Raw genomic sequence first — 288358 nt, 5'->3', positions numbered from 1 at the left:
GGATGATTCGATCAGAATGCGCATCGGCAGCCGAAGCCTCATTGGCCACCGGCAGTAATAATTTGCATTCGTACGTGGCGAGGGACAAGAAGCCACATTATTAGGCAGGTAGGATGGAATTGGCATCGAAATCGCGGAGACCGATCCACAGAACGTGAGAAAAACAAACGGGAGAAACAAGAAGACGAGATGGTATAAGAAAGAAATTTTGGTGCGGTTTCTTTGCTCGGGATGATTCCCTAATTAACTTTTTGTTGGTAGAGCCCTTTCTGTGTCTTCTCCTCTGTTCATTTCTACAGTCAGAAAGTTTGTTTACTCGTGTATGTCCACTAGACAAAGATGTAAACTTACCGTGGGCCTCGATCGCGAGAAGAATAAGAGATTTTCAATGTTCTTCTTTCTGGAAGACACCCACCCCGTGCATTCTCGTAGCCCCGTTCCATGGTTCCTCTTGTTCGTTTGGTTCTTCCACCTTGCAGAATTAAACTTCTGACAAGTCGAGTGAAAAGTCTCATCGACGTGTTCATTGAGAAACGGCTCAGGATTCTCTCAGGAAGAGAAAGGCCGACGATGCGAACCGTCCGCCAATATCTTTGATAGAGTTTCAATGCGTAGAGCGCGCGAGCAAGATGGCGTCCATTAGGCCGCGGGAGCTTAATATAGATGTTCATTTGGATAATTGAAATCATTCCGTCTGAATTTCATGGGCTAGTGCCCACCTCGTTCCAGGTTGATCATAGTAATCGGTATCGCGTTCTCTGGACCAAGATTGCGTCGTTTGGGGAACAATTGACTGTTGGATGGCCAAATGTGCATCACCGTCACGAATGTCGTTATCGTTATCGATAACGACTGATTTGCGGCGACACTGAAACAGCAACGGCACAGCCGCTGTCGCGTCTCGTCGTGCGGGCCTCTTTCGAATCGTCGAGGCATGACAATCCGATTGTGTTATACGTAATGTCGCTTTGACTCTGCCAGCCTATAATAGAGCTTTGTGTTTTCGCATAACGAGCTCGACGTTTAAGAGTTCGCTTTTCCCTCTGGAGTGAACTCCACTCGGTTTTGTCTCGCAAATCCCGATGCCACGTCGACTCTCCGAATTAGAATCTATTAAGCGATTCCACGACAGCTTTTCGATTAGCTACTTTGATTATTTTATCATACGATAAAACTTTTTCTTATATGTAAATAGCAATCATGAGTTAACACGTATATAAAATTTTCTTAACGCTACATCGTAAACCAACTATACTTGAGATGATTTGTAATTTGTCAAATCTATTTGTTAAATTTAGCTTTTGTTACTAGCCTTTTCACTGTTACGAAAGAGGATGTATTAATATTGGTAACTTGTAAAATTCCATTAAAGATATTAGTATCATAATACAAGAAGACCCAGAAAACGAATAACAAACAACAACTGAAACAAAAATAATGAAAAATGCAATATCTCGCAATAATATTCCAATCTCGGATTAACGAAATTAAAAGTCAATACAATGATTGAATACGAACTGCTTAATCGACTATCTTTCATAATCGCAAGTACCATTGTTGCCATCAAATTGGTATACCGCTATGACGGCAATTATGTTGCGTCACGTGGGTCTCCTCTGGTGAATTTAGGAAAATGAGATTATACTCCTGTTTGGGAATGACGTATTGACAAGAGGATACATTCATCGATCGGCACCTGGCCACTAGAACATAGTTCTCAACGAGCCAGCAACGACTATTTGACTGAAAAAATTCGAATTAAACAACAGTGTTCCTTCGATGGAGTAAATTCTTCCAATTCGTATCGCGTATCATCTTATTTTTATTGGTGTTTCTAAATAACGTTATATCTCTGTATCTCTACCGTGCTTTGTGTTCCCTTTTCTTGGAATGAACAAATTTAAACTTTCAGCCAGCGTGCGATTCTTCGCGTTAAGTTTCCGATTGTCCCTAGAGAGACACGGTATATGGACGCACGGTCGCGCACACAACCGACCCCGACACAAAAAACGTTTTGCTTGAAACCTGGAAACTTATATTTGTCATCAAATATTTGCCTTATACTTTTGAATCATTAAAGCAAAGAAAGAAAACAAAACAGATAATAAAAAAAAAAAAAAATAAAAATAATGTAAGTTAACAGAAAAGTGATTTGTTTAAGCATTTGATTTGTTTAAGGCAGAAAATCAGTGAGAGGAGCGTGTCGATATAAAGCACGTGTTAAGATGAAAATCAAGTTTCGGTCGTGCGGATCGGCTTATCACGGAGATTATTTCCTCGTTGTGGGGGAGGGTGCTGTTTATTTCGGCTGACACAATGAACGGTTGCACGGCGAATGAGGTGAGCTACGTTGCATAACGTGTGCTTACCGTCGTCCCCCCGGTCGAATAGATTCGCCAGTCCCCGCGGGATCAGTTTCTAGAACGGGATTACGTCACAGTGTTTGCAAAACGATTGTTCGCTGCTGCATGACTCCGCTACATCATCGGTAACATCGTTATCGTTATCGGATTAATCGTTCTACCAAAGTTCTACCGTTCCGCGGCTAACTGTCTCAATGGTAAATTAGAAGAAAACCGAGTTCTTGATCGCGATGACAGCTGAGACCTGATTTCATTTATTTGTGACTAGTTACGCGACTTAAATTCCACGACCCCGTTTCAATCAGATTATCTCGACATTCGTTGACCCGTCCCCGTACTTTGGTCTCTATATTTTTGACTGCGTTCCCTCGAATGTATAAAACAAAGCTTCCTCATATTCAATTACGTCTTGTTAGACATGGAACTGAAATTGAATTTCCGAGTTGTGGAAGGCGATGGAAATCCCCGTTGACCTGTTGGATTTGGTGTCAACGACTTTGGAGTTCGTAGCCACATACGTGTTTATCTGTGTCTATAATTATTAATAAATCTATCAGGAATTGAAACTGGTGCGTATCGGCTAAATGCTATATTAAGCGTGAATCATTAGAATCGATAGGCATCTCAGTTTGTCGGACTTCATGAATCTAGTGTTACTATTATCTAGCTAGGTCATATGGATCCGTAGTCGTCTGAACAGTGTTCCAGACTCCTAGAGACTGAGTATACAGGAATTCATGAGTCGGGACCCTGCTTGTATCGAGTTCTATGAAACTCAAATTCGGGCAATTCGTGATTGTTGATGTCGGATTTCTCAATTTTCGGACTGCATTCATCGAATCTCAGAAACACGAAGCTCTATCGACTCCTATTCCATTTGGTTATAAATTTTATAGAAATGTTTTGTTCCAACAGTTGCAGCGAATCGAAAAAGCATCGATGTTTGTAGCGTATATGAAACAAGCTCATCAGAAATAGATCGAACCGCATTCATTCGGCGTTCCAAATAAATTCCATCTTTTTCGATTACCATTCGAAAAACTCAGAAATTAGAAAAACATCAACTCGTTCAAACAATCATGTCATGCGAACCGAGCACAACGTACTTCATTAATTAATACAGTGGCGAACTTTGATATTGAAAATCGAAACTTCCGGATTGGTTGATGAAATTAGTGTTCGGTGAATGAGCTGTAAATTTCAATGGGTATATACTTGAATCGCTAATAAATATTTTAAACGCGTTAAATAGGCTATATGTATGTAGCCATTCCGTGCATGTACATTCTCCTTTATTTTTACACGAAATTAAAATAAGCATTGATTTCACGGATAATCATTATAACGTAAATGAAATGGAGCACAATATGTTAGCGATACAATAACGAATATTAAATATCCAACGATTTAATTAAAAGTACTTTTAACATTTTGTTGTAGAAATAAGCAAAAGTAATCTGCTTCCAGTCGCTGCTATGTATATTACGAAATAAAAGAGTAGTTTCGTTTCTCATTGCAACTTCGAATAAAAAGCGAAATTTTGGAGAGAAAACGTAATATTATTTAGAAACAAAAGGAAATATATCCAAAACAAATTATTCCCTCGTTAAGAAATTCAATTATCGAACGAATTATACTCATCTGTAGCTCTAAAGCGAAGACTCGCTGACTGGTACAATAGCTGTTCGCTGGCAAATAGAACACTATTTCCACCTTTGGTGAAACTTTGAATCATACATAAACCAGTTGTCCCACTGCGACCGTGTATAGCTACGAATTAATTGAACTCTTCCGCGAAGGAAGCGCAGAAGCTACTATATTTGACTACTGTATTACGTATCACGAGATTCTCTTTTAGGTGCCTTCCGGTGCAGTTTCTATAATGAAGCTGATTTATATCGCGTATTCACCAGAGTAGCCCGACGAATCATGCTTAAACTTCAGGCTTTGTCTGACGCTTAAAGGGGATGGAGGGAGCTTTAATTCATCCCCACAGCGGCACTCGAGTACCTAGCGCGATACGATAATTCAAGAACAGCCGGTTGCTATTAATTTCATCGAATTCCCTCGATGCTCCCGAACCAGAATCTTTAATGGCATGACTTTCCAACGATTTCTTTCGCGGACAATAGTTCGGCCATTTTTTTCTCCCGTCCCTTTCCTTTTCCAACGGATCATGGGATAAAACGGTGCCTAAGGTAACCCGCAAATTTCAAGCATGAAGAAACCATGGTGCGTTCAGTTTTATGATAGAAAAGCGAGCGAGACAACAAACGTTGCATCGTATTAATAGTAACGTCGCATGAACATCATGGGGGTAGCGTTGTGGTTCACATTCACTCGGGTAACCCCTAACCATTACGCGTGACGTAACCTAACATCCTATTATTGTTATACGTATAGATGCATAGAGTAGTACATAATTATGCATAAAACCGTACAGGATCTGCGCTATCGACGGACAATTACTGTTTATCATTTACCAAGCCTAAATACTTAATTATAATAGTTTCGTTGTAATTCATATCGTTTAAGCTTTATTCTTCTAGAGAAGGGATTTTTTACCAATTAATGCATAAAAATTGTCCTTGTTTTTCGATCTGCAGAAGATTACAGGTACGTTAAAACAACAGAGACACCTCGACGAGAAAGAACGTTTAGCCACATACAATAGACGCGAAAGTCCTGCGACTCGGGAACGTACATAGAAAAGGAAGCACTACGTTCGCGTTGAAGATTCGACACCACGAGCGGAAAGGTGAACAGAAACAGAAGTACGGCGGAGATAGGTGGTTCATATCAATAGTAACGTCGAGTGGACGCTGCGGGGCGGCATTGCGGTTTACATTCACTCGCGCAACCCCTTCCCACCGCGTGTAACGTAACGTAACGTAACGTTCTGTTCTGTATGTTCAACGAGCTGGAAGATCCATATCTCACTTGAGGGTTAGCTCTTAGAGAGACACATATACGTACAGGCGCGAGTGCATGCTCGCGACTAACGCTTAGTGCCTCTCTGTGTTCGTGTGCACGCGCACGCGCTGCCACTCCTGTGCCATCCTACGTGTGGCTCGTGCTTTCCTGCCGTGCATGTGCACGCAGATGCACGCGCACGTTGCTGCTCGTGTAACCCGAATGTCGCGTAATGCGTAACCTCGTCCCGTCCTTTTCGACTTCTTTTCACCCTTCTTCATTCTTGCCTCCCTCCTTTGCTTTTGTCATCCTCCTTTCCTCTCTCGACTTTTTATCCTCTTTCCTCCCTTTTCCACTTCTATTTCGCGCTGCTCTCGTCCCTTCCTTTTGTCGTTTCCCCTGTGGCGAAGTTGTTCTCTCGGCGGGGATGGTGAAGATTACGCTATTTCTTTATAATGCACACATTCACCGAAGCTATTGCAATCTCGTTCGGTCTCGTTTCCGTGTTATCGGCGGGGAAAAGTATTTCCACCGTTGCGGAACACCGAGACCCGAAGGAAAAAGAAAGAAAGATAGAAAGAGAGAGTGGTTGGTCTCGCGGAAATCTTTCCGGGCGAAAATCACGCGCCGCTATAAATTCACCGTTAAAACGAAATCGTTCTGGCACGTTTTAGTTCCTCCTTTGTCTCTGCTGGATGTTTACAGGTGCCGCTCTCAGTCGAGATAAAACGGGGCCCCGAGTGAAATAAGATTGAGCTTATGGGGTGACATGTTTTCCCAATTTGCCGCCCGAGCCCCCTATGCCTAGTGGATTTTCCTGTCGTCGCGACGCCGCCAAAGTTCCTCCGACACCATCGTTCGCGACGCCATCTTTCTTTGCCGCTACTGTTGCTTTTCATATATGTTCTTCTCTTAGTTGTTTGAGATAAAAATCGTAGCATTTATAAGTCATGAAACGTAAGAGAAAATATATCAGTAAAAATAACGATATTCGTTTCTACTTTCGTGCAAAAATGAAAAGAAAGGAAGAAAGAGAAGTCATTAGAGATGGTAGTATCTTTACTTTTGTCCCTAATGGAGTTCTCACAGGAATGAGTTTGCGTAGAATTTTTATATGATTATATTATGCAGAACCATGGTAACGTTATTATAAATGTGTTTTGGCATAAATCAATCGAGACCCTGAATTATAAACAACCTGTACGTCGAACAGAAATTAATATCAACGTATATAATATATATCTATGTATATTTCTGTGAATATTTATACATTTTTCAGATGAACAAATATTATGTATAATATTATAGATATTTTACACATTCATCAATTCAATATTTTGATTAATTTATTCAGTTAGTCATTGCTTGTTCAATTATTTTTGTATCTTATTTAACAAGTCATTTTTCATATCCCTTTTATAATAACTTAATTTTAAAAACCCGGGATGTGGGTTAATTTGGCTTTCAAGTACACATTTTTCATATAAAAAAAGCAACCGTTGTCTAGCACATCACATGCACGATTACATTTAATAGTTACGAGAAACAACATCATTTTTCCACTTCGCACCATGTTCGCGATATGAACATGACAAACGAAACGATCTCGATTGTGTTAGCAGATTCGATCGAGTGTCGCCATCTCATTGGACGAAGCACAAAGGCCGATAATTCAAAAAGTCTCACCTATGAATTAGGCGCACGCGATTCCGTTACTATCTTTGCCAGACAAGAATTATTAATCATGCACACGGTAGAGCAAGTCCAGGTGGTTGACTCTCAGTCAGCAGGTGCTACCACCATCTGATCAGATCGGATCAGAAGCAGCGGGAGGACCTTGATGTATTCGTTGAGAAACGTTCAGGATTTTTTCGACGAATTGATCGATCTCGAAAGTCATCGTCGTGTCATCAAGAAACAGCGAGTACATTAAGTACATCGAAGAGGACGACTATGCTCGCGTTCAACTATTTCTTAGCGAACGCAGCGTTTCGTAGCAAGAAGGATATTTTCGACGACTTGACCGTCGTCGTCAAACCCTTTCTTCGGACGAAACGAAACCGCGCTGGTCCGCCGGTGCTAGCGAGCATCCACAGATCTCGACAACACAATGGAATCGTATTTCAATGGCACCCTTTCAAGTTTCGTTCGAAACGAGTCAATGTACTTTTTCAAAAGTGAATGGACGGCCATTCGAGCGGGCAGGCCTGATTCTTTTTCCCCTTTTCAGTCATCCCCGAGTTTGTCGATACGAGCAACTTGTTCGTAGCCGAGTAATGAAGCCACTAGAATTGTTCCTTGAAGCATTTTTAACGATGAATCCGCTGTCACTTATATAAAGCCGTTATCGTTGCTGCGGCGTACAATAACTTACGAGAGAACGGAGCGATACTGCTACCTGTTCGAACGATCGCGTAATACTTGAAAGCATTTTAATACTTTTAATAGGGCACAAAGCCGCTCGGTCTGTTTCGTTTTGTTAGGAAAGTTGATTAACCCCGGTTATCGTGATTTCCCATTACCGTTATAATGAATTCTGCTTTCTGAATAAAAGTGGTCGTATTATGATTTTCCCTCCTCCTACAGAAAAATCGTGTTAATAGCGAATGAAAATGACATTATTGGGTCGAACAATTCTAGAAACATTCAACAACCGCGGTACGATTTCTATACCGTTTATAATCCATTTTCCGAGCTATTTTTGTCAAACGATTTCATTCTAAAGAAAAATTATAACGCCCGTTACCTACTTTTGAAATTCCTTCGCTAAAGAAAGAGACGATAAAAAAAAATAAAACAACGAAGAAAGTGTCGAAAGTATTCATCCGTTCGTTCAGAAGAATTCTACGCGGTGATTAAAATGATATACAGTGATCTGGAGAATGGAACATCTTGAAGACACGTGCACGTCGCTCTCTAACGATCGCGGTTATGCCCTCGAGGCGCCAGAGGGTGCACACGCCCTCATCGGCGAATTTTTAAGCGTCATCAGTCCGGCCTGAGTCCCTGCCTTTAATTGATGCTCTCCATTTTTTCCTGCTTTTGTCTAGGCCGAAGATTTATGGACAGCTGGCCAGACGCGAGCGAAAGGGGCCAGCAAGGCCGACGTCGGTTTCTTTGAGCGCAATTCTCAGCAGGGGACCTTCTTTCTGACACCAACAAAACCACCGACGACTAACAGCATCTTTTTCATCCCCGTGTCCTGATCTCTGTCGGTCTTGTCTCGCCGCATCCTTGCCCTTGCTGTGTCTTTGATAATGCGCGATTTCAAATGCCATATGCTTTCATGACGTGGCAACCAAAGAAACGGAGTCAATGGCTAACGATGGCAGCTGGACATCGGTTTCTTTCGCCCGTATGATTGATTTTCCATTCTTACAATTTCGATGTCACGTTAATGACTTATAACAGAGTTTTAATCTTCAATCTTCAATTTTTACTTATCTATAATAAGTATTAACTTATTATAAATAATTAGCCATGTTACTGCGCCACGCCAGAAAAATTACTGAAAATTCTCAACGCGAGAATTAATTGTAATTTTAATAAATATTAAAAATAAAAAAAATAAAATCTTCGATTTTTAATGTTTAGTCCTTAGTTGTTAACTCTTGGCTTTGGTACAAAAATTTAGATCAATTCGTTTGATTCAAACTAAAATTCTAGTATGGAAAAAGAAATTTCCAGCGTGAATATTTGATTGAAGAACTGTTCTAACATCTCCCTGATTATGTTAACTGTATGTCAACTGTGAAGTCCCTCGAGCCCCATTTGTCGTGGCAATTTCTTGCACCGTCGCGCAGATAGAACCCGAAGAAGTTTAACGACCGGTGTAAACTCGATGCAATTAAGCGTGACACCTTTCTGGTAGCGAGTGGAAATACACAAGGAAACATGTGTCGAAGATAATTTCGAAAGGTAGCACGATCCTTGGTACGTGATTGTCGAATTTATGTACGCGATCGACATTTACAATAAGAAAACATTTATGTTCCCTTATTTTCATATATTATATTATTAGTTGAAGGCTATGCGTCCTACTACTGAGAATTCGCGGTCAGTTAGCAACATAAGGCTTAGTGGTCAGCGAGCCAAGAGGCGTCGAAGGGATAATAATGGTTGTCAGTTGACGAAACAGCTCGAGAATATTTATAGAGATTCATTAAAACGCGGATGAAATTATTTTATTTCATTAATAATTTAAAGGCTTCGGGTTCACGATTGCTCGTCGGACGATTGCAAGTTGATATAGGGAGCAATGACTCTTTATGTGTTGCGATAAAATCCATTAGACCGTTTGATTATTTACAAATGTAGGGGCGACACGTTTCTGTGACTGATTTTTCGGGCTGGCCGTAAAATTTAATAATATTCACGAGAGGAATGTTTAATGCTCTATTCGTTAAAACCAAGCGTTCGCTTTATGGCACCATTTGGCCGGCACTCCTTTTTTATCCTCTGACAGCAGAGGAGTCGCGTTACTTAACGATCGCGCTATAATTAATGACGAACTCGCGAGGTCTGGCTAGTAATAATTAAACCGAATTTCGCGCACGGAGATTCAACCGTTTCGAACGAAGCAATCTAAAGTAAGTAATTTGTTCTGAGAAAGAAATGAGAACGGACTGTTAATAAGAATATTGTCTTGGTTTTAAGACGTACTCCCCACTGGTACCTATATTACCTTAGACATTTACAATTCTTGTCAAAGGAGGTAAACGTACTCGGAAAGTATCGACAACCTATCATTGCTCTTTGACTTCAAAATATCAATGTAAGAAGATTACAAGAGCCATCTACTAAATAGTGAGGCAATCGATAAGAAACACGTCTACGAATCTTGTCATTATATTTGGTTAGACGACAGCGCATAATTTAACGCGGTCGATGAATGCAAGACGTTATCTTCGAAGACAGTCCGGTATCGTTCAACAAGCAAATTTTTATTATGTACTTTACAATTCGCGCCATCAGTGTTGATAATGTACGAAAAGATGACGATCGTGTGTTTTCGTTAAAAATTCGACGCCTCGAGTTTCCAGTTTTTATTTTTACGATATACGTTATCTCGATTGCCTCGATCGTAGGCCTTCATTTTTTCAAAACTCGTTTTTATGATCACCTTTTCGTTCGAATGAGTTTTGCATCTCTTTCGCGTGTCTTGTCACTTGTCACTTGTCTGACGCAAATGACGTCGTAGAGTCTCGAACGATACTGCTAAAAGCAATTTAGCAACGCGAGCATCGCTTTATACAACGTCGCGAAAAAGCGATGGATCTCAAAAAAGCCGAAAAATACCAGCGAGGCGTTTAACAATTCCGTCGAAGTAAAATCCGCACGCGATGTTCTTAAACGATCTTGGAGACTGCAGGCTTAAAAGGAATTTCCTGCGATCCATTATAAATTTATCACGTTCGACATGGAAAGTTGGTCCGCAGCCTTTGATAACGTTCACGCAATCTCCATTAATCTGAAAAGCGAAAAACACTCACTTTGTCGATTTTTCTGCTTTCAAAGCAGCGTTCATTTCGCGAAGGATGTTCTTGACCTCAAAGATCGTCGAGTAAAGATTACCCTACTAATTTGTGCTTCGAAAACAATGACTTATTGAGGATCGCGAGTAAATTTACTAAGGTCGAATCTGGGCAACTTTAAAATAACGATCGATGTAAAATGCGCAAATAATACGTGCACGAGCTTAAGTGCAAGCGAAAATAATTTATCATTCTCAAATTAGTTGTAATCAAACGAGTCCTGATCGAATTCGCGTTGATGAAAATATTTATCAGACATTTCGCCTTAACCGCTAAAATCTAATTTCTTTGTAGAATTTTTATTTTACATAGCCGATATTTTCGGAAACAAGTATTCCATTTTTAAATGATTAAAATAAATTAAATTTAAACGATAATAGATACGATAATTCAGAGTTCTTCGATAAATCAATTATGACACGTTTAACCTCCAAGGAAAATGACTTTTACATCGCTTAAAAGGACCATCAACTATTAATACACAAATAAAGGACGAAAAATAATTGGCGAAGTGATACTCAGAATGTTACCAGTTCGCATGATTATCCGCAGCACAAAGAGCAAACCTGTGTAACAAGGTGGACGAATAATGCATCGCGAGATACTGATCAATTCCGCGTGCTAAACGCGGCCGCGGTTTCCACTCGTGGAGTTTTTCAATTTGACCACGAACCAAATCGGCTTTATCTATCAGCAGTTAACCGATGTAAATTTACCAACGTTCACGTGGAAACAAAAGGACCCTTTCCTCGTTGACCTAATCGCTTTAGTTCGTCGCGTTCCACCGATCGTCGACTAAACGAATTGTGTCGAATCGAAGAATGGCAGGTGTGCATGCGCGGGCGCGCGAGAACGGACGATCACGCGAAACAATTGGCTCTCGCGCGATCGTTCCCTCGAGGTGGTTGCTGGAAACGCTTGAATTATCCCTTTCGCGAGTACCGTGCATGCCACAGCCTGACTGCAACCACTATTCTATTTAACCGCAATGTTTTCGTCTCCTGTGATGTATGCGACAGATTTGTACAATCGGATTTGTCCTCGATCCGATCTCCCAACATTTTTCCTATTTTCTTCTTTCGACCTGTGCCTCGTTTTCATCATTCTCCGTTATAGCTTCGATGGCGCAGTTAACATTTTCCAAGTTACGAAAATTCTGAAGCTTCCCGATGTGTTTTCGAATGAGAGCACTGCGAGTTCAATAATCGTTGTAAAAAAGAAATTTCCTTGGAGAACATTCAAGTTGCCGATTTTAGGTATTGGTAATTTGTATATATTCTTATTTTCATTATAGCGATTTCCGAGCTTTTCAATATTAGTTAATGAGAAAATTCAAAAGAATGTACTTGGTATATCTTTGTAATCGTGTTCCAAGTCGATCGAAGATTCGACTTATTAAGAACATCCGGTCGCCACGCTGTTGCCCTCGAACAGTCGAAGGCAATGTTCGCTATTTGTGCGATTACCTGGCTGGCTGGGTTCGACTCCGTCGAGTTTTCTTACGCCAGCCAATTTTAGGAGACAGTCGATCGTCTTTGTTACTAGATGCGACGCCAGCTTGACGCTCCACTTTACTCACAGTGATATAACAGAGGGAACGGTTAAGTTAGGAGGGGTCGAAAGTCGTCGGAGAGAGGACGCGACCATCGACGATCGAGAAATTAGACCGCTCAAAGTTCCTCCCCTTGTCCCGGGACGATGGTTCCGTTTTCCTCTGGTTGTAGTAAGATGTAATGCTTCCAGGAGGCCGCTGGGACATGGGAAGTCGTGTCGCTAGCCGAAGCAGATTTATTTGTGGGATGGAAAAAAGCGAGAAGAGAAGAGAGAAAAAAGAGAAAGAACGAAAAGTGAGTCCTCAGGGATGTGTGAAAAGAAAGCGTGCAAGAAAGGAAGGAACTTTCAAATGAAAATGTCGAAATTCAACGTGGTCTGCTACTGTATACGCCAAGTAAAATGTTATCGCGTCTTATGTAAATGCCACTGACGTCAGGCGTCGAATTATTCGAAGAGCCGTCGGAAATTCACAAGTAATAACGAACGATGGAAATTCGAGAGGATAAACCAGCTGGCTCGAGATTCGTTGATTAACGATGAACTCGGGAAATAGGGTGATCTGTCGCGAATCGAATCTCGTCTGATTTCTTCGCAGACTAATAATTAAAGCTTCTAATTTTAATAAACGTTTGATTTCGCCTCTATTATTTCGCGTCTATTATTAAGAGGCTAGTAAGATGGATAAAAACTTTAACTTCTTTAATATTATTCAACGTCGTTCGGAATCGATACGATAAAACAATCTAGAATTTCAATTTGAAGAGGTATCAATCGAAGCCAGAGAAACGACGTCTTGAGAATACCGTCGGAGGTAACAGTGTCGCAACAGTTTCATTTATATTTATACATATTCATACGTGCAAAAAGCTCGCGTATATATGCACGATACCCCGTCCCTTCTACGTCTGTGTCTCGATGGTTAATCAGCATAAAGTAAGCCTTTTAACGATCGGCGTAAGAACACGGAAAGAGTCATCTCTCCGATTCAACGCTGTGTTTATCTTCCTCTCATAAAAGTACGTAAATGAGGACCGAGCAGGGCACTAAATTACGACTTAATTTGAAGCGGCACGCTCATTCCCAGTCGAATCGTTGACCGTTTATGGGCCGGTCAATGGATCCCTTTGAAGGCTCACGCCATGCCCGGTATCGCAATGTTAACGTGCTAACATAAGTGTCCAACTCGAGTTGTACGTTATCGGCTAAGCCTTCGTTTCACTCGTGAGTTAAAAGCCACTGGATATATGCATATCGTTAGTTTGTTAAAAGGAGTGATACGCCTAAAAAATTGTCGATCCTGAGATATGCGCAAAAATTACTTAATAGCACGGGAGTGTAATAATTATACAATAAAATTATACTAACCTGACAGGAAGAATGTTGGAATTTCTAAAAATTGTTTCATAACTTCCCTTTTAATAATAAGGAATGCACATGAATCATACTTTATCAGACACTATCAAAATTTAAAGAACATCAAATAAATTGCAAAAGAAATTTGATTTTTTCATTACTAAGTTTTCTATTTTATACCGATTTCTTGAAAAATTCACATTTTCTAGTTGTTCTTTTTTTTCTTTTTTAGCAGAATTACGATATGTATAAAATATGTGAGTTCTTGAAATTATCAGAAACTGCGAGTGAACAATGATTCTCATAAATCAATAGGATACAAAAAATATATGGGGATATCTTGCTCAGAATCGAGAAATTTCATCGTAGGTCAGAGTTTGCACGCGATCGTTCGACCGATTTCCACAAAAACTCTCCGCTATTCTCTGATCTTCCTGCAAAGACTAAAAATTCGGGGATCTTCATGAATGATTCACCGTGGCGTGGAATTCGTGAATCCGCGTGAATTATTATCGGGCAACGATAGAGGAACTCTCGTTTGGGATAGGTTGGTTCAAGGGGGAAGGGGCATGCGAAAGGGATCAAAAGTGATAAATTTTAACCGGCAGGTCAGATGAAAGATGACCGTTCGAAAGAAAGCGATCATAGGCTGTCGCGACCGACCAGATGCGCGCCGCTGAAAACTGGCCCTGATGAATAACCATCGAACGGTCGATCAATTTTTAATCGCTCGCTCGGGAAGCCATGCAGGTATGCAAGTTACCATGATTATACTGGAAACGCTTTTTGGAACTTCGCGTTTCCGCACTAAAACGCAGAAATTCGATGTGGAATAATCAGAAAAAATTGTGCTACATGTTCTTGATTTATTCTATTTTTAATTAATGATGTGCTGTCGATGAAAAAGGTTAGAAGTTGGATACAAAATCGGTCACGTGTTGAAGTCTTTCATGCTTCAAGAGGCAAAATAATAATTTCGGACATATAGAAGGAGACAAGGAGCACAAAACCTTGCTCAGAAACGTATGGTGTTAATTCAGAATTGTTTCTCCTTTTTTTTTTATTATTTAATTTGTACTTTACAATTTATCCAGCTGGACATTTGGTAAATTTTTCTAACATAATTGCTAAATACCATGTGGATGGCTACCCCCAGCGGGATACCATCTCTGAGTTTCTTCTTTTGTAACATATTTAGAAAGATCGTATATAACAATTAAAACATAACATCGTATAACAATTAAAACATAACAATTAAAAATACGATCCTTGCAAAAAATAAAGCCGCGTTTCACTCAAAAACTTTTAATTTCTCTATGGTACCGATACAAAATGTTTATAACATACAATTTGTTATTTTTTATACAATGTGCACACATTATAAAAAAGTATATTGATTCATATATATATAAAGAAATCAATTAACTAATTTTTGCAGCATCTAATTCAATCTACTCTTATAAGCTGCGTAGTACTGTGGATGCACCTGCATCAATCGGTGTCATCGATTAATTTAATTTATGACTTCACTACATCTCTTCCGCCAAGTATACAACGTTCTGACTAACGGACTACAACTGGCGGTACGTAGATTGACAGTCTGTGGTCACAATGCAATTAGGATTCCCTGGAGGGATGTAATTAGGAAGGGAAGATAGAGGTTTTCAGGATTTAGGAAAGAGGAGTGAGGATGATAGGATAGAGAAAGATTTAGGAAGGATGACGCTATAATCTATGCCTAAGGGTGGCCTGTTACGGATGACGTATGGTTGTAAAGTGACAAAGTGCAATAGATACTTTGTGTCAACAGGTGAGAATACGTTACAGTTGTATTTCGACAACTCTGCCACCTCATATATAGCTTTTTGTCCGTATCATGCTTGAACATTCGGTATTTTGGCGATGTAATGTTATGTCATTTGTCACAACTTCGAACGGCACGAGATTTTCTTGACTTTCGCGTCGCGATGGCGTTACGAAGGCTTCGAGCCGCGTCTCATTCCAGAAACGTCAATTTCTTCGCCGGTAGCAAACGAACGTTAATACTGGAAATTTCCTGTCATTTCAACATGTCGTGCCCGTGTCAACGAATATTTCAATAACCTGCTACAGTGTCGGTTTCCAAGTGCTTCTCACATCTTTTTTTTCTTTCTTCGTTCGGTTATAGTATCATCGACACGCTTTCTATTCAAACGAACGCGGATTTCGTTATGAGTACATTAATTCCACTCGGTCCATACTCGTATTATTTTACTCCGTGTATTACTTGTGCGAGACCGATGGGAACGGGATACGTGATAAAACGCGGTTTTTCCCCCGATCGACGTTGTCAAGATAAAGCCTGAAAGTAATGAAGTTGGAGTTAATGGCGTTCAAAGATTCGACGAGGAAAAGAGTTGGATTCTTAGGGAACAAGACATCTGTTCCTTTTTAGAAAATATCTTCCATTAAGGACGAGCACGTAGAAGAAAAAATCGAAAACTTTTAAATAAATTTCAATGCTTCAGTTGCTTAATTCTGAAAAAAGGAATATTATAATTTCACAACCTCATTCTTGTAAACAAGATACAATTTTTATTCATATATGTATTCCCCTTTCTAATCTACAAATATAATTTTCCAATATAAATAACTTTTTGGTCTCCCTTGAAATCATTTTGTCTATGCATCGAAAAAAAGCAAATACTAAGTTACGGGTAAACGAAGAATGGAAGAATGATAAAGAGTTGAGATGCGTAATTTATCGAAACCCTCGCCCGACGGGAATCCATTTGAATAATTAATGCAAAACGCCTTCTAAATAAACCCCGACGGTGAACGTTCGCCGCAGCTGTGGGCAGAGCGGCACGCGGAGCCAGACTCTCGCTGCCCCCATGGAAATGCCCCAGAATGGAATGGCCGCGATTCGGTCAATTCCGTTTAAGTAGCAGGCTGTAGGAAGTTTATTGAATTTGCGGCCGCGCATTGCGGCTCGTTCGGCTGTGCTAGTGTCGAAGAAAAAGGATGCAATGAAAATTCGCTTCACATCGGCCGAGGCTTGGTCAGGTGCGCGAACCTCGGAATAGTTTGTAAATAGAATGCCTAGGCTGGAACGGTGGAAATTGGATTTATGTCGTTCGGGGCGTAGCTAGCGGCCGGGACGTTTCGAGATTGATGGCTGCACGGAGATAGTGCGTTTCGAGGATTGACAAGTGTGAAAGAGAAATTCGAAAGACCTCTCGGTACATTTTTTTTCTCCGGCCACTTTTTTACTCTCTTACTTTTCTTTTTATTTACATATGCGCATCTGCGTCGTTAAACGAGACCAATGGTGAATATCTAAATAACGTAAACTTTGAAAGCTTTCTGAGTTCTTTTTTGTTTCCTACGGGCGTGAACTTTCCTCCATTTGAGATAAAGTAGCTGTTTGTCTATCTTGGTATTACAACAGCGCTGTTTTTCCTCGTCCGTTCGTAATCCAGGAACAGACAAATCGCAATGTAATTATACAACTAATTATCCCACGGTACAACTCCGGTCCCCTCCTGTAATTCTATTTCGTAATACCCGTATTAAGACGTCTGGTAATTTAATTTCCTTTAACTCGGGACTCTATCGTCGCCGCTCTTTTCCCAGCAGATACCGCGCTTTACAGATTTCATTGCGAGCGCACACGTCAACGGTAGCACAATTCATTTAATGTATTTTCCGATAATGAATAAGTAATTGCAGTAGAGCTGTGTCGACTGCTGCGGTAATTGTATTAAAGGACATTATTGGTGAACCGGGCTGTGTAGGAAACGACTAAAGGTAGTCGATTGGGGGGTGAAAGAAAAAATGAAGCGACGTTAAGAGGCCCACCCTTTCTTTCCTGTTCTTATTTCTCACAGGTCCGCGCGATAATGGGCTTTTACTGCATGAATAGAAGTAGGAAGATGGACTCTTTCGGCCTCTCCGCTTCACCCTCTTGGTGTCCCTGCTGTAGGTGTCAGACGTGAAATTAGTCCGCATTTATATTCTTATTTGCATACAATGGAATCAGATAGCGTAATAATTGTTCTTTTATTCAACGTTTTATCGCAGGCCGATCAGCTCCCGCGAGAATGGCGCCGCCTCTGATCTCGATTCAGTACAAACTCGATGGCTCTCTAATTGCATCTGCTTCCATTAATTGCACACTTCAACCAAAAACAGCACATGGGGTGGGAGTAATCCGTATTAAATTTTATTACAACGACATTATGGATATAATCTATGTACATATATGTATGTATTTCGATATCGCAATCGAACTTCGATTCAGTCGATATGGCTGAAGGAGTATATGTCTTTTCGTTGAAAAATTGAATTGTAGTTTGTAATGTGTCGAAGCTCGGTTTACGCGAATTTTTCAACGGTCGTAAATAAATTCTCAATCTTTTCACGTGGTTTCGATGAACTCTTTGAAAATCCATATACCGCGGCAATTCACATTTTATATAGAGAGTCGCTCGTACGAGAGGTCGAGGACGAAAAAACGTTCCCCCTTTTTTTAAACGAAAGCTAATTCCTCGTTTAAGCGGACATAAGAAACCCGTCGGAGATCGGAACACGTCTTGGCTGCGGCTGGAGAATCGATCAAACTCGGAGCTCGACAAGCGGGTGCCGCCCCTGTGCTCCCCTTTTCACTTTTTCTCTTCCTCTTTCTCTCTGGTTCGCTCGATCCTTAATTTCTTGCGTGGCACGACACTCGAGAAAGCATAAACACGTGTTCCGCGTGACGTGTCCGCGCGACAGTACCGAGGAGGTAGCAACTGTTCCGACAGGATGGCAGCAGTTTCACAGATCGTGAACGTAAACTTCTCATGCGCTCCATTTCAACTGCAGACACGCGTACGCTGCGGGGACGACGACGGATTCATAGCGAACCGTTTTTTGACCACTTACGCACGGCTTGGCCAGGATATAGGCTAAATTTACACGGGAAATATTCTTCTCAGCGACAGCGGGTGTGCTCGCAACTATACGATGCATCCTCGGAGAAAATAAACGCGCTAAGAAACAACGAACACACATTAATTCACGCCCGTAACACTATCTCTCTATTCCTTTCTTTTTTTCATTTCCATCCTATCCGAAAGATTATACTTTTGTTACTAGCCATTATAAAAAAGCACGCAAAAAAGTATTACAATATTATTTTTATGAAAAATATTATTTTTATCGTTGAGTATAGGAAGTTCTTTGAGACGAGAGATAGGTGAAGCGACACTGTCGTTTGTTTTATCGTACGTTCATCGTATTGCTAGACTTCTTGCCGTAATCAATCGCTGATAACCTTTCGTACAGGCTATTAATCTACTGACGATTGGTCGCCCTCCCGTTTTATGGCAACCCAAAGGAACGGAACTCTATTCCTCTAATACGGTCGAAATAGCCAAAGGAACGCGGTGCGCTTACTCTCATTGTCGCTTTTGCTTGGAAGGTAATTTATCGTTACCTCTGTTTCGTTACTGTGTTTACGAGAAACAGAAAATACGATCTGATCTTGCCATTAAACTTTTACGTATTTGCCGTAAATATATATATATGTATTCGTAGCGTTGATGTTTTTAGCGATCGATTGAAGTAGATAGCAATCAACCAGGGCTCTGTTGACATCAAGTTTGATAACATCAATCCTGTTCTAATTTGATGTTTACTTTTTTTGAAGTATTTTTTAACATACCTTTATCCAGCAATCCATTTCTCTCGTTCTCTCCGTTTCATTTCTAAAGATATTCTTTACAATCTCACAGTTTGACGTAAACGTGCGACGCTTTTCATCTCGTTTTCATAGTTGCAGCTCCAATGATGCGTTTACGCGCGCGTAAAATGCGCGTGTTTCTTTTGAATACCCGCGTTTCGAGCTGCATGCTGTCGTTTTAACATTTATCGTTCATCAACAGGGAATTTACATAGGTCGCCTGTAATAAATTTGAGCTGCGTTTTGCGAGCTTTTCAGCCATCAACTCCAGAAACAACGGGATTTCTTCTCGAATTCCACGGCTCTAAACTTCAAAAATATTGAACCCATCCTCGCTCTAACTTCCCTTTTCTTGTTTTGCTAAATTTCGCCACTATTCCTCGGCCACCTGCTTTACGTCACTTTGACAGAGTTACGGTGTATTTTCACTCGTTTGTAAGGCTTACTATTACCTCTACCGGCTAGAGTGACACACTAAACTGCCAAGAAAATTACCTTCCTGGTCATCCGTTAATTACGCTTCCATTTTTCCGGACAGTCATTAATTACATCCAAATACGGCAACGTTCTCTTCTTTTTACAATCACCTTTATTCCGTGATGGTTAAAAAAATATTCGAAGCAATTTTAAAGAACGATGTCTCTCGTTTTCCAATTCGCTAATAGTTTCTTGCCATTTATGGCACAAATTTTTCTTCTGCAATAAAAACAAGTTAACTTTCAAATACTATCTAAGATAATTTTATCGAATTCTCTATGGTTGCTCATTTTGCTTCCCAAGAACGCAATTATGCACTTTAATCTCTAAATATTATACCACCAACGGTATGCAGACGGTGCCAATAGCAAAGGTAACAACAAAAGCCTTTGATGCCTTCACTGATGCAAAGTTTTAAAGGTCAGCTCGAAGCGAAGCGGATTCTTGTTGACCACAGTACAGTGGTCGAAACAAACGTGTAGCTTTTCGTGTCTGCTTTGTGCTGGTTGAACGCGTGCTACGTTTGGCATTAGTTGCTACTCGTTACAACTAATGCAGAAATACTCTTGTGACCGAATACCAATTACAAATGTACTTACGTGTAATAACGCGATCGGAGCAGCCGCCACGTTATCGACTACTCTCGTTCTCGTATGCTGCACATAGTATTATATGTATATAATCGAACTACAAACGGGTATATATCAATGAAAGAAAATGATAATAGCGAATCATAAGTCGAAGATTTCGTTATACTGCTTTGAACCTTTAAGTTACTTTCTTCCCGATATCCCAGTACCGAGACTAAACCTTTAAATTATATCTCCATTGTTCTTTTGGATTTTTACAAAATTATAAAATAACATAAAACGCGGTATAAAATATGAAACGAATAAAATTATAGTAGTTCATCAGTAAGACCCTTATCACGAAAGATTAAATCATAGGAAATGGAATTTAGCAACAAAGACGGTGCTGGTAAATCCCCATACATCTGGAAGGGAGTTTCATTTATTCGGTGCTTCCTCGTAATACGATTCCGGAGGAAGATCCTCGACGGAGATCGAGGCCGCGGTGTTATTTGCCCGATACAGGAAAACCGAGGTAATTTTGATGATTTCATTAGTCCGCGTCTGTAACTTAATCATTCGCCGTTGTTACCGGTAGCGTCTCTCGTGGCCAGAAGTAGAGAGCCTCCGCTTCTTATCTCGCGCGCATTAATCATGTTACCACGGCCTATCAGCCGTTTGGAATTCTTTTTCAGGCAGTTAGATACCTGTCGGCACGTCAGCCGTGGAGGGATATAAACGCACGTATCCCTGATACCAGCCAAGCATTTCCGTGTAATTGAATGAAATAAGAACGGTTGCAATCCTTCTCGGGAGTAAAACTGGCTACATAGAAGATATGCAGAGTAACGAGGAACTGGAATCTCGTGTGAAAAGCCTGGTATACAATCGTTCATTGATATTTTAATTAGCATTTTGTCGCTGATGAATGGCGTGACGAAGAAAAGGACCAGATGTTCAAGAAAAGAACAAAATTTCACGGGAAAAGGGTATTGGATGGTCTTATAAAAATTTCTTGAAGAATAATGGCCGATCTTTCGTCAACTCCCTGCTGAATAGGCCTTAACCTTCTGTATCTTATTGACTGGGGATTTCATCAAGTCCACGGGTATAAAAGGGACGTCGGAGATTGGCGAATGTGCCATTCGTATTCCATTCGCGTCTTCGGTTGATTTCGGTGTAGACTCATCATCCGTACTTGCTATTGGTCGCTCGAAATCAATTGATTTCTCCAAGTTATGGACCTCCATTCTAGTGGTATTTAGTGGTACTTGTTATAACATAGTAGATGTAAACTCGTAGTTATAGCGTTACTTGCTTCGTTGTAATAGATACGATACCAGAGACAATTTTACTCGTTCGTTAGAATTAATACGTACTAATAAGTAAAACGAATAACTCTTGGATGGTGGTGGTATTCATAGTTATCGATTTGACTACACTGAAACGAAGGAACTTCCGCTGAGAGTTCGGAATTATTATCTGCTTGCCACGCGTTACACAGTAGCTTGCTCGTTAACTAGTGTTTACATCGAAGCTTGCTCGCGAGAGCTAGAGAGTTCGAGAGCAAAGTCGAGAGAACGTTACGTCGGGTTATTAAAGCGTTTCAACGGGCGGGGGTTGAAAGGGTGGGATGGGAATTACCGTACGACACGTACGATTTTGAATACATTACCGTGCAAAACATCGACGTTAGTCGACTGCTGAAATATTCGCGCACCCATTCAGGCGCTTCAATTATGCCAGACACGTTTCAGTCTTTAGGAGAGAGAAGTCCTTAAACGGCAGTGCGACAGTAGCTCCTCTCGTCGTGCATGAATAGAGAACGGCCGTGAAAGCAGCATTGAAATTACGACCGGTAATTTCTAACTCAAATAGTTAAAGACTCTAACTAGTTACAATCAGCGAACGACTGTGATGTTTGCTGGCTAATGGAATTTCTTAATGATAATTAAATATCGGTCAGGCACTTTTCTACTCGCTACGACTACCGAATCGACACCTGCGTACGGTTCTACGATCGTTTCGAACGTACCAACTGCTTGCACGTTCAAACCTGCTGTTTTATCGGCTGTAACCTATTTCGGAGGTAATCTGTTCTTCAATTTTCGGTTCAAGAGCAGCAATTCATAAACTCTCGAAGCATCGTGTAAACATCCTTCGCGTCAACTAAATCTACTTTCCGAACTACGTCGCAAACTGAGACATTCCACTCGCAACATCGTGCAATGATTGTTGAGATTCTCTTTTTCAGTAACGAAACAACGGCTCGAAAAAGTTGAGAAAATTCTATAGCGTAAACACATCTACGTGCATGTACGATACATAGCGATAAAGGATAGCAAGGTGAACGAGTGGGTGTTGGTTCGACCTCTTTCAAATCGATGCCTGGTGATGTGTTGGAGGTGGTGCAGAAGGATGAAGGGGCAAAGGAAGAAAGGAAGGCCGTAGGAGGGACCGTCTATTAGTTAACCGGCAAATGTGCAGCGATGTAGGTACACGTTAAGGTGTGCAATGTCGGTAAAGGAGAATGGAGAAGGAGTAGGATGGGTAGGCATCTTTGAACCGGGGAAGAGCTGGTTCTGTGGCTCACATACGAGGAAGCCAAGGAACCGGTGAAAAGCAGCCCATCTCCTGGGTCCGACGTATCCTATCTATGCAAGCGTACAACTATATATGTATATGTACGGTGCGCATGTTACAGGGGGCCCGCCCTGTTGGCTCGGTTCCTCTACGTGCAAAGAGAAGTCGAGGGCAACTTGGCTTCAGCGTTAGGCGTTAAGATGATATATGTTATTCGCTTAATTAAGCGCTTGTCCGCACGGCGAACGTCCGAGCTTCACCAGGTTAAGCAAACTTTTGCCATAGAGAGAACGAAAGAGGAGGATCCGTGGATAACAGTTCCCAACCTCGTAATATCGCGTACGAACTATTCGCTGGTCGTCCTCGAAGCCGTTAGGAAACGTGGCCAGATTAGACGCGTTAATTACGATCAATGTTTTTCGGCTTATCTGTCCTCGAAACATCCAATTGCTTCACGAAATTACTGAACCAAAGACGAGACGCGTCCTACGCTCGACTAACCGACGTTTAGCCGGTCGAGACTACGTTTCACGAGGTTCACCGGAACGTAAAACGTATAAGTATAGTTGGAACACTTATGCTTTAATTAAAAAGGAGAGAAGGATGGAATTCAATTAGCGTCGCGCCCTGCATCGTCTTATAGGCAATTGCTCGCCTTCAACGAGTCGAGTATGAAATGAAAATTCAACGAGGATAATGGAGGGTTTCTGTGTTACAAATCACGGAGAGTGGGTGGTTTTAACTGCGATGTGTGCCTATTGGCTGAAGCTGAGCCCGACATTCGCTAGAGAAAATGGAGGAAAAAATGTTGGGACGAAGGACGAGACCGGTCTTTATTGAGTTTATCCCACCAGCAAATATTCGCGCGAATGTTGAGAGATGAAAACGACGAGATCCGAAAATCCGATGTTTCAGTTACGACCGCGTCGGTTAATCCGTTCTTTCCTTAGCTCGTTAAGGAAATTCAGTGCAACTGTTATATGCAAATGCGGTGGATGTTAATTGTTTCATTAAGCAGGTACTTGACCCGAATGTCCAGACCTGGGAAGTAAACTTAGTCGCATACAGTCTTCGGAGAGTTGTTTCCTTAAACACGAGATGTTGTTGTGTCGCGTTAAGTCCGTGATAGTTTGCGGAGCGCCTCTACGTCGACGATACATCCGGATGAAGGGAAAGTCAATGAGAAAAGGAGGGCGGAATAGGTCGGCTCGATTCGATTCTGTGATGAAATTATACGCTGAAAAACCCGGACGCGAACAAAACCAGTAATTGCTAAAGAGATCATTAAGAGGATTCTCTTTCTGCTAAAGAGGAATTCAATAACCATTTTAGGTAGAGATGAATTTTTAAAGGATAGGCAACGATAAATTGCGCGAACAGTTTCTCGGTAAAAGATGATTAGTTTGGTAGCAGGGCTTTTGAGAAGCCGAAAACAAGGAGAAAATAAATGCGGCATTAGCTGTTAGTCTTGGTATACCGCTATTTGTCTAATTAAAGGCTCACTTAAAGAAAAGCTTCCATTCACCGAAGTGGTTTATTTTGTGCTTCCGTTATAAGAGTCACCATTTTCTTAGAGAGGCCTCGTGAGAATCTGACGGATAATAATTTCTCTCGCAAGTCATCGCGAACTGCTCCGTCGGCTTAAAAGATGAGCTTGCATTCGTTTAATTAATCAAAGCACACGAATTTCAATGGAGGACAATGAGAAATACAAACTTTGCGAAGGAGAGACGAAGGAGAATAAAAAAAGAAACGAGCTATTCTTCGTTTTCTCCTTATTCTTTATTTCATCCTAATGACCTCGCTTGTTGGAAAGAAGCAGAAAATCGTTAGCCAAGAACGGGATGTCGCGCATCTACAATTTAATTAAGCGCATGTTCGTCCTTAAAGCGCGAGATTAAACGACGACAACTTTATTGGTGCAGCCAGATCCTATCGGGCGATATTTCTTCGCGCGAAAGCTCGAATACATACGATTGTGCTATACGATAACCGTCTATTCTGGTTTTATTATCGAATGCTCTTTGCAAAGTAAATTGAGGCCAGATGATGAGACGAAAGCACGAAGTAATGACTGGCTGACTACGTGGAGGGTTTCTGCACGACGTCAGATGAAATTGAGAACACCGGCCGCATTAATTAAGAAATATGCGCTCTCGTGAATTCCACTAGCTGGTATGTCGACGAATTTCATCGCGTGCTTAATACAGAAAGGCAAGGATGAGAGTTTGTTTCTTGCTGGAACGTTGTTTGACTGGAAGCTTTTTGAAAGTATAGGCTTTTTCGGTATTGCGGTGGGAGACTTAATCTTTTGGGCGGACTTCGATTCTTCGTCGAGCTACTCTACAATGGCTTTTTATTCGAATAAAAATTAATAATGTATTAATAATGGACACGAATTTATTAAACACAGAATTATAATAGAAGCGAATTATTAATTTGACTTTTTTCGAATCTGTTTAATTTTTCACGCGTCGATATTGGATCGTTCGCGGGGATAACTGAAAAAGACTTACCTATTGGCCTAATTCCACGAACCTTAATCGACCATAATGTAGCTTACAAAGCATAATTTCAGCATTAGACCAACAAACTATCCGTTTGATGGATAACCATACACTGAGGTTGACCCAAGATGACGACCCATGTGCAAATTATTCGATTAATTAAGGACTTATCTCTGTGGTCTGTGCTCGGTTAGAAACGCCCTGTGACGAGAACGCGAGCAGCTAAGCATGCTTGAAATGCACCTTGCAAACATTCTCTATACGATTGTTTATTCACAAAGAAGGGATATCGTTGTTTCTCACGACACACCGTTGATATCGAATTTTGAAACCATGAAATTGCTGGTATAGTGTCACGTGAACCAGAAAGATGCCATTATTGGATGCTCAACTTGAAAGTTCGTCACATCTGAGAATAGTTATTCGGTACGTTCAGAAATACGACAGTTGTTAAATTTAATACACTGTATATCGTTATTTACCATCGATAACGTTCTCCGCTACAAAGGTTTGTGATATTTTTTAAAACCCGTTTTTTATCTAAAAAAAGATATAACTCATTGTCAGCGATGCACATAGATTTCATGGCTGAATAAATTAGTTACAGCACCCTTCACGATAAACGTGCAAACCAACTGCATCCGCTGATTTATTTTTACCATCATTGTAACAGCAGATTTTACGAGGGCGGATAATAAAAAACATTTTTCTCTTTACCTTCGTCGCTTTTTATTCCCAATCGTGAAATCTTCGTCCCAATGTTTTCCCCTGTTTCCAATACTCCTTGTAACGACTTACTGAAAATCAACGAATATTCTTTCCTATTATCTTACCTATACATAGTTAACGACGTTATTCGGATTGAACGAGCTTTGTTTCCTGACAAACATAGGATCTATCTATATCTATCTATCTATTTATATCCAACTGTAACACGAAATACCCTTTAAATAATACTCCATATCGATATGGCCCAGTTACGTTACCGATATATTCAATATCTTAAATTTCATCTAAATAGTCCGTTTTCAAATCTAAATCGCGTAAGAATTGTCCATAATCGAATTTGCCTAATTACAAAGTAAAATTACTTAATTTGATTGCAATAAATCCTACTGAACTCAACTAACTCTATTTTAGCCTTTAATTTATCAAAGATATATCAAAGATAGTCTCTTCGTAATGGCGCATTCCGAAAAACTCTTCGTTGATAACATCGTTAAATAAGGTGGCACGCGATCGCTGCCAAGCATTCTCGTTCGACCTTCCGATTTTGTGGCTCGATTAAGCTACCGATGAATGGAAGTTAATCACAGAGCCGCGAGCAATTTCGGCGGCGAGCGCGAGAACGAAGTGGGGTGATGGTTCAGTGTGGATTATAACGGGGGTTGAAGCGAACGCGGGCGCATCCCTCGGAGCAATACTTGCGAGAGGCGATGTAGATTTATTTTAAAGGGTCGCTTTTATAAATGACGAGTGTTGTTGCTTGTGGCGGAAACCAGAGCATGAAAGGGCGGTATCGGACGAGGGTCGAAAAAACAGCTTTTTCAGTGCAAAGCCCCTCTTCCTCAGTTCCACCATCTTTGCAGATTCGACCAGCAATTCGTCGCATAATATGATATTTTTTTTTATCCCCGATGCACCAGTTACGTAAATCGTTTAACGGACAGGTTTCGAAAAACAACGGGGATCGCGCTGTTTTAGGTGCTTTGTCTATCGAGTTGGAAAAAGAGGGTTGGTATTATTATATACACTACCGGTTGTAAATATTGGAACACCCACTTATTATATTTATTAGCAAACTTTAACAAATTTCACTTTATTTAATGTTGTAGTATGAGATGCATACAATGCAAATGGAATAATGGATTTGGAAAAACGGTGCGGAGCATTCTCTTTATGCTAGATATCGATAAATGTCCTAATATTTATAGGCGAAATTCAAGGACGAAAAATTTTGAATTGTTGAACGACCATCTGGTGTGTAGTAGTGAAGCCAGAACAAAATGAGAGCAAAGAGTAAGGAACTTTGTAGGATACATCCAAAAAGGGATGAAAGAAAATTGTGTAAGGAATTAAAACTTACGAAGTAATAAATTGTGGGCTTCTTGAAACAACCACGAAAAATATGAAATTATCGTCCACGAAAATCGATAGAAACGAGAGCAAATTTACAGACTATATCGTCAAACATGTCACGTAGCGTCGTAATTATGGGCGTTATCCACGCTCGATCCAATCGACCCAATCTTTAAGATGATTGATTTAATAGTTGAACATACGGAGAAGATAGAAAGCGCACTAATCCAATGTGGAATACTAATGGCCGTTGATAACAACCATTAAGAAAAACCTATCGAAAGGTTCGTTCGTCTTACTAGTAAATATAAGAAATTTACTTGTAGGTACAAACTTCTACAAATATCTATCAGAAATTCGAAAATCTCTTAAAAGTTTAACAACCTCTCGAATCACTGAAATTCATCAGTCCACCGAAACATGAAAGCAGTAAATATTTTAAATAATTTGAAGAATAAGCATAATTTTAGTATACGTAAATTTGATCGTGTTTCCATAAGCAACCTTGTTTTCCAGGAAACGAAGGAGGAAGAAAGAGAAAGAGAGCATTTGCTTATCTCATTTTGTAAGGCGATGAGCCGAGCAGTCCCTTCTGCAAAGAGTTAAGCAAACGTTGCGCGTGGCAGCAAGATGGAGGGTCGACAAGACGTCCGACTCTCGCAAAAACACCGGTCACTATTCTTTATTTTTCAATTCGCGAGAGAAGCTTGCCGTTTGCGCCGTCAGCTCGGTTACTACTCGAATCTCTTGCAATTTAATGATGTTGTAAAGATGTTGCGTTCGCGTCGGTCCACGGCTGCTGCTATTTGTTCATGTTGATATATAATTGTATGTCAAGTAGTCTCGAAAGTACGGAAGGTGACGTAAGTTCGCTTGAAAAATGTAACGGAGGAAAAGTTTCGAACAGCTTGCGGGACAAGCTACGTCTTCTCGTAGATGATAAATATTGGGTCATCCTGAAACTTGCCGTAGTTTTAAAATCAGTCCTGCCAAGGAAAATAATGTTATAGGAATTTAATATTTCTGCTTTGTAAATACACCATTATCGATAATATTTGTAGACACGACACTAAAATGATGGTTGCTAAATCACTCTGAGGAATTTTATTATAATTTTAGACGATCTTGAACGATCCTCGAGCGAACATCAAACAACCTTAGTCTACTTTCAAGTGTTCTTCAATTGACCTCGAATGAACTTCGAATAACCATCAAACAAATATAAGTAACCTTCGAGGATCTTTGAACAATCTTTAAACGTCGCTATAAGTGACTTTTAGATATCCTTTGCTATTCTTGATGTAAAGTATTCCTGATAATAAAATAGTGACAAGAGAAGCATTAAAGGCGTTTGCTTTTCATTTGTAACAAATTACTACAACAATATTGTGATACACGACAATCTAGCAAATCCCTCAATTTCAAGCGGCGATGATCTAATTCGAAGTTAATCTTTGCGAAAGCTGTTCTGTTATAAGATGTTCGAGGGAGGGCGGTTAAACGCAAACACAAACTACGATCCTTGCTATCCCTTCGACGTCTTTACAACAAACAGAATAATCCGAGGATAGGCAGCTGTTCTTGTTTTTGTAAAGATTGTTCAGGAACCTACAATAAAATACGATCTGTCACGTGGCAAAGAAATTCGATTCTGTGCGGGAGCTGGTTTTCTCTTTGAGCCGACCGAGAAAAGATTTATGGAGACTGGCTGTAAGAAACAAGTAAGATGATTCTACTTTCTTGCCACCTTTTCCGGCTTGACTTTCCAGACGAAACTTATCGTTTCCTCTCAGCTCGGATGCTCGTGCTCCATACGTACGTACGATTAAGAGAAACAACGATCCTCTTTCTTTCGTCGGTTTCGTCGACACTCCATGACGCTTCTACGACTTAATTCGAATTATTCTGCTCGAGTACTTCCGTCTACGATCTTCTGCAGCATTTAGCTAGCCGAGCTTTAGAGATTGTCGAGTAATTACTGGTCTATAGCTGGTTTGACGAACGACCGACTTACATTCCGCCGTTTAGACAGTGCTGCCTCGCTATATAATTTCATCTAGGCAGCTCAAGAGGCTGTAGAGACGTGGTTCGGATTTCTCGGGATTGATATATGTGGACGGGTGTCGAACCCTTTCATTTCGAATCGACCCGGCCTATTAACGGACCACAATTTGCGCAACAAAGTGAAGAAATTAAATGGGTCCCCTTAAACGGTACAATTACGCAATTAGACGGAATACTATATTTCGTCCAGTCTAATCATAACTATACGAATAACTGCCCACTACGAAATACGCTGAAAACGTACCTTGTCGCTTCATGATTACGGGTTTCTGCTTTTTGCCAACTTTTTCGGGTGGAAATTTACTTGCTCGCTTTTTACCTCTGCGTTAACGCTACACGCGATTCGAATATTAGAAAATTGAAAGAACTTCCTCGCGTGGTTATTATTCTCCAAAAACCAAGTGCTCGTCTAGGATGTTGTAAAGAGTAAAAAATCGTGATCGTTTTAAGTGGAATTTGCTCGTTTCCCACGAGAACCCAGAAATGACGTAACCAAAGATTTATAGTGAATTTTCTAATAGATTTTTATATTAACAACGTATACGAGAGTGTATATAAGTTTGTAGCGTAATGGAAGAAAAATGTTTCATTCTCCCGTGAAAAATATAGTTCTTACACTGCTAACAACTATTTATTATATAAACACGATATCGAAAGAAGAGTAAGAAAAGGAAGATACGTCTCAGTTTTTCCCTAAAGACCTTCGTTTTCCGGTACTCACGAACGAGCAGTAACAAATCTATTAAAAGTTCGTCGAGCAGAACGACTAGCCGCCATTGTTCGCGCCGCGCCGCGTCGCCAGGAAGGTATTCATCTTCCACGATATCCATGGTTGGCAGAAGCGTGGTCGTGCGTATTTCCAAAACGAAGGCCACAAAAGAGCAAACTGAAGCAACCAGCCATCTTAAGTGTCACTAAAAGCGGTGGAAATCGTTTCGAAATGGGACCTCCACGATGTGGGATTCTCTCGTTGCAGGTATACACCGTGACCACGTTGGAGAAGAAAACGTCATTCGAGACGTGCCATTGTCGATTTTCTTTAACAATGGAGACAGCTGAACGAGCGGACCAAAACATTGAGACATATCCCGTTGTTGCCGCTGTCACCATTTCCCCTCCCCTTGATCGCGCATTATTACGAAAATATTTGAAACTACTCACGCTACCTCTGAAAGATATATCCTGCATTGTCGTGCATTGTCGATTCGCGCAACACGTTCAGCACCAAACGATGCTTTTCAACCTGAGGATCGACGGGAGGAAACGAAACGGATGGTAACGAGAAAAGGAGCAAAGAAGAGAAAGAAACGAGATCCAGCGTGGAAGAATCTTCGAAAGACCTCACTCTCTGTTGGAGATTTCATGTAATTTTAATTCATGTGGTTTCTAGGTATCTCGGAGGAGAAAAATATTTGAAACGCCTGCACGAATCGTCATCGATGAATTATGTCTAATCGAGACGGGTATATCTCAAGGATATGCGTACATATATGTATGTACAGCGATTAATCCGGATTTATCGGCAGGCTGCCTTTGAAAATTTCAGTTCGATGAGTATCGATAACCGCCAGTCAATAATTGTCGACAAACGTTCGCTGTTTCACCGGCGACGGTAATTGTATTTACGACTGATTGCAAATGAGAAGATTAAAAATAAAATTTGAACTAGAATTCATGGAAATCGAATAGATTCTGAAATTGCGGGTAATCGTTCATTCTGTCTTCTTCTCTCGTCAATATCATTTTTCATTTTCGTTTTTTCATCCTGTTATCGAAAACGTTCCCGCCCGACTTGCGGCTTTTTTCCCTCTGGATTATGTTCCTGTAAATAAATAAATCGGGAGCGGCGTTAGTGCAGTTGCAGGATCACGTCGAACGTTTCATTGATTTCGCGCGGTGCGACATCGCGTGAAATTTAATTCTGTACGCGAACTTATGCTAGAACAATCATGGGAAAAAGGTTCTTTCAATAATCGACTTTCATAATCGATAGAAATGTTATCGTTTCGCGTCAATTTGCTTTTATGATGGAAGGAATAGATTCTCAACATTGTTAAGGATACGTATCAAGCCAAGTTTCCTCGTGATCTATATTCCTTAATTAGAAATGTATCTCGTGTAACGTATTCGAGGCTCGTCCTCGAGCATAAAGACGTAAGTTTCGGTAGTCGCGTAACAACGACGTGTCTGCAGGACTTCCACGAGAGTTTAAGAGGGTGAAGCGAAAGAGGAGGTCGGAATTTACAGAAGAGACGTTTCACCGCTGGAGATTTCGTATAATTTTGGCTCACGGGCGGCTCACGTTCCCTGAAAAATGTTTGGCACACCTGCGGCGTTACGTGATCACCCGTGGTGACACAACTCTGATCTGGCGGACGCCAGGAAATCGTAAGGTAGGTGTCAACCTTAAAAAATGTTGGGATCCCATGAAATTCTTCGCTACATACGCAAAATGACACCTTTTCAAGCTAACTCTGGTTCACACGAAATTTACGCTTATGAAAGTTTCATTCCCATTTCGAAGATTTAAAAATCTACAAAATCGTGACGTGCTTTTGCATTTCCTGCTTTTTGAAAGGTTTTATAAATGGATATTTCACAAATTTTCATCCAAGTTCTAAATGTTTGATAAAAGAAAAAAATATTTCCTAAGATAAAAAAATCGCAATTATTTATCTCAACGTCGTCAAAAGGACGGGATATGTTTTTACATTACATAGATAGATCGATGGTCGAGCGATAGGAACAGTCTTCTAGCAGTGAGAAATGTATTCAGCATTCGACGGGATCTCCGACGAAGTTAACGACAGTCCATTTAACTAATGAAATTTCAGGTACCTAAACAGTCTGCAGAGAGAGTTGCTTGATGGTTGTCAGTGTTCGTAAATTTAGTTCGCATCTGTTGGAATCTGGCGTCTAAGCGAAAGTGGCCGAGTTACTGACGCGAATACGCGAACGTAAACGCACCAAGCCCGATAACAGGCTGGCTCTGTCACAATTTGCATTGACGGGATAGCCGACAAACTAGCCTGCAATTTCATGCATACGTCATCAGGAACACGAGAAAGTACGTGGGGAAGGCGAATCGTTGGTGGCAAACGTCACGTTCGACGTTACGTCGATGCGCCGTCGATCGTTCGCCAAATTCCACGGAAATTCTGCTGTCGTTTCGCGCCACCACTGAATCCGCCGTGAATTTTGCTGTGAAGACGGGACCGAGTTATGTAGCTAGCGGGAATTATGTGTCGATCTTCGTCGCCGTGGAAAGCCGCGTCCAACTTACGGAGTTTCGAAATTGTCGCGGCCAGATCGATAGGAAATTGCAACAAGATTTGCAGCACGGGCAATCCACGGGAATCGCGGATGATATAAACATATTGATGATATCAATGTGGCAACGTTGCTAGAATGACTGTCCCACTGTGTATTACATTCTCTGTTTACCACTAATATATTTGATTTCGCATAAAGCAAATCAAACTAAACTATGGCGTAATTGGCAAGGTGGTGCAGTGAACGTTCACACCCTTCCAATTGGTTCAATCGAGGTTTCCATTTGTCACCGAAGCATATTGTTTCGGGACAAAAGTTGGCCTATAATGATTACCATTATTAACGTTTGCGTTTGCCATTGTCAATATACACCGCAATATCAGTAAATAGTTTGAAACCTTTGATTTGTACGTTACATATGTTATCGTTACAAGACACAAGTGTCGTTAGAGTGACGTAAAACGTTATTTCGATCTACATATATATATTTCTGTTAAAAGAAAACAATTTTTTAAACCAGATTTGCAAAGACCCGTACAAGACAATCTTACGTGTGCAAGTTGTAGGTCATGTGGTTGACGTTGATATCGCAAGTGGAATTTCGAGTAGACTAAATAGAAAAGAAGCGCGCAGCCAGCATAGATCCTTCACGAGATAGCTGGCAATTTCCTTTCTCTCTCTCTCTTTTTTAGTTCGCTTACTCGGCCAAGCTCGGACAACCCCAAGCATCGTTACGGTAGCTTCCAGGTAGGACGTAACAAGTTTTAACGCACTATCGAGGCCGGTAAATAATTGAGGGGTACCGTGTACTCCACACCGGATCCACCCCTCCCCTTCCCGTAAAATGATAATTAATTCAGACATTAAACGTTGTAAACTAGTTTCCATTTTATCGCCCGGTACTTTATGAATTTTTACTCTGACGAGAGTACACTTGGAGCGGAACATATAAATTTTTCCAAGAAATCATGCTGTTCTTTCTAGCTTACCTTTTATACCTTTCTGCTTCCCCCTTGTGTTTGATTCCATGTCATCTCTCTTTCCCTATCTCTTTCTTTCTTCTTTTTTTCTGTTGATCGGCGTGGGCTGCACGATGGGTGCCGTTAAAACTTCATTGTGCCACGGGAATCGATGTGAAAAGGTGAAAAATGAAAAACGATATCGAGAAGAAGGAAGCCTTGGTGTACCGATGCTCGAAGCTAGCGCTGCTTTGAGCCACCTTAAAAGCCGTTAAATACCACGCTGAAATCGCCTTTATGGCCGTCAATGATTCAGTATTTACGCACAATGACCCAGGACTTGCCTTCCACGGACCCCACCCGTCGCGGAGACCGCCGTAGGAGGTCTGTGAAAACTTTTTCACGCCAGAACCTTCGCTCCCCGAATCCACTCGTTTCTCTGCATCGTGACACATGAAAGCTATTTTCGTGACTTTTCCGCACCGCACAGAAGAACGTGCGCTTCCTCTTTTCCGCTTTCTTTTTTCCGCGACCTTGACTAATTCCAGAGACCTGCCGACCATATGTTTCTTTTTAGAAAAACACCGTATAACAACTTTTAATTTCCTAACTTCCATTTCTATTGTTCGCGTTCTTGTTCAAAGCGATTCTTTCTTTCTAGGATGAAAACTGATCTTCTTTAAAAATTCCAATTCACAGCTGCGATCTGAATTTTTCTGAAAATTGAATCTGGTGGAAATTTCTTGTGTCGATTGTTCGAATGTCAAATAGCGTAGATAATTTTACACAAATCTTAGAATTTCTTGTATCGATTGTACGAATGCCAAATAGCGTAGGTAATTTTACAGAAATCTTAGGGAAGGTAAAAGCAGATAACGAGATATATGAATAAATGAAGATGTACATTAAAATGCGACTTGTGCGCTTGGAATAGCGTGTATTACTAATTACAGCGATCCCCGGTAAGACTTTAATAAGCCATTTACAAGTGGTATTAAAGAGTGAAGTTTAGCTTCGTCGATGGAAATTAACAGTTAAATTTTAAATCATCCTGCAGCACGCCATCGCGCACTTTCCTTTTAATTCAATTTCCTCTTTCTTAATTCGTTGTTGTGTTTAATTACTTCCGCAACGCGTTACTCTACAAACCCTTGAAAAATGCAAACGTTCCAAGGCGCATCGTCTCACGCATCGTGACGTATTTCGTTTACAATCCGCGAGACACGAAGGGTCAGAAAGTAATGGGTCAGAACGTTAACAATACTCGCGAGCAATTTAACACCGGTTATTATCGCGTCACGCGTCACCAAGAACTGAAAATTTCGTCGAGTTTTCCTGAAATTACCATCTCTACGAGGCAGGGTGTTTCGCGGCGCGCGATTACGAGCTGGCATTTCAATTCGAGGTCCTCGAGAGTGCTAGCTGTACCGTTGGACTCGAGTGACCTTATTCCCTAACAAGTTTGTTGAAATGTCGCCGCTTTCGTCGAGCTCGGTCCGGCTTAAGGTCGTTCCTTTCTTTGTTCAAGAAAGCTGATTCAGAGATGAAACAAGCGGATTAAAAAAAGAAAAAAGAAAATAGAAAGGAGCCCAATCTCTCGGTGCTTCGTATCTTCGTGCAACAAAATGTCGTGTAATTTTTAGCAAGGTTACAATTTCGGCAGAGCTGTGCTTAATTGTTGAACTCGCTTACATCGCCAGCGCTCTTTCCAATTTGTTTAGTACCTCGGCACTTTATGACTGCGGCAATATTATATTCATGCATACAAACGTTTCTGCAAAATGCTAGAGTTTGCAGATGAATTAAATTGGAAGGCAAAGAGACGGTAAATATAGATATAAATCTGGCCTATTACAAATTTCTTAACTACTAAAATCCGTAATACGATCAGCTTAACGAACAAACAGTAGTAAATTCTTATAAATACGAGCTTCCATTGGTAGTAAACTGGACGATGAATTAAATTAAAGTAGAGGAAGGTTGTCTCTTTTAGTCTTATATATATTATAATACCAGTGTAGCGCGACCTTATACGAAAGACTTGGTCACGAATTGGCTACGAATGGGCCTCGATGGGTCGTGACGGCCGGGGTTTTAGGCTGACCTTATTCCCTAAAGGGTTTATTGAAATGTCATCGGCTGAACTATGGTCGAAGTCCGCGCAAGGCGGTCTACAATGGTCCTCGATGACAGGGGAGGCGATAAAATATTGATTGCACCGCGCCAGGTCCTCCCAGGGCGAATTCTTCCTTTTTCATCGTTCAGGGGGCGCGCCAGGTAGAGACGAAAGAGAGAGGAAGAGGAAGAGAGAGAGAGAGAGAGGGAGAGAGAGAAAGAGAGAGAGAGAAACGCGTTGGACTCGATGAAACGACGAGTAGCTCGATACTGACAAAGCCCCGCGTTCTTTATGAGCGACACGAACATTACTCTTGCCGCAGTGAGTTATGACGCGGCATATGTTATCAGGCCCGTATTTCGCACCTGTTCATGCATTTTTCTTCGAGCGTCGCGAAACGGCTTTCAAATCGTCGCGCACAATGGTCGTCGCGCGAGTAGTCGGCGCGAAACAAGCGTTGGCACGACGGTAATGAAGATCCAGCCAGATAACGAGCTGGTGCGCGCGCGTACACGCTATTTAGTAACCGATAGGTAACGAGCATTATATTACCGGGACGATACGGAGCTGGCTTTCATCGAGCTCGCTTGTCGAGCAATTAACTCGCGTTATTTTCATAATCGATATCGTAGCGCGGTTTCAGTGTCGATGAAAGTATGTTACTGTAGCCGATGATTCATTTTGCGAGCGGAAGAGCGTAACGAGAGTAATGAACGTTTGTTGCGCGTTTAAAAATGCTTGCAAAATCGTTCGTACGCGGTTAAAGCTACATCGCTATATTTCATTGAACGGATATAGGCGATAAAATCTTTAAAACGAAAGAAGTATTAGAAAATCTATATCTTTCCAAACATCAAAAAAATTAAATACCATTACTGTCATGAAAAATACGTATCATTCTTCTATTAAATAAATATTGAAAAAAGCAGTCATTCTCCTTTACCGAGTACTTTGATATTCCTATTAATGACAATTTCCCCGAAATTCTCTGCTTTTGTCACCTCAGAATTTCTGAATAAAATCTCCTATCCCATCGAATAAACGAGAAGCCTCTTGCGGTTATAAGATGGAAAAAACGTGACGAGGTTTATTATCATTTAGTCACGTTGGAGCATCGTCGGTACACTAACTTTTAATGTTACATATTTCCAGACTAATTTCCGTAGATCCAGTTTGGTGGGTACCCGTAACTCGGCACGTGAGAACGTCTTTACGCTTGGACGAACGAAAAAGCTCCGAACTCGTCGCGTCGTCGATTTACGTCGGACAGAAGTTGGCGCGCCGTAGTTCGCGCTACAGTGTACCGGCTATAATTAACGCGGAGGATACAAACTGTACTTACGGACGATTAATTAAACCGCACACGGCGCGTTCGCCCCTGGGACTCGTAAGCGCCGCGGCCACATTGTAATGAAATTGTGTTTCCGATGATAAAGATACCAGCAGTTGCTTAACCTGCTGTTCCTTGCCGCGTTACTCTCCTTTCATAGATTATCGCTTTTCGTATTATCCTCTGCTAAGCGCATTGCGAATGTCAAATATCGAATTGCTTATCGATCGTAGAATTAAATCGATACTGAGCTTGTTAAGCGTATACAGTCGTGATAAATCAACGAAGCTGACTTCATCGTCTTCCCAATATGGAGAGGCGTACGGATTATATGGGTTAATTATATTGGCTTACTGTAGAAATAAGTTAGCAATGATAATTGTTTGATCTTCTCATTTCGGCACTAGCGTCCGACTCATTTACGTCCGACTATTAGCGCCAAAATGAAATGGAAAAGAAGGAGATACGCTCGAGAACCGTGTTCCATTGGTCGAATATTAAGATCGAAATAGACTATAAAAATCCTGCTTGTAGCCAAAGAAAATTTTTGCCTCGAGTGTCATGCCTACTGTAAAAGAAAGACACTTAAATATCGAACTAACATTCACGGCTTAGTTACGGAAACGCGTAGTTCGTCGTCTTCGTGACGGTTTTCCCGTTTAATAGCGACGTGAATTAATATCGCGTCCTTTCGTACTTGCTGCAACTCGAAGGAGATTGAAAAAGAATCTCGTTACGCGTCGTCCCTCTTCCTTTCCTTCAACTTTTTTGCGGCACCGTCGTAAGATTTCTATTAAACTGTAATCGTTGTTTCTGAACGGGAAAAGAGGGAAAATTAGTTGGCGCCCCTTCCTCGAGCATTGGAAATACAATTTCTTCTCATCGATCTTCAGTCTTTCGAAACAATTACTGTCCCGTTATATTTTTCTCGTTAGACACGTATAATATCTGCATCGAACAAAAAGATCCGTTCTACGCTTATTTACATGTAAGATAAAACGGACGTTGAAGGAAACCCCACTTTTAAAGTTACCAATAATCGTGCAACAAGATTTGCATTTTGAAAGTGTGATTTCTTCAGAAGCCAACCTCGAAAGAGAAGATTTATTTGCTTACGGTCAAACGTTTTCATCGTTTCAACTATTTTAACGAGCGAACAAGACACTCGTGAAGACGACCACCCTGTATGTGGTAAAAATCTATGCTTTCGGTTCTTTACCTGAGGCGAATGGATGGTACGGGTTCGTTGGAGTTAATTCATGCCCTCTAGGATAGACCAGATGGCAACGATACGACGCTTTGTGGTATTCCGATGTTTTCGCAGTAACAGCGTCGGATTGTGGCATAAGGTTAATAGAAAGCTCCACGAGAAGAACATCGTTAAACCGTCTACGACGCCTTTGTTAATACGGCGGTCCGTGCATTCGTGCTCCAAAGGGTATCTCGGGGAAACCGGACATACATTATGCATTAGGACGGGATGTCATGGTTTCGTGGTGCGCTTGAAAATAATTAGCTCCGTGCAATCGGAAAAAGATTTCACGTCAGGAGAAACGAAAGCAAGAGAGAAAACGAAATGAAAACAGAAGGGACCGTATACCATCGAGTCTACCTGAAAGCTTACGAGGAAGAGAGAGAGAAAGAGAGCGTTCGTGAACTTTGTAGCGATTTAGGGTTCCTTTGAAATTTTACGGTTCGGCGAACTCTTACGCGAGTTCATCGATTTCTTTATGAATACTTCGATTAAACGTTTTGCGGTAAATTTTTAACATTCTCGTACATCTGGACATCGCATCAGACAAAGGTTTCTTATAAAAGATGTAAGAACCCCGCAAGAATTTTTTAGCTTTCTGTATCGCAACCTACGACATCCAGACGGAATAATCGAGTTTCCATCAGAACATGGTTCCGTTATCGTGGAAATCCCTCGCGTAGGATTTGTCGTCCTCCCTAGCGTCGACCCTGCCACTCGTGTCAAAGAAGTGACGATCGTAGAAAGCTTTGTCAGAAATAACCAACCCTCCACTTACTACCTACGTACGGAGCATCTCACGTATTCACCATCATCCGTGGCACCAAGCGCATACCAGCCTTAATACGCGCACATGCACGTGCACACTTACGCTCCGCACAGATATATAGACGAAATATCCGCGTTTGCTGGAGATGGTGGCAATATTTGCACGGTCCTGACAGCAAGACAATGAGCCTCGATCCGACACGCGATATTCAACCCCCTCTGGTTCTCTATCATCCACGATCCACCCTTGAACCTCCACTTCTTGTTATGGTACACCCATCCAGGACGCACCTAGCCCTTCGTACGTAGAGAAAAACAGAGTACGAAGGGCGTTGAAGGATAGACAACGAGAGATAGGGGTGGAAAGTACTAAAGGGATTGATGTTTGACGGTAATGCTGAATTGTAAATTAATTCTCGTCCTTTCGAGGTTAATTCATATTTTGTTATTATACGTACACGTCTAGTTGATCGATCCATATGTGCCTGTTTATGCGTCTATTTTGATTTAATCTTCGGTCATGCGTGGCGATTGCCACGAAAGCAACCTTTTCCATGAAATATTTGCCGGGTAACTGATGAGACGACAGGGGTCGAGGTAATAAGTTTCGCCGACATTTCAGCTGATGAAGGTGTAGTGTCGAGGAGGGTCGAGGGCCAATTTCGGTTCCCACGGGATGTGCTGCTTTTATTTGTTTACTCAGGTATTCACGCAGGACGCGCGACTGTTTAACGAGCTGGGGTGAACGTGAATTCGCTCGTCGTTAACGTACACCAGATTTTTGGTTTGTCTCGTCGAAGATCATAAATTACTCATTTAAGGGGTTGATGTATAATTTACGTGACGTTAATTGTTCCATCGTCGCCCTGATAATGTTCTATTATTGATCGTAAACGAACTACGGGAACATCCCTTTCATACGGATTTATTCAGGGTGTTTCCACGCATTTATCAAAGGAAGAATCCCAGCAAAAATAAACAACGTTGATCGTGTTACTTATATTCCGTGTAAATCCGTCGTACGCGTAACATCCTGTTTCTCACGGATTCTACGTGTGGTTTCTTTTGATTTCTTGTCGAGATCGAGGGTTGCAGGAGTCGGCGGATAAAGCACTGGTTGGAAGTTCGATTGGACGGGTCAAGCGAGGAAAATGTACGGTGCGGTAGGACTTAACCGCCGGGGATAAGTAGCTGTCACTTCCGTTGCGTCAGAGGCTACATTTGCCGGATCCGTGGATGTATCCGGCAGCCGTGGTACGCCGACAAACCAACAGCTTTCACGGCTTTCGGACAAATTGTGAAAAGAATGATGTATTGAGCTTGTAAACGGCGTGACGTCGAACCAGCCCCTGTGTCCCAAGGACCTCCCAACGTCTCCGGTCCCCGGAACAGCTTCTTACGTTCGTCTGGAGACACAGCCAGGAACGTCTGCCCGCAGCAACCGCCCATTACGTCCATTGTATTCCCGAGGAAACAGTCGTCCGGGACATGTAGTTACCCCTTACCACCGACTCCTGATTCCTGGGTGTCCTCGAGCTTCTTCCACCATGGTACAATTACATTTTCACGGTTTGGACAAGCGGAGAGGAGAGCCCATTTCGCGGTCGAAAATACGAGTACCAAAGAGGAGAAACGAAGTTGGATAGAGGAACGAGAAATTTCTTCGGTGATTGGAACACCCTGCGGTTTATCTTTTTAACGATCTTTTGTACTTTCCTTGGCTCGGTAGCCGAAAGTAAGTTGGAAATTCGCCGTGTATCGGGTCAGATTGTATCGATCCTGAATGCTAATAAGGAAATAATTCGAGCCAGGATAGTTTGGAGGTGTTAGCCGGCGTGAAGCAATTTGCAGTTGGATCTTTGCACGAGTTACTGCCTGCTTTTCCTAGCTCCTTCCTCTACCTTCGAATCGTTGGTGGCGCGACGAAGATTAGAATACCTCAGTTTGAAATCATTTGTGAGATTCTAGACATGTATAAGAGGATTAAATGACTCATAATAATCAACCATATTTCTTAATGAAATATTACTTCATTAAAAAGCTGACATTCTCTTCGTCCTTAATATAGCTTCCTCTAAAATCCAAACACGCGGTCCCCTAATTACTCACAGAAACGTATAAATCAGGATTTCACACCATTCGTATGATGTCAGGCTGACCAAGATGGTACCATCTTCCAGTTGACAAAATTAGGGACAGTGGACGCTGATTCGACGTGAAAACGAGGAATTCCGATTGTATGAGTTGTGTGTCGGATCTCTAGGGGACATCTTCGAAAACGCCTTTCTCGTCACGCTCGCCTCCGCCATAATTCGGTACGGCCGACAGGTCGGAATGTTTATACCCTGTAGATACTTTACCTGGCCGGGCAGTCTGTGGTTTAAACCCGTGATATATAACGAGTGGTTGACTAATCCTTCTACCCTTGTGGCTAGGCCACGATGTTCGGAAACGTAAATAGCTCCGACTACGCTCTTTGAAATATATATTCTGGAATTATACCTAGACCGATCGTTGTACCATTATCGTTCTAACTATATACATTTAAATACGGCCAACTGGAAGCAGGAAAAATAAATGGTAGTAGAATCGGAATGAAATTTCGTTCGAGCTTCCAGTTGACTACTGTAATTCGAACCTGAAAGCTAGTTTCATTGATGAAAATACCACTACAGGCAATTACGGAGAAATTACTGAATATATTTAGAGTCTAAAATTGTATACCTGGTTGTAAAATAAAGTAAGCAACATGTACTTTTGCGTCAGATTTTTAAAATTAATTCCTATCATCCTTAATGGTTCAACGATATGTCGCAGGTTTCAAAATATCAGTTTCTAGACGTTAGAGACGAACCAAAATCATTCTCTTTTATAGGCAGGCAATTTTTTCAAATATATTTCAAAGATACAAAACGCAAGCCCTTATGGTTATTGTTTCCATCAACGTTATTAACAACGCTATATTGCCACAAATTAATCTTTTTACGTCTGTTTTTTTTAGAAGATACGCTATCGTGCTTGAGTAAAAAGTAGATTATCGTTACGCAGTAATTACAGTAGAGGGACGTGTACGTACAAAGACAAGGAACGTTTGTTTTCTTGCATAGAGAAACGTAAGCGCTTGACGCTCGGTCATGACATTATTCAAAACGTGTGTTCTACGTGTTCTCGTTAATTCTGTGATTAATGCTATATTCACAACGGGCCAGGGAAGCTGCGTCGTAACAACGAGGCCAAGTTATTCGGGCAAAAGCGAGACCCGCAAACACGCTGCTTTGTACCAATTACTTTTAAATATACTGTTGACGAGATGACCGCGTTTCCCGCGTCATGTATGTACTTTGCTGGTTAAAAGTGTACGGAGTTTTCGTCGAGCAACGCCAACTGGTGCGCGAGGACACCAATTGTGAGAAACCCTTTCTAGAAATTAAGCTCATTGGGAATCTAATTTCAAGTAATCAAGCCTTCTCCAGGTTTCACCTATACTTTGTAATATTCTGACTTGTTTCCTTTTGCAGATGTACACACACACGCGCGCGCGCGCGCACACACATAGCACGTACATACTTACATACAAACACAATGACTCCGTCTTTTCTGTGGAAACGAATGTGCGTATAATTACTTAACAACGCAAATGATATAAAGGAATTGTCGAGTACGTCCCGGAGACGTGTCCTTTTCTCCATAAGAGGTCAGGACAATTCGAGTTCATTCGGTAATTTCGTATTCATCGTGTATACGTTACAACTACGAATACATCGCGTATCGGGATCCACGGTTATCGTTGCCTGTTGGGACGCTCAGTCGAATTTCCGACAAAAGAATAATTCCGGTGAATTTACTCTTTTGAACGTATACGCACGTTATTGATCGAAAAGTAATTAAAATGTAATAGTACGAGCAGAACGATGAAACGGCTGAATATAAATCAAATATTGATTCGTTAAATATGTCGATTTCATTCCTCGAAATGCATGTTAGGTCGATTGACGATAATGATTCTTTGTTCGGTACGACCAGTTTACAACCGATGACGTTTCATCATTCGATCGAAGCTCGATTAATGCTCGGGGGTAATTAAACAGCAGCGGATCGTTTCCCATCACGTTTCAACCTTGGTATTCTTTTTCTCATTCCAATTAGCTATTAGGATCGGTGAAAGACGAACGATAACGAGTCATCGAACGTTGGACCGTGTTTTATAAAGTCATTATTGAGGCTTAAGTGAATACGTAAGCAGGGACTATTCATCAAAGCTCGGCTCGGCATCGTTCCTTACCGGGGCCCGGCCTTGTTGGCCACGCTCGACACGGTTACACGACTAATAAATAAGATGTACGCGGCCTTAACGATTCTGATCAGCCATTTGCTCGCGCGGTACAACATCATGCGGCGTATGTTGCGAGATTTCGATATTACACTGTACCGAATGGCCGGACGGGTATTTGTATTGGGCAGAGATACACGCGACACCGGTGTAAACGACCGATCATCATAATTTATAACAGCGAATTAATTTTATAGAAAGGGAAACGCGTATATATGCGCCGTGTCCACGACACGTCCAGCCTGCTCATTTACATAACATGAATAATTATTAATAGTTTCTCGTTCGAGTTTGAAATAAATAGCTTCGTGCAGCTATTTATAATCACGAAACGAACAAAGCGTAACGACATGACCACCAAACCACCCGGGATGAAAAGAATCCTCATAAACGGGCATTTTACGGAGGAACAATTCCCACCGATACGACGTATGAAACGACGGTAATAACGCCTAATTGAATAACGAGAGCGCGCCAGGATGTACGCAGTGAAACGTAGCGTGCATTATAGAAAGGTCAAACTGCGAAATGGTGGAAATGATTCGCAGACGATGATAATATCGTTTAACGGTTCATCGAATATTGTAATCAACAATTGAACAAGATAATCACATAACGATATTTAATTACCTGTGCATTATCGGTGGGAGTCTACGGCCTTACAAAACGAAAGCGCGGGATGCGGCGACGGCTATGCTCTTTCAGCCGGTCGTTTCTGCCTGATTTGTTTTGAATATTTTAAATCCAGCCAGGGAAGCCCGGTGTTCTGCGGTGAAATAATAATAACGTATCTCTATCCACGTGTCACCGACCATTTCCATTTCAATCGAATCAACGTTTTCCCTAGTGATTATCGTCAATTTCGTTACCGATCTGAAAACTGGCATCAATATCTCTACGCATAACTGTACCTATAAGTTCTGTCGAATTGCCGTTCTGAAAAATGAAGCATCCGAACACCGAAACGCATATTCTTATCGTCATCCAAGTATTTGATTCTTCCAACGTATTCGTTAAAACAATAGTACGCCAGGACACGCATCCACTGTAACCATAATCTAAGTATGTGTGTAATACGGAGATGGAAGGAATCTCGGAGGAAACCACAAACTCGCTAAATCCTCGGAAATAGAACGAGTCGGATCGTACTGAGGTGGATACAAATTTCTCGGAAGACGGGTGGATTCGACAACGAGTTTCAGTGTTCGGTGGAACCCGAACACAGGCCTGTCAAGGATCAGAAAGAGAAGAGTAGGGAGAAGAATAGCCGTGCGAGTTTGCGGTCCCTTAAAACTCCTAAGTTAAATCCTGACACGTGCAGTAAATCATGGACGCGTTACGGAATCGTTCCGACTGCGAAACGTCTTGGGATGACGCGTGGAAAGAGATCAGACCGAGCGGAGTCTCGAAGAGGACCGCGCCTGTACGAAGAAGAAAAAGAGATCCGTAGACGCGGTCTCGCGCGAAGCCAGAAGAGTTTTCGAGGCACACAATAATAATTTGAACGCCGATCATATTTCACTAAGGCGGCTGTGAATTATGGCAGTCGCAGTCGACGCAAATGATTTAGGTTTAATAACGACGGCCTGTCCGCTGGGCCAGGTCTGGTGGGTACTGTCGGTCGAACGACGAGGGCCTCTTCTTCGAGACGATGTCTCCTCTGACTCATAAACGACGCGTTCGAGGTCATCATTGTTTTCTATCCGACATTTTCAAACGCATATCGTTTCGTTTACATACCGCTATGGATGGCTAACGGATGGCTCTGAATGACGAACGAAAAAATGTAACGTCGTTTCCGCGATATTCGGAGAAATTCGACGATAAAATCGTGGAGCGTATCGCGTGTCCATCCGGATAAAACGAAAAACTGTCGCGTGCGTGTTTGCGCAGCGTGAAGTTCGTGTTTCCCCGTGACTAACGTTCCGCTATTGTCACGAGAGAAAATAAACGCGTTCGCACGAAATTTCGCGGAATAAAATGCTTTGTGCATCGCTTCCAATCGATGGACGATGATTTCTGCTTTTAGACAAATGTTTCATAGATATCGAACGAACGCGTGTTATACGAACAGCCGTGTGTTGCACAAATAGTGCGTCACGGAGGAATGTTCCATGGTAAACCAACGGAACATAGACGAGTTTTAGAAGAGCATCGGTTGGAAACGCGTGACAATTACTGGACAAGCTTGTAACAATAGAAGCGAAGAAAAACATACGATTTAGGATGGAAGAAAGCTTGTCTAAATGTTCGGGCGTAGAAGAGGACGGTATCTAATGCCCACGGCAACGAGCTCGTGTTCCCATACACACGCTGGAGTGTCATGTTTATAGCCACAGTGGAATTCCGGTTAGTTTCCCTATAGTCGAACAGATAACACAATTTCGTGTCTTGTGCTTGCGTATCGGTGTTATTGGGACCGCAATGGCGCGACCGTCGCATAAATATATCGTCCTTAATGTTCAAAGCTACTTTCGACTTGCTCAACTCGGTTTTCGACTGGTGTGCGCGCAACCGTTTCTTTGTTTTAAGTTAATAAATCAACTGGCCCGCATGTTTGTGTGCAATAAAACTTCCGATATCAGTACAGCTTGGTGCGTTAGCACGTACTTCGTCGCATTCCGAAAAATCCGTATTTTCCGGAAAGAACAAACTGCGTTTTATGCTCGGAACTATGAATATTTACTAAATTGTAGGTTGCTTGCGATAATCTAATTTTACTTTACATTACGTATTCCCAAAAAACTTTCAAATATCATTCATTTCTCCAATTCATATTTCAATTTATTTTAATATAGAACGAATTTAAGGGTAGAAAACCGTAGAGAGAGAAAACGCGCAAGCGTGATCGTTGATTTCACGAAGACAGGAAGGAGCGCAGGTTGTCGTACGTTAATCGTTCCCTCGCGACTTCGAAACCTCGAATTGCGAAACAATGCCTCGAAGTTCGAGGTCTTCGACTAACTGAACTGCGACTCAACGCGCGGCGCAATTTCGCGAAGATTAGCGAGCAATCAGGCCCTTTCACGACGAATTCCCTCCATTCGATTCAGCTATCCTCGAAACGGTTAGGCGTGTGCGAGGGAAGACCGTCTGCTTGCCACTTTCTACGCGAGGAACATTCAATTTAATTACCCCGTAGAATGGCACGAACTCAAGTTCTTCCTCGAAAACTTTAGCTCAACGATCTAGCTGGAGGAAAACGATTCATCTCTGCTCTTTTCCACGGTGTTACTTTTCAGATCCTTTCCGGTGCCGCTAACTTTCGAAGACAGTCACCGGTTACGTAACATTTACACAGAATCCATTATTGCGTGGCTATATCGGGTTCTCTGAATTATTTAAACGAATTTATAACCGTGGTGAATCACAGAAATGTCGTGATTTCTTCCTGGAAATTCTAAAAATCTGAAAACTCGTAACCGACTGTCTTTCTAATTAAATAACGCTTCAAATATATGATATAGAGGACGTATTTTCTTTAACAAGTCCATGCTAGAACAGTAAATGATCCATTTCAGTTTGTACTAATCGGTAATTGCAAAGAACATGCCTTCGTCATTGTCTCAATGGAATTATATCGAATAATTTCTAAGCAGATTATTTGTAACGATGTTTCGCTATAATCTTCAACGAAAGCTACTATAAAAAATTTGAAAATTCGCGGTCATTTAAAATAACGTTCAATTTTCACCTCTTGTACGCTTATACATAACCTCGGAATATTTTTCAAGCGTCAGATTGAAAATATTCGAAGTACGGTCGTTAGAGGAAGGAAGTTCACGATCGTCCCTACGCATGAGATACTTTACGAAATAGAATATGCGGGGCCATTAAAGGGCCAATGGTGAACTGGCGTGGATGCCGACGGATTGACTTCCATCAGCTTTTAAATCTGAGTAATTCCTCCTTGCCGCAAAGTTAGCCGCCGTAAAGTAGTAAGTTGAGGAATGCGCAACTTTATAATTTGATCGCCACGGGTTAGGGAGAGGCCGGAGTAATTTGCAAGGAGGCACGCGTGAAACTTCTCCATATTAATTTGAATTTATAGCGGCGAAGCAGCTTCCGTTCCATCCACTACGCTGCAGCCGGTTGTCGTCGTAGTCGATTTTTGGTTTACGACGTTGTTAAAAGTACACGGTCGTCGATATTCCGGGTCGTTGCATCGACAGGTATTCGCAGCGCGATCAAAATCTACTTAGTCGCCCGAGGATTGTCGCGTTCTCTCTTTACTTTCTGTCAAGAAAAAGTGCCGCCTAAAAACATAAAGGATTGGCTATTATTTTTTCGCGGATAACGCCGGCCGGCTCTTTCCTAAGTGATGTATGAGCCTTCCAAAGAATTCCCACGAAAAACTTGATAAAACGGCAATTTTCGTGTCTTATTTCTCCGGCGATCGTTCAATGTTCCTGCTAAAAAATGAAACGCACGGAAAGCCCACCGTAGCGACCTTATTTAGTTCCACCACGAAACTTCGCGAATATGCAGACGATGAATTATTAGAACTGTAAACTATTTTTGTCTTCTTGGGTGTGTTTGTTAAACACAGATAGCGAGGTAGTCTCCTAACATCTATCAGCAAAGATATCTAGACAATGGCATCAAGATTATTTTTTTCTGTTCAAAATTTAAAAGATAATTTCGCAATATTTATTGAATGAACATATAATCGTGATATTAAATGATTAATATACAGGCAAATGGATGTAAAAAGATGTTCGTATTTCTAATCTAAGATGTTAATGCAAATACCGTCGATGCTCAAAGCTCTTTTAGCGATATCTACTTTTCTTTGGTGTCCGCAATCGGTCAGACTTAATGGATCGTCTGTAACATGTATGTCGATTCGGGTTCCAATTTTACTCGTTTCGACGTCTATATGGCCGCAGGTTGCTTCGCTTTTCAAAGCGGTTCTTCAAAGAACTGGCGAGCTCTCCTGCAAAGATAACATCAATGGCGAACGGGCGTTGGTTCATGGATGTTTCTACAGACGCTTTTGACAAAGTGGCGGATATGTTATTAACGAGACGTTCGTAATGACGAACGGCCACGTCTAATAGAAAATGTATACATACGAATCGCGAATTTTCCTCGAAACGAAGCAAACGGTCCTACACGTTTTTCGTCTCTTTGCATTTTTGGCAACTTAATTAGAAGGAGACACGCCACGTTACGAAGATTTTATCCGCTGCTTGTTTCCTGGCTGAACGAGCTCGCTGCTAGAAACTACGGAAATATTTGGCTTGCGCGAGCGACTTTATTAAAATTCGCCGCTGAAAATTCCTTGAAATTATATGTAACGTACTAGCTATGCAATATGAAAGCTTGTTCGTTCAGAGCTCTTTCTCCCCTTTTTTATTTCGCATATTTTACTTTGTCTCGCAATCCTATCGAAATAGGTTTTCGCTAGCAAGAGTCTGCAAAGTCCAAAAATGGAAACTTATAGACTTCCTTAATGAGTCATCGTTTGTTACTAACTCCGACAGGCTAGGATTCGTGCTATGACTCATTTACATGTTGTTAGGGATCACCCGTGGCAGGCATCGCCTTTTTCACTCACTCCATAAAAAACATAGACGTTCTCGATGTTTCCTTTCTACCTTAAAACCTTTCTTTGTTAATGGACTATCCCTAATATCATATTCCACGAAATGTAACCGATACTTTTGTCAGTTGGAGCAATAGATAACAGCGCATATCTGGCTGATGTAGATTTTTGTGTTCGTGTCGTAATAGTATTGTTCGATTATCACGCGATGCGTTGCATAAGTAGATCGCACGGAGGAATAATACGTGTCACGTGGATAAGGTTCGTGAACGATGGGGGCAAACGTGCCAGGTATTTCGATCGGTGGTGACACTTTTATGTCCGTCGCATAAAAAACCCTGGTAATCAAAAGCTCGTTAAAATGATTTATAATTTGCCACTGCATTTAACCCTCCCAGTTCGCTCTTCGTACGTGCAGACGACTTTTTTTCGCAATAGCGAGCGCGCCCCACGGCAATTTTAGTTCGTCTGTATTTTCGCGAACGAGAAGGGGACGAAGGGTACTAATGTTTGCGTCACAAAAGAGCGAAATTCTTCACCAGCGACGCCAGGAATTGTAAAACTCCGCGTTAACGATATATCTTCGATCAGTGGCCACGCCCAACACGTGGAAGGTATGATGATCGACGAGGACAAAATTGCGGTTCACGCGCAATAATTGTATTTCCCTGCATTTTTCGAGCGATATATTTACGATCGTACCATAAAATTTGCTTTCAATGCATCGAAAGTGTTATTAGTTGGCAGCGATATCGGGTCAGATGGGCAAATCTATAAAAGTATGATGGTATATTACGAGTATATAGAATATGTTAATATACTAATCAGGTCGTCTCTACACCAGGATCTTCCATTAGGATACGTAATTTAAGGATTAGGATACCTAAATTTATCTCAGATGCTATGTAAATCTTAGGAACGCATAGCTCCGTGACTAGAATTAAATGATAAATACGAGGAAGTCAAAGATATTTTATATGAAGTTGAGATCGACGATCGGTGTTACAAGTAATGTTTTCACAAATTTATTACTTTTTCCGCAATAAAACTTTAAACGCGTTTTTCTCGAAACATAGTTTTGCCGTTTGGCGTAGATAAAATCTTAAAAACTACATGGTCGATTTCTGTGAAATTTTTACCGGTTATACCGTATACTACATACTAGCTCTCGTCGATACCGAAATTATATTTTTACGTTGAGTCCATCATACTTTTCTTTTGAAATTCATAAAAATTGTTAAATTATACAACGTTCACAATTGAATATTCCTTTATGCGATGCGTAAAAAAAAAGAAATAGATCTCTAAATGGAGGAGTTATTATACCCAAGAGATTAGCAATTAAACTGACGAGTTAATAATTTAAATATTTAGTTTTACTATCGTCCTTTAGTTTCTCAAATGAATATTTATACAATATAATTAAACAAATTCAATTTTCTTATATATATATAAATATATATGCATATATATATATATATATATATATGTAATATATAATATATACATAAAGTACAGGAGGAAATTAAATTTGTCTAATTTCCCTAAGAATCGTAGTAAAATGAATTAAAATTTGTGAAAGTATTCTGAACGCCACTCGTCAAAACTATTGGTAATCTACTTGTGGCAGGTTTCACAAACACCTGTCTTTCCCTGAATGTTTCCGTTCGAGCCAGAATTCGACGGTTCGCAACACCAGAAGAACATAAGCAAATTTACAGTGGGAATCGAAATGTTCATTATGTTCCAGCGATTTGGGTCAACCTAGGAAAATAACGACCAGTACGCTAGCTTGCGTTTGCGAGACGGAAAGGTAAACAGTGCAGCAGTGGCCTGATCGAAATGGAATTCGGAAAACCGCGAATCGTTATTCGCTGCGTGACACGTACCTTTCTATATCGTTCACTTGTCGGAGTGCTATTTCTCTCATTTCTTTACTTTTTACTTTTCTTCCTCCTTCCTTTTTTCTGCTGAAATTATAACATTTTAAGTCCCAGTATGTATACGAGAACGATGATTTGATAATAAATCGCTTTTCGAATTCACTCTGATGTCGAGTGGGTTTGCGAGCATTCGCTAATGGCTCTTTACCTAGATACGAAGTTCCAATTATTTTCGTTCCGATCGAAATTAATAAACCGACCGTTACACAAATATCTCAAGCAATGCTCGATTCGTTAATAGAAGTAGTCAGCGTTTCCGTAATTACGAACTTTCTCTATCAAGGAAATTAATGAATATACAGCGAGTTCGTGGCTTGGCCGAGCTAAAAATGAAAAACAACGAAATACAAATACTCACGATTATCGCATAAAAGAGAGAACGAATGATATACAAAGAGTATGAAAAATTCGCTCTTCATGAAAAACTTCCTCTTTAATCGGAATAGAGCGTCCGAATCCTTGACATCACGATAAATATGTGACACACGAGGTTCGAACGTGATCGTCCATGGCATAGACTTTCTATGAGATCGGTAAACATGTCAGCCGAGAAGCCGGTCGAGTAGTGCACTTGTCGAAGAAGTTTCCAAGCGCTTTATCGAGATTTCCTCGGTGAGGATACGGACGTCGTTCTCGACTCGGTGCTCGCTGGACCATGACAATCCGCGTGGTGCGCGTGGCCGATAAAAAATGGGTTTGCTTAAATTCACCGTCAACCGAGGAGAAGCGGCGATCCCTTGGACGCGTGCACCCTTCCTTAAGCGATTTAGCCGGTTGGCAGGACGATAAATAATATCGCAATTGCCGTGCAGAGGCCGTACTTCGTGCGGAAAAGTAATGAGAACTTTGCACCTTACAGGCTGCCCGGTGAAATATCGGGTAGTGCATGTAAAACGTCGCCCGGATGATTTAAAATGCATGTCCCTTCGGGAACTACGCTCGCGTGGCTATCACGGCGATCCGTAAATCAGCTAGTTGTTCCGTGAATCTTTTAACGTCCTTTGTGATTTCTTTCGTAGCAGCCGAATCTTGAGAAATCACACCATAGCCCCTAGCGTATAATACGATAATAGCAGAGAGACTGTTTGGCTTTTCAATTACGTCCAATGGCGGTTACGTTTGACGTGTTAGATTTCACGCGTGAGATTGTTAAGCAGTCTATATTGGTCTATATGATACATTTACTACCGCACATAAGTAGAGAATTATAAATTTTAGAGAATTTATGTACTCGCTAGGACCACTGAGATATCGAAGTTTCTTTTTCAGGTGGTGACCACGATATATGCTACGCGAGCATAGAAAAATGAAAGCCCATCTATTACAGATGCGTCGTTTTACGCCGGTAGGATTGCAACAATAGGGAGGATGAATTTGCTTTATGTTGTGAAAGAGTCGTCAGGGAGTCTGCGTTTAGTGAGGCAAAAGAATCTCTCCAATGCGAGTCTGACAAAAAGTAAGATTATCACCGATAAATCTTCTACCCACTCCATCCATAAAAAAAGAGTTCCTTTTCCTTTTTATGAAATAACAGGTAACCGTAGAACCTGTTTCATTCGCGATTACGTATAATATTCAAAATCGGTATCAGTATTAGAAAAAAAAAAAAAAAAAAGGAAAGAAACAAAAATAATATTGCGTTTCAGGCGTACTATTCACGAACGATATGGCTTAAACCTACTTCATAAACCACCATAACCTTATCATACCCACCTTACTCCTTGATCTCGCAACCTTCGATCCATCTCTTCAGCAGCGTGAGCTGCAGAAGTTATCGCGATACAAGGAATGCGGTTTTCGTGCTTATTCAACAGCCAGACGCGATTATGGTCGCGCGTAGGGTGAGAAGAGAAAGGGGGAAAAAAGGCTGCAGGACGTTGTTCATTCTAGCGAGAGGGCCGTCACCGAGTCTGGGCTTACTAGACCAAGAGAATCCTCTCTATGCGAGCTGGATAAAAAATGGGATTGCTTAAATTCACCGTCAACCCCAAGAGTCGGCCCCTCGTTCGCAAGAAGTTTGGCGAACCATTGCGGCAATAAATAATGGCGAATCCGCCCCTTTCGTCCCATAGACCACGAAAGACAGGAAGAGAGAGAGAGAGAGAGAAGGAACGTGTGAGCCAAGAAAGTAATGAGAACTTTGCACCTCCAGCCCCTGCTTGGTATAATGTCGATTCATACACGTATCGCCGATTTAATGTACACTTGGGGGAACCGTGCGTTGGTTATTATTTACTGCGTGTACATAAATTTAATGGGGAAGCTAGTACGCCGCGTACATCGCAAGCCGCCATTTTAATGGTATCTTGAGCGCGTGAACCGCGAACGTCTCTATTAAAAAGAGTTTTATCTTGATTTATTCCCACCTAGAGAAATTGCTAGAGATTATTTTGGAGAGGAAGCGAATGGGAGGGGAGTAGTAACGAATAATTTTATTATGCCGCTGATAAACACGGAACATTTGGAGGAATCGCGTTATTAAGAAAAATAATACACCGCTTGTTGCCGATATTAAATTTCTAACGAAACTTAAAATGTTCTGCTTTTCTCACCGACAACTTGGCTTCTTCGATAATGTCACTTAAAGAGATTAGATCGTGGAGCCGTTGTCTCCAAACGAGCCGAGCCATTCCCGATATTATGAAGAGTGTGTTTGCCGTTTCATGCGCGTTTTCTGGTAGCCGATGATAATTGTGTTAATTTATTATCCGCTATCGTTCACCCGAGGTACGGCTCTTCGTTGATTAAGCGGGCCGCGTGATTAAGCTGAAAGCGTGTAAGTATGATTCATCGTGAGTTTCCAAACAACGACGCCGTCCGTGCACACGTAATCCTGATTAAGAAAGCTCCTCGACTTCCGGGCTCGCCTCCCGAATCCATAGACGGTTTCCCGATCAAACGACGCACGATACGACCGTATGGGTACAAGATATCGCCTCTGGCCTTCACGCGATCCGGAAGAAATTAGCGAATTCGATTTAGAAGCAACCGGTTGCACCTTCTGTCGACTGCCACCTTCCAGCAATGAAATTGGTGATTTACTACGGTTGCCGTGGCGAAACGGCCAAGCGCAGACTCGATCATTTCTTCTCCGTTCGATCTGTCCTTCGTGAGAGTTTACGCTACACGAGGAAAAAAGGGAAAAAGAAGATGGTGTCATTTTTCTTGCGAGAAACCTTTTCCCAGTGCAGAGCGGCGCATGTACGACTGGAGAGTTTTTGCGAAGCAACGCATTACACTGCCTACCAAAAGGCTGCTTCCTTAACACGTTTTTCAGAAAACGTCATAGTTTATCGAGTCAGATGTTTTTCCCGGGTTGCGCGTCTCTTTCTATACGGAATCAGCAAAAACAGCCCTTCGGATCCATAATTCATACACCCTCCAGCGCTCTTAAACGTTATCCACCCTCTGATTTCCAATGGTATCGCTCTATTATACTTCGAAAACGGTGAACCGTAACGTTGCTGGTGGCTATGGAAACTCGTGCATCCACGACACTCAGTGTCGTTTTCAACCTGTGGTCATCGTGATTGTTGCAGTTATGCTTTAAACCACAGCCAGGTGGAATAGCATTTAGGCCGGCATAGCAGGGTCGATTCCTGGTAGCGAAATTTTTACCTAGTCCACTTTCTAGGGCGTATTTCTCCTTCTGTTCGGGAAAAATAAGGGTCGGGCGATTAAATCTGTGGCACCGGTGATTTCCTACTGACAGCCGTAATAAGTCGTCGGTTCCGGAACAATATGATTTCTACTCGTGGAAAATTGGTTTGCGTGTTTATGGTATAGCCAACAGATGGGACCGGTAAACGAGCATGACTGTTATTTTCCGTGGCCGAAGAGTTCGATAGTTACTCGAACAGTTGGCAACCTGCCTGGCAGTCTCCTTATCGTTAGGTAAACTTTAGATTCTCTGTTGATCCGTTTTCCTCGCTCGTGGAAACGTTTAACGCGAAACAATACTGTTAAATTACAAATTTCACGGGGTATCGGACTCACGGATATGTAATTCCCGTTGTATTTTCTTCCGTCCTGGCCACGCTCTCTTTTCTCGATACTTCTATTATACCTTAATATTTTCTATCAGTTCAAGACCTCATAAAGAGCGAAAATTTGCGGGATTACAGGAGATGCCGGATCATTTTGAGGAGATTACTTCGTTAGAGCTTCACCTTCTCAATTACCAAAAATAGATTTTTCTCATTTCCACTGTGGAGGAATAATCAACAGACATATCCGGTCTGTCGCTGTCTTCCGACACCGACATATCGATAGTAGTGTCCTTTTTCCTACTGCGATCGATATTCCAACTGTAGCGCCACGCGTTAAGGAGTTAAAACCATCTCAGTGTATTACGACGTGCACGAGTTAGAGTTTCTCGATTCCGGGCCATATGGTGTCAGCGTATTACGTGATGCTGCGTGCTCGAGGAACTAACGTGCGATCGAACTCGATCAGGTGAAGTAATAGAATTAATCGAACGCAGTGCCAGTTAGATTGAGCTGACACGACAACGACGATATGTGCACGGAGAAACATATCGGTTTGTGAGTCTTTGCCAGTTTATAACTGTTGCTTCCTGCAGTAATGTAGGATCCTGGCCGTATACGTTGGCAGTTTGCCCCGAGTCCTGGGTACAGTCAATATTTTGGGCAGGTCTGGATCTGGTTGTCGTAGGTATTACCGCCTTTCCTGGATTCCTTCGTGCTTCGTGGCAGCAGGTAGAAAACCGTATAAACGCTCAATTGACCCTGGTGCTCGGCTAGAGGATCGAAGGACTCCCTTGTGTATGCTTTCCTCCTCGTACACACGCTCGCTTTGTGGGTGCGACGATTGTGTTTGCCGACGTAGTCTGGTGTCGAATCGCGTCTAAACAGGAGATATCTTATTTCCGTGACGCCACATTGGAGAACGTGTCTCTCATTCTATGCTCTGATCCTAGCACGATCGGTGTGTACGGTCAGTTTTTACCGGTCGCTATAAATTCCATGGCACAGAGATGTCTATCTTTATGGATTTCTGTTTTACGACTTGAACAAATAGATTTTAGTTTCGGCTCAGGTTGCTTTTTAATGTCACGGTGTTTTCGATCCACATCATCAGATAAGGTAAGCGAAATCCGCCAGGGCTAGAAATCTGCGATCGATCGGTAAACAGATCAGCGGACCGCCAAACTTCCGCGCGAGGAGAACTATCGGGCCGTGTCGTGCAACTTAAAAATTTCATTTTCGAGATAAAGCTAGGAGAATTTTTGAACTGCGATTAGATCTATAAAGAGAGAGAAAGAGAGAGAGGCAGGGAAAGAGGGAAATGGAGGTAGGGTATACAATTTCCCGGAGACAACGTAAACGAAATTCGACCCTTAACCCGTTTGCGATGCCAGATACGTGACGAAAACTCGGTTGTGCCACTACCAGGAACATACGTAACTAAGCTGCTATATGAAATTTTCTAAAACAGGGTTAGAAACACTTTCCAACAATAAAAAAATCTATCTAACAATAAGAGGATCACAATTTAGAATGATAAAGCTTTCTAATTGTAAATTTTGTTGTCTATTCTCACACGTAAGAAACGAATACATTACGTTGTAATACGTACATTTGAACATTTTAGATTCTTTATCTCAATTTAAACGTTGATTTATGTATTTTTATTATAGATATCTTTTGCTCGAAATAATATTGCAAGTTCTTTGATATTTTATTTGTAACGGCACAACGAATACGCACGAAATACGAATCATTTTCATAGGAGAAAGTTATAAAATACAAAACAATCTTCTTCAAAAATAATATCAGAGACAATATTTCTTTCAATGCTGCATCAATTCTGACACAATACTTGGATTAATAGACTTATTCCGAAGAGAAGTAAATTGAAAATGGACACTTGATATATTACAACCCAATAGCTAAAGTTGACGTTTAGTTACACAATTATTTGAAAGTGTTACACACTCAGCATTTCGCCCTGAACGTGGCAACGATTAAAGTACTCGGATGCCAGCGGAGTACGAGTGAAATACTGAGTCATTAGTATATCAGCCGTGTTACGTAATCGCGACGCATGGGGTTCTGGTACTGCGCCATCGAAAAACGGTGTTACGGCTATCGCGACCGGCATCTCATCCTTCTCGGAAAAGCGTAATACCGCAGACAAACACTGCAGAACGCAGATTCGGCACTCGTCGAAATAATCTTGCCTGGTCGGAGGCAAGGGGACGCCACGAATAGGAAGCAGCCGTCGTAGCGTCGCGGCGCTCCGCTATCTTGTGTTTGGATAATACACACAGATAGTCGGATAATTCACTTGTCTCGTCGAAAATGAAATTACGACGGCGGTGGTGTAGCTATGTAAAACCCGGCAGTTGGAGAAATAGCAACGCAGCGGCCGCGAGGCAATGCATAAAAGCAGTACAACGTGTATTATTTTACATTTCCCAGACGGTTTTCCTATGGGGATTCAAGAGAAGAGTATCGTCCCCTCTGAGTCTCCCTTCTTCCCTAAATAATTCTCTCGTCGCAAGCCCCGCCATCGAGAAACACGGTAAACTTTCTCGTCCTTAGAAATTTATATTCAATAAAACTACTTTACGAACTATTACCACTTTATTACTATCCTGTAAATAAAAGCACAGCGGCGAGTCGTGTTTCGCCTGTTTAGAGTCGAATTCTGTGACAAGGGCCGCGTGGGACGAATTCGCTTCTAAGTACGGGATTACAGGAAAACGAGTCCCCTTTCGTGCAATATCGCCGAGCGTATACCTACTATCGTAGATCAAACGGTTAGAAATTCAGCCTGTAGGAATTTGTATCTGTTTAAACATAAACTTGATCTTGATTGTTTTAAGGAGAACGGATCGTTATTGCGTGTAAAATAATAGTAACTTAATTGATACGTAGTGGAGATTATGCACACGCCTGCATTGTTATTCAAGTCAATCATAAAACACGATAGCTTGTAATCACCCTCTTTCAAGCTATCAATGCTCGTATCTCGCGTTTCTGTGTTATCACGCTGACTCGGCAAGAGTATTCCTTGTACAAAGGTCAACCGTGTCAAATCCTCGGTTACCCTTGCGGAACTGCAAAGTCCTGAATGTAATAAATGATCCATTTCCCTCTCCACTGGAACTGGCCCGGTTCCGTTACGGTTAGACAGGGGAAGGAGGGGCGGTCATGGAATAAATTAAGTATTCTGCGGAGGGCGGACAGGCTCGTTCACCTTCTGCACAAGGAGATAGTTTAGTTTTAAGGAAACTGGCTGGACGATGGACTACCTCCTGGGACGTCTGGACAAAAGGTCCAAGGCAAACCAAACTGCTTTCGAAATCGGGAGAAAAAAAGAAAGGTAACGAACAAAGAGAAGAATGAACAGGAGGATCAGGCGGACGAACGTGTGCGATAATAAATCACTTTGCAGAGGATCTTGAGGGAAATTCGGTGAGATCTCATCCATTAGGATTAGGAGCCTAAAAACACTGGACGAACGGGCACGAAAAATAACAACGAGCACGTTTAGCAAATAACGGAGGTGCGTTTATTTGTTGGTGTTGCAGGAAATATTTTCGAGGTCGGCGCTTACGTACAGCAGTCGGTGCTTGCGTTATGAAAACAACACTTTGGGCTTTCCCTCCATCGCGTCGGCCAGGGCTTCAAAACCGCGCTGCAGAATATTTACCTCGAGATTGCCAGCCCCTCCCCTTCCTTTAGTCTTTCTCTCTCATTCTCTCATTCTCTCTCATCTTCTCTCTCTCTCTTTCTCTCTCATTCTCTCATTCTCTCTCATCTTCTCTCTCTCTCATTCTCTCTCATTCTCTCTCTCTCTTTCTCTCTCTCTCTCTCTCAGTGTTCCCCCTTCGTTCATACCCCTCATATTTTGCCGTCGTTTTGGTAATCCGGGAATAGAAATACGAGTGGTTTCACCCTGACATCAGAGGGTATAAATTGAGGTACCTGGCGCGAGGCCGATTACACGATACGAAGCATCGAATGAGAGAGGGAAAATTGATAAGTCGCTCGAGTGGCGAATACCGTGAAGCGTACCACGGATTTTCGATCTGTTAACGGACGTTGACTCGTTACGATTCGTAAGGGGAGAATACGATAGAAAATATTTTCAAGCATATAACGATATAACAATACTGTTTTAAGCCCGTTAGATAAATATTGAATTAAACATTGAATGTCTTTCTCGATGGATCGTATCTTTTAAACGGAACATTTCGAACAAGTTCGTCTATGTAGGATAGATTTAGCGAACCTTCGCGTATCGTAGCCACATCGCTCGGCCATCGAGCGTTATTGGGTGCCATAAACTCATGCATAATGATATGAAACACTCGGGCTGAAATGAATATTCTCAACAGCTTTACCCATATTTAGCGAATATTCGGGGCGTCATGAAATATGTAGCGTATTTGCATCCCTGTACAGCTCGATGATCCTAGCCGCGTGTAAACCGCTGACAAATTCACACATTCGAGACATTATAGACGCATTATCAACGAATACTGAAACGGTAAATTTTCAGCTCAACGTTCAAACGGAGATATGGTAAACTAATACCTGTCTGATATTTTAATCAAAGATGATCGATATGTTCTAGCTCGGTTTGGACTATAGACTAAGTGCAAGGTTATTAGTTACTTAACTTAATCGAGTACTTTGCAACAAACTAATTCCTGTTCAATCTAAAAAGAAGTCTTTGGATTTTAAGGGTCTTCAAAAAAATATTATTTAACGAATATCGTGTATAATATCCGCTATTAAAAACTGAATTAATATCGTTTTAAATTGTGATATTTTTCTTTCTAAACGTACAGTATAATTTTATTGAACAAGTGAAACTTCCAGAATCGATTCTTAATTAATTTCTTAGTATCAACATCCATCAATGTGACTTTTGAACAGCTGAATCATTACGCCCTTGTTACAGTAAATAGCGTATGTTTGGACTTAATGTCTGTGGATATCTCAAAATTAAATAAATATTGAATCGAGCGACACGATGTAAAGCTAGACGAATAATCGCAACAGATAAACGAAAACGAAAGGGACCGTCCGTACAAAACTATGACTTCTAAAATACAGAGAGTCAATAAAGTCCCTCTCTCGCTCGTGCAATATCATCAGGGGACAGAAGTACGATCATGTTAACTCGATGCTTCGTCACCCTCGGCGCCGAGTTTCGAGTCAAGCCGGTGTTGAAATTTTGTTCGATGAGCGAAGTACACGCGGGTTTAATTTGTAGTACAGCCGGATATGCGGTGTGGGTGGCGAACATTGGCGGGTGGATGTGTGGGACGAGTGGGCGGGTGCGGCGGCGGACGGGCTGCTAGTCAAATTTATTGAAACGCACGCTATTCTCCTCCCGTCCCTAGAGACCGAATTCTGGTATTGCGCAACGGTTTGCCCGATAGAGTCGAATTCTACAGCAACGGTACACTCGAAGGACTGAGGGGGGTTTGTTAAGGGATATTCCGTGGCCAGTCGCTCCACCTCACTCCCTGCCCGACCGCCGCTCTGTATATTTTGTAATTTAATTGCCGCCGGACAAGATGGAACACGCTTCCCGGTGAATCAATTTAAATTCCGCGGGCCCGTCGGTCGAGAGAACTTAAGCCGTTAAATTAATTTGTACTACGCGTCGTCGGTTAGTGCTCGAAGAAAGCAGTACAGCGGTTTATTCGGGTTTGCCTGTATAGTAACGTTTCCTTTGCTGCTTGTATACCACATGGTTTCTAATACAGTTCGACTATACGTACGGTGGACCGAGTCTGTGGCTGGAAATGTTTCATTGAAGCGGAGCTCCATGAAATTCCTGTCTCAATTATATCTTTACAATTTTACAACAAACATTTCTATATTAGATACGAATACGATACAAGAGCTTTTGTGAATTCGTCGTACAGAAGTAATTCGATTAGTAAAATGGTTCCATTACAATTTCATTACGAAGTTGATATTCAGCAGGGAAAGAATTAAATTACATGAAGAAGAAAATGCAGCCGGTCAGGGCCATCTACATTTACCTAATTGACTTCGAAATGAAAATTTTCGCCGCTCGTATAGTACTTCAATTTATCGGGACGTTATCCCAGCCTGTCCCGGGAGACGTCGGGTTGTGCTTGAAAACAGCTTGTCTGATAGAGTTGAATTGTGCGGTATGTTAGATACGTGCCTCCAGAGGAATAGGCTAAATTGCTATAAAATATGTCAGAGGGAACTTGGAGTATCAAACTAAAATAGAACCTAGAGAGCTTTATTGTTTGTCCTTGCTGTCCGCCTTATTCTCACTCGTTGACTATCGTTGAATTTGGAAATTGTATATTCTTTTCCAACTCTGTTATCTTTCTTTTTCTCTCTTTTACTCAGCGGCGCATACAAAAACGTTTAAATATCTTAAACGATATCTTAACAAGTATTAACCGCAAATATTTGAGAAGCTCGGCATATAACGTTTCTATTACATTTTATTGGTCTCTAGTTTGTAAATGGTCATCGATACGAATACCGAATAGAGGGATAAGGGTGTTTCGGTCGTATCAGTTGTCGAAACAGGGCTATTATTTGCGTTTGACCTAAATGCTGAGTCAAGTTTTGCGTGAGCTACGAAGGAATAAGGGTCGTTGAAAAGGGGTGCTGAATCAGACCATGTCCACACGATTCGTTTAACGTTTTCTTATCAATCGTCTCGAAACCTGGAACTACTGCGCGTGCAAATTTAAATCGCGTCGAATGGTATCGCTGACGATAACCATGAAATGCGAAATTTCCGTCCAGTTTGCCATTATCGTAGAGAGAATCGTAGAAGGCAAAGGAATAGGATTTTGTTTAGCGGCATGGTCGCGTGAAAATCAGCTTTATGGAAGCAAATTAATCTCCCGTTGTTCTCTGTAATTTCTCTAATACACGGTTTACATGACACAGCTGGATTGTTCGTAATAGTCGAACAGGAAGGGTCATGAGATTATTCAAATCCGTTTCCGAACTGAACCATTCGGAACTATATTCGAGAACTTGTCGTACCGTTCTCTACCTGTCTTACGCTTGTTATACTATTCGTAAAAGACGAACTTCCCTCCGCGTAACGAGGTTCCAGACAAGTTTCGTTGCAGCGGCGATATTTCTCCACTCACGCGAAAAAATGTAAAAATATGCTTCGCATATTTTCAGACATAAATCGCGGAATTACGTCACGCGAGTGTTTAGCTATTTTTATTTATAACCCGCGGCATTAACTTTTACGTGAAATCGATAGTCCGTTTGTTCCTTTCCAGCGTCGGTCTGCGCCAAAGAAGGGAGAGAGGGCCGTAGAGAAAAAAGAGAGCGAAAAATTTAATACGTTATTGGTGGCGAAGAGATTTATCGAAATGCGCGTTGCTCCTCTCCCTTGGGAATAAATTCCGCGCTGCACGCTGCTTTACCAGACAGAGTCGAATTGCACGGGGTGGTAGATACGAAGGACTAGAGGGGTGGCTAAAGGTTACGCCGAGGCAGGGCTGTACATTTGCATCAAAGACTCTGGTCCGAGGTACTCACGTATATTTTTCTTTTCGCACATTATTAAAATAAATGGACTTCCAAATGAGAGACGTTATCAGCGGACATTTTACTTGTAAAACCTAAAAATCTAAATCGCAACCTGTCTACGAAACCGTAACGTACCGTGCATGCTGTGTCTCTACGATTCTAAAATCCCTTCGTCACGCTGAAATAAAATCATACTACGGTTCGCATAACATCAAAATCTGCAGAATTGCAAACACGTTAGCCGAGATAAACACCCTCTGAATTTCACACTTAAACGATATTCACCCTAAAAATATTTTTCCCCGGTTACAACAATTTCCCTTGTAAAAAAAGGACGTATGAAAGAAAAACTAGTGACTGACTCCGTTACGGTCTCCTGTTTCACTCTACGGTCCCCGGTCAGAAGGACTGGAAGTTCATATCGAGTGTAGAGGGTGCGACTCGATTTCACCCCCTGAATTCACCGACAGCATTGGGCAGGGAATAGAACACAGATCCGCGTACATACCTAGCCGAGACAATCATAACAAGCGGCTTGTCGGAGCGAAAGGCAGCAACGGCAGCGCTAGCGTTACCGGGGTAGATGAAACACCGGCGGGCTTAAGTTCACCCTCCTAGCGCCAATGAAAGAAGACCATGGAACGGGGGGATGAATCCGCCTGGATACGCAACGGTGACGATTACATCGAGCCAGGAGGCTCCGGTGGAATTCGCCACGGAACGAGTCGGTTCAGCGAGCGTCGCGAATCGCTCCTATAAATTATCCTTGCTAAAACGACACCCGGCATTCGCAATTATTTAAATGTACCGGATAACGACGAGAACGATGAGTCCACATCGAGCAGCGAGGAGCATCGTGCGGGAACTACGGTATGAAGAAAATGACAGAGTGTTCGGTCTGATCATTTTAATACCTAGTGGAAGAAAGATCCTTGGAGGGTACCGTTCGCGAAGTGTTCTAACTTAAAGGAGTCACCGACCGTGTAGTTACGTTCGGCAGACTTCGATTTTTGTTGAAAGTTTTAAGAATGTAGAATAAATTCGAGCAAAGAAAAAGAGAAAATCGTGAAGACATCACACGGGACAACGTCTTGCATTTAACGAATTTGACAACTCAGATTTTGTAGGTCCCCACTTTCGATTTACCAAATGGTACTTCTGGAATTGCTTTTCCGACAGAAATCTGGCATTTGCTTGATGGAGCAATTTATTGAAACGTTGTTCTTAGTTCGTCCCAAGGGGTGAGTGCTTCACTCCGCAGCAGCTTCACCGAGGTAGTTGAATGGCGCACGACAGACATAAAGAAGGTTTTTCAAGAAATATGCTGAGGTTGCTCCTAATGCTAGTATTTCCGAAATACACCTCGCTATTCTTCAAACGTTTTCGAGAGAGCCGAGGAAATTGGTTTTGAAAGTCTAATACGTTTAATATCAAATTTTCCTGAATGTTTGAACTTACTAAAATGTTTTGCTTTCGATTTACATTCTCTCAGAGCAAACATCCATCGTGCAATGAACAGAAAGTATATCTAAAGGTTTATTATTATTATTATGAAATTTATTATTTATTCGAAGTTCGAATTTTGTATCGTTCTTTATAAAACATACGATGTTATCTTGTAGTCAAATAATCCAATTTTCCGATAATATTAGACTAACAGTTGAAAAGTACGGAGGGAATTCCAGCGATTCAAATATTACATACTTTGCAGGTTCGATCCCAGAACCGAACGTTATCTAATTGTAAGTTAACGTGGAAGCTTCCGAAGTGCCAGTCCAAGTGACTTGAAGGTACTGAATGATGATAGCGAGCCGCGTACAAAGAAGAAAGTTCAGAGAGAACAGATAGGTCCAGGACTTTAAGATGGTATTAAAAGATTCCAAACTTTCTCCGTCAAAGCATCGGAATGTCCTCGATATCGAACTTTCAAAGACGCTACCTTGCTTTTGCTCCATAAGTCACCATAATTCAACTTTAGACGTAAATAGGTTGTACTTAACAATTCTCTTCGATGTTTCCAAAATATGGCAAGTTCGAGCTTATTAAATCATATAAATAAATTTTAATATTTACATTCAACATTTAATATTTATGTTCTATTGAAAAGAAATATTTTGGAAGAATAAAAAGATGCTTTCTGCTATGTATAAAAGACAATGGCGAAGAATGCGCCCTTGACAATGCAGGATACCGTTGATTAAAGGAGCAATCATGATCACCCTGAGGCTGCAGGATACAGGAGACACGACACACCGTATAGTGAAAAGATTCCACCCTGGAGTTCATGGAACATCCTGAACCACACTAGAGTGCTCTGTGTAGTCTGTGGTGTGTTTTACGTCTGTGTCCTGAAATTCTGATCGAACGTTAGATTTGTGCCCCTCAACTTGAAACAGTCTGAAACAGGTCTTACAACAATAGGGTAGCACGTGATGAATTCTAATTTAAAATCTGACTCAATTATAGACACCATTGTTGACCAAAATGAGCTACTATCATGGTCGCATATCTGGCTGATGGCCCAAATAGTGATCCAAATTGAATATCTGTCACTCATTTCATCATTTTTTACAAATGATTATAACTGAATTAAAGTTAAATTTTTAACGAGATCGTGTCATAGCTACCTAAATTAAAATAACATTCTGAACAAAGTCATGGTTTAATCGAAAATAGCTGAATGACACGTATTTTCTAGATCAAAATAGTCTATTTTATTGATATAATTATAGAATGATGGTTCCCAGTTAATTTAATCGTAGAGCGATGTCGTCTGGTATACAGATTTAGAAATAAGACATTCGTTATACCTTCTTTGCTAATGTGCAATTACTTATTCGAATGTTATCGTTTTAACATAGCAACGTTGTCGAGTACACGTATAAATCATATCTCTAACTACCCTATGGAAGAGTGACACAGTGTTATCAGAATAGGGGATCTCAGTTGGTGAATAGATTCGCATATAGGTACATATACATACATATCTATTTTGCGTTACACCGTAACCCCTCTATTCAAGTGATTCAATATCGAATCAGTTCCGAATCGAGAAGGATTTAACGAAAACGAATTACGAACAGCGAAACAGAATTATCGGGGCAAGTAAAACGCATTCGAATTCCGTTTGAAGGAAAATGCGTACTCATGCTCTCACACGGCAGAATCAGTAAAATGCTATTTTCGCGAAGGAAAAAATTATTCGAGACGTTTCATTTGGAACGATGGCGAGCGTTGAAAGAATGCTCGCAAGAAATTCTTTAGCGCAACACTTTCTATAGTAAACTCAGATTTCCACCGCGAATCTATTCACAAGCCATTTAATACATTTTTGTTTGTTTCTTTATCAAATTTCTTTTGACCGTTTTCACGCGTCACATGTATCTCGGTTCCAGCGCATTCTTCATTTGCACGCGTTTTTAGAGCGAAAGTAACCGTTGGCGCGACCAACAACGAAAACACGATTCGAAGTAACGTGCAAATTCTCAATAACGCGTTCGCGTGATACACGATTTTTCTTCCTTCCCTTCTTTTTCCTTAAATACACGACGTATTACATTTAATGTCGGGCTACGTTACATATAATCGGTGCGCCAAGATCTTGCGTAGTATTAACATTTGTCTCGCACGAAACGAGTCACAGGAGAACGAACACGAACGTAACGTACCGAAAGACGCGTGCTCTATTAAGTGAAATTTCGTTTCGTTTAATCGAATCTAAAGGCTGGAAAAGGGAAAAGGAGAAAAAATGGAGAAAAGAAAACGCTGCGTTTTCTGGTTCGGTCACAATGGACGTAAATTGAAAATAGACGCGTTCCCGTTCCAACCGAAATCTTCTGTCCCAATTACCATCAAGATATATTCAATCGTAGGGACATCTAATCAGACACCACAGCCGAGTGAATCTGCGGGCAGTTTATAAATTGGACCCTCCTTGTATATGCTGATAGAGGTCTAGAGAGAAGGGAGAGCAGAATCAATGTGATGGAACTCAGAATTAGAAGAGGAGGAACTACGGGGGAGAAGTAGATTTCAACCCTCCCGAGGGGATTTTCAGGCTAGCGAGTTCCGTCCGGGGTACCTTTAGTCTCTCTAGTCGTGTTCCACGAGCCGACATCCCGCTGCACTATATGGTGACATTCATCTCGATTCAATTTTCTCGGATAAAAATTATAACTATATCGCCGTAGGATCCTCCACGGCATTTATATTATTGTCTCGACCGAAGCACCGTACCGTTTCATGATAATGGTCAAAGAACTATACTCAACAATGCATTGGATTTATTATTTTACTATAATGATTAGTAATTTTTGTATTATTATTTTCTTTTTAATAAATAGCACACGCGAAACAGAGTTGGAAAATTGACAACCATCCTCGCAGATGCGCAAAAAGAATCGTACAGTAGCACAAAGAGACATTATCATTTCTCATAATAGATTTCCTACTCGACAAAGTAAGAAGTTTTGATAAGCCGCTTACAGGGAATTGAAAAGATATCGATTGCCTTTATACTGGTAGCGCGAATAATAATCTTTTGAAATTTTAAGGATCACCCTTTATTAAGGTAATTGTTTCCTTGAGTGGCTGTATCGGCTTGTGCCACTTGCCGAATAGAACTGGAGCCGTATGACCTGTGCTACGATAACGATACACCTACGCCGCGACTTGCTGGCTCCTGAACATGGGGTTTCTCCGAACCGAAATAGCGGACACTGCGCTCGGTTCCACGAGACACCGGCGAGACGTTAAATTGGAATTCGTAGCAATTGTAACGGGCATTGCCAGTCGAATGAGTTACGGTACGGTAGATTTCCGGTTTCTTATTCCACGCGCCTGCCATTGTAACGCCGGGTGGTAAACGGAATCGTGTTTTGCACGACCGTGATATTTTACCTGCCTACGACACGAGACATAAGAAGAAGCGGTCTCGCCACCATGAACGTAAAATCACAGCCGTGGGAGGTGAAGTGAGTGGAGGGAGAAGGGGGTGAGGAGAGATACGTCATACAAATGGGTTGTCATTCATTTCCACCGGCTTCCCTTGATTCTGATTCATGCCTCCCGCAGTTTCGTATTACTCATATATAAAAGAAGCGTGTGCGCGCGGCTTAAACAAAGCTCAATTCACCTGACGCGAACCTCTCGTTCCGAGCATGTCAGTGGTCGCAGCAGCTTCGTGTGACACGCACCCGTTTGCACGTACCCCAATGGCTGTACCGGGTCGATCCGAGCGCGATTATCTTATTTAAATTACATCGAGACTCGAAGAGATGGGATGCTGGCGGGTGGTATAATCAAATTGAAACTACAAGCGTTGTTCCGTGGCGGCTCGCAGAAGGGTTCGATGGTACGACGCTACGCTGTCGAACGAACGAATAATGAAAAATAATAGGTGGAGTATAGGTCGATCTATAACAACCTTAAACCGGTTACGATATTTCTTTTTAAAAGCACGAGCGTGCTGCTCTCGTTGCACGGATAATATGCGTACTTTTGTTTACTTCTTTTCTTGTTCTTCATCAAGAGTTCCTTCCTACTTTTCTCGTTATACGTGAAGAAAGAAAAAATAAAGATAGAGATAGGAAGGAAGAAGAGGGAAGAGAGGAAGAAACGAAGAAGTCGAGAGACAAAGAGAGAGAGAGAGAGAAAGACAAAAATGCAAATTGAAGTTAGCTCGTTTGCATAATTCAATCCTTTATGCTATCTTTTCGATCGATAATGCGAGAAGTTGCATAATACATTTTTTATTAAGCGCAACTAACACGAACAAGGGGTGCGGGCGTTTTATGCGGTGCACCATCAAATATGCAATAAATTTCCGCGAACGTAAATATTTCAGCGCGTTTAGCAAATCTCCAGTTGGTGAACTGTCCGTACTAAAACCGCAATTTCCTGTCGCTACATAAATGTCGAAAATCCTGTAAACGACGTTTTAATTAGAGACTTGCGTTCACCCGGCTAAACACACCGCGAGCGTCATTTGTGCTGGCGTCAATTATCATTTAAATAGTCCCCGCTAAATTGTACATGCATTATACACGTATATATGTGTTGCTGTTTCATAATTTATACTCTTTAACGAATGTTTACCCGGTGATCGGTAACGGATAATGAGTTTACCTTTTCGTAGACGACTTTTTTCCTACGATTTCGCTTCGCAAAGGATCGATATGGTCTCATTATCCATTCGTGATTTCTTTTTCAAAGCCCATCCATACCGCTTTGATCGGCTTTTCTTTATGCTCCAAACTTCCACGCAACTTTTTATTAACTAACAACAAGTTTCGCGCGCGAAACCTACGACGAATTCGTGCTCATCAGACGGCTTCTTCGAAGATTCGTAGGCTGAGCTGCTGTATAGAAAGTTTCTTCCGTACTCGTTTGTAGGCACAATCCCGAGAAAACTTCGTTTAACTTCTAGAGACAGCCCAGGATACGTCAGAAACATAATGTGTTACTTGTTCTGCATTGTTTATAACGAATATTGGAGTGTGCGTCTGCAGAAAATAAGATGAATATAACGTAGTGGTAACTTTATGGATTATTCGTTTACGCTGTTGTAAGAAACAAAGTGGATTGATTAAGTTGCTAGATAGAAAGGATAATGATCCAAGTTTATATACTTCTCTATGCTTCTTATTCTTTATTTGATTAGTTTATTTATCTTCATAATTGGGAATTTCCGTAATACCTAGTTCACTCGAGAAAAATGTTACTTTTTCTTTCTCTTATCCGGAAGACTTTTAATTAGCCATTTTTAGAACTTTTAGGCAGCTGCCCTTTAGAAAAAAATATCCGACTTGGGATATCGACGGTCCGTAACAAATCGTGTTCATAAAATTCCGGGATTACGTACACACAGCACGCCCCTCGCATTAATCCCAAGGATAATTCGATTCATCAGGATCGAAACTGTAGTCGTATACTTAATCTATCTTTATAGCGTATCAAGATTGTGCCTACCGATGGCAAATCGTGGAGAAAACCCCTCAGAAGCTCAAAGGCTTTCAAAGTTCGTCACGCTGGTTATTCGTTGAATGTTGGAAATAATTCTTCCATCGTGCATTTGGACAGTGATATTCTTTTTATTCGACAGAAAAAGGGATTTAAGCTTATTTTTTTATATATCCGTCGAAAATTTGTTATTTATATATAAACAAAGGTCCTATAAAATGTTCACGATAGAACAAAAGGAGAAATTTTGTAAGTGGATTTTCCTACGAATATTAATCTTTATCGACAAAGAGAATTTTCCGAACAAGGCTACATTCAAGATACATATTGTTCGTTTCAAATGTTCCATATTGGGAACGAGCGTACTTCCCTACGTTTCGTAACTGATTCTCCTACATTCCTTGAAGTATACGGATATTTCAGAGCAATTCGACTAACGCAGTAAGTATCACCGGTTGTTCTCTGTAGAATGTTGGAGTGTTTGCAGAATTCGTAACGTACGAATATTTTCAACGAACCGATGTAACATTGAAAAGTTTCGAATGCTCGGACGCATCAAGTGCGAGTGGAGTATTTGACCTACTCTTAACCCGGTTCGTTTTACAGAAAAGTCCGCTTAATATTTTTTTTGTTCTCTTTTTTTCGCTTGCTTTCAAGTATGGTTAAATTTCAAAGAAAATTGAGTTGCTAATAGAAAACGAGCGGTTATTTGGAGCGTTTTGACAAGCGTAGGAGAGAACTAAGCGCACTGTCAACAGAACAAACTTTATTCGGCACTATCGCAGTGCACGAAATTTAATTAACGGATTAAATCGTGAATGACGGCGATGAATTAAATACCGCGCCGTATCGCTCGCGTGTTTCGAATCGCTTTGCACTGGAGATTAATTTTTCTGAAATCAACTATGGGGATTCCGGTGCTTGAAATTCTCGATAACAGAAGACAATGACCGATGGTCCGCTGTCAAGGTTCGATTGAAAAAACGAAAAGAATAATTGAATTTAGATTTTAATTCCATTTCATCATCGATACGCTCGATACGGTGAACGCCTTGTTTATCTCTAAATCCGGAAGAGTTTCCCGAATGGAAAAGGAAGCGGATTATCAAGCGGATTCCATGAATTTCCGTCGACAAGGAGAAAGGATTGTATCTCGATATCATTAATTATTGTGCTAAAGGGATACAGTAAAAATCCTGGCAATTTATTAATATCACAATCTGAACAACGAAATTAAAACGATGTACGAGTTTTTTCAGTGAAAAGATACGAAATGAAGCCTGGTTCTTTTTCCTCATGGCATGTTCGAGTTTAACTAGAAACTCGCGATCGCAAGATTAAAGCAACGAAATTGCTGGGCAGAACGGAAGATATGAAAGTCGGCGGAGAGAAATGTTGTAATTTTTTCGAAAATATCCCGTGTCCAATCGGAGGCAAGACAATTTCGGTAGCAAAACCGAGCCTCGTGTTCTGATTCTCGATTCAATAACAGAAAACATTGAACGGAAGGTACACACGCGGTATCGGCGCGTACACATCGAATTCAATAAAAACCGATTTGCCCAATTTTTCACTGCGCATAAATGGAATTTCGTGCTGTAGACGAGAAGCAACGTGGCCATAGGTAAACGTGGTCGATATATCGCCGATTTATTCGTCGGCCGTGTCGACTAATTAATTGAACGATAAAATTCGATTTCTTCGCTGCTCGTCAATTCGTAACTGACATAATTATGTACAGTGGATGAAAGGAGGAAGAATAACCGCCGACTATATTTGAATGGCTCGATGGAAAAGTTGTGCAAATGATAAAAACCTGATTTGAGAAAGCTGTAGAGACAAACTTCAATAGAAAAATATATACTTATGTATTTGAACATTCTATTGAGATATGTATAATTTTGTGTGCTAGTATAGATTAGCCGCGTAGTAATGACACACGTATGTGAATATGAGTGTATGGAAGTATGTGTGTGCACAGCGTCTCGAAAAACAGATGAATGCAACTGTTCCGTTGGCAGTGTGGCATAGAAGATGGTAAGACAAAGGGAGTGCTGAGACGCGTGTAAATGTATATCGATGAAGATCCTGCAAATCGTTTATTAAATAAATCTAAAACTATTTTAATATAAATTCTAAGTGTAATCTTAGTGTTCCTTTACTTTTAAGATCCACAATTCCCAACACATTCAAATACATTACTACCTGTGTTCATAAATGCTTGAATATTCATAACGAAATCTTTCAAATAAATACGTATGCAGATGAAAATATATTTATACTATCTTTCACTTTCTCGTTTAATTTTAACTTCACGATGCCGAGATACTAAAAAATTTAAACTATTCTTATCGAACAGTCGAGTAAGTACCTAAAAATACATAGAAGGACGGGATAATGCCTGACAGCTTGAGTGTGCTGTTATCATAAATTAAACAGTATCAAGTTGAGTAATTTATTGTGAAGTTGAGAAGAGGAAGAACGTCATAAGTAAGGAGACGACAACGACCGAAGGGGGTCAGTTTTTCGGGAACTGTAGCGTGAAAACGGGCGAAGCCACGGCGAATCGTCGCCAGTCACGCCCAGATACTATACTCGCTTTTGTATTCAATCCCTCCGTTGCCCCTCGGCAATTTCGTTTACGTGGACCAATGGCTCACAATAGGGTCTCACAAAGGGATGATCGGCTCCCCACTAATAAACCGGGGAGTTAGGGGAAATCGGACTCGTGTGCCGGATTCTATCGCGAGGATGAGTGGGTCAACCGATAAATGGCATACATCGGCGACGCCGGCGTCGCTCGCATCGTTCCTCTTCGCAAGAAACAAATCTATACGTTCGTTTCAACCGAAAAAGAGAAAAAAAATGTTGGATGGAAACGAGAAAGCTATCAGTGATTCGGTTTGTGGTTATTTTAATCCGTATGGAGGATATCTGTGATCCGTGATTAGACTGGTCTTCTCCTCTCGGTGCACATGGATGTGGTTAACGAGATTAATCCTTTACAGTTTTACGCCCTAAGCTCTCTCGGTTGTGCTACGGGGTGTAACGTACAACTGAATTTTATAGGACTTCGTGTTATACGAACTGAAATTCAATCTTGAAAGATATTAGAGCTTGCCGTGAGCTATGCAATTTAGATTTTAGTTCCAAAGCCTCGAGATATGGTGTACAGCGTAGTGTTGTGTGAAGATATAAATTATGATTTATTTTTATAACAAACGTAGTACATAAGCCAGACTTTAATGGAGTTTTCCAGTAAATTTTCGTAATGTTCCGCGATAAAATTATTTAAAAATCAAGAATGGTACAACCTTCCAACTTGAAGTTAAATTTCTATGAATTTATTGATACGGAAATGATCTTTCGTTAACTTAAAAAATAGTACAAATTCTTAGAAAAGATATATTCATGGAGCAATGTTTAGCAGTATTCGTGAGTAAAGGCAATATGGTTCCTAGCGGAGCAATACAAGAGGCAAGTTGCAGGGTAAGTAGTATAACGTGTTCGTGTAACACTTGAATAACGACGGTTCACGGGTGCAGTTCACGGGGAGCGACCCTATATAGTTTTGCCCTTTGCGATTCGCAGGACCATTTAAGCCATTCCAGTAGTTTTAACACGACGAAAAGACGACCTGATTGGTCCGAGGCGGTTCCCCAAGATAGTCCCGCATTTCTCATTCGAACCACCCTGAAACACTTTTGGGATTCTTCGCCTACTATGAATTTACAATGAGAACGACTCTTTGTCGTCAGAAACTTCGTTTTTACAGTGGCTCTTGGAGAAAAGTTTTGCCATTACAGGCTAAACGTTTTTCATAATGTGGAACAAACAGATGCGCTAGCCTAGCTTTAAAATCGCGCGAAATTCAACACTGTCTTCTTCTGAAGTATACTTTATACGGAATGGGACTAAATAAGAAACGAAAGGTGTGAAGAGAAGGAAGACAAAAGGATAGAGGGAGAGGGAGATAGAGAGAGAGAGAGAAAGTAAGGGAGCGTGGAAAAACTACAGAAGTGAAAGAAAGCGAGAAGAATGCAGATAGTAAGGGAAAAGGACGAAAAAGAGAGAAGAGGAAGAAGCTGGGATTAAAGGTGAAAGGGAAAGAGGAAAAGAATGAGAAGTGATAAGTTGAGGGAAAGCAAGGTAAACAAATAAAAGAAACAGTAAAAAGCAGGAAGAAAGAAATAGAACAGGGAAACAAAAATTTTTTCATCAAGATAAAACAACAACGTCACATCAGTCACGTTCAAATGACTATTCCAAGTGAGAAACTATATTAGTCACTCGCCTCAAAGAATGTATTAAGTCCTTCCCATATTTTTAACACGTGCAAAATTCGTTCTATTACTTTTTTTACTTTACCTTTCCCCCCATAGCATCTAGTTCGGTCACAGCCGGGAGTTCTGCTGGGGTTACTTCGCAGCCCACCATGGAACCAAATGGAAAGCAACCCCGAAATGGGCACCCCTCTCTCGACCATTAGATGTTTTTACAATGAATCCCTATTTACCGGCCTGTCAATGCAATATTTATGTTACCCGATATTACGTCTCCTAGCGAGTAATTGAAATTTTCCTAACGGCAAAGAGGTCTAGTCTTTCGATTTGGCTCCGATTTGCCTCGCTGAGTCAGCCAGTGATTTCTTCTGCGCAAAATCATTCCGTTCGATTACCAACAAGTGTTCTTGCGACACGAACCGATCGACAAATCCATGCATTCGCTCGATCGTCCGGATTTTCAACCAATACGGATCCTACATCTCCTTTGGTGAAATTCATCCGCGAACACGTGCACGATATGTATACGCATTCTCTCCAGAGAACCATGTAGCTCCTTTTTATCCGGGACGTCGAAGGTAGGAATATCGATGAAGAACGTAAGGCAAGCAGAAGCTCCGTAGCAGGCAATTCCCGTATATGTTGCATGAATTTATTGTTAATTTCCCTCGAAGCGAACCGCCACATCTACCTATTATCATTCGTTTCTTCAAACCTCTCTCTAGCTACCAGTTAACTTTCATTTACGATTCATACGTATATATTATACAATATTTCAAAAAAGTTACGTAAAATATCAACGATCAGAATAACTGGGTAATATCGTAAAATATGGTCGTTTGACGAGCCTTTTTCGCAAACAAACCGAGCTTGCAGCGCATTTGCAGTAATAATATTTACGATTTTTCGCTTGGAAAAACATAACGATTATATTACGAAAGAGTCTCGTTAATTAACACAGGAATCGTTCCTCTACCTTTTATCTCTTTTCTACCCCTCTTTCATTTCGCTGATGCTAGAACTCACTGTTTCGTCGTAAACGATGCTACTAATTACGGGCGGAAATGATTTTTTTTTTTTTGGCAACCTTTTTCTTCCTATGCGTGAGAGTTTCACGTCAGCGAATTACAACATGAACCTTGTCGTTTATATAGCAAGCATGACCGCATACGGTCCATTCTAGAAGATGGTCGAAAATAAACAGTTCGAGCAGCCAGAAACGTTTTAAACTTTAACGCGATACATCATGTTACCGTATCCACACGTTTCGACACAATATCAAAAGGAATTCCTGCGGAACGATCGTTTTTACAACCCTTTCTATTTTCGATCTTCAATTTTGCAATAAAAAAATATTTCTTCGCGAGTGAAGACTCTTCATACATCATCTGCAGGATAGAATGACAAACATTGATCGGGTGTCAACCGATTTACTATTATACGAAAACCGAGGGTTTTGAGACGAAACATTTAAGTGTTGTCGAGTTATCCTATTTTATATTATCTATAGCTGAAACTATGTTTTTCAAACGATTAATGATATCAAAATTTTAACGCGCGGTTGAGATTTTATAGATACACGTGTATAATGTATATTCACCGATTTGTGAAAGAATCAAAAGATTCTACAGCTACACGTATGAAACTTCCGTTATATTTCTAATACGCCGTCGGCTATTTAATCAAGAATTCACATCATGCTTGTATTTCGATATTTGGTAAAGCATATCGAACAAACATCTAGTTCTGACGGACGCTAGGGTTCGCATCGATTTTTTTTCGGATGAAGCGCCGACAAAGCGCCGGAGCACGGATTACAACGGGAAAGTATTTTATAAAAAATTCTTTAGCTTCATTAACATATTTGTACAATAAGTGTTAACGTATAAAATGTATCGACTTATGATACACGCAACTAACAACTATACTTAGATGTTACTTCGCTGAAAAGAATAAAATTCAAGTAATCATATTTTCGATTAAAAAATGATGAATCGTAATGTCCCATATTGATTATTGATATATCTTCTTTTTACAAAATGGGTTTCATAGAAATGAATCATTTGACGTTTCCGATTATACGAAGTGCCCTTCCTTTTTATTTCGATATCTCCGTCGATATGGTCCGTGCACTTTTTGCTGAGAATGGTCATGCGAATTACGTTTCAAGCCATGATGTCCGGTATAAACGAGAAACGCGTGCAATTTGCTTGCATCGTATCGGGAAACGGTGTTTGCGGCCGATGTATCGTAATATGTGTGCATATTGCAGCCGTGACACATTTCACAGATAATATCCAGAAATATTCCTAGCAGGAGAGCTCCCATTTTTACATTAATACTCGTTCGGAGGCTTAGAACGGGAGGGGTAGACATAGATAACAGAAAATTACGAAATTTATTGACTTTGTGTCTGTATTAGCGTTGCTTCGCGAAGTTACAGTATAATCTTCCTGCTTATATGGTATACTACATGTATTTTATGGAACACAATAGATAACGCAATCCCTTTTTAAGAAGATTTCCAGATCGTGTAATAAAAGGAACATTGGGGATTGACTGATAAAATACGGAATTGAGTAATTTATGTTGAAAGATTTAAAGCCAATTTTTTAGTATCAGTTACGTTTGAATCGATAATTATAACAGCTTTTAAAGAAACTTTAATTACGAGATATATTTGATATCTATATATTTACTTATAAGCCTCTTTTACAGAATATTCCTTGATAACGACTGATACGATCAAACAACTAACCAGTATCATGCCCTAAACAAGAATTTTCAAGCGATAAAGAACTAACACGTGGAAGAATAGCATAGAATGATGTTTCCAATTCTGTAATGTCGTCCTGCCCGTATCTTTTCATCCAAAGATCTTGGCAACGATCGCGGCACAAACATTTTCGTCGCATTTCTTTGAAATTATACTCAAATCGGCTAATAAAATTGAAGATGAATCCTATTGACTCGTTTCTTCGTGACTTAGTATAACTCGAAGTTACGGAACGCTTACGAACGCCTTGGATAAAGAAAGGCCGAGAACACGTATATAAAAAATATAATATTCAACGAGGAAGGAAAGGTTGGATAGAAGAGATGGTAGAGCTTGTTCAAGATCATGTAATGCAATCTGGGTGTAAATCGCAAAAGTGTGCGCCGAAATGCGAATAGCTGTTTGACGCTGCAGTTCACGTATGTAGAGCAAGTGGCAGCATTCCAAATCTCGCCACTTCGTGGGATAAACATTTCCGCCAGGACAACCGCTTTCACCGGTTATGGATACCTGGCAAGGATCGTATGGCTCGTATGAAGTTTGCGTGCACCTTATTACCGCAGTGAGGATTAGCCAACGTTGTTATTGTCGCTGTACCCTACATTCGATGCTATTAAAGGAAAATCTTTGATTCACTTACACTCGAACGATTAGGACCAGGATTAACGACATGAATTATTCTTATCGCAAGTAGGTCGCTAAAGTAATACATTGTAAGTTATTCCAAAAAATGGGCATGTTCAATGCATGGCACTTGCTTTACAATTGCCTCAGGCAATTCTTGAATTTCTATAAGCACATGCAGATGCTTTCGTATATGATAGCTATAACATAGGCAAATTGATAGCTTACAGGATTTAATGCACTCTAGTGGTCAGTTTATGTGTTTCAATATAAACATAAGAAAGAAAGATAGACACTTGAAATATTTTACTTTGTATACCACCTTTGTGTATCAGTAGAAATTATTAGAATTCTCCAGAATGCAACACCACCTGAGTTATGAGAGTTGGAGGTACAATTGGTAAAACAAAAAAGCGAAAGAAAAAATGGCAGAAAAAACATATTCTATGGAAAGATCAAGTGTATCGTTGGCCGATATCGTTGCTCGGTAGCAGCGTATGGCACTTTAAGTAAGCGAATAAACTCTTAATATTTTTTATCTCCTTCGGCTGTAACATTTTCCTGGCTGGTAACACTTTCACGAACTTTCTTCTGGCTTCCCTCTTCTCGCCACTCTCCTCGATCACGAAACTTCGTAATAAGGATATACGCAAATATTTTCAAGTTGGAAGTAGTTCCGTAGGACGATGCTCGTCGTTGAGTGTACAGTGGACGGAGGATATACCGTGAGGAAACCTGCACCCGAATACTTCGTGGCACTAATCGCACGAAGTGGTTGTAATCGACAAACTTTTTGAACGATACCCGGCCCTTCCCTGCTACGCCGAGACGACAAACGTGGGAACATCCACGTTCGCGCAACTAATGGAATTATACGACAGTCCTGACGATGGAGTGGCTCCGGTAGACTTAGGGAACCAGCCACGCCGCGTTTGTCAAATCCTATTGGCAAAAGTTTTTGATGGATTTCATGGAAATGTCGATTCCTTGTTAGTGCAGCTTGAACGGTCTTGCATCTTGTAATGCATCGATTGAACGTGTTTTCGTAACGCTGCGGATAAGCTCCGTTGAAACTTTTTAATACTTAGGATTTTTAAATTCATTTGTAATGAATTATTTCTTTCGTACGTGGAATTTTTATTCTTCTACTGAATTGCAAAATTGCACTAATGATTACACAATGATGATACATATTTGTGATGTTTGTCGAGAAATTTCAAGTATCGGTGATTAGAATGACAAGTATCGAATAGGAATTGTTAAATGCCATGCGATTTCATTAGAGCAACATAACTTTCCTGATTCCTCTAATGAATCCAATAATACCTAAATTGCGTATTGATAAATCGAGTTAATGTAGGATTCTGGAAAATTCGACCGCGCTATGGCTCTTAATAATAGCTATGTATCACCGTGTATATGTATATATGTATGTATGTATGTATATATATACACGCTATTTCAATATATCACTTTACTAAAAAAATTCCAAATCACATAGACAACTATTATCTTCAATGATAATTCAAGCTCCAAACACAGTCTTGAAAAAGAACCCATGAAAACTTGATAAATACCGATGTTTTAAGACCACGGCGATGGCGCCGGTTCATTAAACCAATGCTCGAGAAATCACACTTCCCTAATGAACATCGATCGCCACTTAAGAAAGGACGTTATCTCCAGGAAGCGGGCTGTGTCCAGCGTTATACGGCGTTAAAACAACGATAGAACGGTGAGGGAAAAACGTGTTGGTGGGTTCTAATGGACAGAGACAAGAGTCGTGACGAAGAAGGGTCAGCAGAAGGCGAAGACAAAGATGTTCGCGTTCACCACTACCCTTTGGTATAGCGGTGTACATGCATGAAACTCGCAGTGTTTCTCACCCTTGACGAGTCGTACAGGTCGAACGGCGAAATGTTGATGAAAGGACAGCTCGGAGAAGAATAGAGAAAGAGACATCGAGTAGGACACGACGCGAGGCCGACTGGGCAGGGAAGAGAAGGCATTACCGCCATGCAGGTGGAGGTGAACGTGTTCATCTTCGTTGAGCTGGCTATCGTAGTAATTACGCTTTCACATTGTACCAGCCGAGCCTCTGTGTGTATGTTCCGCGCCTCAACGTCGTGGCACAACCATGGAGGCAGCCAAATAACTACACCGAATCCTTATACTTATTTCCTGCCAGTGTTTTGCATTATAACGTGGAAGAACGAAGCCACTCGCGTTTTCTGCAGGTCGAGTATTACGATTGGTGAGAGCTAAACGACCGGGTAAAAACTGGTTCAACTATGAACCGAACAACACGATGGAACTGTCTGAAAACGGTCCTGACGTAAAATAGCTTTTAAAAGTTTCGAAGACGCACTCGTTAGTTTTACCTGCCGGACAAACCACATACATCCCGTTTCTCAGCCGCGTTGTTTCAGCTACAGATCGTCAAGCCACAGTTGAGAGAAAAACCGGAAGGCTGCAAAAGACGAGCGTACCCGGCAAGAAATTCAACGTCTTGCCGGGCTGTCTCGCGGAAGCTTCCGCAGTGAAAACTCCGTAATTGTGTTTCTGTATGGCTGCCACGGCATGAAACGTACGGAGTCGTTAAGGTGCTTCGTTTTTCAGTGTTCCGCGGTCTGAGTTCAGTCGCAAACATGATCGATGAGCACGCGAAGGTGCTCCTGGGATTCACCGAAATTCCGTGTACGCAAGTCGCTACAGAGTAATGAATTGATAGAGTGTCTCGAAACGATGCGTGCGACCATACGAGAACAAGACAAGACGCAACATCCTTCATCCTCCGAATAACTCGAAAAAAATGTCGTATATAATTTAATCTTGCTTCGAGGATGAAATATGTGCCGGTATTTGCCATTACCCCTGGTATATAGCAATGTCTGTGAAAGTACGTTGATTAAGTTATAATAAGATTATAAGTTAAGTTATAAGAAGATTTCATGTTTTATACGTGGATATTCCTCGTCGCCATAAAATGGGATTCTACCATTATTATATTCAAGACCGGGCACGCGCGTGATCCTAACCGGTTGTACCGATACCTATTTGTAGAATGTGTATGAAAATCCTTAAGTCCCGTAAATCACGAGTTATGGAACAGACGTAAATTACGATTATTGCTGGTTTTACGACACTCGACAGCACCTTCGTAATCCGACTGTCACGCTGTAAAAGCGAGAGTAAGAAATTGCAATAAGTAGAAATTTTACGATTGTTCGATCGTCAAGGTTACGTGTGCATAGGTTTCAAGGGCAGACGTCAAAATGTAAAGAAAGAAACAAAAAAGAGAGAAATACGGAAAAAGCGCCATTTAGTTGAGCACGGCACGAGTCATTGTATTGGGAGTCATAAACAGATGAACGCTGGAATTAGTTTACTGGCAATACGTCATTCGCAATTTATTCGTTAATGGTCGACCCATTGAGCGAGCTCATTGCCGTCGAAATGGGATTTTCGTGTTTCCTCGAGGACTTCAAAATATTGTACCTCATCTAAATTGCTTTTCCGGCAATAGGATGATTTAGTATTTGACACCAAGCAGTCGTTAGTAGAATTATTTCCTTTCCAATAGTGGTTCTCCATTGCGAAACGATGGAAATATATATGATGAATTTTCAAATGCAAATACTTGTATACTGATACGCTATCCAAAACATAAATGATGAAGTATCCGAACCATAATTATATTATATCACTATGACACACTGAATTTAATTTATTATCCTCTGATTAAAAATTTAATAGAACGAAATGTGTTCATTTGAACGATGATCTCTTGTCCTGGTGTATTACGAATTTCGGTGCATTAGTGGCGGGCACATGAAATGGAATTCAGAATTGTGGCCTGATATCAATTTTTAATGTGCAGCTCTTTCAATGAATTGCACGCAATTATCGTTATATTACACGGCGAATTGAACGTTAATTACTTCACCTGGTATAAATGTAATTGTTATTCGATTTGGCGACAATTTGTGATATCGGTACATAAAACATATACCCTCGCCGACGTTATTGCCTTTCATATCGTAAATTGTTTCGAAGGTCTCGAAAGGCGAGTAGCTCTAGCTCGTGCCAGACAGGAATTTAATCCTTGGCTACTAAGGATTAAGGGTTCAAGAGCGAATGAACTTTCATTAAAAAATCTAATTTTCGAGAGGGACTACGTTTAACCTAGGGGATAGAATTAAATTTTATGCGCTTCCTTTTCCGCTCGCGGAAGCATGAAACTTGGTTCGCTTAAGAGATGCCTGAAGCAGACGACAAATGCCATTTTGTCGGTGAACGTACGAGTATTCGTAGATTAGTCGGCTAAACAAGAATGATGTTATTTTTTATATTCTCTTAAAAATTGTGCACGGTTCTTCCAACATATACAGAATGAAGATGAAAGTAAAATGATTTTCTTTTGTTTAAGAATGTGTATGCGTTTGCCCTAAATATGCAACTGGGATTTATTCTTACAACGGTCTCATCTCAAAGTAAACGGATCTACATATTCAGCCAGTTAATTGCTTGGTTCGTGTGATGCGGGTATCATGGTGAAGATTAGCGAAACCTCGTAGAGCATGAGAACTAAACCAACCGATGCGCGCATTAAGTTTATGCGTTTGCCGTGTGCTACATTCGAAATGAGAAGATCAGCAAAACGTTTAGGATGTCGGTTTAAATTCAAAACTACTTTCTGATGCGAATCTAATACAAGACATCGACAAAAGAACTTATTACGTTCGCGTTTATGATATTCAAACGTGAGTGAGATACGGATTAAGGTGGAATTACGTTTCGCGGGGGATAAAAGCTCATTTACACGGTGGAAGTAGCAATCCATAGCGAAGTGGCTCCCAGGGATGTAATTATATTCGTCCTCGGCAGTATTAAAAGAATATATTCCTAATGAAAAACGTAGAGTCGCCAGCGTACAAAATAATTGAGCTCATTGCCGGTTGACGATGAATCTTCCTTGAATTACTTCGCGCTGATTCTTATTTTCGAATAAGAATAATAAATGTTCCAATTAATTTGCATCGATATGTATGTATATTGTACGAGTTGAGCAAATTTTTGTAGAAAGGATGTAGGAAAAGTTAATTTCTCTTATACGTATAGCTGTTGCACAAAATTATGTTTAAAAATCTCGTGATGTTTAAATGCCGATTTTGTATAATGATTTTATTCGAGGATTTGAGAGAATTCATAAAGCTTTTTCGTCGAATTTGTACTTTTATGCAAACTTGTACTATTAAAATTTAATATTCAGATAGTATGGTTAAAAAGATACTTTTCAGTATTCGTATTCCTTTTCCCCCCCTTTCCCTGCGCGTATTTTTCCGTTTGTACATGTAGAGATCGTTTTATCTTTGACCATACCATACGAAACTCGGTAAAATGCGAAGTTTAATATTTTATATTCGTACCAAATTTAAGGACGCGTAAAAATTTGAAGCACAAATATTATAAATATCGCAAATGAAATTGTTTTGCTAGTCGTAGTGTCAAACTTTAATTAACGCTTTACTAAAAAAATATAAGGATATTACCAAAAAGAAAAAAACGTAATGTATAACACATCGGGCGAATTTTATTTCGTCGATTTAAAGCCGCGTCACGCAAATTGAAACACAGTTTTGTCAAACGCTAATTATACTTTCTAAATGTATCACTCATACGAAAAGCGAACACTGTTTCGATGGAAGCAAAAAGTGTCTTCGTGATTCATGAAATTTTACGTTTTTAATCGGAGTTCGTCGACAGCTTTCGTCGTTTACTATTTCGGCCCTCTCACGCTCGAGTTTTAAATGAAACGAAACGGTCTTCGAGGAGCCACTCGGTATTTGGATCTCGAGCATCGTGCTATGTAAGCCATCGTATCCTTCAAAGGGCCATCGTTCTGGCCCCAAACACGAAGGGTCAAAACACTTCGGTGCACTTGCCAGCGAGAAATCCATCCTTCGCGAGTATGATAAAAAGATCTCCCCACCCATCGTTTCCTTTCCCTCACCCTTCGCTTCCTGTAACCCCTTTCCCTCTCTTACTCCCCCTTTCTTTTTCTTATTCTAGAAGAATGGAAGGACTCGAAGTGGCGAGCATGTGCCACGGGATTGGCCGGGGTACTTTCTTGCTGTTCGTTCGAAAAGCGGAGTCGAAGCGAGTCGGGTCGAGTCGAATCGGGTGCGAGGGTGTACATGCGCGCGTGTACTAGCGCCGAAATATTTCTGAAAGAGCGGCGGCTGACGGGAACGAGATCCGGAAAGTCCTTGGAAAGAGTGCACCTAAGACGCGGTGTAGGGAAAAAGTGAGAACGCAAGACGGACGAGAAAAGAAAGATGCAGTAGAGAAGGAGAAAAAAAGAAAGCGAAAAGAGAGAAAAAGAAGTATCGAGAAAGAGGTACGAGGGTGAGGGTATACACCGAAGAAACGGGTGGTCGTTCGGTCGTACGTGAAGGGTCGGCGTTAGGCAGTTGGAACGTGGAATAGCGAGGAAAAGGATAGATGGAGAGAGAAAAAGAAATGAAGCTTGGTAGGGTGAGAGTAAGGGCAAAAGGACGACGAGGGGTATGAGGGTGAGAGAGGAGTAAGGGAGGGACAGAGAGAAAGAGAGAAAGCTGGACAAGGGGTTGGTGTGCCTAGGGTCGCGCGAGAAGAGAGCCGAGGAGTGGGGAGATTCCCTAGCAGAAACCAGTCGAGTCCCGGCCTCAGGTCGCGACGGGTGTTCAGTTTACAGGCGAGCGCCGTACCGTACGGTTGGCCTGCATGCTGTTTCGGGTTGTATATTCCTATGATAGTTATTGGAGGCGGTGAAAACTTTGCAACCTCCATAGTTCCATACGGTGAACGACAACGTGTTAATTTCGAAGGAAAGTATCGAACGATAATAACGATATTCCTTGTAGTGAATAAAACTGTCGAATCATACTATATAAATGGCTTACACTTCGTTAATCGCGTGTGACCACATCGTACTTTCCAAATATTCCTAACCAGTAAACCTCGTCAGTAAAATAATATAACCGTGACAACATATACAAAACTATCGTGTTTGGATGTACTTACCAAGGGAGGTTTTGCTTCGAAACGTACACGCATACGCGGCATAAACAAACAAAGACCGGAGGTCTCCTTGAAACAGTAGCAGAGAACCAGTCGACGATTTCATAGTGTAAACTGCGGGACGAACGTTCGCGGTGTTCTTGTTAGTTATCGTAGCTGCCGCAGTTGTCGTTGATCGTCGCATCGGGTATAAACGGTGAAAAACTTGGACCACACTCGAAGGACTCTAAACCGTGATTCAGTGAGTGAGAGTGACGGAAGTGTGTAAACAGGGCGAAAAGTGGAAAAAGGAAGAAGTTATCTTTTTACCCTACCTTTTTTTTAACGGCCAAGATAGCTCGCTAAGATTTTTTTTTGCCACTTGTACTTCTTCAGCCGAGGAGCTCACCGACTATTAAAACTGGCAGCAACTTCAAGGCACTTCATTCGCCGAGTGGTAAGTTTTATCTGTTATTATCTTTTATTCTCTATCTATTTCTTCTCTATCTGTCTTCCTTTGTTTTTTTTCTACGTACGATCGTGAATTAGGCATACTTGCGTCTAACTTTACTCGACTTTCCGATTGATAAGATTTGTACGCCATAGAAGGAGTTCGAGAGATTCTCACAAAGAAATCTCTTTGACGACATCGACGTTGATCGGTCGTCCACTTACGAATACGATGACCCCTCGATCTGCTCCGGAATAGAAGACGCGCGACTTGTCGAGATAGGCCCCATCCTACTTTTTCGTATTTCCTTTTATCTTGTGCACTTTACCTGATCGTCTCCTTCTCGTGCTTTGACCGTGCCACATCGTAGATAGGATCGCATGCTGCGCGACTGACGTTTACGCGCCAAAAAAAAAGATGGCTACCTCGCGGTGATCGCCAACTTCGAGTTATCGCAACAGGATCGCAGATCGAGTAGTCTCGATCGAATTTTCCCTGATGGCTGGCGATGTCGCCAGTCTTGACGGATGGAAACGTGCTTGTTCGTGGATGGGGCTCGTTATCGCTTATGACGAACGTAACGTGAGTACGAATTACAATTTGTTCCGTTTTATCCGATAATAGAAAGTCGGAAGAGATCGATCTTGTCTCCTTTCGTCAACTTGTCACACAATGTTTTATCGGCCTACTCGTTCAATATTTATGTCCGTTGACGTCCTTCAATGATTCGTATACTCCTTTTCGCTAGCATAGTTATTCTTATTCTTTTACAAAATTAATACTGTATAAATATCAGACGTTGTTTAAGATCAGAGAGATTGCGTTTATTCGAACGAGATGGTGAAAGAAAGAAAAAGATACAGAAAGAATTCGTTACAAATTAGTTTTATGCTTAATCCTTACTTTTTCCGCTTCAAAATTTTCAATTGAAATAGTATCCACTTTTCTTTGGTCGCCAAGAGTTTGAGCGTTCGTTACCGGGGAATTTACTATTCACTAGGCTGAATGCTTAATTTGCGTGTATGTCGCTTTTGGTTGCGTACGCAATATATCGTCAGAACCCAGTTCGACTGCAATATTCCCTGGCTTTTTGCAATTCGAATTTTCACAATCAAGCTGCTCCTAAGCAACGACTGTGTCCACGAATGTTTATCTTGATACCGTGGAAAATGCTCGAGTTTCACTTTGTGCAACGGAGCAGAGGCAGGACGAAATTTCGGAGTAATCGAGGTTAGAAAACTTTTAAAAACACAACTATGGTTCGGCTTTTCGACAGAATTTTTGAGAACTCGGAATAGATATGATGAATTACAAACTTTTCCGTTTCTCTTATCAATTCGTTTTAAATTCTTGAAAACTGATAATGCATCGACCTACAATTTTATTCTAACGAATGTGGCGAATTACATTTGGAAGTTATATAGAATAAAGGTATAGAAATGATGCATATCATAATTACAAAGATGATAATATAATACTGTAGAATAAGATAGGATCCATAGGAAAAGAGCGATCGTTATCCAGCAACATAAATGTAAATATACTTATTAGAAGAGAATATAAAATATAAAAGAAAACAGAACATTTCGCATTTAACATTATACCGCTCGCGATGTGTCTTCCTTATATGCCTGGATCGCCAAACGCCTATGTTCTTTCCTCAGTTCGGCTTTGAAATTTGAAACGGACACCAAGGTCAAATAAACAGTTGCGAGACTAAAATAGTATCTTTCAGGCGATGCTGTTGACTATGCCAGTTCATCAAATAAATTATACTTTGAATTTGAAACTACAATAATATGATAAAATACAGATATCGATTCAAACGTAAAATTACAAGTGTTTCGGAAACTACTCGGTAATATATAATCATGTATGATACTTAACAATTTTGAAGTACGTTAGAAAATCCTAATGATATTCCATAACTGAAAGAGATTTTCTAAAATTCATAATAGAGCATCGTGGACACGATTTATACATCGCTTGGTTTGTTCAAAGACGATGATGATGAATGACCTAATTTCTACAGGACCAGTTAAATAGTTCTTATGAAGAGCCCGAAGTATAATGGCTGTATCCATCGTGCAAGACAGAGAATTTAAGAGCATTGTCGTGTAGCGGAGCTGAGTCGGAAATAAGAAAAGTTTGAATGAAACTCTTTGCTCAAGGTCCACCGTTAGGTTAGGAAAAGTCCTCCCGTTCGCCCGCCATATCCTGAATGTCTCTAAATCTTCGGGGGACCATCTTCGGCCGTATCTGTGCCGATGGAGGACGATGGCGATGGTGACGATAAAAAATACGACACGGAAATGATGAGAAATAAAAGCACACCGGCAGTACGTTTTTATGCTGTAATCTTGATGGTTACGTGATACATGTGGCAACGCGTATAAAAGAGAGATATATTACTTTACGAAGGAAATGAGATTTTTATTCGCCACGTCCGCGGAAAAAGAGAGAGATCGGGTTGAATTCTAATGCGTCCGAAAACATTAATTTCGAGTTTGAGGAATTACGCTTATCGCCGACGGTTCTCCGGATAGTGTATAACGCTAGTGCCCTCTAGGCTTTCGTCTTTTTTTCCACAACGTCCCATTAATTTCGAGCCAAACGATTCAAAGGAGAGAAAGTTTTTTTATTCTTTGTTTAAAGTGTGTTGCGCGCAACACCGGGTCCCCGTTGATATCAATTCTTTTTTCTCCATGCAATATGTTTCCACTCACACCTTTATCCCCGCTCCGCTTTTTCTCTCCTCCCAACGTTTTGCATCGAAAATGCTACGAATGCAAACGTGTTGGCCGAAATTACAGGAAATCAGAGTACGATGATTTTAAAGAACGAGAAATCTGACTTCGCTCGCTTAGCAGATCGAGGAACCATTTCTATTTTAACGAGTAAAAAATTGTTCACGAGCTTTTGTTATTTTTCGAAGCTAAAGATAAGTCTTAATTTAGCATAGCAGAATATTCGATCGAATTGTATTTGGATTATTGATAGTTTTTTAAACAAATATGTAAATAATTAGTTACATATTTGACAAAGGTTGTACATAATTAAAATGCATTACGACTTTGACAAGTTCTGCAACGTGCTATTCTAACGATGGCCATTAATGTATCGATAATTAAACTCTCGTAATTAATTACTAACGATGGTAGTGTGACATTACTTGTACGATTGGCTGATGAAATTCACATGAACTACTCTACGGGTACCCTACAATTAGTCACGTTCTCTAAATAGCCGGTTCTATTACAAATGACTCGGCGTTTTTGGACCGTTGTTCTAAACGACTTCTCCGAATATTTTTGACAAATCACTTTGCGCTCGATCCTTCGCGGAGCCAGATAGTTGTATAGTTTCAAATGTCTTCCGTATCATTTGCGTCTTACATCCTGTTACGTCACGCCTAAGCCCCCTAGCAGCACAAGAAATGAGAGATTGCGAAGGAAAAGAACTACCGCATCGGCCTCGTCTTCGCCTGTGCGTCGACTTCGTCTATCTCCGTGTTTTGATATAGAATACGTATACGGTTTGGTCGGTTAGTCGTGTGTAGCAGGTCGAGCAACATCGTCGTTAGCCGTCGCAACATCAGCAACAGCGGCAGCAGTTCGAAAGTTTCGGGCCAAGGCGTAAAGAAAATTTCCATAAGTTGAGGGATGGCTTCTTCGCAAAGTGAGAAAAGATTGTCGCACGAGAGGCGAAAGCGCCACGAAGACCGGAGATGGTGCAGGCGGATAGCGCCACCACTGCTATACATTATTCGCTTGTCCTGTGTCACGATCTTTACCGGCTATCTCCTTTAAGCCCCTCTACCGAAGATCTTCGTTTGTCTGAAGTGCGAGACCGTTTGCGTTTCCATCTCTTATACTCGTTTCCTTTCTCGCATCCAACCATCCTTTCTTTCCTGCGGCCAACACAGCAGCGCGTGCTTTCTGCTCGTCGCATCTGCATAGAAATCACGCGAGAACGGCTCCCTGCGTGTTGCGTGTTATTTCTTGACTCCAGCTACTGTCAAATATAATTTTCTCTTCCCTTTTCTTCTCTATCCTTTCGTCTTTGTGTAATTCGGTAGCATCGCAAGCTTGGCAGTTTAGTTCAGAATTTTGCTTTCGCAGAATATAACTTGAATGAATGCTGATATTTTCTGCATGGTATCGCGGTCACGTTGAACTTCACGTTGTTTGGAAGAATTCAAATGGAGAACTGATTTAATTTCTACTTACTTCGCACCGATTATTTGTCATTTGTCTTTTCATCGTTTGCAACGATTACCTCCTTCGCTATAGTCGGACTATATCGCGATCTTCATTTCCTTTGGTAGTTATCGCGATCCTGCGTATTCAACAGCGACTCGATAATGACGTTAAACACGTACCATGTGGGCCTCGAAGGAGTTGAATCGTTAGGTCGCCGTCTAAATCGTAGAAACAGATAAGGCGACGTTAAAGGTCGATATCGGTTGTGCAGAACCGCTCCTCTCCCTCGCACTCTCTCACTCTCTCTCTTTCTCCCCCTCTATCACCCTACGAACGGTTGGCTCACGCGAATTCTCGTTTTGCGAGCCGCGCGATACGATCTCGTATATTTCCCGCGTAGATTTCGCGCCTCGTATTGATCTGACTTATATTATGCGGCTAATAAATTAAGAGTCCGGTATTAATGCACGAAACGGGCGTTACGTTTCTCTCCTTTTCTAGCACTGAATTACAAGTTCCTGTATGGATAACTTTTCTTTCTGTTAAATATTAACCGTTCATTCCCCTTCACTTTGAAATTTCACTTACATTTTGTAACAATTTCATTTATTTATAAGTGTCCATGTCGAATTAAAATTGTGAGAGAAGATCTCGTATGAGTTGATATAGTTTTCTTTGGCCAAGCTTGATCTACGAGATCCTTTTTAAATATTAAACCTTCCCAAATAATGCTTCTGTCACTCGGCAGAGCCAAGAGCCCAAGTCCTAGTTTATTGCGTTTCAATGCGGTAGGTCTCACAAGTGTGTGACAAAATGCAGAACTGCCCTCGACTTGTGCTCTCTCAAGGGCGACATAAATTTAAGGATTAATAAGATTCTGGAATAGCGTGTACTTTGACGCTTTAACGTCCGCATACTTTAATCTTGGAATCAAGCTTAACTTTATTTTTACGACGACTACTCCTGTATCAACATCTTGAGAATTTTTTTACTTTAGTTATCATAGGCATGTATGTATTTGTAGAATTAATTCAAACAATTTTTCATTAGTACAAAACTCACACTGAAAAAGAAAAAAAAGGAAGGAGAGAAAAACAAAAGAAAAAAATAAATAAGTTATTATAGTAAAAAATGATACTTGTAAAGAAGTACGATAATTCAAACGGAAAGCATGCAGCATCGAATTCGGAGACAGAGGTGTCCTGCCGTGAGTGTAACATATGCTAATTCTATAGCGTGAGCTCTTCCCTTTTTCAAGCGGCACGAACGTCTCCTTTTCCCTCAAGAGAGCGAGCAAATCACGCATTTTATCCGTGTTTCCGTTCGTATCGTCGTTGGTACGCGTTTACAGCGTGTGCCCTCGTATTACCATACTTGGCACCATTGTTATTCCAAGCATTGGCGTGTCAGAGTATAATTGAATGTATAACTGCATGCATACCCATACCCTATATTTGCCTTTATTCGATATATATATTTAAGTTTCTTTTTCTACGTTAATGTGAATTTTCATGCTCGTTAGGTTTGCAATGGAAGTGCAAAGCAACTCGTCAGCGGTGTGATTAACGTCTCGGCTAATTCTAATTAATTTGATCTGTAGGCGTAACATTGACAGTTCGTTGCACTCTGGTAATTATCTTAATGCAAAGTAAACTTTGTTGCACTGTCTCGTTAAAGTACGCAACCGAATTACAGAGATCGTCTTGAGTCTGTTTCTTCGTTTGGAATCCGACTTGTGATCCTTTATTTATTGTGTGTGATATTACAATATTCTGTTAATGTATAAATTCTTCAATGTTGACTTGGTTTGATGTTTCTGTCTATGTCATGCGATACACGAACGTGAAATTAGCAAATAAAATTCAGAAAAATTCCCATTTTACGGGTTTCACCGAAAAAGTATCAGTGAAACAGTTGCAAACGAGGCAACACGCAGATATACGTTTATTAAAACTTCCATTCCAACTGATGTGTTCTGCCAACTCAAAAAGTGGTCAAAATAGTTAGAGGATCTCGAGTTCGAGAAATGAAGAAAATTTCAGACTCCCTGCCGTACGATTCAAAAGCATTTGATGCTACATAACATTTTTTTTTGCTAACTATACCAATTCATAGAATCTTCCAATATATTAATGATTACGACTCGACTCCTCAACTTATTTTCTTAAATTACGTTTATGATAACTATGATTTTATGATGATCTTTAAAAACGAATTTAAAACATATCATGCAAGAAATTGATATGAAACATGAAATATATGCTTGATCATCACACGAAACATTGCAACGAACTTCAAATAGGAATATCGAGGCACGTACAGTTTATTGTACGACGGTAGATGGTAGTCGAACAGAAGAAACGTTCTGGAGAGGCAGACATACGCCTACGTCGCCTTATCGCATTCCCTGTGACGCGTGTTAATTGCCTTTAAATTCCATCCAGGGTCGTAATAGGCACCGCCCTAATGATAGTCGAAAAGAATACTAATGGAGAGAAAACGAAATTCTCAGCGCAGGAGGCTGATCTGTAATTTCGTCATGGAAATGTCAAAGATACGGATGGCAGCGGAGAGTACATCGAGAGAGAGAGAGAGAGAGAGAGAGAGAGAGAGAGAGCTAACATCGAGAGAAAGGGAACAGGGTCCGAGGGAAGGGAGTAGTGGGACCAAAGGCGCACTTACAAATTACGACGATGGAGAGTCGCGAGCGGTTGCGATGGACAGAACCCGGTAATTTGGGAAGGGCGACGAGATTAAGCTGCGCCCTGAAAACCATGATTTTGTCGCAACAGAGGTATACATTATCCGCGAGAATTAGGAAGGAGGAAGGGCAAAGAGTTGAAAGACGACGAAAAGCATCGCTTTGACTTGCTAATTTCGTGTCGGTCGTATGAGTCATTCGATGTTTTCGATTTTCACACGTAATTATGGCGCACGATTTATTCACGAACGTATACCTCCGATACCATTCATTTCGTATTTCCGATAGAAAAACAACGCGCTCTTGTGCACCATTCCTTGGTTTTGTTCCAATTTCTTTCAACAAATATCAGCAGTGTGCCCTCCCCTTTTCGCTAAGTCAAAAACACTAGTAAAGCTATGAGAGTTGGCTGTTCATTTTTCCGCAGAACAACGGTTCGTACTATCGAGACATCGTGTTTGCGCAGGATTGTAAATTCGCATTGTTTCGCCCTGCGCGTATTGACAAAGGAAAAATCGTGTGAACGCGTTCGAAATCGGGCGATTTCGCTGCGCGATAATTAATTGTGCCATCGTGTTGGCCGATGACAGGGACATATGAAAACTAGACGGACCCCTTTGACTTGCTAATTTGAAATTGAAATTGCGCGGCTCTGGCTGAAAAAAGAGCGTGTTAGCTTTTGTTCGGAGAAATTTCATCGATGGAAAACGTATTGTCTGGCCCGTTCCGTTACGCTTCGCCGATGTCCATCGATTCACGCTTTTGTCGCATGCCGAAACCTCACGGTATGAACTAAAATGATTAATTGAATATCGGTATATCGTGGCGCGAGGGAGCAATCGATCCCGATGTCGATGTAACACCCTCCATTTTTCGGTCGGACAAGTGGACGAAACAGAAGAGATGGGGAGAAAACAAAAAAAGAGAGAGGAAGAAAAAAAAGACACGGTCGTTGTGTCGAGCCGAGTTTTCATTCACGGAGCCATTCGTGGTTTTGCTTCTTGAATAAAGATCGATCCGTATTCTCGCAAAATAGACCGTGCGACCGTTGCAATGTCATGAAATTAAAAAATCGATATGCACGTATTGGGGTCAACAAACCGGCTTTTCAAATTTCATTCATTTTCCCCGTGTTGGCTGCCGCGTGTTTGCACGTGAAATGTTTATTCACGAAAAGCCCGAAAAAACCACAGCTTCAAGTTAACCTGCAACTATTGGCATTCTCACTCTGCGCGTAATATGTTTCGTGTTAAGTTTCGGAATATTCTAATAACGATTTTATTTTTTATTAAAGGAAACACAAAGCTAAGTGTTCTGGCACGTGTAAACCGTAAAGCTAACAGATCGGTCGTGTCATCTGCGTTAGATGACAAATGCTACAGCTAAGAAATGGACGAGTGGCATCATATATCACGTATATAATTATATTATACCGCTTCTGGTGTGTATTTATAGTCATCTCGCTGGTTGCTTTGCACACGGAACAACACCGAACGCTGTGTCACCCTATCTGCTCTCATCCGGCTCCGAAGTAGTATGCAGGGAGATAACAGGCGGTGGGCTGCGCCACCAAGGGGTAAAATATTAAATTGTCCGTCATTTATACCCTTCATTCGCTCGACCATCCTCAGGAAACGCAGATGCTTTTGTGAAGATAGTACTTTTTCTTTTAGTCGAACAGCGTTCCACTTTTATCGTGCTCGTCTATCGCTATGAGCTTTTGAACAATTAACCGCATTTATTCCGCCGTGATTGCTGTTTAACTTTGTCGATTTTTCACTTCTGACACATGGAATAATTTGAAAATCAAGTCTCTTTTTACAACTAGAATACGATACTTCTTCGCGCCATATTTTAAGCGTACCTATATTTCGTTTCTTATAGTATAAGTGCAAAGTTTATTTATCAATTACATACCCAATTTGCGCTATTTCTGCTTTTCTCTTTCATCTCATTATCGTTTTTACCCAATTTTACTTTATACGACAAAGGCCGATTACCATTATTATTATTTTAACGATTTATGAACAATAGCAATTCATCCTTTTAATGTCATCCGAGCTTGATCGACCAATTCTCGTTGGAAGGTCGTTCTATACGAAGAGAATAAAGCCGTGCAGTTTGTTGTTCTTTGAATGAAGGCAGCCACTGTACGAGCTCGTTCATTCTCGAGAATGCATTTACGTGGTTGCAATCATGCGCCATTCTCATGAGTGCATACTAATTCGGAAATCTTCTGGTCCGTCCGAAAGAGAGAGAGAGAGAGAGAGAGCGAGAGAGTCAAGAGAGAAGCCCTTAAAGCCATCAAGAACAAGTTGTTGCACACTTCTCGACGTGACTTCGAGTTCTCTCGATGGATTCTCGAGTGCAACGGGCATTTTCTTTAGGGACTCGAGTGCTTCCCTGCTTTCGTAACTCCGAATTGTCAGGCTGCGCAGGCAAACATCGATCACCCCTGCATTTTCTTACACTCCTCGCGAAAAACTTTCGCATCCAACCCTATCGTGGCTCGTTCGGGCCAGCTTAACGAGGAAACTTTAAAATAAAGTCGCGAAGGTACTGCTTCTTTGGCTTCTTTTGGCGTACTACGTAAGGAGGCGGATTATCTTATAAAGGTACCGTACCGCTATTAATCGAGTGTATTCGGAAAGAAAACACGTCTTACGTGAAAAAACATGAAGCATATTTCTTAGTCGTTAACTGACTTGCTTTTTGTAAGTAGGACAAAAAAATTTCTTTTAATGTGCATATACAGGTTTGCGATGTTCACCGTAAAATTATTGTTTTAAGAGCTAATATATACATTAGAATACGAACATAATTCAGCTCTTAGGAGCGAAATCAATTGAATTTTAAAAAAATTTTCAATTTCATAATTATCGTGAGAAGAGGTAGGGTGCCAAAGAAATACTCAACGGTGTTTAACAGTATATTTATTAACAATTCTCGCTTTCGACTCTTTTCGTACAACTCTCGATTCCAACTGACGATTCTCACTTCTCGGTTACAACTCCACTGTTTCCCTGATCCGATTCGCTTCTTTTTGTCGCCTCTCAATATCCCCACTACGAACGCGTTCGTTAGGCGTCCGTTGCCACGTATGCCTTCTTCGAAATATTCGGCGGAAGGACCGTAGGGATATCGATGGTTCATTAGGCCTGTCGGCACTTACGCTTCGGTGATATACTTTGTACCGACAAAACCGTTGGAAAGTTTTGTTGCCGAGTGCCGCTACAATCGTTTAACTTTTCTGAAAACTAAACAATTAATCTCGTAGAGTTCGGCTCGAATACATGTGGGCTTCAGTATGATTTAATTATATTTACATTTCATGACTCTAGATACACATAAGTTACAGTATATGTCGAATGCTAGATAACCTAGACATCGAGGGGCAGTGACCAGTTAACCGCGGCTCGATTTCTTAACACGATTAAGAGTCGGTGCGAACTGGCAATCCGTGCGTCACGAATTGATTTTTAATTGCAATTAGCGTGTCGGTCCGGTTTAACGACGCAATTACTTTGTTATTAGTATTGTTATAAACGAATTAATAATTAAATCACAATTAGCGTCGGAGCGGGCAGCGGAACGAGGCTGATCCAGATACGGATGAAAGCCGCGTCCTCGAAAACCGGCCCACTAATACACTCGTTCGTTTCGGTATTTGAGTCATTACTTTTTAATTATCTTTATCGCGTTCCCGCGTATAAATAACGTCGCTATACAAATTGAGAGGGAACGTGTACGCGCGCGCCAATTGGACACGAACAGGAAGAACAGAGAGAGAATGATCAAGGGGCAAGTAGGAGGGGAAAGGAATGGCGCGCAAGTCGAGTAAATAAATTTGTCGAACTCTCGTCGCACGGTGCTCGTTATGGAAAGCATTCGAAGTATGCAGTTCAATGAAGCAAAGGGGTGAGCCGTGAGCGGATAAACGTATAACGCTTCGCAACGATCTGTATCCGCGTGTGAACGTGCTTATAATCGCGACAGGAATGAGTGCGACGTGTTTTTTCTCTATTCCACCTGTTTCTCTTTTTCACCATCCTTTGCCTCCTTTCTCCTTTTACCTCAGTCTCTCGTTTCATGTCGGACACAAATTATCTGCTCTTAAATCGCGCGATTTTAACGAAGCCTTTGCGTTTTCTGTTTAACGATACGCGCGCGGTGCCGTTCTCGACGCTGCGGAATGTTTGCATGTGTGGCGCGTTGCTATTTAATGAGTACACTTCGCGTTACATTCTGTTAATCGAAAACTTGGATTAATTATTTTACGTGCGGGGTAATACATAATTGCTGATATGGTGTCTGGAAATCGAGCTAGTTTTTGTTGAATGAGAATGAAGTATTCAACAGGGTATTCTTGTTTTTCTTTTTTCTTTGAATTACGAGAAGATTAATTTAAGGATCACTGGCTCTGTATATGTGTACTATATTTCTGCGAGGAAATATCTCAGTTCTAATAATGCCACCTGTTATGAGAAATTTAGCAATTTATACCGCGCGGATGCGCGTCACTCGAAGTCACTTTAATTCGTCGCGATTGAAATAATTTCAATTTCGCCGACGACATTGACTTCTCAGTTTACATGGACAATTAAGATCTAGCTGAGAGCGATATTCCCTTCGACCGTTTCTTCGAGATGAATCTCCATTTTAATCTCGAACCGGCGCTCTGCCGCTTTCCTTCGTTTCTCTCTTCCTTCGTTTCCGCTCTCAGCGGTTGATGAATATTACAGACGAACAGAGAAGAACCGTCTTCTAACGAGTAGATCATGTGGCCAACGGTTAACCCTGGTTACGTAGAAAAGGATTCAGGTCCTTTTCCTGCGCACAGGGATTTGTGTATACGCTGCTGAATATATCATACATACAAAACCCTTTTGCCAATAATTATTTTTGCGAATTTTATTCCATGGAACTTGTTAAATCTAGAGGATTACCGGCTTCACTGCACTTTAAAAAATATATTTCATTTTTAACATTTTAATGATGCGATATTTTAATAATCACATTGCAGGATATTAACATTAAAAGCGTTTTAATTCTACAAAGGCGTAAATATAATATTCTATTTGCTTAATCTTCTATGTACTAATTTAATACTTGTATATTTAGACACTTTTGTGAAAGACTTCCGCTGAAAATTTTAATTTAAACGATCCTTCCTGGTGCGATTACTTCGTACTGATGTTAATAATTTACCGCTTGTTTTGAAGAAACAAACTAACGACTAACGTTCAAATAACGTACAACTGGTATCGTATCGTATAGGTATTGAACGATCGCCGAGGCCAATCCACGACGTTGAATACACGCTACAAGGATCCTAGGGATTCACACGTTTGTCTGTGCAGGCGCGTGTGAAATCTCCGCTTGTTAGCCGAACTGTTTCGCCGACAGTCGTTCGCCGCGGATGTCGGGTTAACGTGAATTTAGCTGGATCAGAGCGGGATCCAAACTCGGTGCACCATCAAGAGCGGCTTGAACGGTTCGACGCGTTTTCTGGTCGATGGGTAGAAGTCGCGAGCGGCCGATGGTGGTACAGCCGGTGGGAATTTATCGCTCGTCTAGCTAGGCGTATGACAATTAGCTTGGAACACCCTTAGAATAGTCGAGCCCCGTTTTAACGAGACCATACCGTTTACGAGTCGAGTTCAGAGTCGGGCTTGGATTTCATGCACCTCGAAGGAACTAATTAGATAAGGGTTACCCGCTTCGGGCGTCATTCATTTTCTTCGGCTTCGCTTTCTCTACTCTGTTGTACAAAGTCTGTTCACCTCGCACCCTGTACGCTCTGCGTACGATCTTGTACGCTTATCTCGCGTCTAGGGTTCAAGGAAACTTTCGCAAAATAAATCCGAGTTATATCCGCGTTCAAAACGTGCGCACACTCTAAAGACGACGGCGACGGCTCGCTTTTAAACTGGTCGTTTAGAGCTCAAGCTAAAATATGACCTGTTTTTTAGCCGCTTTGTTTTCTCGTTTTCCACTTCCGACCGTGCCAGTTTAATTCATTCTGGAAGTAGAACTGAGACACACGACTAGTGACCTCGAGGAAAATAGAAAAACAATATACTGAAACGTCGTACGGAGAATAAAAAGGAGAAAGGGAAAAGGAAGGCAAGGGTGAAGATAGAAGCAGCGTGGGTGCTCTTGATGGAGAATTCCGCCGCGAATTTAGCTTTGCGTTTCTCTCATTCTCTGTACGTTCCTCAAGATCGCGTTTTATTCGGATTCCTCGCGGTAAATCTTATGACGGAGTAAGCGCGAATAAACGCATGACCGCGACTCGGTTCCCGCCTCTTATGCCGAACGCATTTCAGTTCCATCTATTTGAATACGAACAGGGACAGCTTCACGCAGAACACGTGTATACGCGAAACAATGTAACGAGATAGCCCCGCATGGACGTGGTATACGGTGCGCGCGTGGTGTAGGTGCAATGTACGTCTGTTCTTCGCGCTATTACGGTAGCAGCCGATATACTGTTTCGATTATAGTATCTTACTGCCTTCCTTCCTAACGAGGCCACCTCGACTATGCGATAATCTCCGTTTGCTTTCTCTCCTCAGCAACTATGCCATTGACTCGCAAGGAAACCAACCGTACAGATTGCTTTTCATCGCCCCTTTCGCTTTCTACTCGCGTGCAACGTTCTCTTCGTGCGTTCCGCTCTTACCTTCGAACTTTATTTCTTCCGCTACATACTTCTATCACCGGACATCATCGATTTGCTTCTTGCTCGCTCCACGATGTTCCTTCGTTCTGGCAACGCATTACTCTTGATGTTTTCTTCAGCTGTTCTCGCCCCTTTTACACGCTATTTGTTTTCCATAATAAATCACTGTTTATTTTCTCGTGTTTCCCTGTCTGGATTTGCGCGCACCGTGTTCATGTTCCGTGCGTGTTCCGAGATACCCGGTGGCTGGACGATCGAGAATCGACGATTACGGTTAAAGCAGGCTCACGCTGTTCGTGCTTGCGCTCGTCACGGAATCGGATGATTCGTTTCGGCCGCTTGCTGTAACACGATTTTCTCGTCGTTTCGCGCGCTGTCGACGCCGCGAGGCCGAATTCCATTCGCACCGGTTCCAACGTCCCATAAATACTCTCTCAGTACGTAGGTTAACATACATATGGTACGTGTGTCCGGTCAGCGAGCGTGCTTTTTCACGCGCAATTTCCGCTCTCTGCACGATTGCCAGGCGCTCGCTGCTGCAGAGCGTCGTTGACGCCCGTCGAGATCAAGAACGATTGCAGGTGAAAGGGAGTGTCCTGCTGACAATCGATCGATCCGATCGCGCGCGCGAGAGTCGATCATGGAAAACGTTCATTCAGTCTTTCTACATGACCGATTCTTGGAAACGTTTCGAGATGGCGAACATTGCCCCCTGGGCAGGTATGTATTTCTCAGGTTAGAAAAACGATCAGTGGGAAGGTATAAGTTTCTCACGGGTACCGGCGATCGATCGACCGCCACCTACACAAATATTTATATAAAAGCGTCATGTAGCCCGAGTGTCGGGTGGTTGTAAATATTTATGGAACACGACGAGATCTTTTACGGTTCCCCGATGAAAACGGTCTTCTATAGGAAATACGAAACGGGGCTCGTGACAACGGGGAATAAGAATTTTCAGTGATTTGAACCAAGTTACCTGGTTCCGGCTTCTAATGCGGCAAAAGGATATCGTAAATAGTCGGTTACGCGAGTGGCTTTTGGTATTCCTACCGCTGCCTCATCCTGTGAAATCTAATCGAGACGCATACTGCCGCGAGGAATAGTGCCTCCGTTCGCGCTACTCTCGGATACCATAAATATGTGGACGTGGCCGGGGAACAAGATACATTCCTACGAGCTGCTGTGCTCGGCTGCGATCTTCGACTAACGTGGGCAGATGCCAGGTTGCAGGACAACGGTTACGACGATGTAGAAGCAGGGATCAAGATGAGAAGAAGAAAAGGAAGGCGAGAAGACGGGAAACAAGAAGAATAAGAAGAAGAGGGAGGTAACGGCCGAAGGAGAACGGATGGAAGAAGACATTGATGCAAGATGGAGTCGGCGAGTTTGCTGGACGAGCTTGTCTACGTAAACGTTGCCTTTCCTTCCTTTGCGCCTCCGTATACGTGTCCCCGATTTTCTCGCCGGCATTCGAGTGTACGTACTAGCGTCTGTTACGCGGCTCCAGCGACGGCGTGTCTCTCTGGACCGGGATGCGTGTGGCCCGCCACCGTCCGCGCCTGGAATTCGAATCCACCCGTGCAGCTGTCCGAATACGTCGAATGCAACGAACGATCGAAGTTAGGGAGCTGTTTGGAACATTTTTCTTTCTTCTTTACTTTCAAAGAGTGCACTCGTACAAGGGACTTTGAAATGCGGAAACCAGAACAGTTAATGAGTGAACGATAAGTTTACGATAGAAGGCAATAATATGCATCTCGATCAGATTGTTGGGAATATAAATTATAGCCGACCATCGAACGAACATGTTCCTTATACTTATTTGTCATCGTTCTGAGGAGGATGTTCGTGACGCGAAACGAGTTCAGAAATAGAAATTTAACGCTCTTTACGATGGCAAATGTGTTGCGTGAAATACGGCCGTGTTCCCAGCAGGATTCAAGCATAACGAAAAAGATATGATCCTTTGATTGTATCTCATCGCTGGGCTGTCAGCGTTTAGCCGCGAAAAGGAAAACAGAAAGCTGTTTACGTGGGAGGAGCGATTGTTTCTTTTTCGCGTTTCTTCGTATTTGCATTCCCATTCCCTTGCACGTTCGTGCCGCGAATCGTGGCCGCGCCTGTCACACACGATTCACTTTCGAGAGACGTGTTTCTCGAGAAATACGTGCGGCCCGTTAGTCTCGCGCGACGAATCAGCCAGGGTTACAGCTGCTTGACAATCCTTCTTCGTCATGCCGCACGCTGCCATTCGGAGAGCCGAGCCATTCGAAAATATACTGGCACCCCAACAGATGTAATTTTCTGACGCGTGACACGTGTCTTTTTTTCGACAAATCTGTCGAATTTCTGATGAAAAATTTGTAGAGTATCGTCTATTCTTAAACCGTTGGAATCAACACTTTCGTAAGAAAGTCGTAAGAAACAGTTGCTTGGAAACGTTATTAATTTTCAATTTGTGTCGTGAGGGTTAGATCCATGATAAATCAGTAATGGATGGAGAATTAATGAGTCGAGAGCTCGACTAATAACTGTCTATTCATCGAAAGAGTATCAAAGATAGCTAGTATAAAGTACGACACTGGTAAAAAAATGCTAAATGTATGAAAGAAAATACATTATGGCTGTCAGTGACTCGACCCCCGCTATACCAGTTAAAAGACAACACTAAAAATACAGATTAATACAGAGTATCTGAACATATGTATTGTACATGAACCGTGAATAACTACAGCAACGCTTCTGTTTTAATGAAAGTCAAGATTAATTTTACCAAATACCTACTTGTAAAGTTTAATACTTGCAAAAACATGTGACCCGCAACTCATCATTTTAACATGTTCAATAGTTCCAGCGCTAAACACGATCAGCAAGAATTTCCCCTTCTAGTATCGCGACAAGAAACTGGGTCACGTTAGGGAACCTGCGATCATAAAGCTGGGCCTTGTTTTTGGTCCCGTGAACGATCCCAAATCCGAATTCGTGGTCGGGAATTCGTGTCACGTTGAGCTTCGCTTAGGAATTCATTGCGGGCACGAGGAATACAGCTGTCCGCTTGTAGCCCTTCGCAATGCGCCGGTACCGCGGAACGCGGAAATTCGAGCTTACGCGAAGGGGAATCCGTACGGCTCGATACGCGTCCGGCTTATTGACTTCCGGTGACGTGGGAATTCCTCGTGACCCTGTATTACCTGCTCGTTACTCGTTTCTGACCGGCATTCAGATCATATCATGGGTCTTCCTCGGTGATTAATCGGATTCGATCAACTGAACATCGAAAATTTTCGGAAAGTTGACTGAGTTATATGTTCAGAATTCTTTTTGACGGAAAGACGGAAACGAACGAGAAGATTAAACGGAATAGTGGTATCGATGATTATATACACGTAGCAGTTACACATAGCTAAGTCAGACGGACTGCGCGGTTGTTCGAGATAAAGCAATAAATCATCGAATGGCCGGTAGCAAGAAACAGATTTGTTATTTTAACGAGAGAAGCGAGATTTTTGCTTTGCTGCTGGATCTAAACCGGTTGATAAATATTAATCGGAACGAACTTTAAATCAGAGAATTTTCGATCGATTGTTTGTTTTATGTTTCTTTGTTGATCAATTGGATTTTTCCTTCGCCTTTTTGAAGTAGGATCGTTGCCGTGTCGCAAGTGTTTATTACGAGCCGTGGTCACGGGCTTGTTTGCAATTTAAGCGTAATTGCGAGATTTATAGGTTTAATAATCTCCCTGGCGTTACACTGCCTACCGGGCTTGCGATATTAATTTTAATCATTTTTCGTGTGGAACTTGTATGACTACAACCACTTTAGGAGTGTTTTTTCCTCGAACGTTATTATCCCCACGGTAGCGTTAGACGCAATCAGCTAGTGCATGATGCACGTGCACTTAAATAATTTTCATGCACTTCCAACGGCATTTAATTGCGCGAAAGTATTCGTTATCGCTACAGCGCGCTTGCACAATTATCTCGGAGGGCTTTAATAAATGAAACGTTACTCGGAAGAAATATTCCTCGCTTCGATGTGCCGAAGCGTTAATTAACATCACTCTATCGGCGTTTCCGCTTGTGCCAAGAATTCCGTCACGACGGAGGGCGAACTTTACAATTGATCGCACGGAACTGCTACACGGTTTCCTTGCTAATTGTGTTACTTTTATTTCATCCTCGCCCCTATTCTCCACTCCGTTTCCTTCCATTACGATTAGTTGCTACTTCGCTATCTATATAGTGAAACGTACAGAGGAACTGTATGTTTCGCTCTTCTTATTCTGTTTCTTGGCTGTACAAATTTATCGTACGTAATTTGTATCATTATGTGATTCACCTCCTGTTCTTTAATAATTATAAACTCAAATCATTTTTCCTCAATATCTCCAAGAAATCACTGATCATCCCTGGATATGTTAAGTGAAATTGCTTTTGTAAAGGGTAGATAAAAAGCTATAGGATATCAGGTGATGTTACATGGCAAACTGTTGCCTCTTATGACCGAGATAAGAAATAAAAAAACAATTTCTCAGCGAGACAATGCTTCTATTCATACAGCCGCCATTACAAAAAAAGTGCTCTCAAGATATCGGAATAGGATTATTATTATGGCCAGCATCGAGTCCTGATCCGAACTCGATCGAGAACCTGTGAGGAATTCTAGCAAGAAAAGTTTACGATCACAAATCCACCTATAGAAGATATTACTGAACTTAAAAAACGAATAAAATTTGTGTGAATTTTTTTTCAAAACGAAACTTCAAATAAGTTAGTGAACTGTGTTCCTAATGAATTAATAGAAGTGATCAAAAATAAAGAGAAATCCACAAAACATTAAATGAAAACGCAAAAAAATGAACATTGAGTTTATATTTTTTCATAGATAAAAACTCAATTTTGAGTAAAAATTTAATTGTTTGCAGACTTGAGAAGAAGAAAACTCTCGTTTGTTGTATCTTCAGTTGCGTATTATATTATAGTATGAAATTATGTAAAAATTTCTGTTAATTTTTATTTTAATATTATGAAAAATATAAAAATGTGGTTGAATTTATTACTATTCGCGCCACTGTATGTGCACGTAGATACACTCGCAAAGCCCTGTTAATGAGGAGCCTTAATATTAGATTTTCTATGTGTTCGTGCTGCAGTGCACGTGAGTGCATTCTTCCTACCTAATGTTTTATGAATACAGACAATAATTGCGTAAACGGACATGCACGTAATTTAATCGCTTTTAAAAAATGTTCATCTTGAATGTTAGTTACGTTTTCACATCAAAGACAAAATTCCTAATCAATTGGCTGAAACAAAGAGATCCTCGGTTCAAGAAGAATAGTTTAGAGTCTTCGATATTCCAAAATCAATCGTATATTGATATTTAAGAAAGATACAAATTGTACTAAAACTGAAAGCTTCTACATAAACGGAAAAAGCACGAACTTGTTGGACAATCCAAACATATTGATATCCAAACACGATGCTATTTTAACAATTAATTTATCGTATGAACTAGTTCGCGTCGTAAATTCTCCGTTGGCCATCAATAGCATCAAGTATCGAGTTATGCGGCGGAAACCGAGGACAGGCATTAACACGGATCGAAAGCTGTCGTAGTCTTTGACCGAGATATAGAAGTAGGAGTTGCGCGGCAAATTGATGGTTGTATCCCATACTTAATGCAGCTGAATAGCATACACGATGCGTGTAGTTTCTCGTGGTGGCCAAAGGTCAGGTGATCTCGTCCTGCGCTGATCATATACCTACCTAGCAGTTGAACGTGAAAGACGAAAGATTTTATGCTAATTCTTGCGTGGAGTCTACTCTTTTCCGCGACCGAGTATTGTCCTTTAATAACCGCTCGACTCCGACCTCTTTCAACCCACTGACTGCCTAACCCAGTGGAGGAGAATAATGATTATTTCGCGAAGGGACGCGGTTAGGAAATTACCGTGTAGACGGAACGATTCATTCCGCTTAGAGACAAAGACGAACATAACGACGTGCATAAACGAGAGCGAGCGTTGATGGCGTTTGGTCACGGTTCTTGGAAACGGGTCTGGCTGATGCGAAAAGTTCCACTTTGCCGCTTTATTACTTAATATCGTCGAATTTTAGCTAGTCCTCTTTCTCGACGTCGAAATGTTTAATTCTCTTTGAGAGGACCTCTGTTTCCCTACTTGTTTCTTTCTTTCTTTCTCTGTCTTTCTTTGTGGTGCAGTCATCCCGTAACGCAGGAAGAATTAGAGTTTTAGCGATTTAAAGGAACCACAGTAATTACTGATATCACAAAGGAGTAATTATAAATATTCAAACCACATTATGGAATCGGTAGTCCGGTTTCGGGTAAAAGAAATAATTTTGTGACGATAGACCGCAGAAATCGCTTCGAGATGAAGAACTGACGGAAAGATAAAGATGAGACCCACCAGCCGTACAATGAGACCGATGATATTACTTCGGACAACGCTCATTGAAATACCGGCTGCAAAGCCGGAAGAAGACTTATTTTCCTGCTTTTCTCTTTGGTTTGCTGCGCGTCTTTGTGCCCGTCCGTCTCTCTTTTGCAAGTAGCTTAATTTGTAAGTCTATCTCGTTGTTTGCAGCAACGAATATTTTTACCATTTATCGCGAGTTCTAGAAGACGGCCTCATCTTATACTCTCGTTGTTCCTTGCTGCTTTAAATTCGAATCATCGCGATATCTCTATAATTAACACGTTAATCTGTTTCCTCTCTCTTAGCTTAGCCGTCCCAAATATTTTCCATCATTCTGCTAACTTTGAACGTTAACGAATTCGCTGCTTTGGAAATTAGATCTCCTGAAACAATGTCACGATTTTAATATCTATCGCGTATACCCAAGGGATAGGACAGAGGACGTAAACGCAGTACAGCTATATAATATTTCGCGATGCCTGTTTGCTCAGACTGCATAGTTTCCTTTGTAATGTATGCATTTTCTCGTTCCCATTTCTTGCTCTAGTTGCTAACGTTGTTAAACTTCCATTTGTTGAGCGCGCTAAAGGTACTGTACTAAAGCACGAACAACTTGATATTCGCCGCATCTGTTTTTCCTTCTCTGCTTCTCCTCGTTTTCTCTCAACATTTTTGCTCTTTCGTTTCGCGATGTTTGCTTTCTCCAGATTTGCATAAGCCGTATAACGCAATATTTTTCCCTCGATACTAATCTCTAATTAATCCTGCTATGCAATATTAAAAAGGAATTTAAAAGTTGTTGGAAAAACTACCTTACCTCTACGCTTTTCAAATCTTCGTTTAGTTTCCTGCAACGTTCGAGTACATCGCGTACCACGTTAAACCACCATGGGATCAGCGTACGTTATAAACCATTAAATCTTCATAGAACAAGTCGATTTCGAACTCGGTGCAAGCTGATCCCAAACTTAGGCAATGTACATCGGTATTTCTACACGGAAATGGACCGTACGTAGGAATCAATGAGGCTATCATCGAGTGTTGTCACTCGTAAAACACAGCCGTGCCCTCGAAATCGTTTCCAACATCTGCTTCGTTCCGCCGCGCCGTTCAACGGTATCGTTTACATGTACGGTCTGGCTCCCCTTCTCATCCCAGCACGGGAACTTATCATTTCCCGGGTTCTTCCTTTTCTCGGCTGGCGCGTTCCTTTCACCGAGTTCCTCCCCAACGGTGTAGACGAGAAAGCGACGGTTAACTACCGCCAGAACCGCCACAGCCACCGTCAGGTTGGTGATGTGGCGATGTTGGTGGCGATGGTGGTGGTGGCGGCGGTCGGCGGTCGGTGGGTCCGTGGCGCGTCGTTAAAGCATCCTTCTCCGGTGTAGGACGTCGGATTTAAGCGCGAGGCGCACGATTTAAATTTAAATAAGCGCGACGAAGCTGCGATAAAATATAATTAAGTTGGCTACGGCACGTCGGACGTGGTGCTGAAGTGGCGCGAGGGACACGGAGACCGTGGGAGCAACCACGAGAGAGTAGAACAGAAGAAGAAGAAGAAGAAGAAGAAGAAGAAGTAGAAGAAGTAGGAGGAGGAAACGGCGAGAAGCAAAGAAGAGAGAGCATGCGGTTGGAATGAAAAGACAAGTGCGCAGTCTGTGAGAAAGGGATGAGACCACAACGACGACGAGCGCTGGCTACTCTATATATGTACATTATGCGTATATTACGGTAAAAGCGAGCCAGGATATCACGTCGCTACTTAACTTGACAGACTTAATGGCCGACCGTAATGGGCACGGCCACAAGAAAAAAAACGTAATTAAGAGTGGCAAGGATCCCGGTTGCCAGTTACCTACCCAGGTCCAAGATTTATGTTATGCGGTAATTTCTGCGAAATCCTATCGTCCTGACGAAACGAGGGATTTTATTCCCGTAAACACGACGAATCCGACTAGCATTCGTTGCTGCTATTATGTGTATTCTGTTCTCGTTTAACGATTTTGTCGTAACGTAGAAAATCGTTCCCATTGAACCTCGGTTTCGTCGTTGGAGGTACTTTGAGCCAAAGGTGGCGTTTTTGTTTACTCTGTTCGTGTTAAAAGCAACGTTATTTCTGCGGATACCGCCGCAGGTGGCAAATAGTATACGCTTGTAAGGTGTAACTTCTCCTCGGTCGTTTCGACGACGAACATACACTATCCCTCTTCAGAAGATACAGACGATGTCTCGACGATTTATTACTCGCGGTAAATGCAACGTACACGCGTACGTGGACGCTACGATTTATTGTCCTCCTCTCAGAGAGCTCAGGTATCTTATTAAAACGGTTGACTTTCATGCCATAAGTAACAGCAAACCCTCCGTACTATTGAAGAAACTCATCCACCTTTAGGCTCGTACATCGATGACTTGCATGGTTTGTGATTTGTTCAATAACTTGTCCTATGACGTGCGGAACAAAATTCCAGGGAAAAAAGCGTTTCATCAAAATCGACGCGAAACACAGTCGTTCGTCTATCCGAATGGCGGCGAGACGTTATATGTGGATGGCGCCGAGCATTTCTCATCGTAATGTGATTTATGGAACATTTTTAACTCCCTCGTGGTAACGTTAGCTCGGTTGTTGGACTGATCTGCTTCAGCCAAGCTCGACGCTGATGGTATTGTATCTCATGCGCACTGCCGCGTTCGACGATCGTGTTTTATCATTCTTGCGCATACGCGGTAGGTATTGTTCCCCATTGGCCTCGACGTATCGTCGATACTTCACGCCCGAAACTAATTACCAACTCGAAAAATGCCGACTATTTATTACGCTTAGCCGCTCGGCCGTAGCTCGTTAGAAGGTTGCTGCGGAACACCACTCCCACGCGTGATTTACCGTGCTCATCGTATGTTTCGCTTGTCATTGCACACGCATTGAAACCTCGTTATTTTTGTTACGCGATTCGGTCCACCGTTTCACTATTTAGCTCGTTAATTTATGGCATACATACGTATCTCTTCTTAACATACCCAGAGAGTCGAGGACGAAAACGAAACCCCGCAGGTGGAAGACAAATTTATTTTGTTTTCCTCCGGCCCGACGCGGTGCTCGTATTCAAACAGAAAGAGAGATCGAACCATGGTCTAATCCGAGAAAATGGATGTTTGAAACTTTTATTTCCGGCAACGTCCGTGTCGATTCCAGTCATCGTGCACAGAGACGTCGATACCGAGGCGACAAATTAAATACCGGGTACCGGTTGTTCGTCCAATTGCCATTTATCAAATTATAGTCCACTTTGTAATTGAACGAGAACACTCTCACACGCGGCATGAAGCGTACTTCCAATCCATTGCGATCGCGTCAGGAGTACCAGCCTGTGAAGAAAACACCGGTCCACTCAGATTTAGTAGAAAAAGATACAATAGCTTTGTTCTGTCCCGTTAGACAGTTAGGTCATCGCTTTAATTCATAGGTCAACGCACGTACCCGGGTGCACTTGCTCCAGTCACGAGTATTTTTCCTTCTAGGGCGACTGTTACATCATTGCAATAACAGACGCCAAGTCTGTTATACCGTTCTGCAACCAAGGTGCCATGTATCACGATATTTTTGTGCGAACGATGGCTATAATTTGGCCATTGCGTCGGAGGTCTCATTAGTAACCGACATCTCATTATATTGTGTCGTAAATAACGCCATTCTCGCACGCACGCACGCCGTAGGCTAGGAAGATCATGCGATGGTTTTACGCGGCGTGTTTGAATCCTCCAATACGCCGTGCTGGCTCGTAAAACAAAATCGTAAAGTCAGGGTCGAAGAACCCAGGGTGAAACCTAGGTGAAATCTTGAAAGTCACCAGAACCCTTGTTCGTCCCCTTGTATATTGTATCTCTGTGGATGTAAATTGGTTGTTATATAAAACTTACGACGTTCACGAGTCACTATTAATTTCGATAGGATTATGTCGCGTAAAACCAGCCTAAGGATTAAGTTTCTCGATTTGAGAGCGTCGCGTCGTCAAAATACGCGACGCGTTAAGCCATTCGAACGTTATATAACACGATATTATTAACGAGCCTGATGGTTTTGTATCTCTCAAGCGGAGCGTGAAGCATTCGATTTCAAGACTGGTGCGTAGGCGTGTTTATGATAATCTCGTGTATGATGGATCATAGTAGTCGGTTTATACGATCGTGAGAAATCGTTATTACCAAGATCGGAGGAAAATATCCGCGTAGGTTCTCCTCGATTGGTCGACCTGGCTTCCCGAGCTGGCAGACCAGTTTCGAATTTCACCACCGATATTTTCGGACCGGTTTCCAGGCCGGGTTTCCTCCGGGGCGTTAAATTAAGTTAAATCTCGTTTAATCTCGGCTTTCTACGATTCTACGGAAACGTTCCGTGGCCCGAATTTAGATAGAGCTAATCTAAATTCTCCGATCTCAAGCTCCCCTAATCCCTGGCTATGTATTCCAGGCTCATTCCCCTTGTCCTTCGTCATCTTTCGTAATTCCGTGGAGTTGTTTTCCAGAGCTTTACCATTGATCGTCCTTACCCGTATTCAACCCCACATCCTTCCTCCCGTCGATCGTAAACGACGAGATTCCACGAACGTGGACTATCCGCACGCGGTGGAAAGTGGATTTCATGGAAGAATTTACTTTCGGTGGCTCGATCTCGATTCCGCTTAAAAGCCCTCCTGTGTCTTTGCAGTTGCCGAGCACTGCGCGTAGGCGTATTTATAATAAGCGATAAATCGTCCAGTATACGATAATACTCGACGTGAAGCTAGTGTTTCACCGACGGACATAAAGTTTCCACCCCCCGCGACTCGGTCCCGTGCGTCCGCGTAAAATACACGCGCATCGGTTTAAGTATGCCGAGCGTGGGCGGTCGTACGTTCTCTTGTACAGGCGTGCACGTCTACCGGGAATATACACGGCGTGCTCGTCCGCTTGCCAGAAACCGATTCCCATGGGACGAATCATTCGATACGCTCGAACCATCCAGCTCAATGAAGCACCGTGACACGAAAATTCTAGGGAAATTAATCTACCGATAAAATACCGGTCAGCTTCTCTATGCCTTCTGTCGAGCGAACGATAACGTCTCCTTCGTATATCCAGCGAAATTCAACGATACCAGATATTGTACGATTGTGCTTGAATTGTAGCAATCGATATGTATAAACGATCACTGGAACACTGTTAACGTTATACTAGACACTATGTTTTATCTCAAATAACTAGAATGGCTTGGAGAGCAAAACTACTGAGTTTAACGAGAAAATATGGTAGAAATCGTGTACCGCTCTCTTTTATGTATAAAGTATAACGTATACGATACGTATAACGAGAAAGGATGAAAAATTGCAATCGTATTCATAGAAGACGTTAAATAAACTTGACACAATTTTCGATACTTTTCGGCAAATGCAATATCGAGCTCTTGTTTTTGTATGCATTCTATAATGCAAGATACACAGTGGTTGCAAAGTACGTTACATATGTAAAATAAGTTTCGTACCATTTAGTAATACGTACTTTGGCATGATTAAATAAGTTTGATACTATGAAATGTATACAACCTAATAAAAATACACTTCATTGGAAAATAAGAACATGTGCAAATAGTGTTTGTAGCCAGTGTATATATTCCTTCTTGGTGATACACTGTACCAAATTGCTATACCTATATTAACAGCAACGAGATCTTACGTAAACCAATAAAATGCCACCGTGGATAGAAATTAATTTTCACGTGCCCCCATAATATTCCATAATATATTCAGTGCTTACTTTTACGACACTTTCGTTTTGTGCCAGCATCTCGCTTTTATAGCGCCGATCCCTGGCTCGTCAAACACCCCTGGTGTAGAGTGTGGGCGATCGTGGGTGGCGTTTAGGTGCGTCGCTGGTAATTACTCTCGAAGTCGTAGAAGACTCTATCGGGGTAGGGCGTAGAATTACCGGAGGGCAGGGTGGGAGGGAAAGAAGCATAGGTGGAATTTATAATGACGAAGGCGGAGAAAGACGCGAGGTGCATTTGCATGTAGCAAGGATCAGGAAATGGCTGTGTGCGTGAGCGTGAATCCGTCACGTCGCGCGGTCTACTTTCCTACTTTGCGGTTTATAAGAAAAAAAGTAAAAGAAAAGAGAGAAAAGCAGGAGGCAGGAGAAAAGAAAAGCGGAAAGTTTAAACTGCCCACAATTTTCAGATCGTAATTAGGTCACTTTAGCGTGATGAACGTGGTAGTTTTTTTCGTTCACGCGCTGACCTATCCGGACTTTCGTGATACTTTTTCATCGGGATACCATAATACTTCTTCCTCCTTTTCGGAGAATATTTCTGGTGAGTTCAAGACTTTCTTTACAGCCCTGGCCAGGAAAAATCGTGGGAAGGGGAACATTAAAGTGGGATTTCTTACGTGCATCCAACACGCGCGTCTGTGTCTGGCACATTCTTAAACCCGAATCGCACGACACCGCCGCGAAAACAAAAGCATGCTTGTCCATTGTAACGGTATAAATGCGTCTGACGCACGTAGCAAATTCCAGCTTTATAACGATGAGCGATAATTAATAGTTGGGCGAGATTCTAAAAATTTATCACCTTTTTCGTTATTTTGACAAACGACGGACGTTCTGAGAATATCATCCGAGAATTCAAGATACGCTTGCTATATTGGGTGCTTCACCGAGAAATTTTATCTTTCTTCGACGTATCGTTGCTAATAAAGTCAGCACGACCTAGGCTTTCAGACCCGGGGTAAAATTGATCGTTCTGTATAACACGTTTGATCGCGCCGCGGTTGTTACCCGGATGGAAGGATTACATTCACGAATACTGTTCAGATATTGAACGAGCAGGTGAGACGATCGTTGGAGTTCAACGATAGTCGTAGAGACCACTTGGCAAACCACTCTGAAAGTTGGCAGGGTTCCTTTTATATTAGGGGGGTAGAAATGAAGTAGTCCCAACGTCTCCATCCTCATTATATAGCTACGCACCCTGGGTACTTTACGGCAGTTGACCCTCGTATAATGATCTGTTCTTTTTTAATTAAACGACGTTCCCATTTCGCAAATATATTATGATAATTAATAGAACGTGAAAATTGAGAGCAAATTTCATCGAACGATTACTCTTGCATCATCGGGACGATCGATAGCGAAATCTATCGGATTCGCTTTATTATCGCCGCTGAATGAGTCATTCGTTACTTCTTAAACCTACAACATACTCGATTTTCGCGAATATTCGATATCAAGCGAACGATTTTAATCGTTAAACATATACATTCCTTTGAATGGAATTCTTTCGATCATGTTTGGATAAAGAAATCGTGATGTTACGAGCGTCGCGACGCAGAAGATTAAATTGGCAAAGCGATGCGAATCTCTTTTTTTCGCTACAAGTTCACGTTTACGGTCTCGTGCGGCTCGCGTTTGCACACGTTCGCGAAAGCCGCTTTCGTTCGTTAACTACAGCCGAGCGTAACTCATAATTACAAGTACCACGGCAGACACGCTCAACGAGCTCCGTTCGCGGTCAATATATGCTAATGTGTGGCATTTATACGTACGCGGGGCAATATGTATAGGCCACCCGGTGGAAAACGAAGGGTGTAAATTGTGTAAGGCCCTCGTATACGAGTCGAGGCGCGCTTGACCGATTAAGCTAGACGGCTGTAACTACGGTCGATACTGCGGATGAAGGAATTAATAAGGCGGTCGGAAATCACGTTCTATATTTCATCTGATCTTTGCGTGCAGACTGTGTGTCGGGAAAATCTATTCGCCGTTTAATCGAGTTACTTTTCATTCGATTAATTATTATCATCGTCGTTCTTGAATAATAAATATCCCGTTGAATAGCGTGGGATTTTTAACTACAGACTCGTTTCCAATTGACGTCCTCGTAATTACTGGTATATTCAATTATCTTTCCCGGATGCAACTATGGAAGCTGTCGCGCACGACATACGTTTTTTTTTTTTTTTTGCGTTGAAACATGCATTAAAACTTGGCGAAGAAAGTTCGACAGTTTTAGGTCAATGAGCGATTAAAGATAAGCAAACGAAGCGTTTTGAGGGGTAGTCGGCTGACTTTCGACCTTCGTTGCATCGATGCGAACAAAGTATCGTAATAACATCGATTATTTTTTGTCGTTGAGGGGAATATCGAGAGCCGGAGCGGTGAGTTCGCTATTTTCGATACTCGATAATGAGAGACGTGGCGTGTGTACGTGCTCCCGCATATTTACCGGTCCATTGTCGCCAGGCAAACATTGTTTCGAAACCAATCTCCAGGCGACAAACGAACAGCCATCACACGTTAAAGAACGCGGATCGCGTTTACTTGCAATCAACGTGAGCAATGAATGTTTACCGTAATCCCAATATAAAAATCAATTGTATCGGGGAAATTAAATGTCGTGAACCATGTTCCCATGAGTCGCGACATCGTCACGTTCCTTGCAACGAGCATATTTCTCCATTTTCCCGGATTACATTGTGGGAACTCCGCGGTACCGCCACGTTTCAATTTGTTTGCCGTACGAATCAGACTTTGTCCGTATTACGAAATCAGCGGGGAGCGATTGTTTCGTCGCAAGAGACCGGAATACTCTTGATCGCCTTACACCGTCTAATAACATCGAACCGATCCATGTTAATTACCGAAGCTGTTTGCAAATACGCCAGCAATCGTGCTCTCGAGTTCTGTACATAGAAGTTGCTGTTACACATTGTTTCGTCCATTGTTAAAGATATAAGTAAGTAAGACTTAACTTTACGGTATGAATTGAACTTCTCTTTAAATCTCGAAACGCAGATATATAGATAGAAACATATGTTATTTTTGTTTAACTTAATAATTCTAACGTAATGAGAGATAGAACTGCTTTATTATACGTGTAGATTGTCACGATATATCACTTGGAGAGGTGCCATTGTCCGCAAGTCTTTGATCCCCCGTACATGACTCCATCCCTGAGACAGCTAAGTAATTTGCCAGAGGCCATTATTTCAAGGTTCCGTTGCCGCGATTATAGGCAAACTCTAATAACGACAATTATGTCATTTCTACGGAATTCGACCGCCTGCGGCGACCTAGCACAATGCCTTCGTTATCCACCGAGATTCGGGACCTATCGAGTTCCCGTGGCTTCCCGCGCAAAATCTGGGATTGCTTCATTTCCGGAGTCCAGTATTCAGTTCCGATGGTATTCCGGTTCCTTTGAATCAAAAGAAAAGAACCTTCTACCTAACGATAATCAACTTCTTTTTCATCTGGTGCACGAAAAGTTTCTATATCTGTTCCGTTTATGAGTCATAGGAGAAAAAACTCTCGGAGTTAATCTACGGACAATCTATTCATCCGGGGCCGGGAGAAGTTCGTAAAAGATTGTAAGCATTTCGGTTCTAATTCTGTGGTCTCGTAAAAGCCAACAAACGCAGAGCTCGTTGACGCGTGCACGAAGAAAAACGCGTCACTCGCATCCCGAGCGGTTATTTAGGGAGCTGAAGCGCATCAGCGTCCGCCTTCATCTCCCTCGGCTACACATTTTTTCTTTTTCTCTCTGTTTAACTTCACAACGCTCCACAACGGAACAGCCGCAATCGGGCCGGCTACGTACGGTTCGCCACATCAAACAGACGAGTGCCCTTTGAAGATGAAAAGCTCGCGTCGCACAACAATTTAATCTTCACGGTAATAGTGAACGCGGTACGGGTGCGAGAGGAGAGAGCGGAACACAGTTTACGGAAGTCCCCGGAGGTTCCCTATGTCCTGGAGCAAAGAGAAAGAACGAAAGGGGGGTCGACGGCGGTCTGTTCGGGGACGGTGTGGAGTCAAGTCGAGTTCCGGTGCCCGTGCGGACTCCCGGCGTAACCAACGAGGCGGTCGACAAACGAGCAAATGAACACACCGTATCACATAATTAGGTACGCCTACTGCCGTCATAACGAAGTTTGACTTGAGAACATGACGTTCTTTTCTGCAGACTCACGACGAGGCTCTCCGCTTTGTGTTTCCTATCATTGATGCTCGTCATGGTTCGAGAGATCGCGATTATATACCGGGAGACATTCCATCGGTCGTCGAAAACCGTCTTTTCGCTTCCTAGTATCACTAACCGTTTCATTTCTAATCAAAACAATCATATTTTGCTATGGTTCTATTATTAATGTTGGATTTAGCAAGAAGGTTCTAAAGCAACTCATTCATTGATATCGATATTATTGATATCAAAATTCTTCGTTTGGTGAATATCATTAATATTGTGAAAATATTGAGAAGCAGAAAGACTACGATAGATTACATAGTCTAATTAGTAAAGCAACGAAGAGGCTGCTTTAGGAGAAGAAGAGGAAAAAGAAATATGACTAATATTTACTTTAAATACACAAGGTAGTTCTGTTAGAAAGATCAATAGATTCCGCAAGGAGCAGGCACGTCCGCAGGAGCGCATCACTCGCGCGACCTCATTACGCGCGGATTGATTGTGATCGTGGCTGGACTCTGCCAACCGATAGTCGTAATTCTATTGAACTCGAATAGACGTTGTTTTTTTGCCGGGTTTTTTCCTGAGAAAGCTCAAAGGAAGAAAACGGCGTCGAGGGTCACGGTAACGAGTGGACAACGAGCAGCACGTCGTTTGGTTCCGAACCCTATCGAAGTATAACGTACAACGGATTGATGATGGCCAATTTACGTGAAAGACTTACGAGAAAGGTTGAGTAACGAAAAGGGAATGAAAGAACAGTACTTCGTAAAATCTTCTTTTCTTTAATGAAGGCACAACCGTTCCATTACGTAGGAAATGAGAAATTTATTTCATTACACAAAGAACGGGACGACTTTTGTTACTTTAAACGTGCGCCACGAGTGTGTTGGTATTTTATTATGCCTGGAAATGAAAGCTCTTTGCCAGTTAATACTATGCTCGCTAATACCCGATCGTTTTACGAAGCCTTTGTTCACGTTATTTTCTGAAAGCCAGGCCACCTTGACGCGACAAAAGTCTAAGCGATACTCCTCTTTTTTCGTTGATATTCGAAAACGTGTACAGTAATTTCAACAAATTCGCGGAGAAAACGAAACCAATGAATCTATCCCGGATGTGCCATGTATTTACGTCCCTCTAGGAAACGATAGAACTGATAAGGCACCTTTACCCCGTTGTTATATATCGCGGATCATAATTCAAGCTATCGAAGTGACTCCGCGCGCGCTAGTCAGCCTCGGTTTGTTCATTCATCGATCAAGCAGGTCGGAAAAATTGAACTGGTAGTTAGCTTGCTATCGCATCCTCCAACACGCGTCAACGAAACGTACATAGGTATTAGTATTGCGTAGGTGATAGAACGTGGTGTTCCTGTATCCCGCTGCCCGTGTAGACCGATGAGTGGGCGATTAATTACACGTTCGCCTTAATTGGTCGTTTAATTAAGAGTCGTCGAGAGCTTGCCCAAAGCAGTTGCAGTAGCGCGTCACGCGACATTCGTTACCGCCGAATATTTGCTCGGAGATCGGACCGTCCTGATTTCGTTGGTCGTATGCGACACGACTGAACGTCGCGGCGCTCATCACAGCGTCTATGTTCGGCCGCACAAAGAATCCGAGTCTGCGACAGTTGAATTCGTTGACTAATTAAGCCCCTTGACGCCGTAATTAGCCACGTGTCACCCCCTGATATCCTCTCTCCCGCTGGATTCTTTCGTCGTCAAGAGATAAATGCAGGCGCGGGCCCGGCGCATTACCGCCGTTGTCGACTCGTCTACGTTGTCGTCGCAAACCAGTCCCTCTCTCAGCTTACTCAGCCCCCGACTATCACTGTCCGTCCGCGTCTCGTGGAACGAATCGTTGTGGATTAATCCGTGAAAATGTGTTTTTGTTTGCTCCCGCGATTTGGCTGCACTGGGGCGACGTAGCCGCTTTGAAACGCGAGTTCCAGTCGTACACGTTCCTATGGGATTCAAAGGTCTATTGATTTCCTTCCTCTCCGTTTCGTGCCAGTTTTTTTCTACCTGCTGCGTAGCATCGGAAATTGTAACGTCGTTCCCATTCAGGAGCCGCGGCAGCATCGACGGTTACCCGGTTAATCCGAGCTATCAGCCGTTTTTCTGAATTGCTCCCTCTCGGAAAACGTTAATCTCCAGATTACTTCTTGTTAATTCCTATCGACAAGTCTCAAGGTAGTTTCGGTGCTCGAAATGAAGTATTATACGTACTCGATGATAACACGGCTGATGAAATATCCAATTGACAGTTCAAGATATCACGACTCGTGAGCACGTTCAGCTCCAGCCAGCCGATGATTCCTATGATTGTCACGGAATATTCTCCGGGTACCGCGTGACAATATAATTTCCCCTGCTGTCTGGAATCGTTAAATAAATCGACGACACCCAAAATGTGTTGACTCGACGTAATTGACGCGTTACAACGGAATATTTTTCCTTTTGCCGTCGGAACTCGTTTTTCGATGTTCGAAATCTGCCCTGGCTTTGCTAATCGCTCGAAGAAACAGCAACTAACTAAACGTGAAACTAACTAATTGTACGTCGATGATTAATTCGTGTCTACGCGTTAAATACGTCACGAAAGGAGTCAACGCTCGAAGTCATCAGCGATGCCGTGGGTGTCAAAGGCGAGCGAATTCGAGCGTGAACCGGACGGTACTCGAGGCGACAGGGAACACGGGCCAGCTCACATTCCCTCGTTTTAATGACAGCTTGCCATTTACGAGCGTAGCTTTGGTCGGGCACTGGTTCCACTCAGCACCCGCAGAACCTTTTGGAATCCTCTCGTACCAGTAATTCACCTTGGCAAACCTGCTCTTTCGCGCTTCCTTTCTGTTCCGCTTCCTCTCCACTAACATTTTTCCAGCAGAACTGCCACGCTCATACCGCTCCCATGGACTCGCGCGCTGCCTTTTTACGGCCATCTCTTCTATTACTTCGTTTTTTTACTCTCTCCATCTCTCTCACTCCCCTTTTCTCTGTCGTCTTTTATCGTTGCTCATTTTTGCTAAATATTCCCGATACCGAGGCAAATTTATACGAAAGGCGTGTAATTACCGGCGCGTATCTTTTTCACCCTTTTTTTCCTGTCCTTCTCTCTTGCGCTTCCGCGTCGCAGCCAGGGATAGGGTCGAAATTAAAACGAGTGAGGCGCACGCGTGTTCCGCACGACCTCACGGAATCTCATTTAAGTGATTAAATTGTACGCTCGTTTCTCGGGCCGTGACACATCGGATCGCGGTCGTTTTCGGTGATTAAAACGGCCGGTATATCATTGCAACGAATTTTTTGATTCATTAGATAATTAAACACGCGTATGGTTACTTGCGAACACAGAACTCGTTAATATCCGATAAAATACGGAATAGCCGAGTTCATAGACAGGCATTCGCGGAAAACGCGAAAACGCCAAGTAAAGACGCAGAAATAGGGAGAAGAGTGGGGGATGAAATGATAAAAGAAATAAAGAAAGGAAAGCAACGAAGGGGAAAGAGAAAGGTACTACATGGATGTGAATACGTAGAGTCTGTGCACATGTTCGATGGAAACGTAGAGCGTGGGTAACGAATCGGTACGGTAAATAGTTCCCATTCGCTTGGTCGAAGGTTGCATATTGATAAAACCGTAAGCGGACATTCCAGCGTAAATTGATGCCCGGCGGAGCCATATGTGTATAGCGGATTGGTCCGTTGCGTGTTTCACCACGTATAGTAAGTACGGAGGTCGCGTGAGCCGGCAGAGAGGTCAGGAATACTCCGGTCCTGGTTCCCGTCCCCATCTCCGAGTGTTGCTGCACTTGCGAATGTGTTGTGACTCGTATTCACCTTTCTTTTTTTTTGCGTCTCAAGAGCACCTACGTCGCGGCACGTTTTCGATTTAGTTTATCTCTCCCTCGTATCCGATCACGACGCCATGGAAATTTTGTAAATCGCCGATACCATCTGCATGCTAAAAAAAGTGCTCTCGTTGAAATTCCTGGACAAATATTGAATTTGGGATTAATTAGACGCAAAAGCGATAGGAGTGCGCTACAGCCGCAGAGTTTCCGCATCGAAAATTGCATCGATTTTAAAGCTCTTAGCGTGTTTTCCAATACGATCATTGCCAGAAATAACGACTCCGTACTTCATCGGTATAACACGATAACGTTTCATCTCTCGTTGGTATTTTGCGTGTTAATAGCATAGACGTTGGAGATTCGTCGAGTAAAAACTCGGCGCATTACGTACGACATGCTGCTACACGCATTGGGTTAATATTCGTTTGGAAAATATGATAGTATTCGAGAAATATCGATAACACTGTAAAGCTTGAAATTTTATCGCTGTGTCGCTCAGCATCGTATCTCCACCTCTATAACTTTCCTGTCTGATTACAATATTTCTATGTGTATTATACCAAAAAGAAAGTATAGTAAACAAGACGATTAAAAGTATCTATCATCTACCACATATATAGATACTTCGTGCACATGTAATGTTCAAACACAGCTGTCTATCGTCTCTGAATGCCTGGTTCAGACACCCCTTCGAACAACAGTCTGCAATCTGGGCTCCTTGCTTCGCTAGGAAACGCTCTCGATAGCGAACAAACACGAGACAATTCCAAAGCTACCGATCCCTGGCGTTAATATCCGCGTCTCTGCGCGAGGCAAGATTATCAAAATGATACATTCTCGGGGTGCGGTGTACACGTGAGCCACGCCGATACAGCGAAAGCACGTAATGCATAAGGCCTCAGGTAACTCGGCGGCGATTGCCGACGTTGCTCGCGTGTTTCCTTTCTACATCACACCGGCACATACCTATATGTACGTGGAAGGTTACGTGTTTCGCGCGACGACGGCCAACCGGTAGGAGCTGCACACAACGAGGCAAAGAGAGATGGGCGAGAAAGGTAAGGACAGAGGAGGAAGAGGCTGCCTGCCGATCCTGGGTCTCGTCTTCGCCGAGGTCGTGCATTTACACAGGCGGGGTCATCCACAGTCTCTATGGTACCGTTACACCGTACGAAGCATACATATTCTCAGAGCAGTTATCCCGGGTGTACGCTTGGTTCGCCTGTTTTCCTCTGGACGCTCGCATATTTTTCTGCATCATGGTGTAAGCGTGTATACAAACTCGTACAGAGCCGGGACCGGTAACGTTGGTCACGTATGTTGGGTTTCCTCGTGTGTCCACCGGCTCAGCCTTGGCATGCATAAGTCAGAAATCGTGCCACGAGACAACAGTTTTTCGGACGCGGAGCTATCGTCCTCTCGCTCCTTCCGTAACTAACTCAGTTGGTCGCGTTACGTAGGTACCGCGATGCTTCCGTCCGCATGCCGCTGCGTTCTGTCTCTTGGTAAGATCCGCGTGACCATTGTTTATGGATGAGATTGTACGATCTCGCGGAAGGCACGTTTACGCGCGCGTAGAAGAGGAATATTATTCTATGGACGCGATGTTGTTTATCGATTACTAGGAGAAGGTATATAATCTCGTCGTTCTAGCCGATGTTATTTATCGACAACCATTTTCGAATTTGCGTCAGATCTGTTTGGTTAAAATATAAATATTGCGCGACTCTGATTCTGCGACCATGAAGAAACGATATTTTGACTATAACGCGAAACGATGATAATGCCATCGTGGTACGCCTGTTGTACACGTTGACGCGTAAAGGGACAGAATAGTAATATTGTTATACGTGGAATGGTAGATAAAAGGGCTGAAACAAAACATAAAGTCCAGACTCAAACCCTCTCTTTCTGTGTGTTTCTCTCACCGTCTGCCTGCCTCACTTCTTGTTTTTTCCCATCCATTTTTCCTTTTCTTTTTTATTTATTGTTTCTAGTTATACATCGTTCTAACGCTATATTGCGTTTCATGTAGTCACGCAACCTGTCAGGTATACGCGACCGTTTCTTTCTCGGACACAGGAATATCGAGTTCCTGTTGTCTCGTCTCGAAATTGAATCTCCGACGGTGATCTCTTTTGGCGCAATTTATATCGACTTCGCCGGAGTGGAAACGGCACTCTGTGTATAGACCATCCGTCGTCTTCCAAGTAACTTTATAATGAGATTTCGCGACTGGACCACCGTCCTCGATGTCTCCTCTTTCATGAAAACGTTTAATTCGTATGCTATGTTCTGGACAGAGATCGTCGATAAAGCTAGTTGGATGCAAGGGACTTATTGCGCTCACGTTATCCCCGCGCGATGACAGAAGAAAGGATCGAGAGTGTCAATAGCAGAAGGATCAGAGCCGAAAATCGATTGAACCAAAGCGGGGGCTCGAAATAAATGCAACGTTACTTCCAGACGATATCGGTGTTTCGTCTAAACTAACTTATCAGACTCAGTAACGCTACTAGGAAGTGAGTGTTCGTCTCGTACGATTAATAATAATAATTCTGTCAATTTGTATCTCTTCCTGGATAAAAGCAATTACCGGTTCGCTTAAACGTCTCTCTTCGTAAACACCAAGACGCGATATTCTTTCTTTCGTATTATGCAAACGGGAACGGTGGGAAAATTACAATGCAGAACAAAGTATCGGCTATGAAAAGTGAAACGTTAACGTGATCGAACGCTTCGACATTTGCTATCGCAATAACCTAGAGCGTTGAGTAAACGGAGAATGGTTCGCAGGAACAGACAACGGTCAGCGATACGCAAACAGGGACGTTATTATCGTGCTACTGACAGTAGGCTTAAGACTTAATCGGCCGTTGCGATCGCGTGCTTCTAATTTCACGCTCGCTATCCCCCAGCCCCGGTTCAACATCCGGCTAATCGAATCTTTGAAGCCCTCGTAATCACCGTTTGAAGACCGAAACGTTTGCACGCCTCGCTCTACTGTACACTGACCGACATTAATTTTACCGAACTTTCCTTTTTCATCGCGTGATCCCATTGTCGTCGATTTAACCCCGACTTTCTCTCGTTCTATCGGTTTTCCGTTCACTCTCTCTCCTCCTTTTTATTTTCGACCACAGGACACACACGGGAATCGTGACGATAAGCGACGACGCGATGTATCTGGCTGAAACAACTTCTTTCTCGGACAAGAGGTTGGTTGGTGGAGTTCACGAAGAAACGCGTAGGTGGTCGAAAACTTTGGGCGGACAGTGGGTAATACACTGGCGAGACACTTGTACTTATAACGGCCCGAGAGCAATTGGACGAAAGTTGAGAAGATGTGCATATATTCAAGATACGTCATCCGCTCCCGTGAGTGGCGGTGCTTAGGAAATTAGGAGCGAACTTATGGCGCGTATGCATCTATTTTTCAGCGAGCGTTTGCGTTACTCGCGCGGAGATAGTACGACAGCGGCAGAACGAAGGGGCGAGCGATGAGAGAAAGAGAGAGATGGAGCAGCTTGACGTCTCATCCGTCTTCCAGTGCGCATATGTCCTCGCCAGAAATTACCATTACGATGGATACTGCTCTCGGTTCCATGTTTACGCTTGGCTAGTGCCGAGTTTTATGACAGTTACCGCCCCCCCCCCCTCCCCTAATAATGGTGACCGTAGCTCGGCTTCTGGTCTGGTCACGGAATTAAGTCTTAACGCCGGCACCGGGTAGAGAGCACGGAAGAGGATGCAGCCAGTGGCAACCGGAACGACTCGGGTAAGGGATCGATACCAGCGGAGAACAGAGAGATGAGAAACGAGTGTATGACACCGGCCTATTGTGCGCTATCAAATGACATTAGGGATATTATACCCGCATCGTGAATACGTTCTCACTTTGTACTCAAGATATTCTCATCTTACTACACTTTGTCTTCCAATGCCGTATTAATTAAGGTTGTCTCTGGCTCCAAAGGAAACTAGACTAACGCTCTCGACGACATTTACACGTTCTCCCATTCATTACGCGGAATCGTTGCAGTTTATCTTTTGTTGTTTCCCTCGATAGCTTGCCTCGATAGCCTCGGAAGCTTTGACTCTGTCGCCCGTGAAAGACAAATTCTCACGGTATATAAGTATAATACATACGAATCTTCGTTCCTACATAACCTTCAAGGAAATCACGCGACGTTCTTTTATCGTTCAAATTATATCGTGGAATTATATCTTGGTATTTCTGTGCGAACATCCGGCTCGAAGAAGCGTACAATCCGCGAGTGACATTAGTATGGTTGTCCCGGCACCCTTCAGGTATGCGAGGTGGTTTTCGCACTTTCCTTCCGGAAAACATCGGAGGGACGCAGTCGTCGAGTTTCTGTGTAGGCGCGGCCAATTACGAAATGTCTCAGCAGGTTGTTTTGTAGTCCGTTCTGTATTATCCTATTATGCTCACTGTTGGCGTTTGCACAGGAGCAGATGGCTCGTGCGAACCCGAGAATAATTTCGCCAAGCATTCTTCCACCCCTTTCCCCAACTACCCTGCTCTTTTTTCTTCTTGTTCGTTCTCCTTTCATCATGCTCCGTCTCTGTTCGTCCCTCCGGTGTGTATTTCACCCTGCTGTCTCCGTTCCGCTTTTTCCCAACCATCGTGTTTCCGCTTCTTCGTTGTTGCCAGAAAATCCATGATCTCTGTTGTCCAGCGTGAAAATACAAGCGGACGGATCTCGTTACACTTGAATCGTACCCGTATTTATTTTATTCCATGACCACTCTTACGATGCAGTGGCGATGCATTTTGCCGATTCTAGAAGTGCCTCTTGTGACCCGGTTTACTATTACCGAACGATAAAGGGAGAGAGGAAACGATGGACGAGGAGTGTGATGCGAGAGAGGCTGGCTTGATTTTTTTTTTCGATAGGAAATAGGATCGTCGGTGCACGGGATAGCTTCGAGTATCAATCCTTGAGTTATTTTCCGGTTGAAAAGTTTTCTCGTTTATAGGGAACCCTAATTTGATCCGCGGTCGTTTCGCCGACGCACGATCCCATGGCGAGATCGTTAACTGGGGTCCCGTTTTCGATGAACGTTTCCATCTGAGTGTTCCCACACGTGGCGCAAACGTCGAACTGCGCTCCACTAGCAGCACCACCACCACCGTGGTCGAAGGTAATCGACCACGCGCTCGTCCGTGGAATTCAGCCGCGAACGCGTTTTCTTGGAACGAAGAATATGGGCGAGAAAAAAGCGTCGAAGGAATGCATCAAGCTCGCGATGGTCAAAGACTTTGAGCGTAGCTGTTTGCGATAATGATTGGAAATAATAGCGTGACGTACCACTTTCGACTGCATTCTCTCGTTCGTACGCGTTATGAATAAAAACGTAGACATCGATTGTGTGTAAATCTCGTATTATGCAGAAGTGGAAAGAAAATTACAGGTGTGATATTTATTGGGTTTGAATTGTTTATAAAGTAGCGATCGCAGGAGCAATTTAAAAAGCACTTAATATGTAATGTTACTTTAACGAAGTGAATGCAAAAACAGATTTAACCGTAACCTGGATAAATTAACGCACTTTCCATAGTGCACTCTCACTAAGTGACTTTCATTTCTGCCACATCTATTCATTGGATTCGTAAGTCAGAAAATACGCCTCTATCCTTAAAGGGGTCACTTGGACTTTCACGATATATGGGCGTATCTCAGTAATATTACGCTCATGGAGCGGTACAATTAATAAATGTGACCATTTTTCCAATAATACGCTACAGTGGAAAATGCGTACGATATCGAAGTGAATATAATCCATTACGACCAATCTGACCTAGATTCCTTGCGTTCATTTCCTTTTCAACTCTGCACAATACACGATTCCCGTAGAATATTCTTTAACGGAATCACTTGTTGGACTAATTGGTCGCGGGAATTGGCAGGTTCACCGTTGTTACGGGAATGAAAAGTTTACCTAACAATGTTCGGTTTCTGCAAAAAGGTGACTTAATAAGCGTTTCCCGCGATTATCTTTCGCGAGGAACGCGTCGATTAGTGTGTACTGGTGACGCCGACGTTAATTTAGTTCGCGTTCGCGTGGTAAAGGGTATGCGTTATTAGAAACGTGAATAGAGGAGTAACGTGCAGAATGAGAATTGTTTGGAAAGGGTATGATGTAGGGTGGAAGGTGGGAGTTGGTTAGAAGGGTTGGCACATGGAGAATAGAAGCGAGCTCAAACATGTTTGATATTAACTTCATTTAGCCGCACAGTCGAACAATTTTGTCAGTTTGCCGGGCACAGTGTAAGCAAGTATCGCAGGAAATGATGCATTAATTAGCCACCGCGTATAACGTCGAAAATTGTTTCCGGTTCATTTTCGCTCGACCAACTTTTCTGGTGTATGTATATATACATACATATATACATTTATTCGGTTCTTGTATTATAACGTACATGGCGAACTGATAATTAGCGTGACTTATTTTAATTGGGAGAATATTGCCCGTAACAGAACTAATTGGCCTTTATCGTTCGACATCAGATTATTCCAGAATTGATTAATAGATTTCATAAATATGTAGAAGAGATAGTATTCAGAAATATTTTGATATTAATACCCACTTTTATTGTTTTGTTCCAGGTAAGCAACTCTTGGTATTATTTGATACGTTACTTAACGAAGGACTTGTCGGTGAGTTGAATCTGTCCAATCTCGTTAGAAAATACCTTTCACGATGAAGAATGTCATCGTCAATCTCGCGACACTTCTTAGCCCCGCAATACTTTTTATGTTTTAACATTTTAATTTCAAGCCGGAATTCCTATGGAAACGTGTTTCGAATATCTCGGAGGTCTTAAATGTCTGCAAATTCATTGCGAAAGCTGCGGACCTATCGCGTAGTTGGGATATTTCGTGCTTCGAACGAGACTCGAATATCTTCATTCCTCTGTGTAACGTTTTCTGCAGAACTAACGAAACTACAGAAACATCGTATTTGCAGGTAGGACTGCCAAAAAATACACGTTTATCTATTTGTTGATAAAAATTCGAGAATGCTATTGTGCTCTGTAAAACCGTGTTACGTAGCCCGTATAACTGACATTTCCTTCCTGGTGTCAGAAAAGTAAAACAGAAAGGAAAAAAATAAAGGAGAAAAAACGAGTATCCCTTAAAACGTTTATAATCCAGAGACCGCGACAGAAATACCGTTTATGCCCTGAAAAACGATGCGACGTCCGGGTTAACCAATTTCATCCTCGGAGATCTAATTTCCTGCCGTCAAGATGCGTTACGCCGGGACATCCGTGTTCCTCTTTATAATACGGCTCGTTTCCCCGTTGTAAACGCGTCAGCCGGAATTGCGTCCTCGTTGTAAATCTCGTTGCATTCTTGCACCGGCTCGACCTCGCTCTTGCTACGCCACGCCACGCGTACACATCGCGCCATGGTGCACCCGAGCAATTTAAAGCGCGATTACCCGACCGAGTTCCATCTCCAGAGAAACTGTGCACCTGAATATTTTAATCCGTGACGCAACGAACCGAGCTCGATCAGGATAAACGAGCTTCGCGTGACAACTGGCAGATTCCTCAATGACTCGGTGCGATACCTGCTGTTCGCGTCTGGCTTTTGTTCGATCTCTGCCACTGTGAGAACAAGTAACTTAAAATTTATATAGGGAGAACGCATATAGATGAAGTTATCTTTCGGCATAAGTAATAAAAGCAGATAGATTTCGTCGATCTTAACGCTATCTAATATGATCATAAATAACACTCGTATAATTCTAGATGACTCGTGATAATGTTCCAATAATCCTGTCAGTATTTTCGATAGGCATCAAATAACCTTGACACGAGCCTCCACGACTTCGAACTGACACGAATATTATTTTCGCGACCTCAAATGCTTTTACCGTGGCATCGAACGTCCGTAACTTGACCTTAAATGCTATCGACATGACCTTAAATATCCTAGATATCCTTCGATGATTTTCTATTCTTGAAATAATCAATTCCTGTGGAATAATTTTTAATTGGTCTCGATATAATCTGACATTGTCCTGACCTTAATACGAACTTCGATGTTCTTTGAACGATATCACCTGATCTTTACGTGAATTTGTAATTCTAGGTGATGTTCATTTGCTTTCAAATAAACTTTAATAACTATATATCTCTGGCATGACTTTAAGCATCCCCATATATAATCGCTATTTATGATCACGTGACAGGGATCTATTAACCTTGCAAGCGGATACACACTTTGACAAATGAAATTACAAGAAGATTATAAATTGGGATTTATTGAAAGCGCAACTAGATGGAGGAATTTTCAAATATTAATGAAGCTCATGATTTAGGATAGATCGGAGAGATTCTGCGACTAATGCGACGATTCAGCCATAACATCACTGCAGAGCATACTGCCATTAACATGCCATTACGGCTCATTAATGATAATCGGCATCGTTCCTTTGAGAAGTCCCGAAGGCATTCAACCGAGCAAAGGCATCGAGAATAATCGTCGACCGGCGTAAATTCGCGCTTACCAGCTCGTGATTAGTATGCGCGTCTCCCACAAAGATTATCCTTGCGTTCTCTGGATCCGAATGCGAACATGTTTTGCCGCTCCGAGCGATCGGAGAGCAAATCGGAGTGCGAGGCGTGGTCGCAACTTGAAAGAGGTCTTCCTCTTACGCTCCTCTCTTCTTCCCAAATAAGAGTAAAAATAAACGTGAACGAAATTGAATATTTAAATGGAGCACAAACTAACATGTCTCGGTTATAATTTCAGCTTCAACCCATGACACTTGATTAAATTCTGCTCGTGTACATTTTATACAGCGACATCGATCCTGTCAGAGACGACGCGAAAGTTATTCGCCACGCCCTATACTCGCGATAATACGTGTGCCACTTTCTTCTCATTTGCTAATGACGTTGGACTTCGTCGGAATTCGAATCTTCTCTCCTGTCCCATATTCCCTGAAGGGGGTGGACAGATTATAAACGAACTGACACGTGTACACGCCGAACGTTCCAAGTAGTATATAACTCCCGTATGTCGTCTTTTCTCCTTTGTCAAGGGGACGAATATAAAATCGAGTTAAATCTCTGATCCTTCGACTATGTGCCTGTTCAGGGTCTCACGATTTAAAATCAAGGAGATATTATGCGATGGCATAAAGCGAGAAACGCTGATCTAGCTGAAGCTCGCGTTAAAACTCGCGTTAAAATACCTATATAGGATTAATTGGAGCATACAAACGCGCGACTCGGCGGACTCCACTTTGTAAGGTTTGAATTTAACTTACTACTTACCTACCCTACTCGACGTAATGGCCGTTCCACTTACGCGAATCCCGCGTTGCTTCGTGTCAATTCGACGTCGTTCTGATGCTTTCCGTGGTATATCGTTAGTACACGGTCGTGCGCGCACATAGCAGATACGGGAGCGCTGCGTGGTTGAAGAGAATTGGGTCATGATTTCGCATATCTCGTTGAACGTTTAAGAAACGGCCGAGGTTAAAACGATGCTGTGCATCTAGCGTATTCCAAAGTGAAGTCGCGTCTTTTTCTTCAAAAGCATTCGCTCGTGTTTCTCTTTTCGCCCACGTTAAGCTAGCTGCTATATATTTCGCGTTATTTCGTTGTTGGAAAAGTTCAGTACATGTATGTTACGAATTTGCATTTATAGAGTGCACAAGACTTAAAGTGCGCATCTTCGTTAATTATACGTCGTTGTCCTAGGTCATGGAAACTGGAAATGGTTAAATCCACTCTGAAATATCGAATTCACGTAGAAAAAAAGAGATCGCGTTCCAGATTGCCACGTAAACCTCTTTCAACAAAGAGCTTACCCTGGCCGAACCACGGACAATAACGAGTGTGCGTCAAATCGAGCCACGTTGGAATAAGATAAATTCCTGCCGGTCTCCTTAAATTCAATGTAACACTTACCTGCATCCCGCGTCATAATGGCTGCTCCAATTACGCGAATTCCATGTTGCTTTACGCCTCTCTGACGACGCCTTGGCGTTAATGAGCCGTTAATACGCGGGTAGAGACCAGCTTTTGCGTTCGTGTAGACCTTATTCTGCACGGCAAACACTTTCGCTCCTCTAAGAACCGCTTGGAACTTGGTGTATCGCCATCGTGGTCGGCGCAAAGGCGCCTTGACAACCTTAGTTGTTCGTTTCTCGCTGCGAGGAAAACTACGCTCTTCTCTAATTGTTTTAATGACTCCGCTTTCGTACGGACATCCCGCGTGCGCTATTCTCTGCGAATCTTTCTTCTTTTTTTCTTGCCTTGGTTTCTCTCTTTTCTTTCTTCAAGCTTTTTTCTTCCTCGTGCTCCACCATTCCATCCTTCGTCGTCGTTCTCTTCTACTTTTTCTCCTCCTTTTCCGGCTCTCCGAACGTAGTTAGAACGCCAAGGCAGTGCGCAAACCTGGCACTGTAGCCGGCTGGCAAGTGCTCTTTTGCGGTCGGTCGATTGCTCGGTCTAACCATCGGTGCATCCAGCTATTTCTTTTTCCGCGGCTTTCTCAGACGCGAATCGTTCCACTCGTTTCAACAACGTCTTAATTAGGATTTCATTAGCTCGTGCTATGGTCGCGGTCAAGCGGTCCTTTCGTGTCCGCTTTTTTCAGCTCTTTTAGCTTTCGTGCTCGCCCGAGCTTGACTCCGGACGAGTCACCGAGTTTTTCGGAATACTCCAAATCGTCCGATAATTTTATGCAGGATCCACGAGTTTCGTAAGAACGGCTACATCTTGATAAGCTCTTTTTTTGTCATGATGAATTTTGGCGAGATTCTCCGGAAGAACGTCTTCATCTGTTGCAATCAGTTCCGACGTTGATGGTCGTGTTTTAAGACCCGAAGTTTCTTCCAACCGATTCGACGGATTCTTTTTAATTTGTATGCGTTTGTAGAAAAGCCACGTCGTTCGTTTTGATCGCTGAAAACCCGTTAGGCCTTGTCGATGTTCCCTGTTCAGCGCGATCCTCAGCATTTCGAAATTCCTTCATAGAATTCGCCCGGCCGGTGAATCCTATCTTCCAAGAGACACGGATCGACGAAGAATTCTTACTGGACGGCCGAGCGAGAGAAGTTGGAGCGCAATTGCTCAGGATAGGAGAACTTGTCCCTTTGAAAAGCGGAGCGGAACGCAAGATCGATAGACTTTCCGCGCAATAATTCAGCGCATCTCCGCAAAACTAATGCAGGTGGCGGTAATCCTTGGAGCGAATAAATCGGCTGCCGGTCGTAGGTTTGCGGTGTGCTTCTTGGTCCTGTCCCTCGGTACCACTCGCACAAAAAGCCGAGCCATCGACGCGAGGTTGCCTTCGGGATCGCCTATTATACCCACGTAATCCTCACGGGGCTGGCTGTTTCGTACTTTCTCATCTTTCTTCCTTCTTCTCTTTCGTCTGTTCAACGAGCACCAGGAACCAGCGATCCTTTTCACCGTCGCCTCCGAAACACAGACTCCTATAAGCCGGTGGTAGAATCTTTTTCTTTACATCGCGTCGCGGCGTACCCACTTTTGGTCCTGCCACAAGAGAAGAGAGCAGAGGATTACAGTTCATCGTCCACGGTGTCGAAACTAAGCCCCCGGTCCTGATATGGGATTATATACACGGTTGAAATATCGCGCGACGAACCACCGGCAGAACGTATCCATTTCAACCGTTCTGTGTTCACAGATCTACGTCACGTTTCTGCTTTATGTATCCCCCTGCCCGTTTTCCCTACCGACGCGTTCATGGCCTTTCGTCGTGGAAATATAGATTCTCGGTTAATACGTGGATACCCGGCGTAAAGCCTGTCGATCTTGTTGGTCACGGTAGCTCCCCAAGGGTGAACGCGACCCGCTCTATGAAATTTCGGTATTCGTAGGAAAGCGATACGTTGGCACGGCTATTGGAAAAAATCAATGTCGTCTACGGTATGTAATGTTGATACGCTTTTAATAGGATCTCTCTGTTAAATACACGAAACTAAGACTTATAGGAGGATCTATTTGACAACCATTTAAATCGACACCATTTCTATGGCTTTTCCTTTGTGTCTGGATATCCAGTCATCGATTATGTATTCGTCGCTAATATCTCTTATATAAGATAGAATTCTATAATTATCATCGCGTCCGTGAAACTATTAACCTAAGTAGAAGATTCACTACATTCAAATACCCTTCGATCAGTCAAGAATCCTAAAATTTATCAGAAGCTTCACTGATGTTTTTTTCGAGGCATTACAAATAGAGAACCGAAAAGAAGATCAGCGGAGTAAACTTATACTCATTAAACAATACGATTAACAGATACCTATTTTGGTCAATAACGCGCTGCAGCCGAAAATGTGCGTGAGATTGATGCGAGCATACGGCTACGATTACGGTAGATGCATGTTGTTACAAACTACATTTTAGTATTCAGATGTTTCCTCCGTTAGAACGATAGTCCGTCAATCCATAAATGCATCCATTGTAGCCATAGCTTAATTTATTACGTCCAATTGGATCTGTTTTTTTTTTAATCCTGTGCAGTGATCACCCGAAAAATCATAACCAGTACTGGACTCAACTTCGTCCAGTCAGAAACTCGTATCGATCTCATAAAAAGAAGCAATCCCCTTCGGGCATTATCATATCTGTCGGTCAGAGCGTGAGGGTCAAGGGGAGCGGAAACCCGATCAAAGAGGAGACCCTCGCATTGTGGAGTCTAGTTTTCCGGTGCGCATTTCGCAATTCTGCAGTGAGTCGCGTGTGTTCAATATCAACATTGCATTGTGTAGACGCATCGGAGCCACCGGCCTTCCTCTCGGTCTCATCCCTCTGTGCATGGATATATACAGGCATTCGAACCCCAGATACATGTTTACAAAAGGAGTAGCGTAGTGAGGCGGGCGTCTTCCAGACAGCGTTGGTATTGTGCTCTGCCGCTGCCGGCTTATATGTACTTATGTAATGCGAGACCTCCACCAATACGTCGTGTCAGGGTCCATTCTCCAGTGGCGCTTAAACCGGCTGGTAAGTCCCAGCTGCCATTGAACGACGTGGCGCGGTACCAACAACACTGCCTGGCAAGAAACTTCAGGCGCGTGCAAAGGTTCTCAGCATTCCGTTGATGCGATCCAGTTCTTGACAGATAGTCAGGGACAGCCGGTTATCTCTGAGCTACTTTTAAACGGAGAGTGTACACCGATGTTATGTACCTGGTTAGCAACGTTGTTTATTTGTGGCTTAATGCGGGTCAGATATAGATGGGATAAATCTATCGTATATACAGTGGCGTGCAAAGTATTTTTATTTAAACATATTTATATCGGTTTTCTTGCGAAATCAGGAATTTTCGGGAAATTGTAACTGATCGTGGATTTAAGGGTATACTGTCTGATAGAGAATTATATAACAAGTAATTGGTGTTTGTTGTTGCGTATGTATTTATTCAAAATACTTAATTTATTCAAAATTAAATACTTAATTTCAAATTCAAAATGCTAAATTAACGTGTTAGAGAACAGGTGAAAGAATTCATACGGTAAAACGTCAGTATACACAAAAAGGGTGTCGTCTACGCAATAATTCCGTAATTGTTCTTCGGTTGGGGTTAGCGACGGGATTGTCGACGAGTGTTTTGGCGATGCTTAATGCTTTGTGAGATCATAGAAAGATTTTGCATTAAATCTGAAGAATGAAAGATAGAAAGTTAATGGATCAGGTCGTTGTTCGTTTATGATATCTTAGTGCTGATAGCGAAAGAAGTGAAAGAACCGAAGAAAGATAATATTTTTGCGAGAGTTGGGTAAAATGACCGCAATTAGGCCAGCCATAGAGATTCGTTAACTAGCGGGCGTAGTGTTTGCATTTCCAAGAGTCACTTAAAACTAGTCGGTGTTCGTAAAATTTTGAAATTATCGAGGCAAGCGCTTTCCCCCCAGACCGAAGCAAATTTATGTTAATCCCTGGTAAAAGTTTTTTCAAGTCGTAAAACTTTACGCGTTCTCCTCGTTTAGCGTCGTCGACGAATTTAACTATTTACTCGTGAGTACCCGTTTAAATGGACCGCATAGTCTGCGGAGCCGTACTTGGCTCGATCAGAAACGAACGTATATCCTCTCCTCCCTCTTTCCTGTACAAAAAAGAAAGGAGAGAATGAAACGGGAGGAAGAAAGGAAAAACGAGCAGAAACGAAGCGCGGAAGAAATCTGAACGAATTTCCGCGATTCGTCCCGCCCTAAACGCATAAAAACTTAAGTACTCTCTTTCAAATTGTAGCGGCGTCCTTTGTTCCTTCTCGTTCTTTCGTTTCCTCTTCTTACGTTTTTCAAAGGTTGGAAAATCAGACGAGGGGACCAGGTCGGCAACGTTCCTTGAGGAAACTCGGAATAATATTTCCGGCCAGGCTATTCAGATTTTAATCAAGTCCGCCTGTCAGTGTGCAAAAAGGAAACTTACCCCTATTGCAACGACTGGAAGAGTAACCGGGACCCGCTATCGGAGAATTCATTTACCGAACTTTTTAATTCGATATAGAAGGACGCGCGCGAGGCAACACGTTCGCCAGCGAAACACGAGCTCGCGTCTTCGATTCATCTTGCTGCTGGGTAATCGTTGAAACTCGATTAAAACCAAGTTAACCCTGGTTATTCCCGTTACTTCCCTGTATCCTACTTGGTTCGATCGATCAAACGAGAAAAATTTCGCATTGCGTCCTTGCATTTCCCCACGATACTACAATCCTCGCTGATGTCGATCCTCTTAAATCTCGAACGAACGAGGTTCTGTTATATGAACAGAAGCGGAAAAAGAGCAGGGGCGATGGTAAGAAATAGACACGGCGAATTTTAGATTAATTAATTGCGTTTACAGCCGAAGAACTTGCAGACGCCGGTGCGGGAATATTTTCGTCTCGCGCCTCGTAGAATTAGATTAACGTAATTTCACAACGTTGCATCGTCAAAGGAGAGGATCGGTCCACCATCTTGGCCAGCAACAGGTCCGCGAAAAATACTCGCAGAGGAGGAGTAACTGGATAACGCGGTAATAAAATATAATAGCTCGACGTAACGGCGCGATAAAAACGCGGAGTGGAAGCACGCACGATTGTCCTGCCGTGAGTATTTCCGGCCATGAAATCGTTTCGAACGCGTGACATTAATAACGTGAGGACTTTATCGGTCCATACAGTGCTAGTACGCTGGTGGTACGCTTTCGAACTGCGCGGCTGGCCGACGCACTCGCGCTAGCGTTATTTTAATTACTCTTTCTACTCCCATTAATGGAAGTTAATTCGAAATAACAATTTTACCTATCGCCCGAGTACGCGGCGCTCCAAATCGTTTCACCCTTCGTCGTTTTACGCAGTTACGTTTCTTCTCATTTTCTCGCCGCCAGTTTTCGTCCTTAACTATTCGAGTTCGTGTCGCGACCGGTAATTTGCTTTTTATCGCGAGTCTGCCATCGAGAAAAGTTTTCGTCGCTGGTCGTAGTCGCTCGGTCGGCTGGTTGGCTCGTGTTCATGAATTTTATTAAGATTCGCGATAAAATGGCGTGTATCTGCGCTACCCACGGATACACGGGCCTTGTACAAAAACAACGACTGTAGGAGGATTTCGTGTGATCCATGGTGCGGTTTTAACAAAAGGGACAGTGAACACATTAAATTCGATTCACGCGTAGATCTGGAGCAAACGATTCGTTTATTAAAATTCAACATTGGTATGAAGCGAAGGAACTGTAGAAATACGGAAGCAGCTCGACGTTCCTGTGCTTTGAGTAAACTAATAAAAACCAACTCAAAATTAATCAAAATCAAATCACCTTCATAAATACGCTATAACTGCTTCCCTATTGTTGTAAATACTACAATTTTTCTTTTTTCTTGTCTAGATAAATTTATAATTTAAAGATCGCAAATCTCTTAATTACGATTATAGCAAATTCCTCGTAGGTCAACGTTCAAGCCGTGCAATTCTAACAACGAGTCGACGTATCTTTATGATTTTTGACATATTTCACGAACGATTTTCCAACGTTAGTAGTCGCTCCATCTTCCCGCCATTCTGTCTATTATCTCCCTCGCTTTCCCCTTTTTCGTGTTACTAGCTTCGCTCCTTTTTATTCTTGCTAGCGGATTTAATCGAATGAATCCGTGATGTTAGTCCGGATTTCAGTCGAGCAGCTTTATTACGAGATTCCGGGGAATATATCGTAGTCAACGAAATGGCGTGCTATTTTTTTCTTCCTGTTTTACGCAAAACATGTTGTACCCACTCCTCCGTTCCAATTACAGACGCGATTTTAATCAGCTTCGGAATTTACGCGGCGCACAACTCCGATACTTGCGCTCGATCGTTTCGTAGCAGATTAAAAAAAAATTAAACAGCATCCATTAAAAAGGATATTCGCGTTTAACGTTTGAAAATCGGTTCACACAATAACTTTATTGTTAATCCCCCAATCATATTTCCATTATAGATATGTAATGATTAGATAGTGGATGCTTATGGAAATTCACATTTTTATAAACCGAATGGAACCTAAATGGAGATTTGTTTCCAAAACTTAATATTATATTTTGGATATTTTATATATTTGTAGATATTATTTGCATTCTGTGCATTTTAGCACCTTTAAATTTCTCATAAATGCGTAAATATCCGCAATTTAATAATTATAACTTTCGTATTTGAATGATAAATTAATATTCAATCACAACATCGATTCCTTGCACGCCACCAAACAGAGCTTTCCGCTTTCGTAAGTATATTGTATATGAAACGCTTAAACAATCGCGGGTGATGTTGCACGGAATTGGTTCGAACAATATGTCAAGACCCGAGGAAATTGCGAAATCGAATTAACTGAAATGAACGTGTTGCGAGCAAGAAACGATCGTGGCGAACAATTGCTTTATTTATTGCGCGTAGCACGTTACAAAACACGTTAATGATAGCGTTAAATGGGTTCGCTTCTACGAATGTTCGTAGAACACACGTACACAGATCCATCTTCTTCTCTCCTCCTTCAGTCCTATTCGATTTTTGCTCTTATCGCGGTTCAGGTACAGAATTTTTGGTAGAGATTTTCTCGTCACTTCGTTACCTCGCCACTCGTCATCAGGTTCGAAGGTAATTATTAATATTGCCGAGAATACACACGATGTGCTTGAAATTCCTACACGACACCACCTCGCGAACATGTTGGAAATTACGGTGGTACGGGGGAAAGGGGGGCGGTACAGGAAGGATAAGTCGAAAAGACGGTGAGGTAAAAGAGATGGGAGAGTGACAAGCTGGTGTGAGCACGTTGGTGGGGTCGTAGTGGACATTACAAGCGGAACATGCGGCGTATTTGCAGATTTATAACCGGGCGACCGAGCAAAAGGTGTCGCCAGGGAATGAGTAATGATATATTTGCCCGCATGCGAGGCGTTTCGAGATCGTTGGATACGCCGTGAGCGTTCTTGCGATGCCGAAAACGTGGGCGATGGAGTGGCGCGGCACTCTTGGTAGATTGTTGGGAAACAACGTCGTATCTTCGATCGTCGCCTGTACCCTTGCTTCGTTGAGTATCTTAAATATATGCAGCAAGGTGAGGAACGTGTTGTCCTTTCATGATTTCTATCTTTGTTCGACGCTTCTGCCGCATCAGTTTAACCGATTCTCTGATTTCTCGCATGCGCATTTGCGTTTCGTCGTCGCATTGACAGGAATCCTATTTGTGTTTTGTTTAAACGGGATCGGAGAACTCAAAGAGCCGAGAAGGAACCCGATGTTCAGAAATCTTCGTTTGTACGACATTCGATAATAAGTGTAGACGGGGGTTGAAAAGTAGGTATAATATTTGATCAGCAAACGAGTTCTTTTCTATCGGACAGGAGATTAAACGGGGGTAGGAAGAGTGCTCGAAATAAGTGGGAAGAGAAGCGGAGAGCGTGTTGCAAAAGGTGTCTTTCGGAATGAATAACGATAATGCTTCGTGGAGCGCGATGTGGCTATTAAAATTGCAAAAGGCCCTCTGCAGGATTTAGACTGTCTCACGAATTTTCCTACTCACATCTCTCCTTCTCTTTCTCTCTTTGATCATCGTTCCTTTGAACTCACGAAAGACGGAAGACATCTTCTGCAGAATATTAACGCTGCTCTTCTGTTGACCTGAGAGTGTCGACCTTTCTCCTGGTGCTCCAGTTAAGAATCGCGACTGGCGCGAAATTCGAGCTCGTGAGACACTTCCGTACAGACTGCAAGGACCGCCGATAAAAAAAAACGAGAAGAAAACGGAGACGGGCAGAGAGAAAAAGGAGAGAAGGAAAGGGAGAAGAAAAGAAGGAAAAGCGGAGGGACGATATACAAATAATCCCGAGCTCCGTTGAAAGAGGGGAAAACTGGAGTGCTTCGTTTTACTAACAAAAACTTGGCGAAGTAGCGAAGAAAAGAAAGTTTTTCCGCCGGTTGGATCTCCTTTGTATCATCCGGCATGCTGAGAAGACGTTCCACCGTGTCGTCGAGTAAATTCCCCAGCTATAAATTCGCGACTTTAGCGAGAATTAAATTTTTATCTTCTCGCGATTCAGCCGATTCGATTCGTCTCAAGAGGGGAACGTACCAGTGTAAATTACTTTTCTCACCGGATCATTGTTATTATTCGACATTCTCCTGCTTATAATTTTTTTCATTGTCTCACCTTAGTCACGAAGTTCCCGTTGGTTACTGGAACACGTCTCACGAATGTACACGGCAATCCGGTGTACTATTTCTCGCTTCTCCGGGTCGTAGTTGTCGTCCATTTCGATCCATTCCCTTTATTTACTCGCAGGTGGTACACGAATAATTTAGAGGCATATGCCGAGATGCTTTTAACAGAAAAGGAACGACTCGGACATGGCAGATGTTTAGATGTACGGCCGAACGATTTTCGAATAAAGACCGTGAAAACCAAGTCCCCGAAAACCGGGTAAATACGCGTCGAGCGTACAAAAGGGGCACAATTTTGCTAACGCCGAGCATGAAAGATCAAGGTAAATACGACGAATTGTTCCCCCGTCAAACCGCATGAATAAATAATAATGTGTCCCCTGAGGATTTCCACTCTCGCAGCAGGCTATCCGTCTTCGTCTACCTAGGCCACGTCGTAAGCGAACATATAAATATTTCCATTAAAACCTCCTTAAAACGATCCTTCTTCCCATTCATGGTAACCGTCCGTGCGAGTACCAGAATACATACGTATACCTATACTAGTTGGCTGTTTAAACGATCCTCTGCATCCAAGTGACAGGTCTGACACCGCTTTATTCACTACCTGCTCGGTTGCCGGTATTTGCCAAGGGTTTGGGATAACGGCAATAGCAACAACAACATCAACAGCCCTCGGGTACTGTCGTAGTTAAACGCCCCACGGTTATCTCGCTTGGGTACTTGGATGCTTTCGCATTGAAGAAAGGGTTGACCTGACATATATTGGTAGGAGAGAGGAAGGAAGGGCTGGCTAGGTCGGAGGAGGAAAAAGCATAGACGTGCCAAGCACAATAAACGCCTAGTCGAACAGGTTCACCTATTACGCTCGATAGCTAAGCCACGTTTAATGCACTTCCGCCGACCATGGAATCTTCGATCGGTTATTTGTATGCGCGATGCAGCCGATCCTGTGATCCCTTGATCCTCTAGTCGCGCATTCACCTCTTCGGCGATCATTGATGGAAAGGAAGCCTTCGCGCTCCAGCTCCTTCTATCTTCTTCCGCTAATGTCTCTTCGGAACTTCGGACCGATGAGTCGATTACCTAACCACAACGTTTTAATATCTCTATCTATGGCCTTTCGATGATGAATCATGATTACAAGACATTCTGCATTCCGCTTGGATTGTAATTTCGAAAGGAAATCTACACTAGACGAATTCATGCGGATGTATATATATTCAAAATGTTTTATGAATATAGCCGATATTTTTTACTTAATCGACAAGCATAAGTGGGATACGATACGCTTCACCAAGTAGCCAGATCGCATTCATTGGAACTATCCAGATACGTTACGTTACGTGTTGCACACAAACACATACATACACATATATATAGCAAAAGCTATCGCGCGTCTTTAAAATTACTTTTTCCTTTACTATCGTCGGAACGACGTATTTTTGTGAAACTTTTCATCGATGCAACAAAGTATCTCGGTTAAGTGCGAAATCTTTGACCTCATAGAACGTGCGCATCTTTGACATATAACTTTAGGAAAAGATTGGCACGATAGGATCGACTCTTTCATACCATGCGTTTTATAGGAAAACACCCGGGAGTTTGGTGCTTTCGATATAGCCGAGGGTTCGTGCCTCCCGTTAGCCCCGGGCGAGATCGCAGATGACCCTATTCTTCCCATTCTTGCCTGCAACTACTCGCTTATATGCAAACAAAATTTCCGCGCCGCGCCGCCGCGAAAAATATAGAGAATTTTCCAGGCGGAAGCAGGAAAGCGTTTTTGAACGAAAAGTTCGTTGGGCTCTTGGTAGAGAGTTAAAAAGTTTGACTCGCGTTAAAGGTCGTTTCGTCGGGAACACAGAACAAAAAAGATGAAAAAAGAGTTGGAAGCTTCCTCGTTTCTCGTGCGTTTTGCAGCTTAAGTTATTCGAAGCGCGCCAGCACGCTCACAGAATTGATTTCGACGTTTATTTATTGCCGGCAGAATGCTGAATTTCTGACGAGCGAGCGCACAAACCCTCTAGTACAAATTACACGCTAGCCGGATTAATTGATTGTTGCAGAGCACTACAATGATTTATTATGTTGCCGGTATTCTCGATCTTTCCATTGCCATTAGTAATTTCGTGGGACGTTGTGCCTCGTGGAATTCACCGGCGTTTCCAATCAGAGTTTCCATGGTTGAACCGCGCGTTTTTGGCTTCTTCCTTCGCAACATCCTTCGGCGACTCAAATCTCGCCGATCTTTTTTATCTCTCGTCTGTTGCTGGACATTGTTGCATGCATATGACGATTCTCCCTCTTCTTAATCTAATTTACTCAGCAGGTTAAACAATTTTCCGTTAGGACCGATAAGTGATTCACCATGGTCCGTTTAAATTTACAGAAAAGTCCATCACGCTCTGCACACATGAAACTTTAATGTCGTTTCGCCGTGTATTCTTAGAGCCGGTGCTCATGCTGTGCGGTACGTACCGAGAAGATGGTTCCCTCGGTAGCTCGTTAGAAATTCATGACTATCGACAAGTTAGACTTCAGCCTGAAAAGAGACATTTCGGTACGTCCGCTATGTATCTATTCATATAGAAGTTATCAGCTGTACAAGCGCACAGAGGAATTTGCAAGGCATACGACGACTTTCTTAGCGCGGGGACAAGAGAAAGAATCGATTGTTGACTGTAGTAACAGCGATGATTTCAACTTGTTTTAGCTAGTTAGTTATCTTCCCCGCTTCTCGTTTCGCTCTCTTTCGTTTATCGCATAAGATCCTCCTTTGAAGACAATCCACGATGCTTTCTTGCTCCTTCGACCGCGATATTTCTCTCGGCAATTTTCTTCTTTCGTCGAATCCAAAGCGTTTTATAGGTCAACTGCTTCCGTCGAAACAGAGACACGGACTCCTCGGTAGAGGCATCGAATCGATCTAGCCGCAGCGTAGTCATCCGGCTCGATTGTCAGTCGACGCATGATATCTCGCGCAACGTTCCTGGAGTTATGGCTGAAGATTAACGCAAGTGATGTTAGCACACCTGCTCACCCAATCTCACCGTCTCGTGTTTATCGAACGCGCATGTAAACGCGCGTATCTCCACATTCGCGCGCCACTCATCGCAAGGAGGTGCGCAAACACGCGTGTGATACACCCAATGAATCGTGCATTATTTCACACGGCGCGAAATTCGTCGTCGCTCCCGGATCGAAAGTGCAATTAATCGTTAATTAGATGGATCCGACTACGAGGCGCTGCTTGCCGCAACTAATTGAAATTTGGTGTCGGGAAGATCGAAGAGGAACACCGAAATCCGCGGAGGCGAACAGAATTAACTTTAACGTTTCCAGACCTCGTTAACAAAGATGTACCGAATGCTCTCGTTATATGAGGCGGTTGTTTAAACCGTACACCTAATTCGACACGTAAACTTATCGAAAAATATGCAGCTGAACATTTTCTCTATATACGTGAAGCGAAATTCAATATGTCGTACATGCTTCGTTACTTACCGAGCGTCTTATAAAATGCCAAACACATGGTGCATAACCACGCACGAACACAACACCCCTCCCCTATGTATGCAGATATGCGCGCATATATGTATGAAGGAGTATGTATATACTCGTGCACACATACGCACACATACATACACACACGCGCAAGTGTGCAAGAGCAGGAGAATTCAGGAGACGCCACTCACCCAGCGCTTGCGCCTTTAAAATAATATTTTATCAGGATTATTGTCGATGGAAATGGTAAAACAGCTTACGCTTCGCAGTTGAGCGGGCAGAAGCATTATGCAAACCAAGTTCACCCCTCGTCTTCCATCTCCGGTGTTCGTTTTCCCTGCTCCGTCCGTTGAATCACCGACGCAATCGCGCTCACGTTGTCGTTCTAGTCTTACCGAGCACCCTTACTCCTCGCATCATCACACGCACACCCTTTATCCCTTTCGCCGGGGCTTCTCATTAGGGAAAAAAGATATCCTTCGACCGAGGTATTTCAGGTGCTGAGTCTCGTTGTTTCTGAATCCGTATTCGAAGGGAACGAATCGAATGCGTCTGCTCTGCCTTATTGTCCTTCGCCCGCGTCGCGTTCACTCTTGTAATTAACGCGCGCACAATTAAGTAGCAGCGTGTCTGGAGATGAGGATAAAAAATATCTCGCATCTGCCCCATCCCATTACCTCTCCTGTCTTTTTCCAGCCAACCGATATCTTTTCAGATTCTATCTCGACGATTTCTAATCGAGTCGATGGCCGTGGAAGAGAAAATCGAGTCGAGGAAAATAAATTGAAGCTCGAAGGGTATATCGGCTATAGTCGTTCCGATGAATGAAAAAAAAATCGAGAATATCCATTATGGCATTTCACGAGCGAACAGGGATGAAAACGAGAGGATCCCCAGGCGTCTTGTCTCCAAAGTTCCCAACATTGCTGACATTTTCACCCTTGCGATTTCTATCTTTTGAGCGTCGTCCCGTTCTCTTGCTAAGTCCTTCCACACCCGCTAAATCTTTCGCCTGGTTCGCTCTTGCTATCGCCGCCGACGTGACGGGTTTCCTCGTTAGAAAAGAAGCTAACAATCACCCAGCGTTCACCCAGAACGAACTGCTGTCGTCGTAGTAACGGGGATGGCTTTCTACCGATGTGCCAGGGACAGGTGCTCTCCATGTTATGATTCGACGTGTTACTTGTCTGATATACATACGTTCTTACCTGTGCATTGTACGTGTACACGTCGTTGCACCTGTACGAGCGTATTTCGGACGTCGCGGGTCCGTGTATTCATCGCACTGGTGACGATCCATCGTCGAACACCGTCGCAGGTGTTGCCACGACTGAAACTAGGTTATGCGTCCGAATATCTTCAGACCCGTCGTACCGAATTTTCGAGTTTATTGATTCCCTTTCTGTCTCTCTCTTTTTCTCTTTCTATCTTACTTTGTCACTCTTACGGTTCCGCGTTTCCTCTCTTTCTGTTCCTTCATGTTTCCGTCCTCTCTTTTCCAGCTGACACGGAAACGAGTCTGACCTTCTTGTTACATGCGCGACGAGTCGTTACTTTGATGTCGGCACCGTGGTTTTGCTGATGCTCGTTCGTAAAAGCCCGCCTTTGACGATGCAGATAAAATAGCAGAAGTCACACACAGCCACAGCGAGAAGTTAGTTACGAGAGAGGCGAGCGAAAAGCGCGTTTCTTTCTAGGAAAAGAAAACGATGTAACGAGATCGAGTTAAGCGAGGGACTGCGATTGCCTTCGATTTCTCTTAGCTGGTCTCGCAACCTCGCGAAAATTCCACCGATTGACGAACTTCGTCCAGAGAACGTACCACATTGAACACTTCCTTTCGTCCTTCTATTTTCCCTGGATACACTCGAAGCTTTGTCTCGCCCCATCTCGACTCGCGTGTCCGCTCGTCTGAGAAGTTACTTCCCATCGACGAAAGAAGATCGAGACTCTCCCGCGAGAGCTTCACTCGACGGATATTCCTCGTCGCGGATGGAAAAGCCATCTCTTAGAGCTTAAGTGGATCCGACCGCTTTCACTCTTCCGCATTAATCAAACTATAAGTGGATACATTTATTTGGACGAATCTAGCGGCTTTACGCACAGGTTACAAGTACATTCACAAAAGTCTTTATATTATAAAAGGACCATTTTTATATAAAATGAAATGTTGTAAAATCCCACTCTAAAATTGTAATGCGTTCTAGATCAAAAGCATATTAAAACATAAATCACGATGAATAAAAATGGTCCTCTTATAAGTATTCAAAGACTTTCGTAGTTGATTGTAGCTCGAACAACGACCTCTAAGTTTTATCATCGATCCACAGTGATCGTATGAAGCATGGTATTATTACGTTTCGCGCGATTCGACCAGTTTCACTCGATTTTCCTCGAACGAGAAATTTTATCCGAGAAACGTACGATTTTTTTTTCGTAGAACTCGACTTCCATTTCTACCAAAATCGCGGTACACGTTTTTCAAAGTATTTTTCTGGTTTTTTTCCGTTCATGGGGATTTACAAGCTTTTGAAAATTGGTCGCGTACACACAATCGTCTGAGCGACCGCACGAATTACGTGGAACGGGGATCGTACGTATGCGCGCGTACATCGACCGCCGTCAAATATTGATTTTCCTTCGCGGATATGACAATGATTTGGCACCGTAGAAGTCCAGGGCTGTGGTACGTACAAAAGTTCACAGGGCTCGTCCCGTGTAAATAGAAATGCGTGTTTCATGGTCGAGCGCAAGGAAATGATGACTCGAGGGGATAGCGCCACAGACTCCCGACGAATTCGAAACGAGCGTCTCGTGTACGGTTCTTGTTTGTGAAAGTAAAAAGGTCCAGGGATCGTCTCGGGGAGTATTTTGTAAAGAAATATCGTTGAATGCAAGGGTAAACGGAGAGGGGAAGGAATAGGGTCTTTGGATTGACCGAGGCGCCATAACGAACTTCTTCCATCAGGTAAAACCTTAGTAAATCTCTCGTTCAACTTCGTCCAGATTTTGTTTCGTTTTATGAGGTAGCTCGGTGGATATATTGTCGAGCTGCTTTATATCGCGCAACTTCTTCCGAGGAAATCAATGGGAACATATTTTCCTTTATCCGGCGGATCGAGGTCTTAGGAAAATCTTACAGCTTCTTTTTTCGAGCGACGATCTTCAGAAGCTTTATTGCATATTGGCCAAGGTATCTTGAAAAATATCGCAACCCTTGTACTCGTTCGAACAGTTCGTGACTTTTCACGCGACCTATTGAAATCGAAGGCCCATTTACGCGAAGAAAGCAGATACAGAAATTCTTTCCCTTCCTGTGCTACTGTTGCTTGCCTGTGCGCCGTCACCTTATTCGAGTCTCTCCCTAGCCTCGCTCTCGTGAACGTTCAATCAGACACTGCCGGTGTCTGAAATGACTTTATCGCTAATTCATTTAACTTCGACCGCATCCTCTTAGGGTTGAAATTTCTGGGCTGCCTAGGGAAGTAGGGATCAACGTCGCTCCCTTGCAATACCTTGGTTAATTAGATGTGACTACACAAAAGAGAAAGGGGAGTGAGATGAAGAGGGAGAGAGTGCGGGAGGAGGGGGATGGAAAAGAGACAGAGGAGCTGCGTGTGCGGAGTAGTAGTGGCTCAGCAGGGAAGAGGAACACTTGCGCGCTGTTAAACAGCCCGAAGGTGAGATTCCAAGCAGTTGCTTATTACACCGTGCCCTTCCATTTAACGCAGTCTCTAGCTGGACGATGCGAACGTCGAGGATCGCTTTAAATGGATTTCCACCTTGGTCCTATCCCATTATGCTCGCCCTCGAACGCTCTCGTTCGTTCACGCGACCTCCGCTCGAAACGTCCAAAAGATTGGCGAAACTTTCGCTTTGAGATATTCGCCACGAAATTACCAAAGCTTCCGTTTAAATAGTTTATCAGACACCACTGGGGGAGGCCGATGTCGGTCCTTTGCCTCGCTAATGTCTAAGCTAATTAGATACAATTAGCAGTGGCAGCTTTTAGAAGCCAGATTCTACTTGACAGCAGCGCCGACAAGTTCAAAGAGAAAATTTCGTATCTACTTTGGCCTCATTTTTGTACGGTTAATGGCACGAGACTTTATTCTAGTTATTCGATGAATCTTTGATCCTCCATTAGACCAGCCGAAACGTCTGGCTTGCTATGACGAAAACAGCCGGAAACGGAGGTCCGCGCGATGAATGCTCGTTGCCAGCCGATGCTGGACAGTTTAATGATCGATTTAAACGGATTTCCGGCATTGCTGCACATTCAAATCTGCAGAATGCAATTAATGAACGCGCTTTGATCGATCTAACTGGATAATCTCGACCGCAATTTCAGCATCGACCTTCGTCCAGAGAATTCCTTCTCCTTACTCGTTGTGACCGCGCCACGCGCTCTCGTTCATCCCGCGAGCCGTTGTAATTGAGTTTCCTACGAGGCCGGAGGGCCAGGAATTGGCCAGGTTAAAACGAATTAGCGGAACAGGGACGCGCGCCGTTTGCTCCCTCCCGTTTTGTCCCAATTCCGATCCACCGTCTAGAGGATAATTGCCGGAAACGGTGACGATCATACAGAAACGCAAACACCATTCTAACAGGGCTGAGGGGTTCCACGCTCGCGCAAGAACCATTTCTTTTCCAAGTAAAACAAAAAAAAAAAAAAAAAAAAAAAGGAAAGAAAGAAAAGGAAGAGAAAAACAAAATCGTGTGTCAGAAGTTTATCGTTATTGCGAGATTATCGGCTATTTGTATTTGTAGCTAGTCATATCACACACATGGTTTTCACATTTCTCAAATTTACCGCTGTTTATTATATCTCGGAAATCACGTTGAAAGACTTGTTCGATTTGGAGGACACGCACACAGAAGATTTTCTATGCTAGTCGTTCATTCAACCGCCTTGTTTCTAGCACAATGGTTCGATTATACTATATTTATGTAAGCAGAAACAGAATTTATGTATGCAGAACCGACGGAAGATCCCCTCTTTAATAAGTGCAAAAGTGCCATATTCACAACACTTGGAACAGGCTTTTAAGTAGAAGAATAGCCTGAGAAGAGTCGTTGATGGACCGAGTTACAAAGCCGTTCATTATACTAGTCTGCTTTTTTAACCATAATTAGCTCATTTTTCGCATTGGGAAATGAGAATTATTTTTATTTAACGCGATATCGATCATAGCCCATTCATGCGATGCGATAATCCAATCAATACGAAATGTTGCTATGAAAACTTTTCCGATCGCATTAGACTGAGCACGGAATTTTCGCCTTTACGTTCGCCAACAATTATTAACATTAATTAAACGTTGTATAGCTTTAAGAGGCTGTGATGTAACGATCGATAGGTATATTTCATATTGGTGCATAATAGCGCTTGTTACGCGTGTCACCTGCCCTCACGCTGCTTCGTATTGTTAATTAGAACGATTTTGCGATTAATATCGCGCACGTGTCTACTTAGCGCTATACACGTTCCCAGGAAGCCTGGCTCTGGTGCTGGTATCGGTCTCTCCGGGTTATCGAACGTTTTCCTCCAAGCGCTCGTATTTTTCGGCTATAGGATAACGCCGAACGCATCGATTGCGACAGGACAGAAAGCACGAAATTGCGATTGGCGCCTCGGGTTATGATTTCGATTCTTTTTTTCATCCCTCTCCACCTATGCCACCCCTAGCTTTTTCTCTGTGTGTGTACGCGTGTATACGCACGTCTGCCGACAAACATACCGTACGCGAAATATCGTAACCGGTAGCTTGCAATTTTCGTCGGCCGACAACGTCGCCCGAGGGATTAGCAATACAATCATCGACACGCCAGAGATATTCTTTCGACGTGCCATCCTGATTTCGGATGTAAATCGCTCGTTACAGAGCAGAGAACGCGTCGATTTGACGCCATCTGAACCGACCGATCCCGACTCGCCGTACGTACACACGTCTGAGAGAAAGAAAAACGATTCGCGGAATAGCTGGTCAGAATCATGAAAAGATTTGGTTAGTAGGAAAGCTTTGGTTAGCTCGTGGATTCCATCCTCTCTTCTCTGACTATCTCTTCTTCGGCTACTACCGTTCGGGTCGATGAATTTTTCATCGGGAGCTTCCGTTAATGAGCGGCAAATTATTCTTGGAAGCTCGCGTATAAATACAATCTCCATATTTAATGAATTTTATAATTACACGGCTTCCTCGACGTTGCTTTTCACCGATCTCCCTCCGTCGGTGTTAATGAGAAACACGATGCCGTAGTTGATAACGCGAATTTTAGTAATTTTCTGTACGGGGGCAGGATGATAATTGCGCGGCAACTTTTGTTTCAACTAATTTTCGTTTGGGCATCTCATTCGGATTATTCTCAGAGCGAAATGGAATATACGATCATTTCCCAATTTATATAATAATACCGGGGATTCATCGATTATGATACATTGTCAGGTTTAACCTAGCAGCCATCCAATTTTCATTAGCGGAAGAAGTTGTTGAAAAATGAAGGAGTATCGATCATTAATTATTCTTCTTCGTGGAAACTTGACTTCAACGCGAAGAAAGTGAAAGCCGAGTCCAAGTATCGGAAAGTACTTAAACGCAATCAGCGATAGATCAAGAACTGGAATCTATTACGAAGTTTGCGTGCGAATTTTCTATTATCCACCTGTACTACATCTCTCACAATTTGCACCCGTATGTTCCCATACGCGGAACAAATTGTCATAAAAACCAGTATTATAAACGACGCTCGAGTACAAAATAACACGTTCCCTCGACAAGGCACGTTTTTTCCCATGCTCCCCTCAAGACGAAATTTCTCCTCGTAACTTCCCAACACAATTAAGAAACAAACGAATGCTGCACGTTTTATACTGATGGAAACTCGCGCTACTTCTATCGAATCCAGGGTCCCTTCCGAATAATCGCCAGACCCTGAAACCGCAACGTTACAGTCATGCTACACGACAAAAGGATGTACACAACGCTACACGCAACCTGCAACAACGATATGCTCCCGCAACGTTCTCTGAATTTTTTCCCTATATCATGTTTCTTCTGTTCTCCTTTTCATTCATAGGGAATTGTTTAAGGCTTGTAAATACTTTGAATGTGTATAGCGAATTCATCCGTAGTGAATGTGAAGGATGAAAGTTTTTATACCACTTTCAGAATTGGATAGCCAGATTTGGTTAAAGTAACAGACAAAGGACGTTGTTGATACACACAACGTTGAACGTATGAATTCTTCATGTATCTTAAGATGCTATAGTCTTCATATTTATATAATTTTCAATCCACGCAATAAATTCTAAACAGTATTCTAATCATTGCCGAAGGTAATCTCACTTTTTATAGATTTCCCAATATTTATGAACTTTACATGTACAAAGTAATATTGCTTTTATATGTACGTGTAGCATTGCAACACGAAACACGACAAGGTGACTCCTGATGGACGAAAAGATCAGACGCACAAGGAAAAAAAGAATATGTAGCGAGTTAGCGCTAGGTAATCATGGCGCATAAAATTGAGTATCATGCTTCTAAACCGTACGATGTCCGGAGACATCGATCAATTGATAAATTTTCGCAACGCGTGGCATCCTAAGACGTTTTTGCCCGGTGTCGGATATTGGATTTTCGTGGCGTGTACCGCTCTGCATGCCTCCGCGGAAGCTGATGGCTTCGGGATAAAGAATCCTCCAGGATGGATTGGATCGTTCCAGTAACACGTTGCGATTGATTTTCGGAACATGGCTTCGATCGCGGCGGACAGGAGACAAATTGGTTGAATTCAGTTCAAATTTTCTATCGATCTACCCGTCGCTCTTCTTCTCTTTTCTTTCTTTATTTTTTAGTTTTCGTTTACCCGAGTTTTCCTGTTCGAAAGAAAGATGAAAAAGTAACACGACGCGACATGGAGAAAAGAATCGGATGTACACTATCGACCAAAAGTCTAAGACTCCTGCTGATATTTGTTGTGCTATAATTGGCTTTAATCACTTGGCGGGTAAAAAGAAATATTCCAGTATGAGGTAACTGTAGATAGGATAGATTCGAAGTTCAGTTGTTATATCAATTTAACTCAATACCTAGACTGCGAACCTAGACTGGAAATATACTAATAACAAATGTTATTGATATATTTCTGAAATGTTCAAATAGTGATTCAAGATGTAATTAATCACAAAATCTAATAGAGAGATATGTTTGTTTTGGAATTATTTAAATATATATTGAATTTCAAATTGCTCTTCTATGAAAGATAGGAAATGTGATTTATCGTGTTATCCATTTGTTACGCTGCTTTTATTTACTAGTAATTTATCATATATTTGTTACATCGTTTATAAATTTTCCAATAAATCTATGGGTCCTCATATTTATGACCGACAGTGTACACTGTCGACTTGTACGATAGGAATATTTTGAGTTTGGTCGTGAACGACGCGAAGAAAATTGTCCATGCGGGCGTATTTCATTCCCGTCGCTTGGGAACGAGAACATACAGAGGGAATCGTTCATCACGGTCACCGTGATTTATGAAATTATGCGTGGTACTTGTAGATTCTCACGAAAACACTCTATTTAGCCGGTTAATAACGCGTGTCTCGTGTTTAAGGTTGACGAGCATGGAAAACAGGGGACAGGATATTAATTAAGATTTCAGCGAGAAGAGGATGAGGCGGATTTTTTTCGTGTTCGCGTAATTAGAATTGTTAACCATTCGGAAATAATGTTGCGCGATTTCCATCTATTTCCGTCTATCGTGTGTAAGTAATTCTCATCAGTAAGTGCATCAGAATTTCAAACGATGCGAGAATATAATATAAACTGGCGAATCCTACTTCTAAAAACCATAGAGACATCAAAAATCTGGGATTCAAAAGGATCAGCTCCGAAAATGAAGCTTACAGTCGAACTCCAAATATTGGACAGTGCTTTTACGGTTCGTGACCTCATATTCGAGGGCAGTCTACATCAAAGTTCCATCGTTCGCGCATAAATTTTGCAGGTTGATCTACTAGCTGATCCAAACGTAGAACGCTCTTAAAACCGATCGCGAAATATTTCAATGCAATTGCATTCTATGCTTTTATCCTCACGTACAATTTATCAACGTCGTGATAAAACATTGATATCAAAAGATCAGTTACTCCATCAATCAGAGCGGAACGCCATGCATAATACCATTTACATCTCGAAACAAACATTCGAACCGCGTTCCAGTCGTTTTCTCACTTCTACGTAGCGGCTACGGATCGCAGATGCAAGGTCGTTTGTCGCGTTCGCCAAAGGTTTATATTATTATGCCGCGCGCTATTTGCTAAACCTTTACATAAACCTTTACATAATACAGCACGCGAGTCTGTTTAGGCCAAAGTGGCGTGATTCCTGCAGCACGAAAACAACGAATCTATAATACCCTTATTCGATGACGTTTCGCGGGTGAAACGCAGAACTGTCGTCGCGTTTTCGAAGAAAGCTAAACGGCTGTGTGTGAATTTCGTCGTTTTAGACACAAACGATCGACCGAAACACTCGGAGGGAAGATTTTTCCCGCCGGCATATTTTATCGTGTCAGCCGGCTGCAGGGCCACGTATGCCGAGTCGTTTGTCACGCTCTTAGTGATTTACACAATTACGCGGAGTACTGTTTGCTAACAGCGTGTAGAACGTGGCGACTCGACCGCGAGGACGTGGACTGACGAAGCGTCCAGACACTCTGCTGAAAGAGCATCGCACAACGTCCATGCGTTTTATTCAAGCCGTCCGAATTTGTATTATTAGACATTTCGAGTGTCAAGCATTGAGCGTGTCCAGAGGAACAGAGACAGAGCAAAGTAGCAAATGAGAGAGAAGGGAAGGCACGTTACCTACGTAGCAATTAAGGTAATGTCGCCTTCGGCGGTCCAGCGACTAACGAACGATTTGTCTTTCTCTTTGTTCGGTTGCGAAAGCGCCGCGTCTATTTATCTAAAAACCAGCCACGCTATCCAACCATCTCGCGGTTCGATTTTAATATTAATTGAAGTAATTGCGAAAGCTGTTCCACTGCACGATAAATACCGAATCGTTCCACATTGTCCTAAATTTTCCGACTCGCCGGTGGCGATCGACGAAGTGACAAATAATCCTCGTGCCACTCGTTTAAATCATATTTTCCCACTTCTATCTCTTCTTTTGTTGCTTCGTCCTGAACGGCCTTTTTCCATTTCGATAGCTGTTTTGAAAACATCGAAACTTACAGCACGTACTGCATGTGTTGATTTTTCAATCGCATAGCTTCCTCCTTGATTCTTCCCTCCTTGATGATCAACAATTCTTTCTCCCTTCCGCTTTTATGCAAGTCCTTGATAGATCTCCCAACACGATAATTATTACAAAATTTATAATCGGAATTCCGATTATCGCGCGACATTTTGCACTCCGTTTAATTCGTTCGCTCTTGCCAGCCGCGATTTTCCAACTATGGCTCTACTAGTCACGAAGGAGTAATCGTTCGAAAATGATAATTTGGTTGTTAAACTCGTGACTCATCGTCGATCGATGAGCAGTTATAATCGACGATTGTGAATACTGTGCGGACAATTAATCGTTCGTTATTAGTCACCTATACAGTCCGCTTCCTTTGTACACTCGGATCGTCCCGAGAATCCCGTGTGATCATCGCGGCAACTTTTCGAATACATTAACCTAACCCGTGGAGGACGTTAGGCTTTGCGATGTTCAGCCAAGTGTTCAAAGATTGTACTCCACTGCAACGTATAAGAGGATATGCCACGCAACGCGTGTATATCGGATCACGTGCATCCTGGGTTCAATTAAGGTTTCACGAGCCAGCTTATTAGGAGATGTTGTACGTGATAAGAGTCATATTAGCTTGACAGTCGTAGTTATTGTTTAAAATATACTTGCTACTTTTTACTTGTCCTGAGAAACACATTTTCAGAAGATAAACTTACTTGGAAGACTAATAAAGAAACTGAATTCCATCTAGATTAATAGATTTATTTTTTGAAAAATTAACACCAGTCCTGTAGTTTGATACTAAAATTAAGGAACTTTTAGGATTAGTTTGAGCTAAATGGTTCAATTAACATACGATTCACGAAAGGAAACAGCTATTCAAGTCACGATGAGATGCGTTCCACTTTCGTTTCCTTAGATACATACTATTTCCTTTGATACTGCGAACCAACAGCCTTTAAATCTTTCCTTGCGAATCGAACATTCGACAAACTATAAGATTGGTGGGATTACATCGAGGTATCTTGGCAACCGGCAATTAAGAAAAGTCTCCGGTTTATATCCCTTATAGGAGGGGAGAACGTTTCTCAAAGAATACTTTCACAGGTGTTCCTCTTGAGGCATGCGAATTTCTTCGCGATACATATGCAATAAATCTTCTTTTGATATCGAAGCACGTCGATGTTCAATAGCTACCAATACTTTTCAATTCATGCACGTCGTCGGTTTGCTACAGCAGTGATACAAGCAAAAAGAACTTAAAAAGTTATCTATTATATAACCGTTTAACAACAAAAAATTGTCACTTTTTGAAACTCAGCTAATAGGTTTTGAATTTTGAGAATTTCACACGAAATATCGTTTATGTATTTTAAAAGGGAAGACAATCTTTGTGAATTGTGACGTGCTTTTTTCTCGGTAATATGATTTTTTAAAATAATTAAAGCGATTACCTTCGTAAATAGCTTACTTTTAATGCCAATTTTCATAAATACTTCAAAATACGTCACACTTTTAACAAAACGACGACGCGATAATATCAATAAATTATCGCGTTATGCTTGCTTGAATCGATACAACGCGCGAGATATCGAATGGAGTATTCGCTCTGACTGAGAAGCTGCCGCAATTTAAGATCTAGTGGCATCAGAACGGCTGCCTAGAATCTCACGAACGAAATGGATTTCGAATTTCATTGTCGTAAGTAACGCGCGGAGAAAGGAGCAAGTTCGAGTATCGATGCGTTGATTCGTTCCGCTCGTTCGTTCGTCTATCCGCAGCGAGGTGGTCTGTGGTTTATCCCTCATTACGTGCGATTCGTTTGCGGTATGGACACTCGCATCGCGCGATTTTCTCTTGTTCGTTTCGTTCGATTCAGAGGCCGCGCTGCCCGCCGCATCATCTTCTTCCGCGGACCGCTGCCGCAGTTATTTATCGATTTGCAACTCGCCTCAAAGCACGTGATAACAAGGCTCCTGGTAAGAGGGTGCCTGCGCCCTCCAGCTAGTGCCGATTGCCATGAAGCATGGCTATGTGTGTGCGAGTACGTGTACACGCGAAAGTACACGCTGGCTTGGTTGTCTGGTGTTGGGAGCCGAAATACCTCGGTCGTTTTTGACGGTACGGAATGTTGCAGAGTTACTTGGAATATTGGATTTAGAGAGAAAGGATTCGTCGACTGTTCGTACACCTCGGAATAGTTTACCACTCGTACAAGCCAAAGATTCGAATTGCGATTACGGTAATTTGCTTTCTACTGCTTGTTAAAGGGAATAGAGATTCCACGTGGAAGAATTTCGAGCTATTTATCCTGCGAAAGTTTGAAAGTTCGTAACGTATTTAATATCCCTCTGTACTAATGAATTTATCAGTGACAATTACAGTTTGTTTAATTGAAAAGGAAACAAAGTTTCGAATCGCTTTCTCATCAAGTTTTTGTGACCCGTGCTCCTGTTCACAGCTCTCTTCTTCTACTTTCTGTTTCATACGATTTTTCGATAATAAACCACCAATTTTGATGTTCATTCCGAGCGAGTACGAAGCTTGATACTCGATCGTGGGATTCGCCGCTTGACGTATACGATATTTGATAGAAATACAGAGGATAATTGAAACAAACATGATTGGCGTATTGCTACGAACAACTCGACGGAACAATGTTCGAAAAGAAAATAGATAACGAAACGGATCTTTTGCGCAATATCTCAGATAATATGTTTTTTCGGCTGATATTGATGCAGTTAAACGAGCCTGGTATTTTTAGGGAGTTACTATTGTGTCGAAAGTCAGTCTTTGTTCGCCAAACAACGATCTAACTATGCGTTTAACGATCCTGGCATTGCGCGATTGGGAGTCGATGACGAGGATCCTATTGAACGGGGACGAGTAAGGCGCCTCGAAACGAATCGCCACAATTAAGCTCGCAATTATTCCCGTCGAAGACGTTACCCCGCTTCCCGTTAATTTAATTTGCCTCACGGGAGACGTTGCCAGAAGAAAAACGATCGACGAGATTGGAATCCACGGCAATGAGGTATTGAGAATCCGTTTTTAAATGCATTTTATCGCTGCCCCGACCGGAATATACGACGCAGGAAACTTTTCCCCGAGCAACGATCCAATTGCGCTCACATCTACCGATGCGACTAATAAGACCTCCGCCAACGATCGCATAAATTACACGGTTAATGTTTCCAACATCCGTAGAATATTTAACCGCGTTTCTTTCGGCACGACGTGACCATGGCGTATGGACCTGTTCAACGTTTCCATGTAATTTCGTCCGCGTCGGCTAAGCTTTTAGTAGTTCGACTGTGTCATACAAATTTTCCAGTGCTTCAAAATGCAATGCAGTTAAGGGATAGGTACGTTTAATTGCAAAAGAAGATAAAGAAAGTTACACCGGTCAATATAATGGATTTTTCTAAATATGTATACTTTTATATACTTTTGCTTATTATATCCATTCTGTATATTTGTGCACTTTGCATATTCCATAAATACGTAAACAGCTTGCGACCTATCAATGAAATTGATCAGAGCTGTGTAAACTGTGACACCAATCGCATATATTAAAATTGGGATGTTTTCGCAACATAAAATCAAGTCTAATTCAAATATCCATTATAGATTTGAATCAATTTTACCAAAATCTCGATTCTCCGATATGGCAGTTTTAAAATATTTCTCCAATCTACCCAGTGGACATAAAGTTCTATTTGAACTTTAATTTTCAATTTGCTCTACTCAGGATTGCTTTTCAAAATATTTTTCTGTATTCAACCAACATCCATAGCATCGAGATCACGCAATGAATATACTTTTGCACGGTCTAATTGAGGAAGCAGCCGCATAACATCGCGAGCGATAGATGGTACTCGATTCTTCGACTTCCTCTCGCGATTCAGCATCGGCGCTGTCAACATGCGTGCAAGTTGGCGCGTATAGACTTCCGGTAACTGCAGGTGCGTGCACCACGCGCGAGTGAGCGAGGAAGCGAGCAGCCATTGCGTCGCGCGAACAAAAGACGCGCAGCTGAAATGCTTGCAAGAAATGTTGTCCGGAAGCAGGACTCCCTTGGCCAATCGCAAGTCCTGCAGGTAGACGCCATGCCTGTGGAATGCTTGTTGAACGTGTATGAATACGATAGACGGGCCCACTAAGGGCGTGGTTCGATGCGATTATTTCGTCCACGACAATTTCCAAGAGAGACAGAGGACCCTGATTATCGTCATACGAATAAAAAGGTTCCGAGAATCGCAGAAGCGCTGACTACCGTGGAAACTGCACGCCATAGTTATTACACGAAGTTACTTTCGCGGATGTGATAAGGATAACGATAAGAAAACGGCGTGGATGATTGCACAGTAAGCATAGGCAGGAAACATTGTTCGATCACATCGTATACTGTTATTTATAATAGGATTATTACAGTGGACTTACAAGCTGACTCTCGTTCGCGTTTCTATTTTCAGTCGATTTCATGGCTGTCCATATAGATTCTCTTTCAGCAATCACATTAACAGGTAATGTATCTCGTTCGAAGCCTGTAAAAAAAAAGGGAGTTGTATTTTTCAAGATACGGAGCATCAAGGAGATTACCATCGACTTGGAAAGTTTCGAAGTATCAGAGTTTGAAGTAGAGACTTTCAAGGAACAGGAAAGATTGTTGTTAACATTTTCTTAAGAAATCTTCTACACGAAACACCTGTAGTATATACGTCCGGTCGATATTGCACGATAATCGAAGTTGGTCCGTCATCAATCATGCTGTTAAAGCTTCCCACGAGCGTTTCCCGTGATTCCCGCCGATACCCTTTGAATATAAGTAGATTCTTCCTTCGGGTATCCCATGAAGGTTACTCTTGGATTAGAAGTTGATCGAAATACGATGCAATCGATCGACAGGAAAAAATTGGCGCCGATCAAACGTTGAGAAGATCGAGGTGGGTGTGACGATCGAGTTTTCCCGGTTAGTCGAGTTTCGAGTGACGTTATCGTCGAGATAAATTCCAGTCGGTGAAGCATGTTTTAGCATGCGAACGTAAGAAATATTTGCCGTAAGTCGTGCCGTACGAACGTTCGTGGCTGCCATCATCGCTTCCGCCATGGATATCCCGCCAGTGCCAGCGCAACCTCGCTTTAAAAGGATAACGCGTTCGGAGACTTATCTCATAATATATTTACGATTGCGTTACGAAGCGACGGTTATATATTATCCTGACCCCTCCATCCTGTCCCCTTTCGACTTCTTTAACCCCTCCCCTTGGTTTTCACCAATATATTATGTATTCTGAACTCGGTGTATTTTATATGCGCGTTTTATACAACTCGTACATTTTCGATCTAGATCTATCGGGTTGGTTTCTTCGCGCCACGATACCTCGTGGTCGCGTGTGACTGGTAACGGTTACGTACGGGCTGAGACACGCGAGTGGCGCGTCTTACCGTGGAACAACGCGTATGAAATCTCCTTCGTAGCCTGGCATCCGGTACAACGATGCACGTTGGCGGATCCAACGGTGGCGTCGACCTTTCTTTTCCGCTTACTTCGATCCACTTTACTACCTTCCTTCTCTTGCGTTCGTTCCTCTATTTTATCTTCTCTCCGGTTCTCATCTTCGCTCCTCTTGCCCTTCTCTCTTTGTCCTCTTCTCCTGCTGATCCTACGTGGTTAAGAGTTGGATTACCCTTATGGTGCTCCGCGAGCTAAATCACCTATTATGCATACGCCGGCACTTCTGCGAGGCAGAGGCAAAGAGTCGACCCGACTCGACTCGAGTCAGGTTGAGTCGAGGTTAAAACATGCTGTGGTCGAGTTCTCGAGGCTCGAAGACTCTCTCGTTCTCAGTGGCAGCCGGAATCCTCCGCCTATTACTCCCTCATTTGCCCTGGGTCCATAGAAATGTAATTAAATCCCCTGAGCGGACGCGAAACGACGCGGCGTGGCGCGGTAAACCGGCTCGTGGGAAAGTCGTTGAGTTTGCTGGGACGAGGTTGGCCGGTAGAAGGGCACTTTTGACAAGCAAGCGTTAATTAGCGCCACCAGGATCGACGACCACGTCATTTTTTTAAAGTTAATTGGGCAAGCTCCGCAATTAGACGAGCTAAAGGGAGCTAGAGGTCGCTCGCGGGTGAAAAAAACGCATCTACAGGACGATCTTCCGTTTTGCAGGACAAAGGACATCTGCGAAAGAACGTCGTCGTGTTTCCATTTTTGCAACTCTTTCCTCCTTTTTCCTTCATTTCTCGCCGGTTTCGCGGCCTGTCGTGGTTGACACACGCGCGCGCGGCTCCCGTACAGAGAACAATTAATTTCGCGTTTGCAAGACGACTGCAAACTTTGCGTCAGAATTAATGCAAGACGCGGCTGTGGCTGCAACGTTTAACGCTACTGCACGGAAAGCAAGTTGCCAGGGCGAACTCGCGAAAATAAAAATATCACAGCATTGGCGTACGTGACTCGCGACGTCTGCGTACGGTTTCGCGTTTAAAATTAATTGCTTTCTCCTTTACTCATCTAGCGTGTTCCAGTTGTAGTTTTCCTCCACATTTTTAACGCGTAAAACAACGCAACTCGAGTCGCTAAAGCGTTCTCCTTCCGTTCGTCCGTCACGCGTATAGCTTTCCTCCGCAAAGATGAACGAGCTTCGGTGAGAAACAACACCAGCCCTCGAACACGGGAAGCGAATGATCTATGGGGACTACAGTTGCATCGATGCAATTGCGTTTTCCCCGTTCCACTACTTGGAAAGTCAGTTCTTCCGCCGTTCTTATCTCTCTTACTCTTTCTTTCTTTTTCTCTTTTCACGACCACGTTGTCCCGTGCATCTTCTTATCCGGTCCTTGGAAATCTCTCTCTCTCTTTTTCTTTCCGCCCCTCTTCTTCTTTCCTCGAGTTACTCTCAACTGGAAAGTTTATCTTTTCGCGCGTCGAAGCACTCTCCATCTCTTTTTCGAAGGCGTGTCGGAAAGGTAGCAGCGTCGCGATTCTTGGTCCGTTTGCCTTCGCCTCACCGACGAGCGAACTTTACACTCAGTACATTATGAATATCGCGATTTCACGAAGAAGTTATACGGTTCGGTCATTTTTAAAATGGAAAACTGCGAGAAAAGTGGGTCGCGGGTTTAAAGTAACGCTTCTGCTGCTAGACTCACCAACCCTGGAATCCTCTTATCGGCTTTCTAGCTCTCGAGTATCTCTTGGCCAGCATTCGCAACTGTAACATATTTTATGTGGTTCCTATCGTTTTCCAACGACGTATTAATTAATCACCGTATAAGTTTCGAACCGTTATGTTCTTTCGTTTTTTTAAACGTTTTGACATGACTCGTGACGCGGATCGTTTAATCTTTTCATGTTAGTCTGGACACGTGATCATTTTTTAGCTTGTGTACATCCAAATTCCATTCGGTTCGCCATTAATTTATCTGTATAGCTCTATTCGTTTGTATTTAATTACAGATATTAGTAGATCGCATCGGCAATAAATCATCGTCGTTGCACCTGGTGTGCAATTTCGTTGGCCGATGTGCTTACAATATTTCGCGTGGTCCGTGTGTAACGTTATATGTAGTTTTCAGGCTAAATAGTTACTGGCGTAGCGAATTTAAAAGTTTTGAATTAAATTCCGTCGATAATCACGCGGGTACAGAAACGAGAACGATTGCGCGCCGCGATTTACTCGATCCCATTCTTCATCGTGATGCAATGTATCGTTCCCGTTACTTTGCATCGATCTCGCGTGTTTTTCGACACGGTCACGTGACCTGCGATCAGCGACCGGTGAATGAATAGACGCGACGCCGAGCGTCCTACCACGCACCGGTTCGCGGCTATGCAAATAACTCTTACTTTTTAACGAAGCCTGATACAACGTTTCACCGTTAACGCCGGCTTGACTTGCTGCGGCAAACCTGTGTAGATTACAAACCGTGCGGTCTCGGTTTCACGGTGAAACGTGCCGCGCACGCGTGCAGATCTCCGTTCTGCGATTAAAAAAAACTGCTCTGGACAATGAAAAAAGAAAGGGAGGTAATCTTCGCGTATCGTTACGCGACACAAAATGATAGCTTTGTTCATTAACGTATACGATTCGGTGCTCGTCATCCTTTAATTCATACTAATTCGAATTAATTCAATTAATAATTCAAATAATTCAAATGTGAAGGAACATTACGATATTTTAAATTTTACGTGGTTTTGTAAAAATGCACCTGGGAATGTACTATTATAAACGAATTTATGTGGAAATAGAATATTGAATTCTTGAGGATTAAATATTAATTTTCAATTAATCATTAATGAAGTTGAATTGATTAAGTTGACTTTCGATAAGCTCCAACGTTACTCATTTACTAAGAACTCTGAACATCTATTAGTAAATTTGGAACGACGAGGAGAAACATACCACGAGCTCAAGTTCCATTAATCTATTCTTGTATATGCGTGGTCGAGAGTCCCTCGCGTCAGCAACCTTTAAACGTTGAAACGTTTAGACCTGGTACCCGATCCTATGATAGAAGAGAGGTAGCTGAGGAACGTGTATGGGCGTCTTTAGGCGACATCTAATGATTTTACGGACGTTAATTTGTGTGCCCCGACCCTACACCGCCAGCAGGTATATGATTTCTCTTTTTTTCTCTCTGTCCCAGACTTCATTTTTTTTCCGTGGAAAGAAGTTGATGGATGAATTGGTCGGTTGTTTCCGTTCCGACGACAGCATATTGGTTCGTCGTTCGTTTAAAAAGTCTTTAAACTGGAGAAGTTCGTAACAGGACTTTCTGTTTCGTCATCGACCGATATACGGCTGGTTCTATGCTGTTTTTAGCCATTACTTCCGATAACACCGGAATTCGGATAGGAATTAAAAGTGAACAGGAGCAGCTTTATAATATTCCACGTCACGCTTATCTCCGGTGTCATCCACAGAAATTACATTTCAGCTTGCTCTTTAGCGTACACGTCAGATTTTTCAAGCAAACCCGAGCGTACCGATACAAGATATCTCCTTTTTCTGCCCTCTTGTCCCTCTTTTCGCCGAGCTTCGCAGAACTTTAATAACTGACTATAAAAATCGGTTGAACGCAAACTTTGAGTTAACCATTTCCCCTATTTATAACTGTCAATCGATGGAAAAGATGTAATTCCGCCAGTCAACTGGATTTTATTCGAAACTATCAAATGCCTGCTAACATCTGTATTTTGAATACTTTCTGCTGTGTTTATTTCAATTTAATATTACCTACATAACATGCATCGCGCGCATAGAGAACAAGCTAGAAAAATGAAAATAAAAAAAAGAGAACTATCGCGCGATAATTTCGTTTCACATGCCACCGACTATTTCTTTCTCAAACAACTTCGCCGCGACGCAGCGTGTCGCTTTTGTTGATTCTGCGATCGCATTCACACTCTGCAATACGCACAACTCTCCTGGTATTTCGATTTCGCCGCTTTAGCGTCGCTACTTCACGATTTATTTAACTTTAAAAGTAGTTGAACGGCGAAGTGGTGGGTGACCAGATTCGTACAGGACACGAAACAGCGGAAATCGGTGGGAGAAAGTGAAGAGTTTCAAGGTGGAAAGGGGCAGGGAGATAGATAGTTTTGTAAGGCGCTAAAAGGGATGAGAATAGGCGGTTGCGCGAGCGCGTACATCGATGGAAAAGCCGGCAGCCAGGGCCCCTCTCAGGCCTCGTTCGGAGGCGTCAATGTATTGGGGCTACGTTCCAGGTTGATGCCACTAGCGCTGGACGCAATTTGAGAGCAATCGACTGAACGACACGCCGCAAATCAAACCCGTCCGTGGTAGTCGTGTGTTAGCTAGGCTCACCTCCGACCTGGCTCCATTCCCTTCACACCACCCTTCCCTCTCCTCCCCTATCGTTCACCCTCACACTCTTGCTCGCATACCACACGCGTTCTCTTTGTCATCTTCCTCTCTCTGTCTGTCTGTCTCTCTCTCTCTCTCTCTCTCTCTCTCGCTTTACTCCTCTTCAACTACCCTCCTCTATATGCCAACCTCATCCCCTCCTGTCATCCTTTTCGTTTCGCGGACCTCGACTGTCCTCTCAATTTGAGTTGACGCTTCTCCGTATGGTCGAGCGATTCGAGTTGCCGCGCGACAGCTGCTCCTGCCGATGCATCACCTCACATCCGGCGCACATTACACCGCTGTTACTGTTAATTGAATCGATCGTTTTCAGATTGGCGGTTGCTCTACTAGCACCGTAAAATCGACGAACTCACGTTGCGCATGCTGCATGCATCAGCGAGAATTCCTGATGGTGCGATGGGCGCGAACCGATCACCGGGACCAATCGTCGCGTCGCGTCGTACACGGAACCGTATAGTGGAGCGATCCGCAAATTCGGTGTATCTATTGGACGTCGCATCGGTTCGAGGAATTGGATAACGGTTCGACCTAACGCGCGTTATCTGCTTTCCTATTTGCGTTAGCTTCTCTACGAAAACAGGTTGTGACGTTCGAGATCGCAGATCAACCTGTCCCGTCACGGTTGATCTCGTTTTTGATAAATTACAATGATTTGTCCATATCGCGAACCCAACGATTCGATGGATCGATGTTTTTCTGCGAATGAAAACTCTCTATGTTCTTTTCCCATCGAAGATAGAGGACACGAATAAAAGTAAATTACATGTATTTGCTTGCCAATTTGGTTAATGGATTTGTGTTGTTCGCGGCAAGCTTTGCGCTTGAAATGTGTTCAGTTGCTAAAGAAGCAATTATGAAGAATTGGACGGTCACGAAACAAACCGGTTGACGAGCGCCCGAAATTCCGCACAGTTTCCGCGGCGTAGTTTCATTATGGGACGAACTTTGACTATTTGTGTGACCTTATTAGAGGTCTTGGGCCTTGAGATCGAAGTTTCTCGAGGCCGTGTGTAGCGCCTGAAACGATTATGTTTTAGGAGACCGTGTACAATCCTCGCAAATTACTTCGTTGCTCGACCCAGTTTCAGGTCGACGATACCGTTGTTTTCAAATCGAGAATTCACATTTTCAGATATTTTGTTTCGCGTTCCACTCGTCAAGAACAAGCAGAAACGGTATTATCGATCACATAGTTTCATAATAAATATTGCGTTCCCATTTCGTTAAAATAACACGCGCATTCTGCGTATATTTTACGTGTTCGCGAAAATAAAACGACGCATAAAGCGTTTAAATCCAGATTTTGTAAATTATAAAAGTCAAATTTCACTTTAATCCCGAACAATCAAGCCTCGTTACATAATCGGCGTGAAACGATCGATTCGATTTCGTTACAAAACGTATCGGAGAAATACGTGTTTCAACCGTTTAATGTTATTCAATTAAAGATTTACCTATCGCGTAATAGAATGTTTGGAAAAATATGAAAATGCAAACGGCGCGATTCGAATTACGATTATCGTGTGAAAAATTGTATGATTTCTCTACCTCGTTCGAACTTCCAAATTACCGTGAACAGATAGGGGGTCGAATTATTTTGAATTCACCCTAACGATTCTGAGATAGTACCGTCGGGATTACGTCCGTTAGATTTTAACGGACGGTAAAAAAAGCCATTGTCGTGAATCAGACACGTAAGAGAGGAGAGAACGACTATCGATTCTGATTACGACGCGGAAAATTACCGGTTCGACATCGTGCGTGTCTACGTTGCTTGAACGGGCATGCGTTACAGCCACTGTTTCGTCGTTAATTAAAACGATCGGTCGCAGATTCGCGGGACGACCGCGGTGCCTGAAATTGCGCGGAACACGTGGTCGAAGCGGTGCGAGCGACCAGTGGCTCGCATCACGCGTGTTTTCCAGACAAACGGGACAGCGAGAGACGCGCGCAAAATCATTCGTGTGTTCCACCGATGCGGTGATCTCTGTGAAACGCTTAATTCTCCGCTTTTCCCAACCGCATGCACAGAAACGAATAGTTCAATGGAGCGGAGCCCACTCGTCTGACACTTGGTAACTGCGTCGTTCGCGTCCCCCGGATTTCCATCGGTCCGTTCAAGCGTCACGCGATTGTTACTATTAATCGATTCGATTGCTTTCGAATTGACAGTTCTCTTGACAGTGTCCTGCTGATTTACCAGCGGATGTTTGCACACCAAGCTCGAACAAAAGAGATTTCGTCGGCCGGCCATCTGTTTTTCCACCCCTTTCCGAATCGGCCAGCCGTTTCTAGCGACGATTCGCCAAAAACCATCGTCGACCATTCACCTGCATACACGCGTACCCATTGAATTTTTAATCGACAATGGAATCAATTCGATTTCCTTTACGCTCGGTTTTGCTCGTGTTTTTTCATCGTCACCATTATGGACGATGGTTAGGAATTTTTTTTATTTTCCATACCGGCACTATCTTTGCTGCCGGCTCTGCTTTTGCTGCTTCCTTCACTGTCGTTTTCGCTTTTGCTCGTTCGTGCTCGCGATGCGCAGTTCCGTGCACAGGTGAACGTGTACGTCGTTCGCTTAATCCATGCGGTCACGAATAGACTTTTTCTTCCGTTGGGCGAATTCACTGCCGCGCTCGTCTTGCTTGATTGCCGCGAACGCGGTGCGCAAATGGCGCATCGACGAGCTCTCGTGGCCTCGTTCTACCTCGTTCTGCTTTCCCTCGTTCGATCGTACGCGAGAAACTCTTTCTTTGTCCGCGCGTTTACCATTCATCCATTCCGCGACGTTAATTACGTTATATACCTATCTCCATCTATACGAGTACTCTTTGTGCCGGCAATAAAGTGAAATTGATAGCCAGCTAGATCAATGCCCGAGAGTTCGCAAATCGACGCAAGAATAACACCGGTGATATCGGTTTTGATTCTTGATAAGTCAAGTCGCTTTTATCGCGAATTAAGGTCGACATCAATCATCGTTCGCGAATCGAGTCGACGATTAATCTTGCAGTTTAACGTGAGCACGTATTAGGAGTTAGGATCCTATTAGGACCATTGACGAAATAAATCAATCTGGTTGTCTCTCACTCTGGCTACGTGGAGTCCTTTTAACTACACCAGCCAGAAATTTTCCCACCGTAGCTCGCGTTGTTTTCGTCGTCTTTCGTAACGGAAGCGCATCTTCATTGAGGCCAAGTGGCGGAGCGCGATTCGAGGGAAGTCGAGGGATAAAGAGGCTAATACGATTTTACGTGGGAAATGAGTGAAAATACCGGGACGAAAGTACACACGGGGGGCGCACTTAAGCGCGATAGAGTGGGTCGCATGCGAAATAGGAGGAATCGAGCGGCACCGGTGGCCAACTGTTATATGTGGCTTCGAGTCGTTTACGCTTTAGGACCAAGCGGCTTGGTCCGTGTGTCGGTTACGCGGTTAATGGCGAGCCACTGCTCTTAAAATATTGAAGGAAAATATAACCGAGCCGTCTACGACCGCATAAAACGCCTAAATAGCAGGCTAACGATCGAACGCTGACGTGGAAACACGAGTTACCGGGTCTTCGCTCGATGTCGATGGGACGAGAGGCATCGATACGCGCAACGCTCTTCCGCTACTTTGTTAGGTCGTACAGAAATGGCGATGATTAACGAGCGGCGAGAAAGAAACGCGACTACGTCGTTTTAGCGGCGAGCGCTTTTCCGCGTAAGGACTCGAAGCACTTGTAATTACGGGGTTGCGAGACGTAGCGGAAGCTGAAGAATGGGGTTTGTTACCTCGCACATTGGCAGGTTATAACGATGGAATGTGAGAGATGCTGTACGTAAATATGTGAAAATCTAAATATTTCGTTTTGTATTTAACCTTTTAACCCGGGGAACGTATCTCTTGAATGTAATAATCTCTTTGCCTGAAGACTTCCTGTCTCGCAATAACAACAAATTATGTCGTCTTTACATTTACAAGAATTTAAATTAACCAAACCGAAATTGATTTATCTTCATTAATTTTAATTTTATGATTAAAATTTAATGAAATTGAAGAAGAACGCATGGTTAACGATAGAGCATTTTTCTTTGATTACAGATGTTCTGAGGCGCATCGGTTGTAAAAAATGAAGGCCGTAATCGCTACGTGTCTCCTCCTCTTCGTCAACGGCGTCCTCTCCGTCGAGTGGAAACACAGTGCCGTCCTGGACAATAACTTCTTAGTTCTTTGGACGCCTGGCGAGAGAGATGTGATGTTCGAGATTCAAGTGAAGACTCTCGGCTACGTGGGTCTGGGTTTCACGAGGGATGACGGCAGCGTTGGAGCTGACATGGTCATTGGATGGGTAGACAACAACGGACAGCTCCATCTTCAGGTAAGTGTCCTTAAGAGCGTCACGTTATTTCCTTCGCGATCGTTGTCAGACGGTAGCTCGAGTTTCTTCGTGCGCGAGCTTTCGTTCTTAAACTCTAAATACTCGAAATTATCGACGTTCCAACAGACAACTTTGTGTATAACGCGCCAGCAAAATAACGGAGAAACGCAATTATCATTATTTCTTAGGTATGCATAGCGCATCTTGAATTGGAAACGATGATTTCGCGAGACGATCATTTTCACCGAGTGCGTTCTAACAAAATTACATTCATTCCACGAACATTGACTTGGAATAATTTCGACTAATTACTCCTATGCTACCGATCCCGGTGCGTCAAGCGTTCCACAGATCACTTGGAATACCAGGACCGTGTGTGCAAGAGAACTCGCATAATGATAGTTCTTCCGAAGATAAGTAATGGGTTTCTCGTTTCGATCGGTGCATTGCATAGTTATCAATCTTACCAACTGAGGCCAGCGGCCTGTCATTACGCGTGCTCGTCATTTTGTACGACACTCTGTCGTTTTATTTTTCCGAGGACCGATTATCTTGCACGATTTTCAGTCACTGGCCCATGATGTATTGTGTTTATCGAAACGGTATTTTTTGAGCTCGTATCCTGTACCGTCCGATGGGACGGATAACTTTTTCAAATCCAAGCAAACGAGACTTAACGGGAATCACGATGGATACGAGCGACGTTTGATAAAATGAATAGAAAGAACCTATGTACGTACATACATACGTATACAGCTAGAGAAAACGGCGGTCGAAAGTTCTTCCTCGATTTCCAAGTAAAACGTAAAAGACGTAGATTCAGCTAACATATCCAGCTACGCTTCGTCGAAACGGTACACGAGTTAGAAAACATCATCCTGCCCCTGAAAGTCTAAAGCTCGATAAACTAACAAGGCAAACATCGCGCGACTGTAGATACGACGAAGAGAATTTTCACCGGTAAACGTTGTGAACCGGTTTAATTTTTCTACAAGAGCCACAAAGAGAACGTGCATAGAATTTTCGGAGGATGGGGTCGGGCGCACAGTTTATTTTCAAGTACTGTTAAATTTAAAACGTCGTTATCCTGCCGCATCTGTTGACGAAAACTCTCTTCGAAAACCTAACTCAAGGGGATTACGCTGTTATCCTCCCTTTCATCAGCATTACGCGGCTGTCACTTTACTCGGTTCTTCATAACATCAGGGCCATAATCTAACGCGGAGGGAGATGGACGCTCGTTCGTTCGTTTCTTTTTTTCTTTCTTTGTACGCTTTTCTCGCGTGGCTTTTCCACGACGCGAACGGGACAGCCAACGTTGCACGAGCAACCACGCGAACGCTTCAACTCTGTCCTCTTCCTGCCTCGTCCTCATTTGTACATTTGTCGTCGAATATTTCTTTTATAACGGCTTTCCGCGCCCACATCGTCCACGTTCGCGTTTCCATCATCGCTTGCAGGCTACTTCGCGCGGAATTTCCCGTCGACGACAAATTCACTCGGATTCGCGCTGCGTCACTGTCAGCCCCTCTCGTAGACAGATGCTTTTCTTTTTATGATTAACCTTTGCGATTAATGACAGCAGTTTCACCTTTCTTGTGCACTCTGCTCACCGATGAAAATTGATTATAATCTCGGCCTCGTGCGAAGGTTTGGAGGAAGAAGATTCGCTAGGATCGAAATAATAGATTCTTAACTGGTCCACGAAAGATTTTATCTTATCCCCGAGGTACGGTGGAACTCGCCGCAACAAGAGCGAGGCGAACTCGGTGTGGAAAATAAGTAAGCGGTTAAGTGAGGTTAATTAAATTCACCTTAAAAGCAATAACTACGATAGAAGTTCTGTACGATGTCTGTTCGCTCGACCGTTTGATTACAGTCGACTGACCGTGCCATTCGTTATGATTAATGTATGTTGTTGGACCGCCGATCGTTTAATGTTCATTGCATACACGACACAATGCGGTTTAAATCGGTTGCTTTGTGATCGATACTTATTAACATTCAATTGGTGCGACGAAATTGAAATGAAAAATACCATCGCTTCCTGCTTATTATTAAAGTCTAATCGAACTCTGATCGAACGAGTTGTGATCTAATCGAAACGAAACGAACCAGACAAGCAAAAATTGTACCAATCAAAACGGCACAATGCAAAATTCTATCTAAATTATCCCTCTTTGTCGGCAAATCATTTAACTTGGTGAAATGGTGGCTCCTTATTGTCGTGTCACACATCGTTCGACATTAACAACGAAGGAACCGCGTTTCTTCTGAAATGGAAAGCTGCCGTAACGTGCGCATATCTGCGTAAAGGGATGGGGTGGTGGATGCAATATAGGAAAGCAATCTTCTCCGGCGACTACAGAGCGGGATAACCGAGAGTAGTGGTGGGTCGGTGCTTAGGTACATATCTACGTAGGTAGGTAGTCAGGCTGCAGATCGCGTTCGTCTCGCGTGTCCGCAATTTTTCCGGTAGAATCGTTGCCTGCTCGTTCCATAATGCATGCCGTGCCGCTCGCAATGCTCCATGCGATGCAGCCGTCGCCGGACGCTCTCATACACACAGAGCGACGTCATGGGAAGAAAAAAGAGGGGAACAGGGAAGGGACATAGAGCGAGAAGAAAGGATCGAATGGACGACAGAACTCATGTAGAGCGAAAAAGAGGAAGACGGAGGAGAAACTTGACGGCCAATGGGAACGAGAAGATTTTCGTTATGATCGTAATCTTAGAAGCAGAACAACCACGATCATCCAGACCAGCTAGGCGACCAGGCGAACACCGGATTCTTAGCGCTCGATTTCTTTCCCTTATACCCCTTTCGTACAGCTTCTTACCCTTTTCCTGGTTTGCTCCCTCTCTCCTAATCTAACAGTTCAATTCTTTTATTCGCATGGTTTAACTTTTCCCTTCCATCTTGTAGGGTCGTTGGTAACAGCACAAACGAACCGAGCTTCCTTCGCGCTGTATGATAATAAGGTAGAAGGAATCGGAGTTGGTCTAACGTCTTCATGAGCGATCGATCTCGTCGATGTAACGCCGATATCAGTGGTATCGAACCTATTTGTAGAGAGTACATTCGACACTCGTTGCTTTGTTATCGTAGTTGATAAAGGAGAATAGGTACGATAAAAGTAACGCTCGACGAAACGAATCGAAGTTGATTAAAGATGTACGCTTCTTGATACATTTACCGTTTCAGGATCCGGCTTTTGTGTGTTCAACCACTTCGATCCCCGTCTCTCCAGTCGGCTGAATTCAATTTTCCTGGTCTAATTCTTTTATTCGCTTCGTTTAACTTCCCTGTTCCGTTCGGCACGTCGTTTCAAGGCGAATCCGTAGCTCGGTGTCTATTTGAGGTCTTTTCTACCTGAAATACTTTTCGAACGAGCGATCGCGACGAGCTACGACGTTCATTCACGTTGTTCCATGCCCTCGGTTCGTTACTATAAAAAATGATATAACTTTTAGCGTATCTTTCCAACGGCGTTTCACCATTGAATTAAAATTGCCTGAAATTTAATATCACGTTTCCAACGAGAATAGTACAGCAAGGAGGAAAGCTGACAAACTTTGAAGAAAAGAATCACGAGTATACTCCATAGTGACGTCGAGTAGACTAATTAATATTTACAACTCATACATCGCGGTCATAGGTACGCGAACCACAGAAAAGGAACGTTTGGAGAAACGCGAGCGCAGCTGGCAATGGCGGGTTAAATAATGCAGTGCGATAAATCGCCAGCCAATTCAGAGCCTCTTGTCGGTCGCCGCTCGATTCGAAGAAAAGCATCGCGCGGAAGCAGTTTCCTCGCGGCGAAAACTCGGCTAATGCGCGATTATTTCAGCTAGTTGCTGGCGGTGGGTCGTCGTGAAACGAGCCGCCAGCGAAATGGTAATGAGATCTTGCTTGGTGCAGTTAATTTCGGTATCTGCTTCGGCCTTACTTCCTTCTCCTTGTTCCTCTATCTCTCACGTCATTCTCTCTCTCCCCTCTACTATATTTTATTTTCTCTCTTTTACTCTCATTGCACACATGCCGAGTCGAATGTAATCACGGCGTGGGACCGGATGCAGGCTAGGGGCGGATACTTGGCCGCGGAAAAAACGAGCAACGACCGCGGCATTTCGCGCAGAATGAAATTCCTATTCCGCATTGTCGGCGGTTTGCTACTGCAGTTGGCTAAAGTGGCTGAAAAAGGTCGATGGAATGGGATGAAAATGCTGCCGCAAGGAGAGGAGACTGTACAGGTTGATGCATATTTCGTCGTCGTTGTCCTTGTCTCGGACGCGTCGTTCGACGCTTGGGAAACGCTTGCTCGAGAAATCCATTAACGAGCGGTTCTGACGATTGCTGGACAAATAGCTTTTCATAATTCGACGCAGAAATTTTTTAATCTACGTCAATGGCGAATGGGGGACGGTTGAGAGGACTCAGAGAGATGGAAGAAAGAGGTGGAAGCAAAGAGGGTGGCGTTTTGGACGCTAACCAACGTTGGAAACGGAGACGAAAGCGAGTGGAGGCCGGTCAGCGCATGGACTCGCGTTCTTACATGCAAAATCTATTCCGATCTAGAAGCATCGGAATTTAGATTGGAGTTTAGCCTAGCCATAGTAGACGTAAGCCAGTGGTATGTATGAAACGGAACGCTGCGCTGTTTTTCCCAGAATATGCGGAATAACTTTCGTTTAAGATCTTTGATAACGGGTCTTTCTATTAGAATATAAACGAGACCCTCGTCGTTCCGATAAATTTTCGTTACGGAAAATAGTTGGGAATAATAAGTCATACATATATATGTAGGTTTTTGTTATACGCATATTGCCTATACGGTTGTGGTTTTATAACATTGATCTACAATTCTAAATAGTTGAAAAGCAATACCTAGGTATTTACGTCGAGTCGCTTGAATTCAAGTATCTTGAGTTGACTTTTCTAACTTGTTAGTTATACTTGATTTGATATATTCTTTTAATTATCAAACGAAATCGAAGTCCTTTCAGCTATTCCTTGAAGCTTGAAATACATGTTCAACGACGTGAATTACTTACATACAATGTGAACTAGACACAAGTTCTTCTGAAGTGAATTTCACTTATTGCTAGTCCAGCATTCGCCTGATTTGCATGAACATAAGCTCGAGTAACCTGAATTCCCCTAACTCGATTAATTTCAAGAAGCTTCTACTCCCCGATAACCATTAATCACAATTCGATATTCCTAAGCCTCGTTATATTTCAATCTCTAATTTACTCGCAGGCTCCAAATGCCTCTACATCTTACGTAATCAAGGTCTTTGACAAACACGTTGCGAAAGGAATCGCACAGTCGCTTGTAGATTCGCTCTCGATCGTATAACTCAATCGTAGATCGAGCCGCACCTAGAAATTGACAGGAGCTTCGTTAATCGTAGACACGCGATCAACGCGAACGAACAACACTGATGAAATCAAGAGAATTGCGATCCGATGAAAGAGGACGAAGAGCGGTCGGAGTCGCGACCGACTGCAAACGTTGCAATCCACCACGAACAGAGAAAACGTTTTTTCGGTGGCACCGTGGAAGGAGAGGCTTGAAAGAATTTGCGGATATTTGCGAACACGTGTCCACATTGAATTCTATTCGCAAACACGGGCCGAGCCCGCGACGGCTTTATTGTGCGCGGTGTAGAACGTTGGGGTCGCTAGCCAGGTCTCGTACGTGCATTCTGACTGTTTGGTGAATAAATGATATGTTTAGTAATATCACATCGCGACTCGCTATTCGCGGCGCACGCAGCAACGAACTAGATGGGAATGGAACAAACGGTCGATCAAGCTGAATAAATCGCGGAACGACGATGAAATGTGCAAAACCGATACGACATCGCCATTCTCTAAATTACTAGATATAACGTATGTGAGAAGTTTTATTTTAGTTTGTCGAAAAGTGATCCTTTTTCTTTTTTATTTTACAATTTCTTTTATCTGAAGCAATCTATGCAGTCAACTATGTAATTATATTCGTCTTAAACCTTGAGTAGTTACGCGTTCTTCTTTTGCACCTTAATTTGAAACCAAACGTTTTTTATCATCTGATTTCTACCTGAAAAGTATCAGACTATCTACCTTAATTTCTTCATTTATGTATCGCTAGTACTTGAAGTTCAGTTATTCTCAATACATAACCATCTATACTTCGTCCCTATATGTACGAAAAATAATAGATAAAATAACGATAGGCTGACTTGAATATCCTTCATCTTCCTTCATCTTCCTTCATCACTTTTGCTGTTCTCGCCGAGTTTATACAGATAATTTTCTCCTTCTTTCACAACGGCGACACAACGTGTTAACAACGACACTGCTTCTGACCTAATTCCGAAGTCCCAGAACGGGTCCACGCGGTCGTTTTTCAAAAACATGTGAAATTACCGACGCGCACTACTATAAAACTACCGTGGTGCCTCGGCTAGACTCTGCATCACGTGTGTGTTTGGGATTAGGGAATGAAAGCGAACGCGTGGTACGTCAGAGAAGCGAAAACGGAAAGAAGGTCGAAAGGGAGGAGCACAGGAAAGAGATGATAAAAATGTCGAAACTCGCAAGAGTGCTTAACGGAACGGTGTACAACGTTCTCGCGTAAAAATGCTAGCGATGCATTTGCATACGGGGCGCGTAGATTCGTACGCGGCAGCAGCTACGTTGGAGAAAAGTGGTGAAGAGGTTGGTATGCGGCAGAGAGGCGGGAGGCTGGTATAGCTTGCGCACAGGCTATTCCCAAGGTACTTCCACTACGGGATCCCCCAATGCGATTTTACCCGTTGTAAATAGGATTCAACGTAAATGCAGTTACATCTATGTACACACACGTGTACGCAGCTTCCCGTAAATGATGTCGCGGCACTGTTTAAAAGTCCCTACGTCTCCCGACGGCGTCAAAACTTAGCCAATAGAATAGAGGGTTCCAGGAACGCAAAGTACGCTACGAAAATTTGCAAGAACGGGGACGCGATCGCGGTAAGTGGAGAATCGCCTTTTTGATTCCGAGCGCGGTGAATAAACGCTTTATTTCTAACTACGGCTCGTTAGTGGGTCAGAATGGCGGTCGCGTTTCCGGAGCTTAGTTAGCGAAAGGGTTGGGGAAGCTACGAAGTTAAATGTTACCGCATTTCACTTAGGCCCGGTCTTTAGGAGATACTTTGCTCGTCGGTTTATTCGGAGTTTGGTGATGTAATTTTGTCGGATGAAAATCTTTCAGACACGAATCGACGTCGTTTGGATCTTCCAGGAAGTTAGAGGTTGGTGTTCAGAGATGACTGCGTGAAAATTTTAGCTGTAATTCGAAGCTACGGGAGCGATATTTACTCTGGTCTAAATAAACTTTGACGCGGGATTTCTCTCTTTTTCGGAGCTTTTTATTCAGGTCGCCGGGATTGACGCAGACACGAACTATAACGAAACAATCAATACGATCCGCCGGAGTGTACAGCATTTAATATCGTTACTTCGATTGCTCGTTCCTGCTGGAAACTAAAACGTTCCTGCGAAAGATCGAACCGTCTTCCACCGTGTTTCAATGGGCTCGCGTTCGATTTTTACATGAAACAAAGATGGGCGTTCGGTTTATGTTCAAGGATGGAAATGATTGATAAGATCATAGTAGGGTATTAGTTTAATTTCGTCGAACTGAAACTCGAACTCGTCGACCGACAAAGTCAACCGATATTATCCCTTCCTTTCGTGCCTTTCATATTTTTTATCAGTTGGAATGAAGCGAACATATGCTATTTCCGCGGCCGACCAACTTTTTGGCGATGAATGTTTCACTTAGTCTATTCCATTATTGATTCCGTTGGTGGTATTTGTAGGATCAGAATAGAAACCGTGTTATACCATCCGAAATGAACTCGCCTGTTCGGTAGGCTGAACGAAAAGGGGCGGTAGCGTATAAGAGGTTTTCCCTAGGAAACCTCGCATGCCGATTCGTTCCTCCAGCTGTCCTCCTTCGTTGTCGACGTTTCATGCCGTGAACCATACCACCAAATCAAAATTCCTCCTGCGGTGAACTATTTAGAATTCCATCTGTAGGAAGTAGGAAAGAGGATATCCCGTTTGAGAGTCTCGTCCTAGACCGAGCGTTTCGGATAAAATAAAATTGAATACCACAAATCATAGGGACCACGTGACGGCTTTGATAGCTCCGCTCGTGTAAATTATATTATACCCGTGGACGTCTGAGAAATATTTTAAGATAAAGTGTGGTACTGGTGCAAGGGGAATGGAGGAAGATCGTTTTGAAATTCCACGGCGAGGGAACCCACTTTCGGATACATCGGCTTTGCGGTTCGCTTGGTATCGGCTCAACCATTCATCAGAGGTGTGTATCGATTTTACGATTTCCGTTTGCACAGAAAGTAACATACGTTCTATTTGCATCGACGTTAGAACGCAACTACTTTATTACGTAATAGCTCACTAAAGCATTTGGACACTTACCGGAGAAAACTTTATGTATATTGTGTGTGTATAGTAGTACATTTTGGAATTTCATTGACAACTGATACATTTACGAAACATTTACTGCAAATATATCTATATTTAGCAAAAAATTAATATTCGGTTTGAACACACAGTTACTTATAAAGATAGTCCCATTGAATATCACGGCTTATTAATATAATAGATTATCGAATGTTTAAATACTTTTAATTAAATATCTTGTAGCTTCTACATCCAAATATATCAATATTCATATATATCCAAACTATCAATATGGTCATGATAGTTCATACATGCATAATACATTCGTAAAACATTTCTACAAGCGTTTGACTACTATCGTAAACTAGTGTAAAGTCGAACTAAAGTTTGTATCCCTGAAACGTGCGATTAACTCAAAATTGCGAAACTGTCAACCAGATATTCGTGCAGTAGTACAGAGAGGGTTGTAGAGCGAGCCTTTGATTTTCACAACCGCAATATCGTTGAACAATCGCGACCGTAGATTTTATAATTGAACCGTTACAACGCAACAAAAGACGCTAATATTGTATTAGCCAAAAGTCGAAAGGGGAAACGTTTGCAAAGAAATTAATTTCGCTGCAAATTGTATTATAACGACTGCGGTAATTACGTTGCTGGCACTTTAGGTGTCCGCCAAGGTACCACATAATTACATTCGGAGTGGGTTTTGTAGTCTGTTACGAAATGTATGCCTGAAAGGACCCCGGGTGGAAGACTCTCCTCTGTACGAATAGCTTCAAAAGATTTGTCGGCCCGAAGCCATGCCTCGCATGCTGATTCGTCTCTCTCTTGGTCGTCTTTCGAGCTGTTCGGCGCCCCGGGCTGCGTCTAGACTCTCGAGACGAGATTACTCAGACCCAAATCCTTCCGAGAAGGACCATTTAAACCTTAAAATTCAAACGAATCGTCTCAAATGGTTCTAATGGCGCTAATACGATTGTCCTTACGATTTTCCTGGGAGAGCAATCGAATCAACCCTGTCCATTTCTCTTATTAATCGTCTCATTCGCATAATTAACTTTTATTATATATATATTTCTCCTAGTTTCGATTCATATACAATTAATTAAGGTGTCCAGTTTACAAGGAAACTGAAGTGTCATCATCTTCTTCGTGCTATTCTTTCACCTTATAAAATTTAAAATATTCAGTCATATCTCGTAACAGCCTGTATAATAGTATAACTTTATAACTAAGTACGACAGTTCCGATTATGGAGGTAGTATTATAAGTATTAAGATACTAATAAATTTTACTTTATTTAATATCTTACAATACAGGACACATGATTCAAATGAAACAGTTTGATAGTAAAATAGCTAGAAAACAAAAGCAATTCAGATTTGTCTGAAAATCAGGCGACGCCTGATTTTAATTGTTAAACGCATATTGTTGTAACATTTCAAAAATTATCTATCCGTATGACAAGAAAGAATTGAAGTTAAAACCACTAGCTCCTACTGCACGTCGATTGGCTAGTGGAGGCAACTCCGCTTAACCCGTGCGTTTCGAGTGCTCGCATAGCAAGGTAAGCACATTTTGAAGCATCTTCCCTTTAAAAAAAGGAGGAAAAAGAAGAGAAAAAAAATTTTAAGCACGAGATACGCTCTCGGAGTTCCTCTGAAAAGCTCCGTACACGTTAGTGAAAAGATCTTGAGGCTGGGAGAGGTTCCCCTATACCGCTAGAGCACGTCTCGGTCGCTCATTATGCAGACCGTGGCTCGCGTTCCCCGCAATTCCACGGAACAAATATCGTTTCGCGGCAACGGGACGCAACCGCGCGTGTTTCGCTCTCCCGCGGGCTCATTAAAAGTCCGTCGAAGCGCAAGAGAGCGGGAGAGGGTCGTGTGGCGGCCGTGAAATCGCGTCGCGACGTGGCCAGCACGTGCAACCGCGTGTTCCATTGCTTCAGCTTCCGTTCTGCCTTTTCCGTGTCATTTGTATCGCGCGTCGAAACCCGGGTTTCGCTTTAAAGTCGCTTTAAAACTCGTCGCAACGAGGGACGAGCGCAAAATTCGGTGCAAGAGAAAGGAAGAAGAAGGACCGCGACGAAACGCGTGGATGGTTGAGATCGTGCCACCCAGTTCGAGTCGGGGACCAGGCAATTTTCTCGTGAGGAGAAACAATAAAAAGCGTCGAGAGAGACAAAGGGCGAGAGTGAATCGCTGCGGGCTAAGATCATGCGGCTCGGTGATGGATCGCATCTCGTTTCGCGAATATAGATCGGTCTTGTAATGCGTCCTCGTGAAAGGTAGTCCCGAGCTGCTTTCTCGACAGGGGCCTCGATGGGCTGGCTGATACTGTCAAAAGTATGGTAAGTTAGGCGTGAACTCTGTTGATATTACTGCATCGACGATCATCTTTTGATTTTCATGGCGCAACGCGACGCGTCGAGCGATTAACGCGCGGAAGTCGAAATGTTAACAATTTATAGATTACTGAACTCAAATATCTAAGATGTGTATATAAGTCACGTCATTCTATAAACCTTCCATTTTTCTATTTAAAAATTAGGCAAATAGATGAGAAATATTTATTTATTTATTATTTAATATTCACGTATGGCTATATGCGATTTAATGTATCACATAATAGTTATTCTGCGTTGACAAGCTTTACAATATTTCTGAAGTTTTTCTCAAGCAGAAAGTTATGCAAACAATCGGTTCCACTGTAGTTTTTAATCGTTGCAATATCGATGGGACGTGCGTAATCAAATTATCGTTAATACGATGCATCTCTGTTGCCCATTACACTGACGAGATGGTCGCGCGGCGTGAAATATTGGGATGCTAAAATCCGTTGTCATTATCGTCGTTTAATTATTATTAAATTATGCGATAGCCGCAGGACAAACGTTCTAACGGTAGGTAACAATGGAGGTGAGGAGATGTTTGTAGAACAATGTTATCGCTCTTTTGCGAATTCCGATAAACGAGCATTCGGAAATCATTGTCTTCCAAATTTCCAGTTTGACGTTTCGTTTGACGTTTCATTTGACATCCATAATTAATCCTACAACGCAATGTAGGAACCGTTTTTGAAAATTGTTGTTTTATTCATCACGGTTTAGGTTCAGTGAAATCGGTAGCGATCACCGTTTTCATTCTTCTATCTTTTGTTAATTTCTTAATTTCATTACATAAGTACACGATTAATTTTTAATCCTCACGAAACAAGTCTCTTACTTCCATTAGTCCATTCATCGTAAGATGACGTAAGTAATAATAAATTCTAAAGTAAGTTTTTAAAAACGTTGCTTGTATCATCACTTTTCAATTTATGTGCGTGATCAGTATGATTTTTAAACGGCTCGTTTAGGATAAATGAGACGAAAATATCATCGAACTCGTACAAGAAAGCTTTTGGATGGACGAATACCATTACCGACTCCGATATTGGCTTTAACCGTTGAAACTCATATTATTCTGGACAATTATCATATTTTATAAAACTGTTGCGTCGTTGGAAGTCCACGGCGATCCCGCGTACACTACATAAAATAGCAATTTACACCGTGTAGATCGCGTTCGTTAGAGGCGAGATTAATGCAGCGCATGCAAGTCGAATGATCGCCGCTGTCACGAATCGCATACGTCTCGTAAATACGTCACTCTGTTATCGTCGGCTGATATGAATCCGACAACTGATTCGATACATATGCAAATTCGTAGACACGTGAACGCATAGTTATTGAGCCGTGAAATACGATTCGTCGATAAATAACGATAACTTGGGGCCGCCGATCATGCCGAAATTACGTGGCCACGGTCACAGTCGAGCGAAGGTGAAACAATGATTATCCCTGTCGCGTTACCGGGCACCGAAATTCAATGTTTGTTGGCCAAGCGATAAGACTTTCCAGCTGACAAGTTTATCGTGTTCGACGATCGCTACGAATTTTGACGGGCAGCGTTTGGATTTTCAGTCTGATCACCTGCCTTCAGCGGTGCGTATTGTATATTTTATATCGTAAAATATATTGCAAAAAATGAAAAACACACGGAAACGTTATGTAAAACCGATTGCGATATCGGTAGGTCATTTCGACGTAACAAGATGATCGATCGATACAAGTTATTGCATTCCTTTTAGTTCCTTTCAAATTCGAGATACAATCTGTCCACAGATGTTTCAAACAAATCGATCATACACTTCGAAGTAACGTTATGAAACGAAAAATAAGCACTCGTTTCTTACACGCGAAAAATTTAACCGCTAAAACGTTATAACGAGAACGTGACCGACCGAGATTTTTGACGATTTTTTATCATGAAACGTTCTAACGAATTTGAGGAGGACAGTCGAGGAAATCTGATACGTAAATTTCACTCACGAAACGAGCGTGTCTTCCCAGGTTGGAAATTTTAAGTCTAATTTTGTTCACGTCATTTTGCGAGCTATATTATTTCCTGACATTCCTATTTCCATAAAGAGACTGGCAGGAATACGATAACGTGGGCCATTTTATTTCGCCGTATTATTGTTGAACGTTACCTAATTAGCAGAAATTAGGCGTTAGGTTTCAGTGCAGGGAGAAACGGAGATTTGGCGAAACATGGCTACTGTACAAGGGAAAGTTAGTGTGGGTCTGCTAAATTGGGTTTAACTTCTATTGGGTTCCTCCGGCCGTCCAACCAGGATTCATCGATTGTATTGTGGCTAAGCCAATTACTGATACAGGCTTTTGTCTTTTGTCCTGTCCGACCGATGTATCTTCCCAATGGCCGATTCTTTAAGCAAAGCCGCCAGCGTGCACGCGGAACTGTTCATTTTTAATTCAGCCTCGTTTACCAGCCAGCAACTTTTGCGCGAAATAAAACACGGCCGAGCAGATATAACGCTAACTACGGACTTATTGCGGTTCCCATTCCCTGATTTCTCTGCGCGCAATTATGAACTGCACGTAAGAGGATTTACCGAGTCATCCTTCGCGTTCGTTTGCAGTAAATAATTGCATTTTTAAGCACGTTGCTCGACCTGTTGTACTCTTGTCGTGTCAACGCCAAATCCAAATGCGACACTTTATCGCTTTTAATCCTTCCACTGTGTCGCGTGTTACAATCGAATTTCGCGGGTTTTGATAGTTGGCCCAGTACGCCGATAGCGAACAATGTTCGCTATCGCTATTCGCTATCGGCGTACAGTTAACAGCCGTCGAGAATTAGTAATTGAAAGGGACATCTATCGTTAGCAGTCAATCGTATTTATTTCCAATCATTCGCTACATTGAATTCTCGACATTTCTTTCAACACCGTTATTATTATCTATACGCGAACAAACGCATTTTTCAGTGTTACACGCGTTTGTGAATTTTCCCGTCAAATTGAATCGTTGCTCCATCGGCTGGAGTGGATATTGTAACGATTTCTTTTAATGTGGTGTAATTTTGGAGAAAGAACGTGGAATATTTGAAAAAAGTCTTCATATTATTACGGTCATGAGAAAGGATCGAAAGCGGTTCTCGTGGGAGGACGGTCCCTTTCTCAATCGAAAAAATGTCTGCGGAGGGTCGATCCGATCTTGTTGCGCTTGGCCGAGAAGGTACTTTAAATACCAGCGGCCGTCAGATGATTCGTCACACGAATAAACCTACTTTCACTCCGGGAACCGAAGGCACGAGGATGTTGACGTAGTCTCGAGTGGCGGAATGGTACCGGGGACATCATCATTTTCACTCGACACGATGCGACGGGGTAGCTGGCCGCCAATGTTTAGAAAGTGACGCGCGATCGGGTGAGATACATTTACATGGCTATTTTAAAACAACGACTGAGCAAACAGTCTTCCGTCGAAGTTTATTTAGACTCCAGAGAGAAGCCTGGATTCCACGAAAGGGATTAATGAGAAAAGAGATAGTCAGTTGGCTAAACATTCCTTTGTGCTTGTCCGAAATACTTGGGCTATAGTGAAAACGCTTGTCAACCATTTAACGTAACTAATATACTTTTTCCTTATTCGCCCTGTCTCGTCCATCGGACAGATCTATAAAACCTCGACTTAATCTAAGCATCAAAGTATCCTTTGCAATGTCGAGACGGCATTGACTTTGGAAAAAGATCCGCTAATGTACTTTTTCTGGTTACCAGAATCAAATAACACCGGAGGAAGAAATCCTTAATAATTATTTCTGTCGCATCTCCGGACTTATCCGTAGGAACAGAGGCGAGTAGAACGAAACGAGGGACGTATATTACGACGGTGTCTTACGTTCTAGACTGAGTCCAGAGACCACTCGACGGTACGATACAAAGGATCAAATCTGCCAGCTCTTAACAATCCCCAGCTTAAAACGCAATCCTCAAGGTGAAACTGGCTTAAGCGACACTTGGACGATGTTGAAGCCGAGAAGAGCATCCAGGGTTAGAGAATCGGGTTATAGAACCGACCAGAAGATGCCGGCGCAGCAACGAAACAGATAGATGGAGGGACAGTCGCAGTTTTGGTCGGTGGATGAAGAAGGATTGCGGCTCAACTTGGCCCCTTCCTGTTCGCTGCCTAGTTGTGTTCGTCCTTCCATATCTCCGGCTGTTCCTGAAGCACTAGTGTAAAGTCGACTTTGCCGAGTCAGCTTTACCGTGTAGTTTTACGCTCGCTCCTCGCGTCCCTTGCCGGCTTCGTGCTGCAACCCTTTTCTGTCAGTCGCCCCTCGGCCCGCGCGTGCGAGCATTGTATCGAAATTCCCGAGAGCCTTTCCTGCTTCGGGACGAAACAAAAATGCTGCTGCACGGTCGGCCCTCTTCAAAGACCCGCTAGGCTAGGCACGCTCGAGCTTCTTTCCTCTACGGGAAAGAAACGGCTGAATCGGACGCGCTTGCGACTGTCGCGCGCGTGCTCCTCCTCTCTACCGCCTTTTACACTGTACCAAGGACAAACTTACGTTACGGAGAGGCCGCCGATACCACATATTGACTGTTTCCTCGCGGATTACGGATCTACACCTTTCTTCTGGTAATCCTTCTCGAATGGACTCGAAAATTGCGATACCGACAATTTCACGTTAAGCTGAAAGGATACGTGCTTGGAACATCGAACACTAGTATTTGGGATTCCGGGCGATTGAATGGAGTAGAGATTTGAATCGACATACTTGTATACACAAGCAGGTAATAGAAACATAATAGAGACAGGAGCTTGCTTTTCTATCGGATTTTTATTTAGAGGACCAACAACTTTCAACTGACAACGAGTATAGTTGACAGACCATTACCAGTGTGAATTGTGGAATACTGTTTACAATGACTAGTAAAGAATTTAAAAGATTTAGAGGGTAGGAAAATGAGAGTAACTAACAGGAAATTTGGAAGGAAGACGCTATTGCTTGTTCGCGAGCATAGTTAGTCAGAGATGACACGTACTCGTAAGGGCATGCTAGGTACTGGGAGCGAATTCATTATATGCATACCTATACGTGTTGAAGGTAGAGAAGGTAGGAAGATGTTTTGAAAAAATTTACATCGTCGAATTTTTCCTGGTAACACAGAGATCCCGGTGAAAATGTATATTGCGGTTGAGGATTACGAAGTTGATATCCAGTGGAGCGAAATGTTACAGTTTTGTTATGAAAGTCACGCACGCGCCATTATATCACTCGGTTGGGCATTTTTTCGTGAACGGTGCCCGGAACTTGGAGGTTAACGCGTGGAGAACGAGACCGGTCCCATCAAGATTTCACAAACCGGCTACTTTCTTGCTACCACGCTGCGCGGGGCGTGCGTGACACGTTTTTATGCGAGCTGCCGCGATCCGGTTGACGATGAGATTCCTCATTTTGCAAGATACATGTTTATGGCGCTGCGCTGGCAGCGCATCAACGAAGACGAACGACGAGGTCGGGTTAGGTGTGTGTAGGTTAACCGAAATCTCCTTCCCGGGCTTGTTGTTTTATTCTTTCTCTCTTCTTCCTCGTTCTTGACTCCTTCGCTCTCTGTTACTCTCATTCGGCTCACTTCATCGTAGCAGATTTTGCTCAGCCAAGCGTGTCATCATATTTTTCAACGCAGCAGCTGCGAGCATTGTCACGATCGGACTTAATGAGCACCCGTTTTCTTTTTCCTTCGGTTACTTGTACACCCTGGCGAGAAATATTAATTTTGCGGTGAAAAAAGGGGGAAAAAGAGAGATGAACGTGTAGAGATTCGATAGTTTCTAGCATGACAGAACGTAGAGGAATATTTGTCTTCTGAGAATGCTCTCCAGTTAGACCGTGGAGAAAGGAAAATAGCCGGGGTACGTGTTTTATCATCTTAAAAGAAGACTCGTTATCTGTCTTGCTTTTCTTCGCCTTTTTCGTCGTCTTACTCTGCAGTTGATCTTATAAAGCACACGCCTGGTCATATCTCTAGATATAGCTTAATGCCGTTGTTCCGTTGTAGAGAGGCAGGAATTGCCCGAGAATGTTTGCCCCATTATTCCCTTCGCTGACGATGTCCGGACCACAATAGGAGAACGGATAACAAGCAGTAATATTTTAGAAATTTATAGTCGCTGGCATGGGATGATCATTGGATAGTTTCGATTCTAGTAGACTTCGATCCGCTTTAACATGTATCTATCCATTTTGATTGGCCCCAACTCACTTGAACCTTCAACCTCATAGTCGAGTCGACTGCGCTTCAACCGGTTCAATTCGCGCCTGTTCATTCTGTTCTGGATCGTGTCAAATTGCGCAAATTCCAATTATTCTCATAGTCACTAAATTTCGAAGCACTAACGTCATAGAAATATATACAGTATCGAGATTCAACAGACATCAAGGGGAAAACAGACGGCAGAAATAAAGCCCCTATAACACGGTCCCAAATCACGGGAAGATTCATCGAGGTATTTCAGGGTCCTGCACGATCCTCTCATTTCCCAGCTCTGTTTCATCTTATAAGGCAAACGTCGACATCTCGCGGAGCCAGCTGTTGCTGGTCGTGGAACATCTTCCGAGCTTTCTCTCTGATCCCTCGCGCGTCTCTGCCCTCGTCCTTTCTGTTCTTTTTTTATCATCCTCTCTGTTGGATAGCCGTAGTCCGCTGACAACACACACTTTTCTACCGCAACACAGAACGTATGTATCTGTGTGTGATTGTGTATCAGAAGGAATGATGCATGGAGGCCGAAGGACAGAAGAAGGTGGAACACAGAAGGGAAAAGAAAGAGTATGAGTAGATGATGGCAAAGGAGGATGGAGAAGAAGGAGGTGGCAGATGAGAAGGAGATAGAGGCCTAAAGAGGCATGAACGAAGACAGTCTGTAGAGGGGAAGAGGAGGAACTAGTTATGATAATGAGGAGATGCAGTGATAGCTTCGCGTCCGCTCCAGCTTTGCTCTGCTTCGCTTGACTCCCTCTTACCTTCTTCGCTCTCTGCCCGTATGGCAATGATCTTCGAGACCGCTTACACCTTTTATGCCTTATTGTCCGAGATGGCCGTTATCCGTGCGAGGCCGCAATCTGTGGCATCGCGACCGCCGTCCTTTGCGTGTACGTGAACGTGCACGCGTTTGCCAATGTCTGCGTGGCTGCATCTCCTCTCTGCCAGTACACCATCGTATAATGGGATGGGCTGCTCACTTTAAACATGGTAAATAACTCGCAGTGGCGCCGTATTATCTGGAACGCGGCCCGAGCGTCATTTCGAGATGCGCAACGGAAATGGAGATTTTTTCGGGGCGTTGCTTGTTTCGTCGTAACCCGACCGCGATGCGTATATGTATATGTATGATGATTTCCACCGCAGAGATCTGCTTACGATGCCCCGTGAACTAGCAGTAATGGCTGCCTCACTATGAAAATTACTGTGAATACACTTTGGATACTCTTTCTTAACATATGGATACATAGTGACTTTGTTAGTGTCGTGGATGTTCTTAAACATCCGCGAGTGTCAGTGTTGAGCTGCGGTAGCATCGTGAATAATTGAGTCAAAAAAAGGCCGAGGCAGCAGAGAAGAAGATGGCGAAGATTAATCTCAACCGGAGAGGAATTAAAGGTGTATTGAGTTTCCGTTGAAAGGAACAAACTGGTTGCCGCGGCGAAGTCACGATCGGTGTGTTAACTTTAGGAGTAGGTGGGACATTCCGAGGGACTCTCTCTGGCTGCCCAACAGGCAGCGAGATAACATCTTGAGAATCTTCGAATTCCGCTGTGTTCGCCACTGAGAACGAATTATCTGTAAATTCGACAAATTATCGGTGGTATCGTTCACACGCGTTCAAGAGCAACGCGGCTGGCCGATGGATACTCACGTCTTGTTAAGGATTATCGGACCACGGCAAAGGCTACGGGTCGCTGGTTTTCCTCGGACGTCAGATAAATTCCAACTATTCGGCTACTTAACTCGTATTATAGTTAATTGGTAGAACGGCTGCTGCGTCCGTTTAATGGCTCACTCTTAACGATGCTTCCATTTCGAGCTGAAACGGCCGCGCTTCTGCCCTACCAGCGTTACAGAGTCACGCCTCACAACCAATTAGTCCACGGCCACGTTAGGAAAGCAATAATCGTTAATAGATTAATTATTCCGCAGGCACGTATTCATTGGCGTCCCGGTTTCTTGCGAGACATCTCGACGGCTCTCATAAATTAAGGAGTTTGAGGTAATTAAGGAACATCCAGGCGATTCGCGGCCGCGTCATTTTTTCCTTTTTTTCCAAGCCACGTTGCACTCCTCGAGAGATTACTCGAGAAATTAAGGGCGTTAATTATGGGAACGAGAACAACGTAGCGTGATTCGCAATTTCTTATCCTCGACCTTCTACTATCATCTTTTATGTCACTGACGAAATTCTCCTCGTGTAAAATATCACCGAGTTATGTTAATACTTTGAATCAGTGTACATCTTAATCGCGAAATACAAAATCCAACAGAGTAATTACTTACGTGTCGTAAAAGACTTCCTTGATTTACAGTCTTCGATCGTGTTCTCTATCGCATTCTCAATTGCGTTGCAAGCAGAAATCTAATCGAATCACAACGCAGCCGATACTTGGCAAATTAAAAGCGTTGCATGTTCGCAAGACGTTGGTCGTGGGCTTGCGGGGAGTGTACCTTGTCAGTAAGGTCCTATTTCTCTCTATACCCTGGCGAGACGCGTTCGATTCAATTCACCGAGTAACGAGCTTCACGTAACTGCGGTTTTCTATCCGCTCCATTGTGTGTGCCGGCGTGGAAAAGATGCTAGAGGTTTTCTGTACTCGCTGCCCCTGTCATCTGATTATGATGGTAAGAGCTTACGCCATTACCAAGTTGACAAGCAAACGGTCCTCAGTTACTTTTTGCCGTTCGATTTCTCTGGATAATGTATTGCGTTTACGAGTCGACGAAGGTGCCGGCACCTGGTATTCGGTTCGATTCTCCGTGGAGACAAACCTTTTACCGGCTAGGGACATCTTGCGTGCAGTAATGAGCCGCAATAAGATAGTCAGAAGAAAAACGGGGTTGGCCTTTGTATTTCTTTTCTGCCTCCTCTTGTTGTTCCTTCCTCTTGATTCGTCGTTTCTTTTTCTTCTTTGTCGACAATGAGCCAAGGCGGACCGACGAACGCAAGATACCACGAAAAGAGATGTCGAACTCCGACGTGGGAGGAAACGTAGCGTGATAGCTAGCCACTTGCTCGTATATAACCTTATTCGTCTAACAGTTCGCCTACCTTGCCTCTCTGTCCTATTCATTTCTGGCTATCAACTTTATTTCTGTCCCCGCAAAATAGTCGTGTTTTTCTTTCGCTTGCCGCTGACAATTTTCCTGTTGCTCACTGACGCCGTAGTTGGTCGTCGACTGGCCGACGTGAAGCGAACAATTGGCTAGGTGCATTTCGAAACAAATTGTATTAGAATGTCACAAGCTTACTTTATGGAGGCTCAGTATTTTGTATTATTCTTGGCGTTGATAGCGAAGAAAATATTGCTGTTTGTCAGAGAGTGAAACGATTCTGTTGATGGATATCCATTAATTAACATCTATTTCAATCAAGGGTCGTCTTATCAAATACGATACAATCAAAACCAATAAGTATCCGTATAAAGTATATTTTAGGACAGAGCGAAATAAAAATACCTTTGTGATTTCCTGAAAATACTACAGTACCATAAAAAGGGCACTCATCGGGTCAAAAGAAGCAACACCGATGAATATCGCAGTCCTCAGAGGTTTATATCGTTATACGATGAAACGAATTTACGCTTTTCTCATCATTGCATTTACAATCATACCGGAAGCGATCTTTTTCTTCCTTGTTTGTTTCCATAACGAAATTTTATCAGCCCCGCGATTCTATCCAAAACTCGAAGCGACGTATCAAAAGTGATACAGGAACGAACCGATTAATTCAGGCGGCGTGGCGCTACGCTGCAGGACGCTCGTTACGTTCGAACGAGATTCCAACCGAGAAATTCACATTCGCGCGAACTCTCTCGGCTGGTAGGCAAGCGCGAAGCAATTGGTACGAGCCGAGGAAAGCTCCACGATAGAGGAAAAGTATTTCCCTAGAGATGGATGAAAAAATAGGTACAGACGAAAAGTGGGATGGATAAATGGACGACATTCGTCCGACTGCTTGGTCGGGGAACACATAATTTATTAAGGAACCTGCCATCGTTCCTCCTATTTTGGATATTCAACCAGGAATTAACCTTTTTTTACCAAAGAAAACTTCTATATTCGTATCGTTGTCTTTTTCTCTTACTTAGTAATAGATGCAAATATAGCTACATTCTGCTCGTGTAACGACTATATCCTTCAATTGGGTCGTTTTTATGATGCAGCACGTTTTGTTCGTCTTTCTTTCCTAGTGGAATTAGATAAATATCAGACTATACGTCTTTTTCTTCTATTTTGTAATTGTTAATTATAGCTCTCCGACGTATGCAGGATGCAAGGATAATATAGTTACCTCGTACAACATACTTCAATTGAGCTGCTTGTATGGGTTTACATTCTGTGTATTCAATTTTCTTGGATATTCAAGAAATGAAGTAAACGCTGATCTATATGTCTTTTTCTCTTATTTCATAATTCTTAATTTTACCTTTGCGAGGTGTATAAGGACGATGTAGCTATATGGGTATCCCCGCTCTATAATTTGCCAACTAATAACATTGGTAAATTAAAAAGTTATAACGTGCAAGTTAGAAAATCCCCTCACGCAATCCCACAATTTGACGCCAAATAGGATAATTGAATAACTAGTAACTTATAAAATTTTATGTTTTATCGTCAGACCTGTTACTGCCATGCAAGAGAATTTAGTAGCATTAATAACTCGCAACTTATGACTTGTAAAATTTTGCTTATGATATTAATTCAACAACCGCAATAACCACATGTTTTGGTGAGATCGTTTCTACGAAGCTACATCCCGTATTCGGTTTTCTCGGAATTCATTTAGCTTCTTCCGTCGGTTATCTCCTGATAATTGCACGGTATCATCAAAGATACATAATTGAAACTGCGTAACGGCACCGTTCCTCCAGCCTGGTGAAGCTTTAGTATCGGCACGTTTCTCGCGAATACGATACCCTCATTCCGCTACTTTTGCTCTCCACCTGTCAGTCCTTTCTTCATCGCGTCCGTGAATCGTCTCACCGCAACTTTTTGTATCGCGTTTCAACCTCACGCGCAGAGAATTCTTGTCGCCGGTGTTTCCCAGGGCGAACCTTCGAGATCCGCAACCGCAAAGGATACATTCGATCGATAGCATACGATAAACCCACAGAGACTCGACAAAGAAAATATACGCCGAATATCTGCGACATTTTAAAGGCGAGTCCAACGGAAAGTTAATTTTATTCATGTTGTGGTTATTCGATGTGCAAACAGAGAAAACTTGTGGATAAATTGTAAGGCAGAAAATATATTTAAATAGAAGTGTAATTATAAGTAAGAATACAATTTGAGCTGGTCCAGATCCGCACGCTAGCTGTGTTACCCTATAACTGAAAACCCCGAAGCCAACGTCGCCTGTCTACTGTTTATGGTCTGACTTCGTCGCAGTCTTTTGTCTACGCGCTGTCGATGGCTTCAGTGCTTGAGAAAACTAAAAGGACCAAATGTGGACTTTTCTTAGAAGTGGTAACCACTTCAACAATTCAGGTGAGAGCTCCAGAATGAATTATGGCAACGGAGGATAATGGTCAGTTCATTAGTTCATTAGATAGGCCAGTTCATTAAAAAAATGCTCATTAAGATGCATCTGCAATTTTACGAGTAAATTAATATTAGAGGCAAAAGTAAATTTTTAATCAATTAGGGGAGTGATGTACAGATTATATATTTTTATGGTGATCTACAAGTCTATTTTTGATATGCTATATTTTCTATTCGCGATGGTACTTTATTATTGATTAAATTTGTATCTCCCTAATATCATGTTTTCAATGTGTTTTATGAACGCGTTGCGATGGTTTTGTGCAACGAGAAGTAGTTTCTTTCTCTGGGATTTTTTAATGATGACAATAATCTAATTTTAACGTCGAAACTGTAATTGTTGATTACATATGACCAGGTTTGATATAGATGTAAACTACTTATTATTAACAGACTAAATAGCCAACATAAATCGTACATGCAATATAATCTGATAGAATCCGATAAAACGTCAAGTATGAACACATAATTGCGTCTATAGTAGTGATGTAGACTCTATGACCAGCCGATCGGCGATCTGGTATATCGATGGTGAATAATTGAGGCGTGCACAGCGCGGAATCTCGACGAAGGTTTACGGGAGAATTTCGGTGGCTTTATCACCGTAATCTCACAAAGGAGCCGAAAGATTTTCAGCTGCTTGACATTCCTCGCATTGGGCGAACCCTGTGCGTTCACCGAAGCGTTGATCACTGCTTGCGGAGCTGCCATTCGGCTTCCTACATGAATGCCACGCGTTTACCGGTGCATATGCGTGCATGCGCCAAAGGTTATGTAAGTGGATTAGTCTCGTGTCGTACGCTGTTCTCGTCCTACCATTGTACGTAATTCACGCGTTGATTTGATCGCCTTTTAGTCACCTGATAAAACTATCCGAATACCATTTAACGTGCACGACGTGTTTAATTTATCACTAGGAATTGATTTCATGGAACGTTCCACATGTCTCAGATTCGCTGTTTCCTTTTTCCTCTTTGTCGCGATGAAATTCGACGTTAATGATAAGGTATAGATGCGCGTCACCCGTATACGTTATAATTGATATCGGACAAACGAGAGCCAAAGGCAGCCAGTCGACGTTTATCTGCAATCGATTCTCTGATTAATTCCGCAGCTATCGCTCGAGGATAACGCCAGCTTCGTTATTACAGCGTAGATCTAAATAGAGGGTAGAAAAAAGAAATAAAAGAGGGAAAGGTGAGATCAATTGCGTCCAAGGCGTACGGAAGCCATCTCTGTGGTGGTCCTCGTAGCGTCGTGAATCATCGACGGTGTGTATGGGTGGGAAATAAATTAGCGCTGCGAAAGATGTCAATTCCGATGCGCGTTGTATCGCTCGTTAAAACGCTTTACGACCGGTGTTCGAACGTTTGCGGCGTGGACGGCAGCCACCAGTTCGATGGTTAGCTACGATCAGCCACGACTGTGAACGAAACCCGGCGTGTATCAGCGATAGTTGGAATTGCGGAATATTCTGTGGTCTGGCAAATCGTTTTTCAATAATTGCTCGCCACCGCGTACCGCAAGTACGAGCCATCGGGAAGGCGATAGAGGGAAAAACGCGGACCTAGTCTGACGTTCTCCCGCCTCTGACTGGCTCTCCGCCTTTCTCGAAATTTGCGAGCTCCACCCGTCAGACAGTGGAATGTCTAATTGCGAGGCAAAACCTCCTTTAACCTGGTTGCCAGCCGCCCGTACACGATCGCCCGTAACTCGTGCCAGGTTAGTCGATCGTTCATTAAACGTCTATTTTAATGAAACGTTACGTCGTTTTCTTCCCCTTCGTCTTTCATCCGATTAAATTGACTCGAATTCTTCACTTTTCACGTCGAAGATCACGTAGAAATACAAAGATTGATTTATCGAACTGAAAGTTTTTCGTTAGACAATCTGATACGTGTTCGACGTCCGACTGTTGTAATGGTGGCTTGACGCCGAACGGATCGACTAATTTAGTCTCTGACTTGTTCATCGAACTATCGACCGCAGCTCGCAGGAACTTGCTGCGTATGAATCTTTACCGATCCTCGCTGCAATCAATCTTCTGTCAATTCACTTGGTAAATCCGGATGTACCAGCCGATTCAGATAGACTTTCTGTATAATTAAATTCAAACTAAAAGTCAATACCTTCACAAGCAATTAAGGAACAAATAGAACCCACGCGTGTATATATACTGCTTTCATTATGAAGTTCGTCGTCTGTACTTTGATTCATAAAAGAAATCAGTAAACATAATTAATTTCTTTCAACATGTAGCAATACGTAGGATATTTCAAAAATTCTTATCAGTTTTTTGATTCTTTGAACGATTCAATCTCTTTAACTTGCAGCGGGCAAATATTGTAAAAGATTCATGGGGTCGATGACATCTTATTACAAGGAAACCCCTGGAGTTTCGAGGACAACATGGCAACGAAGATAGTCCATACGCATCTCGTGGGAATCGAACGAGCTCGGTTAAGGGTATCAGGTTTCTCGAAAACGATCGAAACGTGGGTACCCGCTTCTTCTCTCTTGTAAAATAACACGAGCGGATGATACCGTGAATTTGTCACATTCAACGGCGGCGATCTTTCATCGTCGGTGCTTCGAATCGTGTACCGTTTGGAAAAAGCTCGTCCGTCACCATTAATTTGTCTAGGACGCGATGTCGTGGCTTGTTGATCTCGCGCGTCGCGATAAGTCGAAAAAGCGAAGAAGCGACGTCGAGGCCAGGACGCGGCGGAAAAAGCGCAGTCGCGCGTGATTTGTCTAGACTATCTGCCCTTTTTCATCCGGTCGCTTTGTTTCGCTGGGGCGACCAGAATTTCTGCCCAGTCGTTTCACACCGACGCTATCATTTTCACGGAGAATTCTCCGGAGAACAAGAGAAAACGCCTTCGTGTGAGTTTCTTCCACCATATTTAGTCGTACATCTCCCCTATTCGTATCTTTTAACGCGAGCAACTCGAATCTGCCCCAGTTTCTATAAGAAATACATAAGCTTGTTTCTCGATGGTTGCACGTCCATCGAGCATCGCGCGTGCTCTGACATTGGTGAGAAAATACGTATCAATGGACCGTCGTATAATATGGAAGAGAGAGGAATAAAGGAGGGAAAGAAAGCAGAACAAAATCATTACGCTAAAAGCGACTGGGTTTCGTCGGCGCACGGGGAAAGACAAAAAACGAAATTATTCCAGCGGGGATAAAAGAAACCTTGTCGGTCTTTGTCCGGGAAAATGCACGCGACCATTTTTCGTTTTCTCTCGAAAACTTTTCGACGCGCCAACTTTCCCTCCTCCTTGGCCAACTTCCGACCGGTTGCCTTCGCTACTCTACGCGCGCGCGTATACCATATCACGCCACACCGCGTCGTGCCGCGCTAAACTACACCAAGCCAAACCACAACCGACACTCGAGAGAAAGAGATAAACTATAAAGGTGTAGCAGGCGTCGAATAAAGTTTTCAGAGGCGAGAAACGCGAACGCGTGTCGGTATCGACAGCATTGCATTGGAACGGAGTCTCATGGGGGATCGAAACGGGCTGAATACAACGAGGTGGATCGCGTTGTTAGTTTACAGGCTCCGTCACCGCGGGAGACTGCAAAGCGGAATTAATAACCGTTCCAACCCGGTAAAATACACCGCAACGGACCGGCACCGCCACCCCGCATCTCCATATAATGGGTCGGACGACGAGCTGCCGGAGATACTGGCATCCACGGCGGAACACCGTTAAGTAAGCTTGCACGTTGTTAATAAATTACAATGCGCCCGAGACATTAATTATCGGCGGCGGATTCGCGCTGATCCCGCTGACGCGCCGCCCCAAGCAACGGGAAACAATTTCTAATTACTCCAGGTCACGGGGTGAAGTCTAACAACGGGCAAAGAGACATCCGCTGAAAAAACTAATAGACCAGACGGGACCGTTCGCGCGATATTGTGCTAGATGGCAACTTGTACTTGTATAGGTTGTTTCAGCTATTGTGGTATAATTGGGCGAGCGCGGCCGGTTTCTCGCGTAGAAATAAGCTGCAAGTGCGGGATAATGTTTCCGCATGTTCCCTTGGACGATGCTTTGAACAGAAACAACGAAGCTATGCACTTTATCTGCAGTTACCAATTTCGCATAAAATCTTTATCTGCAGTTATTAATTTCAAATAAAAAATCTGATTTTCACAAATTTATCTATCATAAGGAGTTGGCATGATCGACAGTGAAGTAGTATCTAGTAATAGCAGGAAGCAAATGATTAAATTGTGAAACACGAACCGAGAAGTAATACACGTGCACTTGACAGACCCTCAAAAACACAAAGTCTTTATCTTTCTACACAAGGAACTATCTTTTACTTAATTGTATCACGTCGTAAACATCCTGTACATGTTCTTTTCTAAGAATAAATTCCTCGAAGCTCCTAATTTACGTCTGCTATCGAGAAGAAAAGGTTGGCACGCGATACGCACGGAAGGAAGGTGTTAATAGGTATACTTGGACTCTGTAAACGTGCGCGTGTGTCTATAGCGATCATCGATGGGTGCGTGACATTTTAATTGCCGTCAGAATTGGAAGTAGAATACCTTGCATTCCCGAAATCAGCGTGCGAAGACGTCAACAAGCCAATCCCTGGCACCCTTCTGTTGAACCTTTCGTTTTTTCGCGAAACCTAACTATACGTGCTCGAGAGAAATTCCAAGAGACATGCCTTCGTGTTCTGCCTTAGTCGATCGTCCGTATTTTCTCGGTTGACTGAGCCGGATCCCGTGAAACCTGTTACTAATATTTATCCTCGAAGTGACATCGGAGATCGGTATTCGACACGGCACATTTTATTTTTCCGCGGGTCTCACGCGGCAGCGAACGCTTGTACCGCAGGGGTGGGCCCAAACTGAAGAGAGACTCGACCTGTCTTCTCTCGTTACAGCTGTAAATCGGTGTGTCCGGTCTACGGGCGGAATTTATTTTGCGGATAAGATATACGATAGCTGTAGTATGCAAATCGCGGAGACGCACGCGTGACTTTATTGGCCGTGACACGTTACATACGCCCGAAGCAAATGTAAGTCGCAGAGTAGAGAATGGTTTCGCCTAGAGTTCGTCTGGTTGGTCGCCGTCGACCAAGAGAGATGAACAAAAACAGAGAAATGTTAAGAGAGGTTGTAGATAGATAGATAAAGAGAGAGAGAGAGAGAGAGGGTGGGAATGGGAGAAGCAAGAGAAGCGTGACGTGTTACACTGTTCGGCTCGTGAATTTATTATAACGGTGCCGGTAATTAAATTCATGGGATTCCGTGAAGTTTTTGCACGGTCCACCATCGAACGAAAACGTTCGTCGTCTGCGATTTTACCGATTCCAGTATGGAAACGGCTTCCAAGGGATAATCCATGAAGGAATTTGCTCGAGGCCGCGTTATTGCTGCCTGTCGCCAGTGACGGGCCGGCGAAAATGTTTTAATTTTATTCGTCGGTCCCGGCAGTCAAGCGTCAAGAACGTTCCACGCACTATCACCTTCGCTCGATCTCTTCGACGCTCGTAATCCTTTCGGTCTCTCGAATTTCCTCTCCTTCCTCGTCTTCTTTTTTCACCTTCTTTGGACCTCTTTTATCTCGTTTGGTGGCGCGCGCTCTTTTGACTCTGTTTGCCTGTCGTCGTTACCTATGTGGTTGATGCGCGTTGACGCTCGGAAAACCGTTGATCTATCGCGGACATAAAGCGAAGAAAAAGATACCGAGCTCTCTTTCATGGAACTCGTCGTGGTTGAGAAGGTGTGACGCACGCTCGAATTAAGCGGGATGCTGCCTTCGAAGATCCCTTGTCTTGATCATCCTCGAAACCACAAGGTAAACGCAGGGGGTGGCACGGCTATGGAATACGAGCCTGTCTATGTAGCCTGCAACCGTATTCTAAATTTTCGGTGATACGATTTTCTTCGGCCCTTCGTTTTTGCGTGTTTCGTGTCAGAGTTAATTATTGTTATTGACTCTTCGAGCTGGTGTATAATGGGGGCAGGTATTCGACTTGGATATTTTTATGTCTCTGAAGTAAAATAAGATAGGCACAAGATGAACAAAGCTTCGCATCGCTTGAACATCGGTACGCTGTTTAAAAATTTTATATTATAATATTCTAAGTTTATATCGCTTATATCTCTATGAAAAATTTGCGCGTTCAAATTAAAAACATTTGTTAAAGCGAGTTCTCCTAAAACCGTAGCCATCTCATCGACCATGAAGAATTCGATTCAAAGTTGGTGTACGATGTTCACGGTGTTACAAAATGATTCCTCGACCAGCAATTCTACAATACGAGTTCGAAGGAGGATTCTCGTTAGGATACGATCGCGTTATTCCAGTCGGTACGATTAATGTCGGCGCTGTTTAACGTACGTAGGTACCGATCGGGGGTCGAGTATATACATAAAGCAGCGGCACAGTCGGTTGCATTCATTTGGACAATTTAGGCGGGTAAGGAGAAAACAATCAGGGTTCGGGATCGAGTCGAGTTTGGGCTCACAAAGGCACGACGCGATCGCACAGGAGAAGCGGTAGCGAGAGATGTCGAACGAGGAGGCCCACCTCTGGGCGAGAGAAGGTGGAACTCCTCCGCGCTCGTGGTCGACGACTAATGTTAAAGCGAGATGAATGCATTGGGCAAACTGTAGTGTAGCGAGAAAGAGAAAAAGAAAGAAGAGTGGAAAGAAAAGCAACGCAGCAAAGAACGTGCACGAATCGAACAACGGGGACGGTACGTGGACGAAGATGGGACCCGTTATGGAGATGAGAGGGGCGATGGACAATGGGTTTTGGGCCGGGCCCCCTGAATTCATAATCCTCATTCCTACGGCGCACAATGATCCAAATATGTTTTCTGTATAACAAAACGCTTTCATAAATGTTTATCATCAATTTAAATATTATCTGATGCGGGTGGCATTCGCCCAGAGTAGCTCGGTTACTACCGTTGGATCGACGTCAACTACTCTTTTCGTATCTCTGTCCCTCCACCAAGGGCAGATGAAGAATGGCTTTGAGATTTTTCACTGCCTACCGCAGGCTGCTTTTACGTCTTTTAGCTTTCGCCTCATCCCATCGTCTCGACGACGACTTCTTCTTTCTACCTGCCCCCTCCCTGCTTCCTCCCCCTACTCTTCTTCACTTCGTCGGACTGGTAGAAGTTACGAATGAATTAGATCGAGAAAGAGCAAACTCTCTCATGGCTCGTGTTCGATTCTCCGCTCGGCCGATGAACGGTGACTTTTTAAACCCAACCCGCTTCGCGGACGGTGTTCTTTATGTGAACTATTCCATATCAATCTTCCTAGCTATCGATATCGTGACACTACTGCCGTTTCGCCAACTTTCTAGGGAATGGCAATGACTATCGATTCAACATTCATAGAAATTAGAATTTCAAACCAATTTCGTGCGCAAGATCTGTATATTAGATTTCTGTACATTAAATTTTTATACTATAGTTCCAAAAAGTATTTGCACAACAGTATTTAGTAATTAATTAGGTGTAAATCTTGTATTATTTAGTAGTAGTTTCATATGACGACAAAAAATTAATACTTCGAAAGTAAAATGTAAAACCTGGGAAAAGATACTTCATTGAAAATAAGGGTATGTGTAAATACTTGTGATAGCCACTGTCGATTCGAAAATTATTTGTCTAAAATTAGCAGCAAAATTTTTATTATTCTAATCTTTTATGAATGTGGTTGTTTGGACGAATTGGATATTTCTTCGATGAAAATTTGTTTCGCAACGATTGTTCACTGGCAGCCAACTTCATGTATCGAAAATGCTTCGCAGGGTGATGGAGCGACGATGATTATTATTCTACCTCGAGGTGATGTCACAGGCCGACCATTTTTCTTTCACGGTGTACTTGTATCGCGAGTCAGGCGGAGTAGCGAGATATTAAATACGATGAAAATGATTTATGAGCGTGAAACGCTTTCTGGGATTTTCTATTGTCACAGGCGCGCGGTCGCCAACGATACTCGAGCAGATAATTTACGAACACTCGTAATTATGTCAAAATGATCAACAGGAGGGACCTCTGTGTTGCGCGTAACGATAATCCTACAAAATTTACCAATGAGTACATATTTCCGATATGGAACGGTGAATTTAAAATTGAAACGTCGTTCGTACGATACGACGAATGTGAAAGTTTCATATATACGTTCTGTTATTTACATGAATCTTTATCCACTAGAGAACAATTAAAATATGAAAAATAGGCGTTACACAGAGAAACTTATTTTTTAAAGAAATAACGTCGCCTTTCTGAATCACGAAATATCTTATCTACAGAGAGAAGCTATTAGCATAGCAGCGATACGAACATAAAAGTAACAATAGCTTATTTTCAAGAAAAAGTTTCGCGACATAAAGACATCTTTCTTTGTGCTGCCATTGTCGGATTATAATACCATCGAAACGCATTATCGTGCGGAATAATGCGGCAACAATTGTCAATAGAATCGAACGATCAAGTCCACGAGGAACGATAACGGTCGACGATACGATTGTAGACTGAGACACGAAGGGAAATGGATTCCCCCTGCGAAGGCGACGACGTCGTAACGCGCAATATCTCTGGAAAACAAGCGACGGAGCCGAGAAAGAATCGAATAAATTAATACTTAATCAGGACAGTGGCGAAATGCAGCGGGGGAGAAAAAATAGAAGAAACGATGACAACGATGGCGCGGGGTGGAAAAAGAAAATTTACGAGGAACGGACGTTTCGCGTTTCCACGATAATATCCTCGGGTGTCTCGTGATTAATGCAGCCGCTCAGTCGGTGAAAAGACGGCGGTCTTACAGCAGGATCGACTCGTGATCCAGAAAAACTAGCTGCACGGGACGGAAAGAATAATGGCGTCGCGCACTGATGACTCCTTTCGAAGCAAACCTCAGCGTCGCGACGACAACGGCGACTGTTCGCGTGGCCCCCTTCGTGGGAAGCTTTAAACTGCCGGCAGACATGAGCGTGTAATACCGGGATCCTTCGTTCCGCGCGCGACAACGATCTGCGTGCATTCGCTGCAGAGTTTGGTTCCTTCGAGCGGAACACCGGTGCCGCGCGTATCAGTTCGTCGGCGACAGGAAATTTACCGTGCACGGCAAGTGGTATAAGTGGATGCTGGTTGAACAATTACCACGAAATCCGAGGCACTTTGAGTCTGAAATTTCGTCAAACTAGGTCTGGTCTAGATTTGATTTCGTCTTAGAAGCAGTGAAGGTGTTCAGACAGAGAGCACGTTAAATGAATTCGGTTCGCTATGTTACAGAGAGACTAGTATTGTGGGCGATAGAATACGCTAATTTTGAGACACGATATTGCAAGATTGTAAAATCGGTCAAAGTAATTATGTTTCCGGAGTTGTGACTAAGGGATTGATAGAAATTTCCTAGAATTATGTTGTACGAAGAAACTTTCAGTACATAATTAAAATTTATATTGAAGTTACAACTTCTGCTTTCTCGTCCTTAATCTGTTGAAATGTAATCGCGACTAACATTTGTAGTACTTTTGCTTCAAGTATATCCTTTTCATTGTATGGAAGTCTAAAACAATTTGTCCTAAATCGGTTTTATTTCCACTTACAACGCTATGACAGATGATTTAAATTATAGTCTCGTTATATCATGACCCATACTATACGTGCTAATCAATGAAAATTTATGTTGTACTAAATTAGCTAAGTCGGAGAACATCTATTATATGAGTAACTGAGATATATTATAGTATAAGTGTATAATGTACGCCATACAAACGATTCTAACAGTAAGAGCTATTTATTGTTCACATTGACGGTAGCACGCACCGATATCGACATATTACTCACACGGAAGGATAGGTAGTATAGCCAGGAAATTTAGGTTAGCGTGAAATTTGTAGTTACCAGCTTTTTGATATTCATGAAACTTTTTACCCGTATCCCTGTTTTGTTTTTCTTTGCCATCCCGTGCAATCTTTTGCAATTCGCCGACCCGTAATTGTCTTCATCTGTAACAAGTCCAGAGCTACCGCTTACGATTCCAAGGCAATACGGGGTAATGTCTTGAATAAAATATTTCCGCTATCTGATACGTCAGTCGCGCTCAATCTCTGCAAAGGCGATACATCCGCACGGTACATCCAACATTCATTTTCCTGCCGTTCGATAATTTCCAGTAAATTCTCGGGATTCGAGGCACTGCTCTCGATAATGCGCCACTCGACACCTGCTTCTATCTTCTACTCCATCGGCGAGGCTTTCTTCGCAGCCGGAGTAATCCTCTCGGAAATCGCTCATAGACGAAACCTTAAAGTGGTAGTCGAGGAACGAATTGATTTGCAAATGGAAGAAATCGACGGGAGTTGCGCGTCGAGTTCCTTCTCGCTGCTTTTCATCGACGCCCAAGACCTTTGACTTCCAACACCAATTTATGCAGACTCATCACCGTAAAACGTGCACTACCGTCGATCCTCTAAGGATGGTTCGTAACGAAACGATTTTCACGCCTGCCTTCGCACGCCTTACTTTCTTTTCGAGTCGTTGATCGATCAAAACTTTCAACCTCCGATAGGGAAACAAATTTCACAGCAGACACAGTCGAAAGTCATTCATGGAACGAACGGTAACACGAAAGAGGGGCATCGTACTTCAGTACGATTCTTGGGCTGGTAATTGTAATTCAGCCGGCGTACACAGCTTTACTTTCGATCGGCGAGACGCACGAATTTGTCGGGATTGTAATCCTCGCGGGGGCAAATGGAATACGAGGAATCGAAGGTCGTTGTTCTGGCTGAAATATCGATTATGTCGTGCAGGCTAGCCGCGTGCTCGCGGAATCGTGTTGCACGGAACAATGTTTCGCTCGACGCAAGTCTGCTAAATTATTAATCCGGCTTCGTGTAATCGCGCTGTTAAGGTGAAAAGCCGCACAGCGGACATTCTTTGACACGACATCGGCCGTTTACGCCTGATTCAAGCTTTGGAAGCGTGTTACGTATCGAGAGGAAATAGCGTAACCTGGTCAAGAACAGACTCGCTAAAGAAGAAAGGAGTTACAGTGGAGTCTAACAAATGGTGAATAATATTTCGATGAAATGGAACCTGTTGTTTATTTTACTGTAATACGTATACGAAATGTCCCATGTGTGCGCTTTGGGAAATTCGTTGAATTAATTTCATTCTATTTTATTGTTTAATTCGCGTCAAAAAATTATTTCGTTCCTTTTCCAGTTGTATTACCAGCGCGTTCTCTAATTTTGGACAATAGAGTCGTAAGTATCAAGCAAACACGTTGAAAGCGTGCAATATCGTCGCGCTAGGAGATTTTGCGGCGGACGCACATACAGATTGAAGCACTGTGGAAAACACGGCGCTATCGGATTAAATGCATCAGCAACTGTTATCTTCCCGTTGATGACTTGGAGCTGGCAACTTCCGCCGCTACATTCTTTCGTTCTCGCGTGTTTCGTCGAGAATGCGTGCTTATCCGGTTTTACTTTCCGCTAACTTTATCAAATGTATGATTTTTCGAGCGACGGAAAGAGACAAAGATAGGAAGAGACGAAAAGGCAGAAGGACGGGGAGAATGAACGAGAACACGTTGGCTGAACGCTTGGCTATCGACTGGATAACATCGATAAGAATAAAGTTATATGCATTTCGTTTTTGTTGCGTTCTTACCGTTGATCCGTGGTATGATTTGCTCTCGCGTTTCCGTTTCACAGATCAACTCGATAACTTAAAAGCTTTTCCTGCCTTTCGTTCCAATTAGCGGATCGTGCATACGACTTCTCATCCTACTTTCAATGCTTGTATCGACCGATCTTGCGGCTCTCGTTCCCTGCCTACTACTTTCAAAGTAATCGTGTCAATTGTAAACATACGTGTTCGAGTTGTACGGTTTGTCAGGAATTTCGTAGAGCGTTCGATCCGCCTGAAAAATAACTCTACTCTTCGAGCAAAATCCATTTGCTATGAATCCCCCATAGTTGCGTTAAATCACTGTATGCGTACTTGCACCGATTTCGGTACTTTGTCGTTGGTCTCTTATTCGCCTTTCTTCGAAAATTCACTTTAATTCTTGCATTCTTAATTCCTTATATAGGATTCGCCAGGTTAGGAGTGATACTTTACGAAACTTTTTATGTTCCATAGAGTTTGTTACGCATTACATATATACTTAATAAAATTAAATTATAAATATATTTTTTATTATGTTTGATAAAGCAGTTGTCGCAACTATTGATATTTTAAAGTTTTATTTTAAAGTATTTTATCAGTTAGCAATATAAATAATTAAATGTACATAGATGAGAACTCGAAGTGAATCCCTAAACTTAGTACATTTGGTGATACATTAGGTCAGGTGATAGATTTGCACGAGCTGTTAGGAGCAGACCTATCTGAACCAGGTAGGTCTATCCATTCTGCCTATTAAGGAGTTTATAATAAATTTCTAAATCCCCTACCATTCACGGTAACATCGTAGAAATACCTTTATAGATACGTTGCAGAAGTGACTCAAATCAATCGTAAACCACCTATGTACATCGTCAGCCTCGCTATTTTTCCTCGTAACAACATGACCAATTGCTCGTGACAACACAAGCAAGGAAACGGTTCTCGACTGGCGAATTCCTATCGCATGTTTCGAAGCAACGGATGGCTACTTTCGCGCACGCAATAGCTCGTGCTTAGTTTTGTTATCGCACGAGCACTTGTCATTAACTCTTGTAGCCATTTTGGAGGGCCGGTGCGGCGTTTCTCGCGGCAGCGGATAAACACGAACCCATGGGTGCGTGCAGTTGTCGTTATCAATTTTATGATTTCGAGAGAACACGGACGCTCGAATCGTTTCACGCCTGAGAAACGCTGTGGCCGAGCATCGTGTTTATTTATCGGCAACTGATAACGACAACGTCCACGATAGAGGAATGTCCCACGGACGTCGTGTTAATGATTACGTGCTACGGCCGGTGGAAGCGAGCGTGGCGAATAAAATCCGTCGGCCTCGCTGTACGCATTGCGACAAACCGGAGGTCGGAGGTTGCCACCGTGGCGTAGATCGTCGCACGACGATAATCACTTTATGACGGTTCTCCTGTGTGCTGAGCCTTTTTCTCATTTCGACACGTCAGACCTTTATGAGATTCGTATGTGAAGCATAGGTTGTTAGTTGTTACTTTAATTTATCTTAACTAATATTCTGCATTAATTAATATTGATAAATCTGCATTAAATCGTAAAATTGTTCTTCTATAAAACGTAGTTGTTTTACCCGTGACTTTTAAATGCTCCAAATTTAGTTAGTTATTTTGGTCGAAGTACTGTAGATGCCTTAGAGATATTGTGATTTAATTTATTCAACTACATTCTAATTTAATCTCCTAAGTTTCTACCTTTCAAATAATCTGCATTGGCGCATCTGAAAAAGACAGTGACATCTAGAGTCATATTCAGTCTCAAAAGTCAATTGAGATATATTTATAGTTCTGTATTAAAGGAGATTTGATTCGGGTACGGAAAGAATTTCGACAATAAGAAAAAATATTGCAAGGCTATCATAAAAAAATTTCAACGATACAAACGTAGTAGAAACACATCAAAAAAGAAATCCTAACAACAAAATTTCAAGCATATCTGGGAAAGAATATTAAATAAAAATAACAAGCAGTATTATTATAAAAAATAAATAAATAAATAGATCCAGAATACAAGGAAAGATGTTTAAAAAATAAAATTACTAGTCATAACGTTCTAAGGAATAAATGTCAGAGATTTGTGAATGATAAAGTAAACTTCGGATAAGGTAAAGTTAAACTATAAATCGATGTGAAAATCGACAGAATACCTATATAATATATATGTAGCAACACCTATACACATACCATGTATGATCAATCGCAATAGAAGAACATCTGTGACTACGTTTGATTCCTGATTTGTCGCGGTTCTTCCGGGAATTTCGGCCATCGATCTCGTTCTTGTCGCCATGCGAGCCCATTAAGCGCGATCATTAGCTCCGGTAGGATGCCGCTGTCAGCGTTGGTGACGTCGCGTCGCATTATCGAGACCGGCGAATCGGGACAGAGTAATTGACATAATTGTCCGGCACGTGAAATCGATCGGGCATGCCGATGAGAAGGCGTCAATGCCAAGAAGGGTCTGCACTTACCATCAGATTGTTCGAATTTATCGGACGACCTGTAATACTCAAAGAAATCCACCTTCTACATCTTTCATATAAAATTACATCATTAATTTTGTAAAAATCGCTCCCCCTTCGACAATTTAAATAACTTCTGTTGTCCATATATTTACTGCGTATAATATTTGTTCAATCTGGCATATAAGGATATGCATACGAATACGTAACTCAGAAGGCGGCCAACTATTAATCAAACATGAAAACACGTAGTTATTCCGAACAAAAAGTCGAATTATGTTATATGAAATTATATATTATATCGAGTTATATTTCATTTTCTTTGTGAAAATAATGGGGACGGTAATATGCTCGGCACGAAGCTGTTCGTACCGCATCACGGATTTGCTGCCAATTATCTAGATATGTACCTTCCATTCTCTGTCACTGTCATTTCTATTCCGCCATAGAGCTCGCGCTGTCCACCGAATAATTCTTATTACACTCGAAACGATAGGAGACAATAGCTGCCGTCGAAGCAGCGTATTCTACCTAATTGGCATAATTTCTCTCTACGTAGAACCGCAACGCAGATTCACGGCACGATGATGGTAACTGTGAGAAACAGCGGTCACACACATACAACTGGGCTTGATTACATGAACAGACAACCGACCTCGTTGGTTTCGTGTCACTCGATATTATAAAGAAACTTTCTGGCCACGAGTCGCGACATGGTATTTCCGGAAACGTTTTCCTAGACCACGTTTGTTCGTTGGTTCGCTCGTGCGTTACTCTCTTCAGAAAGGAAGTTCGTGAGGAAAACGCGCAAACGAGAACGCAACGACAATTTATTAACGATCACGGCGTCCGATAATTATTTCCGCCGTGAACATGGTCCGGATACAAGCGCGCGTAACCGAACGCGTTCATAGCAATGTCGCGAGAGATTTTCTCCGTTTGGAATCGGGAGATTTGTCGCCGGTTGAGCGTAGAGTATTTACATGAGCGTTAGATCATTAACGCGGTATATAGTCGCGTTGTCCTCTCAGCGTCACCGATGACGCGCCACGTTGGGACGCGACAAGAGTGAATTGGCCCAACGTAATTGCTATAATTTCCCAACGCGTGGAATCTGTTGTTGCAACGTGAGCACACTGTCCACCAAACCTCGAGATACCTGCCCCGATAGAACTAGCAAGACAATTATGTCGTGGACCACGGGCAACGCGCGTGCACGTATGCGTGCACACGAGGCATCGGTAAAATATATGGCACGCGTGTGTCTCGACTGTGGCGATCGAAATCGACGAAACGATTGAATTTACCGAAGATTCAGCGGTGATCGTAATTTTCAATCGCAGATTACGGATCTGATTGCGGATTAAGCGATACTGCCGGGCTATTTGATTACCGGGTATATCGGAAATTGTACTAACAAGTACGGTCGCGACGAAAGCAATTTATTGCTTGATCGGTGAAACGATATCGCGATAACGAGCGTGGTTGGTGAAAGTGGTAGGGGGAGAGGCTTTAATTCATTGACTGCCGTTGATAACTCGATCGAGCTCGTTCTTTCGAGTTTTCCGACTCGTCGAATATATTGAAAGTCGCGTTTCTGCCCTAACGATAAGTAATTCCACACGACAATATTTTAACATAATTCTGTTTCCCGGTAGCAATTGAATCTTATTTTAAGAATGAAACAGGGCCAGAAGAGCGATAAAACACACGTCCTATTTGGCGTTGTTCCTCAGACGCAGCCATTTCAATGCTGCATAAGCTGCACGTCCAAGTTTCACAGGAGAACCGCGCCAAACGATCACCTAAGTGGAAAACATGATTGAACAGAACATTGTTGCTTACAGGAAATTTTCTGATTCATTCCGTGTTCCAAGCCCATTCACCAGGCTGCGACCATAGATCGCGATACGCCTTGTACGATATCGCTGGAAACGACTTTAATTTACTCGATGCAAGGTCCGTTTTTTACCGTGACTTTAAAACGTTCCAATACAAGGGCAGCGGCGCGGCGTAGCTTCGTATATCGTATAATTGCACGCTTACGTACGTCTTTCTCGAAAACATTCTTTCGCTCGTGTAGGCTTAGCCGACCTCCTTCCGCCCATTTAAACTTCGTCTCTATTCTCCACGACATTTACCCGGAACGGACATTGCGTAAATAATTGCAACGCGCGTTGCATAATGAAGTAGCTGTATGGAATCGAACAACTTATGTAGTACCGCGTGTTTTTGCTATAACATGACACCCACGTGACAATAAACACGAGAATGACAGTCGATGGGAAGAAAAGGCCATAGCACCGTGGGACGCGTGCAGCGTGGAAACGACACTCGTATTGCGATAACGTATTATAACAGCGTACACTTCCTGATTTTTTCAATACTTCCATGGGGAAGTGTGTGTAAAATGTAAACGCATGAGCAGAGTTGAACGTTGCATGCAAGAGGATATATAAAACGTTTCTTAGAAACTTTCGCGAGCTCTTGAAGAGAATAAAATGAGAGTAAAATCAGTAATAAAAAGAAATATTGATTTAAAAAATCATGTTCTGAAATGCTGTAAATAATAAATAGTGTAAATAAAAAATACTGTAGGTAAAATACTGTTCTTGATACATATTGGATATATATAATAAAAATCACCATCAAATACATTGATACATATCCATAAGAGCGGTGGTTCGTTTGAAAAACTGACTAATCGAAACAGAAGTTGAAATTTTCATTTAAATCGGTGCAGTTAAATCTATGGAGGAGGCATTGTCGGACTTCTGAATGGCGCAGACATAATTCGTATAATTGCGGAACACTTGCCACTCATCGTTCGCCATTCTTTCGCGATAATATGCAACGTTCCGCGGTATCAACCGCGCTCATACGTGAATGGCAATAAACAGTCGGTACAATGGCTGGTGGGACAAGAAGACAATTGCGATGCATAGGGACACTCACGGAAACGGAACACTCGTTTCGCTAGCGAACTATTTTCACCAGTGAGAACCATGTTTTCTGCATACTCTCCGTGTTCCCCTTTTCACTCTTCCTTTCTGTTCTTCGTGTGCATCGCAAGAGGAAAGCTAGTACACATTGACAGGTTTACAATCGTGGTTGGTTCGATCTGATTTGCTTCTGTCGTTCAGCACGTACTTCGAACGCAACAGTAACCTCTGTGAGTCTTCGAATCGAGAACTGTGAGAAGAGGTATTGTGCAAGTATAAGCTGCACACGATGCAACAAAGAGAGAGTGTAAGAGTAATATGAAGGAGGAAAGTCCGATTTTCCAATCGGTCGTGCGTCGACTGCCAGTAAGGGTTACCGAGGAGAGGAAAAGATATGCTTCCCATTTCCGATGTGGCGGCGGAAATTGAAGAAGTTGCGCGGGACGACAGTGGAAAATATTTATTACTCGGCCGCAGATACTTTTCTTGACTTACGAACTGTTGCGGTTTTTCAGGTCTTTCTCGACTCAGGTTTGTGGTACCACATCATGGCGTTTTAAGAGATAAAATACTCGTCGAGTCTCGTGATTATTATTGAAAATTAAATAACATACAATATATACGAAGAGGTAAAGTTTCTGACAGTATATGTATAACAGATTGTGTTCTCTTTTGGTGTGGTGTTGCAATGGAAGATTAAAACGACGCTAAGCTGGCAATAAAGAGTAACGTTATAGCCGAGCCAGTTTAAATTCCATAGTGTCTTATTCCGAACGACGCGGATTCCCCGCGTGCTGAGACAAAAGAGGGTAGTTGTTAGCTATCAGCGTGCACAAGCAAGACCCTTCCTGTCCTCCTCTTCTCTCTGTTTCGCTTGGAAGCCTTCACGCTAAGCGCGAAGGCAATATCGGACTGAGCTTTTCAAAGCACGATCGTCGCGTTCTCAAAGCGAAAGAATGGTTCTTGTTTCTTCCAGGAATTCGAATTTTCTCCTAGATTCACTGCATTACATTTTAAAGCAGTTCCATGTTCATTGCAAATGCTGATAGCGGAAAGACAAGAAAGAAAAGAAAGGTGTAAGAAGATCGAAAAAGAGCAACGAAGGAGAAAAGTAAAGAACGAAAGAAGAGGAAAAGCCGGAAGGTTGACCAGATCGTTAATAAAAATCTGGGCGTGCTAGAAATCTATAAGAGTCGAAACGAGCACCGTCTGCTACGCTAAGTAACTTTGACAATATCGTTCTTTTCCTGAGTTCCTACACCTGCGCCCGGTTTTTTTTATCGCTAAAACAATTTCTTGTTTTTGCCATCCGGCTCCCTCACGCATGTGTCCGCCCGCTAAATTTTTTATTGCAAACGTTTTATATTCTATATCCAATCAGAACAGGCTACAGTTGCCACGTTAGTTCGAATCTTTCACGCGTCGAGGATAACATAAATGGATATTCTCGAGTTCTTCCCTTCTTTTTTCCCCTCTCCATTTTACTTTCCTTTTCTTTCTACCTCTTTGTACACTGTATTTTCGTTCCCGTGTACGCTTCCATCTGAAACTTGCAGGTGAGACGAATGGCGAGTCGAAGAATGTCGGGACAAAAGGAGGCCAGAAGCATAACACGCGTGACTCGTTCGAGATCACGGCGCACGGTTACGCAGGTACCGGCCGGTTCACGTGGCTGGTAAATTAAATTCTAATAAAGCTCGCCGAAACGGGAAAGAAAAAAGTAGTCGAGTAGTGGTCCACCAGCGAACAATGGCGTTGGAAGGCGTCGCAGGCAGCGCGTCTTCGGCCGACACGAACCGCGGATAATTATATCGAGACGGTGACCAGGAATTCTCGCAGAAAAACTTGTATTCGGTCCTTACGGTGCTCGCAGTGCCGCCATGGGACGGTTAACTAACTCGCCGGCTACGTCGCTCAGGTGGTAGGTGTGTCGCTTTCGAAACGCGTCGGCCCCGTGTAAAAAAGGTGATCGGTGAAAAAGACGGCGCGGCGAATAGTTTCATTCCTCCTGTTCCCTGCCTTTGCCTGGTAGCACGGTTGTCTCTTGTCTCGTTCGGAAGCTTTGATATCTTTCTGCGTTGGTGAATAGAACGGGGACAAGAAACCACGCAAGAAACAGGAGTGATTCAACGTTATTAATGAGCGATTCGGTTAATGTCTGATGTATGGAACGTGCGAAAAGTTTACAAGAATGTATAGGATAAGGTAGAGTTATTTGAGTCAGGAAGATATTTGAGTCAAGCTGCGCAATTTGCTTTGTAATCTACGTTTGAAAATAGATTATTATTAAAAATGAGTAAGTGATACAAACAATCTCATGGTTGATTTGTTCGAATCATTTTCTCGTTTCTAACATTTTCTCTGATTGCAGTTAATATGGCTACACAATATTTCCTCATTTTTTCGTTATTACGTTAAAAGCTAATGGTTTCTTGTAACATACGTCAAGCTTGATTATTTTGTGCAAAGTTCAAAATGGGATTTTAAACTACTGAACCTTAAATGAAGTTAGTTAGTTAGTATTACTTGAGAGCTTGGAAAAGCTTGTTCGATAGAATTTGTTCTCCTGTAGAAGTTCTTCTCGGAAATGATTTCAATCTTCTTTATAAATTATTCTAACGTTTTTACTATTGGATGGATAAAAAGTTTAACTCAAAATTGTTACTCTTTTCAGGATCGACACGTGAAGAATTCTAGCAAGGATCCGCAGATGGACTCCAGCCAAGACTATTCTCTGCTACTAGGTTACGAGAACAAGACGCACACAGTTCTTCGTTTCAGCAGACGATACGATACGTGCGACCCGCGGGACCTTAAGATCACGGTAGGTGGTTTGATTTATATGGCTTCCGGCGTGAAAGATAATTTCGCGTAGCGCGCCAAGTGCTCGCCTGAGGATCGTTTGACAGATTTACGAGAAAAATTGAACAGTCGAGCATGATGCCAGCCGGTCGAGGAGGAATTATTTATCGCGGTTCTTTAGGAAATTGTGCACCGCAGCTATATACAGCGCGCTAAATAATTAATCCCTTCTGTTGGAATGGCAAGCGTATGGGTATACATCACGATCGAAGTACTTAATTTCGCGATCCTGCAAAATTGCCGTCAATTTCGTAACTGTCTCGCGTTTACATACCGTCACCAGACTGTACAAAAACAGAACCACGAATCGATATTAACCATCCGTGTCATTTCGCCGTAAATTTATCGTGAAAACCTGGTATTTTACAACGTTCAAATACATATATTGCTTGATGATATAAATTACATTTTTCAAAGAACTACTAATTTAGAACTGCCTTGCGATCGTTAGAGCATTTCTAATATGATCTTACGTAAGATTCAGATTTGTTGTTTTTCCAGTTACTCAAAGTTTATGCATTTAGCTATATTTACTGAGGTTTTTATTAAGCCAGAAACGTAATTTCATGTATCTATCTGCTTTTATGACATTACTTTTAATATGGTAATTAATATATGCCAGATATAATTACAGGTTGGTAGTATGTCCTTTTTATGAATAACGAAACTTAGTTACATATTAGAAACCATTTTTATTCTTCAACATAAAATTGAAACGAGAAATCACACGTATCAATAGTGATTGTTTCACACTTGCTTTTCTCACTGTGCAAAATGAAAGTGCTTAATGATAGGAAGATGTGATTGAATCGGACATGATCTAAACGCGATATTCAAAAATATTTATCTCAATACGAGTGATTAGAATTATAGCAAAGTAGAAATTAACGCGAGGCGTTGGCGCGACATAGGATCGCCACAGTAGCGTCCGACAATGGGAAATCGTGGAAATACGAGCGCGATTCATTACACGTCGCAATTAACGTTAATTAACCGACATTACGGGTAGCAAATACGCGGCGTAGCGGCAGCAAAAGTGTCAGGAATTTCACGACGGTTCACGGTCGGCTAACGAGAACGAAGTAGTGCGTCGGCGTTACGGAAAGTCGTGGGCGGTATGCAGAATCATTAGCGAGCCAAAGAGGGGAGTAGAGAAGGAGGAGATATTAACATAGGCCGGTGAAAATTCAAAGACTCGTTATCATCAGGCAGCCTTCGTTCCCTGAATTCCACGCGGCGGAATAGGACGACCAAGCCGACCTAGTTCTTTATTTCGCCAGTAATTAACTCAGAAATAGATCGAGCCATGATAGAGCCGTTTAATCGGTTGGTACCGCGGCTTCAACTTCAATAAAAGAGATTATACGCGTGTTGCGAATCGCTCGAACTTTGTACATACAGCCTAGAAATTTATGGCAGTGTAGCAGGACAGCGGACGTTTTGCGTTGAACCACGATATGCTTTCGAGGGACTGGTCGCATAGCTAATATCGCTATTGATATGCAGTTATGTCTTCCGCTGTCTTCAGTCTATTTTCAAACATAAAACTAAAGCTATGTCTTTGCCGAAGCAACGATGACGAATATTTTGTCGATTTTCCATGCTTCTTGAGAAAGTTGCTACTTGTTGCCTGTTTCCACTCAAAGCGCTAGAGATTAAGGACAAATAAGAAACACATGAAGCACGTCGCGACAGAAACAAATGTTCCTTCCAAGTATATTTGTTGATTGTTTCATAGCACAACTCGTTGCTAGGAACAAATGTCGCTTTGGAACCGCGGACAAAATTGTTTGAAACATGCGGCAACAACGGCCGAAAAGTTCCTCGTTATTGCTTCAACGAGGGACGCATCTTAGGGAAAATACTATTAATGGATAAAGACAAGCTAATTAGCAAAGACATAGGACGAGATGGACTTAATTAGGCTTAGAGAAGTTACAAGTTTGTCGAACGAATTAGTCGATGAACGCGTATAATTACATATTACTAATTGTCGTTTAAGGGCCAGTAACATGAAAACGGTAATTGAACGTTTCCTTTGTCCACGTCTTCATTCAAGGTTGTTTCGCGTTAACTCTAGTACCTATACGTAGACTCGTGAAACCCGAGGCGACTATAAACCGATCACGAACTTTGGAAATAATTGCACAGTTTATGTTTTGCGTGGTAATAGCGTTTATAAGTCGTCGACAGCCGTAGTAGTCGATAGTCGACGAATGTCACCGGGAACATGCATGTACCAAGTCTGGCAACGACTCGACGGACGATGAATATTCGCTTTCTGTGTTCGTGTAAATAATTGACGCGTGGAACGCAAATATTAGCAGGGAACGAAGTGAAGTCAGTGAGAAACGCTGTCACGTTTACACGAAGGAATTCCTCTGGATTGGACGGTGCACGTCTCAAGACTCGCGAAATAGGATTGCTTTGTCAATAGAGTAATTACACATCGTTTTCGTAGAGAACAAAATTACTTTAACATCTGTTTATTCTACTTTGGATAAGAAAAATTGAAAAGACGAACCAACCAAGCTGGTTACCGATTCTAAGGACTCGAGTGTACAAATTAATTAGTCGGAACAACTGTTCAAAATTCTACTGAATAACTGCACACGAACAAAGTAAATCGGTTTGTCGATCCTGAAACCTCGAGGAAGTCTGCGTAGATGAAGATGATTATGTAGATGAAGATTTCAGAATCTCGTTGTCGCTCAGTCCGATCTTTTCCACGTAGTCGCTAAACAGAATTTAGAAGAAACAGGCAGTGGCTACTTCGCGATCTCGATCTCGAGAATCCGTTGCGAGGAAACTGAACGTGGCGAATGCAGCGACCGCAGGAATATCCATCTAACAGTTGAGTCATCAAAATACTTGGGTGCAAAAATAAAACGAGCCACCGCGGGTCGAGATTGTATCGGGACGACAAACGACTAAGTCAGCTCCCCTTTTCTTTTATCTGATCGCGTGACGTATCGGTACCTTACATGATATTTTTACGTGTCACGTTCGCCTCGTAGGACGACCCTAACCGGTAGCGTGGTGGCTCTCGCGGAAGGCACCGCTGAATCCGTAGGTGGATCGAGATACTTTAAACGGACCAGCGAGGTTTGTTACAGCGTACATTTATACAGGGTTATCGGTGATCGCTGAATCACCAAGCGAAACGTACCAGGCTTCTTTGTCTCGGAACAAAAGTTACGGTTGAAAAGATTGTGGTACGATCGGCCACGGGGTTACCTGTGAGTAAATAGGTCGAACTGTAATAAAATGTACTTTCCTATGAGACATCGTCGCGAAAAACTCATATGCTCTCATCGTATTAATTTCAATTCCATAAAATTAAATTATAGTATTTCAAAATAGACGAAGAACGAGAAGGAAAAGAAATTTAGTTTCAATGTCTTCTATTACAGAATCATATAGTTACTATTTGCTGAATGGGAAACTATAAGATAAACAAATTTTAATTATATGCATCGAACGAATATACGTACACGTAAAATTCTTAACGCGAAGACGTATTTACACGGCAATCTGACAATCGATCGACGTAGTTGACATAGTAGTCGAGACAAAATACGAGCTTAGTTTATACGAACGTAAGACAGAAAAGAATTTGTGTCGTGGTACGCGTCGATTTCGCGTCAAATTATCGATACTCTGCACAACTACCTAGCGGCGTTTCTCATGTATCCGTGTGCTGCTGCAAATTGGCAATAGGTACATACGAGACGGGTTGTCGCCGGTACGAGGCTTCGAACCATTGTTATTTCTACCGACAGCCATGGCGGATTAATCGAATGAGCATCAAATTAAGCGATGTTCCGTTGTAACAGGCTTACATGGAAGAGGGCTTCGATTGCATATTAATATTGCGCGGCTGGCCTCGCCTTTGCTTTAGTATGCAGACGGTCTCATCAGCGGTACGTGAAATTAAACTTGACTACGTCGTAGACGACACAGATGTAGCCAAGGGAGCAGAGGTTCTTACGTGGTCTCTCTTACTTACGGGGCGGTAATTTTAGCGCATCACTCTTGTGTGTGCTTGTAATTAGTTCATTAACGAATGTGTACGTGGGTCGTACGGTCATGACAAGGAGAAACGAGTGACGTTTCGGCGTGCATTGAAATATGTATTTTTCATAATTAAGCTTGTTTACCTGGACGAGCGCGAGTTGCACGAAGCGGAGTTATGCAAACCAGTAATTATTTCGTTAGCCATGGTGTGCTGTCGCAAACGAACCCTGACGACCGAGGCAGAGTTTCTAACGCGAGAATACAGAGTTCTCTCTGGCGTGTGGAGATTCTCCGACTCACGCAGAAATGTAAATATTCCTGGAAGACGTTTCGCGTAAGACGTATATTTACTTATGTAGCGTCGTGAAGTGTCGTGGAAGAAAACGGAACAGAAATCGAACAGAAACGATAGAAGTTGTGTAAACGGTAGCCTGTGTTGACTTTTCAGTCGAGACAAATAAATATCCAACAATTGGATCTACGACCCAGTTTTACGTATGCTCGCGGGTCGCGCGGTCAAAGTGAATGCTGTCTTGGTCCTTTGCATGCGATAAATTTCCCGATGAGCGGCAAGCGCGACACGGCGCAGCGGGACGTGCTGGAGTCAACGAGCGGCGAACTCCTGCGTCGGATGTCGACGATAGAAACCGCAAAAGTTCTACGGCACGTAGCAACTGGGTTCCCCTTTGAGAAGGAGCAGCAGTCGGGCAAGGATTTTGCGGTCGGGTAGTATTATGCAACCCAGACCTCACTGGCAATGGAACCGACGTCACTGGCAGTTTCCACTTTGCAAGATTCGTAGTCCGGTTTTTCCATGTTCCTGTTTCACTCTCTTTTTCACGTGATATCCTCTCTAGTGTGGTGACGGAAAATCGGCACGAATTGTAAAGAGGAAGAGAGAGAGAAAGGAATGGATACAGAAGGATTGCGGTGAACCAGAAAAAAGAGAGAAACGCAGGAAGGAAGAGAAGCAGAGAGAGAGAGAGAGGGAGAAATCGGCCGATTCGTACGTACATATTCGGAAAAGCGCATGGAAAACGAAGAGGTCGAGGAGGAAAACCGCGGAAAAACAGAGAGGATGGAAATGAAGAGAGTTCACGCTAGCTGGAGGATATGCACGTGAACGTTACTGGTGCGGTGGGGAGATTGGTGTGCCTTGCAGAGGGGATTGGCTAGCTGACCTCGTTCTGCTTCTATTCGCTTCCTATCTGTAGCCGTATCTAGTTTACCACTTCACTCCCTCTGGCTGGCTGGTTGACTGGCCGGCTCTATAGTAGCCAACGCGAACTTCCTGAATAAGGTCCTCCCTCGACACTAGAACTGATCGCTATTCCGAATGGTTCGGTTCGATGTAAAAGGAAAATCGAATTTGACCGATGCCTTTGGGATCGACAGGGAAGAGGGGTTTGGACTAAGGGGGTGGAGTAACGGGAGAGTCGCCAGGTGGGCTGACGATCTTATTGGGTGGATCCGTAGCGTCGTAGCAGAGGGCGCCAGGGGGATTTGCCGGAAGCTACTATCCGGTACGACGGGAAATCGAATCAACGTGGAAGGAGATTCCGCGGGCCCTCCGGCGCCAGATTACATACGTTTGGAGACAATTATTGGCAGAAATTCGATTCCTCCGTCACGCAGCCGAGACTGAATTGTTGCGTTAATCGGTCATTTCGATGCTATTACGCGTAGAATGGATTGTCCTTTAATTTCAATCGATCGAGAAGTCTATGTTTCGCCTCGTATCGTGCAATCTCTTCGGTAAATGAATCGACTTGACTTTTTATCGATCCCAATAAATTAACCGGATAATTTTATCGGAGGGTAATCCTCTTAGCCAAGCTTTCCACTATGCAGAACCGCTTCCTTTACGACTTACTTTCCTAACCAATCGAAGATCTTCTTGAACGAACATTCAAAAGCCATCGATTTAATCGAGCGTAAAACGAAAGTGATCGTTTTCGAAGTTTCCTGCAAAATAGTCGAAATTTTTAAGTAATCGTACAGGGGAAGCGAATTCCAATTACACCGATGCTTGTTCTCCCCCATTTTTCGTAACTGGCAATCCGGCTGGTTGTCAACATGTTTGTTAAAGGGAGCCAGACGAGATTGAGTGAAACCGACTGCCTACTATGAACACGCGCGCGCGCACACACACACACACTTCGGTAACTAATGACAGTTCGAAGAAGTTCCCCCGTTCTCTAAGTTTTCCAATCGACCAAAAACTTGTGAACTGACATTTACCTAGAAGAATCCAGTCCGGCAGACGGACCAGAGATTCGTTTTGTTATCGACACGGCAAGTAGACGCGATTTTCCACGAGATGGCCGCGATCAATCCCAGTCTTTTGGATCCCGTTCCAATCAGCGTTGCGTTCACCCTCGACCACGATTCGTACTCGAAACGACGCGATAAAGTTCCAACCGAGAGAAGGGTGGAAGTTTCGAATGTGACGCGATTACGGAGAAAGAAAACGTTTGAATTGTTCTATCTCTTGTTTCTCTTCGAACGTTTCCAATCTGCCGATCATGTTCCATCCGATCGTCGGTGCATTAAAATCGCGTGCAGCAAATAGAGAGGAGACGAAGGCGACTAACGTGGGTACATCAACTGGCTGAACGAGATCCAAGTAATTAGGATCAAAGTTAAATCATCAAACTATTTCATCCTCTAAATGAAATTGTGTGACAATCGGACGGAATTTTGATAATCTGCTATTGGCCCTCTGCTACATGGGAGGAAAACCGTAATTCCAATGTGTCACTTGGACGTCGAGGATTCATTGGTTGATCGAACGAAATTAAATAAAAACATAACAGCGAACATTATGTTTTCTAAATATTTCACTATCTTGTTGCAATGAATATTTCTTCCTGTATTTGTTAAAACGTATAAGGAGCTGGTATTAGCAAATTATTGATCGACGAAAGCTGTAAATTTGTTTATGTAGCAGATTCGGGGCGTAAACATTCAGTTTGTGATTGTATGAGGAGTTGGCCATTAAACTCGTGTTTCGGATTACCTCTAATTCCTCGCAGGCGTCGGGTAGAGGGAGGGGGGATTAGTTGAAGATTAAGCTGTTGGACACGTTACTGGCCATGGCTGCAACCAGGCGAAACTTCTCTAGGGTTTCCTTAGAAGCTCTTCTTTCCTTCGCGAGCTAAAAGTTATCGACGCTACGCTTGAGGCTAAATTGGATAAGCATTGCTGGCCCATAGCTTCGTCTTGGCGAAATGATGAAAGGAAAATGGCGCGGAAGAACCTCGAAGCAGCGGATGCATTTCGAAACATTTCTTCCTTCAAAATTACAATGCAATTTTTTGTACATAGCTTAACCAGGCAATTGCATTCAATCTCGGAAGTTGTCTGAGTTTTTTTTATCAAGGATATTGTCGTCGTATGATTCAGCCATATCCATTTTAAATTTCAGCGTACGATGGGTTTGTTTCGAGAACATTTGACAGATAGACGAGTGACACTTATGATTTGAAAACGATGACATGTCGAAGCTGAAATGACAAGGAAAAAAGAGAAGAATCCAGGGGAAAAGTACTTTTCGCTGTACCACACTAATTTCGTTTTACAAAAGAAAGTGCGGATCGATGCGAAAACCTCGTTACCTTGGAAAGAACGAATCGAGAGAAAAGCTTTATATAGCTGCACTGCAGTAGATCAATATTCGACGGACATATTATAAGAATTGCGTCCCAAATGTAGGATGCGATGTACGACCTGGAAAAAGAATGCATGTAAATCCACGAGATTATTTCTAAACAAATATACGCGAATATAGCGCGTCAGTGGATTATTCGTAATTTGTGGAAATGAAAAATCATAGCTACTCTAGGTCTGGATACTCAGCGTAGAATTTTCCAAAATATGTCTCTTTCATCATCCTTTTTTCTTTCTTTTTTCCAGCTGGCTGATCACCGCTCTCTATTTTTTCGTCGACATGCGACATCAAATATTAAATAGCCCCAAATTTATAAAAATAGCCGAAATCATTCCACGTGCAGAATACAACCGGAATATTACTCCTACTGTGTATCATTTTTGCTATGTATTTTACACCGTAGTGTTTCTTTCTTTTATGAATCCGTTTTCATAGACGTTCCGTGCGGAATTCAACGAACACAAAATCAATTCGTCCGAAAAGATGCGAGATAATGATCACAGAGTACAGTCGTAAAATTAGATTAAAAGCGCGTCGTCAAAGCTTTTCTAGCTCGGTCCGCGGACACGAACTAGTTTATACGCGTGCGAGCTTGCCGAGCTCGATGCTATTAAATCGTAGCAACATATATATTACGAAATCGGCCACGGAGCTTAACTGCTTACACCGTAGCTTAAATTAGGTGGCGTTCGCTCACAAGCTCGGAACAGCGTTAACCAATTTTATCGTGGCCGTTAGACATGTAAATTAGCTGCATACAAAATAAGCTAATGCAAAACGGAAGCGATCGTATTTAAAGGAGGTGGCTGTACAACGGAAAAGGGACGTCCCACAGAGAAAGAGCCAGTCATGCGATTTTAAGCTGCGTTCTTACGAAACCTGCGCTTACGCGCATTTTTTTTATTAATCCTCTTATCACTCACGGTAAATCGTGATTAAATCTCGTCAAATGGAATATTTTACTCGGTGGTAACTTTGAAATCAATGAGATGGAAAATCTGAAGGATGAAAGTGTTAACATTAACAACACTGCAGTCTAGTTCTCTAGTTCCCTATCAGTAAGAGCTTAACCATTGTTATTCCGAGGACCGATTAGGAAACACGAGTGAAATCCGAGTTCCGTAAGTATCTTTTAATAATCGTTTAATCCCTTGTTGAACTGTCTCTGTTACGCTCGTGCGATCGAGTCGAATATACGAATATGCAGCGGAACGCAAGCGTACAATCCCTTACACCCTGGTTCTACATGTTCTTTATTGAAACACCGAACGGCGAGATTAAGCCAGGCTTATAACGATTATGCGTTATGGCTTTGCCGAGGAAACAATTTCCATTATCATTAATTGCGGTTTTATATGCAAAAATGTGGCGGCACCGACCTGGTTTCTCGTTCCAAGCATAAAAAGTGGTAAAAGACGAAATGGTAAAAGGATGAGGAGTACAGAGAGAGAGAGAGAGAGGAGGAGGAGGAAGAAGAGAGAACATGTCTCACGCAATACACAGACGACATTAATCTTTCGGAAGTTGACGGGGTTGTCATAGCCTTGCCGATCGCGATCGCGGCCCTCCATTAATAAAACTGATCCAGCGAATGATTTCACTTGTAGCCATACTGACGTGTACACATCGCGGCGTTACATCAAAAGCCACGCGCGGAAGTTTATAGTTCGTAACGAGGTTTACCTGGATTCGTGAGCAAAATGTGATTGTGATTTATGATCTGAAAATAATCGAACGGTCGAAAGCAATTCCGCCCCAGTCCACCCTTTAAACGCCAACTGAACTTTTTACTGAATTCTTTCCCCAATTTTTAATAAACCACTATAAAAAAGGTCGGAGCAAAAAGGTAGACGAAATTCGCGGAAACGAGAAGTCGCGTTATACGTAAGGACGATCTTTCAAAGGGTTAATTTCCAAGTTTTTATCGAGCAGCCGTGACGAGAGAATAAAACGACGAACGTCCAGATGGTCCCCATATGTACGAAATTTCAAAGAAAGGATTCATCGGGACTAAAGATTTGTTCGGGTGATTCGATAACCTGGAGGTTCTAAAGAAATAACTTCATATTATATAAAATTCATTCGCCAATTAACCATGAACTTGCAAAAAGTTTTCACACCTCGAAATATTGCAAAAGAAGGACCACCAAACTAGAATATCGGTGTCTGGTTTTCGTTTTTCGATCGATGCATCACAGTTACCCGCGAACTGTCGAACAAAGTTCGCGCTTCGGTCTTCTCTTTAGTCGCATTTCTATCGCGCGGCTGATAACCACCGCGAGCCGATCGATTAAGTGTTGGCCCGAACGTTTAAACTGTCCGATCATTTCGACCCCAAATGCCAGCTAGGAAATACCCGTTGGCAGCGATAATGCAACTATTATGTCTGCGGCTGTGCCTAAGATCGGAGTTGGCGTAGCTAACAGCCGCCAGATATTGCAAGTTAATTTAAACTTTCTCCTGTTTGCCCGCAATCTTGTATGTTCTGACGCATCCGTTGCTATTTCTTATAATAGCACTCGCGACATTTAAAACGCCACATTATTTAGAATAGAGTTTAACCGTAAAACAACGTCCGTTCAATCCCGAATCCCACTAAAATTCCAAGTTAAAGATAGCCGGAAAAAGAGGAAAGCAGTCACGTTAATAAGAAACCGGTTTCCGTAACGATTTTTTAAGAGGACGCGTGTACGTGTTAATTTAATCTCGCACATGTAATCGCGGGACCCTTGAAAAAGAGACACTGAGAAACGTCATCGCACAAGTATATATACGCTGTTAGTATTCGTTGTCATTAGAAAACTCTGCTGCTAATACTACTAGTAGTAGTAGATGCAGTTCACCTCGAGCAACCAAAAATTGCAATTTACTTTGCATCCCTAAACCATGAGCATGCACGTCCGACCGTCGGACGTAGTATTCCGTGTCGCGTGTATGTGCACGGAATTCGATGTATACCGTATAACGTGATGCGTAAGTGCAACCTTATCTAAGTGGCAGTTTCATTCTTTGAATGAGCAGACGTCGTCCAGGAAAACGAGAGCAATTGTTCGTATTTCTGATCAGGTGCATCTCTAGGGAGTTGGCAGAGTGTATCGTGACACCAGATGGTGGAGATACTTTTTAATGGAATGGAATCTGCTAGTTGACGTACGTGAACGCGTAATCCACGTGACAAGTTAAAGCAGTTGAACTTTTTCTGAGGAAAAAGGTATCTCGTTCTGTTTTTCATTTGTAATAAATACTTTTTCTTATGGCTTCTCTGAAGAAGTAGTTTTCTCAGGTTAAGACAAAGCTATTTGAACGAACTAAGTTTTAATATCTCAAAATTCAACTGTGAACTGTGTGAATAATCAAGTTGGTTATTATGAGACACTAATAGTATTTTATATAATAACGAAAAAACAAGAAAATATTGTATTCTTTATTAGAAAGGAGGAAATAACCGGAAGAATCTTGCCGTATCCTACCCTTGTTCGATCGTGATTGGTAATTTTTAGCAATTCTCGAAAGGTGAAACCCTCACTTAGACGTAAATTGTAAACCTAGTACCGTCGTCCCAGGAGAGACAGCCAACGGGAGAACAGACAGAAGTATGATCTTTCTCTGCTGTAAAACTATAGTTTCCTCTGCGAGCCTGTGAGACCGGATAGAGTTCGAGTTGAAGTTTCGCGTGTTACTTCCCAATTCTCATCTCTAGCTGCACACAGGCAAACTTCTTCCCCTGCCTATTTTCTCCTATTCAGGCCTCTGCTGGATAACTCTTGTTCGAGCGGTTCCAGAGAGGACGCGACTTACACGGAAGGAAGGCATTTTACCCTCTATTCCCTCTCCTTTTCTCTTCGTCTTCCCATCTATCGTTCACTCGGCCGTCCTCTTTTCTACTCTCTGCTATCGTTCCTCCTCCGTTAATCCATGTGTGCACACACTGTGGCGCATGCACCGCTGGCGAACCACCCCCTCGAGCACGCGGAAGTTAAACGAAGAGGTAATCCCGAGCAAATATCTTGGAATCAGCGATAGTTGAACTAAGTTACGGGTGAACAACTCTTTCCCGTTTCCGCAGTCTGGTTATCGCACATAATATATCGTTCTCCGTGAGAATATCGTATCAAGCTGGGTCGGTGCCATCGCGAACTGGGGCGAGGTGTTAAGACAAATATAGCATGCATCTTCCTTTTCGTTTAATTTTAGACTTGATTTACTGACGAACTGATATGTCTGAAATATTTGATTGATCTTGAGCAACAGAGGACGCGACCTCTTAAATCGGAAGAGTTGTTTTCGGATCTCTCGTTTATTTTTAATACAATTTTCGGCGTTTTTATATAGATACGCTTATCGTAGATATATAATATATATGATGAGTTGAAAACTCTAGTATCTATTTTTTAGTTCCACAATTAGTTAAATTATAATTTTATTCTCTAGCAGTGGGTTATACTAATACTGTGATTCTCAGCTAGTTATATAAATCCTTGTTTGCGTATCGAATGATAACTTTTTAAGCCAATGCTACCTATAAAAAAAACCTTGGGTTATTTTATCCTATTGGTTCCCCTTTTCTTCTTCTCCGCTTTCATTTCAAGCTTGATGTAGGAATTCTTTTGAAATAGACATCGATGAGGTTTGTATGAATCGACGACGGAATATTACGAAGATTCCTCTCTTATAAATCCGCTCGTGGCGACGAGAGCATCGAAGGGAAATGTGGGTCACCGATTGGATTCCATTCCATGCGTGAAAGCGCGCCAAAGAAATTGAGAAGCCGAGTCGCATATTGCAGTAACCTTGCCCCGTTCGATTTGTATTCGGTATCGACGAGTTTCATGCACATAAACGTAAATGTGTACATGTAAGTACAGATGTACGAGACACCTCGTGATATGATATGCGTAGTGGTACGCTGAATATCTGCATCATTACAGAGTTTTTCGAGGTAGAATTACGAAAGCGTTTCGAGCTGACAGGTAGGTCGCGATAGGAATCCAGAGACCGTATTCCCGAGGGGAGCAATTAATCAGGGCAATGAATTGGTGAAAATTATGTAACCTAGTGATTATGTAAATTTTAATTAATAGATAATAGCATGTTTTTCTACTGGTTTGTGTATGAGGGTTACTGCATCGTCCACTTGTTCGTTGTTAATCGTTAATTAGCAGCATACACTTTTCATGAACGCGTGAGATATTTGGTATCCAGAACTAAGTTTCCAGGAAGGATGCTCGTATTTGTATGAATATAATTTAACAAGTCAGTTATTTCAACGGATGCATTTATTATTTACGCACGTATTATATTATCAGGAGTAGGTCATTTGTCGGCATTAGTATATAACAATTTGAAATGAAATGGTAATGAAAATATTCTCAATGTATCTATGATATTCTTATTAGTAGCGATATGAGCTTCTAAAATAATTGATGCCTTTAAAATAGGTTATCTCAGACGATAACTACGTAGAAAAGTAAGCACTTCTTTATATTGCATGAACACAATCTTCGTAAAGTTCGTTTGGATTAGTCGACTTAATCGAGTTCAAGCAGCTTGGCTTCGCGCAAGCCTGTGTTTATAAAAGACAAAATAATAGAGTTGATGTTGTTTGAATCAGAGTAACCTGACTGAAGGGAGATATCTAATGGGAAATTAGAGGAGATGTTACCTCGGAAATCAAATCATGTTACTTAGCAACTGTTGTTCCATCCAAATCGATAAAATTTTAATTTCATTTGAAGCTTAAACGAGTATTTCTAGTTTGAATGTAATCTAGTAAAATAGTTTAAAGTTTAAAGTTTCATACTTATTCAAACTTATAGATATATTTTAAATCAAGTAATTATAAATTAAATATTTTGAATTCCAACTCGACTGACCTGCAGACAACTCGACTAAAGTATCCGAGAATATAAAGAGAGAATAAAAATTATTTATTCCCGTCAGACGAAAGTATCCTTTAAAAAAATGCTTTCAAGAAAGTCATGCGGGCATCTCGCGTCCTCCCTGGAAGCGGCATGAATTTCCAAAAGCGAAGGTAACGTTTGGAATTACCGTGGACATGGAAAAAGCTCGCGCTCGTCTGTAATCTTCTTTGCCCGTGAATTACGCGCTTATCGGAGCGCTACCCCTTTCTCCGCGGAATCCTTGGATTAATATAAGTTGAGACCCTGCAATCCCGTAAGCTCGCGGTCGACAGCGTGCTATACGCGTGACACGAATTCCATCATTTGGCGTTTCCACACTGTGTTGCGTGTTCCCGGTTCGATTAGTCCTTTTTCGCTAAAACGCGGCGCAGTAGTAACAGGTGTCCAATACTCGTGTATAATGTCCAAACAAGCTTTCCATCGTTTATCAGAGTAATCTGCAATGTAACATCGGTTTTCCACGATTCTAACTTCCTCACAGCAAGTCAGGTAGCGACAATGCAGGTGCAAAAGCGACCGATTCACCAATACTGAGGGATCCCAGAATAATAAAGCAACCGTTATCAATTCTTCGAGTAGAGACATTGTAATAGAACGTGGCTGGAGAGCATGGTAGTATGCCAAGAGAATGGAAAGAACCGTCATTCGAGAACAAAAGAGTGAATCATCCGTGGAAACGTAATTGCCGCTTCGGTTAGAATTTCTCAGTTTTCGATTCGAATTTAGTCCGCTGATTCTTGGATCTCGGTTAACTCGTTAGACGTGGACATTAACCTTTACTATAGTCGAACGCCATTACGTGCCCGTTCACTGCTGAGTATTATTCGCCTTGTTCTCCTACAATGTGAAGATAGGCGAACAAAAAGTAATGGTACAAATTAGATTTTTCAGTAAAATCCTACGTAAATTTTGAGAGCACAATCTTTTATTCAATGTATTTTGTGTAATGTATAACTTCTGATTGTAAAGTTCGACATATCATAGATATATCAATAATCGACTTTTGCTTACTTGAGCTCCAACTTCTAAAATTATATTTTACAAGAAAAATCAATAAATAATCCTGCTTTTTCGATATTTGTGAAATTTATCAATACTTTTCATCGTCATTACATACGCTAGTAACAAAAAACGACGCATTAAGAAAAACCACATTGACAACTTCATATAGAAAAATGATGATGGTACACTGTGTTTTAAGTTTACTTTAGAATTTATGACTTACATAAAGCGCTTTTTGAGAAATGAACATTAATCGCATGTACCAGTGCAACGAAATTACAGTTTAATATTAAAGAAATTAAAACGTATATCGTGAATGTCTTGCACATGATCATAGACGTTTCCATTCCATTCGAAACGGTGTAACGAAATTAGAATCGGCGATAGTGGAAATTCAACGTAATAATAAAACGGACCAGATACGATTCGAGATTCGGGTCAATTATCGCGTTATGTTTTCGAAACTTTTAAAGACTTAATTGTTACGTGTTTCGCTGGTTGGCGAAAAAAAGCAAAGTTGTGGCTTGTGGCAGTAGAGCCGTAGCGCCGAGTCCATGAACAGAAACGATTAGAGTTTCAATTGAAGTTCATCAAGTAAGTGGATCGTTGGTGGCGGCGCAGTGTCGCGCTCACTAGGGTCGGCTGTTAACCCTCCGGCAAGGACAGGCGAACTTCGATGTTGTTTTATGCAAAGTGTTCTAACCGGAAACTTTCATAATTCGACGGGTCGCGATATCGCGCGATTTTGGTCGCGTGCGGTTCGAACAGACGGTCCAGCTAATTAACGGGCACTTCATTTCATCGTCTTCGCGAACGTTCAACATCGTCGTACAAACGCTTCTCGTGGTCTCTCGTTCTCTGTCGGATTTTAAATTTCTCTACAAACTTCTTGTTTGTGTCGGAGCTGATTTGCCATGCGATGGAAATTCGCCGGAAGGCGATGACGCACGAAGGTACTAAAAGCCACGGAGATGGCTTTATCGTGGCTACGTTAATAACGTTACAAGTTGCGAAATACCTGCCACGATACATATGAATACACGTATCCACATGTATAATTTTGTATGATAGTGAACTATATACGTCTCTGTTCATAAGTATTGGAATATGCACAGAAAGTGAGATTATCGTCAGAAATGATAAGAAAACTGTTTAAAAATTATAATTTGATTTGTAACTTATGTGTACAGTTAAATAGAAACTAAAAATTTAATTTTTATGTGTACATTACGTATTTTGTATATATGTTTTATAACATCTCCGAGTTTTACATCTGTTTCATACAAATCTTTTCGATGAAACTTGGATTTCGAAATTGTGACAACTAAGAGGTGCGATTCTTAGTACAATACGTTCCCTTTTGTAACTTATATAAGTACTTACACTTACAAATTTCTGCATCGTTATTTTGCATGAATACAAATTTATGGACGAAATCATTAATCGTTTCGTTTATAGATTAAGACAATTGTCACAGTTTATATGAAACCATAGATTACCTTAATACCTCTGAAGAGTGATGCACATGTGAATTGAATTTGACGCGCGGCTATCGACACGTCACGCGTGTTTTTCCAGCATTCTGGGCAACGTTTGTCTATTATAACGCGCGTTCTCGGAGATAAATCACCAACTATCGGCTGAGAGCGCTATCATAGCTGTCTCTGGTCACCGTCTAACTTGTCGCGCGTGTGCACACATAGAACAGGAAAGCTATGTTCGCGGCTTTTGTCGATCCTGTTGCAAATAGAAAATAATATCGCAAGCTGGGCGATAGTTGTACAAAAGCGCGCATACGTAACAGCGAAACGCATGGTTCACAAACACCGACAATGGGAATAACGCGGCGCGATCCATATGTTTCAGTTACGCGGATTCCACTTTCATCAGCGTGGCTCTATTTCGAGGTACACGCGAGCCGGCTCCATCATCAGCTTTTTATAGTGTCGATTTATGCGCGCGGATTCGCGGCAGCTTTAAAACATTGATATCTACGCACGATCTCGTAAAGTCCACGGAAAATGGTGGCGTATTTAGGTCACGTTGGCGCCACACAAGAAAAATCTCGTTCCGATGGTTGGGAACGTTCATGTCGTATGCTGAGTGTGTCGACTGGAAATATCTAATTAATAATTACGTACAGTGGTACTAGTTTTTGCTTCTTATTGGACTCTTGAGGATGACCTAAACTGCTTTTGCTCCGGAAATATGCGAAACTTTTGATATATCGTATTCTTATCTTTTTCTTGTAAGAAATATTCCTGGAAAAGAGCTTATCAAGAGAAAGAAATGTAATAAAGGGAGGAATCCTTGATGACAGAGTTAGATTCATTTCGTATAACTTCCCAGAAATATCCCGTTATCTCGCTATAAATATTAGGGAAAGATATGTCGCGAACCGAGATTCGAATTTTAATCTTTTATTTCATCGGATAATTAACTTAACCGATTGAATTATGGTTTCGCGATAATGTCGCAACAAATCCTTATCTTTCCAACAACGCAAAATCTTGGTATACATACAAAAATAAGGTAGTTGTTCTCAATATCTTATGTCCGCCGCAAACAAATCTACAGAGCTGTCTACTTTCCATTGGAAAATCGACGTGGCTTTAAATCAATGCGAAGTCACCATTCTAGATCGACCGCATAAGAATTCAGAAAGCGCGGGGGCGTGCATGTTGAGATGACGGTATTCCGATTTGTCAGAGCGACGAAGAATTCAATCAGGGTTGAAAATAGCAGGAAGGTAGGTAAATCGGCGTCCGTATCGCTGCGTCTCCACGATAGAGGCAAAAACATATTCCATTCCTATTACGCGGCTTATTCCTCGGCCCAATCTACCGGTATTCCTCGCGCTGCCAGACGACACGCGCGACTGAGCGAGGCAAGGCGAGGCAAGGCCACCATCGCCGTTTTCCCTTTTGCAGACGGAATATATAGCGCGGCGAATACACCCGTTTGCGCTGTAGAGTGGCAACCACTCTTCCGGTATTCGCCACTCAATCTTCAATTTCGTCCCTCTATACACGAAATCCCAGCATTCCCACGAAATCCGCGCTATTTCGCGCTATTCGACTTGCCTGATGCTATCCAGCCTCCAGGCCACCCCTTCTTCTACCATTTCGCGTATTTGCAGGAGGACTACTCGTTTCTCCGGCTGTGTTCACGGCTGCCGACCGTCCTTCCCCACACATGTGTGTTCGAGGCTGTCTGCAAAACTTCTAGCAACGAGCACACAGGCCCCACCGTGCGTCATTGCTACCCTTTGCCCAACGAACGAACGTCGAATCCTACCCCCATCGATGCTCTCCTCGTCCCTTGGCTTCTTCCTTCTGGCCTTTCTTCGACCCCTCCTTCCACGCGTGGAACGATTTCGAATAGAACCCGAACAGTACCGTGCGCGCTGCATCGAGTTTCGACTACTTGCCCTGGCTTTGGCCATGCTCCATTTTTCTCGATTCTCCTCGTTGCTTGCCTTCCGGTCTTTTAGTGTTTTCCCGCCTTGTTGCTCGTCCGCCAGCTTATTCGGCTAAATGGCAAATACTCCGCGCTGGTCTTTTGGTTCTGTTGATTGGATGGTTCGGCCGGCACGCATGAATGACTTGATACGGAACTTTTGGATCAATCGCAGTGCTCCGGCTACGTTGCTGCTGCTGTTCGATTCAAAGCCCATAAGGTATTCGTTCCCGAGTTCCCATCTTCTCTGTCTGTGTGCACGCGTAATCCTGACTCCCTGTTGTCGAGAGAGCTAGCTCGGTCCATACCCTGGAAACGAGCCTGTCAGTCGTCTCTTCGATCCTCTTGCTCGCCTATACGCGTATCTACGGATTCTGTATCCGTTTTCCGCTTTTTGGCAATTGTTTTACCCGGATGCTACAACCCGTGATCCTTGCGCACTCTCGGCTTCGAAATTTATTTATCCGTAACGTGGAAAACGTTCAAACAAGCGCGCAGGGTGAACGTTCGCTGCCACGGCAGGAATAGCGAGGGAAATATGAAGAACAAACGAAAATCGTGCTCGGTGAAGATAGAAAAGGGGAAAGATCGGAAAGAATTTTCATAGATCGAATCGAGCGATGTTTTCAATCCAATCTTCGCGTCTGTTGCGCGCCGCGTTCGTGATTTCGTTGCACGTCAGAGATATAGCTGCGTTCAGTTCCCGCGTTGTGTTCCATCCTGTTGCCCAAACAGAACGTGCTTTTCTCGTTCGTGTCTCTCTTTTATTCAGTTTTATCTCTCGCGATTCTCCACCCCTTTTCCCACCGAACGGACGATTAAATTAACCCGACTCTATGGGCGGAACTGAGTTTCTCGAAAGGAAATTGAACCGCGGCCAGGAGTGGAAAATTCACCAAGTTAACTAATGTCGCGACGAAAAGGTATGTTTATCGGTAAATGAATTTTCTGCGACACCATAGGCTGGATAAATACATCACTTTGCGCATCAAAGTTAACAGTAGCTCGTGAACTTTGCAGAGCCTCCGTTTCCATTTTCTTCGATCGAACAACGGTGCCGTTAAAGTGTAGCGGGAAAAGTAAAAACACAGTAAAAGGTAAAGAAAGAGAGGACTGATGGAATATAGTTTCATAGCGATGCAGTTTTAACGTTCGTTTACATTGCACGTTAGCGACGAGTATGGCACTGGTACAATAAACCACGATTGGCTACACGCGAGCGGAACCGTCCAATGGACATGTCCGCAATTTATTACCCTTTATATCACGAACGATGAAACAGCCTCCCCGAAGAGAAGCAGAGCGAAGGATTGATAGGCGTGGAAACAAACGAACGAGCGAAACCGAGGAATTGAACGGAAAGTGTGACGCAGGAGGGAGGAGTGGCGAAAAAACGAGGCGAAACGAAGGCTCAACCGTGGAAAGTTCGCTAGGGGCAATTGAATCGGTTTCACCCAATCAGCGACGCCGTTAATAGCAATCAACGGTCCTTCCCTTTCGGTCTTTGGCAAACGATCGGACTAATTACTGATCGGGATAAGGCGCGCGCTGTGGCAATATGTGCACGGATATCGGACGTGCCGAACTTGCTTCCTTTCCTTTCCGCCCTCCCTCGTTTTCTACATCCAATCATCTCCTTCTCTTCGTTTTTCCTCTCTCCTTTCTTCGTTGTCCTTTCCCATCTACATCCTTCCTCGAAATCAACGTACACTGATCGGGGTGGCACGCATGCGTCAGCACTAGGTTACGAAGCAAAGAACAGAGAGGATGGAAAGGAATGGGGTAAACGTGGCACGATAGGGCTAAAGGGTGAGCAGGAGGGTTATAGAGTAGGGAGGAGGAAGATGGAGAAAGAGAAAAGGGGGTGAGTTTTCAGTGTACGATAACGACTGGCATCAGCAGCGTGCCTCTACTTCTACCTTCGTAGCCCTACGAGCTTAATGTACGTACCAGTGGAAAGGGTAAAATTGGAAGGGATGAAGAAGTAGAAGGGACGCAGAGAGAGAGCGAAGCGAGGAAGCAACGTGTACTATACGTCAAGACAATAAGTACCATTAAGATAACAGTGGGGGTCTTAGATAACCCCCGCGTGAACCTCGGGGGTCCGTAATGGAAGATTCCATTTTATTCCAGAGTTATTTTTACCATGTGCCTTAAAGAGACATCGCGTCTGTTTCGTTCTCGGTAATGATTCAATTTCTTTATTTAATTCGATCGATATTTTCCTTTCGAAGATACCGAAGAAAATTCTACCTTCAATACTGCGACTGCTGCTTTCTTAAAAATTCTATCACATAGAAATCGAAAAAATGATTTGAAAATGATGAAACCTCTCCCTTCAAAGAATATTTGTAAAAAGATTTCACGTGTATCTGTCAGATCAAACACTTCGTTCACCGAATTAGAACATAATCGCATAGATATGTCCCATGAACAGGAATATGGTCTTTTTTCAGTTATAACGTCTGATTATAAAAATGTAGAGGCACGACGAACGGTCATGATGGACGACAGTCCTATAGATACCACAAGGGAGCACGAAATTTTATAGTTCCAGACATCCATTGTTCCGAAATTGTCTTGCAGCCTGCACTAATGACAATGATTAATATTGACCCACGTGTACGTTGAAGCGAGTAATACACTCTCCTGGTGAGACATAGTGGGTAAACTTTAGCGTCTGCCAAGCCCCACCTACGCCTTGCTCTTTAGGGATTCCTCGGTTCGTCGACAAGACAGCCAGCGTCAAAAGTTAGGATATCTCATGCTCGGCCTCGTCGTGTTCCGACAATCGACAAGACTAACTTGTGTATTCTTATTAAGCTCGTCCTCCTTGTTAAATACGAATTAAACGGATCAACTATGGAAGCGCCAGCGTCTTTTCAGTCGTAACTTTAAAGCTGTTGTCTCAACAACATCGCTATACAGCAATTGCAACTTAAATTAACTTCTCTAACTCGTAAACGGGTCGATCGAATGAAAATTTTTCTATACTCCAGTTTAACCCTATTTGTATAAACGTATATGCATATATAGACATATATAGACATGTATATACATGACAATAGTTAAATTTAATAATTCTTACGTAGAATCATTCGTTAACGATATTTTTATCTTACGTAATTACGAAAACGACATACATATATTTACCCTTTGTATCGATACATGAAGCAATTACAAGGAAGAAACGTCAGCATAAGATCGCGAATAATTCACGATGACCAGTGTAAATAGCATGGTCGTAGACGAACACATGCGTATTCCGTGGGATATCCAGGATGTCGATGGAAAGCGGAAAGTCTTGTAAGTCATCGATTATACAAGAGCTGCACAAGCCTAGCGGCATGCAGACGCGAATATTCAACTGGCTATCCTTGTATAGAAGACCGTTACGTCGATTCAGAGGATAAAGTCTGTATCCGTTCACTTTTAATTTCAGCTATCGATCAATCTATCCGGGTGTCCAATGCTCATTGCCTTTGTCTCGCTGTTAGTCCGCCGCTGGCTAGTTATACTTGGCGAGCTGCAATTTCGGATACTTGCTCTTATTCGCCGGCTAAACAAAACTACTTGACATAATTCCTCGCTCCGGATATCAACGTCGAAAGTCGAGATTGCTGGTTTTAAGTCGTTTCGATTTCATCGATCGTCGTTCGTTTCCTTTAGCCAGAATAGCTTGGAACTTTTTAATCCATGGTAGAACAGCAGCGGCGGATCGATACCAAGACTGATCGTAATTGTTGGTTCTTTTCACGAAGGTACGAATTGGTAGAGAAATTCTCTGCGCAGAGCTATGAACTCGTAGATATTGATGAAAGAGAATTACTCTTATTGATCCCATCGATACTGCCTTAGTCCACGGTAAATTGAATCTATGTTTCAGCTATTTGCTGAAATAACAGAATGTCGATGTATCACCATCACGAGGTTAGTAGATCGCTTAATCGGCGAGATATCGAGTCTCAAACGTGCAGGTACTTACAGCTATCACGATCGGTTTCCTCGATGAACATATAAACGTGACGTCTTGATCTATTTCGCGTGGATCTTAACGGAATATACCGAAACTTTCGGTCGAGTTTACTCGTTAATGACTGAGTACATAGTAGAAGCGTATTCAGGTATCCCAATGGCCACGTATTCATCCATGTTAGCTCGCCGACATCGAGCTGATGAGGAAAGGTATACACTGATGATGCGCCGTGCCATTCTGGGATCGAAGCGATGGAATCTTGTTAGTGCAACTGTCTCCTTTCCGGCGTTGACCCGACGGTATACAAACGGGACCAATCAATGTTTCCTCATGAATTATGTTGGATCAGTTTGCGAAACGGAGTTTCGTCGCCCTCGTTCGAACACTGGAAAATTGTCCCTTTGTTTCCCAAACTGTGGATAGGACGAAGATAAACAACGAGCACAGCTCGGTTCTTCTCTTTCCATCTACGTTAGTTTCACCGAGAACTGGCAGGGCTAATCCTATGCATCGAGAATTCATCGGAATTTCGAGCGCGTGATCGCGTGTCGCGCGAGTATCGCTCGCGGCCTAATTACGACGCGAAATATTTATAATGGCGTCGATCGATCCCCGCCGGGTTTATAAAATTTTATCACACCGGGACCGGGCATCATTTAAAATTCAATTTGTTTTACCAACAACGCAGCGAATAGCATAGAAAATAATACAGGAACCCGAACGCTTCGTGGTTCGTGTGTCTTTGCCTCGCCTCTCGGTACACGCTTTAAACTCATTATTCACGGCCGCGGCCGGGCAACTTTAATCGCGAAAACTTTAATCACGCGATTCTAAAATTATCAGCCGGCGCTATGAAGGATATTTCGTAACACCGGCGAAGGCTAGAAACAAGAGAGAAAAAAGATAGAGGGAAACTATCGTCCCGTGTCCATGATCCGATGCGGGGGCGTGCCTTCGTTTCGTCACGATTCGTGCCATCACGATCATTTACACGTGTAAGAAACATCCCCTTAACTTCGAAGTTTGTTTCGCCAGAATATTTATTATTTTTTATTTCCATGCGATTTATTCTCGTCGCTGCCGAATTCAATGTAGAATGCGAAATTAGTAGAAAATAGATAAAAGAGAAACGAAATTTACGACGAAAAACGTTACATTAATCAATTTCGAGATCTCCGAAGCGAAACAAATTTATTACCAACGCAACTCTTCTAAATCCGTTTATTTATGTTCTGCGAAAAAATTGCATGGGAGGGAAGGAAGAGAGAAAAATGCCGTGCATACCCGTAATAACTGCAGTCTATTCGAGGGCCGATGGAAAAATTTACAGGGAAATTCGATTATCCCCGCCAGCGAGAGATTCGAGCTGCAGGTGTCGGATATACGCGCAGCGTTCCGATGTGAATTCGAATCTAATCGATGTAGACGTGCTAGCTTGTAACCGTGGCAGCGACACTTTCAATGGGACCGTGTTACAGATGACTGACTGCGCCAACGATATGCATATCGCGTTCCAGTCGAAACGGCCGTGAGATCTGCCCATCCAGAGAAGGGAAGAAGCCTAGTGCTCTTGGGAGATTTACGCACATTACGTAACGCCGCTTTGATGATCTCTATCGGTTGAAAAGTGAATCGATTCCCGGGGCAAATTGTTATATAAGTGATTAGTTACCTTTAGAAGATTTAGTCTCAAAGTTCGACACGCAGCCACTTAGATTCTTAGAAAAATTGCGAGAAACCGATGTTCCAACAGGGGAATTTGACAGAAAATGTCAATAGCTATTCACGAAATATAAATTATAAATATAATTAAATATAATATAATAGAAATTCTAAATAGGAATTTGTTTCGTCCCCGTAAATATTACAGTGAGTTGTCTAGACATTTTGCATATTTTTGTATAATAGTGACGTTTCCGAATTTAAATTTTCAATAAATGCACATTCACCAATGCTGATCATAATTCACGGAATTGTTCTCTACTTTTCTACTTGTAAATTTATCATTGTGTCGCCGGAATTTCGACATTTGAATAAGTAAAACCATCTGAAGTCAGAGTTACTGGCAATATACCGGAAGTCGGTGCATGACAAAGTTTGTTCGTGATAAAAAATTCGTGAGGTAACGCGACTGGTTGAAATGAACTCCGAACTGGGTCATTTGATCTAGGGCTACGGGCAGCGAAACCCGCTAAATAAGGAACTAACATCAATTAACGCTGTTTTCTGAATTAGCCAATGGCAACGTAAATTCTGGTAGGCTTCCTTCAACTTTGTCACGGTTTCTCGGTAAATGCGAGCGATATTCGTCGGTTGAAAATTCGTGCAAATAACGAAAGAATCCGGTTTCTACTCGCGATCGGGATAATGGACCAGCTTTGGAACGACACGGCCGATAAAGGGTGGCAAAAAGAAGGAGAGGGTAGTTCAAGCGAGCGAGATGCTGCTAGGGACGAAAACGACGATCGTGATGGGAAATGGGCGCGAGTGAAATAAGGGTTGAGAAAGAAGAATGGGTTTGTAGCGGGAGAAGTAAGCGTCGGAAGTTTGAAGCCCTTAATTGCTTTTTAAAACTTTCAAGTTCGACTCGAACCTCTCCCTCGTTCTTCATCCTCGTCTCCCGCAACCTCGTCCCAGTCCCACCCTTTGCATTCCACTTTGGAATGTTCAATATTAGTTTTCCCTATCGGAGTTACAAACACGTTCGGCAACGGTGGCGGCGGAGGGGGTGAGAAAGGCTCGTTGAACGGAGTCGAGCCGCTAAGAGGGTGGCGATGCGCAAGAAAACTCGACAGCGGACGAGGAAAGGGAGAAAGACAGTTCTACTCGTCGATAATCAGCTTCTCCCCTCCCCCCTTACCGTTACTGTCTCTCATTCTACCTTTGGTTTTTGCACTCGAAGCAATTAACGACGCCTGAAAAAGGAGCCGCGCTACGCTTCGTCCCTACTTTTCCATCGGTTCTGCCCGTCCTTCGGGCGTTGATCTCGCCTCTCTTCTTTCGCGAAACTCCGCGGAGAGACCGTAAAGTGGCCGGACGTTCCAAAACTTTCCTACTCCCTTTCTCTCCTCATCCATCCTCTCTTGCGTTCTTTCGTTTTGCACGTGTGACGCAAGTTCTCAGGCGACGATATACTTTTATTGTACCCGACGAAGTTTTGGCGCGGTGATGATCAAACTATTCTTATCCACGTGAACAACCGCTAGCCGTTGAACCGTGAAACGATTCGCCGTTATTGACGATATATCGATGAAAACCGGCGCTTTAGTTTTAAAACACCTCTAGTTTCTCTTTTTGGCCCGCGAAACGTAAGTCACTGAGCGGAACGATCCTTTTATCCTGGTTTTGGGAACGATATGCGTTTAATCTACATTTCGATCCATATTGTATGAGTGCTAGGATATTTTCTCTGTTCAAATGTCCATTCGAATATACGGGGAAGGAGCAATTTCATAAAGAGGCGCGTTCGCAGTTAGGGAAAACGAGGTTGTTCCTATCTTGTTCCCTCGATTTTCTCTGAGTTTCGAGTCGTTCTAAGGGCGGTCTACGACAACCGTCTTGGAAAATCTTTCTCCTCGCAATAGCGAGAGGTAGTAGTTCGTTCGAGCAAGCGTCCAACATCTCTTTCAGTGCTAGGTTAGAATCGGAGCACGCCTTCTTGCATCCAAACGCTGTGGCGAATGGTTAATCGCGAAAGGTTTTAAATTCGAGAGGAGCGGTGCAAAGGAGGTGGAAAATGGAAAGGGAGGACCGAAGAAAGGGAAACAAACGAACTTACGCGGAACGGGACGAATCGCTTTGACAAAAGGCTCGTTCTCGCGATCCATTACGGTATTCGGACTTCTGATTAATCTCTTTCCTCTCGTATTGCCTCGACTTCCAGGCCCTTTGTGACTTTCAGCTCATTGTTACGAAGATATTGGAACTTCCCGCCTCTCTTGTAACACCGTTAAGCAATTAAATCGAAAGTTTCACGACGTGCCGTTAAAAAACACAATTAAACCGGATCTGTCTGCGGCCACGTCATTTTCAATTTTTGCTCGATCCTCAGACTCGGCGCTCCTCTATTCGGTGATATTAGGGGGCGAGCGTAGGACTAAATCTTTTATGATACGATTCTCTTCTCGAAGGGATCGAGCGACACCATTTGCTCGCATCGCCAAGCGACATCTTTAACTTCCCAAATGGGATCTCGTCTCCTGGTTTCAACGACTATTGGAAAGGATAATCGCGAGCTACGAGTTCTCATAAGATAGACGCACGGTCAGGGATATAAGGGTAAGGAGTAAGGGTCGCGAGAGGGAAAGAGAGGAAAGAGAAAGAGATTTCCGCGTTTCGAGAGCGAAGAACAACAAAGTTTCTTAATGAAGAATAACGTTCCCAGCGAAGGAAAGATATTTCCACTTAACCGGGGATTCTCGTAGTCTTTCCTCTCCTTTGCCTCCTGTCCACCGGAATTGCTCCCCATTTCTCCCCTAATCTTCCGTTGTTCCAGCCGAAACGTTCACCTCCAACTTGCTCTCCGCTGACTATTGACAGTGCCGTTCGAAAGAGTACTATACCCTTCGATCCAATCTCGCATCCAATGAAACGCTCCAGAACGAAATGAATTTCGACCATAACGGATTTTAACTTTTCCCGATAGTCAAGCGTCCCTCTATATTCTGTTCAATCTCTCCTCCCTCTATATTACCTGGAAAATTTTGAGATCTTGCGAATGGAATTCAGTGAACTTGAAAACCGGGAGAGGACGCGCGTAATTTCTTACGCGAGAAGTTCAAAAGTTTTACGCATCGATTTTACTTCTGTTCACTGTTCACTGAAACTATCCACCCACCATTTTTGTTCCCTTCTATTTTCACAAAGAAAGGCTAGAAAGAGCGGAGGTTCCTGGAGAAAGTTGTCGATTCAATGCAGAGCACTCCTCCGTAGATCGTCTCTGAGCACGCGACACGTTTAATTTTCTTAATGATCAGGCAACCTTCGACTGGGCGCACAAAGAAAGACAGAGATTCAGCGCGGAGAAGCGTATGACGTTGTCAAAGAGGCTTTCCGGGCTCGACCGATAGCGTCAGATAGCGTGATTCCGTCCGGGCTTCTCACGCGATGCCCATTTCCTCCTATCGACCTTCCATCTCTTCGCTCAAACGGAATCTTTCGATCTTCTCCGCTGGATGTAGGTCGTCTAGGTGGCTCTGCACCTAACTGTGGCTATCCAATTCAGGTAAACGGCGCCCAATTGTCTCGAGCTGGAATGAACGTAGGCGCGGAAACATGTAAGCCCCGATGATTCCCGGGGCTGGATCACTGCCACTAGTCGAAGCGGCGATTATCGAAGAACGTGAATGGCCGACGCGTGAGCTGCCTGCGAATCCAGCGTCACTCGATTCCGACGACTGCGTAATTCCGTTGTACGTCTCTGAATCACCGTTCGTGTTACCAGTTTTTTCCCCTTTTTTTCACTGACAGTGCACGTCTCGCTTTTATCGTTAAGGACTGTGCGATTTAATCTTACCCGTCGTTATGAAACGATAACGAGATCATTTGGGACGATCGTTCGCGCTGGAATGCCAATTGGGCTTCGTGCGCTAGACCCGTGAAATTTTGGAATCTAGGGTAGTTTAAGCAGTTTAAGCACCTGGGTCGTTTGAGACCAAGAGAATTTTGTGCAATTTTATGAATGATTCTGTAAGGTAGACTATCGATGTATCATAAATAAATATACAGATATGAATATACAAATATGGAATCCAATATGAGATTAATTAATCCTAAGTAATCAACTAGAATCCAATCTATTAGGTTGCCTGAAAAGTTTCTTTCGTTTTACTAGGAAATAATAGACGCATAACGTTTTTTGTTTTATATTGTTTTGTCGAATTACGTACGATCTGTTTTGTTCTGTTCAGATAAACACCGCGACTTGGTTTCACGTTTGTATGAAGCTGCATTGTTGTAAAGAACACGTTTGCGAAAGAAAGACACTTTTCGGACAACCTAATACGTTATAATAGGCGCTTCAGTCAATTAGACTCAATGCGCGAAACTTTGGAACCCAGAATAGTTCAAGTACTTATATAATTTATCTAAAACTATTTGTGGATGAAAATATTTATATAGATTATTTCATTGCCAGTAACGTGATGAAACACTAATCAACAGAGTGCAATGTGTCCCGAGAAACAGATTAACGGTGAAAGAAGAGTATCCAGGCAACAAATCTCACCGCTGTAATTAGTTTAGAAGCAGCTGATAAGGGAGTCCCTCGACCGAATGAAACATTAACGAGACTGCATCTGGCCAATGCTTCAATCAAGTGTGATTGTTCGAAATTGTTCGAGGGCCAGCACACGTTGGCTCATAACGCGGATCGATATACGTGTTTCGAGGTCGACTACCATCGGCTGTGGATAGGAATACCATTGCCGGTATCGTGAGCGGGACACGCGTAGCATAGGGACACCCTCGGCTCGCGTGTGACCCTTCTTTTACGAAGGGTGCACCCGATGCGGGTGCATGACACAGGCACAGATTATCAGTGCACACGGCGCAATGGAATTGATCCCCGAAGCATGCCCGTACGTAAAACTTTCGGAGATGAAAATGCTGCCGATTGATTGCTCGCTTGGTTCGCGTTCACGTGGGAAAATTTCGACCACGTCACGTGAATAAACCGGATACGCTCGTTGGCATATTTATTAAACGCGAACAGAAAAAAGGTTGGATTAAGTAATCCCGCAGTGAAGCGGTCCAGGTTTTTGTGATAAAACTGCGTGGACGATATTTAAAATAGTCGAAACTAGATAGTCTATCGATGTTTTGATAGTACCTTCCGTTCAATGTACATTGTATTTCGTTCCACCGAGAGCAGCATCGATGATGATTCAGATTGATATTCGATAATTCGTAATCGCTATAAGCGTAAATATCTGCATGCCAGTTCTCGTGCATTCGAGTCGAATGATTCAACAGAGGATCCTCAAAAGGCTTTGACTGATCATCTCGTCGGCATGGATATATGTCCTTTGATGTAACATTTAAACCTTCAACCACGTTGAAACGACGAATCTGTCAAATAGCTCCAATCACGTGTTCTCTAGGAAGCTCTGAACAAAATGTAGCTCTTGCTCATTGCACATGGCAACTATGACGCTGCGATGTTATTCATAGCGGTAATCAATTTATCGTGAATATATTTTGGGACATATCCATGAGCTTTCCGAATTAAGAAAATCGCCTTTCCATTCCAGATAAAATTTTCCTTATATGTAATTAACTTATATATTTGTGTTTCGCTATCTGAGTGTATTATGAAATATCTGAGTGAATTACGAATTCCTCTATTAATTTTTCAGAAGCGCTGATATGAGTTATATATTTTGCACGTAAGATTCTTTAATTATCTATACATACTGTATAGTATAATATATTTTACCAAGGAGTACCGTAAGCGCGACGAAAGGATCAAACTGTAACTTGACGATGAGTGCTTCAAACTTGCGCTACTCGTGATCAAGACATGCCGCGAGTGCACGCGCAGATTTCATACACAATTTAATCGAAAAGGGCAAAACGAATGCGGCTGGCTACTAATTTCGCTGGTGGCTGTGCAACACCAAGCATACACTATTTTGTGCTTGGAGTTGTGCCAGCAGCCAGGTAAATACAAGGTTTTCAGGAAGATAACGTTGCGTCGGTCCGTCTCTCTAGAGAGAGGTGAATTTCAAACGAAATCGGTCGACCATCCTTATTTCGAAATCTGTTTGTGAAACTAACTAGCCGGATTATCGAAACATATTTATTGACAAACGCGATTAGCCTGGCAGCTCAATGAAAATGACAGCGCCGTACAATGGACGATTCGACTTTTCTACCGATCGATTCTCTTGCATGCAACGGAAGAGCATTTGAAGGGAGCGAGCAATCGAATAGTCGACGGATTAATTAATTTCACTCCGATAACTTGGTAATTTGGTTATTCGTTGATGGGGGAAGGCGTGTTGATTTCGAGGGATCGCGAAGAAAAGGTGGTGAGTATCGACGATGGTCTATGCGTGCCTATCTAATTCCGTCGATATAATCGAATCGCGATAAATTCCACGCGAGCGATTCGAAGGGAAATATCGTTTGCGGCAGGCGTGGTCGTGAGTTGTGAATCGTGACCCCTTCTCGAAACTCGATCTATTCGATTCCGTGTTACTCGCAACTCTATTACCGACATTCACTAATCAACTTACGTCGGTTTTATTTTAGTCGGACGAAAAATAATGGGTAAAACTGGTGAACGATGGCGAAGAGCGGCAAGGGGCGGAGGGAATGCGGACGCAGACGGGAGGAGGAAGCTTAGCCTAAAAGCAACGGGGATAGTCTTCTATAATAGGACACAGGTTAACGCGACGTACATGGGAACGCTTTTTCCTCTTTCGGGCGATGTTGTCGAAACTGCAATATGCGATTCGCCTGACAGCAGGGGGATATTGCGAAATAAAAAGGGTTAAATTAAAAATTCTCGGTCGAGTGCTCCGTCCTTCGCCCGAAGAGAGACTCTGAGAATATGCCTGTGGAATTTGAACGTGAAAGCACGAAGAGAGTTTCCACCCTCACCCCGATCCAACCACCTCTCTTACTCTGCTTTATCCTTCTCGTTCCTCTGGTAACTCGAAGTCTTCGACTTTTATAGCAAGCCAGGTATAAAAGACGGGCCTTTGTGCCTCCGTAAGCCGTCCTTATCGATATTTTTCGATAACAAAAATGAAGGACCGAGCCTTCGGCCTTGGCCCTTGCCGGCCATACTCGACTCGACTCGACTCGATCCAACTTTCGATCCGAGACTCGATTCCACTCGAACTTCGGCAATCATTTTCCTTTGTGTTCTAGAACGACACGATGCAAGTGGTTTGGCAATATCATGTGGAGGAACCGGTGTCTGCTGCTGGAGTTTTGCCGGATCACGACGCCATCCGAGGATCCAGGCCGCTTTATCTGGTGCAAAGGGACGCGCAACCGAAGCCAACCTCGCGCAACCAAGAAGCCGAGCCGCAGCTTCAAACGTGGGACATATTGAACCAGCAGGTTGGTATCGAATCATTTATCCACGTCCCCTGGTGGCATCCAGACGATCGATTACCGACACTATGAATGTATTTTATCCTTATGTAATGTAGAACGTGTGGTACCGCGTTCCATGAACGACCGCTGTTCGACGAGCCGATGATGTGCGAAACCGACGCGCGAAATCACGTGGGCGGAAAATTATGGTGTAATACGAGCCATTGCGTGGTGGATATACCATAATATGATTATACCGCGTGGAGGGAGGATACGGTGCGATGCAACGCGTCTTACGTATGCATAATGATGGAGAGACCGGCGTAGGTGATAATAATGTAATGGATAGGTGCTCGCCGGATTTTGGTTGTTAACAGTGAGATTAAAGGTGTAGGGTAAAGATGAAAACGAATGCTTCGCGCAGTGTGTATCGATAAAAGTTTCGCGTGACGTGTATGTTATACGCGTGAACTCGTTCAAGATGGTTTTACGAAGATATATTCGAACGATCGTCTCTCTCTCTCTCTCTCTCTCTCTCTGTTGTTTATCCAATTATTCAAGGAACAGTTGGCTCGATTCGGCATCCGACGTGTTCGCGCGTAACACGTAACAAGAGAGAACGAGCTTAATATTCATCGGTACGGTGAAGAGTTTCCCGGAAAAGGCGATTAAAGAGTTTTAATTACGGGCTGGAACGTAGTGTCAACGATATCATATTAAACTCGATCTCCGTGGAAGCTACTTTTCCGGAAGCTTCCGTGGCTGAGTTTACTTTCCGAGGGAGAAGTGTGTCGGACGAAATGAATCGCGGCTCTGTTCCGATTCGTCGCCAGACTCTCCCTCTGACACGGTTCCATCGAACTTCGATAATGTCTTTGAAGTTATTAGACACATTCATTGTGACCGCGGTTATTAAAATTTGATTGTAATTGAACGGGGAATGCGGTGAAAACTTTTCAAGGAAATTGCACGGGAGACGGCTGCTCGTCTAATACCTCGGTAACGAGCGTTCGTGTGAATCTTCACGCTAGACGATGGCAATATTAATAAAGACCAAAGTTCATCATTCAATTTCTAGTATCCCATATCTTTGGCTAAAACTTTCTTTCAAATTTCACGTCTAAGTTAATCGTGGAAATTCGTGCATTAAAAAATTCTTAAGTTTCATGAACTCTAAAATTCCTATATGCCAAAGTGGATAAACTTCTAGCAGAATTTTAAGGAATGGTCACTAATTTGGTCCGCGATCTGTTCGTATCCAAGGAGCCATTATTCGTTCGTTGCTTGAAGGCGGTCGGTCTCTTTTGTTTCGTTGTTCGAGTCGTGGTATTCTCGCGGTCAATTCAGTCACGCTTCTGTTTCGCGAACGCGTGGACTCATGTTAGTGAGTGAGCCAGCGAGTAAAATAGAGAGAGAGAAAGAGAGAGGGAGAGAAAGAAAGGGGGAAAGAGAAAGCGAAGCGTGGGTGGCTCGGGTTGCGCGTGAGATGAATGTTCGAACGCGTTTAACGTTCAGCCTGGTACGAGTGGATTTTTATCGGATGCAAGCCGCGGAGCATTGTGCGCCGAATTTATGATGGCATAAATCTTAACCGGGTCACATCCGGCAAAAACTATTCGTTCATTAGCGTCGCCGGGTCATAGATTACGGGTCGACGCTATCACTGGGATCGGACAATGCTAATTCCACGGGCTGCCGAGCTTTTGCTTATAGTTTATACCGACAGAGAGAAGGAAGGGATGGTTTAGTACGGATTTACGTGGCGCCTATTCTGCGTCGTCGACGAGCGGAGATCGATCATTCGCGTGAATAATGAAGATGAAAAATACTCGAGTACTCTATTATCGATGCCAGAATTCGAGAGCGCTCTTGGCGGCAGTCTAAGAGGAACTATGACGAGTTTCAACGTGAATGAAGTCGTAAACATGGCGTGATTGGCGGATGGACGATGTGCAAATATAGCGAAGGAGAGATGTCGAAGTTATCAGTCAGCTTACGCTTCAGTGTCTTTTCGCGTTGGCAGCTCGATCGGTGAAAAATCGGGAATTTCAGAGAACGTCCTCTCTATTCTCTCTTCTTGTCTCTCCCTCTTTCGTTCCGTTTTCGTCGTATCTTGTGAAATTTCCACCGTCGAGGTTCCTCGCGAAATGCATCGTATCTGATTTTACCGATAAATGGCACTTTCGATATTTTTGCGCGATTCAATCGAACGACGTGTGTCAACGAATCTGGTGATGGAAACGAACGGAAACGGCTTGCATTATCAGGAAAAGCCGGGAACGAAATAATAAATTGGAATTACGAGGGAGGGGTAGGTGGTTGGTTGAAACCGAACGACTCTAATTTCATCAGCTCTGTTTACAATTTGTATCCAACAGGATCGCGAAACTGGGGTGTTTCGGTGCTCATCAGCTGAAACAAATTACCGCGTCTCCCAGCTGGAAAGGAATTACTCGTTCGCCCAGCAAATCGAACGATTCCCTTTCTCCTTTCTGTTTTTACTTCGATATCTCTCTGATATGAAATTGTTTGTAGTACTGATTTGATTGCTTTTACTTTAATTGTAACAGAGGGATGCAATGAGCACAGTTCGAATTATACAATTACGTACATCTCGCTAAAAGATATAACAAAAGATCGTGATAATAGTAAGACCGATCTCACACGGATATACGTATATCGCAATGCGCATATGATACATACTGAATATATATGTACACTAATGGAAGCGATAACACGACAATTCTCGGGCGACGCAGTATCGCGATACTCATTTCGTGTTCTTGTCAACGATAGGAAGGCGATAGATGAGACATTAAACCAAATGGCGACATTCACACGATACGCAGCTCATGACACGTGTATCACGATACGCGTATCTTCTCGTGAAACCGGCCTAAAGAGTAAAATTTCAAATGTTATGCAGGCTGTTCAATATAGTAATAGCCTACAAGTGCGACAAGTTAACAGCACAAATAATTGTGCTAATGTAAATCATGCAGCAACGAAGTTTCGTACGCATATTTGGTATCACGCAGCACCGAATTCAGTGGAGAAAGCTTCATACAATTTCCAAGTTTCCTCGACCTCGTTGAATTGCTCAGAATTACAGAGCACTACTATAAATTACCATGGTCAGCCCCGTACGTCATCAACTATTTAATTCTGTTTAGTATCTCCGAGAACTAATTCACCGTTCTTCGGGATATTCTTCGTCGCTCTTCCTTTTTCTTATTCCATCTTATACCTACAATTTCTTTATGAGTTACAATACTTTGCTACGGTAACGCGGCTCGTTCACAAACTTCTTAATCCTAGCGATGTCTGATTAGTCGACACGCATTCTCGCATCGCCGAAACTTTCGTAACGCGATCGCGGTTTTAATTGTCACGATGAGAAGAGCCGTCTGCTCGTCCCTGTTTCTCTCACAGTTGGAGACGGCCGGAAAGCGGCGACATTAAAGTTGCCAGAGCGTCGTTTATCTTACGACCACCGCGCCTCGTCTCTCTCCGTTTCTTACTTCTTTCTTATACAAATGCTACTTGTTCCTCGCTAACTACGTACGCGGAAGTTCCTCGCCAGTTGAATAACTTTTGTATCGCGACGAGATGAATATGAATGTCTGTGGACACAAAGAGAACGAGGGCCAACTTGTTAGGACGGGTTTGCATTGATTCTCCCTTTTCCAAGACCGGCAGTGATACTTTTTTCGCCGGCCATTCTCGGGACGAATCGAAAGGGAAACTTCACCAACGAGAGAGCGCCAAATTCGCCTCAGGCGGATGCCGTTTCACGCCTCATCGTCATCCCTGTTGCCTCGTAAATTTATATGGTCTCGTTTTTATTTTCACACGCTCTCCCCCAAACATCATTTGCATACCATCTTTCTGACACATAGATAATTTCGACTTTTCGCCTAATCCGCTATTGTGTTGATAGCTCCGCATGAATGAAGCTTTCGTTTCATTGCTCAACTGGGAAATTGTAGTTGATGTTTGCAAGAAACACAGAAGTTTCCATGAACTATGAAGTTCATTAGCGATGTTCGTCATCAATCATAGTCTTGGTAAATGTGCCTCATGAAAGGATACGCCATCATTCTTCATTCTCAATATAGTTATTCAGAGAGTTCTGACGAAGCTCCCCCGTTGAATCGCTGTTACATCTCTCGTAACAGACACGTTTCCTGTATATCTTCTGTTTTTTTTTCCTTCATACGCTTTTCAACGGGCTTCTTTCACACGTCTAATTTTTCTCGCGCCTCGCTCGACCCTATCAGATCTGATTTCGAAAAGGGATCGCGACGCGTTATTAGTTATTTATAGGAGCAACCGACCAAGAGAAAAAGTTGGCGCCGTGATGAGAAACAGGAAAGGGCGAAATATGAAATGCTTATGCGAGCACGACGGCCGAGTAACATAAAACGCGTTTTTACGTGGGCTGTCCTTCAAAAGAAGTCATCCATTTGAACGCATAGTGCGCGAAACCCGACATACCCGCAGGATAATTATCATCTCTTCTCTTTCCAAGAATCCACGCAGCGAAGGAAAAAGCGGCCAAGGGTGAGGCGTGTCGTGAATTGCTCTCACGACGACGTCTATTTGCGTTGAATTCATAGCCTGAGCTTGTGTACTGCTTTGACAATTTAATGTTTCGTTTATGGAAGTTACTAAAACGTGCGCGTGTATGTGTTATGAGTGTCATTCAAATAGAATTCAGTGATAAATGAAAAGAGCACAGTTTATTTCCAGTTCGATAGTTCACGGTTTTCTAACAAATATAATCACAGTGGTTTCAAATTTTAGCAATATAATCATGACAGTCGTATCTCGATACAATGCCAGAGAAGTTTCAAAATGTTTGTAAAACGTTAATAATACACTCATATCTATGTATAAAAGTTTGCGATGAGTATTTCAAAAGTTTCAAAAATCAGTCTATTCTAGATCTAGATGTTTCACAATTTATAGATGCAAGATAGAGATACGGTTAGAAATGGATACCTCTATTTTTTAGGCCGTTGAAACCAAGTTTCGGGTATATCTAAAATTTCTCCTGATCCCGGCGCTATCTATCTCTGACTAACGTGTCTACCGTAATACACATATAGAGTATCTATTCCAGAACGAATCGACGTACCACGTACATATTTGGAAGAATTCCTTGTATGAGGTCAACATCCATTTCTGTCGATTCTTATTTATCCAGATTACACCCAGACGAACATAAAAGTTTATGCTCAGTTTTCGTGTGTTAAAGTGATTCAGCAAGCATCCCTCGCACGTATCGGCTCTCATACTGCGTGCACCGGCAACATCAGCTTTTTTACGAAAAGGAAGGGAGAGAGAGAGGGAGAGAGAGAGAGACAGAGAGAGAGAGATCTGATTGGCCAAAGGAAGATATTCCGTAGGAAATGCAGCCAGAAGCCCGAGGAATCGTAAACGGGGCTCACTCGACCGAAATCTTGACCGAACCCTAAGGCCGTTCAGCATATTCGACCGCAAAACAATAAACGCAGTCGTCCTTCTCGGTAATCTTGACATCGATAATTTCGCAGAAGCGCGTGGGAGAACCCTACGGCGGCGTGGCCCAAGCTCAAGGCGGTCGAACAGCACAGCCGCGAAAAAAGAATCGCAATTTTCTCTTCAGAATCGCACACATACCCCGCGGCTGCAACTCGAGCCTCAACCTTCGTTTCCTACTCCATCCGAAACTTCCCGTTCTTTCTTTATATATTGCGAGATCTTTTTCGGCATAAATGCAATCTCGATCGGCACATCGACAACTTTTCTTCGATCGTTTAAAACGTCTCGTAATCACGGTGGTAAGGAATCCTTTGGTTCGTTCTCTTATTCTTTCTCTCGATCTCTTACCGTAGATTAAATTTACTCAATACACCTTTGTGCGTTCCTTTGCTGACAAACGGTCTGCGGCAACACCTGAAGATTTCCGCCAGGTATCAGACGTCTCGACGTTAATATATGTGCCTCCAGAGGAATCCTTTTGACCTGCAGTTTGACTATTCAAACGACACCTTGACTTTCTTTCTCTATTGGAGTAGTTTATATAGTTGTATAATATTTTCAAAAATATTCAACTCGTTGAGTTAAATTAGGAGGCTTAATATTCAGTTTAATTATCATCGGTGTGAAAATGTTCAGTTTTTTTTTTTTTTTTTGAGTAAAAGGGAAACGAGATGGCGGTAGTTTGAGAAACTATTTCATCTGTACACGATCGTTTAAAACAGCAATAGTTTCGCTCATTTCGCCGTGTTCGCCGGCGAAATGAGCGAAACTTGTTTCCCTGGATTATCTTTGTCACGCGAATTGTTGGAGGAAACTCGGTCGAAGACAGTTGCAATTAGAAAAACAATTTGGAGGCTGACAGTCCAGCGATAGCAAGCGTGTACCGCGTTAAATACCACGTTCCTCCATTAACGCGTATAGACAGATCTATACAGTTCCATCCAGTTTCGTGCAGCGTCGGATGAATTCCCAGTCCTATTATGTGGCGGCCAACCTGTACAGAGCGTTAACATTTGAAAAGTTTTGAGGAAACATTAACTCGTGCGTGTACGGCTAACAACATCCACCGCTATACCCTTATTCAATCTCGATTCGTTTCTACCCTCTTCGTATCCATACCATGTATGGATCGTTGTATGTTTGCGACCGTTTCTCCTATATATAGCCGCAAACTGCTGTAATAAAGTTGATTAAAATTTCAAAGTGACTGTATTATATAACCTGGAAATCCTTCGAACTCTGGAATAAACGCGAAGTCGATTTATTTTTATAGGGTGGAAAAGTTTCCTCGTTTCGATGCACCTGAACAGCTAACGCAAAGAATTACGCCCGTTTAACCAAGCATCTTTAAATTACTTTGCAGGTTCGTTTACCCAAGGGACAAGACACGCTGCTTTGGTGTCGCGTTCTAAGGATGCCAAACATTGATCACAAACACCACGTCGTGAAGGTAAGTTCTCCTCGTAACTGTAACCTACTTACTCTTAACCCTGCTCGTGCCGCGTCTTACGCATCTAACCCATCTAAACTTGATTAAACCGTGAGCGTATGAACAGATTCTCATCGACGTGGAAGCCGTCGAGCACCAGAGATCTCAGTCAGTTTGTCGACTGGAAATCCTTGCAAGTATCTTCCAAGGTCCGGGAACGATCGTTTCGTCGGTCGGTTTACAGTTAATTACCCCTCCATTAGAACGAACGACTGATGAAACCGTATAAATCGCGCTTCCGGCAGATACAACGCGAATCCTTTTCTTTTAGGAACACATCATCGCGTTGCTTTCACGCGTATATGGCAAAGTATCTTTACACGGTTCGAGAGGTCTGTCATTCGCGCGAAATCATTCGTCGAGTTTGATCTCTATTTCCAATCGTGATGTTCGAAAATTCCGATAACGCTTCGTGGTTTTGATGTATCTATTTCTAAACGACCGATCGACGAGGACGTGTGACAGTCGACCTGTAAAATCGAGTAACCGCGACTTGTTTTCCATCAGTAAAACGCACCAGCGAAAAGTATTTTCTGGTCTTATTCGAATTTGCTCGGACATCATATCTATATGTATATTTATCGTTATGATATATTTCATCACCGCGCTAATGTTAATCTTGCGCATGAAGCAGCGGAATGACATGAGGTGCTCGGATCTAACTCGATTATTGATTGGGAAAACAAAATAAAACAGAAATGGACGGGTAACACGATATTTCCTAGTAGTTGTGATACGTAACATTAGAACAATATTTCTGTATGAATCGTTGGCGACTGCGTCACGTAATGCTATTACGTTGCGATTCTCGTCTAACGAAGTCGCGAGAACGACCGTTCTATGTGAAAGTTAGCCTTTATCGAGGTATAGCGTATGTTCGTCAATAGGCAACACATGCTTAAAATTTCTGACGTGCGATTCATACTGATTCAAAGGCACACGTCGATTCGTTGAAAAGATCCTTGATTTATCGAAGATAACTTTTCATCCATTCGTAAACGCTGGTACGTACGCGATGAATTAAGTTCTTCCAAGTCAGCGGCGCGAGCCGTTCTTTTTTTTCCCTCTCTCCCGCTTTCTTCCTTCTTCTTATCTGACAGCTGTTGAACTGAGCGTGCATGGACTCTTCCTTTTTCAGTACGAGCCGGTGATACAACCCGGAAGTCACGATTACCTGCATCACATGACTTTGTACGAGTGTCGTAGAGATCAGGCGCTATTGGAGTCCGCCGCGAAGACGTCCGGCAGTGTTTGCTACGAGCCCAATCAGCCGTCTCTTGAGTGTAACACAATCGCGGCTATCTGGAGCCTTGGTTCTGAGGTATGCTACGTGACACATTTAAATGAAAATGAAGAATTAAATAAATTTCCCATCCGACGTGGATATCGGTTCGAGATATAATTTCACTCGAATTAGAAAGTGAACAATTGGATTCGTTTCGGTTCAAGCGATTCTTAAAAGAGAAATTAAATACAAATTGCTAAATCGATTCGAGCCATGGTATCAAACAATGTAACTCTGACGTTGAAATATTGTTTAAAAAGACACTTGGCAAGTTTAATTGTATTCGTCCAAGAGTCAGAGAGAGAGAGAGAGAGAGAGAGAGAGAAGAGTCTTCTTTCCTTTTAAATTATTTTATATGGATGACAGTACTTTCTCATGTACGAACAATTAAATCATGACACGATGTCGCGTGTGAGATTACCGGCTGTCTCGCGATCAGTCGCATCTTCTCAGGGTATTCGTGTTACCAGCGTGACCACGAAGAAACGAGTTCGCGACGCTCTCTCGCTCTCCGCATTGGTATGCATTACACAAAACCCAGAATTACCGCGATACTCTCTGCGTTGTACCAGTATGTCTCTTACGCTTGTCCCAGGATGACGCCAGATTAACATTTGTGGACAATGATTTACCTCGGTGCAATTACCCGCCTCACTGATTCAAATCTCGATTATATTTCAAATATGATTTATACATATAATTAAGCACCTGTGCTTGCTTTACTTTAAACTACACCACACACTAAACATGTTACACATGAAACTTAATCCATAATAAATAACACAATCGATAATGAAAATTCCCTCGACAACGCACGTACATAGGTACTTCCGCGTTGCATTTAAAAATTCTTCACGCAAATATTTATCGTAAATCACAGCAGTAAAAACTGAAAAGAACCATTTATCCCTAACACGAGCCACCCCATGAACCTTCGACCATCGTCCATAAATCTGACGCTCCCGATTCTCGAATTGTCAGACATGTTCCTAGCCAGCGTATAATCGAACGTTCGTCACGGTTTTTCTCGCAGGGCTTCAATTATCCACCGGAGGCCGGTTATGCGCTCGATCCGCACATAGGGCCGCGCTACTACATGCTAGAAACACACTATACGAACCCACAGATGGATGCATTCATCAGCGACAGCTCTGGCCTGCGTTTGCATTACACGGACAAGCTGCGCACCCACGATGCCGGCATTCTAAGCGTCGGCATCGACCCAAACTGGAGGCATATCATACCACCCGGCCAGCCAGACGTTATCTCCGAAGGTCATTGCATCTCGGATTGTACCGGACACACCATACCCAACAGCGGCATCAACATATTCGCTGTCATTATGCATACTCATCAGCTGGGCAGGAAGGTCCGATTGCGTCAGATAAGGTCTGGCGAGGAGCTGCCACCCATTGCGTCTGACACCAATTACGATCCTAGCTATCAGGAGTATCGGAAGCTGCAGAAGCCCGTCAGGGTCTATCCGGTGAGCGTTTGTTTCTCTCTCGTGATCATCGACCAAGTCGATGGTCGTGTTTCTGCACGATATTTCTTTCGCAGCGATTTAAATGGCGATCCAAGGAATCGATATGATAAAATTCTTCTAGAGGTGATAGGAAAATGAAGCGTATAGCGATGGAAAAGTTGTGTACTTATTTATTCGGTATTAGCGAAGCATATGGAGTAATCATAGGTGGGTGTATGTGTTTTTCTTACAGGGTGATCATTTAATAGCCGAATGTACATATTCATCTAAATCCAGACAAGCAATCACGCTAGGTGGATTGTCGACGAGGGAAGAAACTTGTTTGGTATCCACGCTTTATTATCCTCGCATCGAGCTGTCGCTTTGCTACTCTCTGCCTTCATTGCCGACGGTTCTGCAGAGTTTGGGAATCCAAAAGCTGATGCAGTGAGTATTTGTCGTAACGTTTTCTGTTCGTGTTTGAATATCGACAATAATTTCGATGAGACCTCTCTTGTTCGTTCATTTTGCCAAACTGTCCGCTATGAAACAAACGAAACAGTTAGGTTGACTTGAATTTCGCGAAATAATCGCGCCTGTCAATTCGTCGGTTGTTTCATTTTTCTTTTTTTTTTATATCGAAAGTTCAAAGACCGTTTGAGATTAATTTACGCGGCAGGTTTGATACCACGTTAATGATCACGACGTATGCCTCTACATACAAAGCAATGACCAGACGTTCGCTCCTTTTACTCTGATTACTTTAAATTGGCAATTAGGGACGGCGATGGCCCGTGCGTCACGACCGCACGACCTGTCGTTAGTTCAACGAGCGTCGGTTATATTGCGCCAGACGCATCGTTTATTGCATTACGTAATGTTACGTGTGTCACGAAGACGCTTCCTGCGACGTGTCACGAACCTTAATGTAACAAGCGTCCTGTTTCACTAAACACACTCCGGCTACATTGAATACCGTAGTTAAATTACTGTTATTACTACCACTAATATCGGCAGGTCGTCGCTAGTTGGATCGTTAACTCCGACAGAGATCATTGTCATCTTTGCGTGACATCGCGACCAAATTGCTGTATCGACCAGAGACAGGCAAACAACGCTCCTACTTCAAAACCATACACCTGTTACCAATAATGCAATCATTACCGGGCCATCAAACTAATTAGCCTAAATACCTAAACGATCAGCTTATTATCATTGTGTAGACGACCATAACCAACGATCTGAACTCCTATTTTCTGTCTTATCCGTTCGAAATCTAGTTCAATCTCAGGGCGTTGACTAAAATTTCCTGGTCAAGAAAGAGAGGCACACGTAAACGTGTTCCTGTTTTCTTCAAGCCATACACAAAGACTTGCAACAAGCTTTGTTCCGGCAAACGAGCGCGCTTTCACGATGCGGGTCACGGGAGCAAAGTCGTCTTCGGGACTCCTGAAACTTTGTCCCTGTAGGACGTGGAATCGAGTCAAGCCGTGACAAACCTTCACATATCATTCTTTCTCGTTACAGGGGTTCTAGCCCGGTAAAGATTCAAGAACCGCAAAAGTTGTCCGGCATGACATTGGAGGAACGTTTGCTTAGCTACGACTGGGAGACCAGTTTTCAAAGTTTCCGAGAAGCTACTCGAGGAGGCACCTTCAAACCCCTCTGCTGGACGAACAAGGGTGTGCTGCCGGGCACGGAGAACTTGGAAGTCCACTATCCTAGGATTTTGAGGCCGTACGAGGAGGTTAACTTGCCTTGCTCGAAGAAACCTCTAAGAAACAAGTTGTCGATGTTGCTCAGCGAAGACGAGGATATCGGTGCTCCCGTGGATCCTGACAGTGACGAGACAAACGCCGTCGAACGTGGACAATTGGTGCGCAGCAAAGTGTCCCGCAGCAGTGACGGACCAACTGGCGGAAGTTCCTCGACTAGATCGGTACCACCGATGGTCTTAATATTGACCATTTTGGTGGCTGTAATTGGCGGTACGTTCAGGTGAACACTGGTTGATCGTCTGCACGCTGATCGACCGATCGATCGATTTCGTTTATCTAGGACGGCCGTTTTATCTTCTTGTTGATCGCGCTGGATCGGGGAGGAGATGCATATGTAAGTACGTACCGGTGTGTATCCTCTGACGCGTCACTTAAACTAAACAACTATATTCATCGTTGATTGGTCATTGAATGAGGATGGCGGTAGATACCGGGGTTCCCTTTCGCGTTCGTTTCCACGTCTATCCGGTTTGTCCTACTACCGAACGATCGCAATTTTTCTTACGGAGACGATTCGTTTTACGAAACACATCGAGGAAGAGTTGATCGATGGATCATCTGGATGGATTACCTCGATCGACGTGGGAAAGAGAAATATTTTTGATGGTTTTGAGTCGTGATCGCGCACGGAACGAATAATGGATGTTGTCGACACGAGACGATCTATTGAAGATTGCCAAATATATTTTCCCCTAATGAACGTCCATCGAAGAGTAGGATCTACGGTGTCCTCATTCAAGGATCAACCTCCCTTTTCGCGATCTCTGCTCGTGCAACTATATTGTTATAACGAATCGCGTACTCGCGCAGGACCATCGTTGGATATCTTTCGACTTCGATCACTCGTCGTTTCTCAGTTTTCACCATCTAATTTTTTTTCAAAATATTGCACAAATGATATTGTGTGTAAAAAGCTAAACGTATAAATACCTCTGTATCTACGAGGTACTATTTATCGATCCGTATCGACGCCGGCATAAAAGCAAGCTTTTAGGTTCATTCGCAAGTAATCGATTCAGAATTTAATTCGATTTCATTCGGTTAGTCGCGAAGTATTTCGCTTGAACATGGAACGGGCAAAGGCTGATACGATCAAAGGAAGTCCCTTGAAATCCTGCAAAGAATTGCGTTTCCGTCGTAACGTTAACACAGTCGGCGCTTGCGTCAAAACGGATGGATCTCTCGCCCTTTGACACGATCAGATAAAAGGAACAACGTGAATACGGATGAATCGTGAATCGAAATCGTGAGCGACAAAGTTACTCGTTGCTCTTCTATTTCGTTACTTTCCACTATAGCACTGTCTGTTATACGCGATCCGACGTATATTATATTGCGTGAAATATAATACAATAATTTTAGGATCGGTCGTACGTGAATATGAACTTATATACGTGTATAACCTTAATCGATCTTAGCCTACGTTTGTTTGGTTGATAATAATAAATACGTGACAGCGCAGAACGTGAGAACGAGAAAGAACGAGAACGAGAATTGAACGAGAAAGAGTAAAAATATGATACAAGTTTTCTAGTCCATTTTTACAAACAACGGGCTGCGTTTTCAAACTCGACTCGTCGTCTCAAGAAAAAAGCAACATAGTGTAAGTCGCGAATATGTACTAGCCGATTCTCTCCTTCAGCAGTTCTCGAACGAAAGATATCCACGAGGAAATTGAAATCCTGTCTATTGTGCGGAATTATTTTGAAGCTTCTAGACTCGAAAGAATTTATATTGTTGGCTGTTTATTTAGCAGGCTGAGAACCAAGCGAATTGAACGCATTCGGGTGGTCTTGACGAAGAGAACATTTCTAAAGAACTAGCTTTCAGGTGCAGCTTTCTAGATTTTTCAAAGAGTAATCTCATGGAGAATCGCTTGGTTCCCGCCGGAGTCTGTATATTCTGTTACTATTAGATTTATACGAATAGATACGTTTTTTAGCGGAGACCATATAAACGTTGGTCGATTCGCACTCGGGACTAACAAACCAAGTTTGCAACGCTTTTCACTGTACCGTGGAATTATTTTAGCCTCGTTACGTGTCACTTGACCAACGTTTGTACCATTTCCTTTGTAATATTCTGTACAGTTCCTTAAGTGTAGCTCTCGTTGTTCAGCTGGCTGTTCCTGCCGGAGATTATTTATTTTTTATTTAATTGTATAGAGAAGAAGTTTACTTGTCGCGTTGATACTCTGTTTCGCCCGCGTTTCCACGCGTTAGATATATATGCGTTTTTATATATTCCGCGCGCAACATGTTCGCGAAGCGCGACGGTCGGGAAGCGTACGTTGAGTTTCTTAATGCGTTCTCCACCGCTCGCTGGGGGACACTTGTCACTACGAATGGCACACGCGGTGTTGCATCGATCTCTACGTGATCGATTCCACCAACGGAAGACATGTGCTTCCGTTTCTTTACGACGCCACGCTTTAAAGCGGTGCTTTGACTCCTTGGTAGGCAATCGATAATGATTGTCTCGTCGAGCATTTGTGATTAATTAACAGCTTTCACAGCTGATTCAGACTTACGAATTGATGATTCAAATAACGATCTATTATCGAAACTATTACTGGAATGTCATGTTTTATTCGACTTATCGAACAATGTAACATTTGAGACAATAAAAGAATTGTTTTAAAGAACAATTTATCATGATCATGTTTAAATGAGAGAACATACAAGAGAAAAATTTACAAATATCGATACAGATGTACGAATATCGGTCGGGAATTATCAATTGTTATTAACATTTTGAAATCACCAACAAGAGTTAGACAATAGAATTGTTTCTTTTTTTCGATACAGAATTAAATCCAATCTACTTCGCGTAGTTACTTTAAATTGATCCAATTTTTGACCTGTTACAATGTACCCTCATTTGACACTCGTTCAGTCGATTAAGTCTTCGAAGCACCACTTTAATTATTGGGAAAGGAGAAAGAGAGAAGGAGGGAAGGAAGGAATAACATGTATGATGGCGTGCAAGTAGAGGACTTACGCCGGAGCACCGCGATCGATATCTTTGTAGTCAAGAGTCCCTTAATGCGCGCGCTTTTCCTCAATTCTATTTGCATCGGGGGAGAACGCAAGTTTCACAGTCGGAGATACGAGAAGCGAAAAGCTTCGTAGGCGCGTTCCTCTTTTTCCAGAAAATCACACGAGCGAAATGTCGCGGTTTCGTTTTCCGTGTGTGTCGGTTGTTTTTCATTCTCACATCTGTCTCTCGGTCGTCTATTAAAATCTCTCGTTTGTTCTGTCGATGTCTTTTAGTACCGATCTCCCACGACTTACGACGACCGATTGTCGATGATAAATCTCTCTCTCTCTCTCTTTCTCTTTCTTTCCCTAGTGTAGAAATATTAAAAAAAAAACCTCACTACGTAGTCGGACTAATCGGTAAAAATAATAAGCGCGTAGTCACGTTTTACAATTTAATACTACGATAATTCGTAAATGTCATAGGAGATCTGTGTGTGTAGAGATCGTAGGGAAGTCGAGCGATTATTACCTTTATCCTCGAGGGAAAAAAAACGTTACTTTTAAGCGCTGAAGGTCCATTCCTTTCCGATCATACTGCTGTATACTGCCGACGAGTATACTGCCGTGATACTGCCAATCGTCGCTTCGCTAATGTCAGCGTTCCAATTCGAAGTTATACTCCGTCTTTCTGTTATTATTGTCCCTCTTTTTCTGTTTGTAAACGCTTATAACATGGAACCATCGAGTCAGCACGTACAATATTTACACATTTAAAAATATCCATACGACACGCAGACCTACGTACACAGAAATGAAAACAGAACAAGTCGTTCGAGACTTGTCGATAATGTTAAAACATCGACGAAACAGTACGACGGTAATGCAATTGATCGACGATTGAAGGATAGAAGCAAGATAGTAAACACGTATTGAGAGATGGAACAATTTGAGAAACATTCGATCGCTACTTTCCCTCCCTTGAATTTCTTCGCTGCGTGTACGGAATGTACGATCCTTTACGGGATAAGCGATGATTTATCACCGCCGAAAGAACTTGTTATAATCGCGCCGCGCGAGAGGCGAGGAGAGGAAGTCGTTTCGAGACTTCTTCCGTGCTACGATGTCGACGCGCTGGCTCCAGTCTCAGTGGCCGTTCGCTGACGCTGTTATCGCAGGCGTCGCCGTCGTCAGGATGTTTTAGGGGATGTTGCGTGTTGGGAGGGGCTGATAGGAACTGCCGGTGATATGACCAGAACAATCAAGCAAAGTGTCACAAGTAAATGTCATTTATGCTGGGATAATTATGTTAGATAAATAGGGAACGATATTACGCATTTATATTCAATGATCTTGCATCGTATGTACGTTAGCTGGTTCGTTATCACGCCGAGATCCCTGGCTTCCATCGAGATTTCGATAAGAAAAACTACTATAAAGGTTACCGTTCCATTGTAATTTTTTCCTAACAGTAAATTACAAACGTGTACGACGTATGTACTAGCGAACGATTATATAATGGAACAACGAGGAAGTAACGTGCAGTACCTGAATGGAGAATCGGTACGATTAGTGAAGCATTCACCGATTACTCGCCGATTCAAACTTGAGACATAAACAAATTTGAGCCAAGTCGATAAAATTGACAAGAGAATGGAGAATGGAGATAGAAGAGACGTATGAAAAGTGGCTTTTCGGAGTGCGAGGAGATTAGACATTGAACGAAAACTCGGCGGAGCCAGGAAATCGGGAAATGTATGTACTGTATGTAGAAAAGATTAGCGACCATCGTCAACCAATGCCTGTGACCCATTAGCTAGATATTGGGGCACGGTGATCGAGCGAGAAAAAGCAAACGAGTGGACGGGAAAAAAGGAATCGAGCGAATAGCGTGTGCGTGTACATAGGTACCCTGTATATATAGTTTTTAGATTTAAATTACGTCCCGGACTCTTCATAGGCACCTACACATTCGAATTCAGATAGCTGGCTAAATAGTATCTTGTATCTTTATAATTTACATGTAACATGTTGAACTTGTACTCCCCCGCAGTGTGTGCGCGCGTGTGTCCGCGCCTAATGACACGCGCGCTCACGCACGGATCGTACGCGTTACCGGGCGTCCCTATCCTTCCAGACCGCTCTTAGATTTATACCTAATTTACACTGGATATTAACGTCTAAACGCTACACTATCATCTACACTGTAACAAATTGTATTATATTTTATATATATAAATATGTAAATGTTTTTCTAAAACTAGTCTCCACTTCTCATTCGTCTTGCCATATTTCTCATTCCTTTCATGATTATTTTACGTATGTGTTTGTATGTTCAACTCGGTATATCAACCTAAACAACTTGTAAATTGTAATTAGGAAAGTAGGAAGAGGACTTTATATAATAAAAGAAGAAATTTATTACCAGCCAACGAAGTAACAAGATACTAGGTAAGTACAGTTTCTGTTTTCTCATTAATTTTCAGTGCATTACCAGACAAAGTCTTAGGAAACAGCTTTCTTAGAAACAAGCTTAATTTACGTAAACCCTTCTAACTTTTTTAATGGTAACGTAAAAGGACTATGTTGTCGAGCGATACGCAATGAAACACCCGTGGAGCTTAATACTATAACACCAAAGGAAACTGATGTCAGCCGAAGCGTCGCGATCTACAAATTCCTAAATAGCAATCTTTGCTCTCTCGGTTTCAACAAATCGAAAAATCACTCGTTAATGAGGTCGAAGCAGCGACGACTCTGTATGTTTCAAGTCGCTAATTTACGTATTACAGAATTTCCCCCCGTCTATCACCAATTTGGCGGCAACATGGCGGAAATACGGCTCACAGGAACGTACCTAGCCATAGAAATGAACGCGTGATATCCAAGCACAGCCCCAAGGGTCGCGGTGGGCCAATAAAATTACCATAACCAACAACAAATCAGCCACCAAGCACACTATCGAGCGCGACACAACTAATTACACGCGCGTATATTAGTTGCAGGCCAGACCCTTCTGAAACCACGGCGGCTTGGAACTGTTCGGCTGTTGCTGGCAGTTTCAATCGGCGGCCCGATCTAACCGTCAGATTACAACGTGGATTTACCAAGGCGTCCAACTCTCCCTCTCTAGTGTTCATTATTCTCTCTCTCTCACACACGCGCGCGCACACACACACACACACACACACACATACTTGGATGATCCACTAATGAACAAGTTCCTCGGCTAAGTTCGCTAATATTCTGCCTGTACCGACTGTCGACTAATCAAACTTCCGGCCCTTGCGCGTTACCTTAACGAGACAAGCGGTTTCTTTTTTTTATTTCGGAGCTAGATGTATTCGAGAAGCTGAATTCACTAATTGTGAAGGTCCTTCAGGCGTTCTCAGAAGTTTCGGCAGCGGATATTGTGCGAATCCATAGCAATCGTGATGCGGAAGCTACCTACCAAATCTCGTTAACATTATTTACGATAATTTAATTGGACGTGGAGAGTATGACAATTTTTTATGTGTTGTATTATGTGCATGGTAGAAAAAAGTAAAAAGATATTTACAGAATGTGATTTTAGATATCGGGACAATAAAGAAAGTTTATGCATAAAAGTGTTCTTTGAGGTTTATCTTTTAAGTTGTAAACTATTTAGCTTTACGATAGAAACACTTTTCCAGCTGCGTACAAGTTGAAAAAGCTTTTCTAGTTTAAGAAGTATGTATATTTGTAAAATTAAATTGTTTTTATGACAAGATCCAATTAAATAAGAATAGATATGAAACATTTAATGGATGAAATTGATATTGATGCGACGTCACAAAGAATAATCGCATTTATAGAAAATAATTGACTCTGCAAAAGTGTTCGGTAACATTGGTGTTCGTTTCAATTTACAGGAGTGTGATAAAGAACTATTGATCTTTTGCTGTGTTTCTCGCCAAGTTTCTCACTGAAAGCACAGCAGAGCGCATTGCACCGTGATCAGGTAAAATAAAACGTGTGTATTCGACTGATAATTTCGATTGATGAGTATTTTCGATATTGCCATATAATTGTTTGCTAACAATCCGTTTTGCTTTATTCAGCCAGTTATAAGACTCGCATTCGTTCAATTTTTGCAACTGCATTTAAATCCTAACAAATTCATAATATTTTCTTTCAATTATAATACAAACGCGAAGTCAGCTATTTCGTATTAATCCTTAACAAATTTTATCTTTAAAAATTAAACCTATTTACTAAAGCAGTTTTCTATTCTACTGGAAAAACAAAATGTTAAGCTGTTTGAGAAGTTTGTAGCATTTTTAACAATGGATAAGTATATTTAATTGGATTAGAAGAGAATTATTCATCATAAATTTGTGTTAAATATTTGAATGCTAAACTTGAAGTAAATATTGTTTCTAGTTCAAGAATAGAAGCTGTAACTGATTAATTAAAAAGATTTCATTGTTAAAAACATTCAATAACTATTTGAAGGAGTCTATTGCTAAAAAAGAATAGTTTTTTTTCTGAAAAAGTAAAGCTACATGTTTGAAATTCAATAAAATATGAAATCCATACAAATACATTGTCTTCAAATATTTTTAAATTTAGTTACGAATTTTTCGAGCAACTCCAATATAGTTTATTAATACTTTCGACACCTAAATTCTATTTCTTTAAGATTAGCTTTATTTGGCTGAGAATAGATCAACGAAGATCCTTAAATGATTAATTACGCCGCAGCCAAGGCTACCCAGTAATCAGCTGGAACCGAAAATTTCCAGCAATTAGCGGCTAGTTCGTTGCTGTTCTAGAATGCACTCAAGCAAGTAGCTCGGTGCAATGTAACTGAGCCATGACGCAACCCAGCCGCCTTGCCGCTTTCGCTCATGTCAGTCGATTATCGAGTTTATTTAAAGTGCGCCAGGTATTATTACATTTCCGTGCGCGAAGTTAATTAAAAGCTGCCAATGAACGCGGAAAGCAATATTCCAAGACGCACCGACAGCGCGCTAACGAAACTGTTCATGGAAACCGTGCTCAATTGTCGAGGGACGTCAATCTTTTCTAACGATTGTTAGCCGGTTGAGTTAGCCGGCACTGGTACCTGTGATCGATAAACAAACCGTCTCGAGAACGAGCTCTAAGGAAAGCTTAATGAAGCAATATTCGCCCGACGTTTTGCGATGGACGTTTTTTGCCCTCGACAAGCTCGTATTGGTCAGAACATCGTATTCAGAGCGATGGATGGGGAAAAATGTAGTAAAGAAACAGTTTCACGACTTGACGGTGAACAAATTGTACTTATACCTGTGTTTGAAAACTGTTCTCTGTTGGGTTTCTTTAAATATCGTTCTTATTATTTCAGTCGAAGAGTAGGTAAGAATTATCAAGGTAAAGTGCTGGTAAGTACTTATGTTAGATATCAACGTCTGTTCGACCAACGTAGGATGGTTTATTTGTGGACGATTTACGAGGATAAAGGTATCGATAGGAAAGATTAAAATGGCTGGACGGTGTGTCGTATGAGACGAGCAAATGAAAAAGGGCCGAATCTTCGATGGAATCATCGGAGATTGATTAAAAATATAAAAATGGAAAATTGATTTAGTCGACCGTGAGAGATACGAAATAGGTCGAACAATCTCATCGCACGGAATCTCTCGGACGTCGGGGTTCGTCAGTGTCGAAACAGTGTAGGTTAAAAATATATTTCTATCAGCGATATAGAAGGTAAATATGAACAGAGATGAGGATGTAACCGAGCAAAAAATACTTTAGAAAAATAGATCTGTGTTACTTCGAGAATTACTTATTGTTCGAGTTCTACGAGATAAAAAATCATTCTGTTTTACTTTCCATTTTATAATACAAAGAAATTGGCTAGAAAGGAATACGATAAGATAACGATGATAAACATACGATCGGTCAGCAGCAACAGCAAAGGATGGCCGATCGACGTTCCGCTAGATGCAAATTCTGGCTAGTTCCAGGAACCAATCAACGGTTCACACCGTCATGAAATTTACGTTTTCGTGTGCTGTGTGTTACGCACGGAGACAAGAGAGCGACGAGAACCAATCAGCGTACCTTCGATCAGGTAGCAATAAATATCTAGGGGCCGAAGTATGCGAGCGACGCCTTCAATGAGAACGTGGACTGTGTTTCGGGTTCCCTTCGAACTAGCATCGACTAGCAGCGTCGTCGGTGCCGTTGATTGAAATTTATGTCCGATGGGACCACGCCAATTCCAGCGGCTCGCATAGCAATACCGTCGCGTCGTTGCCTGTCGGCAGATTTTGGCGTTTCCGCGATACACCCAGGAGAATCCAGTCTCGCTAAACTTCTCGTTTCGTCTCGATGTCCGAGCACTCTCGCGTTTACCCAAGTGTTTCGAGATTGAATTCGCTTTTGTCCGCTTCGATTTTCGTATCCCTCCAATCCCTATCCCTTTCACCCCTTTTCTGCTCTAGCTTTGCTTCCTCGTTCACCCTAGTGAATATATCCCGGGAATGGTTTATTCTATATTTGTCGCAGAAGGGTATGGAACATTTTGGTTGGGATTTTCTGCCCTAAAAGTGAAAGAGGTTATGCAAGTCGATTGCAAAACGGATCAAGTAAAGAGGGATGCGCTAGATTGCGTAAGAGGTGGACGTTTGGGAAGGTTTGGCTTAACGCTTCGTTTCGTTGCGGTTAAATTCGGAGTTTGTAAATGCATGGCAAAATGGAGGATACATAGGGGTGTTAGATATTGTTCTTAAAATATCGAGCTAAAGTATCGAGCTAATATTTTATTTCCAGAATTGAAAGCGTTAGTTTAAAAAATTGAAATTGAAATCTGTCGCTAGCAACGCGAATTGGATATATAAGTTGTTTTGCTTCTGTACTGTTTGACGTGTTAATACTATATAATATTACGTTTTTTCGAGAGACATTTTGATATAGGAAATTACACACTATGTAAAACGAATTCCGGTGAAAATTAGTTTACGATTCAAGATAAAAATGAATTTTTCCAACGAAATTTTTACGTATGGCACGTATGAACAACGTGTATTCAACTATTACTCACGATGCCCTCCATTATCTTTTTTAACCCAACTATATGCTTGGGTTATTTCACAGCTCGGTAAATTTGACCGATTTTGCAACTGTTGAGCACCATTTTCGTGTAATTATACGCTGGTCCATTTTGCCTGGCCTCACATTATACAATGTATGAATTGTGTCGTGCGAATCCATTGGAATCGCGCTTTGATTCACGGCTCGAATTTAATTTTGCATCTTTATGCGCCTTATTTAATAATTTACTGGAACAATATTTAACTTATAAACATTATATTCTATATTATAATGCAAATGAAACAACCGTGTATATTCATTTGATGTACAACATTTAATTGGAATTTTATTCAATTCCTACCTTTTTTGTTAAATATTTAGCTATTCAATCGTTTAGAAATCTTCTAGAAATTGTATCTATTTAAAATTATGCAGTTTAGATTTAAGTGCGTCATTTTTGCAATTAGCAGTCCAAAAGGGTAGCCCTTAAATTCGCCAACGTTGACGTTAATTTTATATTAAATACAGCACCGCACGTTTCCGCTATAAATTTCAATACCGTGTTTTGCCAGATATTATTTTATAAAGCCAGCCAACAACGGATGCCATATTTAATGCATGTGTTGAACAAAGCCAGGAAGCGCGCTCTGCTCGTGCATACGTGTAGTGGGAAGGTGAAAAATGGTTGACACGAATCGAGCCCAGAAATGCATAAATACAAATATACATTTAGAATTCACCATTTGTAGCGTTGTCAGTCTGCTTTTTAAAATCACTCGACTTCTATATGTATACTTAAACGTCTCTGAATTAAATACATTTTCCATTCCATAATGAAATAAATTTCCTTAATAATATATTCAGTGGCGTTTTGCATAAAGTTCTTTCCCGTTGAAAACAATTTTTACGTAACGTAACGTTTATCTAATTTCTGCGTACGTTTATCTAATAGTAGCTAAAGCTGCAAGAAAAATTACCGACGCGCAATTTTATCTATTATTCGAGATCAGCTACGATTGCATACATATGCATGCATTAAATGAACCATTTGCTCGTTACCGATAATAAATGGTCAATTTGCCCGAAATTGGTCGTAAGATGCGCACAGCTTATTGTACGCATTTATAATGCGCGCCACTTCTGCGAAACGTTGGGAAACTCGAACTTAAGCTCACCAGTTCCGTATAAATCTACCCTCCTCTTTACCGTAACAAAATCCAACTCTACACCGTTGTGATATCGTACACGTTACCATTCTCCCTCATCGTACTCCGCTTTCTATCCTTCTCCTTTCAACGCTGATTCTCTCTTTTAACCTGTTCCGCGTATCCCATTCGCCGACCTACTTTCATCTTCAACAATGAAACTTCGATTGTTTCTGTTGGAAGTTTGATTGTTTAATTAGTCCATAAATTAACATCGAATTATACGTCAAACCGGCTGCATTTCCCTTTACGCAAGATGTTTATGCAAGATATTTCTTTATATCGTCGAATTTTCTATCGTGACTTTTTGTAATTTCGATTCCCATTGACTGTTTTCAGCAGCAGCTCGCGATGATTTCGTCCAAGTTGATGACACTTTCTAAAGTTAATATCTTTCTGTGTGCCGCGCGCAGTAAAATCAGTCCGCGTGTGGTCAGACGTAACGCACTCTCAGATTCGGCTTCTCGGCTATCGATTAAATAGTCCAGCCTTTTGTATCGATTTAATATTTCTCTGTCGCTGTGTTTATGTTAGTTCAATAACAGGTACGTCGATTTCGAGTTTGTACAACGGACTAGAAAATCGAGAAGAGCATACAGTGGTAATTGTGGCTTTAATAAAATTTCATAGAACTCGCAAACTGTTAAGAATTCGCGAAAGCAGCTCAAGTTTTAAATTACACTGTTACATACTTATGTATATGAAATAAAAGAAGAAAGATATAACGAATTTAATCGAGACATTGCTCCGCAAACTACGAAGCTTCTCGGTACGTTCCTGTTTTTCTCGTGGGTGCAGATATAACTGCCTGTTTAAGAACTGAACAGCCCGTTAGCAAGTTACCTTTTTACATCGCGAGGACTGCCAGCCTCTTACAGTAAGTCGAATATTTCGAACGCGCCAGCCTAGCTCAGCGAACTTCCCCGGGAGCATTTCTTTATTTCGCGTTCATCGTGCGATCTTTCTGAAGTTTTGAAACTGCCACGAGCGTGGCGAAACTTATGACTGCCACCGACAGACAGTTAGAAATTAATGAGATATTCGAAAGTTCGAGTTTCGCGTAAAATCGTCCATCTTGTAAACTTATACACCGTGCTCGAAACATTCCATCTTCCTTCAGTCAGTTTCACCCCGCGACCCGATGAACGTCGTTGGCTGGAACATTTGTAAAATTCGCGCGCACGACTTCAACCTGTAGACGCTTTATCCTCTAGCGAGAAATCTCTGGAATAGAGAAAGGCTCTCGATTCAGAGGCGTTTTACGCCTGTCGAAGTAAATCTTCGCCTCGTTTATCTCGTTGCGATTTCGCGGCCGGACGTTACTATTTTTTCCATCGACTTTTCATCCCACTTTTCTCCGGCGCAGTAATCGAATACCGCGGTCCTACCGCTTCGATAACGTTTGTCTTCGTGACCTTTTATTTTCGGCACTGGACAAGGAACGAACAAAATATACGCACACACACGCGCACCACAAATACGAAAAGTTCGGGTGAAGGACCGAGAAATTTGTGAAATTTATTGATCGTTCGTTTACGCTAAATCACTGGCAGCAAAAGATACTGGACGTTGGAATAATCTGTTCGTGAGACTTTTCATGAAGAATTGCATGCATCGATACCGATTTACAGTATCTCGCCTATTCTAGCCCCTTCTCCCTTTGTTCGATAGTTGCTCTCCTTTCAAAAATTCGTCGCCTCGAACTGCCTCGAAAATTGAACATTGCGAAGAAGAGACACGTGACACGTCGAAAATGAACGTTTCCCGCGAAACGAGCAGAAATTGCATTAAATTCACCGAGTTGGATTTTTGTGGAACGAAAAAAGGGCGATGGAAAACCGTGGTAAGGTTGCGGTGCAAAGAAAATCACGTGGCAGCGAGTAACGGAAGGACATGATTTTAAAACTTTGTTAAGGGCGAGCATGTGAAAGGTCGGAGTACGTGGTTCTTGTGGTATTTCACATATTTGCATAAGGATTCGCAGTAGCCTTCTTCTCTTCTTCTCGCAATACTCGTTTCCTGTAGATATTTACACTGTTCGAGCGAACAATGGCTGAACGACAATAAAAAGATGCGCGTTATTAAAGTTTTCAATAGGCGAAACGAGAGACTGCGATACGTCGTTCTACTTCTCTTCTTTTCTTCTTCTTTCAACGTGGAATTCGAACAAATCGTTCGAAAGCTTCTGTGTGGAAAGCTGAATATTACTTTACAATTCCTTTCACCGCAAATGTTTCGAAGTTAGTAATTCCCTTCAAGTTTTTCCGTATCCGCTACCAGGTTTCGTTATCTTTTCCCTCCTGGTTTTCCTCATAATAGCGAAACACGCGGATCGTCGTGTTCGCTAAATATTTCAATTGTACACGTTCAATCGACCGTATCCGTTGTTTGCCTTCTATTTCGCGATTTCATGCGCCCCGTTCTCGTAAATGGAACGGCATTATTTATATTTGCACAAATAGGGAAGTCCCAGAACTGTTTCCCTGCTGCTCCTCGATGTAAGAATATTCCGCCGGGTTTTCGAAGACGCTCTTCAAGCGAACTTCGGCTTCGGACGCTTTGTACCATACTCCTCACGACTCTGAATATTTCTCGCTTTCACGGAATAGTCTGGCAACTTTTTCATTGATAGTTTTTCTCTCGCAGAGCCGCATAATTATTCCGTAGTCCGAATTCTATCTACTCTCGTGAATTTAATTAATCCAAGTCTGACATTCATAATATATGATATGGAATGGTATTGCCACCGTGAGAACTTTTTGTGATCCTTTCGTAATTTCTATTCTTTAGACGGAGGTCAGCTAAAGTCTAGCTATAAAGAGATCGAAATAAAAAATGAATGATTACGAAAATAGAAAATCTGATCGATAGCGCGTTATATTGAATGATTTGTAGGTTTTACCTAGAGTAAGCTTCAAGCCTTTACATAAGAATTTTCAATGATCTCCAAGTGGTCTTCAAGTGACTTTCGACTAACCGTAAAGTGATCTTTACAAAATTTCAATCTGTCTTTTATATGATTGTCGAATAAAATCTAGTACTTTGCTATCGACAGTATAGTAAAAGAAATGTACTTTCTCAAAGAGCTCCATTCCAAGTCAAAAAGAGGACTATGCGAGAAGAAACGTTCTATCCTTTTTAATCCTTCGCATGAAGTTTCATCAAAGGAACGTTCGTCGCAACGGCCCATCCTTGAAGCAGTATGGTGAGTGCAAAGCGATCGGGGACTACCAATCGCCGGCGGGATCGTATGGAAAGCATGTCCAAGAAGACGTTCAAGAGGAAATAAAGGTGAAACTAGGTTTTCAATAGAAGGCAATAGAAGTAGGGGATAGCAGAAAAAGCGGAAAGCCGCTTGTCTGCGAGATGGGTGGTGGTGGTGCAGCGACCGTTCTAGAAATTTATTAGCTTAGGATGCACTGAACCGCGACACGTCACTGTAAATTAACAGAAAACACAGAAACGAAATGACCTCGGCTTCTCGAACTCTTTTTCTCGCTTGCTATCGTCCTTCGTCCCGTCCTTGTTCCATCTATTCTCGGTTGTTCTATAGCGACTCGCAGAGCACTGTTCACCGACGCCGCCTATTCGACTATGAATTAAAACATAAATATCAATCAACCGGCCGAAGACATTTATAGTGGCCCCGTGGCCTCCCGACCAACGTCGTCGTCCTGTGCGTTTGCAAAGCGATCAGTCGATTGCACGGCGAGGACGCTATATACACAACGACAAAGAGAAAGAGAGGGCGACCGGACGAGAGAGGAAGTGGGAGCCATTGGTGAATAAGCGATTAGGAGCAGCCTCGAATCGATTAAATGGATATCGCCGTCTTCGTTGGCGACGCTTCGCGTTCCAGTACCGTTAGCGAAGAATTCGCTTTGAGGTCGCTTCGACGCGTGCACGCGCTTTCTTCTTCGCTTGTTCGCTCTCTTTGTCCCTCACGGCGGAAAAAAAGTTATTCTTAGGATCCCATGGATAGTAAAATCTTACGGTTATCCCCGGCTTCGCGGCTCGCTTTTTCGCAGAGAGAAAGCAGATCATTAAATTCGTTCCCTGTCCAAAGTTGTAAGATATTACGATCGTGCGGCTGATCTTGCAAGCCAAGCTTTACGGGTTAATGTTACATCAAATTTTCACAGTACAGGCAACTTTCGCGTATTAGAAATCTAGCTCTCCCTTTTAATTTCGAATGCATCTCTTCTTGTCAGGGATTACGGTTTAATAATTTGTACCAAGTGACGCAAGTATAAGTAAGCGCTTCAAGTAATTCCATAAGGCGACTACCAACCGCCGTCCAATGAAGGTTGTGTCATGGCTGCATTATCGTCACAAATATCGAATATTTTATTTTATAACGAAAGCCCTTTTACCCCTGTATAAGAACTAAATTTACTTAGAAAATAAAATCGTTCAAGTAGTTTAATACAAGGCGTAAATGTAATTTAGGAAGAAATAAACGTGAAATGTTTGCGTCACTTAATCTTCACTGAAAGTACAGTAATCTCAACGCGGAATAATTTCATAATTACATTTTTCCAAATCATTCATTAAACACTATTTCATCAAATTTGTCCATTTACAATTTCATTATGGTACACTCTCGAATAACCACCACTGGTAACTACAGGGTGTAAAGTATGGCCGATGAAGATTAAAAACACATAAATCCTCCATTCACCATAAACATTTATTTCATCCTTTAATTTTCTTCTTTATAGTTTCTCTCTGTTTTCCTCCTGATTCCTTTCGACTCCGCAACTTTAGCTTCGGAACATAACATCAGCAGTAGCGTAAATTTATTCAACAGCACTGATGTTATCGATCCCGTGGACCAAGTTCTCGCGTCGTGTTGTCGAGTCGATATTACTTTTAATTACAGGTAGACGCGGCTTGTTTGTCCCAACGATCCGCAGCCGGTTCGTTAATTATTTCGCATGTGCGCGCTGACCCCGCGGAGTTGTTGGCAACTTTAAACAGCAGTCAGCCGGCAACAGGTAGCTCACGATCACTTGTAATAAGCTAATTATTCTGCCGCTGGTAATAGAAAACCATTAGCAAGTAGTACCGCACCACGCCATTATTAACTGTGTTCCGCCGTCAAAGCCGCCGCCATCGCGTCGACGCTAATTGATGTACACGTCGCGAATACTGATCGCCGATCCATGTATTAATACAAATCGTCAGAGGCTGAGGGATGCGTTCGAGTCCCGCAAAACTCGAGCTGTAGCCATGCGAGTTAATTTACGAATATTACACGCGTGCCAAGCGACACTGTAATTTCCTTCAAATTTTCGTATGCTACGCTACAAATTAAATAAAGAGTAGGAACAATTTTATTTTGTAAATCTCCGTTTCGTGACTTTAATGTTATTTGTTGCATTTCATGTTCAATCTCCTTGATAGGTTGTTTAGAAAACTAGTAAGAAATTGATGCAGCAACGTAACATAGGTTATTGCAGCTCGGGCGTTTTTATGATTGAAGAGTAAGGAAGGGAAATGGTTCATCGTGCTCTCAGTATGAGGCACCAGGGAGACGAAAGTTTCCGTAAATCTTTTTACCTTTTTCTTTTGATAGAAATTCTTCTTTAAAAAATTCTGGAAAAGGGGAGTCCTTTCTACGAAGATATTTTTATGAAATACAGTTTTTAAAAGAGGAATCTGCACAAGAACAGCTTTCTCGGAAATGTCTCGAAAATTCTACTTGAAATTACTTGTGCTATATTTTCGATTTTTCTGGTGTATTTCATTTGGACTCATCAATACGGCATATCCCAGCAATTAAATAATGAAAGTCGAGGATATTGCGTATGTAATTTCACTAGCACTCACCAAGTGCACCGCTAATGCTTTCGGTGAAACTTCAAAGCGTTTCGGAAAGAAACATACCACGGGTCAGCGAGGGATCTGGCTAAGCACTGTGAGGGTAGTTTAAAAGAGGGCTTTTAGGAGCCACAGTTTGTACCTGTTCCGCTTGCAGCCGTATCTATTTTACTCTGTTCAAGCTCTGGGATTCAATTAACACTTAATGGAACGGTGCATCAGAGTGCTGGGCGATAGTGGAACGAACCTGAAGCGTCGGACGTACGAAATCTTTGTCGTGTCTGAATCATTGAAGCATTCTCTTAATGCATCCTAGTATTAATCTCGGCCACTTTCTCATGCCAGAAAGCGTATCGAAATTAATCGTACGTTAAGCCTCTAGCCATCCTTTCGCGCGCACAAAGGAAAACTATAGTGTCGCGATCGTATACAGCAGGACACTTACTATCCCGTGGCAATAATTTCCCTGCTTATCTCGGTGTCCCGATAAATTTCAAAAAGCCGACGGGTTATGTCATCGTTCACGGCGTAATATATTTTAACCAAGCAGCGTAACAACGTCTGGGATCCAATAAACGGGTGAAAATCATCCGTCGATAAGTGACCCTCGTGTACCTACCGATAATAATAAAAATAGTTGCGGTTAAGGGAAGGAGGAAACGAGGTGTCGTGACATCGGAAAAAGTGGCCGTTATGTGTTCTTTGACCTCGAATGCGCCATGTGCACGACCATTCCAAACCCTCATTCGACAGGGAGAAGTGACCTGCTATTGGAACGTGCACGATGGCTTCCAACAGCGGCAAAGAAGGGAACGCGCGCGCCAAACCCTGGCCAAGTTTCACCTCTGGCGAAAAAGCGAAGCCCAGGTTACGGCACGGAGCCCGATTCAATCAGCTTTCATTGTTTAAAAGTGCTGGCCGCGATACCACGACGCTACTCCCACCTTCTCTCACTCCTTGCTTACACCACACACCACCAAAGGGACAATTCTGTTTCTTGTGCGGTACAGGCCACGACACACCAACCAGTCAGCTAGTACCGCCGTTTCCGGTAAGCTCCAACACCCTTCCACGAACGCGCAGAATATATACGAACACATACACACGCGTCGAACGTCGAGGCTGAATCTTCCAAGCGCTTCCGACTTGATCGTGCCCTCTTCTTTCGACGTGAGTTACATTGACTACGCCGCACATTAATTACCATTAGAGAGGATTGCTCTAATTCCACTTCACTCGTCCCACTCTCGGCTCTGGCCTTGTTCCACCTCTTCCTGCTACCGGCATACACAGTAAAACGGGAACTAGCGGGAAGGGATTCGAGGGGTGTGCTTGTTCCTACTTTCCTTTCTGCTCTCCCATTGAGCTGGCAGAGAAACGTTCCGCAGAAAATCGCGCCAGCAGGAAACTGTGTGAGCTCGAGCGTGGCCCCAAGGAAATTTATTACGGTCACCTTCGACGCTGACTTTAGCATTTTTTTTCCTCCACGCTTCGTGATCGCTCGAATTCCGACCGTTTTATATCGACGGATATCATCGCGATTTGAATGTTTCCAAAACCTTTATCGGCTCGTTTTGTTCGTGACTGACGATGAGAATCGACGGGATGGCATAGAAAGGAACGGAGAAAAGAAAAGGAAAGAGAGATAAAAGAAGCACACACCGGTGGTTCATGGCGAAAATATGAATCGCGTTCATAACCGTGTCGAGGGTAATTTTCCCTCGTGTTTCAGCATGGTCCGTTTTTACCTAGAATTATCGCGCCGTCTTCGAGGACTGGGTACAGAGGATAGCTCCGGTTGCGTGCGCTTTAGAATGCGAAACGCTCGCGTAATTCGCGGTCGTGCATCAAAATATTTATAGCGCGCGAACGTTATAAGCTCCACGGGAAAATAATCCGTTTAGATACTGCGAAACGGCTGATTTACTATCGTGCATAAGTCGTAGACAACACACGGCTACTAACGCCATTCGAAAATATCTAAAGCTCCGGCTCTCGTGCAATTTAGCGTTTAAATAATCCACTAAGAGCTGGCCCGTTCCTAGTCGAGATTAACGTTGCTCCGAACCGATCTAGATCAGATCGGAATCGTCCTTAATTACCGTCAATTATGCATAATTAAAAAGCTCGTGTCGAGCGCATGGTTTTGCGTAAGTCTTGATTATAATAAATAGTTTTCTCGCACGACAATGTCCAAAATAACGAGAAAAAACCGCGAACTCTCCTTAATTAGTTGAATTTGAGAATTTAACTCAAGTAGAACGTATACCGTAATTAAGATTAGAAATTTGAGATTTCAACCGAAGTAGAAGATGGTACGTAATTAATGCTAGGAAATTCCAAATTAAGTAATTCAAGGTGCACACCAAACTGAGAGTAAAATTAATTAATTGTAGTATAGTGGTATACTTATCGCTTATGTGATATTTATCAGGGTATATTTACGTGAAAATATATTTAATATGAATATAATCTTATTACTCGATATTTTACATTTTTGAATTTCTGCATTCTTATTTTTCTCTCGTCGTTTTACGAGGACTCTTAAATATTTCCCAATATTTCCATTTCCATTTCCATTATTTAGTTGGTTTATATTACGATACAGCCGTGATACAAAAATGGAACATTGATATATTAAAGGCGTCCGTTATTTGAAAGAAAATCCAGTTTTAACATCGATTCGCATGAAAATGGCGTCACCGTAATTGTCCCAATTTCGCAGTCGATTTATGATTCTAGCCGGCTAGACTCGTACGTTCTCACCGCTCGACACCGCGCGTTCAAGTATTCTACTTTCGGCGCGAGCTTCAAGACAGCTAAAACGCAGTCAACAGCTATTAATGCATCGCCTCGTTTTCACTGTCGATACCGCTTTAAAACAAATTACGGAAATTGCTCTGCACGTTCGATTCCGAGGATAATTATTCGAAATTGTCATGCGGAAAGTAAAGTAAAATGAAACACGGTATATCGGTATGTGTTAGCTATTTGTATCGGGCGAAATATATTTTCAACGAACAAGTGTAATAACGGTAATAAAAAAATCATATTTTCCAAAAGGCTTTCGAATTTGTTTTTCGTATGCTTTCAAGCATCGTGTTTATTTTCAACTGGCAATATTCAACGTCGAATCATTAATGTATAAATAATTGATGGAGCAATCGATAATGCGTAGGCTGGGGGCGGAATTATGTACAAGCGCCCTCGAACTGCGAGCGTTGCACCGTTTTTGAAATCCAATTTATCGTAATATCCCTTCTCTCATTGCCAATCCTCTTTTCTCTCTCTCTCTCTTAAAAAAAACAAACAAACGGCTAATATGATGTAATTAATAAATGATCGTGATCACCCAATATAGGTCCCGTTTTAACATGATTCCCTTGTAACAGTGGAAAAATATCCATGAATCGAAAACGCCGTGTCACCGTTGTTAGATTTTAATTCGTTATGATTTTCGAAAAGGTCCGCGATATTGAAAAATCGACAAGAGAATTAAAATTTAGAATCCAATCAAATATCTATTTCTCTCCATCATTCGATAACATGGCTGCCAATAATAATTCAACTTTTCACGGAGCAATTTCATTTTTGATTTTTTTTTGCGAGATTTTTTCATCAAAGAACTGGACGGAAGAGGAAACTCGTTCTGTTTAATATTTTTACGATCTTAGAGAGAGAGAGAGTGAGAAAGAGAGAGAGAGAGCAGCTGCGAAAGTAAAGCCACGCTAGGCTCCTCTCGAACTCGTGCCGCATGCCACGTATTATTGAATGCACGTGCATATACATACAGCTATTACGAAAGGTAATTACCGGTAGTAAAAGCTGGTGCACATTTTCCGTGGTGAACACGCGTACGTGCGCACGGCTCGCGTTACTGTACCGAATTCCGCTTAGAAAGATCCTCGCGTAGAGGCCGATGGAAATCCAGCGAGATCGTAGTCACAATCGACGTTTAAGAGATAGCATATGTTTCGAGGTAGCCTGACAATCTCGATGAACAAAAACACCGTGCTTTGTACCGAATCTGCTTTGAACATAAATCTGTTTTAATGTAAAAATATACTTTTTAAATTAAAAATTATTGTAAATAATTTAATTAAAAAGTTTATATATGACTTGTAGGTGTATACATGGAACAAAAGTGAAAAAGTTATGTAATTTAGTTTTATCTCATAATTTTCTGTTACCGGATCAATTTAAGCAGCGAATGGGAATGGTGGCCTAGCAGGGAATTCTGAGGAAACGTGCGAATGGGGTCGCAAGCGTAGTTAGGAAAATACCGAATTTCACGGGAACGTTTGCCAGTTTATGCTATGCCCTGAGAAAAAATCCAACGCGACGAATTTTTTCCAGAACAGAGGGAGACCTACTTTGGGCCTCGAGACTCCACTCGTGCGAATACTGGGTTTTAGTTTTGGTAGGATAAAAAGTTTTTTAAGTCCCCCCTTTCCTCCCCTTCTCTCTCTCTCTCTCTCTCTCTCTCTCTGTCTTCCTGTCTCTAGTTTTCACGCAATGCTTATAGAGGATCTTGTCTAGCTTGCACGGTTAATTTCTACATTGGTGTCTTAATTTAAATTCATTGTACCTCGTATAATTTCGGCCGCTAGAGCCGGTTTCGCGTTACGTTATAAAAATGGCAAAAAATTGATCTGTTTTTATGGTTCACCGTTTTTTATAACCACGTCGTTTAATATAGCCATGCGAGTTTTTGTTGAAAGTTCGCCGGTTACGGATTAATTACCATGGCCATACACTCCACGCTATATAGCGGGATACACGTATAGAAGGCATTAAAAAGTTGGAAAGTTTGGCGTCGGAGAAAAGATCGTGTTTTTAATGACTGCAGTCAGCAGCAGGTCAACTCGAGCCGCTCGAGGAAGGGAATAAAGATGTATGCGCGTTCTGGCAATGAAGAATTAAAGACCGTGGTATATTTGCGAAACCATCACTCTAACTGCTTCCTTCCGATGCTTTACTGTACCTTTTTCTCGCGAGAAAAGCGACCGCGACCCGTAGATGGGGTAGTTTAGCAAGAAACAGAGAAACCAAGAAACCAGGCCGAGAGACGATGAAAGAGTGGTTCAGAGCAAGATGGAAAACTAGAGAGCTAAGTTACCGCTTCGGAAGTTGGGAAATTTATGACAATACGTTGTATTTCCGTACGCAAACGAGTGATGCACTGTGTATCGAACATTATTAAATAGGGACAAAAATCGCGTTTCTCGATCCTTTTGAAATTCTACAAGTTCCTTAATTTTGAGATCGAAACTCCGACTTCATAACTTTGACTCCTATTTATAACTAATAGACGTTGCTTTCCCAGGAACGAAGGAAGAAAAATTTATGAACATCGGCAGAACTTTCGACAGTAATGGCTGTAACGTAGATGATTTATAGCTAATGCTACATTAAAAAAATAAGAACGAAAGATGTATGAAAGTCGATAGAAATTGCGACGGCGATAAATTCAATACGTAGACGTGCACGTCTTTTGACCTAATAGAAGGACCTCAGGAATATTCCGTATCGATGACCCCGAGGACATCCCATTTAAAGCCAACAGCATTCGAGATTTTACGTGATCGTTCACTATTCGGTATGGATCGTAAATAATTCGCCATAGATTTCGTACAACTTTCGTCGTGACCTACTGTGAGGATAGTGTAGTGTATATGAATGTCACGGTTTCATAGATGTCGTAAACGGTATCGACCGCGACCCACGGAGGACTACATACTGTACAGGCCCACTGCGGACTATGCGCAAGTGTATCCATGATTCATAACGGATTCCGAACGGCGTAATCGTGATCCCCCGTGAACCGCGACCAGTCACGAGCTACACAAGTACACAATTTCTTCGACTAATCTCATTTGTTATCCTACATCAATTTTCTTCTTTATGATTATAATGATATCTTAGCTAATGATGTCTTAATAAGCTTCTTATTGAAATTATGATTTCCTAAGAACCAGATACAACTAAGATTTGAAAGACAATTGATAGGTTTTCCATAGTAAATAGGCTTGACATAGTGTTGATAAAGCAAACAGCAATTGGGTGATCAGTGATCGATAATTGCTACTGCCGTGAACCCTGTCCCCAATGGTAGCGTAGAGGAGACCGCGTGTCGACGAAGTGACCTGGTGAATGGGTTGTTAGTCGAAGATTACCTCGACGCCTTACAATCACGGCGTCACTTTGAAACGCATGCTCTGACCCAGCTGCAAACTATCGACTCGTATGCCAACTAGAGAAGTAGTTACCTTCCCTTCAACTATCGAAGAGAACGTACTGATTAATAGCAGATTCAGCGATTCCCGGGCCGACCCTTTGCCTTCCATTGCCTCTCGAACCCGTGAATCCTAACAATGAAAACAATTCCAGAGTTTACACTGAACGAGTTTTTACTCCGCTCCAGACCCGATAATATCGTCTCGTCAATTTGATCGTTACCGCGGGATTTTAAATAATTTGAAAACAGTTCCAAATGCTCGTTGGATAATTTTGACGAGCGGAACAAACCGAAAAATCGTTTTACCTTTACCTTCAACGAGACGTCGCCCGTCGTTTGAATTCGATAAACGTGCGCGCGATGAAAATAATTCGATCGATCCTCAGTTCTTTTACAAGGTGATATTTACACCGTGCTTTATATATACGAGAACTTATCGACTTTCATTAATCGTGGAATAAAGCGTACACGTTAAATTTGATTAATCGCCATAAAATATCTCGATTGAAAAACAAAATCTATTCCAAGAAAAATGACATATTGCCGCGAATTTAATTTAGTTACACAAATTGAGCATCGTTAAAATTATTTAAAATTTCCCACTGTAAAATAATAAAATAAGAAATCCAAGCTTTTAGCTTTCGCCGATTATACTATATGAATTATTTATATTACGTGAAAAAATGGAATTGCTTACCTCTAATGCTTTTGTGCCGATTCAAATGTCTTCGGGATCGTTTGGTAATACGTACGAACGCTAAATTGTACCGTGGAAAATAATAGCCGAGTTCTTATGCTTTGACAATAGAAAGAAGATCGGTTATCGCGTTGTCTTCTTGACGAACGTTTGTACAAGTCCTCGTTGAAAGTATCCAGGACAAAGGGCGATTAGACCAAATAAATGCTTCTTACCGGTAACCGTTGTGCCTTCGCGAGCCATTTGTTGAGGCAACGAGCTGCCGGAGAACAGAATCGAAGACCTGTATCTTCTCTTGAAGGCTGCGCGCCTGTATTGAAGGCTTGAATAGGCTACGTATGAAATGATTAAGCTCGCCGGGAGAAAGAGATGGACCCTTGAAAGGGTCGGATAAGATTATAGGTTCTTTGACAGGTATAATGGTTCCAGTGCCTCGTTTCTTGGATCATTACATTACGAGCTCGTGAACTCTTTATCGGTACATGCACATACGCGGTGTAATGTCGAGTGAAAAATCGTTCAGTGTGACAATTCTTATTTTAGATGCGCGTGAATATTTATAAATAGACTCTAAACGTTTCTGCACTTATGGCAAATTTAAATGTGTAAAATATCCAAAAGAAACTACATTTGTAATGATCTACAGAGGGCGTTGTCTCTATCTTTATTTATAAAATTTCTTTATTATTTAACGTTATTTATATAATTTGAAATATCGTTTAAGAGTTAGGCTAAAGGAGCTCAGAATATATAATCTTTTCCTGATGTCCTTTAATGTAATAATATTCAAACAACAACCACATTCCTAAATTTTCATTAAATTAATCCTGACCGCGAGAGCTCGCCCTGCAATTACATTAATTTCACGGATTGTTCGTCGGAATGGGGCATAAATTGCTTATCGAATCTCTACGTTGAAATTTCACCGCATCCCTATCGCGTTATTTCGATAGGGAATCACGTGCCCCCGGTTACAGAATATGAACTCGTTATTTATTCCTCATAACCGGCGAGTTGCACGTTGCAGGGCGAGGGAGCAGCGGGGATTCGCCGGTGATCGATGGCAGTCGAGGGTGCGGTAAGCCTGGCTCTTCAACTTTTTATTAAAACCAGCCAGGGTTAACAAGGACGCGAGCGCGAGCTTTAGCTCGAGCGATCGTGCTGCTGGGAGTGTGAAACGCGCGTAGCTCGCTTAAGTCGCGAACGAGTCGAGAATATCGTCGGTGGTTGCCGAGAAGTAACCCGTGGAGCGAGTTCGAAGGAGCGAGTAAGGGCGAACTATACAAGTAGAATAAGAGAGAGAAAGAGAAAGAGAGAGAGAGAGAGAGAGAGACAGACAGACAGACAGACAGACAGACAGACAGAGAGACAGAGAGAGAGGGAGAGAGGGGGAGGGTAGAGAGAGAGAGAGAGGAAAAGGAAGAGTGGCTCTGGCCTAGCCACGTTGGTGGCTGATGGAAGGTGAGAGGGGTTGATGATGAAGAGGTGACGAGGGTGTACGATGAAGCAAACAAAAAAAAAGAGAAAAGGTAGAAAGAGGAAAACGGTAGAATAATAGCGCAATGCTGAAGTGGGACAGACGTAACATTTGAAATATGTCGTCGGATAGGAAGACAAAGAGACAAGAAAGAGATATCAAGAAGTGAGATAAATAGAATGAGGGGAACTGAATAGCGAGAGTCTTGAGCGAGGGCGACGCGATACGCACAGGGAAACACCGTGAACGCGAACAGGGAAGGAACGAGTGGATAGAGACGAAAACGAGGATGAGGTTTTAGATGAGCACGCAGATGGGGGAATCGAGAACCAAGGGAGAGAAAAGTGAAGTGCAGGGTGATTTGCAAATTCCATCATCCCTCGTCGCATTAGTCCCCTACCTTCCAGGAAGACACCGAGATATACCTGTATATTCAGTCGCCAACGTGGCGTGATTGTGCGCGACAAAAAGACGATTTGCGGCTTTTCCTCTGTAGTTGATCCTCAAGAAGAAGTTATTTTATGTGTGTACACATCACATGGATACACCGGTGGTACGTCGTACGGTTAAATCTGCCTTTAATGCCGTATGGTCGGCGATTTTCTCTCTTCTTCATATTGGCCACGATATCGTAAAAGAACTTTATGATTCCACGAATTTTCACGACACTAGGTGGTAGTTTTTCAATAGTGATCGTCCGGTTCTGACAGTTTATGATCGATTTATCGAAACTCTTGTAGCAGAACCTATAATATGTGTTTCTTCCATCATCTATTTATGATTATCCGTAGTTAACTATTTATAATTAACTCAATTAATAATTGACATTTTGATGAAATCATAGTAAGTTGAAATCAACATAGTTCTCAAAAATATTTTCGAATTTAATTTCCATCGACTTTCTTTGGAGTAAAAACTGATTGTTACCGTTGAATGGTTAGCACAGTCAACAATTCAGTACCTCATACCAGCTTATTTTACTTCGATTCAAGGAAACAAACAGTTTATTCACGTATATCGAGGGCATAGAGGACATTTCCAAGGAACGCCAGCTATTTTATTCTTTTGTATTCCCGCTGCTTGGTTTCTTAGCGACACTTGTTTCCGTCTTTCATTTATGTCGGTTTCTCGGAGAGTTGCAATAACTGCGCAGACATCGAACAGGAAATAAATGTAATAAATAGTAGAACGCGTAGCGAAACTGATTGTTCCGATGATTTTCGAGAGCGCAGGACCGGAAACCGCACGACACCTGGTGACAAGGAACGTGAATTCGAGTGTGCTATTGAAAAATTCCTCGGTTACAACGAAAACGATCGAAGAAAAGCTGTGCGCCGCTCAGAGCGACTCTGCCGCCAAACAAGGCCACTGCATTTTTCTAGTTTACCTCGCACAGGACTGCGATAACTATTTGTCTCGCAGTTCGTTTCATAACACTGCATAACGCTATACCACGCTTACGTCCGGTACGTTTGGTAACCCAGTTTGTTTTGCATAAATCACGATTATGTTAACGTTTCAGTAACTGCTGTTGAATTAAATTAAACTAAATCGCGGACCACGTGCGAATAAATTAAACAAAATTATTTAACTGGTAATTCGGTTGTTTGCGGAAAGTTTCGACGGGTAATTCGAAATTTTATTAACAGCTACGAAACGGAGAGAATGAAGCAATTTAACGGTAACGTAAATAACACAGTCATTCTATATATACATATCTTCTTTTTACTCGGACGACACTCTTCGTGTTTTCGGCGTTCATCCACTCTATTTTTCCAAACCAATCTCTGGAAAAATCGAACACGCGCACGCGCCCGCCACATTCCATTCAGGTCAACGGTAGAAAGTTTTAGGGAAACCAGCGCGCGAACCGAAACTATCCCGTTAGATTTTCAAGTTGAAACAAAGTTTTCCGTACGCGCGTGTACGCGGATAAGAGACGAGAACGAAAATTGGTCTTGCCATACGAACGAACCAAAGAGTAGCTGCGTTTCTGCGTTTTACAAAGCCATGACTTTTTAGCGTATTCGTCTACTTGCACTGCATCGGCTGTCGAGCAGTCATCTAGCCGTGTATACATGCAACCTCTCCCCCAGGCAGCTTCGTCGTTCGTTGCTGCATCTATCTGCCCTTTCAAGCCTTTTATTTCCGACCCTACCTGTTCAGAGGAACTTTTACCCTCAAAGTATTCAAATACCTGTACACTTCGCTTTACGTCGAAAACCGTCCTAGTTTTTTTCCCCTCTGCGACTGTTGAGCATGGCTAAGGGGCAGAATGGTAAACAGCGTTAAAAATGTATATGTCTAGGGGTGAAACGAATCCAATTGTCGATGGCGGTGTGTGTTCGTGTTTACAAATCAACAGATTCGGTGAAACGTATTCTTGAAGAATGATATCGCGTGCGACTATGATTTGCGAAATATTTAAATGCTTTGAAAAGTAAGATGGAAGTTTAAAGAAAAGAACGAAGGTAAAGAAAAATTAAAAGGACGAAGAGGCAGGACGACGAATCAAGTTGCCAACTGAATTTTTCTTTCCCAACTTTTCATTTTATCATCTTATAAAAGAGCAGATCTTTAAAGCGACCTTATCTTTTCCGTTTACGACAAGAACATTTTAAAAAATTAAAAGGAGTATGAAAAAGAAAAATTATATTTTATTCAAATTTTTAACGAATAAATAGTAGAAAAACGAAGAAATACCTGTGAATAATGCAACATAATTTACTTTAGCTACTGGTCTCTTTCATATGCAGTTATTTATTTATACGTCCCGCGGTAATATAACAGAGAAATTTTCCATGTTTTACAGTCAAATGCAACACGAACTTTTTAGTCCGTAATTCATTCGGGAAAGAAATTGGAAGGATGTATTTTCGAAAGCGACTCTTAGTGAATTTTTCATCGCTCGACCGTGCTTCCCCGTTCTTTCGAGACTCTTTATTTCGCTCACTACACGTTCGTTCAAACCTTTCATCTAGCCTCGGTACGTACTCCGTCACGACGTTGACCCAATTTTCACTGGTATCGTGACGCGCTATAACGGCGGATTTGTCTAGGAAAAAATTATGTGGTATCAGGGTGTTCAACGTATCTTAGAGTTTATGCCAGGTAAACAGCTTAGTCAAGACATTAAGTGGAAATATTCATGCAAAGCGTGGAAAAATATCAACCCTCCTCATTTTTTTTTATCTTCCTTTTTTTATACCGTCTCTTAGAGGAAATTTTTCAATGTTCCGATAGAATTATTTGAATTTTTAGGCGGATCGTTGAATTCGATTTATGTATCTTGTTATGTATCTTGCTATGTATCTTGTTTGTCCTGGTCGCATTGCGTGAACTTACACCCCGAATAGAGTCCCGACTTCGTCAGTCATATTTGTATCCTCGACAAGTACCAAATCAAGAGGTGAGTGGCGAATAAATCGGTTGCTGGTTGCACACTCCGCCCGCAGTTTCGTTCAATCGCGTCATTCAAGTCGCGATGTATTTTTTCCATCGTGTCATTGTACACGATAAACCGGAATGATGTTACGTCTCAGTGTGCGAGCCCATTCGAAGAATTTCTCGGTGCTCGTATTTCTTTCCTTCTTTTTTTCTGGTCGATAATTCCGTTTATTCGTTCCTTTTGCACGACGAGAAAACCTCCGCGGCAAGTACTAGCAAATACATGCACTGCGTGTTTACAATTGGCAGTTTTATGGCAACTTCTTAAGTTCCGGTTTTTCGTATTCGCCGTTCTTATTGCTCCTTATGGAATTGCCTTTCCACTTATCGAAAAGCCTTCCCACCGTCGTAATTTAAAAGGAAACGATTCGACTCTTCTGATTTCCCGTACACCCACTTTCTTCATCCCTTGTCCCGATTTTCACGAATTCCTATTTCCTGCTGTAACGCAAGCGTTTCTGGAAACATTTATATCGGCCCCACGGTGCAACCGGTTATAGTATCGTTTCGAACAATTCATGCTTCTTTTTACTAAGCTCGAGAATACGTAAAAGGGAATCCCAATTTGTTTCCAACGGAATACTTGGGAATTACTCAACGTACTTACGATTATGTTTAATCTATTTACTCTTCTCTCTTATTTCGGCTATACTTTCACCAAATATCCAACGTTTCTCAAAATTTTATAACAAACTCCGTCACTGTCAAACTACACGGTCGAACTTCCAAAAGAAGCTAGAAGAAAACAGGGAAAAAACGAATGATCTTCCCCAACCAGAAGAATCGCGTAGGTATCTTACCGCAAAGAAGAAACGTCAAAAATAAGTACGACGTAATTATTAATTGGTATAGGTGCAGATGGTTGAAAATCGCGAAAACCATGACACCGAACGTAACGTATAATGCCGAACGAACCATAGATAGTCAACGTAGATGGTCGTAGAGTATACTGCGGTATCTACCCTATCCGACTGAAAGCGAGTTTTCGTTTCGATCGTACTCTTTGCCCACGACAATTGCTCGTACAGACTAAAACGCACGAAAGGCAAACATGATCCCGAAAATTCAGAGATACGCTAAACACATTCCTACACGTTCATGTAGAGAAGAGAGAAAGACTATGCGGTAAGTGCCGTCACTAACGGTGCACTATACATGGGGCCGCTCGTTGCGCCATAATCATCCTACCTGCTCGGTGGTATTGCACTGCATCGTGGCCCAACGAGAAACCCGTGGCAAGGGTGTACACCCGTTCAACAACCTCTGCTGTTTTATCGTTCTTGAACCGTGGTCCTTTTACTTTGCTTTAGTTTTCTTTCTTTTCTTCTTTTTTTTGTGGCGCCCTCCACCCTCCGGTCTTCGCTTTTCTCCAGTTCGTTTTCCCTCATACCTTTCGTTACCCAGCCGCGTGTCCGTTCCATTAGTAAATTTCTAGCGTTCGTTGCTCATTCGCTTGTTTTCCTCTCAGCCTCGGGCCTTCCACCGATTTCACCGTTTCGCCTTCTTATCGCGCCTTTTATATTGCGATACTTAGGCAAGTATAGTGCTACCATCGGCAACTTTCGGATAACGAAAATCTTTATTTTAACGAGACTTTATTCGTTAGTCTACCACTTTTTGCTCCTCTCGCTATGTTGTTTTTCTTTCTTTTTTTTTTTGTAGAATATATTGTGTGTGTATTTGGCACTGTTTCGTTTTTTGTTGGCTGGAAGGAATAAAAGACAACTGTATAGGATTGTATGAGGTATTAGAAGGAGGTATCCTCCGACAACAAGATTAAGCTTTTTTTCTCCGCCCAGAGCCGTTGAAAGCGAACGAACACTTCCACCTATCGTAATAATCTCAGATAATTAATTTCAGTAGGAATGACAGAACATTTATCTTCGTTAGAGAGGAACGGTAGCTCGACGAGGATCGTTCGAGACGCAATAGCTGAGGAAAGGGGGCACGCGGTAAATCTGCCAAATAATTGCACGTTCGAAAGCGCTTAATTGCGCAGACTGCACAATAAATTACGGTCCAATTCCTGGCGAAACAGTCGACTAAATGTCTGGCCCGCGACCCGGAGTTCTCGCTAACGCGGAAGCCGGGAAAGATGTGGCTCGCGTTTCATTCGACCGCTCTCCGCTTGTCCACGAAATTAAACTCTCCTTCCCCGTTACATCGACAAAAGGCTTATAGCCTTAAATCCCACCCATCTGCCGCCTGTATTCGTCAAACTTTAATTAGCATCGACTTGGTTTATTTTTTAACAAGATTTCTCTTCCTTTGCTTCGGCATCGCTTGGTCATAACCTCGAAATTTTATTAGCTCCGAACGAGATTCAAAATAAGTTTTCAGACCCTCGTTGCAGGTACGCGCGCGTGCCGCGTTTAAATCTGTCCGCTTATTAGCCCATTACCATAAGACCGTGCCAGTAAAATTCTACGAGGAGGATCCCGCCGGCGAATCTAACAATCTGCATGGCGTCGTTGTTTTTTTAACGCTTCTGAAGATCCCCTTACATCTTTTATTTCGCGCATTAACTGTCCGGTTAATCCGTGCACGAGCACTGCCGCGGAATTACGATCGATCCGACACAGCTTGGTGCTTGCCAAGGAAAGGACAATTTTTCCCTGAATCCTTTCGCTGACCGTGCTCGCGACTATGTGTATTTCCCCACGCAAAGCGGTTCGAGGATCGGATATCGCGTCACTGTTACTTCGACGCGCATAACGATAAATGCGAGATCGGCCTCGTGCAAATACACGATCTCTTATCGCTCAAAATTACGTTTTTTAATTAAAATTCCTGTCAGCAATTACTGTCGTACACTTTTCTCTTCTCTGTGAATGCGTTCGAATAAATGCTACCCAAAACGAAAGTAGGTCGTGATGTAAGTTATCGTTATTGCGCTTTTAGTGAGATATTTTTTATCGTAATGAATTTCAAAGTGATTCTAGATTGTTACCGGATAAATTAGAGTTTGATAAACGTATTAAAGGAAAGCTGTTGCCTTGCCTGATTGCCGTGTTATTAGTTATTAGTTTGCTGTTTAATTGATTTCCTCTGGAAATCTAGGGAGACTTTCGCCATTCCGCGACGGACACGTTCGCCACGGGATTGCAATAATATACTTTCCGGTCTGTCTGAAATTCAGTTTACGCGGTTACTTCGTCGGAACAATAATTGTTTGGACGTATTATACAAGTAGTAAAGCAAATTAGTCGCAGACGTGACTGGCGTACATTTAGATCGGATATGTGCTATTGCGTCAATTGGTTTGGAGCCACAGAATGGCGCCAGAACGATTTCATTAATTACGAGAGTAAATTGAAAGGTAACGAGCTTGATGAAATACTATGCGTTGTAATAGTTCGTCCGAATATTACATATGGCCGTGTTCCCAGAATTTCTATTATCGATAGACGTCGCGGTTGAAACAAACTTAATTTAACTAACTACTTGGAAAATCGAAACGAATAAATTTCCATTCTTAAACGATCTTCCTGATTAATTCTCGTGGAGTAGATAAAATATGGGAAGACTTCGGTTGATCGAGTAAGAAAATCGTAGCTTGATTTGAAATTAAACGCGATGAATATAATATCGTTCCACTGCAACGATGGTTACACGCGATAGAGCCTGCACAAATAACCGACGAGATAGAGAAGGATATGGTTACTTGCTCGTGGGCTCGTAAGATTCCTTCCTTCATATTCCTCGAGAGTGGCAGTTCCTCTTATCTGTCCTTCCGTAACACAGGAGTTTCCCTAAGCTGATAGAGGAATTATGATAGAAGTTAATGCGAAATTATGGCGCACCGTTGAATCAGCATGACAAGCATACATCCCGTGTGGTTTCGCGTGTCAGTTTAATATTCAACCAACGTTGCTTGCAATAACATATTTCTGGAAAATAACGTCAGCGACACATTTTAAGAAGTGACTTTATTCGGCTTCGCAAGTGGTCACTTATTATCGTAATAAAATCATCTCAATGTCTTTTAAAGGAAATAACGGAAGAACGATCTTGAGAACAAATTGCGCAGATACATATTTTTTCAAATTTTATTTTTTATCACAATATTACCGTAATGTCGTGACTCTCACTTATGATAATCGTTAAATCAACTCGCGTGTTTGTAATCCATTTAAGATAAAAGTTTTCGTGATTCAAAATTTGTTGATTCATTGCTGTATCATGTTGTAATTGTGATTTACGATAACAGGAGATAAATATCGCATTAATTCACCTCTATTAATGTTATTAAAAACTATATTGATATTTTGCAACGATTTTTTGTCAGCTTTCTACAAAATTTATCTCTTTGTGCAGATTATAAATCATTTTAGCTTTACAATACTGTAACAAAATACAGATAAAACCTCAATAGTAATTAAACTTAAATCTGTTAACCAATGATAGAAAGCCATCGATATTTCATTATCTCGAAATTCGAATGAAAAAACTTGTATCATTATCTCGAAATCCAAATTAGAAGTACATATTATAAATTTTGTTAATAAGAGATAAAAGGTGAATAAAGACGGAAGGTAGATGTCATATTTAATAAATTCTTGTGTCAGATAAATCCAGTAACTATGAAACGAATTTACTATTATAATTTGGTCTCTACATGTATATTAGCTAGATACATCTTTACAATAATGCCTCAATTATTTATGTATATTTAAAGAAACAATATCTCCAATCGGGCCGTTCAAACAATTATTGTGCCATACTATATCTTCTTTTTAATTACGGTTTAATGAACTCCTGATTCAATGTAATGAAATAAATTGGCTTCAATTTATAAACAATTAATCAATGGGAATATTTGGGGAAGTAAATTAATTATATACCATGATGAAATTCGTGGCAACTAAATACGAGCTCGAAATAACTATGCTTAAATATTTAATCTGTTACGAAGGAAATTAAATTGGAAGACACTTCTGTATTTCAAAATTATGATTTGTTTTTTGCGATTACATTTTGTAAAAGTAAAGAATAATTTAAGTACATATGTTTTCATTTTGTTAAAATGCATTTGGGATTAATTCTACGCGACGAATTTCTTAAGCTATCTTAATCCATTTCTTAAGTCAATGATAACAGCTATAAATGTAAGATCAAAGAAAACTAAGAAAAAATTAAGAAGGAAATCCGCCGTGGCAATTAAAACGTAATATATTAAAAACAGCTCCACTTGTTTTAATTCGATCGCGTATAATGCGCGTTCTATCCCAACGTATTTTACGCATGCAACCTGCCCGTTCCAGGGTTTGCGAAACAAAGAAGAGGAACAGGAAGAGGGATCGCCCCGAAGAAAAGAAAAAAAGAAACGGGAGAGTTGAATAAAGTCGAGCGAAGCAGTGAGTCATAAATACCGTGGCATAATGCAAGTTCCATTTCCGTGATGGAATGGAGATGGGTGTGCGCAATGTGAACTGGAAAAATAATATAAGGCTAATAAGCTCTTAAATTTACCGGGAAACCTCTTGGTCTCGAGTTATCTATGGATTGCAGGTGTAGAAATAATACCTCGCTCCTTTGCTTGTGCATGCCTCATTTTTATCATCCCCAACGGGCGCGCATGCAAGATGCCTGGGCGAAAGCTCAGCCAGCTTAAAAGCCTGATATTTCCGCGTACGCGTTTCACCGCGCTGGACACCACGTGACTTTAAGCTTCGTTCGATGGAAAATACTGACGTTGCTTTGCGCCAATTACGAGTTGGATCTTCGAGCTTTCGAAAGCTTCCCGTTGGATTAAAAAGAATAACTATTCTGTGATTCAACAGATTGATGGTCAGATTCACGTGAATTGTCTACGAGAAAACAATATACTAGAACAATTAAATGCGTAATTATCGTGGATAATTGCTTAGTTGGAAAACATTAAAAAGTTATATCGAAGCTCCACTATCTTCGGGACATTGTGTGCCCTGTCAGCCATACGTATTAAGACACTTGATGTGTCTGGTCAAAATGTGATATTCGATAGAAGCTGAGTGCTCTTCACTGCTTTATTTTTTTATTATTTCACTATAAATCTGATATTTCGACAAATCATGTATGCTATATAATGTGAAGTATTAACTGAAATAAAATTTGAGGTGTTATTGTATATTGAATTTTTTATTAAGTAATGTTTTATGAATAAACGTCGTCATACTTCTATCTGGCAATGTACACTATGTAGTTTAGTATGTTTGTCGAAAATGTATAAGTTACGTGGTTTAAGTTAAAGTAATTCAAGAACAATAGATTCTAAAAGAAAGACCAGCTCGTTGTTAAAGCAGATATTCTTTTCAGAGTAGAATATTAAATAACGATAATTTTGCAGGTGAGCCATGAGCCCCGGAAGGGCAGGAAACTTTTTCGAAAGTTCTACGGCAGGAGATAAGCGAATGCTTTAATACTCCCCCGACCAAAGTTAAAATTCTTATCGGATAAGATATCTCGGCAGCTCTCTTTAGAAGAGGAGAGATAAAGGGAAATCCAATATAAAAAGATGAAATGATTCTAAAGAGCAGGCAGAATGAAGTCCAATGTTGGATAGTAGTAATCCATGGACAATCTTTCTTTCCTTTTTTTCTACATAAATGCGTCTACCTCAAAGGTAATTAAAAAAAGTTAATTTGTAACCTTGACGCTCGTAATAAACTATTATTAAAACATTTTCGATATTCGATGAACAATTTACTAACAATATTAAATATTTGTTTATCTTTTGAAAATAAAGTTTAACTTATAGAAACTCAATGACAATAAAATGTGTCTACGCTAAGATGCGCTGACATTGGTAGCAATTTTTCACTAAGCACAGCGATACCAGTTTTCTTTTTCTCTTCATGAGGCCTCGAGCCGAGGCGTGCGTCGATCTATCGTTTCAAGTTAGTTTCCATGAACTTTACACGTCCCGTGTCTGGCGTGCCGGTATAAGGGAAAACCGAGACTTTATTTTAACTCCACCATTCCCGAATTCGATAAATCCTTCCTAGTTTTCTTTCATTCTCCCTTCACTTACCTCCTATCCGTTTGGCCGACGCTTTTCACGCCTAATCGACGAACGAACATCGATTATTACTTGTCCCGGTTGGTCCGTGCCATCGATCCTTTTACACGAGCCAAGGAATATCTACCGGAACAAACTCGCGGTGATACAACTTCGAAATCCTCCTCCGTTATTTGTAATACAAGAGCATGACAAGAAAAAGAACGTTGGTATGGTTTTGACGTTAAATTGGATTAAGTTTGTCCGCGATATTTCATTTAAACTTCTATCCACTTCATCCACTTCATCCACTTTGTTATGGCGTGCTTGTAACACATTTTACAGACGACGCTGTTTCAAAGTCAATAGAAAACGCGTCAAGAAGTTGAAGTTTCAAGTAAAATTTCATTTTTCTCGTGTCTTCTTCTTCTTCGTCGTGTAGATGGCTTTAATATATGCGATTGCTTCTGTATGTATTCTTTAAGGTAGTATTTTTGGAGATATAATTTCCGAAAGTATTATTTTTGGATGAACACCATGCACATTCGTGTATTTCATCGCATGATTCTTGTAAGAGGCAATACCATTATCTTTCCCCGTGATATGTAAACCTACCACGGCTACCTCCTATACGCTTTTCAACGACCTCGTTCACCGTACGTTCTGCGTTCATGTCTCGAAGGCAACGACCAACTTTTCTTATGCACGATAGCCGCCGGATATCAACGGAGGAAGCTTCCGTTTCATCTATCTCCGGAACAGATTGAGTAATAAGAATTTACAAGCGCAATACTTGTTTCTTGATGCTCTCATGCTCGATCGTCACCGATATACGGTCCGAATTGATAAATAATATATTGTCTTCCTCTTTCTCCGTAGCTTCTGCTTTTGTCTTTGTTCAACACGAAATTGTTGAATTATTTGATGTAGCCAGGTGCGGAAACATAACCAGCGCTGTTTCAATAAACAGTTCGGGAAAGAAGATAAACACGAACCTTTCCGACATTAGGACAAAATGATTTTGCAAGAATTTTTCATGTAACATTATTTTCCTTGTATTTTATCCAAACTTTATATGATATACTTTCATCTCTCGAGTCGGAAAAATATTTTTAATTGGAAATCAAAATGTTGTTTGATGGAAAAGAGGAGTCCGTTACAATTTTGACAAAAACTGGAAAATCGTGGAACGATGTACCCGTTCTATAGAACAGTTTTCCATTTTATAGAGGTCCACCATTCTATTCACCATTCAGTGGTTTTCCATTTTATCCAGTAGTAAGTGTATTTCTCTCTACCAGTAACCGCATCACGAGGCAACGACGAAGCTTCTTCCCAAAAGCGCGGAGCCGTTAGTTCGCCGTTGAATCGGGATTCAAGTAGTCTTGGAAGTGAGCAGAGGAACCGTTTGTTTCTCGCAATCTGCCGGACGGTAAATTTCAAGCGAATGGCGTGTGGAATAGTGCAGAATGGGAATGGCTGTTGGCTGAACATAGGGGGAGGTCGAAGAACCTCGGTTATACAAGTTAGGGATGGAACTATTCTGAAGGGAAAGGGGTACGGCTGAACCATCGCTGGAAGCCTCCCGGGGAATCAGCTGATCTTCGAACGACTGCTCCCTGCGGTTTCTGATGTACAATCGCTGTAGCACACGCTATCGAATTCCTGAGATACCGATTTCAGGGACGTCATTATACGGTTCGCGAGAAACCTGACCGGTTTA

The 288358-nt window shown here is 42.4% G+C and overlaps 1 protein-coding gene across 1 annotated transcript; it reads left to right on the top strand.

The window, feature by feature from the left end:
* The first annotated feature begins 84286 nt into the window (after positions 1 to 84286).
* Positions 84287 to 252095, top strand: LOC117236029 (MOXD1 homolog 2). Its single transcript, XM_033498605.1, has 9 exons — positions 84287 to 84894; positions 165220 to 165496; positions 207924 to 208073; positions 239034 to 239228; positions 246094 to 246180; positions 247358 to 247540; positions 248538 to 248990; positions 249223 to 249416; positions 250497 to 252095. The coding sequence occupies exons 2-9, from the start codon at positions 165248 to 165250 to the stop codon at positions 250969 to 250971; spliced, it is 1986 nt and encodes a 661-aa protein (XP_033354496.1). The 5' UTR covers positions 84287 to 84894; positions 165220 to 165247; the 3' UTR covers positions 250972 to 252095.
* Positions 252096 to 288358: the final 36263 nt, after the last annotated feature.

The sequence above is a fragment of the Bombus vosnesenskii genome, unplaced genomic scaffold (genome assembly GCF_011952255.1).
Source record: "Bombus vosnesenskii isolate JDL3184/JDL3185 unplaced genomic scaffold, Bvos_JDL3184-5_v1.1 scf7180000013339, whole genome shotgun sequence".
Lineage (NCBI taxonomy): Eukaryota > Metazoa > Arthropoda > Insecta > Hymenoptera > Apidae > Bombus > Bombus vosnesenskii.
The sequence above is the reverse complement of the archived record's forward strand: the minus strand, read 5'-3'. Positions and strand labels throughout refer to the sequence as shown.

Bases quoted from the DNA above. Each gene is read 5' to 3' on its own strand.
- LOC117236029 (XM_033498605.1), top strand. From the start codon at position 165,248: ATGAAGGCCGTAATCGCTACGTGTCTCCTCCTCTTCGTCAACGGCGTC. The intron at 165,497-207,923 runs GTAAGTGTCCTT...TACTCTTTTCAG, and splicing joins ACGGACAGCTCCATCTTCAG to GATCGACACGTGAAGAATTC. The intron at 247,541-248,537 runs GTATGCTACGTG...TTTTTCTCGCAG, and splicing joins TCTGGAGCCTTGGTTCTGAG to GGCTTCAATTATCCACCGGA.